The 288,358-nt window shown below is 40.3% G+C and overlaps 3 protein-coding genes across 8 annotated transcripts; 1 reads left to right on the forward strand and 2 right to left on the reverse strand.

Moving 5' to 3' along the window:
* Positions 1–47,021: 47,021 nt before the first annotated feature.
* On the reverse strand, positions 47,022–65,288 carry CEP57L1 (centrosomal protein 57 like 1; the record flags this gene model as incomplete). Its single annotated transcript, XM_082302313.1, has 11 exons — positions 65,192–65,288; positions 57,591–57,735; positions 55,651–55,830; positions 54,964–55,085; positions 54,428–54,538; positions 54,078–54,155; positions 52,246–52,344; positions 51,449–51,526; positions 51,123–51,346; positions 49,364–49,508; positions 47,022–47,237 (listed from the first exon to the last, which is right to left on the reverse strand). Exons 2-11 carry the CDS (start codon positions 57,730–57,732, stop codon positions 47,022–47,024), a joined length of 1,395 nt encoding a protein of 464 aa, XP_082158439.1. The 5' UTR covers positions 57,733–57,735; positions 65,192–65,288.
* Positions 65,289–70,917: 5,629 nt separating this feature from the next.
* On the forward strand, positions 70,918–147,784 carry SESN1 (sestrin 1). 6 transcript variants are annotated; one of them, XM_082303208.1, is made up of 11 exons: positions 130,686–130,770; positions 132,722–132,835; positions 138,210–138,275; positions 139,162–139,362; positions 140,297–140,479; positions 141,648–141,890; positions 143,148–143,295; positions 144,134–144,246; positions 144,485–144,675; positions 144,909–145,053; positions 146,665–147,784. In XM_082303208.1, exons 2-11 carry the CDS (start codon positions 132,818–132,820, stop codon positions 146,749–146,751), a joined length of 1,395 nt encoding a protein of 464 aa, XP_082159334.1. In that variant the 5' UTR covers positions 130,686–130,770; positions 132,722–132,817; the 3' UTR covers positions 146,752–147,784. The 6 variants fall into 6 exon arrangements, with proteins under 6 accessions (XP_082159333.1, XP_082159335.1, XP_082159337.1 ...); XM_082303207.1 differs by lacking the exons at positions 130,686–130,770; positions 132,722–132,835 and adding an exon at positions 70,918–71,566; XM_082303209.1 differs by lacking the exons at positions 130,686–130,770; positions 132,722–132,835 and adding an exon at positions 94,835–94,935.
* Positions 147,785–151,062: 3,278 nt separating this feature from the next.
* On the reverse strand, positions 151,063–209,204 carry ARMC2 (armadillo repeat containing 2; the record flags this gene model as incomplete). Its single annotated transcript, XM_082303419.1, has 18 exons — positions 151,063–151,196; positions 155,264–155,421; positions 157,639–157,771; positions 159,167–159,280; positions 161,091–161,213; positions 162,660–162,972; positions 175,112–175,211; positions 177,407–177,552; positions 181,818–182,038; positions 184,574–184,676; positions 185,988–186,166; positions 189,013–189,105; positions 192,800–192,870; positions 202,018–202,068; positions 205,322–205,532; positions 206,739–206,907; positions 208,297–208,369; positions 208,987–209,204. The coding sequence occupies 18 exons, from the start codon at positions 209,202–209,204 to the stop codon at positions 151,063–151,065; spliced, it is 2,610 nt and encodes an 869-aa protein (XP_082159545.1).
* Between the last annotated feature and the right edge of the window lie 79,154 nt (positions 209,205–288,358).

The following is a 288,358-nucleotide window of genomic DNA, read 5'->3' on the forward strand; positions in this document are numbered from 1 at the left end:
CATGGGGCATCAGCTCTACCTTTGAACCTCTTTCTGTGTGGATATTCTTGGCACCTTCTACAGCCAAATTTACAAGCTGTTCTTCCTCTGTACTGTGATGACCAGCATGATAAAAATTGTGAGGGTGGCATTTAAGAACTAAGGTAAATTTTAGATTTAATGCTTTTCGTCTTTACAATGCTTTAGAAAAATCCACAAGTTAATACAGCAGCCATTTTGTGGTAGCTGCTGATACTTAAGTTACAATAAGGCAGCAGAAGCAGGAAGGAGCTAAAGTGAGATGATGAGTTAATTGCACAATTGGGGATTTGACAGTGTGACCCTCAGTCAGATTTCATTATCACTGAGCTGCGCTGAAACTCTACTCCAACCCCGGGCTGCAAACTGCCTCCAGACCCCTTAGTCTGGCCTTACCCACCCACCACTACCTGGGTTACAGGCAGTCTGCATCTGCAGTGTGACACAAACCCACACCATTTGCAAAACATGCCTTCCTGCTCACAGCTCTCTCCTTGCCCTGTTGTTTCCCAAGGCTGCTTGAATGCACCTTTCCATACCTGGGCATATGAAATGGCAGACTTGGATGTTGCCCACATGCTCTATTCTTGCCCAGCCTTTTGACAGAGTGGAACATACAGTTCTAGGTGGCTTCACAGCAGGCTACACACTCAGTAGAAAGGAAACACATAAACTAGGCTACAGGGTTATGCCAAGTGTGGTCTGTTTCTTAGTGAAAACAGACTAGAAAAAGCCCATTTCCTTTTTTTGTTTCTTTTTGTTGGTATTTGTGCTCAATCTCAAGATAGTGTGTGCAAGAGAAAGGTCTCAGAAACATAAACTTACCTGGGCATAAAAACAATAAAATACTGAACATTTACATATGAACACAGAGTTAAAAAAATAAAATCAAGTCCTACCCTGTCTGAACTTATGTTTTCTCACAAATTGTTTTACAAGTTATACTGAATTCATAGGATAGCACATCCCACTCATTCATTCTCTGTTCTATTGCACATTATTTCCACTACAATTTATCACTCATATCAATGATGTTTATCTGGTATTTCTGCTGAAGTACCAAAAAAGTGTTGGTGTTGTATGCCTCTGCGTAGCATCCTACCATCAATCCTTTCTTCTCATAAAGAAACCAAGTAGCATATTTCCTACTCATCAACATGGCTTGTACTACCTGTAATGTTATCCCACTAAACCACTGAAAATGTTCTTTTCCTCAGCTTGCAAAATAGCTTACAGGCATATTCATAATATTCTGAATAAAAAGTCTGTAAATTCATACATCTACATGAAAAACATGACCTCAGAAGAGTTAGGTTTAAAACGTGATACATTTGTATGGAAATGTCTACACTAGATCTATATTAAACATATTTAGACATAGAGTAAATGTCTATATCAGATATACTTACTAATGGCAATATTCAGCAATAGCTTTTCTTTTGAGTCTCAGAACTTCACCCTATGAAGAGATAATATTTTCTTCTTAGTATCATGTAGGACTTACATGTACTCTGAATCTAGCAAAGCCGAAACACTTGTAACATTTTCTATTCATATAACTTTAAAAACCTCTCTAGATTTTGTTCAGTATTACAAACATCTGAACTATGAAACTCCAAAACCTTAAGGAGGTTAAACATTAAAAAACATTTCAACCAGTGTGCCAGGCCCTGGAGACAGCTAAGTCAGTCTTGTAAATAAATTCAGAATTATTTTATTAAAGTCTGGTTCATACAGTTTTGTTCACAAATTCTGTAGTATTTCCCCAGAAGAGCCTGCAGCTTGCAGATATTTCCTTGTACACTTGCATAGCTTACTGAGCTGGCAAAAACGTGAGGAGTACATTAAACTAAATAATTTATGCTCGCTATTTTAAAAGTGGAATAGGCATTAAGGGTTTGTATAGAAGGAGTTTGATTTTACTACATGGTAAATTCCTCAAGGCTGTGCCGAACCTGTGATGCAGTCAGCACAAGACTGACAATCACAAGCAGTTTAATACAGGATCTATGTTCTCATCTTTAGACACCGAATAAATAAAAATTTGCAAAAGACAAATTCTGTAATACATAAACATAATTGTATGTTTACATTTATTACTTTTTAAAATAACTATCACATCTTCTAAAATTAAAATATGTATAGAAATAATTATTAGAGGAAACTTTCTCACAAAGTTTCCATCTCTAGCTAGGACCACTGTTGGACACTTCATATGCAGAAGCCCAGAGCAGTTCTGCACCCATCAACATTAACTACAGCCAGAATTTATGTCCACACCTAGGCTGGAAATAGTTTAGGAGCAATGTCCATTAGCATCCACAGCCTTAATGAGCTCTGTGCCTGTGGACTGCTGCTGTTTTCCATGCCCCTCTCCATCTCAAGCCTTACAGCTGTGCCCATGGGAGACCATGGGGAGAGGGTGCAGCAGAAGGAGCCAGGCCACTGTCTAGACACCCTGACCACATCCCAGCCTCCTGCCCTCTTCTGGAGTTTCCACACCTGCCACTGGCTCACCCTCTCCTTAAAGTAACCACTGAGTAAGTGCAAACACTAACTCAAAGCTGCCACTTCACCTATGTGCCAAAACCCAACAGTCCTTCTCAAAATCACTTGGGAGCATCCTGATGTCCTTACAGGGCTTTGCAGCCTGCTGCACAGTGCTTCTCTCTTTCGAGTGATAGGGTTCAGCATCCTATCAGAGTCCCCGTTTGTCCAGCTGACTGGAAATGAAAGCTTCTGGAAGCCTAAAGAGGGAAAAAAAACATCGGAGTTGAAGAGTCACCTTTTGAAAGATGAACTGATAATCTTCTTCTGAACCACTCAAATAACTTCTTTAGACAACTTCTCCAACAACATTCATTTTACTCATTCCTTATGTATAACCGATATAAATACACAGGGCCTTGTAGATCAGCTATTGGAGATAAGTTCTGGAAAAAGTCAGAGTTTATATATTTTTAATTTCAGGGGAAGTGAAATATATGGTGAAAGAAATAGTGACAAAACAAAAAACCCCCAAAAACCCTCCTCATACTGGCATTAAAGTAGTAATAAAAAACACAAGTCTGTCTGGGCCAAACTGGACACATTGAATACACTTTTATTTGTACCTTCAAACCAGGTTGTTCAGTTAGCACATAATGTTCTGTGCTCAACTTCCAGCCAATCAGCACTGAATAATATAAAAAATATGTGTCTTGCCAGTACCTTGTTAGTACACAGTACCCCATGTAAAAGACAGGAAGTAGTAAGTGGGCATAAAAGTATTGAGACCAAGCTCTGTTCTACAGGAGGAGAAAAATCCTATTTAATGGCCTTATTCTGGCCCACTTACTACTTGTCAAAATTTTGCAGTGTTTTCAGCTGTAAACTTGATGATTCTTAGGAACTCATGAGAGGTATCTGGATTCTCTCCTTTAGTTAACTAAAGGTTTTCTCCATGGGTTTTAATGTGAAACCAGAGTCATATAGAACCACAGAACAGCTTGGGTCAAAAAGGCCCTTAGAGATCACACAGTTCCAACAGCCCTGCCATGGACAGGGACACCTTCCACTAAACAAGGTTGCCCAAGGCCCCATAAACCTGGTCTTGAATGCCATCAAAGCAGCCAATCCTCTGTTTCACTCCCAGAATTTCCAAATGTCTTTCACCTGCTGAACTGCTCTGACTTGTAAGACTGAACATTTCTTTCCTAAAATATCATGAACATCAATTCTGTGCTTGCTGTCATAAAGACTGGCAGCTCTTCCTACTAAATCAATGCAGATTTGCAATTCTGTGTGTTTTCATTTACTCTAGTTTTATGGTATAATAATTCACTGGGTTCATTGAAAGTAACAGAAGAAAAACATTTCTCATTGAGCATGGGCATAATGAAACCGTAGCAGCAGCAGACTTAGAGGCAGTACCCTATTTATAAATCAGACAACATTCTCAAAATTCAATCAGCTGCAAATAAAATATGAATATTTACAGATAGTCACATTTTCAAATACATACAAATAATTGTTTCTCTGGATTACTTGTCTGGAAAACCAGTTTTCCTCCCCACAAACACAAAAAACTACACTCATTCCCTCACAACTCCTATGTAAGTCCCATTGGCTCTTGTTATGTAGGAGCCTCAGAAATTTTTGCTTATTTATATAAAAATAATCCTAATTTTCAAATAGGAACAAGTGGTACTTTTCCAAATGGTTTAAGTCATATTTCAAAAGTGTCACAGGTACTTTGAAGTCCAGGGGTGCTAAAAAAGCACACTAATTCCACTGCAGATCAAGAAGAATTATTGTTGCATGTATGGCAGGAAAGAGAAAGATCAAAGAGGGGGGAAAAAGCCATGTTTTGAGGGTTGACTTCCTTCTCTTAACTAAGTACTAACTTGACTTGGGTTAGTGGCAGCTTGCAGATAGGTCTACCAAAGAACACCTTGGCTCAGTTATAGAAAATTGACTTATTGCCCAGAGAACAACTCTTCTGAGCACAAGGAATATAAAACATGTATTAAAAAATCAGTGGTGAGCAATTGCCTTAGAAGTAAATGGGCAGACATGAGCAGTGTCTTCCTGAGAAATATTTCAGCCTATAAACAAAGGCAGTATAGTAAAGCTGGGCACTGAGGTTTCAAATACATGGGATTTCATCATTCTGAAAGTCCTGGACCACTATCAAACAGACTGGTCTGCACGAGGATTTACTGCACAGCGAGTCTGACCTAGTTAAGCCTGTGCCCTTCATGGCACAGCCCATGGGTCTTGGCTGTCAACCAGCCAGGCAGTGGCAGGTGCTGCAGAGCACACAGCTCTCTTGGCATCACACAAACAGCTTTCCTTCACACAGGCTGAAGGGAAATACCACAGACCTTGCCCTGTTTTGGGTGGGCAACCACACCACTCATAGCACTGGTGGGTCCCTCAGTGCAGACACAGCCTGTGACATCCTGAATCCATCTCCTTTTCGTATGTAAGGAGGCTTTACAAGATTTGTTCCATTTTTGCATATTATTCTGGAATAACAGATGCATGAGCACCTTATCACTGCCTCTGTTGGTTGTATTGATTGCCTCTTGTGTGTGAGTTTGATAAGTTAGCTAATACCCACTGACGGTAAATGAGCAAAAACTGTTTCAGAATGCATGCAGCAGCCACTAAATGATTTGTAGAGGAGAGGAGGCATCTGAAAATGAAAAATAGAGTTGCTGCCATTCTGTGGGAAAGAAACCATTCTGCATTTAGACAGTAAGAGAGCTCCAATGCTTGGAAGATCAATTCTTTTCAACAGGTTGCTCAGGTTCCTTTGAAGACTTCAGTGCTGCAGGATCTGATTAGAAATGAAGACTTGTCTGTGAGAGGGAATGGAAACCAGTTTGGGGGTTGAAGCAGACCCTGGCCAGCCCAAGGAGGCAGAACAGCTGGTCTCACTGCCTGGGTGCCCACCAAGTGGCTTCAGAGTGCAGCAGCCCCCTGGGACAATGGCTGTGTGCTGCCAAAAGTTGCATTTCAGTGCTGCAAAGGTTCCTACTCAGCAGCAAGCAGGCAGCTCTGACCACACAGCCCTAAGTTTTTTTCTGGGGGATCATCAGGGTATCAATTTGTTTGGGCCAGTGGATCTCAGCCATACAATGCAGAATCACTGTCCTGCTTGTGCCAGGACAGCATGCAAACCATGTAGTGGTGGAGCAAGTCTGTTCTGGTGCAGCTGACAGTCTCTGGGGATAGTGCTGACCCTAGGACTTCTTTTACAATCATCCCCAATGTAAGGAAAGATGGCGTGTCGGACACTGCTCTAGAAACAGCAGTTCATGCTCAGAAGTTTGCAAGTCACAGCTGCAGCTGCATGTGATGTCTTTCCCTCCCCTCCTTATGCTACAGCTATGAGTGACCCAAAATGAGACAACTGACTGTCATGATAACATCTATTTTTTCATATCTGAACTCAGAAAAAACCTAGTGGTGTGTCACACAGGAAATGTTTTAGTCTCATTCCCTCAGCTGGTTCATCTCCAACAACTTCTGAACCCTCTGACTAATTTTAAATACATTTGACATAAGAACAGAGGTCTCAAGGGTAAAAAGTTCCTTCCAGTTTTGCAAAATCAGCATTCAGCTAGTGAGGAGAACTCCCTGCTCAGGGAAAAGGAAAGGAGGGTTTGATCCCTGGCTGTTTTGTTTGGCTTGCTCAGCTCCCAGGAGGCAGCAGCCAGCTGGGTTCCCAGCATCACAGCCAGGCAGTCAGCACATGCACAGCTACAAACCTGCTGCAAAACACAGTATTTCTTGCCTGGCTAGACAGCAAATCACAGGCACTTCCCATACTCAGGAATGAGCTGAGGATACTCCCTGGTAGTGAGGGATTGAGCACGGGGTGCATCAGGGATGCAAGAGGGGGCTGAGGGGAGATGGAAGAAGTGTACTAAGGAACATGGAAAGAGATGTCAATATAAACACAGAGAAGGCACAACAAGCCCCAAAGAATCTATCTTTGTTTACAAATTCAATATTGCACACGAGATCACTTATCTCACCACTGTGAGGCAGCTTTCTCTGGAAGAGAGACGACAGCTGCATAAGAAATGCTGCACAGAGCCCTACAAAAACTTAGCATGTATAAAGCAAGGTCAACTCCTGAACACCATATATTAAATACAGGATGTTTAAAAAAAAGGGAAAGCCAAATATTAGGTGAGGAAGAATAATTTTGGTAACTCTGGAAGGTAGCTTTTGAACCAACATTATGGCATCGGGATGGCATGGATGTTTCCCATTGCAAATAGTGTTGACCATACTGTTTTTGGTAGTGGGAATTCATGGTTTCACCACCCCAGAAAAATGCGTATTTCAAGGTCAGATTGTGATTGCTAGCCTTTCTGCATACCACAGGCTTTAAGACTTCACCTGTGCCTTTTGAATTCAATTAATCTCCAACCTCCATCAGTCCTCTCTTCTGTATTTTTGGCTATGCTTCATCGCTTACCCAAGTCTTAGACTTTGAATAAATCACTGTTGTGACACCATTTATTTTTATGTTGTATGCTAATACACACCCACTGCAGTTCCTGCAGTCATCCGTGATGCTGTTCCAAGTATTGTTCAGGACTGCCACCCAATTGATTATAAGCAGAACTAACAGATACCCTCTTGGGGCTGACTAACTCCATTACTGCTAGAGCAGTGTGAGGAAGATGCTTCTAACCTTTCTGTCCAGGGTATGGGGAGGCTGGATCCAGTAACAAAAGGAGGCTTGCTGAATGTCTGCCAAAAGAGCATTTTTCTGAATGACCTGACAGGCCAGGATAAGTTCCATCTTCCTTATTCCTGATAGATACAAGAGCTAAGGAAAGGGAAAAAAATGTGTTAGGCATTTCCTCTGCTGTTCACTTTACATAAACTGCTCTCTGTTTTGTAGTACTTCAGCAGCTTAATTAAAGAAAGGAGGAGTAAGGCAGGGCATTATATTTGTATGCATTGTTATCATTGAAACATGACTCAATGTAGGGACCGAGGAAATATTTCATTCATTTATGTTTAGTGAGTTGTATGCTCAGTTCTACTCAGTAGAGCAGAGTGCTAGCGAGTGCAGCCATGTGCAAACAGGCTGGGAAGAGAATAGATACCAAATAAAACATATTTGGTTTTCCTTGGTAAGTTTTTTAATACATGCCACCATGCTGCAAAGTACAGGTCATGACTGAGTTGATGGCAAAAAAGAGACCTTGTGGAGAGCTTTAAAGAAGAAATGTCCATGGCCTGGCAGTCTGTGATACTGTTTTTATACACCTGTACAAAGAGGAAAGGATTAAGTATGCAAAAAACCATTGAAGACTAAACTAATTTTCTTCCATAATTTAATACACATCTTTTTGCTTATTCTGCAGATTAAACCATTCACCTGCACTATACGATCTCTTGTACACATACTAAACTTTCCAATATGATTGTCAATTTCTTGAATGCTTAATGGTAAGCTACATGGAATATATCTGAAATAAAAGCAAAATTATCTATCAACATGGAGCATGACAGAAAGAAGCCAAACTGAAGATAAAAGGAAGATTATGATAAATTCAGAAATACTTTTTACTTCTTTCCCCTTTTAAATTTAGAACAATAGTGGAATTGGTGACTCTAATCCTTAATTTAGTGATATTAGGATGATGCTTTAGTTTTCAAAGGAGTTTTGTAAGAAAAAGAATATGTTCTCATTATGTTTTGTGGTTGACTTTACAATGATTCATTAACTCCTCCAAGATGAGCTTGGTCTATGCCAGTGAAAAATCTGCTTGTTTAGTTTAATCATACCTTGTTTCAAGTATTGGTTACTAATGTGGGGGTTTGTGCTGCTGTACTGTCTTCTGGGCTCTGATATACACTACTGCTCTAATGCAATTAGCAGCTAAAGTTTCTCCCCAAGTTGCTTGCAAGTGCTAAACTTGTTAGGAACAGCCCAGTTTTCACAGCAGGCTGGACTATATGCAAGGGGATTGGATTCAAACAACAGCATAGGTCTGCAGGTAGTCAGAAGGGAGTCCTGCTGCCCAGGCTTAGCCACAGGGAGCAACTGACAGAATGCTCTCCCTGAAATCAGGAAGAGGATTCACAAGCTGTTTCTTTCCTTCCTCCTAACCCCTGATATAAAATACACACACACACACACACACACAAACTGGTGTATTTTGTGTGCATATACACACATACTGATCGACTCTTTAAAGAGTAAATCAAAGCAACTGTAAAATCTACTTGTCCCAGTCACTTTCCCCAGAGGAAAAGGGACGATAATAAATAGCCTTTTCCTTGTGCGGAGATTGGGTCCAGTAGTCACTGAGTTGAAAAACAAAGACCAAAGAGGTCACTTCATGAAGTGCAGCTTAACTCTAGGAGAATAAGCTTGCTTTGTGCTCAGAATTAGAAAACTGTCACAACAGTTTCCGAGGTCCTGTTTTGCTACCTATGGGGTTTGGGGCAATCGCTTTCAGGTCAGGTCCCTTAGGAACTCCTCACTTTGAATGAAAATACACTTTCGTTGCAAAATTGCCAGTGTTCTACACAGATGCAGTGTTTTCTTCACTTTCACTCCTCAACAGCTTCAAATTAGTATTATTCAATCCCCAACTATGCAAATAAGAAACAACTCATGCAGCATTTTACATTTCTGCCTGAATAATTTTATGTATTTTATACACTGACGTTTTAGTGGCTTATGTGTGAGCCTAAGCAGACTAAAGGCTTGATCCTATCTGATCTAAAGAGATTACATCCCATGAAACCTAAAAAATTATCAGTCTATCTTTCAGAGAGCTGTCATTTTCCAAAAGAGATGTAACGAATATTGGTGGGATGGAATATTTTCCATCTGAGATGTAGATTCGAAGAGCACAGGTCTCAGGTACAAATGGAACTTCCTAAAACCTGCTTCCACTGCAAAAGCCTTATATAACCTAAAACCAAAACCACATGGATACATTCAAAAACTTAACTTTCCTTCTGTTGTAAACAATCCACATCTAGAAACCTACATCCATCATGTTCATTTCAGTGAGACACCTGCATTCAACTTAAAACATTTCTTGGCATCTGAAATGGTGTGATGGATACAAAGCAAATGAGTGTTTTCCGAGATACCTGATGGTTGCTCAGGATTGCCCATTCAATTGACACGGACAGCACTCACAAAGGGCAGTCAGTTGCAAGCCTGTAATGTCATAAGGAAAAACAAAGGGAAATAGGCTAACTGTTCCTATTTAGAAAGGACAGCCTTTTGCAGAGAGATGAATAACCCTATTTTAGACTAGAAATTGGGCAGAGGACTGACTGCCAGAGAGGAAGTTTAAACAGACAAGTAGAGCACATACACATTATTACTATTAAAACAGTGATTTCATAACTTAAGAAACATTTACTCTAGATGGCCCCAGTATGAAGCAACCCTAACACAACTTCCCCCATCTAATGAATTATGAGTGCAGTCCATCAGCCGACAGTAAACACATGGTCTAGATGCAACCACTAACTCAGGAAACTTCTAAAGCACCAAGCATCAGAAGCTGGGCACTGTTCTGCTTTTAGCATTCCCTCCCTACAGATCCATCACTGCACTCCTTCAGATGCAAGACCACAGAAATACTGATCTGGTCTGTGATGCTCCATCTCATATAGTGTAAGAAGATGTCAGAAAGAAAGGCTTTGACTTTTCGGTACAGAGTGCAAAGGAGTAAGATACTCCCTTTCTTTCTCCTAACATCAAATTGGGTGTTTTATCAGTCAAGCAATCAGGTCACAGAGAATCTGTGCTGTGAGAATGTGATAAAAACGCAAAGAGAACCTAGAAGACATAGCTCTTAATCTTTTAAAATCAGGTGTCATTCCCTGCCTGCAAAGTAAAGGAAAGAAAAGGTGAGGAGACAAAATAATACATGAAAGACACCACGTGCATCAATAAAGAATCATATGGGGCACAGCCAAAATCAACTCTAGAGTCTTGAAATAAAGAGCGCTGTGTTATTATTATAAATGGAACTCTCAGTTAACCAGTATAGACATGTAAAGAGCCTGTTCAGAACAGCCATCAGCACACACATCAGCTTGTTATCATGTAAAGGGGAAATATAGAGAACAATAAAAGATATTAAAAAGGTGACTATGTCAAACAAAACCAAAAAGAAGCAAAATTCAAACTAAAGCTGCACTGTCTACCTCTAGTTTTCTACCAAAAGATGTCCCTTGTCATCGAATGGTAGAAGAGGAATACTGAGAAACTGGAATTGGGGAAACACTGAGGAACATAAAGAAGCAAGGGGGCTGTAAGGAACAGTACACACAACATAAATGTGTATTTTTAAATGTAAATGACCTTCCACTCCAGGAATAGAGAGACAGTCAAGTAATGGGAGTAATTCCGACACATCTGACAAAAGCTATTTTATGAGGTAGAGGAATCCACAAATGTAGGTGGACTCACTGCATTAGCACTGCATAACAGAAAAAGAGATCTTTAATGATGTTTCAATCTGAATCTGAGCCTCTACCAGTTCATACTCTAATGAACTGTGAACTTCATCACATCAAAAGAAGATGTAAAAACATCACCTCAGAGTACTGCATTAAATAAACTATATAGGTTTATATTGATATTTAGACTGACTTAACCATCTTCTCTAAAATGAAGATAATGTTATGCTTACTGGCCTTACATATGTGTCTGAGGTCTTACTTTCTGTCATAACTTTCCACTCAGTTCTCATAGCAGAAAATGACAATTTACTGCTATTTTCCAGGGATTTCTAAGTATGCCACCTCAGATGAATATGTCCTCTTAGTCCCGTTCCCAAAAGAAATGCAGCCAGGCAATGATCCAGACTACTCATCTGTCTGCTCTACACGACTTTTAAAGCAGTTGATGAATGTTAATGAAATCTGACACAGAGACAGAACTTTCAAGATACTAAGTTCCTACAGGTTTCATGAAAAAACAGTAAATGAAAAATTCAGTGTAACCTTACCCCTTATTAATTACCAGAAAATATTTGTGTTCGTATGTATGCATGTATATAATTGAAGGAAAATTCAACCAGCAGTAGCTTAACTAGAATTTCTATTTTGTTAGAAAGCTGAGTATCCAAACAAGAAACACAAATTGCAAAGAAAAGAGACCTCCTTGCTTTATGGAATCTTTCGGGTTAATGTAGATTAACCTGTTTGTTAGTTTGGTCAAGAAAGTTCCACATGTCAGATTATAGTTCAAGAAGTTCTTGTTTCAATGAAAAAGAGTTGTGACAGAAAATTAGATTTTCCACCAAACTAAGTTGAGTGGTCATGGCTCACATATCTTAAAGATGTCTAGGTTTCAGCTGCTGAAAATAAATGCTGCTGGCTTTTTAATACAGACTCTGAATTTTCAAGAGGGAAGTTAGAAAAAGGGTTAAGACAAAGACAAACCATGACTGAAATGTCGTCTATCCTACACACCCAACTTTGCTATTGCAAGCAATCACATCCCGCAAATCCTTTCCATAAATGAATCAAGCCCCACTTTAAAACTGTTAGTTTTCTACCCTTTTCTCTTTCCCTTCTAGAACTTTGTTGTCGGATTCTTAGAAATCCCCTATTAATTTCAAGACTAAATTTATTCACAGTGATTAGATCCATTTGTTCTGCTGCCAAATTTGGCCTTTAGTTTAATAGCTTCCCTCCATTCTCATTGCTTATCTTTCTGGTGTATTTATGGAGAATAATGTTATCTTCTCTCAGCCTTCATTTTTGCTAGGATAAACAAGCCAATCTATTTCCTTTGCTTTTGTAAAATGTGTCCTCTATTTTGCCCCAGCATGCCAGTTTATCATCTTTTCCCCCATTCCAGGCTGAATTTGTCTTACCTGAACACAAATCTCCAAATTATACTTAATCATCCAGGCAAGGCCTTACCAGAACCACATACAGGCATCAATTTCCCCTCTATCTAAATACTCATTGTCTGACTCACAGTAAGAAATAATGGCTTTTCTGCCCATCACGGTTGTGATTTGTTGGCAGTTTACAATCATCCCATGGCCAGCTCTACACCCAGTTCTTTCTCCTCCTCTGTTGCCTCCAAGTAATAAGCTCAAAGCCCACAGGAGAATTTTCTATTATTATGCATAACCTTAAGATTTGTGTTATTGATGCTTATCTCCTCTCTACTGCTCTAATCCTTAGAACTCTAAGTTCTTCCTGCAAGGTATTCAATTTATTTTCCATATCAGTTTTATCTGCCAGCACTGCAATGTCCTGGATTTAATAACACCTCCTTATGTTTTCTACTGAGATCATTAATAAAACTGTCAAGTCATATGGAGCTGAACAAGAAGAATTTCACCAATAACTTGCTTCCAAGACTACCCTTTGTAGTCTCCCCATTACCTCAGTCCTTATCTTCTTTGTCTTCCTGTACAAATTGTCATCTCCTCCAGCTGATAAGTCCATAAACGACACTGACTTCTCTTGCCTCTCTTATTTCATTATCATTGTAAAGATCAGCAGAGCTAGAGCAATTTTGATATTTTCCTACCTCTGGTGGTGAACAAAACTTGTACTTCTTGTGTGCCTGTTGTTATATTGCACTGCTTTTCATAAGAAGGCTGTTAAGATATTTAACTGTTTAAAACTTTGCAGAAGGAGGTATCTCTGTGTTCATTTGATCAGTGCATTCTGCCTGCTCCTTTGGACAAAATTTTGGTATTTTCACTGGGAAAAGGTTTTTCCTGTCAAGCTTTGATAAGCAGCATGGCATTAACTTTTGAAACTAAACCCATTTCCCCATCTCGACATGCAGGCAAACAGCTCCTACAACAGAAATGCAGGCACACTTCTCTCTGTATTTTTTTTCCAACTATAGTTGGTAGTCTATTTAAAAGAACTCACTTTTTTCCCTACAGACCACACCTCTCTGAAATCCCCACAGCTAAAACAGCACTAACCTAGCTAACCATGTCTTCTCTGTTGCCAATTCCATCAGCCGATGGCAGAGTGTGACAAGGTCCAGGAGAGCAGAGAAGGAATCCAGGATAAAGAGCTGTTTACCTCTGCCTGCCTTTTCTCTTCATCTGCTTCCATCTCTAATAATGACAAAGCAATCTCTTGCACCAACACAGGGTCTTCTATCAGCACCTCAGCAAATAACTTCTAACAAAAGGATAAAATGAAAAGGAAAGAGAGAAATCACTTACAACAGATAACAAAGGCCTTTAAATACTTTAGGGGACCATTCAAAAATTAATCGTAAATCATGACTGGATTTGTTCCTGATTAACTACCCACGCAAGGCCAGAATTGTGCCCACCCTGACCTATCCTGGCCCCTAAAAATATGCTGGCATTTTGTCTTTTGCTTTGAAGGCAAAAGACACGGAACCTATAAACCTGGCTTTACTCAAAGCTTATTTTATCCATAAAAAAATGTTATTTTATCTATTTTTTATATCTAATGCAAGATATTTATCTTTTGACTCACTATTCAGCAGGCTTTCAGCTGTATATACCTCTCGAAAGTATATATACCTCTGTAGCCTGGTTCTCTTATTACTAGCTGGGGCCATTCCTCCTCCAAAGACTGCAGATCCCAGCACATGCACCAGTGTACCTATGATGGTCCCGAAATAGGAACAGCAAACACCTATGGTCTGCAGAGCTGGACCCCTTTTCTACTGAAGATGGAAGCCTCCAAAAGAAGAGAAACCCCAGGAACTAAAAATGATCAAAAGCTGCAGATTGGTCATGTGGAAGCTGGCAAGACAACAGTCCATCATCTGTTGTATTGTGGAAGTGGTGGCAGGAACAGCTCCTGGCTCTGTGCATGGAGATGCTCCTTCTCTATGTCTGTCCCAGCCTGTACAACTGGGCCACCCTGCTCATAGCAGATGGCAGGTGTGGCCACTGCTATAGCCAAGTGGCTTCACACTTTGCTGCTTATGACCAATGAATCACAGATCATAAGAACATGTGAACACAGCCATGCAGTTATTAGTAATAAATGCTTAGATTTCAACACCAGCCATTCCCCACATATTCACAGCTACACTGAAAAAACAGAGTTTGGAAAGACAGCACCCCAAAGTTCAGTGTCAGAAGCTGTGTAACTTTATTCTGTCCTTCTTATCCTGTACTTTGTGCACTTGTAATTCTCTGGCTCTGGATGGGTGGGACAGGACAAGTCATCTTTACGTGCTTCTTCACAGAGCTGCTACAAGGAGAGCAGCGTATTTTCTGTTTCCAATGAGGACAGGAGAAGTAGCAAGCAACAACTAAGCTGACTAATTAAAAAAACCTCAACCTGCTGAGACATCCAACATCAGTAATTTCATTCACAATAATTAGCATTTATCAAAATTATACCCAACCAAATTTGGAGTCCTACACCAGGAAATAGTAGACATTATAGTAATAATTTACTTCAGCTCTAACAATATTTGCTTTAATGTCAAGTCTTTCTTTTCTTTGTAGACTGTACACACACACAAACACAAAATCTGGAGATTTATCATGACCTCACATCAGTATTAACCATGTATATTTTCCTTCTTATTAAGCTGGTTGTTTCTACTTGCTGCCATCATGAGGTCAAGAGTTCTATGTTTCTGTGGTCATTTGCAGGAAAAAAAAAATCTTGTTTTAAAGGCGGATAGAATGTATCTTCACCAATCTTAAGCAACAAGTAAATAAATTAAGAATCACATAGCTAGAATTTAACCAGGAAGTGTAATTGAACTAGCAAGATCACACTGGGACATTCTACTTGAAAGAGTTACTACTAACATAAGCAAAATGGAACTTACGTCCTTTTGAATCAAAGAATTCTAGAAAGTTTCTGGGGTTTTCATAGTTAGCCACTTACCAACTATTAGCTGCAGTACTTATTTTTCTAGATTACCTCCTTTAGTGTCTGTTTTTGGTCTGTATATGCTGTGGAGTTCCTGGTAGACACACTCAAGAGCTTTGGGGATGGAGCACACCAAACCAAGAGAAGGGTGAAACTCTAGCTAAATAAATGCTCCTCAAAGTAGAACTTAAAACCAACAAAAACAAAGAAAGAACAAATAGGTCTCAAATAAGGCTTTTATTAATTGTCTACATAAAAAACCTTGCAATAACTTCATTTGCAAGAATAAACAGCAATGCTTTATTGCACATCAGATATCAAACATCCAATATGAAAATAGAACTGTAGTCATAATAAATGTAATTATATTGGAACACATCTAAGTAGTCTCATTTGCTCATGAAAACAGAAAATGTTTAAAATTCTCTTTCATTAGCTGACATGGTTTATTAACCACATTGTCACATCTACTATGATTATGCCTGCCCATTAAAACTGCCTGCACTTAAAAATAAACCCTCAGATAACCAACAAAGAATCACAAGGTCTGTGGGAAGAGGAATATGAGCAAGGGGCTCAAGACAGAGGCAGGAATCCAGAAGGGACCTGAGGCAAGGAGCTCTTGGCTTCTGGGTGTATATCAGCTGCTCTGTGGCTGCTCTGCATAACCCACAATGTTGCACAGCCGAGGGATTGGGAACGAGGGGCAGTTCTGTACCTGCAGGTAATGTGTGGATTCTGTATGTGAAGTCACAGTGCACACACATCCAGCTGGGCAGCTGTACTCAAAAGAGTAATAGACTGTGGCCAAAGGGCAGGGAAAGTTGTACCACCAGGTCAGGATACTGATGCAGCAATCCTGAGGCCAGGCTAAGCTCAGTAATTACTTCCATCATTGCTGTTTAATATTCTGTACCCATAGGAAAACTAATGCCCCAGTGCATTGCAAGACGCAAGTACCAAATCCATTGTAATGAAAGGGCAGTGTAAAGCTGGTGGGGGAGGAATCACTTTTTCTCCTTTTTTTTTTTTTCTGGGTATCTAAATAGCGTGAGACTTTTTATCTATTGCTTGATTCACCATAAGACTGCAATTCTTTCCAACAGTTTTACTTTCAGATGTTGGATACTAAATTTTTTACAGTCGATGTGGTGACTGGATGCCAGGTGCCCATGAAGCTGCTCTATCACTCCACTCCTTAGCAGGGTAGGAGAGAGAGGATATAACAAACTTATCATAGGGAGAGATAGGGACCAGGAGAGATCTCACCAGTTACTGTCATAGGCAAAACAAACCTGACTTGGGGAAAATTAATCTATTGACATTCAAAATCAGAGTAGGATAATGAAAAAGAAAACCAGATCTTAAAACAGCTTCCTCCCAGCCCTTCCTTCTTCATAGGCTCTACTCCACTCCTGATTTTTCTCTACCTCCCCCTACCGGTGGGGCAAGGGGACAGGGACTGGGAGTTGCAATGAATTCATGACATGTTATCTTTGCCACTCCTTCAGTGGCAGAAGTCCTCATGCTCTTCCCCTACATGGAGTCCCTCCCACAGGAGACAGTCCTCCACAAACTTCTCCAACCCAAGTCCTTTCCACAGGCTGCAGTTCTTCTCAAACAGCTCCAGCACGGGTCCCCCACAGGGTCACAAGTCCTGCCAGAAAATCTGCTCCAGTGTGGGCTTCTCTCTCCATAGACCACAGCCTCTTTCAGGCATTCACTTACTCTGGTGTGGGGTCCTCCAGGGGCTGCAGGTGGATCTGTGCACCACCATGGACCTCCATGGGCCGCAGGGGCACAGCTGCCTCACCATGGTCTGCACCAGGGGCTGCAGGGGAGTCTCTGCTCTGGCACCTGGAGCACCTTCTCCATCTCTTTCTCCACTGACTTTGGTGTCTGCAGGGCTGTTTTTTCTCACTCCTCTCTCTAGCTGCAATTGCTGTTGCACAGGTTTGTTTCTCTCCCTTCCTAAATCTGTTATCCCAGAGGCACTACCACTGTCACTGAGGGACTCAGCACTGACCAGTAGTGGGTCCATCTTGGAGCTGCATGGCATTGGCTCTGTCAGACATGGGGTAAGGTTCTAAAAACAGTCTTGTAGATATATTCCCTTTGGGCCTCTACCTAAAACTTACCAATAAACGCAGTGACGTTAGCCAACAAAATTCACATATAGCTAGAAATCAAGGCAAAAATCAACTATTCTTTATTTAAACAGAAGTTTAAAAAAATTCTATTTATATATATATGTAAAAGTTTTCTTGTCAATTATCTATGTACCCACTCTACATGAATCATTTATGCTAAAATTATTTTGAGCCTTTCATATTGTTTCAAAACAAAATTTGAGATCCAGTGATGCTGGCAATATTCCATTTTTGTTGCTAGCAATGTGGAAGCACTGGTGGCAACAGCAGCACAACATTGAGCCTCTTGTACCAAACCCCCAACTTCTGTCTGTGGACTAAAAGCCACATTACAAAAGTTAGCTAATTAAGCTTCCCAATCTGCAGCCTCTGAAATCAAAGCTCAGAGAAAGGAAACACCTTGTGACAAGATGTAGAGGAAAGCTGAGGCAGATTTTTAGACCTGAAGAAAAGTGTGAGGATTTGAAATGCTGTACTTTAATTATTAGCACAGCAATTCCCAGCTATCTGAAATTTTTCAAAGTGCACTACGAAGCACAAGTTTTGTTTGTATTCTCTTTAAAGTCTCTCCTCTCTTACTCTAAACATGACTAGTTCCTTATGTACTTCATTACAGAAAAAAATTAGATTATCATTTTATTTACCTTCCATGCCTCTCAAATACTATTTCTAGTTGTCTCAAACAGTAGCAGATGGGGCTTTAACATGACGTATGAAGCTCTGCAATTTTTCCAATGTTTCATTTCTTATGTTGAGGAAATGATTGTGGAAATACTCACAGCACACTTAGCCAGCTAGGCTCTCAGTTCAGTGCCTCAGAAAGCCTCGAGCTGCCTAGAGAGACTGCACAGGCGATCTAGCACTTTAGTAGCTCCAAAAGCAGCAAGTGGTAGCTGCAAAAGCAGGAGCAAAGAGGTAGAAATATAGCCCTCGCTCTATGCTTTAATCCTGCTAGTAGATCACACTCGGTCCGAGACAGAGACACACACAAGCTGTTAGCAGAGGGGTAGCCAGAGCAAGAGCGGGGAGAGGCTTGCTCCGCTCGTCTTTTATTCGGGGGAAGGGAAAGGGGAGAACTAGGGGCGGACCCAGGGTAACCAGCCAATCGGACTCTGTTTCGGTGGAATCCCAGTTACTTTCAGTTTTACCCGCGCTTAGAACGAAGGAGATTCAGAGCACGTGGTTCAAGCAAGTCAGGGCATGCCTGTACAGCCTTGGGCCTGGCTGCACCTCAGGGGCAGGCAGCAACAAATGATAGCTTTCTGCTCTTGATCTTCAGGTCTTCTATTTACAAAACATCCGTGGACTTCATTTTTAAATTAGTACAGACCCACCTTAACACTGTAAACCCGTGCAGGCTTTAATCAAAGTTTCCCATGATGGATTTCACCTACTTGCCCAAAATGGCTATACTGTAAATTCAACCTACTTGTTGGTTTACTATGTCCCTCAGCAGTGGGGTGAAGTTGCAAACACATACATTCATCTTTGTAGGTGCTAACATACATTGAAGCTCAAAATCAAACCCTGGATGTTTATGCATGATGTCAGTAATCGCTTGGGGCAAAGTGAATCTTTCCTTTGGATCCAAAGCATTCTGATAAGCTTCAAAGTAAACATAAAAAAGCTGAAGAGATACTCCAAGGCATGTTTAGAAATGTTTGTTTGCCCAAATACTCATTATTTTTTGGGGAGAGATTTCTGAGCATAAAGGTTGCTGCCTGTACCAAACCACCAGTACCCTGCTGCAGCATCACATTTGTGGTACAGGATATTACTGAATGCTTCATCAGAAGGCTCAAGAACAGAACGCAGAATAAACTACTCACAGGAGAAATTCCATCCAAATTTTGCAAAGTTAACATTTGGGGTTTTTTCTACTGAAACATGAAGATCTTTATGATACACATTATTTCTTCTAAAAAGTAACAGGCAGTGTACTTACTGCTTTAAAAACACCTGCTTCTTTTGACAACTAATCCCTTCTCATAGATTTGAAAAGCTCCATTTCCCTCAACCTGAAACCTGTTGACTCTTGCAAGACTTCTGTTAACACATTTGGCAATGACTGTCACTGTTACTTAATATTTTTTGGAGAAACTCTAAATTAATTGAAGGTGTAATTAAAGGTGCGCAAAGACTCAAGCCCTCTTAAGGGTCCTTTATCAAGACTAGCTCTTAAGTTCTTTTTAAATAAAAATTTTAATTACCAATGCCCACAGCTTAGGTCAGAAAAAAGAATGTTCCAAGAACAACAGCACGTGTGAACTCTTGAGATAGCATTGTAGTTCTTCTTGGTCAAATGGTAGTTAGGAAATTGAAAATATGAACATCTAGTGCTCTTCCTTCTGGACATACCAGTAATGTCACTATGCAGTGACCTAGATCTGACTCTCTTGCATTAACACTTAAGTAGAAAAGCATCTGTGTTACTTTCCATACTGAACCAAAAGATTCTGGAAGAGGAAGATGCAGAAAGGCTTAGGAGGTAACTTGGTTGCTGAGAATACAGATTTCAACACTCAAGTTCTCTGATTTTGACCTTCCTGACCTGAACTGTTCTGAGGAAGCTAAGAGAGTGCTTGAGCAATAGACTAATAGCAAGCTTTATGTTAAGCTAATCTGCCGGACAAAGTGCTTTTGTTTCCTTATTCATCTGCATGAACTCTGTCCCAGATGGAAAGAAAGCTAGCTAAAATTTTAGCTAAAAGTGAGACCTCCAGCAACAACACATCTGTACATTTAATCCTGCTTAGATAGCTGGGTTGTGAGAGCAATTCCAGAATATACTCTGTGATGCTTTTGGAAGAGAATTACTGTATTTTTGCTGTAGAGGCTTCATTATTCTCTAGCTGGAGCTTTTTCTTTATAAAATAAAGCAAATTCCCTTGTACAGAAGACCCATGATAAAAATGAAAGGTAGATGCACAGAGGTAGCAGGGCTATATAGCAATGGAAGGTGAAGTCTGTTGGGATGAGGGCAGAAGCTTAGTGAACTAGGCAATTAGACAGACTTTACATAGCTCTGTACCCTCCCCCTGCCCCCACCCCCCCCGAAAATGGGAGAGTGGCCTTAGGAGATTTCCTAAACTACATACTTTTAGTTTTAAAAGGTTTTCTATTTAAAGCCTCTTCAAGGGTACACAGGAGATTCCATAACACCCTCTACTATTCCTATTTTGAGAAGTGCCCTGTGTTCCAGGACTGAGAACAAAACATTTCAAGTGTGTGAAGACGACCTCAATTAGTGCCATTTCTCCGTGCTTCTGAAGTGGTTTATCTGCTCCTTTCCACTTCCTGACACTCACAGCACTGTCCTTGAGACTGCTGAGTCCCCTAGACAGAAATACACTTCCAAGCTTCTCTGGGTCCATTCCTCTCAACTTGTCTAATCTTCATCTTTCAACACTGAAATCTTTGGGCAGAAACCCTATATGCTTCCATGGGGCATGGAAAAATACAGTCACATTTCTGGATTCAGAGGGATGAAGGGGAGAGCCCTCAGGATATGCAGCAGCCCTTGTGGATAACAGTGCTATACATTGCTTAATACACATTTTAGTGTTAGTTTGCTTGTTGTTTTTTTTTAACTACATAATAAAGCATGGCACTTTTTTCTCAGGTTAAATAACAATGAAAAAAATTATAGTAAATATAGAGTGATATTTATAGAATAAATATAGTTGCTGGTTCTAGCATTCATATGCATACGCAACAGGAAATGTTGTTGAAAGGGAATCTTATGCAACCCAAACTGAACTGATTGCAAATCACTGTTTTCAGACAAAAAAAAATCCGTACCTGACTTTTTTTTCCAGGAGAGCAGTTTCAGAGGTCCAGAGGTCAAGCAGCATAGCACATTGATCCACAGAGGCGTGTGCCCAGCCAAGGATGGGCTTGCTGCCACTGAATTGCTCACAAGTTACATTGCCTAAGACGAACCAAAAAAGGAGAAAACAAGCAGATGTTAGTATCACAGGGATTTCCACATGCCTACAGTCCCAGGGCTTGTGGTAATTCTGTTTATTTCTAGCACGGGGTTGTGGTTTTTGCTTGCAGGGAACCCCAGACCAGGAAAAGATTTCAAGTTCCATAAGCTTTGGCGCACCCCAGAGTATTCTGCAAGGAAAAGAACAAGCGCACCAGCCATTTGGTGTAAACATATCTCTTTCATCATCTTTTAACAAATGTTCTTTGTGAGGTTCAAGTTCAAAAAACCCACATCAGGAAACATAAAGCCAGAGAAAACACAAGAAAACTAAGGGAGAAAAGTGAAGAGAAGCTTAATTGTTCACAACACCAAATCCTGTTGGTATCATCGGTTGTGGCCAGTTAGCCTGCAGTACAAGCCTCAAAGAAAGTCCACTGGTAAGACAGTCCCTAGTATCACAGAACCTCAGGTTAGGGTGAGAAAAGAAGCGTCTCTCAGGATGCTTTGTTCTGTTATGGTAATGTACCCCAGTTCTGCTTCCCCGGTTGGCTGTTGGCCTCCCCGCCCCTTGTTACCTTATATGTCCCATGCCCTAGAAAGTTCTCTACTCCCTGTTCCCCCCATTGGCTCTTGCCCCTCGCCACTCCCCCAGAGTTTTCCTATTGGCTCTCATTCCCCAGTCCCGCCTTTGTACCGGCCCCGTGCCCTCGGATCATTGGTCTCTGATGCTCGCCCGCTCCCATACTTAAACCTGGACTCTCCATTGTTCTCTTTGTCCCTGGACTCCTTCACGGCGCAACTGCAATAAACCTTCGTCTGTGGAACTCTGCACAGAGACCTTTCCTGTCTCTTTGCCATCGACTCATATTACTGGAGCTATCCATGCATGTGTGTGTGTGCACGTGTGTGTGAGTGTGCACCTGCCGAGCGGCTTCGCTTAGGAGACACTTTTGGAAGGTGGTGGCATCATGTGCTGGCACTGCGAAGCCACAGCGCTCAGCTAGCGACAGTCATCTTCATCCCTTCACCTTCACCCTTAGATCAATGAAAACCAGCACACACTACTGAAAGATAAATTTTACTAAGAGATAAAGCAAGACAGAGAGTGGATCAAGGAGGAAGACTTTCTTTTCAGATAGCTTAGTATCAGAAAAGTCAGTCTTCATAATTTGAAAATTACTCTGAAAGGAGAAAAAACCACTATCAGTGCTATTGATACACCAGAAGTGGTGTTCATTTTCAAAAGATTCTGTTTCTTGACTAGGAGTGCCACAAAGAGAGCTACAGATGTACATCTCTGGGTGTGTAATTACTGAAGTTAATCTTCCAGTATAAATAAACACTTGGTATAGGGAATAGCCATGGAATTTTTTTTAATGGTTCTTGTAAGAATCCAGCAAGCAAATGCAAGGTCCTAGTTTTCTGCTGGTTTTGCTATTTCAGTGCTATCAGTCCATGAGAAATCTTTAAAGAAGCGATTCTTTCGTTTTCCTGGTTGTGTAGCTATCTAAATTAGAGCTATTTTTGACAATAAATGATAAATCAAGTGGAGTGAATCTGAAAAGTTCAGAGCTGCAGAGTTAAAAATCAGCCATGGGGTTTCCATGGGGTTTCTTCCTCCTCACTCTTCTAGAGGTACAGCTGGTCTTTTTTAGAAATCCGTAATAGTCTCCCTTAACTCAGATCTTACTGTTTAAGAAAAAAGAAGTCTGGAACATCAAATAATTTGTGGATTTTTATTTACAACTGAGAAAAGTTTAAAACTGTAGGAAGTTAAATAAGTTCTGTGGAAAAAGCAATCCAATACATTAATAAAAAGGCATTCAGAAAAAACTAACATTTTTCTTTTCTCCCTGTGCCTAGAAGATGCGCTTGCTCATTATATTACTTAACTCCATCAGTAAATGTCTCTTCTCTGTTATTATTCCCTCCAGGGTGACTTTGATGTCTATGACCCTGAAAAAGTGCAAAACTGTGACATTAACAATATGTGACAACCAATTCCACATATTCAGTTAGGTCTTTGTAGAACATTCATCACCTAACTACCTAGAAGGATAAAAAAGTTCCCAGAAATGCAGTCAGCAGTTGGTCTTGCACAAGCACAGCAACAGTTCAAGTCAGGGGCTCAGCCTACCTTGAAAAGAGCAAACCCAACTATTACAGGTGTTTTGAACATGTGGATATCTTACGTTTTTCTTTCTTAATATACTGGCTGGTCACAAGCAGCAGCTGTTCCCAATCTCCTTTGGGTCCTCTAAATTCATGTCATATATTATGTATAGCCCTCACTGGTCCTGTGTGTGAATTTATTCATCCTCACTAGTGTGAGAGTTGCCATGGTTTTCCACCTCTGCAGACTCTATGAACTGAGTACTGTGGACCTGTGCCATGAGAAAGAGACACCCAGGAAACGGCAGCCAGCTCTGCAAAGATTTCATTTCTGTATAATCAACCTAAGAGTGGATCTGGCCTCGGAACACGGTATTTTGTCACTAGCAGAGAACAACTAAATAAAATATCACCAAAATATTAACTTTTTTACAGGTAAGACCTACACTGTGGCTTCATTTATACTACCACAGAGTAAGACACACTGTATGAATTTTTATTGTGCCTAGTTTTTCCTTCAGTCATATAAATTCACAAAAAGTACCAAGAAGGAATTAAACCACAAAAGATTAGCTCTTGAACTAGGGTAGAACTTTTCTTCTTTTTTCTAATTTAGCTCAAGTTTCACAAAATGTCTTAAATTCTGATATTCAAGGTCAACATATTTTTAAAGCCTTCTTGGCTAAGTTCCACTTGCAAGATTTGGAGATAAGCTCATGCAACACAAGGACTTTAGCACTAATTAAAAGGAACACGCCTTGACTGGTGTCCCAAATTGCTGTGACATCAGAACTTGTTCAGTAGAATAGTTTAACAAGGACCTTATTTTTCTAAAAAAAACCATCAGCACGTTTAAGAGAGAATCGTCTGCCTTGGCAGTGAGTCATTGGTTAGGTTGGTAACACCCCAGGCAAGAATCAGTACTGAAGTCAGCAGAAGTGGTGTTCATTTTCAAGAGATTCTGTTTCTTGACAAGGAGTGCCACAAAGAGAATTACATACATACATCTCTGGGTGTATAATTACTGAAGCTAATATTCCAGTATAAATAAACACTTGGTATAGGGGTATAGCCATGGAAATTTTTTTAATGGTTCATGTAAGAATCTAGCGAGCAAATGCAAGGTCCTAGTTTTCTGCTGGTTTTGCTATTTCCTGGTGTGTAATGAATGCACCTTTGTTCTCCCTTCAGTTCCGAATAATGATGCACGATGTACTGGGACTTCCTTTTTTCACTGGCTGTCCTAACATCTGCCTTGACAGAATCTCCAGTGCTACCCAGGTGTCTCAAATTCTGTTCAAACAAAGGATGGAGAAAAGGGAAAGCTATTTGCTTAAGTCATTGAAATCTTAGTAAAATTTAAATGTGCTGGGAAGAACAGCTTGCCAGCTTCACAGATCTATGCGGAATCAGAATTCCTTATTTACCATAAAGTTTATGAGACACCCCTGAAAAACATTCAGCTAATTTGAATATCATGTTGGATCAGCCTGGTCAGATTCTTCTCCTTTTTTTGATACAGTTCTCTGCACTCTGTTCTTTCCTTATTCTTCTGAACAGACTGTTTCACTTCTCTTAATAATGGGGTGCAGAATTTGCTAAAGGTTAAATCAAAGCCCTTTATAGAAGAACTAAATTCAACTTGATTGAGGTAAATAACTGAGCAAATGCTGGGCTGACTTCACCATAGCAGATAGAAGAGGTTTTTGATTGCATTTTTAAACAACTTTATGGAGAACATTTATTGAAATATTTCTACTTTCAAGATCTCAACTTATTTTTTTGGCTATTCTTGCTCTTAGTCCTAAACATCTCAATCAAGACTACTGCACTTTGCAAAAGGGGTGTGTGACTACAAAACTAGAGAGCTCTTGGAAAAAAAAAAAAGAAAAAGAAATGAAGACTTTCTCCCTGTTGTGCTTGTTTTGGGAGTCATATTTTAAAGAGACTACCCAAGCCTTCTAAATACTACTTATGCCTATAAAAAACATTAGTACCCAGTTATGTATTTTAGCAGCAAATCAAGTAACTGGATGTTTGTGTGATGCTTTTTGCCTCCAGGTTTTGGGTTTTCTCCTCTCATTCTACTCAGGTTTACTGGGGCTTAATAAATCTCTTTTGGGTTATAAAGCAACACTTATGCACCTACATGTATCTTATCTACTTTCTTCCAAGCTGAATTTCAAAGTGCAACAGAAAATAGTTTTAATGAAATGTAATTAATTCGTTCGTAGGGCCTTCTGTCATTGTAACTCACACCTCTGATCATCCCAATCAGTCTGCTAGGGAGGGTGCAACGCCAACTCAGTTTCAGATAGATGGTGTGCTGAGCTGTCACACTGGCTCACAGCTTACAGTGTGGAGGGATTCATAACGCAGGTACCCTTCCAATTTTGAGCATTGATTAAATGATAACATATTTAAGAAACAGTGCCATATGTTTTGTGTTTATGGCACATGCTAGCTACATGTCAGGTAGGTCTCAAGTAGTTTGCCAGTAAATTGGCTTTCCTGTTGTTTCAGTTCTTGAAAGGCAGTCTGTGCAGTATATTAAAAAAACCCAAAACAAATGAAAGGCATTAGAGACTGTTGTTAAGGAAATACTGTTGCCTTTGCTTCTAAATTCACTGCCAAATAAACTGTAATCCGATTAGTAAATATTTATTTAGGCTTTAGTTGAAGTTCAAGGGTATATTTCCATATCCATGTATTAGTCCAGGGGAAAGACAGGCCCCTGTGCAATAATGTTGCTCTCATCGCAAGGGCTCTCTGAAGTATTTCACAGGTAATCTCCAGATCAGAAATTGCATACATGGAAGATCAGAACTGATCTTTGCATCATTTCTTCTGCCACTGAAAAAAGAGGAATGAAAACAAAGGTATATAATCTAGAATTCAGATTTTGTCCCAATGCCTGCTCCCTGGAAAGCTGACACCTCCCAAAAGCAAAAAATTTTCAATTATTTTTTTATGACTTGAAAATTGAAGATGCTGGAGCACTCAGTTCAACATTTCCTTAGTGGAAAAATACAATTTTCTAGTTCCAAGTATCTTTCATTTTGGAATTTTTAGTGATTATATTTTTAAAGGATAAATGTGATCATATTAGAAGTAAAAGTAAAGATACCTTAAAAATATCATCAACTCCATGTCTGTTCCCTGCATTTTATTTTCAAAGAAGTTTAGGATTTTTCATGTTTTGGGATGAAGGTGGTATGGGGTGGTTTTTTTTGTTTGTTTGGTTTGATTTTTTTGGTTTTGGGGCTTTTTTCATTGTTGTTTTTTTTTCTGGGGAGTGGGTAGAGTGTTTGAAGTCTTGACAAAAGCAAAAAAATGGGGGCTGGAAGCCTACTTCCTTTTTGGTTATAGCCACAGTTCTTCTGTATGTGTGTTTACTTCTATGTGTTTCTGTGGAGAAAAACACACAAACAAGTTTCCAGTAAATAAGAAATAAATGTGAGTTCAAAATGCTGAAAAGAATCCTTGTAGAATACTATCATGCTTCTTCAGGTTTTCTACATGAGAACTTCGGGATGAGTGTTAAGTAGCAGAAATTCTACAGCTCAAAAGACAAAATACTATATATCTCACATCGAACCACTAATATCAGCATGAGATACTGATTCTGTTCAGGATATTTCACAAAAAAATTTGGAAAGTCAAAGTTTTATAAGCCTTAGGAATTACATTTGTAGTTATTTTTTCAAATCTGTGAAGTAAATGTACAAATTATCTCACTTTGGCCACATGCCCTCATCCAGGATTAAAAACCAGTAAGTCCTAAGGTCTACCTAAATTCAATAATACATTTTAGAATTCATTAGGAGTTACTTAAACAAGCTTTTTCATAAATTGCAGGATGCCTCAGATTTTTCAGGAACATCTATGCTGTATGATAGTCCCACACTTACAAAGGTTGTAGTTTAAGCATAGCTAGCAGCACCTGGCTAGGTGAATGTTTATCTGGCAGTCATTATTCACATTGTACTTCTACATGCCTGAAGTTTCTCAGGTTTGCTACAGACCACTGGTAAATACAAGTTTTAGTTGTTTGGGCCAGACGTGGTTCTGAGGAATAGGTTACCTTGAATCCCTCAGATCATTCAGCAATAGATCACAACACAGTTGGCATGGAGAGATCCAGAGCACTGGATAGGGTACTCCTGGTGAAGAGCATGTTTTGGAAGACTCAGGTGGTACCTCCCCTGGTGTGTACTGAACACGTGGCTGAGCACTCAGGCCACCAGAAACCCCAGTGCCTCCTTTGGCAGCATCTTCTGTGCTGGGATTTAGGCAACTGGCCTTGAAGGAGTGGCCAGCAGCACTGATGGTCAGGCATCTCTCCATGGACCTGAAATACTTAAGGATCCTGAGACACATGCACTGGAGCAAGCAGACAGTTGCATTTTCAGTTGGATGACAGCTCCTCTCTTAAAAAAATTAACTCTGATCTCTGCAGATTTTATGTCCATTTCTTTTACCATTAGCTCACAGACTCCTCAGGGGACATAAGAAAAGAAGGGACAAGCAGGCTCTTCTCCTCACCACGTGCTCCCTGTGGGCAGTGGCTGTGCCCTCTTCTAGCCCAAGCAGCTGCAAGCTGTGTAACTATCCCTTTTTCCAGACAGGAGAAATGTAATTTTTTTTTTTTTTTTACTATTCAAGGAGATTTCTGAACCTCTCCAAAGCAGAGAGTTTCGCTATGTCTGTTGTCTAAAAGAAGACTGGTGCTGCCTGCAGAACTGAAAGTCGTGGAAACCTGCAGTATGGAATAATGAAAAAGGATGGCACTATTGCTTCTGTCAATATGTTGGTATAATTGTTCTTTCTTTTGGGCTTTATTAAATATATACATACATTTGTAGTTTTATGCAGTGGCTTTATCATAGTAAAAAGAAAAGGGAAGGAAGTTCCATACTGGATGAAATTCATAATCCAGCCAGCAGTGAAATTATCACAGCATATAAACTCTACAATATTTGATTCCTTTCCAGTCCCTAGTGGTTTGTCCTTGGGTTGTATGAAGGAGCTGTCCCTGTTTCAAAGACAAAATTGCAGCAAGGGTCAGAACAAGGAAATTTTCCAAAGACATTCAGAACATCTGTTCCACTAAAACCTCAGCACAGCTAAAGCTAGTGACATGTCTGACCTCCTAGTTCATCCTCTTTCTTCTAGACATAAAAGAAAAACTGATTTCTGGGTTCCAGAAGGTCACAGGATGAGCATGGGGTAAAATCATAGTGTGGAACAAAGAAGTAACATCAGAAGACGCTGTAGGAAGGTTTTACTGTGACATATACACAATACCCCCAAAACAAGCATATATTAAATGCTCTATCCAACATTCTATAAAATTAAACTAAATACATGGTTTGGGTTTTTTCTCATTTCTTTCTAGCACATTCAACACTGTAGTAAAAGAATAGCAGAAGAACAGCAAGCAGGAAAACAGCTACACCTGCCTTGGTATCAATTCCGAGGCCTTCTTGCAAATATCAGGAGTTGCTCCACCAGTATCAGTGGAATTAAACTGTCATTAGTATCAGTGTAAATGAGAAGATCACTGTGAGTTACACAGTAATTATTAATTGTGGATCATTATGGACAGTGATTTACTTGGCATTATCCATTTAATTGCCTCAGACAATCAAGTAGGTAAGAAAAATTCTTATGTCTTCTCTAATCAAATTTATTTGGATGGCATAAATTGGAATTCTGTTCAGTGTGCTAAAGGTTTTATAGCATTGATCTTGGCCTTGGTTTTTCTGATTACAGAAAATTGTTTTAATGTATCTTTACAAATTGGTGCTTGACAAATTTATCCTGCTCAACATGAGACATTCTAACAAAGCTTTTAATAGAAGTAGCACAGATAGGACTACGTTGGCAGTTCTGTAAATTTGCAAGTTCACATGACTGTATTCTCTCCAAGAATTCCTTCAAGCCAAGCAAATCATGATGACAAACTGTCAAGCAATGAATTCTTTACACAATCCTTGCAATGATAGATTATCTGTGAACCAATTTCTCTGTCTTACTTAGTATGATCATCCTCACTCATCGTGTTCTCATTGACTCTAAAGGTCTGATTTCTTAAATTTGGGAAACTCTTGGTCCTTCCTTCTCTATTACTTAAAATAGCGTGAGGTCAAATAGTATTAAAATATGTTTTCCTGAATCAATAGCATTTATTTTACATCTCTTTTAAATATCACAGTAAGTATATGGACTAAGAATGGGATACAGCTTTTTCATTTAAAATTTCCACTCCAAAACAACCAACAATGCTGTCTGAAAAAATGTGAGTGACATGAAGAAAAAAGTGATGGCATATTTTTGGACAGCAGCTAAAGTTTTATTTTAAAAGCATAGGGACCTGGACAGCACTTTTTTCTTTCTGTTTTTGTGGAGGATCTAATTCTAGTTTTTCAATAACCTTGATGACTACACTCTTTTAAAATTGAAGTAAGTCACATTCCTTGCATTGCCCTCAAACAGGTACTCTTTCAACCCAGTTGTGAATTTAGTGCATTTGACAAAAGATGTACAGTGCAAACCTGTTTTGTTTCTTTTTTTTTTTTTTTTTTTAATTAAATGTCATGTTGCTTGCTGTCGCGGGTTCGGTTTGCAACCGGGCAGAAACACCAATTTAGTGTAGTGGTTTGGTCCAAAATACTCATTACTGTTTATCTGCTGTGAGATAAGAATTAGGAGAAATGCAAAGCAGGCACCAAACTTGAAAGAATATAAAGTTTATTAACAGACCTAAAAGAGGGAAGGAAAAAAAAATTATACCACCTTCAGAACTCTCCTCCTCCCCCCACCTTCCTCCCTTCTCCCACTGACAATGTGAAAAAACAACCCTTAAGATGTTCAGTCTGTTTACCACTTCCATAATAACCTTGTTCAGTCCATTTAGAAAGAGAAGTCTCTTCTTGCTCATGCTATGAAAACATTATCACAACGAGACAGCCGCCCACCTCCAAATATTGTTCAGTCCATTTAGGAAGAGGAGTCTCTCTGCCTGCGTGTGAGTCCTTTCCCCCGACTTGCAGCTTTTCCCGCAACTGCTTTCGAGGGTCCACTCTTGAAGTTTCTTGGGGTACAATTTTAAGGTTGAGCCGTTCAGAAACAAAAACAGAGGCCCTTCTCCTTCCCTGGGAGCAAAGGGTCTTCATCATCTTCATCATTAAGACTATCTCTGGAAGCATCTCTAGGTACTGAGGTTTTCTCCTTTCCCGTTTGGAGCAAAAGTCCTCATCTGGTTCATCTCTCCTTGTTCAAACTTCTCATGAAATTACAGCTGCATCAGCATCTGCCTATCTCAGCGCAGGTGCTTTTGCTTACGAGTTGAACACTCCACCCCCCATATCTTCATGGAATTACAACAGGATACTCTGATATATCATAGCTTCACAACAGAATTTCAGCTTTAAGCATCTCCTCTCTCTCTTCCCTCAGGTTTTCAGCTCTTCACAGCAGTAAAAGGGTTAATCTCACCTCGGCCTTGCAGCTTTGCAGCTGGAATGTTGAATTTTTCTTATCGAAGTGGAGAGGGGGGAGAGCCGAGCCGCTCAGGCTGCCCACGGCAAGGCAGTGGGGGGGGTTCCATGGCTGGAACAGGTCCATGGCTCCAGGATGGCCGTGGCCCGGCCCAGCCTGGCCCAAGCAGGGCCTGGCCGGGCCCGCTGGCCCCCACACGGGCCCCGCAGCCACCTGTGCCAGCGCCGGAAACGAGAGAGAGCTTGGAGGGGGAGTTTGCCTATTCTTAAATGTGGATCACAGAGGTGTTCACAACTTTAAGTGGCTTAGAGAATTGTCCATATTCAAACTGGCCAGCTGATAGGTTCTATCAGTTCCCAGAGGAAACTGTAAGCACCCCTTAGCAAGGACGTCCCTCCCGGGACTATGCTTGCTAACCTATGACACTTGCATGAGTCAACCCAATGTTTAGCCTTTTTTTCCTGAAGTTTTCATTTAGTAATCAAATATTTCCTGGTCTGGATCAGCCTGAGGTAGGAAGACCTTCAGTATTTTTTCACATGTGGGAAATTTTCCTGTCAAAAAAAAAGTGGTTATATTTTTTAACACAGAGTTGGTACCAAGCTTGGGACAGATTAATCAGCAGGAAAGAGGGAACGGGTGAGGCTAGATGCTCTCTTTCTGTTTCTCTCTGTTCCCTTTTACCGGCTCCTATATTACTGCCATGCTTGATCCTGGCCAAGTGCATGGGCACAAGACCTTCTCATTAACATTAAGGCTGCATCCAGCTCCAATAGCTGAGACCTTCCTCTTTAAAAAACAGCAGCAAAGCAAGGAGATTTTTCACTTTTTTCTTACCTTGCCACCAGGGCCCACTGGTGCAGGCATGGGTAGAGTGAGCCAAATCAAACATTGGGCTGTAGATACAAAAACTGCTGGGGTGTAACCCTTCTGTGCCTAATGCAGCAGCTGTAGGGCTTCTGAGTCCGAAGGACAATAAAGAAATAGGGAATCAAAGTCCATCTGCATCAAAGGGATAGCTGCACGTTCAGAGGATTAGTCATAGAGCTTGCCACACAGATACTGTAACTTCCCCAGATGCCAGAGAAGTAGGTCCTACTTTTCATTAACTACCCTCACAGCGAGGCCATTTGGGCTTTTTCCTCTCCTCTCCAAAATGTGGAGATCTCTTGCATTTTCAGAGCCTCTATGAGGCAATGTCCACAGATGCCACTTCCTCCTTTAGAGGAGGAACTTGCTATCACACCTGCCCCTGCACAAAGCAGGCATTTGCTCTCAGGTCCCCAGGTGCTGAGCTGCTGGATGGCTTCCAGCACGCAGGGCATGCCCTTGTCCTTCCTCCCCTCTCCCCCATACACACATGCTAACCCATTCCTTGAGACCACTACCCTTCAGTAAGTACTAGGTCACACTTCTTGTAGCTAAATCCACGCCCCAGCCCTGCTACAGGCACATCCCCATGTTATTTTTACAGAGGTGCAGTCTCACGCTGCTTGTGCTGTACTGGAGCTCGTGAGCACAAGGAGCGGAGGACACTTTGGCACAGCACCATACACTGCAGCTGGGCAGCTCCTGCTTAGCAGCAGTAGCAGGAGACTGAATTTTGAAAAAAGGGAAGGCTGGTGTCCAAACAGGAATCTGTTGGAGAAGCCCTCTATCAAAGCTGACAAACGCCTGCTAGATGTGTTAATTGACCATTATCCATAATTTCTACCATTCTAGGTATCTGGTGGAACTCCTCCCAGACATGATCATAGCTCTGCTGTCCAGCGGCATGAAAAGAAGTGGTAGAATTTGACCACACAGGATGTGTTTCTGACACTGCTGACGTGTGCTGGAGATCCTCCATCACTCTCACACCAAATACAGACAAAAGATTCACAAGGCCAATGAGTCAGCATGCCAGACCCCATCCCACAGTGAGTCAAGATCAGTTTAGAGCATCTGGCCTCTGCAGCACTGCTCCTGACTGCTTCTTCTGTATTTGAGAAAGTTCTCTGCTGCCCCCTCTCCAAGGTGAAAATGTAGAATGGATTTGCCTGTTACAGCATATGGAGGAAATATACAAGATTGGAAAGAATACGAAAGTGGGTTTTTTCCTAAGATTTATGGAGGGGAGTGACTGCCTCCCTTGTTTCCTGTTACCTCTCATCCTTAAGGAGTGATGATCAAAATCAAACATATCGTATTTGGTGAGCAAATCGCTATAGAAAAAACAAGGAGAATTATGTTTTTATTTCATTGTCTCAATGAGCAGCAAAGCCAGTTTTACTTCTGTTAGTGCTGATGATGGCTTGCATCCAAGCTTTCCAGAAAAATTACCTGCTGTGGGAAGATTTGAAAGAATGGTTATCTGGCATGGGGAAAAGGTCTGAAAACAGGGATCATGAAAAAACCTTATTTCAGTCCTAAATTTTTTAAAAAAACCCCATAAACATTGAATCTTTCTAAGAGTATCATCAAAATCAAATCCATTACATTAGTTAAAATATCGTAAAGCCAAATTCAGCTGTAAAGCCTATATATCCAGTTTCTGAATTCTGTAATTTAAGTCCTCTCTCAAATGCTTTGTGAGACCCACAAAAGTAATAATGAATGTTAAATAGGAACCAGGGAGAATAATAATAATACACAGAGTACTGCCAAACCCGAGGTTAAATAAAATTAATAGTAGTACAAAAGGAGTTTTAAAAAAACCACATCTCACCTTGCAGGAGATTTTTTAATTGCCACTTCTATCAGAAGTATAATTTGAAGAACATAGTCATGTTTTAGCAGTTATTACTACCCATAAAATTTTCTTGACACAACTTCTAGCAAAGCATTGATAGGAATTTCAATGATATTCAGAACAGGAGTTTCATAGGACTCTGTCATTTGTTTTGAACAAATGGAACCATACTTAAAACAGGAGAAAAAAAATTTAAAAGGCGGGGCAGAAGACCAAGAAGCTGTTAATAAAAATATAAATTAAATATCAGAGTCTATGGAAATTACATTTCCATTTATTTCCCAAGTATTTACTTTATTCACTTTCTTACTGGTTGGGAGTCAACAATTTCTGACCCATTACTGCTTCTCTACTAAACAGCTACCAGCCAACAAGGGTCCCAAATGAATGCTTGCCCACAACTCAAACACATCCACAGCATCATCTGTGGCTCTTTGACAAGCCCACTACCCCCTTTCTAGACAGCAGGGATCTTCAAGCCTGAGCACAGAGGTATTTGGATGGACTGCAGCAGTGGTTCTTTGGCAACAGAAACCTCAGGAGCTCAGTGACATTTCCGGGCTGAAACAGCCTCACATGAGCTGGAGTAATAAAAGAAGAGACAGTGCACCAAGGACTTTCCATTTTTCAGGAATGTGATTATTGATAGAAGAGGGCACATAGGGGCACAACTCCTCCACAACTTCAGAGAAGGTATTTATTTTCTGTAAAACTGGGAGATGAGTTACAAGGTGTTCTTGTTTTCATAGTGCTTCAGGCTCATCCAGGGGATGAGAGGCAGTAACCTCATCCTCTGACGCCAGATCAGTGTTACTGGATGAGATATTTATATTGATCCATCTCTATGTAGCAGTTCACCATCTTAACTGCATTAGTTTTCCTCATGTTTCAGAGGCAGAGCACTCCTGTTATTCCAGTTTTACAGATGAGGATATCTCAGACCTGCTCCAATTTCACTGGGAAAATGTGGCAAGACCCCAGCACACTTGAGCAGCCTGTCACACCCCACAGCTCCTTCAAGCATCAGCAGCAGAGGTAAATGAACAGAACTTGCTGGACAGGTGCAGGTCAGCCCTGAAGGATACACATAGTCAGTAAGATGCAATTAGGACAAATGAATGGGAGGTGTTAGAGATGCCTCAGGCTCCCTGTGGATGCAAAACTGGCCTGATCTGTGAAGGCACATTGCCATTTTTCCAAGGAGGCTGGGTGGCAGGTAGCACATCCTCCAAATGTCCCAAAATGGCATTATATCACCAGAATCAAGAGACCCTGTGAAGCTAGAACCAAAATAAAGACACTCAGTAGCTGCTCCCTGGGACACATTGTGCCCCACCGACTTCTACCTTATTATTAGAGCATCTCTCCTTGTCTTTTGAGCACAGGTCTGAACCTTGGTCACATTACAAAAAGAGCTGTTCTGAGCAATCCCTTTGACATGAATTCCAGGGCTGATTTTGACTTGACTTAGGTGAACTTCAGAACTTTTGAATATTTATGCAGGTGTTTGAGCTGCCTTTTGAAATTGCTGAACTGAGAAAGAGGGGAAAAATATCTCTGTAGCGCCTTAGTAATGGATCTTTCATGAATTCAAGCATAAGTACATGATACATAAACCTGAGGCAACCTTTCTCTAGAGATTTCAATTTCCCTGGAAGTGTCCAGTAAATAAATTAAAATAACTTTAAATTAAATTACTGTGAGTTCTATTACCTCTACAGATTTTGAACAAAGGTCCATCAGCTTATCTCCTTTTTTCTATTGTTGCAGTTTCATCAAAAGCTTTTGCTGCCAGGGATCTACTTGAGGATTAATCTGGTTGACATAAAAGTAACCACAAAACTTATGAATATTGCTACATGTTTTTATATAGGATGCAATATATAGTAAAGCAAGAGCAACACATTCAGCTTGTATTTTAAGCAGATATGAATAGGGGCTCTTGACTATGGAAATATTGTAGTTTGATAAGGCCTGAATTATTAAAAAAATCATCCCTCCATTTGTCAAAAGAAACATTTTAGACTTTAATCACTGAAATGTATCTTGGTACATCCTGAAGACTGGTTAGGACTAACACAACTAAAAAAAGGAAAGTTCCTCATAATTACCTTTAAATAAGCAATCCTGTAGTCTCTCTTTTCCAAAGTCCTGGCTGCATCTAGCATGCCCCAGCTCTCTGACTGAGAAACCTCTGCATCATAAACTAGAAATGTTCTCATTGTCTGCTGTTTGCAGAAGATGCTTCTAAAGTTTTGCAGATCCTAAAGCACAAAAGGAGATGGTACTGATATAAATTTCCTAAGATGGATAAGAAATCCTAGAGAAAAGCAATACTGCATATATAGATATCAGGAAAAAAAATATGAAAATAGGTGGAGTGGTAAAGGGACAAAGGAGACATTCTGGTCCTGTGTTTCCTTTTTTTTTTTTTTCCAGCAGACACAGTGAAACTCCCTACTGTTAATTCTGGCGCCTCCAAATAGAAGACCAGGATTTTTAAAACCACTGTTTTTCAACCAAAGTTAATGGCAAATTTCTTACCACTGGCTTTGGTAAGACTAGCATTAGCCCAGAAGATGTAGTTTGAAAGTCCTGTTCAAAAACTAAGAAGCCATAAACTAAGCCAGCCTACAGTGAAGGCAGTGTACATCATTGCCTAGCTGGGTAAACATGTCTGCCTGTGCCTATCTCTGATAACTCAGTGAGATCAGCTGGACTAGTCAAATGTTAATTTGAGGAAAGGCTTACAGATCAGTTTATGCAACCGAACCTTTGTCCTTTTCAGCTGATCACCTGAGCTCATACAAGGTACAGTTTATAAGGCAAGTCATGCATTAAAAAGCAGTCTGTTATTTCTGTTTAACAGCTACACATCTCTTTTGGACCCTGGGCACGTGGTAGAGATTTTCGGTTGGTTTTGCCTTTTGGATGACAATAAAAACAAAACTGAGAGTTTTCCTGCTGGTATCCCGAAAACTCTGGAGGCTGGCGAGTTCCTGGGCAATGGTGTGCTGCAGCTGACCTCTAGTGGAAGGACCACAGCTCAGGGAGACACCAAACAAAGGCAGGAAAACTCGAGAAAATGCACAGAAAACGCTAGTGAGAGCTGAGAGAACAAAGGCACGGCCTCGGAACCAAGATACTGAAAATATGAACGTGAGCAGATATTAGAGCTTAGTGGGCGTGAGCTGAGCCTTCCTGCTGCTTTCTGTCAAGAGCAAAAATAATACAATCGTATTTTCTGTGATGCAAAACACTGACTCATAGTAGATGGAACTTTCTTCCATGCTTTTCAAGATTTTTTTTTTTTACTATTTTTTTACCATTGAGAAGTACATTTCAGTTACCAGGGAAAAGAGATCCAATCTCATCAGTGAGTTATTGAGATTCTTAAGGTTATAGTCAAAATCAAAGTGAGAAAGCAGAAGTTGGAACTGAGGTTTCAGCTCCTTGGTTTCAGTGCTGTGCCAGGGCAGAGTGAAACCATTGTCCTTGTGGCAGAATTCTGGAAAAAAAACGTAATCAGACCAGCTGGAGAACATCAATACTTTAAACAACATGAGTGCAAGATGTCTGAAAGCAATGCTGTTGGTGCCCTTTACTTTTCATCCACTCAGTGATGTAATTCCTTGGGTTTTTTCATCCTGAAGCAGAAATATGTCAGAGAATGGAATATGATGGCAGGGGAAACCCATGTTGTGTGGATTTTTATTATTTTCATATCTCTTCTAAGAAAGACAAACAGCTGTTGTGGGTCAAGGCACCTCCACAGTCCTTGGAGGAGTGCCTATCCTCTAGGAAAGGACATCAGCTAACAAATCCTTCTGCCTGAACAGAGTGCTGCTCAGGCATATACAACATTCTTCTCACACACACACCTCCCGAATCTTCACATTCCATAAGAACTTCAAGTACATTACTATTTCAGGGTTATCGCTCCTCTGTTATCTGATTCTGGCATGATGCTGCTATCATCAGCTTCTGAAACAAGGGTGTACTAGGGATGGCTGAGTCTGGCCTGGTATCAGTGTTGAAGAGTCTGTTGGCATCATAACACCCATTTTTAGAAGAAAACTGTTTTCTCTTTCTTTACATCGTCTCAGGCTTGCTCAAGGCTTTGAAGGATACCAGTGTTACTTCATCCTTGAAGAGCCAAAACTAGTGTGTTCCTGTAAGTTTTGTCATATTTTCTTCCCTTTTTCAGCTCTTTGACAGGTGTATTTAACACTGGAGGTTTGTTTGGTTGGTTGGTTGGCTGCTTTTTGTCTTAGGCCAAACCATAACAAACAGCAGCACTTTTTCTGCTACTACTTTTCCAGAGACTTTTGAAAGACTATGTGTTAGCTGATTCTTCTTTATCCAGTATTGGTGAGTGTTGCTTATAGGTGCAAAGATCCTAACAGGTAAGACAGAATTTGCTAAAGTTCAGCAAAACTCTTGGGGTTTACTGGAACTACATGTAATACAATTTTTATCTCATTGTTTCAGCAATAAAGGGCCATCTGTTCCATGCTTTATTTCAGCTTTGTTTTTAATGTCTTGTCTAATCATTCAGTTGTTTCATCTATGACGCTCGGATCTAGATAGCAGATGAATGACACTTATGATTGTAAGATGAAACTGTTCCTCAAATATTAGATAACCAGATACTGAAGATCAAAATGATCCAGAGCACATCTGAGTTGCTTTTAATACTAATAAGGGTTTACTCCACAGAGTGGCTCAGGTGAACTTTGTAATGTTGTAGGTCTTGCTCCCTTCTCTGTGCATTATTAGCTCATTGTATCCACGATCATGGATCATCCCTCCTTCTATCCTGCTAGTGTAAGAGAAATGTGGCAGGTTTAAGAGGCTGCATTTGGAACGAAGAGTTTAACCCTGCTCTTCCTGCACTCATAGCACCATACTCCTGGGGCAGTGCTGCCATGTCTCCCCATTGTGGGACCCCTTTGGACTAAGGGGTGAAAAACGGCTGCACCAGCACCCCAAATTAGATCAATCAGAGCTTGGTTAGACCACTAACTAAATGCTACATATCTGTACTTTCCTTAGCACTGTTCCCAATCAATTGTCACTGGTTGGACAGTGCCACTCCGGCCGAGGGCTGTGTCTTCCTCCCCTGTTCCAATCCACAGGTACATCCTGTAGGGATTTTCAGTGGAGAAAGGAGACAGGGAGAACAAGTCACAGTACTTTTCTTTCCTCTGCCCCACTCCTCACCTGCAAGGACGAGGCATACGCCAGCCTAGTTCCCAGGGGAGAGGGGTTGTACTTTTCCTGTGAGACAATCCTGCAAGCTGTTACAGTTCTACACCATCCCCACTCTGTAACAGCATGAGTTAAATCATAGGTTTTAAACACTCTGCAACAGGAATGCTGCCTTGCTTGCTAAGTACCACTTACATGAGTAACTCAATGTAAACAACTCCCTCCCTTCTTTCAAAAGGAAAGAAAACTTGAGAATAACCACAAGCAGATACTCCTAGATACCCAGTCCCAATAGTGAATCTTGCTGGGCAGCTAATTCTGATCATAAGCAGACAGCTTAGAGTGAAAGTCTAGAGACTAGAGACACTGCAGCATAACCCTTTAAACAAGAACTTTCTTCTCTTAGTATATCCAGAAACAGAAATATTTTAAATAATGTTGCAGAAAATTGGAAGGGTGAGTTTTGGCGTTTGGCATAATTGAGACAACATCTTGGCTTCTCCATCAAGTTGATTCCACAAATATCCTTCTGAACTGCCTGTTTCTGCAGTCCAAGGCACAGTAAGGCCAGAAGAGCAACCTTCAGATTCAAGGCTCCAGACCCTGGAATTTGAGCACCAGATTTCCAGGATTCCTGCTGACTTTAAAAGCCACACTCCAGATTTCTCAAGCATGCAAGCCAAGGATGGCAACGTTTGCAGTGTTGACCTTTCTCAGAAAATACATATCAACAAATGCGTTCTCTGCAGGACTGTGGTTTTAAAGGAAAGCTGGTAATTCCTCACAATTTTTTCTTAAAACTCTTGAACAGAGAAACACGTCAGTGTTAAAAATAGCTGAATTCCTGTCTAAAACACTTCTTAATTTTTCCCAGTTGTCTTGAACCACATCAGGATATTTCTTATCAGCCACATTCATTCTGTAAGAAATAGGCAAATGCTGGAGAATTGGAGTTAAGAACATATCAGTTATTTTTCTTAGTCATTTAGAAAGCATAGAAAGTGTTCAGTAGCAAATTCAGTAACAAAATGAAACACAAAAGAAAAAAACAAACTGTAGCTATCAATTATATATAATTCCAGAAGTTTATTCACTGTCAATGACACATAGCACTGATAAAATAAAATTATTGAAGAAACTGGATAAAATAAGGAAGCATTCAAAACTATTTTCAAAAGGTGATGCTTAAACAAATACTCCCCAAGTCTGCAGACTTCATTGAGATGTCTCAGTCCCCAATAGTGTCCTGCTCTATCAAAACATCATCACAGTGATAATACAGAAAAAAGTCTCTCCAAGCTTTCTCCTCATCCTAGATCTCCACAAATCCAAGCAGCTCAACACTACCTACACTGCATGCAGGAAGCTCATTAATTACCTAAATAATTTTTATCATTGTAACATTTCCTTGCTAGTAAAATCAATCTGCTAGAAGAATATAAAGTCACATGTACGCAGCCTAGTTCATTACTTATAAACTTATAGATTTCTTACATTGAATTTGATCTTTCTCTGTTTACTTTTTTGAGGGCTTCATAGTTACACTTACTGTTCAAAGAATGCTCATCTTACCTGGAGAAAATTACTTCCAGAGAGTGTAGGGGACACACTGTAACTACTGGGTGTAAATCAACAATCATCCTGTGTCACTACATTCACTGGATTTTTCTTTCCTGTTAGGAAAGCCTTGCAGCTCTCTGAACTGCATTGCTGTGTTCCTCCTTGATATGATTAAATTGCTTCTGCTTACATATGTAGAAGAGAGACTGTTACTTTTGCATTTCTGAATCTTCTTACTGCATTAGCTAGAAGGCCATTGCATTCCCACTGCATGAAGAATCCTAGCCTGAGAGTAATCTCAAAGGTTTATTTTCTTCCTATGTGCTTACAAATGTTATTTCCAACCCAATGAGGAAAAGGGAATTTCAGTCCCAATGGTGAATCTTGCTGAGCAGCTAATTCTGATCATAAGTAGACAGCTGAGAGTGAAAATCTAGAGATAAATGATCCTCAATGTTAATAGCTTTTTATTTGGGTGGGAAAAAAGCCATTGCTGACACACTGTTTTTCATGATCAGCTGCTGTGCTATATGTATACATGATAGATCCTAGGTTTGGTTCCCTCCTGATAAAGGGGATAAAACTATCCGATACCACTGCTGTGCATACAAAATCTCTTCCATCTTAGTACATGCAAATATTTACTCTGGACTAGCTGAGTAATTCTGTTTGCAAAAAACTTGAATAAAATCAGAAATAACCAGCAAGTCACACATTCATGAACAATAGCAGCTTGACATAATAGGAAACTTAAACAGCCTATATGTCATCATTAGCACTAAAACAACAGCTAATCAGCCACCAAAGACCACTGTGCTATTAGACTTATTCATCAAGTGTACTTCCCTTAAGTTGACCCAGAGGTATTACGGGTATAAATCCTCCCCGTCCCCCTCCCCCCCCCCCCCCCCCCCCCCAGGTCAATACAAGGAAAATGGCAGAATTCAGACCACTGAACCTAAAAATTTGAAACTCACTTAAAAACTGAAAATAAAAACATCCTGCAACACAGATGTCATAGAACAGCACAAAACCATCAGGGAATTAAGAGAACCTTGGCCCAGCCCATCTGGTCTGGCACAGATTCCTGTCTTTTCAAGAAACAGAAGAAGAGAAAAATTTCATGTTATACAAGGGAACTGTGCAATTACTGGCATTTTCATGCCTGTTTTCAGGAAGGAGTTTCATACTGGTTTTATTTTCAAATGTGCACAGTGTAATCTGCTGGGCCAGAGAGGGCTCCTGGGTCCTCGCAGTCAACGGGAGCCCTACCTGGAGCAGCAGCAGGCTTGTCATTGTGTGCGCCCTTCTCCGGGTTATTCCCAGCTCTCTAACTCCCTCTGCATGACAGCAGCCTGAATAACAAGGGCATTTGCTTCTGGCACCTGCAAAAGGAGCATACGCTGAATAAAAAAAAAAAAAAAAATTAAAAATTCTAAAGAAGTGGTAAACACAGAAAAATTATTAGGCATTGAATTTAACTGGGAGCTGTCACCTAAATAAACGCTGCAGAGCCAGGTCCACATTACTACTTAAATAAAACAAGGGTTACGCTCTGTTACTCCTGTGAAAACAGCATTATGCCCCCTCCTATTCTGTTTTTACAGGCCCAGATTTTAAAAATCTTATTACTTTCTCTGGTTTTAATTTTCAGTTACTTCTTGGCAAAGATTTAACTTTTTTTTTTAAACCACTGCACATTTTATCTACCTGCCCATGAGTCTTTCTTCAGTATTAACTCCCTTTCTTTTCTGAAACATGATGCATCATTTGGAATTCCAACAGAACCATAGACAAAAAAATGTTCAACAGGATGCTACATACAAGCTGGTATAATCCAAACACTCGTCAGGCTCAACACAGCTCAGATGGTAAATTTATGAGTAGGCAAGTTTAGTGATATGAAAAGACTATATTGAAACAGTAGAATTTACTTAATTAGAAGACATTTTTTGGCAAACTCTTGTCTTCCACCTTTTTTTTTTTTTTTTTGTGTCAAAGCCCTTAAAAAGCCCATCTGGATACTCGTCAATCTTATAAACACATATTATAATGCACATCTATGCAGTGGAGTTCCTTGACAAGCATCCTTCACAATTCTGTCACCTTCCTAGTATGCCTGTATCACAGACAGGAGAGCTGAGAAACCTTCTGGAGGAGAACTGGTTTTTAATTCTCATGTATCAACACTGGACACTAGGAAAAGGACCTTCAGCCAGAGGGTGGTCTGTCACTGGACCAAGCTCCCAGGGGAATGGTCACAGCACCAAACCTGCCTGAGTTCAAGGAGCATCTGGATGATGCTCTTGGTCATTTGGTTTAGCTTTAGGTAGTCCTGCAAGGAGCAGGGAATTGGATTCATTGGTTCTTATGGCTCCCTTCCATCCTGAGATATTCTAAGGTTCTATGATAACTTTACTTACAAGAAGCATACATTACATAATTTTTATCCATTTGAGTAAAATGAATGCATGAAAATCAAAAACATAGGTGAAAAACTGTGGACCATTAAAAAAGGCCCCCTAGATCTCACCCAAAAGCAAAACATGGCAAACTGCTGAAACACTTCAGAGCCCTAAAGAGTTAGGACCAGGGAGAGGTTTTATGATCCATCTACTACTTTCACTGCTCTTGGGCAGGAAAAAGTATATCTGTTCCCTAAAGGTATTTGTTTATCCTGTTCTTAAAAATGGATTGTCATTTCAGATGATCAACAGACTCCTAGCGTAGATGTCAGTGTTTTAACTTACACTACCTTTGGAAAGCTTGAATTTTAGCCCACTATTTTATGTCCTATTCATAAGTGCAAACAGAATTTTATTCTCTCCACCTTTACAACAATGTCCCATGTTTCTTAAGATTTATAACCTAGAGAAAATAGAGTGGAGACATAAGTCCAGCTCCTTTGCTTTCTGTCTCAAGTAGGGAAGTGTTCTTCACCTCTGTTTTTCCTCCACTTATTGTCCAAGCAGTCTGCAGCTTCCTTGAGGTGTAATGGTAAACTTGGATACACCATCTTAGCTTTCACCTCATCATCATTGAGGAAAGTCTCCTATGTGACCACTCTGTTTATACATTGCAGCATTATGTCTGAAGCTGCTTCCTCTTCACTGTAAGAAGGACACACTTGACCTGCCAGGGAAATAAAAAGTTTTGCTTACAATATGCAACATGAAATGAATTTAGTTTATATTTTGACATTCCATTCCATTTCAACCCTAATTCTGTGGTAAACACACAATGAAAAAGCTGGTATTTCTGGATCCCATGTGTGTATTCAGGTCTCAAAACTGAACAGTTGACACAATCATGACCCAAAAAAAAAAAAAAGACACGGGTGCAGCTAAGCCAAAAGTCAGGGCTGGGAAGCCCAAACTAAAGCAAGAAACACAAGCTAAATTAAAATTTGCTAAGGAAAATAAAGAGCAGGCAGTTCTTCAGCTGTATAAATAAGAAGGAACCAAGAGAAATGAAATGATGCCACTATATAGCCAGTGGAGTTCAGATAGAAATAACACAGATATGGCTATAAGACTAATGACTTGGCATTTGGGATAGGATTCATCTGTTTCAGCTGTTCCCTCAGAGCAACACTTTCAGAAATGCTTGTTTCTCTCATCTAAGACAGACAGCGGTGCTCACATGGGACCCCTTGGAGACTTTCAGGTAAGCACCAGAGCCACAGCCCAAGCAACTTGCAGAAGCTTCAATAGGGTCCAGCAGGGGACACAGTAGAGGCAGCATTGACCACTTCGGAGCGTGCAAGCAGAGGGAAAGAGAACATGCATCATCAAAAGTAAGAGTGCTTGTTTTATTATCCTCACTTCCTTGGCTTTTTTTCCCCTGCTATAAAATCATCATCTGTTTGTACAATATTCTTATTCTGGGAATGTATTTCAGTCCACATAAACATCTGCACTTAGTTACATTAGCCAGTATCCAAATCCCAGCAAGATCCTGCCCTGATTATGTAGCTCTGAGTGTTTTTGCCAGCTTCTATTCCCAGAACACACTGGATTTATAGCTATGTCCAACCTCCAGCTTTGCCGGTTAGAAGATTGTAACACACATGCTCAAACTGAATGTCTTTTGTACTAGGACAAACTCTTTCCAGCAGGCTCAAGTAACAAGCCGTTAAATTGTGCGAGCATATTCCATTAGCAGCGGGAAAGTGAACTATTGCTGGATGCAATTTGTTGGTCTGTGTTTTTAATCATACTATTTGACCTACATCTTTTGTCTACTTTCCTTTATATCTAACCATAAAATATGACCTTTGATTCAAATACCAATAAAACCTGTTGTCGCAATTTTCCACAACTCAGCGTAAAAGAACCCAGATTTCGAGTAAATAAACCAGTAAGTCTTTTTTTTTTGAGATCGCTGTGTGTTTTTGTCTGCTGCCTTTCAGAGCTAGATCCAAACCATTAATAAAAAAGAGATATATACAGTTTCATCTGAGAAGACAAACAAAAACATGCAGGATATAAATCAAAACAAGGATTTGCAAAAGAATAGAGTAAGCACTTACTAAGCCAAAAACATATTGTTCTTGTGAAGAAGCCTGCTCTGACCACTGTGCCTTCTCCAAATGTACGTTTATGGAGTTCCAGGCCAAAACATTTTTGGAGCATAAAGACAAGAAGCATTTGGATCCCAGCAAAATTCACTGTGATCTGCCTAATTCTCATGGAACTGAACTTCACCACAGTTGTGCACAAGCTTACCTTCCCAATGCAGCTTCTACAGAATTATTCACTGATGGATATTTCTTTGAAGACTTATTTTACATGACTGACAATTGCCTCAAACTGTGAATATGCTAATAAATAAATACATAAGCTGACCTCCTACCCTACCCCTCCCTCCCAAAATACAACTGGAAAACAAATTTTGTGCCTTTCTTCAAGCAAGAAAACTGGTTTGGGATACACTTTCTTTGTATCCGGTTTGAATCTCTCAGCCAATGCTGAAATGCATCTGCTTTGCTTTGGTATGTGAAAACACATGCACTACAGAAATAAAAGCTTCAGAAAGAAAAAGCAGAAAAGAAGAGAATTATTGAACTGTTTTTAAATCTTTTGAGTTGAAATACAAGTGACGTAACCAGTCAGCCAGTGTAAGCTCACGTATCATTCATTGCTGTTTTCCCCTCTCGAGTCCCAGCTTCTGGCTCTGGGCTAGACAGCTTTTTCAGCTCCTCGCCCTGCTCTGAAGCAGGCAGAGATGAGAAACACCCAGCCACCAGCAGGACCGGGTTCAACTGTTTCCCTTTCCCTCCAGCCACTCACCCCACAGAAGGGCAAACACAAGTTTTTTTCTGGGACTGGACACCCCCTGTCAGCACATACATTTTGGAGACTGACTATTCAATGCTGCCATCATTTCAACACTGCCCCATCCAATACCTGGTTGATGCGCCCAAAGTTGCAGCCCTCCGCCACAGCTCCTGCCCAAGTGGGGAGCCAGGGGCCTGCTTCTCCAGCTCCAGAATAACCCCCTCTCCCCAGGATTCTGTAGTCAACAAAAATACCAGGGCAAGGCACAGAGGGAGCCAGAGGTATTTATATACTGTATCCCGACCAGTATCAGTGATTCCAATATCCAGAAATGCATAAACCTATCTCAGAAAAGCCATCTGCACCACAGAAAAATACCATGCTTCAAATTTTGTCTAAGCAGCTTTAAGCATACAGTGTGCTTTTCTAAGCCAGAAATACTCTGTAAATAAGAAGATTGGTAACAGGTACACAGCTGAAGGTCTCCTCTATGACAGCTCAGTCACTGCATACTGTGCTAGAAGCAGGTTCTGTTAAAAGAGAAGACAAGCACTCAAATATTTGGTAGTGTCCCCTCCCATGCACATATCAAGAACACTCCCATATTATTGTGGCTAAACCAAGTCATGGGTTCTGCTTCCAGACCTCAGCTGTCCCTCATGCTAAGACTGTCAATAGAGTTTATAAAGTAATAATATTAATAATAATGAAAACATACATACATTCATAAAGAGAAAATACCTCTTCTGCCTCATTCACAGTGATCTGAATCTTCAGTTATTAGAGAAAAGGAAGGCTTTTGTTTTTATTTGTACAGAAGCACTAGCCTAAGTCATTCTGGAAAAGCAAGCTCTAAATATCTCCTTGGCAGCTGGGGAAATAGGACACCAAAGATCACATACTATTTTAAGTGTAAAAAAAGTATAAAATTTTATTTGACAAGTTAGCAAATAATAACATTTCATTATTCCATTACAAGGAAGTGTAGTTGAGTTATAACTACACTACATGAAAGTTAATTCTAAGGTGAACAATCTGACCTACTAGAGAGTTTAGAATGTACATGTCTACTGCATCTAGTTTATTTTTAAAAGGTATTTTGTACAACTAAAAGTCTACTAGGTGTCAGACAACTTCAAAAACATCTAACATAGCAAACTTCAGAACTGTTCTTTTCAGATGACATCATCTTTTTTCAGAGATAACTGAAGTTTCCTCACAGCTTTCAGCAGCTGAAGAGAGCTTCTGCTTTTCTGCCCAGGACAAGGTTTAGACATACTTTCTTTTACAGTGACTGCAACCTCCTTTGTTTCCTTTTGTTCACCATCCTTTAGTTTGACGTGAGTTGCCCCTTGCTTCAATTTCTCAGTTTTTCTCTTTAATTTCTGCACCTAAGAAAAAAAAATTACTAATTAGCATGTTACGTTCTCCGAAGACCCACAGCTGTAGAGCTGACTGGACTTCTACTGAACTCCAAACTACAGGTGTCTAAGGGACATTAAAGAAAGAGAAAACTTTAAATTTAGTAACCTTGCACAGTTGTCTCACAGTAACAGAAAACTGACCTTGCCCATACAGAAACCACAGAAAACTGACCTCACCCAAACTCAATTGGTTTTTGAATCCCATCGCTCCCTAACATAAAAATGCTTGCTTGAGAGAGATGGAATATCATCTCTTAATAATCTATACTTACAACAGTCTCTTTCCATTTCAGATTGTACTACCCTAATAAAAAAACCAAAGAACACATAAACCTCTAAAATGTATACTGTTAATTATCGGTTACTGGATCTAAGCAGCTTATTTTGAAGCCTCCTTAAAAGAAATGGAGAACAGAATAAATAGGGTTAATTGCTAAAGAATGTTTTTTAAAATGTCAAATAATGAGTCTTGACTTGCACTTAGCATGAAAAGGTCACTTCCCAATGACAAAATTAGGCTGGAAGCATTCCAAATGCCAATGTAGGCTTTAAGTCCATTTCTAAAAATAATTAACTTTAATTGCATTCTAGAACATATTATTAACGGTGAAACACAGAGATTAGCATTGCACTTTTAGTGTAGCAGGTTCTAGAAAGAGAAATATGCATCAGAAATATTAAGATTGGTCTGTACAAAATACAAATAGAAATGTCTCAGTGCAAAAGCACCAGAAAAAAACAATATAGGCCAAGGAATTAGAGGAATGGCCTGTATGGATAACCAGGGCATGATGGACAGTAATCATGCAGACACTATTTTCAGCATGACCCTAAGGGGTGTGCTCTGACCAGGCTGTACCAGAGCACAGAGGACTTGCCAGAAGATCTGCACACCGATAAAAGGCAAAGACGATAACAAGGTTGCTCCACATTGTATGTGCTACTCCTCATCATCTCAAAACAAAAGCAAGCTGTAGCCATAAAGATATGCAAAAGAAAGAAACAAAGGTGCAGTTGTTGTCTACTGTCTTAGGTTCCTGAGGATGAAGTCAGCAAGACTTTGAGGCAAGGAGTAACACTGTAATTGTTGGCTCTTCAAGAATAAGAGTTTTATCAAAAAAACCAGTAGACATTGCCAAGAGAGGCAGCGAGGACTCAGCAGTCAATGTCCTTTTGTCCATATTGCTAACGTGCAAGTCTGACACATCTGCTATGACATAAAGCACCTCTATGCTTGCAATTACAAGGACAATAAAAAGTTTAAGTGAATAAACTCTATCAAAAAATGACTGGGAATAAAATTGGTCAGATTTAAATTAACTATCACCTCCCCGTTTCATAAAGTCTCACACTGAGTTTTATTTTGTCTCCTGTATAAGCAAAGTTCTCAGGTAAGCCTATTTGTCTTGAAACATAAGATGAAATAACAGAAAACAATCAGAACTATGGATTGAATGTTTAATCATATGCTCCAAACCAAATTGCTACAAAAGAGTTAAGCAGTTCAGCTACAGAAGAGTGATTTTATGTAGGCATGTCTGAAAAGTTGTTATCTATGGCTTTAAACTAAATACTGACAGAATGAGGACAGTTTAAGGGTTAAACAAAACTGAAAGGCTTGTCCAGCTATTATTTTTGGAGAAGCTCTGGTCAACAGACTAATTAATAAAAAAGCTTCAATGTTTCAGTAATATAAAAGACACTTAATCCAGTCTGTAAAGGAATTACAGCTTCTATTTTCTCACTCCCCTGAAGGACAAGATACAAAGGAATGAAATTTCAACAGTTTGTCTTAACACGGTGAGCAGAAGTGACAGAGCAACCCAGCTCTGTATTGCAGAACTGCCACAGGGCAAGAAGCTTTCCCACCAGAATACATTCCTAACTGCCAGTTGTAAGCACTTTTTCTTGATTAAATGAAGGAATTGGAGATACAAGAATATGAGACAGCATTCTAATTATAATCACCCATACTGGAATACCGTGGCTTTAAACAGTCCAGTGACATTCTAGCTGATGACAACAGGAGGCAGAGTTGTGGCAGCCTTTCAGCTAGAATGTTACTAGCTAGAGACTTTACATTTCATTCTTACAGTAGCCTGATGCTTTTTAAGCTTGGATATTTGTTTTCTTTTGCTCTCCATTTGTTTTACAAGGCAGTCCAGCTCCTGTTTCAGGTCTTCATGAGCTTGGAAGTCTTGAGTCTCCTGTATCTGCTTCAGAAGTTCTTGATGCTCACTATTAAAGACAAGAATGGCAATCTAAGTATTCACGATATGATATCTAGGATTTCTTCCTGCAAGAGTTGCTTCTTCCTGCAAGAGCCATTTTGTGCAGAGTACAGAAATTGAGCATTATTTCTACTCTCACACAATACATATTAATCTGGAATATATTAACTTGAGAAAAGGAAAAGGTTTTCCTGTGAGTCTGATTTTCTCGTTCCAAATTTTTAGCTGATGTCCATCTTACTTCTCCCTCTTCCTACAGGCATAACAACTACATGTGTAATAGTGTGCAAAATGAGATTTTTGAAAGTGAACAGCACCTGTGAAGTACAACATTTTCACTTCCTGCACAATTTAGCATAGACTTTGAAGGCTTAGTGTAATACACAAGTATTTTTTAAACTAGTACATTCAAGTTACAATTTTTCTGACAAATTATTCAAATTAAAATATTCTACTCAAAAAGTTTTACAGCAAAGTGGGCTGCTTAATTAAACTAATCAGATTAAGTAAAAGAAATTGTGTAGATCTTCATACCCAGATACCTGAACAAGTTGAAGCCAGAGACCCCCTCTTAGATAAGTAATCCCTTTACAAAAGACAGAGCTTCTTTTCTGACTTCTGAGTAACTGCTTTTCATTGACAGTTTAATTGAAGAAACTGGTTGTTGCTATAAAAAAAAAAAGCCTGTCCTTGAACTGCCATGAGTAAGACAGACATTGCTTTTTGAACATGCGATTGCTTGCCAGTTTAAATTTTGCCACATCAAGGATTTCGAATCAGTGTCAACATCCTAACTGGTTTAATCAGCACATCCTCCTCTGTTCAAACCACAGCTCATCATGTTGGCATGTCTGCTACAGCCAGCTACAGAGCTTTGGTCCACAGTCCCACGAGCCTGCATTAATGGAAGGTGCTTAAGAACACAACAGGTTGTAATCCACATTTACCTGCATGGCTAGAAAGATACATACACTCCCACCTAAAGTGTTACCTTCTTCCACACCCTGCCCATTTTCTGGCAGGAAACTGTCCCTCTTTCACAACCCCCTTACAGGACCAGCAGGTTCTCCTGCTATCAACAAGCAGAGGGTATGAGCACCAGACTGACTCAGCACAAAGACCCAGCAGGTACACTGGTAAGGAAAGAACACTGAGTACAAAGGAACAGGACAGATGTTGTGACAGGACTATTCATGCCAGACCTGTACTAACCCATTCTACCACCCAGGCTGACTGCATCCTGCAGGCCTGCTCAATATTAGCACCACCTTTGCAGCCTTCTCCAGGAGAAAAATTTTGGTTTACTCCGTATATCTCACAATATGTTTAAAATTTCTAAAAAGCACAGGTCTGAAAGGCTTTTCACTTGCTGCAGCTATTACTTTAGTAGCAGCCTGTTTAAATACGGGATGTGGAAGCAGAAAAACAAAACCAGTGAAGCACCAGGACAGGAAGAATTTTTTGAAAGAGAAAAATCCTACCAGTCCAGCCTGCTCCGGTCATTCTGTCAACAAGAAGTCCTACAGCTAAAACAGGCTAGGCTTGACTGCAGCACCCCTGTCGCTTCTCAGGGCTACCACTGAAGTCACGGTTACACACAACACCAGGGATGGGTACTCACGAGCTCATTTGGCCCAGCTTGTCTTCTAAGGCCAACAGAAGGTCTGAAAAGCTCCTGGTGACAGTGGGTGATGTGGAACAAGAGGATTTTGAAAGTGCACTGTGTCCTGAAACCCCAGACATAGCTCCTCCTTGTCTTCGTGACGAGATACATGGATTGCGATGCTTCATAATATGCAACACACTTTGTACATTTGCACTGACAGAATGGCTGGAGCTGACAGACTTAAAGAAGACTTATTAGTGGCTTACAGAAGTAATTAACAACTACAGAGCCTTACTCAAACTGTAGATGCCACTTTAGTGAGAACAGTGGTTTTCACCTACCTTCCCAGCCACAAAAGGTAGTTCACCAGCCTTTACATGTAATTGTGAAAGCTGAATTTTCTTCATTGTAGGATTTCTCTGCCATAAGCAAATATAAGACAAGAAATTCCAATCTGCTGACCCAAGAGTACAATCTTAAACTTTTTTTTAGTAAGTAAAATTCAAGTAAATACACAGTGAAATGCATCACACCTCAGTTTTCTTCTAGTTTCAAAAAAAAAAAATTCCCTCCTGTATGTGTAACAAGTAAGAATTTCCAATAGCTGACACATGTAAATTTTATTCCATATGCATGTAGGAGATTGTTTAACAATTAGGCTAACATTAAAGGAATCAAACCTTTTTTACTTATGTTTTCAAAAGCACAGTTGCAAAATTTTGACTGATCTGTAACATGCGTTGCAAAATAAATTCTCTGGATTTCGGCTATCCCCCCAAAACACACCATCTTAAGATGCTGAGCTAAAACTTTGGAAACTAATTTTTCCAGATAAACTGAAAGGCAGCTAAGACAGGACGTGGGGAATGGCAGTAAGACTTTAACAGAGATAATTGTAAAGCTGGTAAGGAAAGGTTTCCAGTGATGTCCTACCAGCCCCAGTACCATTTTAATTAATGAAGGAAAGAAAAAAAAAGGGGAAAAATGAGTTATTTAGCACTGTTTGTCACTTTAGAAGTGGAGTAAAGTGTAGCAGATTAATCAAGTGCCTCTTACATCACCATTTTTCACAAATTCCAGTCTCTGTGCGAGTCAGATGCTATCAGCAACAGTATGCTAATAAAAATTTCCACATTACCTTCCTAGGTTTTTTGTTCTTCCCATTTTCCTTTTCAGGTTCACATTGAGATGTTACTGAAGACATCAAAATTCTGTTTATATCAAATCCATTTTGAAGCTGTGACAATAAGCAAAAGAGAAAACAACCATTTAATGTAATATTAGCAGTATGGAATAGCAAGGTTTAATTAATTCTCTCTTTCATGCTTGGGTAAGAACCAATTAAGGGCACTATTAACTGTCCTGCTTGGAAGGCATAAGCTACTCTTAAAAACTAAACAGATTACTAGGAAGGCAGGGTATCAGGCAGATCTTGCAGCTCTTAGTATTCCTCATTTCCATATTCAGCTGCACTAGCAGCTGTATTTTTCCACTGTGACAACCAGCAACTGAGATAAACCAATCCTGCCACATGTTGAGGATCTGATAATAAAATCCAAATTATATGAATATTTGGCTCTTACAGTGTGGGGACAGAGAGAACTAAGCCTGTCTGTGTAACATTGAGGTCAAACCTGCTGGACAATCCTCAGATTGCTCAGTGGTTCAAAGTTGGTATCAAGGCCCATGATAAACAGGATGATAATCATTCCCAATTAAATGTAGGACAAGGACTTTGTTTTGGCACGTGCTACAGTTCTGACTAAACAATGCTGGAGTTCCACCACTAAAGTGAGAATATTCTGGCTTTTGTGTCATCAAGGGGAAGTGAACCACACCACACCCTGTGCTTCCCAGCCCAGATCCAACAGACCGAAATCCATCCCACAGTGTACTAAGATGGTACCAACACTAGTTTAGCACTCAGTTTACTGCACCTAAGTCCTTTCTTGAGCAAATGTTTAGACTATCTGCTCTGGAGAAGTCATTCTTACCATGTTTTGCAGAAGATAAAATCTCTGTACTAGGCCTTTTGCTCTGCAGCAGCAAGCAGTCTAAGCAAGAAACCAAAAAACCTACCAGTTTTTCAACTGTGTCATTCTTCTGGATTCTGGAAGTGGTCAGACATCTGGGCTACAAATCTGCATGTTATTTAAAGCTTCCTGGACTGATGAAAACCCATCATCCTTGGATGAGGTATAAAAGCTGACAGCAGTGATGAATTAAATTAAGGCATCAGCTTTGCTTAGGTTCTTCCAATATTTCTCTTCAGCACTGCACCCCCACCCCACCTCAAGAGAATTCCCCCACAGCTGGTCTCTCTCTCAAACTGGCTGCTACTTATGCACAAAGTGAGCTTTGGAATATGACTACTTTGCCCCTTTAATAAACAATTTCTTTGATTTTGCTCTCTTTGGCAAATAGTCCTCTCTCAGATGGATGGTGGCCCAGCAAACTGATTATGGCTTCACAGAATAATGAATTGTACAAGATCTCATTTGATTAACAACATTTCACTGATTAAGGTTTTTTCAAGTATAACCCTATGGATTAGATTTCTACTGGTCTTAACAAAGGGAAGAAAATAAACATAATAACCAACCTCACTTGGGATATAAGGTTTCATATGTGACCACTTTCGAGTTACTGTAAATTAAGTTTACCTGATTCAGTTACAGATTTACTAGAAATTAATTTTCTACCTGGGTCACTTAGAGCAGTGTTGAGGCTGATGAACTGTATCACTAATACAAACCCAAGCAGAATCTTTCTTCATTGAGATATGCAACACACCAGGCAAGCTTTCTAATAAGTAGTTTATAACTGGTCTAGGTAGTGTTCCAGGAGTTCTGCCTGGGTAGTAAATATGTGGAGTTAAAGTGTAATGAAAAAAAGAAGGGTATTTTTAACAAAGAGAATAGCTTTCTTCAGTACTAAAAAATAAGGTAAAATAAAATCTTTTCAGTCTACCTGAGCAGTTTTATCTTGTATTAGCTTATGCTGATGCTCTTCTTTACAAAGCTTTTCTTCTAAGTGTTTGATCTTGTCCTGAATTTGAAGGCAAGAATGATTAGTCCCACTTCAATTTGTCATGATGAATCAGAAGTCTGAAGGAGCTCACAACTGTAATGTGGGGATAAAACTGGACTGTAGGAATTTTTAAAGCCCAGATTGAAAAAAGACTCATGCATATGAAGCCAGGGTGGCATTCAGTCAGGTATGCTTTAACAGAGGTAACTTTTGCAAAACTTAGTACTGTTAATAGTATGCCATAAAATTAAACCAAATGACTTTCAGACTGTCATTCCATGCATGCTTACTTCGGCAATTCTCTGAGTAGCAGTAAGTTTAAGACATTCTTTTTCTAGCATTTCAAGCTTTTCAAGTTTTGCATGCAGTTCCAGCCGGTTCTGATCTTCCTCTTTCTGAAGCTGAGCCCGGAAAAAATAAGCAAGAACGGAGTTGCCAACTGACTGAAATTGTTTCAGACAGCAAAAAAACCCACCAAACCACCCCACACCACAGTAAAGGTGTTTAATTAGTTTAAATTCCATATTTTTTAAATTGCTAAGTGATGAAAAATACTAGGCAGACAAAGACAACTTATGTTTCCAGCAGCTTTTTTGTCTACCAAGTGTACAAGTAGTAGCATGGTTTTGCTCATTAGGAGTTCCACCCAGGGAGCTTTTCATACAATTCATTGAATGGTTGTCATCAGTCAGAGTAAATTGCTTCTGTTTGCTAGCAGCCTGAGCAGAGCTGAGGAAAAACAATGGCCACAAAAAACTTCGGATCCTGCACATTTCTATACTTTTGAACTACATCGCTACTTTGTTATTATGCTAAAGGGCTTCACCTGTTGTTGTAAAATCATTTTCTTTTCCAGTTCTGCAGTAGAAACCATTTTTCTCATGTAATCCAGCTGTTTCTCCAGCAGGGAGCAGCGGGATTGTGCTGCACTTAACTGCACACTTGCATCTACAGAGAGAAACAAGACATTCAGTACAGCAAAGGGAGCTACACATTTAGCCAGACTGTCATTTCATTGAGGAATTCTGTCTTCGAAACAGGCAAGAATAGTTCTGTTAGTCTGAGCAAGTGATGTGGTTAAAATGTATTTTATATATAATCACAATGTTTTTTCAAAGCTAGTCCCTAATTTGAATTCCAAAGGGATGAGCACTGCAGTTACTTTGATTTGTATCAGCAGATACCTAACCAGAATCTGGTTTCTTCTCTTCTCCTATCTTTTCTCAAGTTAGCAGTGTTGTGTAAGCAGCTGCTTGCTTATTGTAAGAGTTAAACATACCACCTGAAACATGCTTAGTCTTTAAAATTGCTTTGTGGCCTATGCATACTTGGTTTATATATGTAAGAAATATCTCAACTTGATTCACAATTATCAAGCTCCTGTTCCTCCTCAGTTTTGAAGCAAAAAATGAAAGGGGGCTGCATTAATTAGCAGTTTTTCAAAACAAAACACTCCCTAGATTATACAGTCTTAGTGTTGCTGTGGCTACACCTTATCATTCAAAAGAAATACCTTTCCTCTGTTGCATCAGCTCTTGATGGGCCGTGTTCTTCTCATAGGATCCGTGCTCTAAGACCTTCTTGTACTGAGCAGCTGCTCTGGAGAGGCTGCACAGGTTATCTTCAGCCTGTGACTTCTCCAGCTCTAGACGGTGGATTTTTTCTTGCAGAGTTTTCAGGGCTGCCACTACAGCTAGCAAACAATGCAACAGCTACACCATAAGTAACAGTTCCTATTTTGATGATGATCATTATTATTAGAAAACAATTCAAATTACAATATACTACCTAAATTTTCTTCCTAGGATCACTCCCAAAATTAATTATATTCCCCAGCTGTACAATAACATATGCAGAGCATACATGGGAGAAAATGGATGTGTTTCCTGCATAACTGAGGTATGAAGCTCTGGCCCTATGAGCAAAACTATTTTCCAAATGGCACCAAGCACAAAGAAATCATGGCAAATAGAATATAGTAAACCCTGGGGCTTCTCTTTACATACAAGGAGAGAACACAGGTATCTAAGTGAAGTCACAAGTTCTGATGCAATGCAACTGGCCTGAACAGATTAAAAAGAGAAAATGTGCTCAGAACAGGGGGAGAAATTAGATACAAAGGGACAATTTAGAAAAGGGTACATTCTTAAATACTTTATTGTTTCCAAAGGTAATGTTTCAACATCTAGTATCTTGTATTTGATGATTCTTTAAACCACAGAAACAAGTCTGGAAGATTTTGCTTTCAGCCTCAAATCAGTATGTGTCAAATTACACCAAAAATAAAAGCTGCAATTTCAGCTATAAGAAAAAGTTTGCTAGCTCTCCATAAAGTATATACACTTGTGGAAGCTTAAGACATGTTCTGTAACAAGTCAAGCTTATTTTCTGACATTCTGTAATTTATAGCTTCTCTATTCCAAACTCTCTCATCAAAAGAATACCATCAAATATTGCTACCTCCTTAATAACTTTCACCACCTTATCACAGACCTATTAAAAAACAAACAAACAAAAAAAACCCAAGCCAAACAAAACCACACAACAGCAAAAAACAAACAGCAAACAAAAACTCAAAAAAACCCAAAAAGCAAATACCAGATAGCAGAAAGATGAAGTAGGACCACCTTTTCCATCTTTCTGTTGGTATGCTAAATATTTCCTTAACCACTTAGCTACATAACACTAAACTGATCACTGTAATCCAAAAAGCCAAAGCTCTGTATGACATAAGATTACTACAGAAATCATAGATTTTCCAAGTGAAGAGCAATGACCACATGCACACCCATAGGCTATGTCTGTGCAATGTTGCAAAGTTGTCCATGATAGTAAGTCTGAGTATGGGTATCCTCATGATTCCCCAGGCTCTCCAGACATGTTAAGCCACTGAGCATTTGCCTTGTGAGCTCCAGAGAGCAGTCCCCCACTAAAGCACATGAGAACCATATTTCATAGGGACTAACTTTCATGCTGCTAATTTTCGTGGGAGTCTGAATTGTTCAAAAGTTCTCCCAAGGAAACACACCATGCAAAAAAAAACCTTAAAGTGATTTTAAGCTGGAAGGAGTCAAATTTTGCACTATGCAAAGCCAATTTCAAGTCAGGGTACCTTACTAATGATCTTTTTTTTTACTGTATTTGAAGTCATGAACTGCTTCTACTAAGTTTGAAGCATTCTCCTTTGCTTTCAGAGGAAGTCTGACGATTTTAATTTAAACAAATTTCAAAGCCAAAGTTTACAAGGATGTTAGAAGACTTGCAGAGGTTTCCATTCTAGACGTATGACTTCAGGGAGACTACTCCCTCAGGACACATATACATCCTGTCTCAATGTCAGACTGATAACTGCAGCAAGTCATTGAACTCAGTAAAATAGGATGAGGAGTTTGCTCAAGAGATTTCACATGGAACAATTAAAAAGACCATTTTAAGGACATATTTTGGCTATACCTTGGTTATTTGGGAGAGAAGGCCTGTCACCAGCAGCAGCTGCCAACTTCTTTGATTCTGTATAAACAAAGGCTGCAGGAAGCATCTGATCTGGTGGCTGAAGAAAGCTTCCTATGAAACTGTTCTTTGATTCAAAATCCATAGCCTGTACAAAGAGAGCTATTTAATGTTATTACTTCTTTACCAGTCTCTTTTTCAAAAGTATGTCACTGGGCAGTCCCTGGCTGTTTATATCGAACCAGATCATGTGCACCAATGTAATAATAACATCAGTAATAATAATAATAATAATAGATAACAACAACAACATCAACAATAATAATAATACCCACACCCTACCAGAAGAATCCTGTCTTTTAATGCAATTCCAAAACAATGTCTTTCATAACACTAAACATAGCTGCCTTTGACTGACCAAAATTTTCCAAGGTTTTTCTAGGTGCTTTCTAATAACTTAGACTGATTTTTGTCCTTTTAAAACCCAAGTATTAACAGCATTTTCTACTAACTGTTTTACAGACTTCCGTGTCTTTAAGTGCTCCCTCCAGAGCAAGCATTCCGAGTTTTACAGCTGGTTTCCATTTGCAGCCTCCTTAGTGCTCTTCTCCCCATCTTTTTTGATGTAAAACCAAATTACATATGGTAAATAATGTACCATTATTACATAACAAAGACATAATTCTCCACATTTAGTGTTGAGATAACAGGATATTTAATATGCATTATCTCCAGCATTATCTCCATTATTAGGTGCATGTTTTAAGTCCTGTTTCTTCACTCCCTTTCTGTTTCACCCTTTCACATTCTTTAGTTTATGAGTAGCACATTTGAAGACAGTTCACACCCTGTCAAATAGCAATTTTTCTTGATACACGAGACATAGACGGTAAAATGTGCAGAAAGGGCTTTAGGCTAATACAACCCCTAGGAAGTTAAAGCAAGTTTGAAATCATCCTGCAGCTACCTATCAAAGTAGTATCAAGCATTTCACTTGATACAGTGTAAGTAGTGAAGAGTCTATACAGCTTCAGCTAATAAAAAAACAGCTTATTTGAAGGTTCAGTGATACAACAATTATGATATCACCTGTGTTTAAAATACAAGGCATGCAACTGGAACAGCCTTCCTGCTTGGTAAGGCCATTTACAGATGTTAGTCCCCAAGAAAATCACCCAAAGGAGGTATCTAGTAACAGGAAGAAGAAACAGACAAAGACTGGAGCCTGCTGATGAAGCACACCCCACAAAAAGCCATTCACACTGGGTGGCAAGCAGAGAAAAAAGTTTCCAATAACAAAAAAAGTTTCCAGGAACACTGCTCTTACAGCCTATTTCAAAGCCCATATAAAAAAAAAAAACAAAAAATCATCTTCCAGCCACACTGCCTCTTCAAGGTATGCAGTAAACTGAAGGCAAGCAGAAATCCGTCCTTCTTCCTCCAAGTTGTCATCACAGAGACATCAACAAGAGCATCTCTTTGCCAGGGCTTGCTTGACTTGGGACCTCCCAAGCACCACCACTTTTGTGTGCTAACAACCCCGAGGTCCCACCGTTCAGAGCAGCCCTGGTCCCAAAGAGGGGGTCTATCCAGGCTACCCTTGTGCCACAGGTTTTTTCCATGGGGTCCTGCCGGCATCCTACCCAAGGCTCTCAGTGCTGGGTGGGCAGCAGCAGCCAGCCAGGCACTCCACCATCTCTTGCAAGACATCCCATCTGGTGACCCCACTGTGTTTATGGCCACAAAAGCTGTTTATGGGCCTCCCTACCTCTGTCCTAAAGGACTGGGAAAGACCAGCCAGGGACACCTGACCTTAACAGCTGGCCAGGTTTATTGACCGTGTCCAAAAGCACAAGGGGCAACGGCAGTGAAAGACACAAAGCAGGGAGCAGCAGAAACCTCAGCAGAAAGTCCTGTGGCCACAGAGATGGTCAGGGACAAGACAGGAGAGGAGATGGTCCTGGCATGGCACAGTGATCAGCATGGAGTTCCACAAAATAAGAGATAAGCAAGACTTAAAAATTTTCCTGCTGCTATTCAACCCCTTCGCATTGGTGATAAAAAAGACTAGCAAAAAAAAGTCCATAAAAATGAGCATATGCACAGGCAAGAAGTTTCCTACCACTGCTGTGAATAAAGGAAGGCAACTTTGGAAACACCAGAGGAAGAAGGTGGTTTTTGCTCACACCATCCAACTTTCTGGCAGTCAGCGTAAGTGGAGACTTGCTTTTCCAACATCCTCCAGTGGAACGTGGCTCCCCCACATGCCTGCACAGCTATACATCAATTACTTTCCTTATTACTTTCACATAAACAAGTTTCGCTGTTTCCAAGGAGATGGGTCTGTGGACAGTTGTAAGGAGGTCAGTGATCCGAAGCAAATAATGAATAAAGGAGGGAATAAAGCAGCAGAAAATTTGAGAGTTTGTGGACAAGCTCAGTAATACAAAGGTGGGGGGGGTCATGGGGGATACCTATTTGGCAGAAAGGGAAATAAAAACCCTTTTAGTTCTGCAAGTGAAACCAAAGGGAAGTGAAAAAGGCCAGCTCACCTGCCTGGTGGTGGTGATTCAGCTAATCCGGTGTGGGCTTCAGCACAAAACCCCACAACTTTGCCAGCACAGCAGAGGGTAATACAAACCCTCCAGCTGGAGGGGGGAGCTCCCCAAGCTGCTCCTAAGAGCACAGGCTCAGCAAAGGGTGTGAAAGGAAACACCACAGGACCGAGACACCTGTGTTTGCAGAAACTCTGCTGCAGACACAGTTACAGACGCCTTGCTTTACCACAGCTTCCTCAGATACAAAGGCTGTGTGAAGCAGCTGAGGCAATGGTTGCTATAGTGCTTTGAGGCTGTGTCAGCAGAAGTACTCTGATAGAGTTGCTCTGATGTAGATGAGTCCTAATATCTTAGCAGGTAAATAGCAACCATACTGCACAGGAGAAAAGTCTACAACACTGCAGACCTCAGGCAAGGTGATGCACTCCAGGAAAAGGATCAGGTCACTCTACATCAGCATCACTAAACATCCTGGCCACTTCCAGCCCACTGCAACAAGAAACATATCAGGAAATAATGAAGTAGCTTGACGTCTGTTTGAACGTCAACTGTCCTACCATCAACTTCTTCCCCCTCAAGTATTTAAGCTTCTATAAAACCATCACAACCAGGTTTGCTTTTTAAAGTCTTATACAGCAAGCTTAAACCACTCTCTTATTCCATGCTGCCACTGCTGTGGACACCTGGTACACAGCCTAGAGAGGTGCTTTAAAGCAGATATTGCTTCCCAAACAGCAATGTTTGTACTAATGTAACTCCACAAGGCTTAGGGGGATTTAGCACTTGAACAACACTCGTTAAAGCAGCCAGAACATCGTTGTTTAGACAAGCCCTTGGTTGAGGAAAGCAGTGCACTCCTTCAAGTCTGGGCAAGAGCCAAGGGAGAAGTATGCATATTAAACAGAGGCTGACAAAATACCCCAGTTACACGCAGAGGGGAGGGGAAGAAGGAAGAAATGCCACACTCCCACCTCAGCAGCCTGCACCACTTCGGTGAGCAGGGTGAAGCACTTGTGTTGTGCAGGTCATATCTGGAGTCAACACTGGCCCTTTGGGCTTTTTAAAGAGAAATGGCCCAGCCTCTGTTGGTGGATGCAGTAGTGATGCTCAGATACCCCGTGTTATTTTACCCAGAAAAATACAAAGTAACTGGTTCCAACAGTGGCTGCATCAAGCATGGGGTAATTTAGTTATGCCCTTGGGCTTGCCATGCGTCCCTTCCAACTTGGAATATTCTGTAATTAAACATCAGCCTTGGCAAGCCAGCTATGTTTTTCCCCAGGTCTGAGCTAGGAGGCTCATGGAGTTCTGTGCCAGACATTTGCAACCCTGTGCATGGTGCATGATGCCAGGCACAGTACATTAGATCTGGGACAGCACTGCATTAATGCAAATACTCTGCCTACCTCATGCCTTGCTGCAGCTGGAGTGCTCATCCCTGGGGTGAGAGCACAAGAAAAGCTGGTCCCTTCAGTGGGACCACTTCTGCCTCTTGGCTCACCATCACATGCAGGCTGAGAGTGAGCTTGCACAAAGTATGCTGGGGAGCAATCCCACCATCAGGTGCATCCCTGTATATGTGACTTTCATGCCTCAGAAGAGAGCAAGCAAACTGAAGTTTGGTGCCTTAAGACAAACAGAGAATTTCCCATTTCATCAGAGGCATCTAAGGACTAATATGATTTACCTGTTTACTGTTTCTATTTACTTTTGCTGAATATGGCCTGCATTAAATGCTAGAGTACTGGATTGGGGTGCTGTAAAAATCAATTGACATTTTAGTTACTGCTGTCTGGCCCAAGTAAGCATACCAACAGTGGAGAATTACTGAACACAACTGAAATCCCAAGTGTTACAGAAAGACCAGTTATGAGTTCTTCATCACTGTTCTCCCCTCCTCTCTGTTTCTCTCCTCCAATGCAAGCCACATCATTACGAAGTTTTTAAAAAATGTCTCCTGAAGTGAAAAGTCCAGAAACATTTTGCCACATATACAACTACATCTCATACTGTAAAGCAGCATATGGAAAAGCTTTTTCCACATGTAAACTATAGCAGGCTCAGGGAATAATGCTGGCTTAACAGTCTCCCAAAAGATATACACTAAACAAATAATGTAATAATGTAAGGGATACTTCCACTAAATTCTCTGATGTTTGTTATCTCATATGGACACTGGTTCATTCAAATTGCTGTGAGGGCAGCCTTTTAGAACCAAAGAAAGAGGTGCTGTCAGAACACCTTCAAAGAGGAAAAAGAAAAAGCAGATCAAAGCATTTTTCAGAAAGAAATACAAAGATATCTATCTTCTGGCCTGACCTACTGGGCATGCACAATTTATAGCAGGTTTTTTTGTAACTAAAAAACAAAGTCTCAGATGAACCAAAGACTGATTCAGTGTTTATGTGACATAAGAGAAGTTCTAAAGAACTGCCTCAACATGGCTATACCAAGAAGCTCCCAAAATTCTGGCTGCTGCCTTGTCTACTTGAGCCAAGCCTTGCTGGCTAAAGGTTATGTGAGAGGCCATTTTTGTGACACAATCCAAATTGGTCTATTTTTTTCCCCTTTCACTTTCCTTTGAGAATGGAGAGAAAAGCTTGGTCAGCTGTACTAGCTATGCTGCAACACTCAGCCTTATTCCCAACAGACAAAGAACAGCCCTTCTACAGAGAAAAAAAAGAAATAAATAATGTTGTGGGCAAACTGCATTGTTGTTTTGGGAAGACCCAGTCTCTAGCATCCTGACACAACCACTTTAATCAGCCTGAAACACATGACATCGCTCAGAACATATCTAAGTAACTGATACTCCCGAGTCTCCTCTAATCTAAGTGGGTTAGACACGAAATGGTGGCAGCTGCAAAACTAATAGGAAGGGAAACCTCACTGAATCAATAAAGCATTTCAACGTGGTTTTTAAGTTATGTCAAGTTCCACTTTACATAAGTTTAGAGCAAATGGCAAAAATTTATTAGAGAAATTAAGGAACCTGGGAGTGTTGTGAAAAACTGACACAGACAAATCCATGGGAGGCAGCTTGTTGTACAAACTGCGAGAATACACACTGGCAGTCTCAGAACTGGATACATAAAGGTTAAGTTCCCCGCTCCTTCTTTGATACTACTGTAGCAAAGCGCATCCATTCCTGAATATCAAGTCTTCTGCAGAACTTTCATACAATCATTGTTTTTCATTCTTGGAAGAAAAGGAAAAGAAAAAGCATTCTCTTGTTTTCTCATGACACCATATGTCCTGTCAAGTAGGATAAAACCTGGCATTTTAATGAAAAGCCAAACCACAAACAACCCAACACATGCCCAAAACTCCTAAGACTTTTCACTGTGTCAGCATTTCACTTCTAAGCATTCACACGGATATTTCTCTAGTTCCTGTTTGCTAGAGAAAAAAGAGAGAACCAAAAAAAAAAAGAGGAAGAAAGAAAATGGAATGAGTTACACGAGTATTTTGTGAACAAGGCAAAGAAACAACCTGGTGGAGAAAAAACCTGTGATTTTTTAACAATTTTTTGGGGAATAGATTCTAACCTGGCAGTGTATCAAGCATGCAAACTTGGGTCAAAATGTTATTAGAGTTTTGCTGCTTTTTCAATGAGTACAGCAGACCAAATTCCTCATTCAATTGAGCCTTCATCCAAAAGTACATGATACACCCACAATCAGCACTTTGTGGGGAAATCGAGTTGGTGCAAGCTGCTTTAACCTGTACTTGCAAATAATAATTGAACTAGGCATTTAGAGGAGAAAGACTGCGAATTCCTATCTAGTAATAAATAATTCCTATCTTAGCATGAAAACATCTACCCTGTAATACAATGCTATCAAAATAATTACATTTATATATCTTTAATCAGTCCAAAGTAATTAAACATAATCTTTTTGTAATAAGCATCAAACAAAACCCAAATACTATAAATGGTCACTAATATACTTCCTCACTTCACCCATAGTTCTGTTCTTATTCTTTCATGTACCTTCTGTTACATTTGGGTTTTGTCCCTCAACTCCTCTCTCTTTACTGTATTTAAATGATCCTATAGCTTTGTTCCTTGCCCTTTGCCATTTGGTATTCTTTTTCTCCCACTCCCTCTTCTAGCATAAAAAGCTAGGATTTTTTCAAAGTAAAAATACCCATTTTCCACCCCTCCCCCCCCCCCCGCTCCAACAAGAGTAACTATCAAGTTCCTTCCCTTTATACTTAAGATCAGGTTCCAACAGACGCTGCTTGCTCTTAGTACACTGACTGATGTGGAAATTGAAGGTGTTCTCCTCAGTATTCCATATGAAGAATGTAAAAAGCTACTTTTTATGTCCACTGTTATTTCCTGCTGATGCCATCACACTGTCTTCCACATGTAGTTTGTTTAGCTTAGTGTCTCCTGATAGATTGGAAGGCAGGAAGAAATTACTAGCTTTGGCTATAGACCCTTGACAAAAAGAAAGGAAGGCTTTGCTGTTGTGGAAAGGGAAGGTTTTCAAGGGCAACTGACTCCAGTATTAAAGACTGCATCTGTGCACAGGCACAATAATTAGATATTAGAAAGACAAATGCAAAAAGGAAAAGGCATATTAGGGTAGGGCAGAGCAAATATAAGGGTGGGTTGAAATGACAATCATAGTGAAGAAGTGTAAGAGGTAGGGGATTATTATTGCAGGTGTTGACTCATTCACAGTAACCCCTTTTACTGCATGATAATTTTCACCTTTTATGTCTCAAATATTTATTGGTATCATTGAAAGATGGTTTTGAATGTTGCAACTTGCCCTCTAGGCAGATGAAACACACAGACTGTGTCCCCACCGTTGCCTTGGAATTAATTTTTAAAGTAAACTTCTGTTTTTACCAATATTTTCTCAGGGAAAGTGTCAGTCTCTTCATCCAACATCCTTTAACCTAGCCTGAAGATGGAGTAAGAGGTAGATTTTTAGACAGATAACCGTAAAAGCTTGACATGGATGAGCAGAGAAACACAAAGAGGGTAATTATTCATAGGATTTGTCTCTTCTTACCAACTACCACACCTACATTTTTTCATATATTCCTGTGCTGCCGATAGCTAGGCACCTGGCAATGAACAAAAACTTCATTCTGCATTTGTACATCAGGCAGCCTAAGAAACAGAAAGAGAAGGAAAAAAAAATTGTTAGCAAGGAAAAGATAAGTTTCACTCCAGGCAAGAAATTATTCCCAAAATCATATTTTGTCAGAAATAGTTGTCTTTTAATATGCAGAAAAATTGCAAGCAGATCTGAGTTAGAGCAACTCCTCAATCTTATTTTGGAGACCTATTTTGTTGAAGAATAATTTTAAATAATATCATCTGTTTATATGACTCAAAATAATCATAACAATTCCAACACATCCACATTGCACATCCTGAACAAGCCAATATCCTAGGTATTAATGACAAGTAGTTTGTATATCATATGGTATAAAGAGTATTCAAAAATGCAGAAATGGTTTTATCACTATTTTTGCCCCGAGTTGCCTGGGGAGACTTAAAACAGTCAAAGCCGTTACTTGTTTCAAATAATCTGTATATTTAAACTTGCATGACTTCAGAGATACAGAAAAAGTAAATCTGAGTAAGATGCTACAAAATCCTGCACAATGTTGCAGGTAGAAAACTAACTTCAATTGATTATTAAGTTTTTAATAGGCATTTCTTCCCTATTAACTATATGCCATTTCTGAATGCAAGGAAATTTAGTGGATCTCTAGGTTCTTAACTTCAATTCTTGCCGTTGTGTGTGACCTTAATAAATCAGAGGGATGGGACTGATAAGGGACTGATGCTCCTTTCAGCCTTGGGGCTGAATGTGGTAACAACAGGCTTATATTCCCTGCATGTAAAAGAAATGCAGGTATAGGTCCAAAACAAGCAGCACACTCAGTGAGGAGCTAACAAGAGCTCTGGTTTGGGGTAAAGAAACTCTATGAACATAGAGGTGTGTGAAGTCCCACCCTGGTGCTTGCCACCTTTATCTTCTTTGGACTCAGAATTTGGAGTCCTCTTCTGGCAGTGAATGCCAAAATCTGTTCTTTAAAACAATGAATAAAGAGTCCCTGTAGCTTTTCTGGTCTGTGACTTCATTTCATGTGGCTGCTGGTCACAGCATTTTTCTTTGTGTTATTGCTGGAAAACACCAAGGTCGATGTTAACAGCCTGCCAAAGGTGCTTAAAGGGCCTTTTGGGCTGTCAGCAGATATAAAATTCCCAATGAGCAACGTTCCTTTTCTTTTAAAGTGCAGCTGGAGGAAACAGTGTCCACCTTCTCTGTGCTGCTACCCAGTGGTCAGAGCATTGGCCGGGAAGTGAGAGTTCCTGAGGAGCGTTCATGCCTCATCCCTGACCACCACGCTAGACTGGGAGGAGGAAGAGCAGGAAGGAAACAGGGAGTCACCACCTTTTCGTTTGAAGTTATGACCCTGTTCCAAAAAGCATGTAAGTCTCGAACAAGGACAAGGCAGCTGAGGCAAAATGCAGAGTATAACAAGGAGGTGTCTCTTTCATCTAGTTCAATCATCAAAACATAGTCCTGGGGTTAATTTACGCATTTTTGTAGTAAATAGTTCCTGGATAAAAAACAGCACTGGCTTGGGAAAGTTATCAGAAACCAGGAATAAGTGCCTACAGCTCCCTGTGTCACCTTCCTTCTCATTCACACTAGTGCCACACATTTGCCATCCTTTCCAACAGGGTACAAATTCAACAACTGAGGTGATGGATGCTTCCCTTCCATTTTGCAATCCTCCTGAGCACCTGGGACACTCTCCTGGTAGTTAGGAGGTGTTGATGTAAATGCCTTTGAGCTAAAAGGCAATTTGTTAATTTCTGGGTTACTGTACTGAAGGTGAGCACTCTACCAAATACTGCCAGGCACTGAAGCCATCTGTGGCTACAAGAGAAAAACCTGACTTGTTGGGCTTGGAGAGGTTCCACTCAGCAGGATCTCTCTTAGAGCTGCTTCACCTACTTCCTAGATCACAAATGGGAACAAAGGGAAGACAGGTTCCAAGATGCACAGTCTTGGACAATTCTGAACACTTCTATCCAGAAACAGATTAACAAGAGTTCAAGTGGCTGCTCAGAGGAGTTTTTCAGAACTGCACTTGTAGTTTACCCATACTGTTTTCCTAGTCCTCAGTGTTTCAGTTTACATTTATACAGTTAAGTGGAGCGTAGTCAGAGAGTTGGCAAAGCACACCAGGACTTTAAGAGGCCCGTAGATCTGGTACATCATAGCCCAGCTCTTCTCAAAGCAACCCAGTCTCCAGCATAAACTATTCCACAGACTTTCTGCATGGAAGATTTGGTCTTCTAAGAACAAAATGGTGTCTAATTTACCCATCCCTGCTGTATTTGTGACCTCTAAGGAGGGAGGGTGGCAGGGTTTGGTGCAAATGTACACCTGCAACACATAATAGGCCAGAACACATTAGATGTAAAAACACATGCTCAGAAGAAAAAAAAGGCCCCATCTTCTCCCAAATATAATGGTTTGGGCTTGACACAAAGCTTGAGCCTGTGTTCAAAGGCAGTAGAGGAATAGCCTCTGGCTTTCTGGTGTCTCTTTGCAAAACATGAGTTACAGAACTTTGTTTTCTCAGAGGGTAGCTGTGAAGAAAAATGCATTTTACTGTGGAGTACCATTTATTGTGGCAACATGCCAAACCCCCGATCTAAAAAGGGAGGGTGAGCTTTTAGAGGAGAGTCATCCCATCCTAGGTATTTAGCAATTGGAATGAAGTAAGGTGTAAAGGAGAGCAGTTGAAGGAATGTAATTTACAATGCAGTTCCTTCTAGACTGCACAAGTTTTACTGTGTTATTATTAGTTCTCCAGTATATTGACTAAATGCATTCTGGAATAAAGTGCTCTTTTGCAACATACAGAAACTGGAACACACTTTTAAAAGTAAATATAATATATTTTAGATCTTAGAAAAGACACTAATACAATTACTAGATACTGTATTTTCAAACATAATTCTGCTGTTAGATGTCATGGCTAAAGAAGTCCTTATCTAGTTAAAAAAAAAGGAAGTTGATAAATCATGAAGGAAGGAAATACTGAGGTTTAAAAAAGCCACGAATTTGTTTTTCTTCAGCTTATCATTTTGAAAACTCAACTGCTGTAATTCTGGATGAGTTGCCAGATTGTTTCCTTCATAATTCTGCATCTCTCTTATCCATTCTTCAGGGATCAAAAACAAGCATATTAACTTCAGTCAGTGAACACGCAAATCAAACAAACACATTCCCCTAACTTCGGGCTCTGATTAATTCCACTGGTAGCCTTTGACCTTGATTTCCACGATGACTTGCCGTGCATAAAGAGGCCTGACCTGGTATCAGAAAACTGCAGAGATTTGGTCTGGAAAAAAATAAAGCCATCCTCATCACTATTCCCTAAGTACTACATTAAAATCTATAAAACAAAGGGCTGAAATCTGAAGTTTAGGCCTTGGAGCCAGTTTCACAATCTGTTTCCTGTAGTCAGAGTTCATTTGGAGCCAGTGGAAAAAACAGCTTCTAAAAGATAAAAGGCAGTACTGTGACTTTCAATCAATCTTAGCGTTCAGTGCATGAATATAGCTGTACCAAAGTCTAAAACACCAAAGCTCCAGTTCTGATTCTGGTTCAGTCTACTCATCTTGGATGTACGTAGTCATTGTCAGAGACACCCAACAACTCATGATGAGAAAAATAAGATCTAGCCAACTTCTGGAGATCAAAATTTAGATAGAAATAAAGCAAACAGATGTGACATGCCCATTCACAGGAAAATGGGAGACCATAATGAGTGACAACAGAATGGGATGGGAAGCTGAAGTGGTAGCTAATGTAAAAACAAAACAAACAAAAAAACCCTCCAACAACATAAAAGGCACTGGCAGAACTATTTTCTTTGAACCCATCAGTTATGATGGGTGGAGGCCTCGAATGCTTAGAGAAGTCAAGACTCATATTTATTACAGGTAGTGATGATTTCAGCAGATACATTGTTCACGAGGGTGCCAAGGGCCTGGAGGAAGCAGCTGTGTGAAGCAGTCCAGGCCTGTCCACCCTACCAAACAATGGCAATGCAGTCTCCTTGCAGAAAGGATTTTATGGTTAAAAAGAGACTGGTCTTCCTTGAAAGGTACAGGTAAATGCAAGTTTTAAAGAAACAGTTCCAGAAAACAAAGGGATGTCAGAAGAAGAAACCAGATTCTTTACAAATAAGAGAGCTGTTGATGGATGGTGTTGGGGAGCCAGCCCAAGCTCTGCTCCTGGACTCAGAAGTGGGTTCTGCATCTTTCTGTTGTATAAGGATAGCTTGTTCTGCATTGACCTTCAGTTTTGAGATCTGAATTTTAAAATGGGAAATGTGTATGTGAGAAACTAAAAATAATTGTGCAAGACCCTATGTAGGCCCAGTGTCCTGTTTCTAATTAACTCCCAAGTATTCTTTTGCCTTTCTGTATATTCAAAATCGTAGTTTCATGATTGCTTCAATGTGACAGCTGCAAACAGTTCTGCCCTTGTTTTCCTCTTTTCTCTGCCAAGAGGTGAACTGGATCAAGGAATTGACTTGGCTGAAAATTAAAATTTATCAAAAACAGCACCTTTTTTCTTCCCTGCAGGAAAAGCAAGGAAAACAGCAATACCAGCCTCTTTAGTGGCAGATTATGCTTAATCACAGAACGGCTGAGGTTGGCAGGGACCTTTGGAGACTATCTGGTCCAAGCCCTCCACTCAAGCAGAGCCACCCAGGGACAGCTACCCAGGACCGTGTCCAGGCAGCTCTTGAATATCCCCAAGGATAGCAAGTCCACAACCTCCCTGGGCAACCTGTGCCAGGGTCTGGTCACCCTCACAGTAAAAAACGTGCTTCCTGATGTTCAGAGGGAACCCCCGCTGTTTCAATTTGAGCCCCTTGCCCCTAATACTGTCATTGGGCACCACCGAGAACACCCTGGCTCCATCCTCATCGCACCTTCCCTCCAGGGACATATAAATGTACGGATATATACACGGGTAAGATTTCCCCCCGAGCCTTCTCTTCTCCAGCTTCATCAGCCCCTGCACGACTGGGATTTTAAAAAAAATCCCCTTGGATTAACTTGAATAAAAATACCGCGGAACTGTTGCTCAATGTGAATATTCCGGGGATTTCCCCCCGCCAACTCCTCTTTTATCCCAAGTGATGACGGGACTGCGTTTCCCCAGCACCGGCAGTTTTTCCCTTCCCGCTGACGCGCTAATTTAGGCTACATCCCAGGCTCCGCCTCTGGCACGCTTACGCGGTCGTTTACAACACGTGCGTGCTTAAGTGCTTGCCGGTGCAGAGCTCTGAGGCAAACCCGCTACGGGGACTGCTTCACCCCGGCTGCCGCCAGCCGTCGGCACTCCATAACCTGTCGCGACAGATCGCAAGCTCCCCCAAAAGCCTAACGAACAGGATAACGAGAGTACCGCGCGCACATCCCGCAGCGAACGCTCTCCCTTCCCCGGCAGGATCCTGGCCGTACGGCGCGCTGCCTGCCGGGACACGTAGTCTTCCCCCGCGAGGGCCACAGGACCGCCTTTCGGCCGGACTACATATCCCAGCACCCCCTCCTGGCACTGCCGCTCCCCGCTGTGACTCGGCCTCCCGGCTGCGAGCGCTGAAAGGCGATTGGCTAACCGGCGTGTCTGTCATCCGGGCTCCCCGTGCTGGGCGGGGCCATTTTCCCCCAACCCTGAGTCAGGGGACTGCCGGGGGTCGGTGGCGGTCCCGGCGGGGACGGCTGAGGGGCCGCCCTGGGAGAGGCAGGGTCGGGGCCGCCCCTTCCCTCCATGCCCGGGGCAGGGAGGAGGAGCCGCCGGCGCCGCGGGGTGGTGGCCGCCCCTTTCCCCGCCGGGAAAGGCGAAGCCGCAGCGGCGCCGCTCGCTCGGCAGCCCCGGCGCGGGAGGGCAGCGGCGGCGGCTGTCCGGGATACCGGCCTGCGCTGCCCCCCATGCAGCGCGGGCAGCGGGCTCTGCGCTCGCCGCGGCCGCGCTCGTCGTCGTCTGTGTGGGCGGGCTGGCTGCTGCCGGGAGCCCGCCATGGGGCGGCCGCGCCGGGGCTGCTGAGGAGAAGGAGGCGGGGGAGCTGCGGCCGGGTGGCCCCATGGAGGAGCGGGAGGGCGAGGTGCGCTGGGACGGGCTGTGCAGCCGCGACGCCGCCGCCCGCGCCGCCGCCCTGGACACCATCGGGCAAGCCGTGCTCCGCCGCGCCGAGAGCATCGCCTCCGGGGCGGCCGCCGACGGGCTGCCGGTGCCCGCCGCCCGCGACGGGCTGGGCGAGGTGCTGGCCCGCCTGCTCATGCTGTCCAAGAGGTGCCCCTTCCCCGACGTGAGGGAGCAGAGCGAGGCGATCCTCAGCGGGGTGCAGGTGAGCGCGGCAGACCGCCCCCTTTGGCTTCGGGACCGGGCCGGGGGCTCTCCCGGCACCGTCCCACGCAGGGCACCTTCGGGTTTCATCTGTGCGACGAAGTGGGCGTCTGATCCACCCTGTCAGATGTATTCGTGTGATTAATACGTGCTAAGTGCTCTCCACCCCTACGGCTCTCTCCCCTAAGAAACATTTGGAAAAGCGTTATTAAAAGGCGGCGGGGGCGGTGGGGGGAATATCTCACTGGAGACACTCAAAAAACACCTGGATGCGTTCCTGTGTCCCCTGCTCTAGGTGACCCTGCCTTGGCAGTGAGGTTAAACTGGATGATCTCCAGAAGTCCCTTCCAACCCTAACCATTCTGTGAAAAAGCATGAAGTCTTTCAGTGTAATCCAGCAGAGAGGATTTGGCACTGAATAGCTGGAAAGTTGGGGCATCCCCAAGGAAGCACTAAAATGACAACTTTAACGCTCTAGTTTCAGTCTGTATGACCAGTGCTGTGGTATTACCGGGTTGGTTTTAATAGAAAAGCAGGAAGGATTTGGGTATTAACATTAGTGGTTGCCAATTGAAAATATAAATGGGAAGTTGTGGAGCTTTTAGAAGCCATATGAGCTGAAACGTTATTAAGCCAGAGCCTGTCAAAGTTCCCTTCTTGTCGTTTATTGGAATCGATAGGCTCCAAACTATTTTTTTTTTCGTAGCTCATAGGCAGCCTAGCCAACAGAGGGTTACATTTACTGACCTAATGCTAACAAAAATAAATGTTACTTTGTACTCTTCCACTCTTCCAGTCTAATTATAGTTACTTGCATTGCGATTCTCTTGGTCACCTCAGGTTTTTGCGCAGGTTTTGGAATTCTTGTATCAACGGGTCCATCAGCACTGCTAAAAATACTGCTTGCTGCAGAGTAGGAAAAGGAAATTCGGGTATTTCTTTTAATCACAAGTGAACACATAGAGCTGTGCTTGGAGATAGCTGCCTGATTCTCACTATTGTACTTTATCTCCCTGAACTTTACAGGTTGAATATAGGGAAATCCAGGTGAAAAAAAAAATATATATATGAAAGTATTACAGACATAATAATTTATACATTATATACATAATTATGAATAACGTAAAAAACATTATATGCTACCGTACATATAGAAACACATTCTGGGCTTGAGTTATTGGGGCTGAAAGAGTGTCTTTATTTTGTCTAACTTCTCAGTAGTGTGCAGTGTGATAAGTACAGTATAACTTATTTTACACAGTTTGGGCTGTGTGGGGTGTTTTTCTCAAAGCAGATTTTATCAGAGCTGATGGCTTCACATGGTCTAAATGAAAAGCTTGACAACTTTTCTGTAAAAACTGAAGCCAGTGAAACAACCACCCACTCCAAACTTGAATATTAAGTTGAAAACTTAATCTGGCTTCTTCCCTGCTAAAGGTTCATATGAGCAGGGAGTCTGTTACCAGTGAGAATGATGAGTCACTGGAACAGACTGCTAAGGGAGGACTTCTTTTTGTCAAGTTCAAGATATCAGAGTCTATTCAAAGGCCAAACAGATGGTGGTCTCTCACCTAAATTTTGGGGGGAGGTCAGAATACGGGACCTGATGACTCCCTTTTGTGTTTTTATGTGTTTGAAGTTAGTGGTATGTTCAAGTCTTAGTCTGGTTTAGAAACTTTGTTACTAGTTTGTTGTTTGTTTTTTTTTAACTAGGCCAAAAAGTTCTGGCAGAAAATGTTCATCTTCATACAGCAAATGCAAGTTTAAATACCCTGGTCATTGCTGGCTTGATTAATAAACACGGATGTGAAAGGTTTAATAGCTGTGAAACCAATTGTATGCACACAAGCTGCAGTAAAAGTAAAAATAAAATCCAACAGAACATTATTTTAAGAAAATCTTTAAAAGCTGCTTTTGTAACTTTTCCTTTTCAGGAGCACAGATTTAAGGGAGAAGTATTCTATATTTTATGAATTTAGAGTGGCACATCTTAGTTCTTGTGTCTGTACTCATAAATGAAAATTTTCATTGTAGTCTTTGGCTCTGCACTTGTTGGAGAAATAATCCAATCCAAGTATTCTGTTTTGGATGCTGAGGACTACTGTCAGGCATGAAATGGTTTTCTGTTGATTACATGACCAAGAAAAATTTTGTTCAGGTCTCTGCAGTGGAGATGGCAGATAAAGCAAACTATTAAATTAAATATTATCACTCCATACAACTTGTGGCTTTCAGCAGTTCTTCCAAAGGTAAATAGCTTAGTGACATAAAGATGTGAAATCCCATTCAGAACAGCATCAGCACTTGTATTACTTTATCTCCCTGTTTTGGGATCTGAAACAATACCGAAGTCCACAGCAATATGTACCATAATGCTGTCTAAAGTTATTAAATGGCATATAGAGCCCAGGGCAGGAGAGGCAACTTGGAGCCTAAAAGTTCTCCTGTGAACTGGGGCTCCCTTCTTTTTCTATCCCTTGGGATGGTCCAATCCAGACTAGAAGTCTGAGCCTGGACTGATACATTTCTTTTTATCCCTCCCCACCCCAGCTGCCTCAATCTGGAGAACTGTAAAATGTGCTTTATTAATCTTTCAGGCTTGCTTCAAGCATAAATCACTGGAAATAAAAGATTAGAAATTTCCATGTGGTCTGATGGCTATTTCTTTCTTTGAGTTAGTGCCCTCTTGCCTGTTGGGGCACTCAGCAAATATTTAGGCATGAGCACTTGTGCTCCTGGTGTTTTTGTGGCTTTGTGTCTGGAGCAGGTTGGTAGAGTGCATTATATGGCTGGTGTAAGCTGCAAGCTTGGCAGCAGCCTGTGTCAGCATGGCATCCCTCTAAGCCTGCCTTTGCTATGTTTTGGGAGTTTTCTTCCCTGGATAAAAATCCCTCTGATATATGGTGGAAAGCTAAGTGTGCAGCTTTCTTCTTTGGTGTTAATGAATAGCATTGTTAATAAATAATATTGCTTGTATCAGAATCTATAAAATTAATTATTGCTTAACATAAATTCCTGTTGATTTGACTTATATTCAGGATAATGAGTTTCTCATAGTAGGATATATATTCATATATAATAATACATACTTTTTCACCTAAGAGAATATATCTATTTTTCCCATTTAGAATACAAGTTGTTTTTGTAAGTTATTACAAAGACAGTGTCAGCAAACTACTCCCTTTTTTTCTAATTGAAACGTTTTTTCTTTTATTAGTAAAAGCAAGTTCCTAAAGCCACTTTGACCTCAATAGATAATTTAAAAAGTATTTTAAAGATATTTCAATTTCAATGCTTTAACCAAGTGAAAACAGTTTCAATGTTTGACTTTGAAAACATTAGATGAATAGTTTTTGAGGTAAAACCGCAAATATTTATCATAGGTTTTTGATAAATTCTTTTTCATGGGGTATTTTTCATGTATTTATAGCGTAGTGCCTGTGACCTTGCAGAATAGAGTGTCATTCCTCCCAGCGTGCTGGGTGTCTGCACACCAACACAAATATATTGGGAAAGAACAGCAGTGGAATGTTTAAACACATGCTCATTAAAAGTCTTCTGCCAGCCTCAACTGGATCAATTAGATGTATATGACTGGAATGTAAGTACAAGGTGTCTGTCTGTAGCTGGAGAAGAATCACTGAAAGGATGAGATTTCATAATTAAAATCTCTTGTAACCATCCAATGGAGAAAACTCAGTCAAACAAACTGCTCTCCATGGGTATGTAAATTCATAAAAATAATTTTTTATATTAATGATGAGAATGCATAGATGGAGGGCAGGTTCTGCAGGTGCAACAAGATGCTAGTCTACATAGGACAAAAGATAACAGCAGCAGAATAAAACCCATAAATGTTAAAAAGCATAGAATTTGGCATGCAGAGCTTGACTGGGGGCAAATATAAGGAAGAAAGAAACAATTTCAACCTCTCTGAGAAGTAATCTAATGATACCAAACACTTGCATTGAAGGGGAAAATTAGTAATGAAAAAAGAACTCCACTCTCTGTTGATCTTTTCATTGATGTAAACAAAAGATACAGAAAATTGGAAAGAGTCTGTTGCTGACGATGCAAAGTGCCGAAAGATATATGAATAAAGCTAGGATGGACAAAAACATAAGGAGGTGTAGCTAAAATGAATATTGGAAGAAAGCAAGAAATAAAAGATCCACAGATTAATGGATTAACAGATAATGCTGAGGTGATTGAAATGTTTTCTGAAACGGTTAATCCATCCTGTGTAGTCAGTAGCTGTGATAAAAGCATAAATAGTACCTTTCTAGGCTGGAGGGTGGGGGGGAAATCTGTAGGTTGCTGGGATAAGCACCAGATTTTCAATTTGGTAGGGCCTGATGAAATTAATTCCAAGGTGCTTAAAAAAACCAATTAGCTGAAGCAATCTCATGTAATGGATTGCAATTTTGAGATAGTGGAGGGAAGTAGCAGACTCAGATTAATTGGTGCATACCTCTTCAGTGTGGGCTAAAGGGGGTGGAATGAGGAAGAAGCTGATGGATTTTAACTGTGGCTCAAAGAAAAAATACTGGACTAGTGTTGGAACACATTTTTAGTGCCTACAAAAAGAAGTTGAGCAACAGCCAAAGCAGACTTATCCAGGATAAATTCTTTCAAATCCAGCATTGCTACTACTTCGGCATTGAAGTAACAGGCCTTGTGGTGCAGAGAGATTTATAATGTTAGTAGATAGATGTACTGGAGTCTTCAATGTTCACATGAGTGTCTCATTAACAAGTTAGGGAATTGTGATCTATAAACTACACTTTAGTGAGTAAAATTAGCTGGAAAACCATCCCCAGAGTGCAAGCACAGTAACAAGTGCTTGGTACAGGCTCTACAAGGTCCTGTCCAGCAAAGTATTGATTAACAAATTTCTATGCTTTGTTGAATTGCAGATTACAAGATGGGAGGGAGAGTAAGAATACTGGAGAGCAGCCATGTAATTTAAAATTATGTTAATGTTTAATGTGAGCTTGTATCATATCTTCTAGTCCTTTGGGCTTTTTTGTGAAGAAAGTTTGAAGTACTTAGTGGTGGTATGGTTGGCTAAAACAACGCTTAAGACAATATGTTCCCAAAGAAGTGGGGATGAAAAGACTGCTGCAAAAACAAATAAAACATGAGCTAGAATGAACAATGGATCTAAATTCCAGAAAGACTTGGGATGGACATTTGGGGAAAATGTCAATGTTAGGATAGACTATCCAGTCATCTTCATCACTAGATCTCAAACATCAGGCAGGAGCAAGGCGCTTATTTGATCTCTCCCTGGGGAAGGCAGACATTGCTAACTGGATGATTTTTGATTTCCAGCCTTTTTTTCTGTGTTTTGTATTGGTAAGTACTTGGAGGGACTTCAAGCACCATCTAAGTCCTTTGCCTTTGATCTTCAAGACTGTATTTACCAGACAAATAGTGCTCAAACTTGTGGTCTGAAACCTCTCTCATACGTAAAACCATCAGGTGGACTTGAGGGGGCAATTATCATTACCCCTTCTTTTCTCAGGCCTTCTGCTTTAGTGGATAAATGTATCAGAATTCTGTAGTTTGCCAAGGGCTGTTATGGCACAGAAGAGAGGGGTCATGTCAGCAGCCAAATATATCTTCTTGTCTTAAAACCTTGAGGCACTGATTGGGATCCAGCCTTGCTTGGTAGAGAACATGGAATGGAATATCCTTCCTTTCCAAATTCTGGCAAAACACTTGTATGGTTTAAATTAAATGAGCATCCAGAAGGGATGGGAAGACTTCTACTCACAGCCAAAGCAGACATTGTGTCCTCTTCCTTTGCCACTGTGGTAGGACAAATAAAGCCCCTGCCGGGAGAGGAGGTGATAATTCCTGTGTGTGCATCCATAAAGGATAAAACAGGAGGAGTTACTTTTCTGTTTCATTGCTGTATTTGTTCTAGCAATGTGAACTCACATCAGAATTCGCTCTTTGCTTTGTGAGTGCTCCATGCCTGAGCTCTGTGGTGCATGCTTCTTAAGAGTGATAAGGGTGAAAATTATGCTCATTGCTCCCAAATGGTTTATCCTGATGAGTGGTATTATGGGAGACTAGCTAACTTTGCAAATCTTTATAATCTTCTTTGGTGTAATCTTTGGTAAATGACTTTATAACTTGTCTAAAGTCTTTTTTAGCCTTCCTGTACAACACAAGTAATTTTCTTTAGTGAACTTTGAGATCTGTAGCTAGGCAGATAGATCTGTTAGGTTGTGGGATTTCTTTTGTCCAGGTTAATTTGACTGTGTCCTGCTGCATGATAGGGATGTTCCCCTGCAATGCTTACTGTTGGTCAGCCACCATGGAAAGGTGTCTGAAAGTTGAAATTTAAAGTCTGTTCAAGCTTAAGAATTTAAATATGGTATCCTTACTGGTGGTGGTGAATCTGATCCATCTGGAAGCTGACTAGTCTCTGCACAATGCCAATACCTAAATCAGTTCCTGTTTCTCATAGTGCTCTTGTATAAAGTGAATTAAAACATCCTTTTTTGTGAGTTCACTTCATAGCAAAACTAAGTTCTGTCTCTTCCTGCCACTGGATGGAATGGATTTAATTATTCATTGTAGGTTCCTCCCATCAAAATCTACGTGTTGCTTTACCAGATCACTAGTTTAGAGAACATCTGTCTGTTAGGAGCTTTTTTGGTGGTGTTCTATACTCTTGCTTTTCTCAATATTGAGAGAGAATACTGAGCTAATGACATGATGTTTTTAAATGATTAGTCTTATTTACAGCTTCTGCTGCCTCTGCAGTATTTATTGTAAACATATTCTGATGATGGGTCTGTACCATGTGTGTGGGACGAGGCTGGCTGGAGATGTTAAGGGTGAAGAATTAATCTTGACATGTCAGGGAATATTCGGAGCAGTGGCGTGAACATATTTTTTAAAAACTTAAATTGTCAATAAAATTTAGATGCCCTTATCTGCCTCTTCCCTCATTCAGCCTACTTGCCTCCTTTCTTAAGGCTTCAGTCTGTTGAGAGAGATGAGGGGAAATTTTCTCTTGTCGAGCTTGTCAGCTGCAGAATTGCCTGACCTTGGGAATGTCTTTGGTTGGAATAAGGAGTTGCTTGAAAACAGTGGAGGTTTTCAAAGTGATGCAAAATAGGGTATCTGGGGCACTTCTAATGCTGTTTCTGTGTTTGCAGCCTCTCCATAATTTTCCATGCTAACGATATGCCATTCTTCTTGTATGGAAATGAGCTTTGCTTAGTCAACTTTTTCTTATAATTGTTCAAAATGACTTGATCTGTAAATTTATAAGTTTATGTGATTCTGCTGAATTGATTTTCAGGACATCATAACTGGAATTTTTATTTTCGAAAGAAGTGAAGCATGAAGCACACATTTGATAATATCTTGGTTGATATTTATTTTTTGTCTGCATTGAAGTGCTTTAAAACTGAAAAAAAAAATCAAACACTAATGTTTCCTTATCTCTTACTTTTTAGTAATGAGGTAAGCAATTATAGGATGTACACTGGTGGCTTAGTTAAAAAAGGTTTGCTTCCTGTCTTTTTTTTTTAATAGGAGCTAATACCAAGAGATCTGCAGAAACCAGAAATGCTTCAGCTTGAATGCATTTTGTAAATAACAGCATCTGTTCTCCTGATCTAGCAGTTGCTAAGTCACACGAGCTCTTTTTCAGACTTTTTTAAACTTTCTTTTGATTCTGCTTCTCTTTCTAGAGGTAATTTTAGAAGTTGGCTGTTCATTTCAACTCATAACTGGATACGATCTTTTCCAGTCTACACTCATATTCTAGTGTCAGCTTAGGTCACTATCTGAAATAGTTTTTCTTGCTCTGACACTAATAGTGTACGGGTAGCAGTGATCCTTCCCCTCTCTGTGTTGATTTTCCTTGAAGTTCTGCTCTAAGTTTCCAAAAAGCTAATTTATTTATCATTTTTTGGGGTTTTTTTAATTGTATATTTTGTTTGTCCTGTTTATTATATAAATAACTGTCTTCATTTTGGGCTCTTGGCATATGTTTGGATGCTTTTTGTTCACAAATGGGGAAATTTTATATATCTTGAGGAGATGTTCAAGCAAAGGGAAAAGTTAAGATTTTGGAATGTTTTGTAAATTAGCATACAATATTAAGTTAAAAAAAAAAAGTATGGACATCTAGGTTATGTAAGATAATGTATCTTCTGTTACCCTAACCAAAGTATATTACTTTAAAGAAAATGACGTCGTCTTACTGTGACAAGTGCAAAGTGAGCACTGAAGAAATACTTGCTGTTTTGTCATCTTACTCTTGACTTTTTCTTCAGGTCAGGGTTTCTCCTTTTGAAATAAACATAGTGGAAAAGTACTGAATATACCATTGTGGGCCAGAAAAAATAGTTTTGAAAGCTTGATTATATTTTCCTGTGGATACTGAGTGTTTAAATTTCCAAAAATATGGTTTGCTGTCAGTATGGTTTTCTATTCCAGTAAATTGTTTACAGTTTAAGAGGGATTGGAGGGTGGGAAAAGCTTAGGTCTCTCTCCAGAAATCAAGTGAAACATGGAAATCTTCACTTGAAGCTACATTAATTAATTAAATACAAAAAGCTAAGTGGTGGCATTTTTTCTTGTTTACTGCTTTCCTGATGTTTTCAGTGACCTTTTTTTTTTTTTTTTTTTTTCCTGGAAAGCTTAGGTTAGATTACTGCCAAAAGTTGGTTTCGGAAGGTGAACTGGTTTAGTTGTATTTAAACCCAGTAAACAATTAACCATTTTCCTTACTTCAGCTTTATGTAGAAACCAAGCTTATTCTTTCATGTAATTTTGAGTTAAAAGTATCACCCAGTGTTGTGTTCTAGTGCAAGAATATTACCCCAAAATACACTGGGCTGGTGTTTTAAAAATAGAGGTGATGCTACTTATGTAATCTGATAATGTGTCCCTTCTGTGCAACTGCAAGAACTGACTTTCAATTCAGGCCCTGTGCTATAGAAAAGCACTGAAAACTTCTTCTGGGAACATGTGGGGTTTTTTTCCCCTGTAAATTAGCTAGAAATTGTAACTTTTTTTCACTACTCTATGCCTTCTGGAGTCAGTAATAAAGTTTTCTTGGTTTCAGGTTCCTGGCAAGTCCTTTGTCTGCCTAAATAGCTGACTGGCTTTGTGGGCCTTATCTTTGAGACTCAAGGTGTAACCACCTCTTCACCAAATTTCCCTCCCTGGGATATTCCTGCTTGCTATTGAATTGTTTTTAAACAGTTTTCTTCTGAGACAAATCTTTTTGTCAGGGACTCCTTAACTCCTAGGGAGTAAACATGGAAGAATATGACATTTATTCAAAGGAGGAACAAACTTGAAAATGCAAACTTATTTAAAGCTCTAAAGCCTTTCCTGTGTGCCTTTTTTTATTTTTTTTTGAAGGGGGGATGGTGTTTGTTTTTGGGAGGAGGAGAACCTCTTTTCTGAGAGATTTTTTTCCATTGCAGCTTGTTGCTGGTGTTTTGGTGCAACAAAACTTTAAGCTTTAAATGCAGCCTGTTTGCCAACAGTACATTCCACTCAGATTAAACCACTTGTTTGGATTTTCCATGTATTTAAATTTTAGTTCTAAACTAGTTTCACACTGATATCCATGTAGAAGAAAGACCGAGGAAAGGAAAAAGTTTAAGAAAAACTTTCTATTTCTGTGAATCTCAAGTCAGTGCTGAGTGCAAACTTATGTCCCTTTAACAGTACTAAATATTTGGCAACTGCTGTGCACAAAATGTTTTCTGGAGCTCATCATGTTATGAAGATAAGTCCTCACCAGGATAAGATTGCTTTTGATATTTGCTGTAACTTCCTTTGTGTCCTTTCTGTCCTTCCTACTTCTGTTACAGAAAAGATTTTGGAAACCTTGTAACTTCACCTAGATTACTTTTTTTTTTAAGAGATATGTTTGTAATGGTTGCTTATATTTACTCAGAAATTGATATATAATAGTGTTCTGTAAGAGAAGTTTAATTCTGGCATTTTTATTGCTATTGTTCTGTTCCACGAGGCAGGAAAATAAGCCAAATGGAAATGTTTTTGTCTGGGTTTTAGAAGGCATATTGGTATCTTGGCTTGTAGTGTTCTGCTTTTCTAACTGTTCAGAACATGGCAGCTCTGCTTGGCTGATACTGTCTGTAATCTGTCAGAAGAGTGTGTGTAAACTGGGAATGTCAAATGTTGCTTCTCTTTCCTTCATTATTTGGTGTCAGGCCTTTCTGTTAAAGGATTCAAGGTTTTGAGTAAGGTTTCACTAGGAATGAAAGCTATTTTTTAATGCAGAAGATACCATTTGTATTGCACAATGTAAAATATCTTAATTTTAGATTCTATAGGTAGTAGTTAACTCTTTGTAGCTTATGCATTAAGTGAATACCTGAGATTGAAGCATAGACTGTTTTGTGTTCTTTCTACTTTTTGGAGTTTTCTGTATGTTTGTGTATAATGATAAAAGACTTGGGAAAAGTGCTGGTTTTATACACTCAGAATTTGGTGTGCAGATCATTACTCCTAGGGGTGGTGGAAAATATGGCTTCTTTATGATGCTTCCAGTGCAAAAATTAATTTTGTAGTGGTGAGCTGTGGTATGCTTCCCATATATGTGGCTTCCACCTATGATCCTCCTCTTGGAGCCCAAGGTCTGCAGTGCAGTGTGTCACACATCCGTGTGTTTTGGGGAGAGGTACAGTTCTTGTATATTAGATCTCTGGGGTAGGGTAGCCACATGGCTCAAAAGTAATTTCCAGTTGTAATAAATCTTCATGCATCTGCATAAAAACATGCTAAGATGATTGCAAAGTTCTGCTGAAAATCTCACACGGAAGCTAGATTTGCTATCTGTTCCCTGAAAACATAGTTGCTAAAAAATACTTGGGAAGATGTCCTGAGGTTAAAAAAACTAAAGCACTTTACAAAGAATAAAATCAGATTTCAATACTATCTTCTAAACCTCTTCTTGATTGTGTTGGGGAACTGAGAATTTCTCTAGATGCGCATTCACAAATTCCCTGTTTAAAGATGACTTCAGGAATAAACATGCCTTTTGAGGAATAAAATGTCTTCTAAGATATAATCTCATGAGTTTATGCCAGGGATGCCAGTGTGGGAGGGCTAAAGCTCTAAGTTTTGATGAAAGTCTATGGCTTTACTGCAAACTTATCCCAGGTTATCCTTTGCTAATATAACCTGTCTGATTCTGGCCTGTGTGATGATCTGGTGTGAGAATTTTCTTTTCATACGTAGCTGTTTTAGACAGCTGTAAGGAGACACCTTCTTGATTCCATAACAGAAGCAAACATACAAGTCTATCATCATGTGTTTTCAAAACTTCAGCAGAAAAATGAATACTAATTTTTAAAATATTTGCTCTATGAACTTGTTGTGGGTAGAGTGACAAGCCCTGCTGCTGAGCCACAAGGAGCAGAAAGGAACCCCTTGCTTTCTAAACTCCTTCTCAGAGAGGGGTCCAGGTGTGGCTGGATCCAATCTTAGCCCCAGAATTCTTTACTTGGCAGTATTAAAGCTGAAACTACTAGCAATGTATGTATAGGATAGTATAGTGCGCTACTGCAAAGCCTAGCAAGAAGGAATAATTAAGTAGACATGGATGTAACTCACCATACCAATGCTCATGGGCAGATCTCTTAACCTTGAGGAGTATCAAGAAGGAATATGTTAGAGGAACCTAACCATATGAAAATGGACTGGACTTTCATAGTATAAGGTGATTGACTGCCAGTTGTATGTCTGCCAGGTCAGCTTAGCAGCTTGTCTGCCAAATCTTTGCCTCACTATCAGGATGCTAATTTGGAGTTAGTTAGCCAGACTGGTTTTAGCCTATTTCAACAGCAAAACCAGCACATGGCTTGAGCTCAGCCCACCACTGATAGTTTTGCAAATAGGACATTGTCCAAGTTGCTTGACCACATTCCAGGGCAGAGTATCCTGCTACAGTCCTATTTGAACATTTGTTTAAAAATAAGAGTGGACAATCCAACTAGGCAGGACTTGTAAAAAGCATTTGAGCTCCTTTGTTGTCTAAAACTGCCAAGAAATGTGCAGATCAAATTGGAAAGAGCATGTAATGTAAGTTTTTATTAAGTATATACAATATAAGAGACAGGCAATCTAACAAAGAACTATAAATTTTTAAGCCAAGCATAATTAATTTTGAAATAGAATTAAGTTATTTTCCTAGGGATAGTATCATGTGAAATATCTTCTCCTTCTGTACATAACAGAAGCTGGGGATAATATAATTTAATAGCTTTATTTGAGATTTGATTCCTTTATCTGGTGCAACACTAGATTCTGATGCTTATTGAAATCAAGCCCTCCATCTCCAACAGACTAAGACAGTATTCACATGGATAATAGACTGTAAACTACTTTCTTTTCAAAGTTTGTGCTTCTGAATATTGAGCTCTCTTTGAGAAGTCTTGAACCCTGAGACTTTGAAATGGCAAGGGGAAGCTTCTTCTAAGAAGTTGAGTTCTTACCAATTCCGAAGATTATAGAATGATAAAGAATTGAAGCAGCATGCTGTATAATATTCTGTTGCAACAATCTGATTATTATAAGCAAATATAGAAGAGAAGCTGCTATTATGTCCTTGAGGCAGTTGCTTTCCTTCACTTAATTAGATGGGATAATGACTCTTCACGGAGTATGGTCTGATTTGGAAATCTGGCATCATCTGCAGGAGAGCATCCTAAAGGGAATGCTCTCATTATTGATGCAAATTTTAAATCTGTAGAAGGATCTGTCTACACTCTCTTGTAGTGAAAATAAAGTCCAGGAAATGTGTGGGGCAGATTATTTAATAAAGAATGAATTTTATATTTTTACCCCCTTGCCTCTGTAAATGTATTGGATTTCCATGGCAAGGTTTTGGTTGCGGAGCAGCTACAGGGATGACTTCTGTGAAAAGCTGCTGAAAACTTCCCCTATGTCCCATTGGCTCCAAGATGGGCCTGTCACTGGCCAAGGCTGAGTCTATCAGTGACAGTGGTAGTACCTCTGGGATAATGTCTTTTAAGAAAGGGGAAAAAAACCTGGGCAATAGCAACTGCAGTGTGAGAAGAGAGGAGTGAGAATATATGGTAGAAACATCTCTGCAGACAAGGACAGTGAAGGAGGAGGGGGAAGTGTTGTTTCAGGCACTGGAGCCAAGATTCTGTTGCAGCCTGTGGTCCGGACCATGGTGAGGTGGGATGTCCCAGTAGAGCTATGTGGTGGAGCAGATCTCCACCTACAGCCTGTGGAGGATCCCACCCCAGAGCAGATGGATGCCTGAGGAAGTCTGGGAGCCTGTGCTGTAGCAGGCTCCTGGCAGGACCTGTGGCCCTGTGGAGAGAGGAGCTGTAGAGGGTTTGCTGGCAGGATTTGTGACCCTGAGGGGGATCCATGCTGGAGCAGTCTGTTCCTGAACGGCTGCACCACACTGGAAGGGACCCAAGCTGGAGCAGTTCATGAAGAACTGCAGCCCCAAGGAGAAGGATGCCCTTTGGAGAAGTTCCTGGACAACTGCCTCCTGTGGGAGGGACCCGTGGAGCAGGGGAGGAAGGAACAGCAGAGACAATGTATCTGACCACAACCCCATTCCCTGTTCTTCTGCATTGCTAGGGAAGAGGAAATAGAGAAAATTGTGAGGGAAGTTCAGCCAAGGAAGAAGGTGGGGTTGAGAGGATAAGATCTTTGAAAATTTGGGTTTATTTCTCATTACCTTACTCTGATTTATTAATAATTTAAATTAATTTCCCCAAATCGAGTATGTTTTGCCTGTGATGGTAACTGGTGAGTGAGTGATCTCTCCCTGTCCTTACCTTGACCCATGAGCTTTTTTTGTTACATTCTGTCTCCCTGTGTAGCTGAGGAAGGGAGGGATAGAGCAGCTTTGGTGAGGACCTGGCATACAGCCAGCATCAACCCACCACAATACTGGAACTAGTCCTCTGCTGGTGTTTTTTGAGAGTGAAATTTAAAATTTGCTGGAATAGCAGTGTTTATTTGGTTGCTACAAACTTAAATGGTATCTCAAAAAAAGACTTTTTGTGAAAATGTGCTGCTTTTGACAAAGTGCTTGCAGGGAAAGGCTTCCTCAGTAATGAGTGAAAGTCCCATGAAGAATAGGAAGAAAAATACACTTAGAATAGCCAAAAACTATGAGCATGAAGGTCTCACATTCCAGTCTCTGGTTTGCCTCTCTCAGGTAAGCGACTTGAGAAGGCAGTTGAACAGACAAAGTAGATCTTCTCAAGCAGTAGAAATTTAATGTTTTCATTTAAGGTAGTAAAAAACTTAGAGCATTTGCCTTGGGTGTATGAGTATCTCATTCAAGCATGAGTGGGATCTGTACTTAACTGGAATTTGAAACTTGCTCTGCCTCATCTCAAAACTTAACTTGGTCCTAAAGGTCTTTTTTATTGACAAGATGTCACATTGAGAAATAAGTACCTGAGGTCTTAAAACTTCATCACATTAGGAAAAATCCACATTTTGTCCAGATGCAGTGACATTTATTTACCTCAGTCCAAAAGTGTTTTATATTAAAGCCAAAGTAGTGAGGAAGCTTTGAAGGCCCTGTGAGGTGGGTGAAGGATTTAAACTGAATAGTGGTAATCAGTTAGAGTAATGAGGTGAGTTGAGCAAAAATTTTGGTGAAGACTGAAATATGCTAAAATACTTTTCCCATCATAACATTCTGTATTTATCTTCTGTTTCTTTTTAGAACACTTGTAAATGTGTTGACTTTAGAAAACTACAATAAAGTACATGTCTGTATAGCTTTTTTTAAAGTTCAGCTTCTGGGATCTTTTTTTGAAGAGGGGGAAAGAGTATTTTGTGCTACAGAATTAGGACACAATTTTTTTTGTACCACTAGAGGAAAGAAAGCATTTTTTCTTTATTCAGATGAAGCTTATTATTATATTAAACACATCTTTTTAATTAGATTGTTGTGGATGGATTTGGCAGTTTGGGGTTTTTCCCTTGATTTTTTTCTGGAAATTTTAATTTTGAACTGGACTATATATTGTCTCAGCAGTAGTATTTTGGCCCCTTACTCTCACATTTGGAGGGAACTGCTCTACTGAGGGTAGTTATATTAATACCATCACATGATCTAAAAATTATAGATTTAAAATAAACCAGCAGGTACTTCATTAAAAGTGTTGTGTACCACAGACATTATCCTGAAGAAAATCACAACTGCTTATTATTCCTGGGAGCAGCCCTGAGTTGCCAGAATGGCTGCTCCCATGTGGCAGAGTGAACCCTGTGCTTGCAGGGTTGAGGCCCTGCGCTGGTTGGTCTGTCCAGGAGCATCCTGAAACCTTGCTGCAGGAGCCTGTTTCAGAACTCTCTTAGTACTTCCATTTATTATGAATTTATTATGTGTGTCTCCTTTTACAGGTTTCAGGTTTCCTGGGGCTTCAGTGGCCATAAGGTTTGTGATCTGTGCCAAACAAACAGTCAGGCTTGTCTCTTAAGCAAGTATCTCTACTGTGAGTAGATAGATGCAGGAAGCAAGTTTTGGATGGGCCAAATTGGAGCCTGGAAGCACAGTGTCTCTATTTTTTGTGGTGTTGTTCCTTTCAGCAGGGCCTGAGAGGTTAAGCGTAATGTCACATGAATGCAGCTGCAGTATTTTCAGGACTAAATTGGCTCTGTGTGGGCTACCAGGTGTGCCAGTTACCACAGCAGTAAATAGACATTCCTCACTTGTACATGCTTCACAGAATCCACATGGAATGAACTTAAGCTGGTGCACCTGCTCAAGGAAGATGTAATGAATTTGAAGGAACACTTGGGGGAGACTTCATGTCTCATGTTTGTTTCCAGTTTTTGATTTGTTTGAAGTAACATCAATATGAATTGAGATGTATTGCTCTAAAACTCTTGAAAAATGAAACTTTTGTCCTTTTTGTCTCATGCTATTTCAGGTTGCAGAATAGTAACGTGAAAACTTCTTGAGATTGGGCATATTTTTAGGTATTTTTTGTTGGTAATGATATCTTGCTAATTTTCTTTGGAAATAATGTAATTGTAACTGACTTTAAGGTATGAAAGCAGTGATAATTGGCACAGTTATAGGAAAGAGAAAAGAGGAGCATGCATGAATAAGAAGTTTGTGATAGTAGGTGAATCAGCACTTTTTGTATAAATTATGAATGCTTACCACTATATTCAAGTTTCATGCCTATTTCTATTTTAATTCATGATTGTCACTGTTTCAGTTTTGTAAGGCATTTCTCTCCAGCTGAAACTTCCCTAATTTTACCTCTGTAGTGTTAATGAAGACTTTGCATCAATGTCTTTTAAAAAAACAAAACTGAAAGAAGGAAAGAAGGCACTAACTGCAAGAAGACACCTCTTCTGAACAGAGGAGGCATACATTCCCACATATTAAAAAAAAAAAGCCAAAACAACAGAGAAAAACCCCTCCCTAACTACAGTGATGTTTTAATAATTGAAAGAGTTGGGGTCAAAAAGCTGAGGTTTGTGAAGGAAACCTGTCCTGAGTATGTATGATGCTGTCTTCTGTTGCTGGGCATAGATGGTGTAGACTTGCCCCGATCTAACCAGAAAATACTAGTATAGGTACTAAGTGAAAATAATAGCCATAATCAGTCTATTTTCTTTTTCTGAAGGATCTAGCAAGGGATCTATATGAAGGACTTTAAGGGAAATGAAATTGTTAGAAAACTTCAGTGAATAACTCTTAACTTTAATTTTGAGCTTACCAGTGAAGAATTTTAAACTAGCACCTGGCAGCTAACCAGTTTTCTAAAAGCAGGTTCAACAAAGAGTAGATTCTAGCTGGGAAGAGAGGGCTGACATTTGATGTTTAGGACTTTTTAGTTCCTGTTAAACAAAATTAACCAATAATCATGTTTAAGCTGTCTCTGGAATAAAATAAATTTTTCTGCCGAACTGTATTATCTTAAGTAAAATAATGTATTGTGTGGTAGTGTCGCTATTTTCTTTTTTTATTTTTCTATTTCAAGCAGAGTAAAACTACTGCATTGTCAAGGCTAAAATCTATTTATATACTGTTAATTGTCCACTATTATAAAGAGAGATAGTGGAAAATAGAATTCTTTGCTAGAAGAAACTGTATTATTTCCTCTGTCTGTGGTGCATTACACAGCAGTTGCTGGTGTGTGCTCAAAGGAACCCTCCATGGTAAAACTTCCTGGCTGCATTTTAGCTTTTATCCGGCTGTATGGCAAGGCCTCATCCAGTGGGAAAGGTGCTCAACCATAGCTGTAGCAATGACCCAACAGACTGCGTGTGTCCCCAAAGATTTACTACCAGTGTCTAATGCAGCAATACATAGGTGGTATTTTTAATGAAAGAAGCAGGGCTGGAGCTTGTGGCCTCTTAGATGCAAATACTTTTCAGATTGTTTCAACTCTCTTACTGTATGTATGCAACTGAAGGAGTTAGCTTGTATCTTGGAAGTGTTTTCAGATGCAATGCTCTACTGTTTCTTACATTTTGTTATTTACTGTTTCTTACAGCCTCCTACAGGTGAATGGCAATTCAGCCACTTAGGGTACATTTAGGTCATGATTGTGACAGATCTTACAATGCAGTATTTTCATTCACCAGTTTGTCCCTGCTTTATCATTGATGTATCATTCACAATAATAGTAAAAGAGATGAGGTTCTGCAACAGATGGCACTATAGGAAAAGGTAACCCTAACTCTCTATAGTAGAATGTAAACTTAAAAATTGAGAGTTGAAATAATGCTGGTAGACTCAACTTCTGGGAGTTGCTAGCATCAGAATGCTTTGCTTTTCAAACCTAATGTTTTTTATAGTACAGCTGGTGGGGTTTTTTGGTTGGTTGGGTTTTAGGGGTTTGTTTGTTTAAAATGGAGTAAGATACCTTCAGATTTCTGCACTTACAGCCACCAACATGGGGATTCCTCTGTCCTGTGTTATAATTATTTGTCAAGACAAATGTTCTGGTTTTCACTAAGTCACTGAAAGACAATTATGCAGCCTAAAGACAGGAGCTGAGTTCAGGAAGCTTGTGTTTATGACCCAACTCAGAGCTTCAAAACTCAGGATCCTTCTAACTGTATACCTAAAGTCAGTGAGCATCTAGGTAGAACCTCATCAGATGCTCAGCCATGCTTAAGGGTGTTTCGGGTTTGGAAGTGGGCAGTAGTTTCATGCCTGTGCTCGAGCAAGCTCACTCTGGATCCAGAGATTAAATGTTTCCTTCTATCTCCTCTTGGGTCTTGCAGAACATGGTGTTCTTGGAGAATGTTTACTGAAGACCTATCAGATGGGCTTTGCACAAAACAAACCAGAACTACCCCTCCCACTCCTGAGTAATAGCTTAGTGGTTAGAGCATTCCCAAAGAGTGAGGACTCTGGGTTCAGCACCTTTTCTCCCTGAGGGGGTTCAAAGTCATACCCCTTACATGCCTAGGCACCCAAGGTGAGAGAACTGAACTAGCTTTTGCTCTCATTTCTGGGCCTGTGAACAACTTCAAAATTGCATGTAAAGCGGAACTAATGCAGTTGGAAGTGCTGGCTGTGTTGCCATCATCAAACAACTTAACTTTGTTTAGAGAGGAGGTGAAATCACCTTGGGCCCTTTAATGATTTGGACTTGGCCTCTATCTTGTTAAAGTGATCTCACTGCTGAGGTGAGAGTGCCAGTCTCTGGGCTTGAGGTGGTGGTCATGAGGAGATGCAGTTGCTTTTTTGTGGTGGGCAGAAAGCTCTAGCACAGTGAAAGATGAGACTGATAAGGCACTCCTGTCTTTGGTGCTTCCTGTTGGCTAATTTAGGTGACTTCCAACTTGACCTACAGGTTTTGTGAATGCTAGTTAAGGTGCAATACCCTCCTCAATTTCTGTATAATTGTAGTAAATATAACTTTTGTGCTCCTGAGTGATAGAGTAAAGCGTGGTCTTTGCTAAGAGATTCAGACACTTAAGAAATGTTGTCTTCAACATCATTTGACTTGTCTGTACAGTGTAAAATTTGACCTTCCATTAAGGTGGTACTTCCTTGAAATACTATTTAGAGGCTTCTACACTAGATTACTAAACTGCCTTTGTTATGTTTTTGTGGTGAGAATGCACATGAAACTTCCAGCTGACAAGCATTTGAAAAGGCAATTGGAAGTGGAGATGTTTTGTCATTTGTTTCTTGCACACATTTGTAGTACACAGTCTGTGCTAATGCATAAGGGCAGTCATCCCCACATGCTGCTAAACATCTTTTTCTTCAGTGAGGGTCTTTCCTGAATGCTTGAGAACTTCTCTCTCCCTTCCTATATCTCCAGACTTCTTCTAATTCATATCCCCTCATACTTGTGGGCGCTGTAGGTTCAGTCTTCCTTTGTAACTAACTGGTGCTAGAAGCTCTTGGTGGAGGTTTGAACCAAAACTGGGTGTCTCTTGGGATTTTTTGTGAGTTTTCTATTTATCTTTAGTTTTGAAGAAAAATGTTTGCATATAGAAGTGTCCATTAAGGGAAAAGAGGAACAGTTCTTTAAAATATCAATCAGTGTTTGTATAAGACTTCATAGAACAGTTTGGCACCTAGAAGGGAAATAATTGGTCTCTAGTGGATTTGCAACTTGCTTTCAAAATACAAGGGCAACAAGATGTGAGTAACCTGCACTACTGCAGCTAAGTGGCTGAAACAGGGTTTCAGAACCAGCAGAACAGTCTGGAGGAAGAACAAAACAGTGTCAACAAGTATTGTACACTGGTTTGAGTTTAATAGAGGGTGAAGCTGAAATTCTTCTTGAAGAGAACTGTGTATTCTTGTTGCTATTTAAGTTTTCCTATGTCAAGCTTTTTCCCTTGACTGTACTATGCAGGAACTAGATCATTAGCATTAGAAGAACCTGAAGTTCTTCCAAGTTTATATTCAGGCCAAATGAAATAAGCCTCAAGCAAACATGCAACTAGATGACATAATAACATATATTAAATGTGCAGAGGCCTTTTTGTTTCCCCATCTCCTAGCTATATCAAACAATAGGAGATGAAATACATGTCTCTTTAGTGACACTGGGCTTCAAATCTGCTTAATAGACCTTTTTTCAAACATAGATCTGTGCACAGTTGAATCTTGCTCATAGTGGATGGCTGTGGGCATTCTGAAATGCTAGAGGTTTCGTGAACAGTACCATGAAAATCTGCAACCTGAAGACCACCTGAGTGTTTCTCTGTGACTGAACTCACAGAGTATGCTCTAACACTTCTCTTCACGCTCAGACCTTCTGATTTTAGGGTAACTTCCCATGATTGGACATGAACTAAATTACCATTAACTTTGGAGTAGCTCATCTATAAAAACTGACTTGTCTGATTTGCTGTGTAAAATACATCAACTGGGGAGCATGCTGTCAATTGCTGTGGCTGAAGTGACAAGATTTAACTCACAAGATGGTGGTAAAATGATTGTTTGCAGTTGTGTGAACTTATTATGGTAACAGCTCTTATTAATGTTTACTTTTCCTTCTGTGTTAAAGCATGCCTGCATGCTAAAGCATATATTCCAGCATCTTCAGAACTTTTTCTTAAAGGATTTTGGAAAGGAAGGAAATGTAGCAAATGCCAAACATCAAGTGGTGCTGTAGACAATTATTGGTTTAATCTATTGGCAGTAGATTAAAGAAGGTGTCTGATGATGGCCTCTTCTTCCTTGTTTTCCCACAAGACTGGGCTAATAGCTTTCACCCTACCTTCCCCAAGTGACATGAATTAGTTATACGATACCTGGGGTGACTGTTTAGTGACGTCCTGGTTGTAAAAGCTGTTATGAACATCAGAAACCTAGAGTTATAAATATGGAACTTCAAAATAGTCTGGGATTTTTTTTGTTTGGTTCATTGTTGTTTCTGGAATAGCTAGCATAAAACCAAAGGCTGGCCCATTGTCAGGTTAGCAGACTTCCTTTTTGGCGATTCCTTCCCTCTTCTGTGAAGTTGTAATCTTCAAAATATCAAATGGAGAAACAAGCAACAAAACCAAAGGAAAAGAAAAACCCCATAGCTTTCCTTTTAAGATTAAGTTATCAATGTCCTTGAAAAGATGGAGTCAGCCCTTTATTGTAGATCATTACATTTTGGGTGTGGAACCAGGGAAAGTAGGAGTTTGTGCAAAACTGGAGGCTGGTAAGGCTGCGCTTGTGTAATGGTCTGCTTGATTTCTCGCTGCTGGAAATCTGGGAATGTCCCTGGCCTAAATGGTGGACATCTATTAATTTGATCTATGCCACAGTGACTTGCTTCTTGTGGACCCCTTATGCATTGTTAGACCCAATAGTTGGTTGGGAAGAGGGTGGTTTATGGAGGCTTTAGTGACTGTAGTTAGACCTGTACCTGGACCAGATTTCAGGAGTAGCCCTGAGCTCCTACAGTTTACATTGTCTGAGTGCTGGTTTGTGAGTTTTACCTTTTAGACAAACCACTCTATAAACTGAAGGGGGAAAACAGGTGCTGAACTCTGGCATTAGACTTTCCTGGAACGAGGACACAGTCCAGGCTCAAATAATGCCATTTCTTCTAGTGATTTCTTTTCTTCCTTCTTAGAGTAGTAGAATTTCAGATGTGTTTTTCAGCAGATGACAGTCTAGCAGGTTGCACCTCTGGCTCAAGATATCAGCCTGTTAAATAGAGGCTTTTGGGCTCACTGCTTCAGGTGAGTTTGGAGCCAGGCAGAGCCTTGTGCAGCCATGCTGGGAGCGGTGCTCAGAGCTGAGCAGTGGTTGTAATGCTTGCTGGCTTATTTGGAGACAGAGCTGAAACAAGAGATGAAGTCTTGTTACTGTTTCTGGAGTGGGAAAGACAGAAGTACAGGTTGGTGAGGGAGAGCAACACAGTAGCATGTGACGTTAGGAAGACTTTTCTAACAGTTGTTCAGTGTTACCTCCCCTTCACTGGTACACTCTGGGAAAGGAAAATTCTGTAGTCCATGAAGGTTGTGAGAACATAAAGCTTTGAGAATATTTTCAAAGCTGAGCAGTATTTTTCAGTAAGAGCTTTGTGTGAGTGTTTATATGGGGCAGTAGAGAAAGGTATTAGGAGAAAGCATAGCTAATAGTAACACAATAAATATTGCTTTAGAATTTATGCACCTCTGGCTGACTGTTAAGTGTTCTTGTCCTTGAAAAGTGCCATGTGAAATATGAAGATTTCTGTAGAAAAAAAGTTTTAGAAACCTTTTTGCCTGTTTTAACCTTTTAATAGTCTGATTACCAAATGGTAGGGAAATAAAAGTTCATTCAACATTAGATTGTTGAGACAACCAAGTACTGAATCATAACTCTAACGCCTGTTCTGTGCCAACTGCCAAATAAAATCATGTTATTGGAATGAAGTGCATATATCCTGCTAAGGCACAAGAATACTTGGCAGTTAGCAGCCAATCACTTCACTAAACTCCACAGCCCGGGACTGTAAGGAAAGAGCGGAACTTACAAGTATTAGATTGGCAGAATTTGAAAATGAAAGCAACATGAATGGTAAAATCCATTCAATAAATGTCTTTATTCCCAGGCTAATAAAGATTTTTGACTCTAGTATTTTTGTGCAAATTCTCAATTTTCATGTTAATTAAATTAATTTTAAGTTAATTAAGTTAATTAAAAGCTGTGGCTTTTTTTACACTTACTCTGCACCATCAAACTCATCCATGTTTTCCCTATTAATTTTCTTTGAGGTAGACTATCTCTGTTCTCTGATTTTCAGATTCCATTTTCTGTCTCAGCTGTCTGGGCATAGATCATATTCATGTCTGATGACTTGATGTCTACCTTAGTATATCCTAAACTGAACTCCTTTCAGCTTTTCCCTTCCCTGTTCTGTCATCGTCATCTCACTGCTCTTGCTTCCTACTTTGCCATTATCTTACTATTTTCCTACAGTGTCACATGATGCCAACGTTCATGTTGTGTCATGAAATCAAAACTATGTTTTTAAAGATCTGTTCAGTTCCACTGGTGCTTACCACATAAAAGTATTGATTTCTGTATTGACTGTACAGCCAGGCCCTGCCCAACTCTGTGTGCCCATAAGGCACATAGCTTGCTGGGACTGTATCAATAACAGCCCTTCCAGATTGCACATTCTTGCATCATGCAGGATGCAGAGCTGCAGGAATGCGTCCCACTGACGCATAACAGAAGAAGGTACTGCTGTGGCAGGACATGGGGGTGGGGAGGTGAGGAAATAAAGCAAACAAAGTTCAGCTGTCTGAAATATCAAATGAAAGAAAAACTGTCAACCTGGGGGAGGTCACAATTTAGTGTTGCGGCTCCTTGACAGAGTATGACAATTTAGGATTATCTGCATAAATCTAAGATACTGCTGAAAGCAGGTAAGCATAGTAGAATCTTTCTGGTTTGTTTGGCGTTGTGTTTGTTACTTTGACATGTTTTTTTCATGCTGGTTGTGCAAAGGTTTTTTGCACAGTTTTTCCAGTCCTTAGTGGTAAACCAAAAGAAAACACCTTGGTAGTGTGACTTAACTGTGTATTGTGTTACCATTAGAATAATATTCAAAATGTCTACTTTAGGTCTGTCTGAATACAGAAAATTACAGTCCCTGTCCTGAAATTCTCCTTAAAGGTGCTAAGTTTCTCTAACAGCCTTAAAACTGATTTAAATATTAAAATCTTCTGTAAAATGAAACTTATGAAAAAATAGAAACTGTACAGACAGTTCTCTAATATAATAATTTTGATTTCTTCTTAAAGGATTAACACTGGGATTGTGGTTATTTTGTTGTTCGGTCATTGTATTTGCAAAGTTTTACAGTGAATCTATAAACTTGTCAGCTTTCAATTCTGCTAATCAAAAGATACTGTAGTTAGCCTTTAAGATCATATCTTCACTTCTGAAGCCTTTGCCAACTTGGTGTCACATTCACATTCATGTGTCCTGCTCTTGAAAGGTACTTTGAACAAGTTGCCTTATTGCAAGGAGGGGACAGAAATATAATCGAGACTTTGATCTCTCAAGGACTTGGCACATGAGTGTTCTCTCTGACTCCTTACTAAAAAATCTTCTGCTGGCATTTCTCCCCAAAATGTACCTTCTCATGCTTCAGCAATAATGAAATGGGCTTAGCAGTTCTAGGAACGGCCTAGGAGATGAGTTCTGTTCCTGGCCTTGTCACTTTCTGATTTGCTGTGTGATCTTGGATGACTTACAGCCCCATTTCAGTTTGCTTATCTGTAAAATGTAAATAATGCTCATGGAACTTCACAATAATTTTGAGTTATGTGAAAAGCTGATAGGATGAAGTTACAGAAATATATTTGGTTGAAGCTGAAATACTTTCAGCTAACTTTTATATACTACTGCACTTCCGAAAACTTCTAGCGCGTGACATATTAAGGTGCAGAAAATTATGTATAGACAGAATATAGTGGAAATTGTCTAAGAGATGTTGTAATTTCTTTTGAGACTTTGAAAAGGCAGCCTACAGTGCTGCTATTTTCAATTTCATTTTATTGCCATCTCACTTCACTTTTCATTTACTTTGATTCAGAAGTGGCTAAACATGTTCAAACTTTCCAAAAAACTGAATTTAAGGCGGGGGAGAGAAATAGAGTAATAGGTCTTTGCATCTACATGTGCTAGCATTCTCCTTCCTTAGAATCATAAAACATTTCAGTTCAGGGGTAAGCAGATATTCTTTTCAAGACACATTTGAAATGTAGCTAGCTTTGAGAAGTGCTGCACAGTATGTCAGGCGATGAAGAGCAACCCCATGAAAGTGTAAGAGAAAGCAGCATTCGGCCACACTGGAATCTGACCAGTCAAGAATGGTGTTTTTCCAAAGGGAAAAAACACCCAAAGCCATTGCTTGTCTCAGTATGTTTACCAGTCTTTTTAGCTTAAAATCAGTAATGGGCTTTATTGAAAGCATTCCTTTAAAATGGTGACCTTTGCAGCCAGGCTGGATTGGCATACCTTACGTTAGCACAACCTCAGCACAGTTACAAGTAAGGCTTGTAGGTTAAGGCTTTTGTATATTTGAATTGCATATTCTAATAAACATGCTCTGTTTGCATATCACTTCTCCTGCCGTCTTACAAGTTGTATTGCAAAGTGGAGCTAGGCAGGAGGAAGAAAGGTGGAGAACTCTATCATCTTGAAACCAGCTATGGCTACAAAGTAGACCTTGTAAAGGCCATAAAATTGAGCTATGGTTATCTTTTCTGGAAGGCAGATACAAAATAACAGTAAATTTCTGCAGCTGTCTGCAGAAGTTGCAGTGTTCAGTTTGAGAAAGGTTTGTCCTCCCTATGTCATGTTTTCACTTACAGAAATGTTTTCTCTTATGAAATTAACATGTACTTGATGTAGGGTGCCAGGCTGATCACTGCAGCTGTTTAAAATAGAAAAGCAGATGGAACAAATAGAAAGATTTACCACACAGCTTGATCTCTTCCCCTGAAGCAGCCATTCATCATCAGCACGCTGAGACAAACTGCAAAACGAGTTTCCTTCAGGGCTGTGATTGGGCTCAGAGAGGTGGCAGAGCTGCACGACAGCCTCGGGATTGGCTGGGTGGGAACACACCTCTGGAATCTGTTTATTTCCCAAAAATAAGATACAATCTTTTACATTTCGCCTAGAGATCTTTTATCTTGCATTTAATATCCAAATAAACTAGAGCAAACACAGTTAACCTCTTTGGAACAGATGTAGTACTTTAGATGGGTGGAATGAATTCAAGTTTTTGGGGTTTTATTTTTTGGTGTTTTTTGGTTTTTTCCTCATTTTCTTCTGAGAAAATTATGCCTGTGTGAGGTGTCTAGATCTGTTTTTTGTATTTTTCTGGGTGAGTATATATGATATTTGAGAGCTTTCTTGAATCTTAATTAGAGCTGAAAGTTGTTTTCACATTTTATAATGTATTGACTTCAGCTTATACTAAAGGCGGTCATTCTTTTAAAGCTGTTTTTATGTCTGCGCAGTAAAATGTTTACACTTGCAGTACTGTCTTTCATTATTTTTGTAAATACCAAGTTGCTATTTCTGATCATGTCTTAGTGAGCTATGGCTTCTTTTTTTATTGTGTTAATAAATTTAAATAGATCTGGAATTTTCTTGGAATTTTTTTTTAAATTAAGGACTTAAACTATTGTGTTGCCCTATGTAAAATAACTCCAGACAACAACTGAATTAGAGATTTGATCATCTGCAGTGAATGTTCCAGCTGAGTAAGTATCTGGCATAACTGAATACATCAGAACTCATTAACCTACTTCCTCTCTCTCTCTCAAAAAAAAAAAAAAAAAGGTAGAAAATGATATGGAAAATACATATTACTTTTGTTGTGGTTCTGATGGGATGCATACAGAAGCAGAAGGCTGTGAAAGGCTAGTTTGTGAAGCAGGAACTTGTGGTTGTTATCAAGTAACAAGGGTTTGGACAAGCACCAAACACAGGAATACTGACTGTAGGAGTTACTGCCTTTAGAAGAAGGGGCAAAGATACAGAGGAGAATGAGAATGGAAATGGATGAGAAGGAAGATTAAAGGCAAGAGAGGCTGACTACCAAAAGCTGTTAAAAGCCAAGGTCAGCTTTTTTTCTCCTCCCTGAATTGGCTTTGCTTCTGTTATATTTAAATATGGATAAAGGCAGTAATTAGTAATACCTAAATTGCCAGTCAGCTTTTAAAAAAGCACCTTTATTTTCCTGGTCTATATAGAATTAAGCATTGAGATTTTTAAAAGAATAGCCATGATACCTTATTGGTGTTGCTTAACTAATATTAGACATTCCCTTAAATCTTTGCACACTCAGTGATGGTTTTATAAGCTTTCACATTATCCTATTAAAATTCCTTGCTCTTCGGAGCGAAGGGATGAGGAAATAACACATGCACTTATGGAGAAATTACCAGCAAAAAATACTTTAAATTCCCTGATGCACAGGTCTCTAATTGTTTGTTTAAAATCTTAACCCAGAAAAGTGACTGAGAAAAGCCTTCTTCAAAAGCTTAAAAAAACCAAGTATGGAATTCATCTGCAGATGGAGGAGTGGGATGGTAATGGTATTGTTGATTTCTAATTTTTTTGTTACTTATCAGCTGGATAACAAGCAAAAGTAACTTTTGCCCTAAAGAAAACTTTCTTCCTGTTAGATAGGAATGGGAGAGCTACCAGCCTCATTTCTTTTATGCTTACTTTCTAGCTGTTAATTGGAGTATTTTAAAATTAGGGTATTTAAGGGTAGCTATGTAAAGGAGGGAATCTTGTTCAGTGCTGCAGGGAATTCTGAAGACTTGCTTTAAGAAAGGACATCTCTGGCTGCTTCCCTTTTGTAATCTGTAGGAAGTCCTGAAAAGAACCTTTTATATCTGTGCCTTAGGGCTGATACAACAATTTAGGGTTTCTTTGGTTTACCAGCATTATGTTTGCATATCCTGAGACTTAGTGAGACTGAAGGATGAACCTATGCTTTCAGATCTAAATTTGAAAGGAAGTTTCATTATTATATTATTATACTCTTCTGTGTTGCATATGAAAATGCTGAACTGTGCTCTCCCCTTTACGTGAATTTTGCTGCTGTTTAGTCGCTTTTGTAGAACGAAGGATGTGTCTCTTCCCTTTCTCCATAGGGGAAAAAGAGTTAGTGAGGCAATTCTGAGAGTTCTTGTTATCTTAATTGACACTCTCTTAACCTCCTAAAATATTTGCTGATACTAAGTTGGTTAGTAAAATGGGAAGCTGGTAGCAGAGAGCTTCAAAAAGTGTGATTGAATAGCAGATGACATTTCAGACTGACAACTGCAAGATATGCGTGTAAGGGGAAGTAAATTCTCATTTTTCAAGCTTTGCTCTATGTATTTACTATTCAGAGAATAATGAAATTACAATAGAGCTGTCTGTTCATATTAGAAAATTCTAATTCCTGTTAGAGAATGGGAACAGTATTTTGCTGTTTCCTCCTTATATAAAAGAATAAAAAGCTTTCAATGGCCCTGTTGAGTGGTAGTTTGCAAGCAAAATGCGATGGCTTCTTTTTTATTATTTTTCTTAAATAAGGCACAGCTAACCTTTGAAACTTTGTTTCTGTAGGCTAATATGTCTCCCAGTAGCTTATACTGATTCACACAACTGCATAGAAACTGGGAGAGGTTTTTGGAAGGGTGTTAAAATGCGCTACCCAACTCAGGCTCTCTCTGAGTGGCAGGTTGCTGGAGGCAGGCAAAGAGTGTCTTAGCAAGGCAAGTGGGCTGTCAGACTTCTACCTCACCTTGTTTTCTGGGCCTCTGGTATTAGTTGATGTTGTTGTTAGCACTAACCAAGGGGATGACTGTGCTTTTGTCCCAAAAATAGGAGTATCCCTCCCTCAAAAACACAGTGAGCCATGCTGTTGGGAGAGGATTGCACTTGTAAGGCTAAAGAAGGCCAAGTGTCAAAGATCTACATGAGGGGACAGAGTGAAGCACCTGTTTCACAGGCTGCACCTTGCTGAAGGTGTCCCAAGGAGGGTTGTTAGTGGCCACGTGCTTTTTCTCAGTCCTCTGTTTAACATACATGAAATGAGAAGTAGGCAACAAAAAGCAAACCCCAGAGTGGCTGGGATAGCTGTGGCTGTTCAGGAGAACCGTTTCCCCCAATGTTTTAAGTCCTCATGTGTGGAGGATTATAAATAAAAAGAGAAAGGGTGAAGTGAAAAATGTCAAAATTATATTTTAAGGAATTGCTAGGTGATTTGGCTTCTGTTCCCCTCTCAACCTCAAAAAGTCTGGACCAGTATTTATCTGCAGAGGTGAATACGTTACTCAAACAACATTTTACAATTCTTGGACAAATCGGCAAAGTAAGAAGTTAGTTTTAGCAATTTAGAAACAGTGGATGATAGGTATCTAGAGACACTGATAGGAAAGAGTTTAGTGTTGGTGTGTTTGTTCTTTATTCAGGGAGGCTGTCACCTCACAGTGACCTAAACAGTGTCACATCTCTGGTTTTAACTGCTTAACTTTGTAATTTTTTTCTTTTCAGTTTGTAGAGTAGCCCTGGATTTTGTCAGATCACCAGTTGTTTCCAATACTTAAAAGAAGCACAAGGCTTAGCATTGTAAAAGGAGTCCTCAGATGGCAAAAGACTCAAACCCCAAGACTGTGATAAAAAACATAGCAGGGACTTTGGAAGGATAGTGTTATTTATTTTGCAGGTGAGTGTTTGTAGATTATGAATTGAATGCCCATGGGGAAATAAGTATGATCAAGGACATTCCTAGCTGTTGTTTTCCCCATAAGTGTAAAAAGAACACATTTAACATGCTGCTTCTAATTTAAAAAAAAAATCAAAAGTTTTATGAGAAGAAAATATTACATATAGTAGTATTCCTCTTCCTGGAAAAAGGGTTAAAGAGGAATGTGGACTACTATTAACTAAATTTCATGATACTTTGCATACTGCTGTAAGGCACCGATGTGCTGGTAATGGCAACAGAGGATCTTGCACAAAGCAGAACTGAAAGTCTGTAGAAATGGTTTAACATCATTGTTTGAGTCAAGTCAATATGGAATTAACTGTTGGTATGAGATTTATAGTTCCAGTTGCTCACTGGAACATTCCAATAATAACAAAAAATTCCCAAAAAATACACTAGAATACTTTAGAGTTTGCTCATGTACATTAGTTGCAAGGAAACCAGGAATTACTTAATTTTTTTTTTACTGTAGTTTAAGAAAATTCTTTTAGGTCTTTCATTTTAATGTAGATCAATATGATGAAATGGTGGGGTGGTTTGGTTTTGAAGCTGCTGAGTCTGCAGTTGGGAAAATTCTGTTCCTCAGTCTGATCTGCTGATCCATTCTTGGCTCCTAGCAACTCTCAAAACAGTGAAACTTACAGAAATAGGTTGTAGGCTTTCTTTACTGCCCTCTGGCTCTTCAGCCTGTGGGACTCAGGCACTACAGATTTGTTTTATTTTTAATTTAAGATTCTTATGTTTACAGGTTTGTATAGCCTGGACAATACATGTGTGATTAAAATGTCTTATGAATTGATGACTTTGGCTACTGTAGCATGTCATCACACTTACTTTATTAAATACAATGGAAACAGCCTACTGGGTAACACTGCACACAGGCAAAACCAAGTAAATGTTTAACAGTAGTTACAGTGGTTTGTAAGAATGTGTTTGTGTTACTTTTAAATGGCCCTCTTCCTAGTCTACTTTAAAACAAGTGTTTATACCTACACATATGTACATATAAATGAGGCCTTGCTCTTGGCTTATCTTTGCATTTGTCTTACTATTTTTTCGTATCTTAATCTTGGAAAAACTGGCATGGAGAGTTACTGAGAATAAAACAAAATAAATTTTAAAGTGAAGGAGATGAGCTTTTGCTAGTGGTGTTTCTTCTTACCACCTCAGTTTAGTGAAGGGGAAAAGATGGAGTGATAGAAAAGACAGAAGGCAACCTCATTCAGGAGAGCACCAATCTATTGTCTGGTGAAACTGAAAAGGAAGTTGCTGTGATTGAGGTGGTAAACTAACTCAACAACAAGAACAGCAGATGGGGAAGGCAAGTGCAGATGTTTGGCTAGGAAAATGGGAAAGCTCAGAGAAGAATTGATTAATTCCTTGTGCTGAGAGGATGCAGGAGTTTACAAATAATAAAGATAAACTTAAGAGGAAAGAAGTTCAAAATCCCCATGTGTAAGTTTCTTCTTTAAAATCTTAAAGGAAAAGGTAAAGTTAAAAAAAAAATCAACTTTGGATTTCTTTTGCGTATTAAAGGCCAAAATTTTATTCTTGAATGCTGGAAATGTTTAACTTCAATTATGCTCACTTGTCCAGGATCTTTCATCATGCAGCCCAGGGAATAGGCAAAGCACAAACATTTTAATGAATTCTGGAATTTACTTACATGTTTCCTGGAGGAAGTAGGAACTCTTGTGTTGGCAAAAAAAAAAAAAAAAAAAAAATCAAGTCTATAGTGACTTCAAACTTACTGTGAACTTTGTACCAATTTCAAAGCTCAACCAAAGTAATAGCTCCATCAGCTGGTGCTAATTATTCCTCACAATGAAGAATCTTAATCTAGAAATGAACGTAAAAGTGTTCATTTGTTCAGACTAGTTTTTGCAACAGCATGTGCACACCTTTGAGAAGGTGAGACCTGACAGAAGAAACCTGGCATTTTAGTAGCATGGTGCAGAGTGTACATGTGCACATATGTGTGGGTTTGTGTGCGTGTACAGCTGATGTTATATGTCAATTGTTCATAATACTGTGGGCAGTCTAACTGGGGGGAATGAGCAGGGGGCAGTAATTCCTGAATACATCAGCAGTCTGTACAATACTCTGACTAAACATGCATTAACAGTGCTTGCTTTGGCAGGAGAGTATTCAGCGTTGGAACCCTGTCTTGATGGCTGTTAGAATTACCTTCCCTTTACCGTGGGGCATCGCTTTCTGTGATATTCTTTTTATCTTGTGTTTCTTGTTAAAATAAATTATAAGCCTGCTGTGATAAATGGCTGAGCAGGAAACACCTTGGTACCCTCAGTGCTTTAAAATAAGAGGTGAAAGAATTCTTTGCCAAAAGGAAGCTGATAAATAATTGCCTTCCACACAGAGGGATTGGACTGAGTTACACCATCCTGCTTCAAGTGGAAACTAAGGCAAAAATATATAAACAGTCTTTTCAATCATTGTAATAGCCCCAGATATTGTAGCTTAAACTCCCTCCTCTCTGTCTTTACTTTTGCAGATAGGTGTCTATAACCTCTCTGTATTGAACAACTGAAGGAAAAGAATGAAATGCCACAAAGTAAATGTACTTAAGAATAACTAATCTAATGTTTGTGGCACTAAATCAGAGCTGGATTAGATGCTGAATATGGTTTGATTTGGGAGGAAGAAGTGCATGGGTCAATAGTTTTGGTTTGTTGGTTTATCGATCAAATAGATTATGGAAATCACCCTTCATCAAGATGAGTTTCAGTATTGCACCTTCAGAGCTTTTTTTTTTTTCTGTTTCATAGTGCTACTGCTCAGAAATATTTCTATCAGTCTAAAATTTCCACACTACAAACTATTCTCCATTTTATCCACAGCTATAAACTGTAGCAATAGAAGTGCTTTTGTTTGTCATTAGTATTACTTCATTTGATAGTTTTATAGCTATACCCTACCCATATATCTTTCTAAACTAGTATTGGTTTGAATTACTGTGACATTACCATGTGCAAAACCTGCATAGATATGCCCTGACTTTTCCTTGGAAAGAGTTGTTATGACCTTTTCTTTGAGAGAGTCTATCCATTTTTTTGCAGCAGGTCTTTTGATATTTGACAGAAGCACTTGAACTACACAAGAGGCATTTTCTTTTTCCCCATGGCTACCACTCAGATTTGTCAAGCCTATAAGTGTTAAACAGAAGGATTTGCGTTTGTGTAGTTATGAGCCTCTGAAAACTTGGCAGCGGTTGCAGGCATTGCTTAGGAGTTGAAGAGAGCTGTCAAATCAGTAGTGAGAGTGGAGGTGTAGGGGTAAAACTGGGCTCTGTTGTCAAATCTGCAGTCTAGTCATGTAGATGTGGTAGATTTTCCCTTTCCTTGGAGTTGCAGTGGGGGAAAAATATTGCAGTTGGACCATGGATATAATTGTTGCTGTTCACTGGAATTTCTGGACTCTAACAGTCTGCTAAGCGTAAAGAAACTTCTTCTTGTGAGTAAAATTATCCCTGTACCCTGGGGCACCACCAGCAGCAGCATTATGCCACAGTGCCAAAGTGTGCAGGCTTGAAACTTAGTGGGATTTTATGCAGGTGCTGTTTGTGTTCAAAATCATTCATGCAACCTGAATTCTTCCCGCGAGTGTTGACATTCTCTTCAACTGCATAGAAATGCAACCCTCACCACAGTCACTGTCCAATTAAATTCTGAGAATATAAACTCAAATTTCAGTCAAGGACAAATTTACCACTTTCCTATGTCCAACTTATATAATATAAACTTTATGATATAGGATATTCTGTGAATCAGGGACTACCAGGAGTTGAAAAAGGGAAGTTCCTGTGTTTGCACACATTGTCTCAGATCTCTGGTGGAGCTCTGTTTCATTGTTGTAGTCTATTTATGCTTTCCTCCAAGTTCTGGAAATGCTGAAACTGCAGAAAGCAACAGTATGGTTCTGAGCAACTGTACAGCAAGTTCTATTTTAATAATTTTCATCAACTTTATCCTACAGTGAAAGCTCTGTACTATATCTCTTCATCATGGGGGGAGGAAGGGGAATTTAATTTGTAATTAAGGCCTATTCTAATATCTGATTTACATATGGAAATCATGAAAATAAATGTTAAACATTTCCTAGGACTTCCAGAGCCTTATGAATCAATAAATGGTTGACTGAATAGTTTTGTACCAGCAACTAAAATACAAGCCTATTAGTACTGTTTCTTTGCCCATGGATTCAGGGCATGGAAAAAAGATGTAAATGTTAGTTTGCTTCTTAGAATAACAGCATCACAACATGAATTTGATGTTAAGTAGAAAATTCAAACCTGATTCTGGGGGTCTGAGTATATAATCTCCCACAAATTTTTCCACTGGCTGGTTAAGGTAGTTTGATTAAGAAACAATTATACAATTTTTTTGGTAAAAAATAAACCTATATCCTGTCCGTTTTGCCAGGTTTAGGGCTGTTTTTCCTAGGTGGGTGCACATGTTCTTAGCCTTCATGTGGAAATTAAGTATTGACCAAAACAGCTTGTTCAGCTGACAGATACTTTCCTTTAATTCAGTAAGGAGGTACTGCTGCTAATGTGTCCCTTGGGTAATAAATAAGAAAGAATTTCAGATTTAATTTCTGACTTAAAAACAAACAAAAACATTTACAACATTAACTGGAGCTCAATATATACGAACTAATGTTAAATATCTACATTAAATGCAGTTTTCCAAAATAGAGAATGCTTCTGTTGTAATGTAATGGGCTCTACTGTCATTTAGGCTTTTGCTTTAGTGATACTGCATTGTGCTTCTGTATAGGAAGTACTGTTTATAAGACAGATGAAGTTTAATTCCAGTGTTACGAACATTTAAAATCAGATTTTTAGATGTTTTGATAATCTTAGCAGTTTTAGAAGATCATAGTATTAACTGGCCAGATGTTTAAGCAGCTATAAAGTAGCCAACATTGCAAAGAGGAGCCAAACCTACCTTACAATACTGAAAAAAAAAATCCCCCATCTCCTAAACAAACACTTTGTCTCAGTACACTTTGTGGAGCATTTTATCTCTCAGAATGTTTCCCGTGTTTGTAAGATGGCTTGGCTCCAGAAGAGCTTTAACATAATCAGCCTGCCCTTTTCTTGTATGCTTTGCTGATGATGTTTTCCTGCTCTTCATTATTCAGGTCTGTAATGAATGCTATATTATAATTACTTCTTCCCTGCGTATACCTGATACATGTATATTTCTTCCCATATCTCAATTCTTCCATGTTCTGTTGTTTCCATATCATACAGAACAAGGTTTTGTCTTTCTGTCCCTGGAAGTCAAAATTTCATTCAGGCAGAAAAGGGACTTCAGGACTGAGCTGCTCTAGGACTGATTTTTAAAGGGCACCTTTCCATGTCACCCTCTGTTCCATAGGTGCCTGGACATACTATTCAGTCAACCATTCATTCATAATGAACCACTTCAGATTCATAATGATCTGAAAGTCCTAGGAAATGTTTAACATTTATTTATCTAATCTAGTGATTCAAGAATATAGAGTATAAGTGTATTCTGTATCCCTTTAAACTTAACTTATTCTGACGTCTTCCAAAAAATGTCTTACGGTTCTCCTGCTCAGTCATGAGTAAATGTCTTGGCTCCTCTGGAATCTTATATGTGTTGGTAGCATAATAAGCCTTTCTCATTATTAAATTTTTAAGAATCCTTTCTACATTAATGTCTTAATTTAAAAAAGAATAGTTACATTTAATTAAGTTCTGTTTTCTAACCACTTTATAAATTACTCTGATATTCAAAATTTCATTGTTACTACTTATTTGGGACACCATTGTGACAGAAATATTGAGACCTTAAGCCTGGGAGTTGTAAGTTATAAGCATGTCAAATACATTTTTTGGCTGTCCCAGAAAAGATCCTGCCTGAACTGGCAATGTTAAATTTTCTTTAGCAGACAGATAGCATGAATTAGTTACATTGCTGAAGTCTTCTGCTGAGCATCCAGTGGCAGCCTTGACAGTATTTTGGAGTATGACTTGATGCATTGCCGGCCAAAGGGAGAATTTGTTCCAGCAATGGCTGTTAGGATGGACTGGAAGTTAAATTGTTATGATAATAACCACACTTGGAAACATAATCTATTATTGGAAATTTCTTTTCCTGGTTGTTACTATAGGGAAGGGAAAGGTTCCTTTGGAACAACTTGTACAGTAATAAAAGCGTAAACAAAGACTGTATGTAATGTATGGGGTAGGTTTAGACATGGATTAATCAGTACAGCAATAACAGTAAAATGCATGCTTGCTTTTTGTAATGTCCCTGACTTTGGAACTGCTTTGTCAGGCAAGTCTGAGTCTGTGGAGGGACAGCAGAAAACCTGAGGTGCTATTAACTTGAAACGTGTCAGACAGCCCAGGCTATGGGAGCAGATGGGTTTTACTTCTCTCTGCAGGTGTTTTAAGCCCAGAGCCTTTTCAAGAGGCAACTCACCATTTCTTCTCTGATGGATAGCAGTTATCTTCCTTCTAATATGTTGATTTTTCTCCTTGCATCTTTCCTTTCCCTAGGGCTCTTTGAGTTCTCCACTTGCTTTCTTACTTTGTGGAATTTAAGGAGTTATTTTTAAATGGCTGTTGCCTTTGAGGTACCTCTTTCTGTCTGTCTTTGCATCAGGTCACTTTTGTATTCAGTCCCTTCTGCTGCAAAATGCACAGACTAGGAAGCATCTCATAGAAGCTGAGAGAAAGAAGTGTTCAGACTTCTAGGCCAGGTTAGAGAATTGTGGTCATCTGATTCAATCTTGTGTATGTATGTAGGTCAGAGAGTTTTGTTTCTCTCCCAGAAGCTGACTATAAGTTATGTTTCTGAAAGGTATCTAAAGTTACTTAAAAATTGAAGCAGTTATGTCCATTTCCTGTAGTAAGAGCTTTCAGAGAGTAATTTTCTTGTTGCTAGGAGGTTATACCTCTGCAAGACACATTTGTGTAATGTCTATTTCTATTCATTGCAGTTTTCTGTGAGTTAAGTTATAAATCTGAAAAAATCTTAATTTTTTTCCCCAATCTTTTTTTTCTTCTTAGACATCTTATAGAGTCTTAAAGGTGTGTATATATATAAATATATATGTGTATATGCAAAAATATCAAGTCATCTCTCAACTTTCATTAATTTCCCTATAGTGAGGTTTTAAAGGTGTGTGCCGAGAGGCTCCTTTTCTTTAACAAATCAACAGGGGCCTTAAAAATCCTTCCAGTATTGTCAAGTAAATTCTGACACTGGGAAAGTCACCATATTCTTAAACAATCAGATTGGCATAGTGTGTGCAGGAAAGGAGGTTGTTTGTTTTACCTGATATTTCTACTTTTATGTATTTTAGCTCAAGTTAGCCTTCTAGGCAGCTGAACCACAGTAAAAAATACACAGTGGAGCCCAAGCTGCAGTTCCCCATGTCCTTTCTGGAGACAGTGCTTTCCAAATTACTTTCCCAAGTGTGCATGTTGATTATTTCCTTTGTCCTTACGTGTTGGATAGCTAAATTAAAATGTGCTTTCACAGAACCACAGAATAGGGAAGGTAGGGAAGGTGCTGAAGAGAGCTGTTAGGTCTGTTGAGATGCCCCAGGGAAGAAACAGTTATTATATCTAGGCTGTGCATGAGAAGTTTATCTGACTGTTTTAAAGACTACCAGCAGCATGTGCCTTCCCTTGTTCAAACCTATTGTCTGTTGGGGAAGGCAACTAGAAAGTTTTTAGGATCTGTCCTCAACATTCATGTCAAACTGAATTTTGCCTTTCACTCCATTGCATTTATTGTCTAGGCACTTACAAACTGCACTGCCAAATTTTTTTTTCCCTTTTTTTTTTTAGGAATTGAAATTCAGCCGGCTGAACTGGTTCCTTTTTTGTTTTCTTCTTTAAATGAAAGCATTATTTCTTGTTTCTCTAGTTTTTGGTACTTTGCCCATCCTCCATAAAATCTTGAAAACACCACTAGCCATTTCAGTCAATTCTGTATATATTTAAGGTGAAATGTAAGTAATTTTTTAATTGGCTAAGTTTCTTTACTTTTCTCTAGATTGACTTTCTGTCTTCTGTGTTGATGTTGATCTTTGAGGATTAAAAAAGGAAATTCAGATGGTTTTGCATGAGTTATGTTGCCTTTTTGTTGTTTGCCATTCACTTATTATCCCAGAATTTCAAAATTTTTTGTTTTAATAGATGCTGAAATTCTGAGGTTTTAACAATTTTTTTTCTTTCAGTAAGAAAGTAAGTCTGTGTTCCATGATACAGCCATATGACCTTGTTTGCCTGTGTTACAACATACTATCAGGTCTTAATTGCATATGCTAGTGGAAATAGAAGCTGTACCAAATAATTAAAGTTATTTTTGACCATTAAGAGTATAGACAAAATACAATAAGCAAGGAAGGATAATGTTATTTCTAAGTGGAATATGGACAGAAGATCCAGACAAGAATTTCTAAGATAATATCAGATTACCTTAACCTTGATACTTGAACTCTTTAACTGGATGTTAGATGGGTTGTACTAATGTTTTCCTGGAGAAGCAGAAATGTGCACACTTTTTAAAATTTGCCTTGACTTATTATTTAGATCTAATGAAACAGCAGGAAGTCAGCCATGGCTTTTGTAGCCAGGTCCTGTTTCCTTGTCAGGGTTGTTCACACATGCTCACGAATTTCATTGTGGTTAACATCAACACTTCAAAAACAGATTTTTGAAATACAAGCATTTTAGGTATTTTTATGAAAGAAAGTCTTCTCAATTTATGACTAGCGTTTAAGTAGTGTAGTAGTACCTATATTTTATCAAATAGCTGTGAAATTTTTGCCAAAGTAATTTTACAATCAGATGAATTATAGAAATCTTTCAAGATAATTAATGATTTAGATATTTTTGTTTATGCAGGTATGCAGGCACATTTAAAAAGGTGAATCTTTGGATTTTAAAAATCAATTTCATTTTCTTGGTAATAGAATTTTACAATTTTTGTCTGATTAAATAGAAAATGAAAAGAGAAACATTCAAAGCAAGTATAAAAGTTATATTATAAAGGTATGATTGCATCACGTTAATTTAAACTATGAATAAAACTGTAAATATATTTAACTTTTTGAGCTATCACTCTATATTTTGCCTCTAATCTTTTTCATGTATTTCTATTTATTAAGTAAAAAAGAACATATCTTTTCTTAAAAGAAGATGAGTGAAGCCTAACAGTGGTTCTTTCCTTACTTGTTTTCTGTAAGTCCCCTTCTCATCCAGAATTAAATCTTTTTATAGCCAATCTTTGTTGTAATTGTCTCCTTTTGCTTGCCCAGATGAGTGTTATTCTCCAGCAGTGAAGTTGTGTGGCCTAAGACTGGACCAGAGGACCAAAGAGTCTGGAGGAAAGTGCCTTGTCAGCAAGGCTGACACGTAAACCAGGGACGCTTGTACTTGCATGCATTTGTCACAGCTGGGCACATCTGGTCTTGGGAGGCAGGACCTGAGCTACAACTGGGGCTTCCCTCATCAGAAACAAAAGCCTGGAATTCCACTTGTGATCCATTAGGCAGGTGTGCAAAAAAGATGATATTCCTGGAAATAGGCTGATGAGCAGGGCCTTTTAGATGTTAAAGCACAGTTGCAAAAGGAATGAGTCATGCCAGCTGAGCTGTATCCACTGTAATTTATGGCCAGAGCTGAACTTGCTGAAAATTGCCATGTAGCTGTGCTGGTTCTCTAGAGTCTTGGGTGAACATACCTGAATTTCTAAGCTTTTAAAATAAAACTTCCTTTACCTCTCCTATTTCTTTTTTTTTTTTTTGAAAGGGGAAAGAGCAGCACATCACACGGGATTTCTTGGCTACTTTAAAGACTAGTGCAGATCTGTTTAAACTTTGGTGCTAGACTCATAGAGCAATGAAGCATATGTTTTTGCAATAATATAAGCAATGTCTCCATTGGTTGTTTTGAATTGGTTGTCTCCAACTGATGTTTTGAAAAAGTATATGCATTAAAGTATTCTTATTAGATAAGTATCTATCATAGGAGGTATATCTAAAGGTTAATTACAGAGGATACCAAAATTTACTGGTTTGAGCTCTTATCACACAGGCTATACAACAAGCAGGTTTCTTTGGTTTTGAGGTTTATAATTTGTCAGTTCGAGAACTTCCTGATTGAACCTGAAGATACCTGAAGCAGAGAAAGCCATTTCCTCTTCATGCTCTGATTATGCATCTCTCTGAAACCATGTTACTACAGTTCAGGTAAAAATTCCGGTTTAGAAGGTGTATTACCATATTTGAGAAATAAACGAGGCTGTTTCTTCAATATGTAGACTTTTTGGATGTCCACGTAATGGCTGAGTGAGTGATTCTTGTGAGAGGACAGAAAAGAAACTCATTTATACTCATTGTTTGAAATTAGCATTTCGATGATAAATTGACATCTATAATCCAGTACAATCTTTGGAGACCAGTTACAGAGAACTGTATGCTAATTTTGAATTACAGGTAAACAACACGCAGATATTTGGATTATGTGTATTTAAATTTGCTATTTTGGAAGCTAAGTTTTTCATAAATTTCTTTTCTGAAGCTGAAAAGGGGACACAGTTTGAAATCTTGTTTGGCTCATCCAGTATTGATAGGCAGCATCAAGTGCAACTACTTAAGCTTTAAACCTGTAGTTTTCATGTTGAAAGCCCAGAATTACTTGCACCTGTGTCATATGGGGCTTTTTGTTACCCTAGTGAATTTATGAGGATGAAGAATTGGAACTGAAATTCTGTCTTTATTATAATATACTCCTACAGTATCTCTTATCAGATCATAAAGTGCTTATACTTTCACAAGGAAACCACACCAGTAGCTGTTCCCAAGCTGACTTGACAGTACTGCAAGAACAATGTTTGCATAGTTTAGTCAGTAGTCTGTTTTGCAAATGCTGTTCCATACATAACCATCAGTAAAATGAAAGCTGGTTTGAGTCCTAATGTAAATAAATGTACACTGGGTTATAAAAGCTTCATTTTCATTTTCATTTTCTTGTTTAAGCCATTTGTAAACAGTGTTTAAAAAGGTATGGACATAGCTTGTGGCGCTTTAACCAAACCCATTTTAGATAATCAGTAGCAGTTTAACTACAAATACTGCATATAGCTAAGGCCATGGAAAGACTGCTTGCTCAGCAGATCTTGTCTCCTCTCACAATACAGCTATCTGCTGAGCATATCTGCAGGAATGCTCACTGCTTTTGAATCCTGTTAAGTCAATGAACTCTCCAATAGAGTAAGAAGGAATCATCCAGGATTGAGCAGCATCAGCAAAGCCATTTTAGCTGCTTGAAATCTGATAACATTTCTAGTTTTGTATGGTTGTTAATGACGTGAACAGAGTGAAATTACAGTATGCGTCTGGGGTATAACTTGACCTTCATTACAGTTGAATGTCTTCCAGGAAGTATTAGACCTGTTTCTCACTTTAAGAGGCAGAGTTCATTAGCTCTGAAATGGTGAAAACAGTGTCACAGTTACATGGTTTCTGCACTGAAGCTGGCTTGTGTTCAGACACCTTCTTGCACTGACGGTCTGTAGAGGTGCCCTTTGTACTTTTGGACCTGGATGAATTTGCAAGCTCAGCTGTACAGCTGTAGAAAACTATTTTAAAAAACCTTTGTTTATGGACTAAGTATATTTCCTATAGAATCATTCTGATATAGTGCAAGGGCAAAGAAATAATACTGATGGAACCCAACTACATTTTTAAGCAGAAGAGAACTCTTTGCGACATAAACTGTAGGAAAAGAATTACCTCTCTTGATGGTAAGCTTTCAGTTTCAGATAAGTACAGTGGTTGAATAAATAAGATCAATGTATTTAAAGATGACAATAAATAATAAGTATCAGATATCTGTAGATAGGGATTTCACATTGAATTTGATTTGATTGTATGTAGGCTCTTTTTCCTTCATGGATTGCTATACTAATTCATATTATAATTCAACAAACAGTGGGTTTTAGTCTTTTTCCTTAGGTATTAATTTATTGTTATTATGTAGTGACAGTTCCCAGACATCGTAGTCATTGACTGTTTCCACTGTGGTAACTGCTCTATCATGATGTTTTCTTTTAGCTGCTCTCCAATGAGATTGTAAGTTTTAAAGTAGGAAAAAGTGTCTTTCTAGGTCTTTTCATAGGAAATTATTCCATATAGACTGAAGTGCCTGATCATTGCCTCAAACTGAGCCATAATGGTGAATAAGATGCTAGTTTAACAGAGAAGAAAATCTAGCACTGATTGACAAATAGAGGTGGAAATAGGGCTTGTGTGCATGACTACAGGCAAAATGTTTTTATTTAAGGAGTTCTTGAAAGGAGACAGGGAGTCCTAGGTTACATGTAGGATAAAAGGAAAGGGGCATTGGATGTTAAGAGACCAACAGTTTTCCAGCCACCTTCTTTCCGTCTTACTGTGCCATTGTATACACACGTGTAAATGTTCACAAATTAGGGTAGTCCAAGGCTCCAGTGGAGAGAAGGGTGCTCATACCAGCTACACCACTGTCTCTGAGCTGCACTCAGCATTGTTTACTCCTTTTTGTCCTGTAAGTTTGATTTTTGTTGTTGCGTAATTTAAAGTGTCCTTTAGCCCTTTTGTCTTCTACCATGAATTTCCTTTATAGGAGCATTAGAAATATCCTTTCCATTGACTCTGTAAAACTCCTGCAAAAACCTACTGTTATCCATCCATCACCTACATCTTACCATGGCTAAGTACTTTTGTTTCACCTCTACCCATGAAAACTTGAAAAGAGTTTCCATGCATTCCTTCCTTTTATCAACTATGACTAGTTTTTTGAAATCTGACCATCATGCACTTGGGAGAAGTCTTGTGTGCAGACTGATTGATTCTGCTTTGGTGTGAATTTTTGTAAGTATACCGAGGGTCCTCAACAAGACTTTTATTAAACAGCTGTGTGGTTTTGTTTCCCTTTGTGTGTGCCTTGAGAGGCTTGCTGATAATCATCTCTGTTCTTTGATGTCATGACATCTGTTGTGTGAGGGAAAAAATACATGGGCCTTCCAGGATGTAGGATAGGATTGCTTTCTGTTGGCAGAGTTCGTGTGATCAGGGAATAGGGATATAATTGTAGTAAATTGCCACTGAAAGAAACAATAGAGGAGAGCACAGGCAGAAGGTTCCTTTTGAACTTAAGGCACTGCTAAGGAAGCACAGAGAGGGATCTCTCACTGGGCCAACCAGGCAAGGGAGGAGATTGTCCTGCTTTACTTGGTGCTGGTGCGGCCTCGCCTCGAGTTCTGTGTGCAGTTTTGGGCATCGCAATACAAGAAGGATATAAAGCTATAAGAGAGCATCCGAAGGAGGGCCATTAGGAGGGTGAAGGGTCTGGAGGGGAAGCCTTACGAGAGCTGAGATCATTTGGCTTGTTTAGCCTGGAGAAGACAGCAGTACATTAGCCACTACTTGTTTTCTTCAGTAACAAAGTTTGCACAGAACAAGTAGAAGGTTTTATCCCCATCTTCTGAGGCAAAGATGAAGTAAGAAACTTGCTGTCCAAGGTCATTACTCACCTGTCTCTGAAGAGGTAACCTCTCCCTGATAGAGTAATTAATAGTGGGGCTGCTGGAGAAGAACAAGAAATTCTCAAAAATTAGCAAGAGGTGGTGCAAAAGTGGGGTTGAATAGAGGTGGTATCTAAGGCTTTTGAACCACCCTTGCCAATGGTGTACTGCAACTGATTTTATCATAGAGTAGGAATAGACCTCTCTTAATCCCCCATCCTCTGCAAAGGATTGTTCTAAGGTGCAGTAAGATTGTGTACTACTGCACTTCCTAGGAGCTTCATTCCCCTGCTCTGAAAAGTTTATCACAAAACAATTCTTTAGAATTTTTAAATCACCCTATTCTTTATCCTTGTCCCTCTGTTTCTCCATCACAAATCGACTGTAGCCATAAAAGAATTGGGAACAACAAAGAACAACAATGCCTTGAGCCACACTTAAGTTGAAATACCTGCTGTCAGCTCTGCTCTGTCATGCACAGTATTTGATGCTGTTTGCTTCTAGGCTTGAGTTTGTTTTGCTTTATATCTAAAGCAAAAAGACAAGGAGCAGCTGAGTCACTGCAAGAACATAATAAAAGTTTTTCTTAGCAATATGGTCTTTGAGAACTGGTGGTGTGTTAAATTATTCAGCAGTTAGAGAAGACTTTTTTTTTATATATAACACTGGTGAGTCATTCTATGTTCACAGATTAATTCAGATAATGGTACCAGGTAAAATACAGATCTTAATAAGGTTACTTGAGCACTCCTTTACTCAAGAACTTCTGTCACTAGAAGCCTTCAAACAGGTTAGGCAAACATCTGTCAGGATGACAAAGCTGTAGTTGATTCTGCTGAAACAGGAGGTTGGTCTTGAGTAGGCTTTCAGGGGTCCCATCTGTCCTTTTTCTACAGCTGGGATAATTTTGTAATTTCCTTGTGACTGTTTCCTAAGTATTTTGCATGGTGTGCTGTACAAATTTCTTTCAGGTGTATTTCTCTTAGTGGTCATTAAGATTAAAACACTGAAGAATATGTAATACTTTTCTGCCACTTGTCCATTAGTTTTTGCACCCATCAGGTAAGCCAGGAGAGTTCAATACTATATATTGAAAATAAATAGCTGCTCATTTTACAAAGTTGTATGAAAAAACATCAAAGCTAGAGAGAGAGGCTAAACCTCTCTATCATACAATTTTTCTTTGAAATCCCACATAATGCAGAGTATATATCTCTAAAATAAGCTGTCTGACCACTATTTCTTCTCCTGGTATTTGTAGCAGTGGAGCCTTTAAGAAAAGAATTATTTGCTGTTTAGATGGGGAGGAAAAACCCAATTAAAAACATTTAGCAAGTGTTATAAACTTGTTCTTTCCTTTTTGAATAAAAATAGTGTTGTAGCTGTTGTAACAGCAAATCAGACTTGTTGAGAGAGGTGCTTGCTTTTCTTAGATGAGCTCATACAATTGATAAAAGTAGATAAGCTTCTAAGCCTGATCTGAAGTAGATCTTGCCCCCTGTAGTTTTCCAACAGGTTTAGTTGATATAATGAAATATGTTATTTAAAAATAAACTTTATTTTCTTACAGGATTATTTGGTAAATATTTTGCAAACCAGAAATTTCATATAGAATGATATTCATATTTACTCTGGAATTTCTGTTCTATAACATTGCTCCACGTGAAATAGAGTTCTGTTTTTAAGTATTAATAATGGAAGATGTAGTATAGGGGAGATTAAATGCTGATAAATAGGATTTACCCTCTTCTAATCTGGACAGAACTGGGGTTTAGCTCTTTCTCTGTGAGACCATAAGAGTTGAATCTACCCATTCTTGGTTTTAAATGGTAGACCTTGTGAATAACCAAAGACTTAATTTTCCTACTAGTTTGCCAATAAGCAAGTAATATCTACTGATTTAAGGTAGAAGGTAACAGATATTTACAGCTTCTTTCAAAGGGTTTGGACGTTTTTATCTTTCAGAATTTAAATTTAGCTTCACTGTCATGTCCAGGAAGCTTTGAAAAGTACTTTTCCAAAATGCATTTATGGGGAGAAGTGGTCTTAATTCCAGCAGTGTGCATTTGTTCAAACAGGCCACTGGAAGTGCCCTCAGTCCTTGGCTGTAACAGCAGAATACTTTCTAATGGAAATAGGTGTTCAGAAAAGAAGATTGCTGGGTTTGGAAATGCCGTTTAGAAAAGTTGATCTTCAGAATACGGTATGCTAAATTACCACAATAGCAAGCCCCTTCTTTGAAGGAATTCTTGGTCTAAATTTTCTTCATAAAAAATTGGGGGGGAGCCCCCAAAAGCCCTATTTATGTGTTTCCAGGCAACACAGTAAACAGTCTTCATGGAATAACCTTAAGCATGCTCAGAGGCTTGTCATATTTCTGTGGCTGTGCCATGTTTACACAAGCTGCCTAGGTGAGGTCATTTGCTTTGCAGTGTGATTGGTACGTGCCATGCAGCTCAGCTGCATGGAGATCTGGCTATTCATAAATGCCCAAATAACATCATGAGGTTACAGTGAAGGAGCCAAATTGCACATTTTTAGATCATAATCCTCTTAGGTACATGCATTGAGGCAGGGGACCTGTGACTGATACTCTTGATGTTTCAATGAGGCAGCTGCCTGACTACATTCAGATGCAAGGTGGTTTTAAAGTTTTTAAGGTTCACCTCATCTTTCACAGCCCTTACAGAATGGCAATCCAGTCCTTTTTAGTGTCATATTAAGATGGTAGGAACCTTAACAAATAGGGAAACCTGGCTATCTTACCTATGCTGACTTTGCAGCCCAAACAGAAGAAAGTACCAAGAAACCCTCCTTTTTTCAGTAAGAACTACATAAAAGGGTGATGAGATTTAACGAGGAATTGGTGTTGCTAAGTTTACTTCTATCTCCTCAATGAGGATTCCCTGGGTATGTCATCCAGAGTAAGGACTGGACAATGAAAACATTGCTGCAAAATGAATAGTCACAAATGTATTCTGAATGAAAATATACTTCTTACTCTAAAGTATAAAACCATACTTATTAAATAAAAAAGTGTATTTCCTACAGGATTTTTTATACAGGTTTATACAAATACAGCTGATTGAATATAAGCTCATTGAATCTCCCTAGGGCAATTGTATATTGATGATCTTCATTTCCACCCTAGATTTGCATGGAGGCAGTGTACTCACACGTATCTGTGGCTTGTTTGTTTGTTTCTTAAATATTACTTCCCAGTGGAATAACTGTCCCCTTCTGCAAGTAATATTCTGGTTATGTTTACATAATGGTTTCTGCAATGCCTTGGAAAAAACATAGGCTGATAAATATCACAGATAAGTAATTGGAATATGTTTACATCATGTTTTGTGGTGCAGTGTTGGACACACCTGTACTAGCTCTGACAGGCCTGTACAAAGAGGTGAAGAACTGTGCTAGGAGATAACCTCAGGTCCCAGAAGCTGCCCAGCTTTGCTGCTGAGCACTGCACTCCTGTTAAGAGCCCTGTGCTGAAAGGGCAATGCTGCTTCCAGAGCTGGCATGTTGAGCAGCTCTCTTTGGTGCTGTGTGTCGTGGCTAAATAGTCCTTGTTCAAATCAATGGCCCAGATTCTTACAGAGCTTTTTCATAAAGCTCTTATTGTATCCTGGACAAGACCAAAGGAAGCAAATCAAATGTTAGGCTATGTTACAGGCAAGGGAAACCAAGACAAGACGTGGCATTGTACATTTTCACCTTAAATGCTCTGTGGCTTTGGCCGTTTTACAAAAGGCACGTCAGAAATAGGCAACTTATGTTACCAGAATAGGCTGGATTTTGGATGGGATGAGAAGGTGATAGGGGAGGGATTAAGGACTGAAAAGAGCTAGGTTTGTGTTCCTGTCTGTTGTCTTATTCTAAGAAGTGATACATAAATTAAAAACTATATTAAGTTTTGTGTAAAGCAGGATTTACAGGATATTCTGGAGGCAAGAGGAAAAAACCCTTAGAAACAAATTCTCATCTCCCTCCTTCTTCTCCCAGAAATCCCCACTTGCCAATCTCCATTGTCAATATTTACACTAGTTTATACTGAAGGTGTACGGTTATAAAAGTCTAACAGAGAATAGCAAGATCATCAGTTACATAAAGAAAGGAAAAACCTAATCATTATAGCATGCCTGGACAGACTCTTGCAATTTGTGTGTTTCTTTGGTATCTGTTAAAGGTAACTGGTGGGATGGTAAATGATGACTTTTAGTATATAGTTTGAAGAAATGGGGAGGGGGAGAGTGAAGGGACAGTAGAGCTCAAAGCACTGTACAAACATTAAATAGCCCTAATGCAAAGCCCACCTCACCAGCTATGCATAAGGCAGCCTGTTTTACCCCTGCTGTGTGCCAGGAGACGAAGATAAGGTTAATCACTATGTACAGAATTCAAGGGCACAGTTTCTTTTTGCTTTCTTATCTGTACAGACTTTTCAATTGACTTTTAATCCTTCTTACACAGGCTGTTTAAATCCCATCAACACTGTTTATAAATGGAGATTTCGTTAATAACTCAGCCTTACCCAAGCAGACAGTTTCCAAATTGCTGCTGAATGCTGTTGTATTCATTAAATCTCTTAGTGTTGCCAGCTGGCCACTATTTCTTGTAGTCTGAAAGGCTTTGAATCCCTCTTTGCTTTGGGACTTGACTGGTTTTGTTAAATTGTGTTAACAGGTACTCCTACATCGTTTGTCACTGGCCTGAAGTGTTAATTGCAAAGTCGATGATAATTTGATGTCTCTGAAAATCTGTGTGATAATTAGATGCTCTGTGGAACTTTGATTTATTGAATTTGTTCTGAAGATGAAAAATAAAAGCATCTCAATTTTCTTTTTCAGATGCTATAGATTTAATAACATACAAGGTTGTCTCTAATGCTGGAGATTTTAGAAGGAAATTCTAATAAAGTCCATAGAGTAATATGAAGACTAGTTTTTGTCTGTAACTATTGCTGTATGAACTGCTGATGTAACCATCTGGAATTTTCCCAAGTTTGGGTGAGTGTTTGTCCAAAGAGCAAAAACAAATACAGTAGCCACAGTGGAAGGAATAGATAGGCTACCATTTTATTTTCACATCAGATTTGTGTGTTTCTGTTTGCTAGCAGCTGTGCTTAATAATAAAACTTCAATTCTACAAACTGAATCCATCTGAACAGGTTATACAGCAAAGCTCTCAGGCCATTGGGAAGGATTTAGTTGCATTTTGGTCACAGATAAATCCATGTTTTCCATTAAGTCCCTGCCCTGTCTTAAACTTCCACTGTTGGAAACTTTAATGAAGTTGAATCACACCAAATTTCACTCCCAAAAGCTGCTTGTAGTCTGAGAGACATGGTTCCCACTTGTTGCTGATATACTATGCAGCAATTTATGAGGCTGCTGTCCTGGGTGAGTCCCCATACTAGGGTGGGGCTGTCCCTAAGCCAGACAAGTAGAGGAATGCCTTTCCCTAGTAGTCCTTGGACCTGGATGCTCTTTCTTGCTCTTCGCACCTAAGCCTCTGGTTTGCCATCCTTCATTTCCAGAAACTGCCTTTTCTGGCTTTGCTTTCTCCCCTGTTTTTAATGATCAGTGGATCCAGGTGTCAGGCACTGGGGAGGGGTGCAGCCTGTTTTCTTCTACTTTTACATTTGTACTTTGTACAGGGAGTTTTCAACCTCTACCTTCCTAGTTTTTCCAAGGCAGAAGGAAGTTGTGGTGTGATACTAGCTGAGACAAAGCCTGTATTTATAGAACTTGTGCAAGTTTCAGCTTCATAACAACAAGCTCAAATTTAGATAAATTCTCCTAGACTTTGTTTTTCCTGGGGCAGACCAGACATTTTCAATCTGCAGGTGGCTTTGATAAAGAGACATCAGCAAAGTAATAATGAGCTCTTGCAGAGCTAGAATTTTTTTTTAAACAGCAGCAACCTATAGCAGAGCAGAGATGAGATTCTTCCATACCATGAAAGAAAGTCTTTGCAGGTGGATGTTTAGAGGAATACTGGGGGCCTGCTTTGGTTGTGGGGTGTTGTCCTGGAACCTTAGTACATTGCTCTAGCTCCTTCTAGTTCTCATGTCATTGAAAAGCTGAGCTAGTTTGGGAAGCAATAGGGTCAGGAGAGACTGAAAACAATAAAACAGCAGTAAACTGGCTTTTGTGTTCTGAATTTTGAGCCTCTATTTGTTGAAGGGGCTTCCGGAAGAACTTGGTGTACAAGCCTGACTGGCACATAAGAGAGCCACACATAGGTTGATATCATCTCAGTGTGAAGAGTTCTTATATCTCCATTAGAATCATATTTAAGCAGATTTCCATTACATAAAATAGGTCATGAACCCAGGGTTCTGCTGAAATGTCTTTCACTGTGCACTCTTCTGAGTTGCCTAGCTGTGCTTGGCTGTACTAGTTAGTTTGGAAAAATACTGGGCAAAGGAAACAGTTGGAAAACTAATTCACAGTATGGAACAGATGTGCCGATTCTTGGAAGTGCCACTTGGAAGTTAATTGAAAACCTTTGAAGCTTTTTTTTCTGGGTCTTTCTCCACCTACTTTTCACATAATTGCAATGCTGCTTTAATAAGTTTTCAAATTGGTTTAAGGGCATCTAAACCAAGACACTGTTTGATATAAACTGTTTTTGTAAGCAGCAAACCGTGGAGGTCAAGTGCCCTTCTACCACAAGAACTGTAGGCTTTCCAGGGTGATGTACAAATACACTTATGTAATGTTTTGAGGTTGTTACCAGACTAGAAATGTGCTGTTTCTTCAGGCACTTTGCTTAAAATCTTCATATCCAGTTTGTTGACTTTAGTTCCCTTCACATTACTTTCACAATGTTCTGTTAGTTCCAGACTTTCTGAGTAGCTGCCCTACTCCCTTTGCCTCCTGAGACAACTGGGCTAAAGGTTGTAGACAGTCTGATGAGGAAATTCATATTAGTGTCAAATGCAGTTGGGGAGCTTCTCGGTGGAAGTTTTGTATGGTGAGAGGAAGAAAACATTTAGGGAGACACTGGTATAAAACATATGGGAAAAATGGATGCAGCTGTATTCCTTCAAATCTGATGGTGACCAAAACAGCAGGATAAATGCCATTTAGTTGATACTTTGCTAGTTGACAGAGAAAACATGAAATACATTTGCTTTTAGAGACTTTACTGTTTGAAAACTATAATGTAAGTGCTGTTGCTCTAGTCTGTCAACAAACTTCATGAAAAAAAGTTACTATATTCTTGTATTTTATAAAAAGCTTTAACCATACCTAGCTCAGTTAAGAATTTAATAGGATGCCCAAATATAAAATTCAATTCCTTTAAAATAGACAACTTCCGTCAAGGAAGTTTGTCTAAAAAGGAGTGGAAAAGGCATTTACTTGCCAAGTTCAGACTTCTGTTTCTACTGCAGCTTTTTGATATTCCTGACTTTTAAATAGACCCCAGTCTTTCCCATGCTCTAGGTGCTTGGAATTGAATGTTTTTAGCTACTGTTGACTGAGAATTGTTAGCCAGTAACTCTCAATGTGAGGCTGATTGCTTTAAGACTAGCTTGGATACCTCTGTGTCCAATGTTCCTTAACATTGTACTTTCAGAAAAAAAGTTTTGCATAGTGTCTTTTTTGTGGTTGTTCTCTCTTTTTTTAATAGCCACATAAATGTCAACAAGCTGGCACGCAAGGCAGCATAGCTGGATTGTAGGATAACTGTTTCCAGTACTTTTCTGCCATTCTTGTATCCAGATAGCTTCTTAACTTAAACTCTCTCTTGGCCAGTATTCTTGTGATTCTTCTATACTCAGACCTGGATTTGTGCCATCTATCCCATACATGCTGGTTACTTATTACCAGGCAGGCCTGTCAGTGCCTGAGGATGTAGTGTCCCTCTCTTGGGAAACTTGTGGCTGGTAAGGCTTTCTCAGAACAAAGGATCGTTTGTTGATAGGCAGAGCAACAATTCAGAGACAAGAATATTGAGCCAAAAATCTAAATGTGTGTTTTGTTTTATGTGAACGTCTGTCTTGTTATGAGGCAGAGCAGGCAGTTGTGGGTTGGTTTTTTTCATCAGTGAGTACCCATGCCGAGAGTTTGTCTGTTTTTAGGACTTCATAAATAGTGCTGCCATTACCCGCACACATTCCTGTCCCTTCCACCCCTGCCATCTCCTCCCCTCCTGGAAGATTGCATAGACAAGGGAAAAGAGGAATTTGGTCGTTTGGGGCTTCTGGTAGCTGGTTACAGTCTCTAAAATGACGACTGCGTGCATATGCACAGGTGTCTGATGTACTTGGAGCAGGTTCAGACCTGTTACACAAATGATACCTGGGAGGTCACTGGCAGTACCCACTGAACTAAGATGTTTCTGGATGCACTGCAATTACATTTCATGTTTTTTCAAAATTTGTTGATTTAACATCATGTATGCTGCCCATCTGGGCTGTGCCCATTGCCATGCAGAAACATTAACCCTGTCCTGTCATTTCTTTTATGGAGTTTCTCCCTGGGAACCAGCTCCCCAGCTTGCACCTAGCTAATTTCTCCTTCCCTCTGAACCTCTGCTAGGAGAATTATCCAGTTGCTGTATCATGTGAAACAGGGCAAAGTCCTCCACTCCTAACCTACTTGGTGTACAAGCTTATATGGGGGTTATCTTTCTTTCCTCTTCAGGTCATCTTAGGCGTGGTCAGATGATTAATTTTGGTTGCTTATACAAGACCATTTCCCTTAGCCAGGGCAATGTGTTGCCAGAAACAACCTGAAGTCTCAAGTGACTCCAGTTTAAAACATTCCCTCCCAGCAATGTCTTGATTGTATTTCAACAAAATAATTAGTGCAGGACAGCTATTAAGAAAGTGCCTGCCTGTGTGTGTAATGCTGCATTATTATTCTATAGCCCCGAGAATGAATTCATTGAAGAAAATATGGCCCTTGCATGTGGAAGGAAGAATATAGATAATAGTGCAGTGTGAATTCAGGTACACAGGGTTTTATTTATTTATTCTTTAAGAGCAAAGAATCAGCCTCTTGTTGTTACAAGAGGGGACACAGGAAGTCCTCTCATTTGCCACAATTGAACCTCCCTCTCTCAATCCTGGTTAGTACAAGTTCTACACTTCAGTTACTGGTTGTGGACATGCAAACACCTTGCCTTAGCAAAATGACTCCCACTAGGCTTGTTTAAATCTAGAGAGATGATGCTCAGGAGTTCTCTCTTTCCGTAGCCCAAAGCCTGAATTCTGCCTTGCCAGTCTTTGGTGGTTCAAATCCTAATGCTGATCCTGACTCTGGTTTCTCCTGGTGAACCCCTGGTCTAAGCTCACCAAAATTATTTCTCTGGGACTCATCTCAGTCTTGTTTGTTTTAGGCATTGTGCAGTCATCCTTGATATCTCCAGACCTATGCTTTGCCAAGTAATTCCTTATTTGCTGCAGCTCTAAAGAGTTGGCATCTGGCCCTTGTTTGCTACAATCCAAATTTGGTTTAGTCTCATCCCTACTAGCTTCAGAGGAGTTTGATGGGACATGTAAATTTCCTTCAAGTCACATTTCACATTAAGTTATAATTTGTTACTTGTATGAAATTTACATTTACAGAAATAATAGAATGAATTATTTTTCTGTCAGTCTTTCTCAAGAGGACTTCTCAGGAAGATGACAAACGCACCCTGATAAAGAGAAATCATCCTCTCTGCTGTTGTGAGTAATATGGGCAAGTTAGCAAATGAACCAGAGTTTTTTGCTAGCATTTTAGTTTACAGGCTTCAGTGATCATTGTTGCATCTTCATCAGTAGTGAAAATGTGGTCCCGTTCTGCCTGAGTTTTCATTTTTTCTATTTTGCTGGTTTGGAATCCCTGCTGAGTGTCCAGAGGGCCACTGTCACGCTGGTGAGGAGCAGAGGGACAGGTATGGATTTGTAGCTTTACTGACAAAATGAGAAGGCGTTTGAATGCTTAGAGCTTCATATTCAGATTTATAAGCTCCTATTTTAATACTATCTTAGTAAAATTGTGTATGTTTAGTACGGCATGTGTGCATTTTCATTTACTTACTTGTACTTTGCTTACTTTTCATTTGAAAATTGCTATTGATCAGGCTTCAATGGTAACTTGATTACAAGATGCTGATTCTGATAAGGAAATCTGAGAGCATTGTGTCTCCTACAGCACATCTGCTGTATGTATTTTGTGTGTGGTTTCAGCATGTGTGAATCTGAGAGACTACACAGTCAGTGCTGGCCTTTCCCAGGACTTTGGCAGAATCTATTGTGGGTTTAAAATGCTGTATAGAAAGTAGGCAGGTAGGCAGTAGTAGGTGGCCTTTCCTCTCTCACAACAGCAAGTGGTGGTTGATGTAAAATTATGATTGTAACAAACAGTGGACTTAAGGCTAAGTTCCAATACTGTGGTTAACTTAAAAAAAAAAAGATACTTAACAGTATTTGAACAGAAAGTGCTAGAATTGGTTTCAAGCCTGTTTCAACTTGGTTGCCCTAAAAAATATGCTTTTGAGAAGGTAGGTGGGGGAAGGTATTAACAGTTGCATGGTTTAGATGTCACTATCGCAGACAGCAGTGTTACAAAGTCCAGAAGAGTATGTAGGTTTATTCAGATCCTGAGCAGCTCAGTTGCAGAAATCTCCTGTGACTTTATAGTTGTCCTGCAGGGACCCAAAGCCTTTGTGGCCAGTGGAAGAGTGCCAAGGTGGCAGTGGCAGTAGAAGGATGATAGTCCTGCAGGAGCTTGATGCCAGGCCACTTTGTCCCAGGGGTCTTGAGGGAGCTCTCCAACCTCTGAAGTTATCCAGGATTTAGAAGGATGCAGAAGTCGTGCTGTGTTAAACAGGGGCACGTGTACTGTGTCCTCGAAGCATGTGTTGGCAGGGGCACTGCAGTTTGCTGGGGCTCATCAGAGCAGATGTTGGCTGGTGCTAGTCACAGGGCAGGGGTGGCTCCTGATGGGCTGGGAGGCTTCTGCTCCCTGCTTTACCCCAGCAAGTGTCAGTGACCTCTTAACTCGCTGTAAGAGGAAAAGGTGGCATATTGCTGCAAGTGGCGACATAGTAAGACTCACTGTAGGAAATGGTATCAATTCCTGAGTAGGAGACAGGCCAGATCTTTTAGGATTTGTATCAGCAGGAAAGCAGTGCTTTTCTCAGTTCTTCTGTTTTAGAAAGCAAAGGCCAAAAAAATTATCTGTTTCAAAAATCTTAGCCATGTCATCTTCTGAAAATGGGAAGAATGAAGACTAAAGTGCTGTCTGAATTTAAACAAAACACCAATAAAAATTGACAAAAATGACAAGAAATACATGATTCATCTCGGTATTTTGTATGATTCTCCTCAAGTAGAGGTCTTAATGGGTTTGTCTCTGAGTACAGAAGCAAAAAGAAACAGATCTGTTATGAAAATGACAGATCTGGCATTATCTCCTTAGCTTATAAAAATCAGTTGTTGAGTAGTACCTAGAGGATGATCTGTTTTCTTAATGGCTATCATTAAATCAGTTATGTGGGTTGCTCTTCTATGATGATGCTGTTAACTGTTGTACTTAGCTTTTTGCCAAGATAATGTTCTAAAGGAGTTGACAAATCCTATATTATAGTATTGTACTTGGCTCCATATATTAGGTAAATAAGGAGAGAGATTCAGTATTGAGGAACTTGCAACCCTCCTGTCAAGATAGATCATTACAGACAATGCAAGGGGAATACAGCTTTATAGTTGTTTGGATATTCTCAAGATCTAAACTTCAGCAGGGATTCCAAACCAGCAAAATAGAGCAAATGAAAACTCAGGCAGAACTGGTCCACCTGGGTCTGGGGGGACTTGTTAACCAGAGTATTCTTGTGTGGTGCATGGGTCTGGAGCCACCTCAGAACAGCAGCAGAAGAACCCACAGCCAGCCAGCCAAACAAATTCTATAATTCAGCTGCTCTCTATCAGCCTAGGAGGAGCTGCATACCCTCACAAAAAAGGGGAAGGATAACCTGGTAAGACATTCTTTCAATCTTCTAAGCTTTAGATATGCATCTTTAATGTACCTATTTGCAGTAGTCTTAGAAACCATACTTCTGTTTTCGTGTCCTTGCCAAATCATGAATAATCTCAAGACCTAGACTTCTTATAGTTCCCTAAATTAAACTTTGTATTTCTGCTACCTAATAACTGCAGAACAGAATGTTAAATTTGGACAAGCCATGCTGACATTAAAAACAAAGCAACTTGTGGCTTAGAGGTGGGGGTGAGCTGTAGAAATCTTAAAGGCAGAAATTATCAGAACGAGGACTCTTTGGGGGGAGTAAGAGTCCTAAGTGATGAACCAAATAGTTCAGGGAACAAATAAAGCCACTGGAGTTCTTGCAACTTGGTGAGTTCAAGTTAGTCAATTGTGAGAACAGCTCAGGTGAAACAAAGGAGACTCACAGCCTCTGGCAGCTCTGAGAGAAAAGATGGTGTCTTTGGTGGGAAATACAGTGGGCTAGGAATGACCTGATTTATAATTACTCACAAACCAGCATGATCACTTGCAAGCCATTTGCCCATTAAAGCTGAAGATGTGGCCTTTAAGAAAGCAGCATGTAAGCACGATCTAGAAATAGAAAAATAGCATTTGAAGGACAGATAAGGTTAGAAGAAAAGACAATAAATGTAATATATGAATAGGGTAAAATGTTCAGTCTTAGCCAACCTTACAATCCTAAGGACCACAAAAGGAAAGCTTCTGTATATTGGTCTTAACTTATCTCCTGATGTGGCCGATTGTCAGCCCTCCATTCTAATAAACAACTTGTTTTTGTTATTATTATAAAAGTATCAGGTGTAGTGACATTCCTAAAGGGCTGATCCTTTTTGACACATACAGCAAGAATTTAGATTGTACAAAGAATACAGTTTATTCTCCTCCCTAGAACTGTGTACCAATTCTAATAATAGAATGAGTTTTTGAAGATGGACAATCAGATTAAGGTTAAATCAAGAGGAATGCTTTGACATACTGGCCATTTTTTTACTTGCATGCTATGATGATATGTTCTTTTTAATTTAAATTCTTCCATCACTGTAATGAATGGTTTGATTGCTGTGCCATATTGTTATCATGATAAAGATTTTTTGTTGTTTGAGAAATAACAAATGTATAATCAAAGGATAGAAGAGATTAATAGACACATATGAAATTTGTTATGAAAAAGATAGTGGCTGTGGACAGCAAGGAACGAGAGGAATCCACAGGAAAATGTTCAGTGGCCAGCATAGGACTGCTTAGTTGTTACTGAAACACCTGGTGACTTCATTGAGGCATCACATTAGTTGCAACTAAAACTAATACAAATCAACTCAGAGCCCCAAAGAATTACCTGGTTTTATTTGTAAATGTTCCTGGGAAAGGATCATTTGATCATCCTCTGAGATACTAATTTGATGTCCAGGGCATTGCAGTAACAGGCGTTTCAAGTGCTCCTGCCTGGCTAGCTTTTCTATTGAAAAATTTAAGATTTAGGTTTGCCAGTTCTTTGGAGTCATATGTTTGTGCTGAACTTGACGCAAAAAGTTGCCCTATTGGACTGAAAGGGAACTGTTTCAACTTAAAGCAGCGAAGTGCAGACATTTTTGTTTGCAGGATCAGGATTTTCTCTCTGTAGCTGGTTGGTCTCCTTTTAGCTTCCCCAGGACACTTCCTTTAAATGTAGCAATAAGGAAAAATTGCATTTCTGATAACTTAGAGTGCACAGATGTTAAATGCCATTTATGCAAGCAACTTTTATGGAAGTGCTTGCTATGAAGGAGTATGCTCCCATGCTTTAGCTGGTGTTTGCTTTGAGTATCTCTCATGCACTCTTTCTGGGTGAAAGGAACTTGGTATCTATCGATATTTTCATGTTAAACATCTGTTGCTGTGTTTTCCCATAGGAGCATTTCACTAGATCTCTGTTTACTTGCATCAATACATGGTCAAACACACTGTTGTGTTTCCCCAGGGGAACGCTCCAGTTATGCAAACCAAACCATGATCTGTCCCCGTGTTCCCCACCTGTGCTGTGGTTTGCACTCATTAATACCCCAGTGAGCTCTGTACCAGTCTCAAGCCATATTCCCTCATGAAATTGCTCATGTAAGTGATCATGCTAGCTCACAAATAGGAATAATTTCAGTCTGCAATTGTTTACTGATTTATAGATGAGCAGGTGGCTCAGGTTTGTTGTGCTCTTTAGTTTGGAGGAGTTAGGAAGTACTTCTGTGAGGGCTGGGATGGAGAAAGGGCTTGCCGCAAGCTGGGGTGATGGGATTCTGCTAAGGCAGAGGCATACCTGGGGCCTGAGCAGGGCTTGTGTACTCTGGCCATATGGGAGAGCTTTTAAGTCCATTATTATTTGTTTGCTGTGGCTGTGCAACTTCCTCTTCCCCTTTGTACACAGTTTTTCTGACATGCTGTCATTGTCTCCATCTCTCCTGATAGAGAAAGTGAAGAACACGATACAATTTCCTACCTTCTGTTGTTGAGTTGGTTGTTTAAGGAGAGAGAATTTCCCTTGGATGATGCCAGAAAAGAATCTGTATCTGCCAAGGTTCTTTGTACAGGAACAACTGTTAATATAAACAGGCTTCCTCACAAATACCCAGGCAGAACAAATGCCCACAGTGGGACAAAAACACTTTGGAAGTGAGGGAGTGCTGCCCTTCCTCCCTCACCCCTTCTTCCAAGGGTGTTAACAAATTCATGAAAGGGGATGACCATTCATCTATCATCCAGGGAGACTTTTTATGGTGAGGTATCTTCTTGCATTTTTGCTTTCAGGTAATTACTCTCCTTTTCAACAGTTTTTCTGAGCGCAAGCCAGTTCTTTGCCTGTGTTGAAAGAGCAGCCCATGCCACCTTTTTGTTATACCTTGGGCTGAAGTAACGAAGTAAGCAGTGGGAATTAAACACTGTTCTTCATTAGTTTATTTTATTAGCTCACAAAATGCAACCTTCCTTGCCAGTATTGCATTATTCTTTCTCCATGCTTCTGTTGAGAATTTTGTAAAGTGCAAGTAAGTGGTAAGAACACTCAGTTTCTTCTGGAGAAACTTACCAGCTTCAAGCCAAGGCCCCAAATTAGGATGGAGCTGTGATACTTGGGCATCTCTAGGTAATTTAACCTTATGACTGCTGCTAAGCGTTCAGCAGTAGAGTATCCCTTGGTTCTCCAGAGTTAATTGCGTGACCTAGAGAGAGGCATGGTGGTATTTGAAAAGTGGAGACGACAGGAAGCCTTTAAGGCTCAAGAATCAAGAGATGTGCCAAACTGCTGCCTTGCATCATGTTGCCATGTTTCCCTGACAGCACTTGTCCTCAGTGTTTTCTGCATTTAGCTGCAAGGTTTGATAACAGGAACAGGCTGTGAGCAATTTTGCAGCGTTCAGTTTTACATTTAACAGAAGTTTAAAGTTCAGTGTCATGGAATTTCCCTGCTTGGTTGTTAAGATAACTTGGTACAGCTCAAAACCTCACAGCCTGAATTATAGGCAGAAGCCTTCCTCCCCCAGGTGAGTATGTTCAGGAGTTCAGAGCTGCCGTGGTCCTCCTCCCATGAAAACTGCAACAGAAGTTCTCCTCTTGGGGTCTACCGTGTTTTATTTTAATTCAAATTATTTGAAGGAAAACAATCTAACAGAATGTAACTTTATGGATCTAATATTGTTGTGAAAGAAAAAAAAAAGTAAAAATCACGTGGGCCAGCTCAGGGACTTGTTTCTTTTAAAATAATTGATGACGTAAAATCCCAGACCAAAAGAGGTGGGAGATGGAAGGCATCTGGCAGAGTTTACAGCCCTGGGGGGTCGGCAGGCACAGCACAGCCTGCTGCAAACAAAGGCCGAGTGTTTTGCTGATGCGATTGCAAAACATATGTTTGCCCAGGACTGTTATGATCTTGGGAATAGGCAGGAGGCCAGATTTCTGCAGCAGCAGCGCACTTAGTCACACAAATATCTGCAAAATGTGAACCTCCTGCGATTTCTCGGTTTAAAAGCCGTAATTACTTTGTTGCTTAAAGAGAAGGTAGAAACTCTTGCATAAGGAACAGAAGAGGGGAGCGGAAAGCATTGTCCAAGGAGCGTCTCTGTGCCGGGGAGGAGAGCGGAACGGAGCCGAGGGGTCCGGGGCTCGAGGCTGTCCTGCCGAGCCGGGGGCTACTGCTCCTGGTGCCCCGCCCGGGGCATTTGCTGGCACTTCCAGGGTTAGGGAGCAGCCGTGGGGTCGCGGCGAGCCCCGGCGGGGCAGCGCGCCGGCAGCTCCGCCCCTGCGCCGGGCGGGCGGGACGGGCCTGGGACCGCCCCGGCGGTGCTGGGGCAGAGCCCAGCGGGCTGCGAGAGCGGCGAGCCCGGCCCCAGCCCCGCAGCGAAGCCGGGCCGGCAGCACCAGGTACTCGCGGGTGGCCGGGGTGCCCCTGCCGCTTGTCCCCGCGGCGCTGAGCCTCCCCAGGGGCGGGGGTCTCTCTCCCCGGGCGCATCACCCAGAGAAATCCCTGCTGGAGGGAGGGGCGGGGGCCCGGGCAGCCCCCTGCGGACCATCCGCGGGGCTGCGGAGGCAGCAGCGGCATTTCCCTGCGGGCTCCTCTCTCGGGGGGTATCGTTCAGGGGTTCGCGGGATGTATAGCTGCTGCCTGCGGTGACAGTGCAGATGCTGTCGCGGTCCTCCCCGACGCCTCTGGTCCCAGAAGGGCTGTGTTCCGCTGGTGTCTGTGGTAACCAAGTGCCTCTGCAGGGTGCTCAGGCTCGCCTAGGTGGTTTTTGCCTCGGAATTGCCCGGCGTTTACGTCGTTCTTGCATAGGTTTGGATTATCCTTTTGAAACAGTAAGGCTGTTCTTGTGTTTCTCATGGAGAACAGCGGGCTATAATTATAAACAAGCGCAAGTCGAGTATTATTTTGGGCAGGAGTAAACTTGCTGATTTGGATCTCTCTTACAAATTCCTTAGTGTCACCACGTTAAGATTCTTCTTTTAAAGGAAATTTTTAAATCCTCAGAACTGCTGCAGGTAGTTAAATCCTCAGTACTGCGGAACCTGTTTTGCATTTGTCTGATTTAGAGTAATCCAGTATTTCATGGATACATATGGATACATATACATGGATATATGCTTTGCTTTGACATAATCCAGTAGTACAGTCTATGTAATGCAGTTACTGTCACATTTAGACTGTTTCCTTCTGTGTCACCAATATATTGGTATTTAAATAGTGTTTACAGTAGGGAAATTGCTGGGTTGCATTCCAAATCCTTTGCCCTTTACTGCTTTCTGTTTCATTACAGAAGTGGCATATAAAAAAAAGCTAGGCACTAATCACTGAAACTCAGCCTCCGTTTCAGTGAGCTCATATCAAAGGTAAATTGGGTTGTGGACTCCAGGCAGTTATGTCACAAAACCACTTCAGGAAGAGCTGTTAATGCTGAGGAAGAGTAGGTAGCACATAGGCACCTTGAGACCACTGCAGCTGGACCTGCTTGTCCTGCTCAGTCCTAGAAAATGACCATAGAAGAGGTGCTAGAGATGGAGACAGAGGAGTTTGGGCTTTGCTTTTGTTCCTGGTGTTGTGAACAAGGTGTGTGATCTTGGGCACATTTTCCCTTGCCTTTATTTCTGTCTTGAATCAAGTCAGATAAACTAGATAGGGATGTTTTTTAAAATCAGGTATTTTAAAGGACTTTGAGACATCCAGAGAAATGATATTGAAAGTAATTTACATCTTTAAATTCGTATAAGAATAACATACTCTATATGAAAAGAGAAACAGTTCAGCATTTGCCATGCTCTAATTCCAGTGAAGAGTGGTAGGTCTGTGTAACAAAGTGCTTTGTAACAGAAGGGGAGTCCTTGTACTCAGTTCTTTAAATCCATACAAGTGGAGACATGTCTGTTGCTTCAGCTGAATGACAGTCTGACATACCCAGCAAATGGAACCAGTGGAAACATTTAAAGTACATGAGCATTTCTAGGATAATTTTTTTCTGTCATTTTAATGTGAATCATGGTTTGTTTGAGAAAGCCACAACAATTGCAGCTACATCAGGATTAAGCATACAATTAAAATAGGAAAAATGGCCAGTTCTGCATAGCCCCACATTTAGAAAAGATGCAGGATTTCTGTGTGTGTAGGAAAAGAAATATATTTAATCACTAGTCTTTGTTTTTAATTCCCTTCTTCCTAAAAGTTCTCTGTCCAATGTGGAAACTACAGTAGCTACTGCATTTAGCAGAACTGAAAATACAGCTTTTAAGCTGAGTATGTATTAGTTGGGGACAGCCTGTCCTGGGGGGCCAGTTGTGCCTGTCCTTGTTGTTAAGGTCCTAAACAAGGAAACTCCATTTGCAGCCTCAGTGTCACCACCAGTGAGGTTTTGCTGTCGGTGGCCTTTAAAGGGGAAGTAGGAACCAGACAGTTCACAGTGAGCGAAGGAGCAGCAGCAGCATGAAGCCTCTTAAACTGGTAAGTGCCAAGTCTCCCTTGGAAATGCAGCACAGCCTTCTTGGACACTCATGTGCTTAGGGGCATTTCATCCTATAAGCTTGTAAAGCCCTAAATGAGTATTTTTAATGCCCATGCTTCAAATGCTCATCATATTCTACTAAGCTGAATTTTCAGCACTGGCATGCTGGAGGAGTTAGTTCTACTGGGAGATTGTGTTGAAGAGTTTTTAACTCACAGCTCGTGCCTTTCTTAACCCTAAGCTTAGGCAGGAATGCACTTAGATTATGTACAATGATGACTGGTTGTCTAGGAAAATGTTACTTCCAAAAAATTCACCTCAATCTCATTTCCCTATTTTGGTTCTTTACATTAGATTATATTGTATTATGGGGTGTGGTTTTCATATAACTTTGTTTGAGTCTAGCAGCACTTAGTGCTTAATCAGGACATAGATGATTCAGATAAAGAAGTTAATTCAAATGCAGTTTACTGAAGTAAATTGATAATTATAATTTTACTTCGCCTGTGGCTTGTCTATGATAAAATGTTCCCTTTGCCATTTAGAGAAGGCCTAAGGAAGTATGTAAATAAGTCTTTCTGGTAGATACAACATTTGATAGTGGTACTGACTGTACTTGAGGGGAGCAAAATGGCTCACTGTGCTAACACCAGAGAAGCAGTCTGAGTGAGCATTGTGGATCATAGCTCATGAATCCTGTATGACTGAACATTAGCAGTTTGGTAACAGTCCCCAGATTCATTGGACAAAACTAGCATTGAGTTTTGGGAGAGGTTTTGTGGTAAGAGACAGAGCTCTAGCTGCAAGGAGCCAGTAGTGAGAGACCAACAAGGAGCTGAAAAAGCATTTTAGGCACACAGTGGAGGAAGAACTGTAGCTTAGGTTAGATAGCTGTTCCTGTTCCAGAGGCTCTGTGACCTGGTGTGTAGTTTAGTTCTGTTTTCAGTGTTTCTAGGTGAAATTTCTGATACTGGGTGGCTGTTTAGACTGTGACTTTTTTTTTTTTATTTACAATTTAAAGAGATTCAGAACCAAAGCAGATAGTGTTTTATTGCTAGCAGAGGTAATGTGTGTTGTACTTTTACGTATTTACAAACCTCTTCTACACAATTGCAGTTTGACTTTTTATCCCAGGCTTTTACATAAATTTGACAGGAATAATGCTCCTGTCCAGAGGCTTAAAAAAGCTACCTAAAAGTTAGGCTGGATTGACATCTGTGAGATACAGAAAAGCTCTAAGTTGTGTGAGTTTGCACATGTTTGAGGCTTTAGAGTGATCTTCCCTGAGCTTGTATGTACAGGCAGTACAGACTTTTTGGTCTGGTTGTCCTTGTGGAGTTGGATGTGCTAAGTGAGCCAGACTGGTGAGAGAGAGTGGTAACTGGGAAGTATATAATTAAGCTTGCAGACTTGTCTCATTAACTTTTCTGTCTCAGCTCTGTAGTGCTGTTTCTTGGTGTAAATTTGCATAAAGCATTTCCTGGCTGAGAAGTCTCTGAACAGGCACACAGTCTGATGGTTAGGGCATTAACCTGTGACTTGAGAGATCTCAGCTGAAGCCACCAGTCTTCTAAGATGTGTAGCTTTTCCATTTCTCCGGGATTTTTTTTCCTAGATGGGAGATAATATACTTGTCCTACCTCACAGGAATCTTGCAGTATCTAAATGCATGAGATGTGATGCTGGGCTGATATGGCAGTGGTGAGGGATGTGTAGATTGAGAAATGATAGGTACCTGGGTAAGCATAGTTCCCATGGAAGTAATAATAGTGGCTGTACAGAAATACAAGTTATGTTACATAAGGTGGAAGAGGAGGCTTTTCTGTGATTTCCGAGGTTGTGTCTGCCAGCATAGCAATACAGCATTTATATGGCTAAAGTCTTAACGTTTCTGTCAAGGTATGTCTGGAAGGTACGCAGTGGAGTGGATTGCCACCCAGCAAGGCCCACCTCCGTCCATTAGCTTGAGCTTCTGGGTGTTGAGGGTGAAATCTGTTCCACCCTTGGTGCTCAGCTTTGCAGCCACCCGAGTTTTATGTTCTGGCTTTGAAGATGGAGTGCCTCTGATGCATCATCATCATCATCATCATTATTGTTATTATTGTTATTTGTTATTATTTATTTACACCTAAAGCCTCAGTTGTGGTTGGCTTTCTGCTGAGCTTTGAGCTGTATTCAGCTGCAGAGTTTCTGGACTGAATGAAAGTGGTGTGGTGAGGTTGATAAACAGGAGGAAAGGAGCCAGGAGAAGTTAGATGCAGAGAATGTGTCACTAAGTAGGTCACTTTGGTGTGCAATTCTGTGGCCTGGAATCACATGAAAGTTGCTTATACTTTTGTAATAACCAAAAGAAATACAGGCTTTTTCCAGCTGCTCCTTGTCCTAGACACAACTGCTTCACCAAATGCTTGTTGGTGCTTCAGGTGAGATGGTGCTTTAAGAGAAAGGTGCAGGAGATAGATATAGTGGTATGTCTGCTCAGGATGCAGGTCTTGCCTTTGAGAGGGAGAGTGTTGCTCCCTGAGTTGAGTGTATTTGGAAGATGGAGGTTTAGTGAAGGATATTGTGAAGCATAGAATTACACTCAGGACAAAGGAAAGAATCACTAGGACTGTTTTGAGAATTATTACTGCATTATCGAGTATTTGAAATGCTGGGATGCTGGAAGCACATGGCTATTTCTGAAGTACTAGGAGAATTTGATTAACTGGTGCTTCTGAAAAAGAGAGGGAAATAGTTTTTAAAAGGTCTGCCATGGCTTGTAACTGAAGAACAAGTTTTCAGAAGGCTTCTAGTGGGTCAGATTTTAGCCAACTCTCATGACGGTGTTAAGTGTGCACCTCATGGCAAGCTGCTTCTGTTCTCAGCACCATCTGGAAGAAATCCCCATTTTGCAGATGGGAAATGGGCTCATCTTCACAAATCCTTTGTTACATCTCTGTCACATCAGAGCCTTGACCCTAGGCTTCTCAAGTACTGGGCTGGTGCTATGATATCAGGGGGATGGTCCTTCTCCTGATGGAAAACAAAGCAACTTATTTAATCATTAAAAAACCTTTTAAGTCAGTTTGCAGCGAGGGTTTGGATAGTTGAGTAATTTGCTGCGTAATCTTAAGTTTGACCTCTGCATGCTTTAAGAAACAGTAGTGTATTGATTGTAATGTATTTTAGATTGTGAAGCAGAATACATTAGCAGCCTGGTGATCTCAGATTCTTAAATCTGGGTTTGGTTTTTTTTTTTTTTCTTCTTCTAACTGTTCTGGGAAAAGGAAAGACTGAAAAATATTTGTTCAAGAATTAAACTTCAAGGTATTTGTCTTGGAGTGCTTGATCTGGCAAACTGCAGACATCTGCTAAATTAAATGCTGCTTACAATTTAAAGGATCTCTCTTTTTGCTTGCTGTTGTTTGGCTGAAAGATGTTTCTCTAGTTTAGTTGTAGCCAAGATGAGAAGCTGTGCTGGAGTTTTAAAGAGAGATGCTGATAAATTCCATCCTACTAGTGGCATTGCTTGACGGACAGGCAAAATTTGCTTGTGTATGTTGGGACCCATAGCAGGAAAAAGCTACACTGAGGAGAAAAAGTGAAAAGACTAGTAGTAAGAGGTGCCCTTTGATCTTTATCCAAGTAAGACTTGAGAAATGAAGGCATCTGACTTAAGGATTTAAGGAGACTCTCATAGTCTGAAGGGTTTGGTAGTTGCCACTTAGGCCTGCACTCATTGTTTCCAGCTCTCTGAAGCTGTTTTTTAATCTTAGGGGAAAGTTCAGGAAACTGTAACTGATTAATAAAATTGCTTCTCGTACAGTGAACTCATACAAATAGAAGCCTCAGCTAAAGAGAGAAAAAGTGCAATAGTGAGTGCAACCAGTATTGCATGTTTATAAGAGCCCTTATCTATGTGGGGAAAATGTGGTGAAGTTAAAAACTGCATTTGGCAGGCAGCTCTTGGGGCATCATCTGCTCTTGAGGCTTAAACCAGCTGAAGGTGCCCCTCTGCTCTGTGTGGCCTGAACTGGCTCAGTGTATGGTATTTATTCATCTAAACCTAGCTGATATCATCACAAAATGGTTGGGTTTGGTTATGCAACAGAGGCAATGGATATGTTCTAAAAGATGACTGGGAAAGAGGGCACAGATAAGTAGCCCAAACCTGTAGTTTTTATATAGCCTAGTGTTTAGCACCCGGCTCCATCCTCAGCTTTAATCCCAGGCCTCCCTCTGTCTATAAGAGTGCCATGCCATCAGCTGGCAGGGCTCCCACCTTTCCTGGGGAAGCCAAGCTGCTCGCTGGGGAGTAATCCCCTCAGGAGAGCTGGTTTGCAGTGAGTGCCACACGCACAGCAGAGGGAGCCTCTGAAGCGATGGGATGGGGGGCATGTGTGAAGGTGTGAGGTGAAGCCATGTCCTGCTTTGGTACCTGCCCCTGGAACCTGGTGTGCCTTCTCAGGGGGCTGCTCTGTGCCAAATGGAGAGACTGCCCTGGAGCACATGGCTTTCTGCCTTCCAAAGGGAACAGTGTTAACAGGCAGGACACTAATGCACCCAAGTCTTCTATGTATTTGCTCCTTGGCTGCAGGAAGGGCCCAGGATGCCACAGGCCTGTCAGAAAGCTTCATCCAGCTGAAGGAGAGGGCAAGTAGTGAACTGCCAGGGGTATCCAGCCTCCACTTTACCTGCAAGGCAACGCATCCACACAAGTGGGTGCAAGGACGTGGCTGCTGCTGTTCTGATAGAGCAAATTCTCCTCCCTCCCTCCTTGCAAATGCAAATAGCTTTTATCCTATCTTGAAAAGAAAGTAGATGCAAATGTAGATCAGGTACTTTCAGCAGTTTAAGTGATCTTTGAGGTTGGGAAGAAGAAATCTGATTAGGGTTACAGCTGTTTCATTTCCTGACAGATGCACAGGGTGTTGTGTGCTGGCGAACTGCGGATGTACACACACACAGCAGCCTCGTTTTGTATCAGTGGCATAACCACACAGCAGCCAGCATGTTCAGAACTCCTTGTCCTGGACACCCTGCCAAAATATGCTGTATGCAGAATTTTCTGTGAACCAAGCTGTAGTGTGTCTGTGTGTGTGTGCATATAAATTTGTGCATGTTTTCTTTGGTTGACAGGGCCTTTGTTGTTGAACTTTTTGTTGCTGGAGTGGGGCAGTGTGCTGTAAACAAGCACAGCTAATTATAAAGCACTTGTATAAAAAAATGATTTGCATTTGTACAAACAGTACTACTAAAAGTGCCCGTGTAAGAGTACCACAAGTACCCAAATAAGTCCAGCTCTGAATGGAGAACTCTTTTCTTTCTTGCAACCACAGCTAAAAAGCTGTTTATAACTAAATGCTGAGGTGGTGTTATTTTCTTTTCTAGGAACTTGGAATAAGAATTCCTAGACCACTGGGACACGGACCAAGCAGATTCATCCCTGAGAAGGAGGTGTGGTAGTGTTTTCAAGTACATAGTGAACTTTACGCTTTTAAGGAACATCCTTTTAGTAGTAGCCCACATTTGGTTTCAGGACAGCTGCTGAACTGCAAAACATTTTCAGTCCTGATCACATTCAGTCCTGAGACTTTGGACACAGTTCTAGTGTACAGAACAGTGAGAGCCTTGGGGAGCTTTGGAATAGTTATGACCCCTCCCGTGCTGCTATCTAGCATGAGAGAAACCCAATACTGTTTCCTTGTGAACATCCGGATGTAATTTCCTACTGGTCCACAAGGTACCTGCCCCTCTGCTCTGGGATTGCTTTTTCTTGAGCTGCCTCTAGCACTCTGCAGAATCTGAGAAGCTTCAGAGTGCTGTGGATGAGCATTTCTGGTGCTTCTTGCCTGATCATCTGGTAAGAGAATTTGGAGCAGAGAAAAAGTTAGTTATATGCCTGTGGTTTTCTAGGAATTTTAGAGTCTTTTTCAATTTCCTTTTTTTTCTCTCTTGTCATCTTAGCTAGCCTTTTACTTCTTTCCCTCTTTTTCCCTTAGTAACAGTGATGATTCAATTAGCTTTTAATTATAATAAACTAAGATCAACCTGGGGTATTCAAGAAAGTGAAGGTGAGAGTTAAAAATGAGAAGTCAGTGTTGTATTAGAGAGACACTAAAACCAAAAATCTCCTTTTGCTGACATAACCACTTGTGATCTCCTAAATGAGAGGTATTACAGGGATTTAATGTGCCTCATGTGCACTGATTTAATGCCATTAATAGATTTATAATATAATTCTTTTCACTTGGGGCCTCTGGGTGCTGTGGTAATATATTTATTTGCTATTTTATTGGTGGTACTTGGACAATATTGCTCATTGCTCTTTCTCTTCAATCAGACAATTCAGGTGGGAAAGGAGGACGCCACGATGCACACGCTGTTTGCAGAGTCTTTTGCCACGCTGGGCCGGCTGGACAATGTCACCTTGGTGATGGTTTTCCACCCGCAGTATCTCGAAAGCTTTCTAAAAACTCAGCACTATCTCCTGCAAATGGATGGTCCTCTCCCGCTCCATTACCGGCACTACATCGGGATAATGGTACGCACCAGGCAGAAACAGCCACGCTGGCAGCGCCTCGGGCCCTGTCTGAGAGCAGCTATTGCTGTGCTTTGCAGTTTCTAGGTGGAAAGGCTTTTCACCAGCAGCTAAGAGAAAAGCAGAGTATGTTTGTTGGTGTCTGCTTTACAGATGGTTTCAGAAGATTAGCACTTCATGTTCGTAGATTCAGTAGGACTGTGAGTAAAAGGGCAAAAACCTGCTATAGAAATGAGACAATTGTTATTGGCTTCCTTAGTATCTCAGAAACTGTGTCTCAAGAAAGTTTGTTTCTGTGTGTGTGTCCTGTCACATACATCTCCCTCCAACTCAATAGTCGGTCCCATCATGCATTTCTGAATATGTAAATTCTAAGCCAATTTTCTGCCAAAAGTGGTTGATTTCTAATTTTTAATCTGCCAGTTCAGTGATCTTTGCTTGCTGAAGTTGAATTAAAGTTTTGGGCTGTGTCTTAATTTGATGCAGAAAGTATTAGTGTTTGAGTAAATGATACTGGGCTTTCTTTGCTGAGAAGCTGCCCGCAGTCTCTCTTGACATATGCAATCTAAAACCTGCTTTCGACTGTTGCTGGTAGAGATGCAGAGACAGCTTCTTCCACCCTGGGGAGTATGAGGCAGTATGGATTACTTGCTTCAGGACATGTAATAAATCCATGCCTGTACTTCTCCCTGGGTATACGCACGTTGCACCTGTAGCCAGCATAATGATGGTGTGTATGAACAAGGGATATTTATGTTGTGAGAACAATAATCAGAACAAGCTGATGTGTTAATCTCAGAAATGTTTTTTTACTTGAGTCTTTGTTCAGTGCAAGTGTTATTCTTGGATGTTTTGAGGAAATGATGACTTACAGTATTTGTCATAAAGTACTAACTTTCTGTAATTGTTTTCTGTATCACATTGTTTTCCTTTCTAGGCTGCAGCACGACATCAGTGCTCTTACCTTGTTAACCTCCACGTGAATGACTTCCTTCATGTCGGTGGAGACCCTAAATGGTTGAATGGTCTGGAAAATGCACCTCAAAAACTGCAAAATTTAGGAGAACTGAACAAAATGTTGGCTCACCGACCCTGGCTTATCACCAAGGAACATATCGAGGTAGGTCTTTCGTGCAGTAATGTGAATGTCCCCTTTTTTCAGTAAAGCAATCACAGGGGTTCAGAGCCAGACAGAGAGAAAGATGTTCTGTGGTAATGACTTTAATTTCAGTGCTACATCACTGCATGATACAGTATCACTTGTGCCCTTGTAAAACTAACAGGATCATAACTGCTCTCAAATGAGTGACAAATTTAATTTACAACATGCTAAAATTTCTGTGTCATGTTGGAATTCTGTTGGTGCAATGATGATGTGCTCAGGTGTGCACCTCCCTCCTCAAGCTGTGTGCTTTCCGTTTCTGAGATGCTGCCAGAGGTCAGGCAGATCACCAGCCATCACATTTTTGTCTGGCTTGCTGCCAGTTCAAATGCTGAGTTTTCAGGCTGGGATGGAGGGAACAGGCTGGCAGAGCTGCCCAGGGGAACGACGGTGGTACAGGACAGCCAGGACTGCAGCACCAACAAACCACCAAGGGGCTGCTTCTTCCAGCCCTTCTGCTCTCCTCTGCGCTCCTAGCGAGGAGCACGTGGGTGCTGGGACTTCCCTCGGTGCTGCCTGGCCTGGTGAGAGGTGGTGGCAGGTCCAGCTGGGAGGCAGGACGATGCGCTGTGGGGGAGGGCACATGCTCTGCCAGAAGGCCCCAAACCTCCCACACTTTCCTGCCTGAAGGGGAAGTTGGGGTTTGAAGCTTCTTGTCAAATCTAGAGCATTCCACCCACAGGGACAAGATGAAGGGAGCCTGGTGCCAGGTTTTTACACAGCTGATCTGCAAGGAGTTGCCTGGGTTTTCTGATGCTGTAAAAACCATTTGAACAAACATGGAACAGTCGTGGCTGCATCTTCATCAGAGGTGTGAAATTTCAATGCAAGTCAGTCTGGCCTCGAGAGAAACCACGTGGTGCAAAAGAGAAACCCCAACTTATTCAATTGTTTAGGGACAGAGAGGGGAGATAAGTTGCCTCCTTTGTGGCTTAACCATGCAAGTCTGTGTCTGGCAGGTCACCTGGTAACAGGTCACTGAGCACACTAATGGCAGCAGAAAGTTAGGAAGCACATATGGATGTTGGGAAAATAATTGTACCTGGCAAAGAAATGTGGTGATAAACTGCATTTAGGTGGGTCAAATGAATTACTTTCATATTTTTGTCTTGCGTTATTTTTAAAGCAACTTTTGAAGACTGAAGAGAACAGCTGGTCCCTGGCAGAGCTGATCCATGCAGTCGTTCTCCTTACACACTACCACTCCCTTGCTTCCTTCACGTTTGGCTGTGGGATCAGCCCAGAGATCGACTGTGAAGGGGGTCACACCTTCAGGCCCCCCTCCGTCAGTAACTATTGCATATGTGATATTACAAATGGTTACCATGGGGTGGATGAAATCCATGCCAGCCCAGCTGGGAGTATTCCAGTAAGTGTCTGAACAATCGATCTCTTTCAGAAGCAGTCATTTCTTTGTGAACTTAGTATGTGGAGGGTGCCTGTTTCTTTTCATTCATTGAGAGTGGGATTGACAAGTCTAATCCAGATGTGGGTATTGAAAAAGTGCATTTAGGAGGAGCTGAAATGATGCTGGTAAGATGGGGAAAGCTACCAAAGGGAGAAACAGGCACAATCTCTGTTTTTTCTGCCTGTCATTCATAAAGGTGAACTGAGATGAGTCCCAGCCTCAGCTAGTTCATGATACGTGTCCTGAGCAGCTGTGGCCAGGAGTGCTTTTTTCATGGGTGCAGTGGAAAGTTGGCCCTTCCTTTGATTCCAGGCTCTGACTTTTTTGCCTTGAGGTGTTTGTGATGCATCACACAACAGATGATTCTTAACAGATCATTCACAACTTTGTGACTGTCTATAAGAAAACCACTCTCTCCTGCCTGCAAAAGTTACGCTGATCTGGACTTGTTTTCCCTTGGTGAAAAGCATGATGTGAACTAAGTGTTGGTTTAAGAACAGCCATGAGGGTGTTCCCACTGCAGGATCCTTGCCTTCGAGATTTTACTGCAGTGGTGTGGGTGGCATTTAAATTTGTTTGATGAAGCTTGCTGGCTCTCTGAAGGAGGAAACTGCAAAAGGCAGGGAGGAAAGGGGCAGAACTGTATAAATTAAAGATAATTTTACTTTCCTTCGTGCTGATGAAGTTTTACAAGACCGATTACTGAATTAATACTGTCTTGTGGTGTTAAAACAGCTCTTGTGAAAGACAATTATCTTGCACAGGCTTTCTTTTGAGGCTTCATTAAATCTGCATTTACACTCACTCTTCCTTTTTCCTTCAATGTTTCTTCTCTGCAAGCAGAGGAGGGGAAAAATACAGTTGGGTGGTAAATTGTGGTTACTTCCTCTATCAGAATTTCTGTTACAGCTCCTTGTTTTTCAGTTGCTGAACATTTAGACTAAGGGAAACTAATTTTAGTGTGAGAACAACTTGTTCCAAAATGCTGTGATTTTTAAATCATGCTAAAAATACCTGGGATCTAATTGAGAAAAGGCAATGACTAAATGTAAGCCATTGGGTCAGTACAGGTTTCTTTCAAAAACTGTGTTCCTTGAAAAATCTGTATTTAAAGATGTAAAGGACTTAAGTTGTGTTTAAACTTTCTGGCTTGGCAATTTCTGCCATCCTTGTCACTTCCTGTTGCATGAAAATGAAATGTCTTTCTCTTCTTTTTAGTCTACAGAGTCTGTCTGTGAAGTTGAAGCTCTTATGGAGAAAATGAAGCAGCTGCAGGAGTGCAGAGATGAAGAGGAAGCCAGCCAAGAAGAGATGGCCACGCGTTTTGAAAGAGAGAAGAGAGAAAGCATGTTCGTGTGTTCTTCAGGTAGTGCAGATGTAGTCTGTATATGGATTTATTAAGACTTTCCCAAATTATTTGAAGAAATACTACTGCAAAAGGGGAAAGAAGTGCTATTAGCTGTCTCACAAACATTACCATTTCTTTGAAGGAATCAAGATTAAGGATGCCTTGTTTTCTTCCAGGAACACTTAAAAGCCAAGTAGTGCCAAGATTTGTGGCTGCTCACAAACACACCATAGCACTCTCTGACCAATATTGTGTTTAATAGAAATCTCCAGAAGAAATGGAATCTCTCGAGAGTTTTAGAAATTTCACAAGTGACTTAAGCATCTTGCAAGATGCTGTAAAACCAAGATACTTGACATGCTTTGCTATTTAGGTGTATGAAACATTACTTTTCAGATGACTGAGAGACAATACTTAATCTATTACAAGTTTAGGGTTGTCACGGGCTCTTCAATACAATTTCCTCTAAAACAAACTTGGCATGGAAGTCTCAGAAGTCTCTTTATTAATAAGCTCTCTATTCCAAAGCAGGTTTTTCCCCTGACATTTTTACAGACCTCTTGAGTTAGGGGGAAAATGTCCCCTATATTCAGGGGATAGGGTGAAGACTGCAGCACAGCAGAAGGGAGAAAAAGATGTTTGTCTGTAAGAAAAAACTTGAGTGTTTTTCATGGAGCTGCCTCTGAACACCATAGCTGCAGTCACAGAGCTGTACTAGACAATCTTAATACAGGTAGTCCAGTGAAAATGTGTTTCCTTAAAAAGCACAGAGACCCATTCTTGTGCAGGAGTTCTGCTCATACACCTCCAATTTGTTCTTACCAAAATTGTGTGAAATTCTGTTTGACATTAACAGAAGATGAAGAATCTGCAGCAACAAGAGATGTGTCTCGTCACTTTGAGGATACCAGCTACGGTTACAAAGACTTCTCCAGGCATGGAATGCATGTGCCCACCTTTCGTGTTCAGGTAAAAGGCTGGGGGCTGCCATCAGGAGCTTTGGGAACAACCTGTTCATTGTGCCAGATAGCAAACCTGGAAATGGCTGTGCCCTCACTGCCCTGTGAGTGAGGCTTAAAGCCAGCAAATGAACAACCCCCACCCCCCAGTGGGTTATCTGCCCTGGGATCTATTACTGCATTAAAGCTCTGGGCTGTCACAAGTTCATTTCTGAAATGCTCCATTCTGCATTTTTACTTATTCTAAGGATTATTCCTGGGAAGACCATGGCTATTCCTTGGTTAATCGTCTTTATCCAGATGTGGGACAACTACTTGATGAGAAGTTCCATATTGCTTATAATCTGACTTACAACACAATGGCTATGCACAAAGATGTGGATACCTCAATGCTGAGACGAGCTATTTGGAACTATATCCATTGTATGTTTGGAATAAGGTCAGTTTCACTGTTTCTGTTCTAAACACATTGGCTTTTCTTTGTCAGGTTGAACCAGAACTGTTTGTTAGGCAAACATACATGTGTTTTTTAAATATGTTTTTGTTTATGGGAGAGGGCAACTAGTGCTACAATTACCCAATAATTTATTTTGCCATAGGAGCTTAGAAACAATGCAAGTGAAATAACTGCTGCTTGAAAATGAAAGTGTCTTTTCTCTCAATTCCACACAGATATGATGATTATGACTATGGTGAAATTAATCAGTTGTTGGACCGCAGCTTTAAAGTTTATATCAAGACTGTGGTTTGCACTCCTGAAAAGACCACAAAAAGAATGTATGATAGCTTCTGGAGGCAGTTTGAACACTCTGAGAAGGTACAGTTGGCATGCGTGCTGAGGGGCAGCCACGGGCCCCAGATCAGTGTCCCCCTGACAGCCACAGCCACCCAGCTTAAGCTTTACCTGATGCTACTGGGGTTCTGCTCACACTCAGTCAAGTCATTAGGAAGTGTCATGTTTCCAGGCTGAAATAATTTCCCCTTTTCTCCTGCATATTTGCTGGCTAACAGCTGACATGGACTGGGCAAGCTTTGAGAAGTTTGGGGGGTTAGACACGACAATGGTACAGCTTCGCCTCAACTGCAGTCAGCAATGCCCGGATCCCAGAGAGGCAGGGAAGTGGTGCCAGATCATCCATCCCTTGGCAGCAGACCTGGAACAGCTCTGTGGCTGGCCCAGGGTCTTTACAGTCCCCTGGTCCTTCTGGCATGGATAGCCCCAAAACAGTTTCTTTGTGAAAGCCTAAAGCTTTGCTGCTGGCTTACAGTCTAAATTGCACCTCCCAGTCACATTGCCTGTTGTTAACTCTCAGATACCAAATCCATTAAGTAAGTTTATATCCTTCAGTTTTTCTTTGGAAAGGTATTTCTTGGCCTCACTTAATGCTGAAACATAAAGATGCAGAAATCATTAGTGTTTCTATCACTAGAGGCTCTAGTTGTTGATTAAATCCCTTAAACCAGGGTCCTGTAACTGCAATGATTTAAAATTGTTCAAGTAAAACACTGCCTATGTTTTGGCTGGACTAACTGTAATAAACGAGCTTTTCAAGCACACAAATCCTTCTTTAAAGCCCAAAACTTTGCAACTCCATAGCCATCAAAATCCACGACTCATTCACATATGTGTCACTGAATGCAGTAACTGCACATCCTCATGGAGATCATGCAAATGAAACCACACACAGCCCTTACATGCCCGAGCAAACTCACAGCAACCTGCTGTCAGTGAGAAAATACTTTCACACCCTCCCCCCGCTTTGAGGATCTCACCCTCAAAGAAATACAGTAAAGGCATTGAGAAGATGATCTGGAGAACTAAAATTCTTACCTCTAGTAGCTACTGAAGACCTGTGTCTCAGACGAGATAATAGATTTATGGCACTTCAGAATTTTTCTGGTGCTTCACCTTAGCCAACCACTCTTTGTTGTTCAGGTGGTAGCTGCCTGTGTATTTCTCTCTCAGTCCCAGGGGCAAATGGCCTTGTCACCTCTGCCTTTGCTAACACCCTCCTCTGCTCTGCAGGTGCCCACTGCCCTTTAATCATTAGCCTCATTAAACTAAACTTGAACAAGCTGTGCGTAGTGTTGCTGAAGAAGGGCTTGTGTGCTTGAAAGCTTCTCTTGCTTTACCCAGCTAAAGCATCTGGTCTGCTAAAGGATGATTTCTTCTTCCTATGGACCTGGCCCTGCCTAAATGTGCCTGTGAGCCAGTGCCACGTGGTGCTGCAGTACGGGGTGTGGCGTTGGTTCCTCTGCCCCGCTCCGTGAGCTCCACAGCGAGATCTGGTGGGCTGTGTGGAGACACGGGCAGTGCTCCCCTGCTGCTGCTGCACCAGCACGACACCCACAGCCCCGCGGCTTCCTCTGCCTGCAGCCTGTGGTGGTGAGCACAGTGCTGAAGTGTAACTTCTTCTCTCTCCTGAAGGTCCATGTAAATTTGCTTCTGGTAGAAGCTCGGATGCAAGCCGAACTACTTTATGCTCTGAGAGCTATTACTCGCTATATGACCTGATGTCTCTGGCTGCCTGTCGATGTCGGAATGTTCTGCAGCTGCAGTATGGCAGAGGAAGATACGAAGCCTCAGGACCAACAGTAGCTATAAGTTAAGATGCCCATTGTGCCATAACTCCTTTAGTTTCAGCTATTTCCACGTTTGGAATATCACTGCTGCCACTGGGCAGCGAATGCTTGGCAGTTGACAGACAGGGTTGTGCGGAAGTGCTGCCTGCTCATGGTATTTTGGCTTTAGACAGCCCGGGACATTCTCTGAACTTGTGGCAATATAGCAAACGATAGATACATAGATCTTGTGATAAGGCAAATACTGCGGGAGTCGGAGTGCAAAAAGAACTGGGACTTGATGACATTTGCTTTCCCTATGAGAATAATTTTAGAAAATCTTGATGCTGCTATTTGTGCAGGTGGAGTGAACAGACCCAGGCTGTTCCAGTTGAGCTAGAAGTGAAAGTGAGCACTGCTATTGTCTGAGCCTTTACTCTGTGTGGTTTCAAAAAAGCCTTGTTATTTAGATTCCCTGTTTAATCAGAACTAAACCTCTTCTGTCCACACTGATAATTCGAAAGGTAGCAGTCAATTTTCTCAACTAGTTTAGCCTTAAAAACAGGATGTTTGTTCAGCATTATTTCGTGAGCTCCAAAGTGCAATGGTCTTCCTATGGAAAGAAGGGGACTGGAGTCCTCAGAGCTTCTTAGAGATCTACCTACACGAAGTGTCAAGTAGCTTCTTGTCCTCCTTTTCACGGATGAACCAAGAAGGAGCTAGGACAAGGTGTGGGAATGTTGTGTTCTAGACTGCCAAACAGTCCTACTGTATTACATACCCAACGCTGGTCTTAATGATTTTTGCAGTTGCTTAAATAACTAGGCTAAAAAACATCTATTTTTAGTAAATCAAAACGTGATTAAAATGCTGACGTTTAATATACAGTGGTTTTGGAGAACACATGAATACTTTTGTATGAGTGTGAATTGCTTTTTAAATTTGTCAGTATTACTGGTATTTTTGAAATAAAGGTAACAACTTTTTCTCTTGGTGTTTCTGTGTGGTTTTAACTTGAAGCTTCTGTTCTTACTGGTTCGAAGACCATTTAAAAATGTTTGAAACAGTAACTGAGCAAACATATTTAAAATCACCACCCATGAATTTTCTAACTGAGTCTAAAATGATGGGAGAAAAAATTTAAAAACACAGATCTGGAGCTTCACTAATACTGTCATGGGAACACCTCTTCTGTACTGCTGCTATTCTCACCCCTTTGGACAAAGCTCTCAGGCACAAGGTGTGATTCTTGGGGTGTCTGGTGCAGGGCCAGGAGTTGGACTCGATGATGCTGATGGTCCTTTCCAACTCAGCTGATTCTATGAAATGGATTGTCTGAAGCCCACAAGCAGAATTTAATTTTTGTCTCCTGGCCTGGGTCTCAGCTCAGACTGGTTTCTCTTTCTACAGAACCTTCTGAGAACAGTTATAAGTTTACAGTCCAAGAAGCTAAAATATCTGAAAAGATCTAGGGGAGAAAGATTAATAAACTGTCAAAAATTGTGACTAACAGGAAGCATCTGGTGCTTCCTCTTAACTGAAAACACAGGATTTTTAATGTTCCAAAAACAGAGCAAAACTTCCCTGTCTTAAGGGCATTGTACAGCTGAGCTGTGCCTTTCTAGTCTGTGAATGGAGTTTCTGCAGTGCCTGAGTCTCCTGCTGCTTTCTGAGGTCAAAGGTAGACATGAATTTTTCCAAAAAATCTCAACTGGCCATTTCCATCCTATGCTCTCCTGCCACATCCACATCCCCTCTCGCTTTTCAAGCAGTAAACACTGCAGCATATCAGTGTGTGAGTGGCATCAGCTGGTCACAGCTGCCATCAGAGCACAAGCAATCCTGACTACCTGTCCAGTACTCCTGGGCAGCTCCAGCAGAGCCCCAGCCCATGGGTGTGAAGTGCAGCATCCTCTCCTGTAGCTCAGCTGCGGTGCTGGCAGCTCTCCCCACGGAGAACAGGAATGGGCTCCTGGACAGGAGAGAGCTGCTGCACTGAGGGCTGTGGCTGGGATACTCAAATGGTAAACGATGCTGTAAGAACACACCTGAAATCCAGCATTCTGGGGCTGCTTCTTACTACCCACAAGTTTTTCTCCAGAGAAATACAGAGGCTGGTGTAGCTCAGCTGGAGGGGTGCTCAAAAGTCCTGTACCCCCCTCTCTTCCCAATCCAGCTCATCTGAACGCGCCTCTTCCTGCACAAAGACCAGAGCTCACACACAGTGGCTGCCCCAGGATCCCCAGCTCTGCCCTGTGCTGCAGGACACAGTGCCTCAGGCCCTTGGTTACAGCTTGACCAGTAATAACTGACATAATTAGTGTTGTATTTGAACAAATCTTAAACTGCCCAAGCACCACCTCAAGTTGAGCCAGCCATCAGTTTCAGTTGCCTTCTGACTCAGCCCTTGTCCATTCTGGTTAGTCCTGTTGACCACAGGGCCTTTTCCAGCGCCCCCACCCTGCCCTGCACAGCTGGCTGTTTGCCTGCCCTGCCGTGGCACAAATGCCAGGAACAAATGCCTCCAGCTTCCTCCCCACCGGGACTACTTACCCATCATCCTTTCTCTAATACTCTCCCGAAGCAAATCCATTCTTTTCTCCCAGAAACAAATGGGACATTGAAGCCATTTATCTTCCCTTCAACTTCAGCTACAATTAAAATGGCAAAAGAAGGGATGATAATTGAGATATTTTTGAGCTGAGCAGAGCTCTTGTTGGAGCCAAACCACACTGAACTGCTGAGCACTTCTCTCCTGTGGATTGCAGTGACAGAGGCTGCCACCACACGAGCTCCCAGAGCCACTCACTGCAGGGCTGAGCCTCGCTGGGCTCAAGTAACACCTGAACTGCTGAGACACAAAGAATGGAGCAAATTTTACCACTTTCACTGAAGTTTCCTTCTCACAACTCCCAAAACCTGGACTATGAAATCGCCCCTCCCTGCCGCATAAAAGCAGGGATCTAAACTAGGAAAAAATCTTGCTGCCCTTCTACTGTCTCTACTTCTAGGCCTCCTCACTGCCACTCCTCACCTGAAAGCAGAGGTCTGGGCACTACCAAAGGCACAGAGAACGGTGCCACTGAGGGAGCTCTGAATCGCTGCCTCCGAACAAATTCCTGCAGCCTCTCCCAGGATTGCCATGCTGGAGCCGCTCCTGCTGTGCAGAGCGCAGCGCGATGCCGCTGACCCGCAGGAGCAGGAGCCCGGCAGCCCCTGCACAGCAGTTTATTCTTAGTAATCTGAGGTCAGGAAAGAGAGAAATAGGTCAGGTCTGTAAAGCTTGCTATGGCCAACTGGGCTGTTAAGGCCAGCAAAGCACCTGCTGAGCTAATCCATGGGCTACGTGGGGACTTTCACATGCTGGAAGGATGAAAACTGAGCAGTAAACAAGGCAGCAGCAGTCAGGAGGAACAGGGCAAAAGAGGCCTGTTTCAGCCCCAGGGATGGAGTCACAGGTTCAGGGGAGACAGCTGGCCAAGAAGTCTGAGAAACAGGCACACAGGTGCCTCTTGGGAGTGTGGGACCAACTGAAAGAATCTTCTCTGACATCAGGGATATGTGTGTTCTGCCTTAAGATGTGAAGTCCCAATTCAGGAAAGACTAGCACAGCTGGACTTAGATCCCACGAGTGTCAAGGCAGCAGCTGGGTTAGCTGGGATATCCCAGACCCTAGCCCACAGTGTCAGAAGAAGGAAGGGGGATCGCCCAAGGAAAGAGGGGTGACTTTCCCCTGACCACCAACAGCTTTAAATCTGAAAAGTGAGGCTCATGAAGGAACACAGGACATGAATGGCCCAACAGCACCTGGGTTACTCTGTCACAGAAGTTCCTTAAGGTAAAAGTGTGTCAGAGTCTGTAGGTGAGATGTGGCTCCTGTCACGTAACACTCTTTTGGACTGCACAGCATTTTTGGTACCACAGAGGTCTAAGTACTCACTCATAACTTACCTGTTAAAAATTAGAAGTTCAACAAATACTTTCCATTTTTCCAGTCAAGAAACGATGCAATTACTAGACAAGTCACACTGAAGCTGCTTCATCAGCTCAAGTATATTGTAAAAAGTAATTACAAAAATTTCATACAAGCTCTTCAAAAGACAGCAACCAGTACATAAATGCTAGACTTTTCTGAATTTTTTTTTAAATAGTCATGCTCTCCAACAAGCTTACCTTCAATGGCAATGTGCAGGTATATTAGAAATATAAAGCTATACAATTTACACCACAAAAAAACCCCAATCATTAAAATGGAGTGATGGGCTCAGCTGGAAGAGTAATGGCTTTGAATTCTGTCAAGAAGTTTTTTTGCCACGGGTTTGAACTCTCTTTCCCAATATAGTCTTTGGCAGTCCTTTATAGCTCTGTCAAGGCTGCACTCCAACTCTACCTCTTCATCTGTAATCAACGAAAATATCATCATCAGTTCCAAATAAAAATATACTTACCTACATATTTTGTGACACATACAGCTTACCAGCTGTGTATGCTGATGGCTTAAAAACAACTGCACTTGAGATAAGTTAAGCATCACTGTCTGAAGGTCTTAGGTTTAACTGAAAATAACGGATGGTAAGGTCAGTAAAACAGTGAAAATGTTACTGCAGGTTCTTTTATTCTCACACCTCAGAGGTGTCTCTGAGACAAAAACTGTCTCTGAGATTGAGCATTTACTGTGTCTGTCCCCCAAGGTTTAACATTACCCACAGCAATTCTGCTAAGGTAAGCAATCCATTAATCTAACTACAACTATGTTTTTCCTGTCACAAATTGGTCTGCTAATCTGGAGACTCTTCCAAACTATCTACTCTCATATACTGAAGGAACTTGAACTACACTAGTTATTGTATTACTAATGCCCTCCCTTCCTTGCAAATTTCAAAAATAAAACAGGACAGTCTGTATTAAAGACAAGCAATGTTAGGAATGAAAGGAAGCCCTCACTCGTTATTCCCTCTCCATTTTGCTTGGCAGTGGATGTGGCAAAGAGACAAACTTAAGAGAAAATAGCAATCAGTCGCCAATCAGAAGCATTCTTCTGAATCAGGAATCCACAAACACAACTGATAATGCTGAACAAATGTTGTCACACAGTTTAACAGAAGGATATTTGACAGCCTTTAGGCCATAAACACACCTAAAATGAAGGTGGAATCCTGCTCCAAATGGGCAATACTTAACCTTTGGCCTACACTACAAAAAAGCACCAGATTCACAGCGTGTTCAAGAAGTAACTCTGTAAGGGAGCTTCTGCACAGTCCCAGCAGGTAAAGGCAACTTGGGGCTGAAGAGAAACTTCAGTTACCCACATTTGGAGTCAAACCTTGAGCAGAAAAGAGATGTTCCAACAGCACTTATGCCGATCCAAAAGCATGCCAAGGTGCCTGAGCTGAGACAGGTACGAAGGAGGAAATGACATTCTTGTGTGTGGAGATGAGCTCCAGCTCATACAAAGTTACCAGCAACTGCAAACAGTACATGGCTCCTGTGCCACTACACTGTAACTACCAAAATTAAAGAGAGGCTGATTGTGAGAGGTTCCAAATGGGGTTCTGCGTAAGGAGATGTCATTTAGAGTCTTTCTGTAATAAAATAAAGAGGACAAGAACACCCACTCTTCCAGAAAGGATGTCGTATCTGCAGGAAGAAAACCTGTAATCAGAGATAAAATCTAGCCTCTGACATCAGATCATTATTTGATAATGTCATAGGATAATTTAGGTTGGAAAAAACCTCTGGAGCAGACTCACCATGTAACAGTTTGCTCTGGTCCATGTACTGTTGAGTACTGAACACCTTCTAGGAAAGCAGCCTGTTCCAGTGCTTAACTCTTGCCATGATGGAAATCTCTTTTCCTAATGTTTAATTGGAATTTTGCCTTACTGCAACCTGTGCCCATTAGCTCTTGTCCTATCAATGGCACAGTAACCCAACATACCTAAAATCAATCTCAGCAGCAGAGAAGCCAGAGACCCTGAAGTGGAAAATAACGGATTATGGGGTTTGTTTTCAAGGAGGATTGCTTTGCCTACTCCTGTTTTTTTCTACCCAAATTAACTCTGTTCTAACACAGAGTGAGAGACATTTCTCCCTTTTATTAGACAGCTGTGCTCCCCAGAAGTCGACTGAATATTTATGGAATCACTGAGGCTGGGAATTCCAGCCTACAAGAACAAGGGTCAGCAGCAGTTCAAAGCTGAAGTGTTGAACTGAAACAGTAAATTTCCCAAAGCAGAACGTGAGTAACGCTGTGGATCAGCGAGGATCAGTGTTCCGCATGCAAGCTGTGCATCCTCAGATAATTTAATTTTCCCACGACTCTCCTCAAAAACTAGCAATATTGGGTCCTGGCCAAAGAGCATATGTGCTGGCTGCAAGCCCAGGAACAAGACAAACACACTGGGCCTGGATACTGTGGGGGAAACTGGAGACTGGAGTGCAGACTCCTGCAGTCTGCAAGGGCTGCCCATCCTTGAAACACCGGCAGGATGGGGGCTGGGAGCCCTGGAAGCTCCTGTTGTGTCATGTAAGGGTTCATACAGAATGAGGTTCCAAAATAACCTTGCTGAATGACAGTGGAGGTGAAAGTCAGCACAAGAAAAAGTCCAGAGAAAGAGGGAGAAAAGAGATTTCACTGGAATACCAAACAGAAGAATGTTCCCAAGACAGAAGCTCATCTCCACTGCTGTTCCTGAGGGCCTGGGCCAAGGTAAAGCTGCTGCCAGGGGCCTGGGGACAGCAACCTCCAGAAGCTCTGAGCCAGCAGAGTGACATGAAACTCAAAAGCAGCTGAAAGAAGGTGAATGACAAGTGCATTGGAAAGCAGGGCCACTGCATCCCAGGCTGCTGGGATCAGGCAGGGAAAAAGAAAAACACATAGTGCCCTTTGTCCAGCCTTTCTCTTGGACACAGCATCTTTTCAGGCCATTTCCATTCCCTTTTGGCTTCCTCGTATCTTTTGTCATCTTGTGCCAGATAGGGGAGGGAAAATAAGGGGAGGAGGCCAAGCACAGCAGGTGAAGCGAGGTGTCTGCTGTGCCATGCTCCACTTTTTCCGCTTCCTGAGGGTGTGCTGACGCTCAAGTACAGTTCACAGGCTGTCAGCAGTTGCCTCCTGCTTCCTGAATGATAGAATCAGAGCAATGACGGTTCAAGGCTGTTACTGGACACAATGGGAGGAGGAAGATGTAGGACAATATTAACCAGCTGCTATTACTAAGACTTGTTGGCTCTCTGCACACAGAGGAACCAGATCCAATGAGTTAGATGTGCTTTTTCTACAGCTCCTCTTCTGACTGCAGTGTGAAGAACGACTGGCCTTCTGATTTAATTCTAACCTATTCCTAATTAATTACCATTACAGCTGCATTATAATCACAATTGTAAATGCAATTGCAATTGTACATGAACTTCCAGTTAATGAAAGTTATACTGTTTAATGAGAGTTACAATTGCTATCCTGGACTCTGCAGTCAGGTCAATTGCTTCAACAAGCAGTGTTAAATGCAGAGGAAAAAATAAGCATGTATTCTCTAAAACAAAGACACATATCCCTTGCTGTGTGTCAGAAAATTCAAGCATGATTGTGGTTGTAAAGTTCGCAGGTCTCTTGCAGAATGTTAAAAAGTGCAGTAATAACCTTGAAACACTGCTATTTTCGGATAAATAGATGGAATTACTGCTCACATTAAGATGCAGTCCATCATAGCAAGGAATGTAATACAGAGAATTATTACAGCAGTGAATATTGGTAGTTCTGCTGTAACTGGAAAAAAAATCCCCACAAATCCACCCACTTTTCAGATTGTCTACAACAAAAGAGACCACCAGGATTTCATGTCCTGAGTCTGACAGTAAGTATACATCTTTAATCAATTTTCAATTAAAACCATATCATCCATAGTTAGTTTCCTTCAATTTAATTTATATTTTAAATTTTTTTTCAAAGATTGCAAGTGACCTACCAAAAAAAAAATCCTAAGCAAAGCAATGCTCAAAAAATAAAAGGACAAAAATTACATATATTGACTACAGGACTACTACACAGCCACTAAACTCTGTAAAATTTGAAGCAAAAGTAAATGTCCAGATGAAAAGATCCCACTGGGTAAGCAAATCAGGGTCCTAACATTCACCTTTCAGCCTTTGTGGAGCAATGAGCACACCCTTCCTGGTTTTAGGGAGCAGATGAGAAATTGTCAGGATGTTGTCCTTGCCCACAAGGAGACCATGGAGAGAAAAGAAGGGTGGTCAGGCAGCAAGGTCAGCCCGCTGCACCCCAGGAATGCCAGGATCCCCAGGGGGTCCAGTGTGTGCTGCACAGGATCCACTGTGCTGCTGGACAGTGCACACTGACCAACTACTCAAAGCTGCAGGACAGACCTCCCACCCAAACTAATCCTGCTTTGATTTTGCTCCTTCCATTTCTTTTATTGAGGAAAAGACACCAAGACTACGAGTCTCACCTAGAAGTGATGTGAGCAGCACCAGCAGCGTGTCGGTGTCTCCTCCAAAGCAGGAGGCCGCGCTTGTGATGTCCTCGCTGTAGTTCCACAGGGTTTTGCAGATCAAACATGAGAGCTGCCAGTCTGCCGGCCCAAAGTCTTGTAAGCAGTCAACCAACCTGCCAGTACCAAACAAAATCAGTTGTTTGTTCCATGGAATTTTCTCCTGAGCTCTACAAAATCTGGCAGTCTAGAAATGTGAGCAAGCTCCACAGAAGTTTGCAGGAAAATTCAACATTAATAAAATTCAGGTGCTACTTTCTTCCTCATAACTTCCCCCTTTTCATTTAGTGTAGCTCCCCAAGGATGTGAACATGCCTTTTGTCTACATATGTGTGTGTGCCTGCCTGCAGCTGCCCATCCCCTGTAACTTTCTAACCCAACTGACCGATTTCACTCACATACTTTGCAAATGTAACCATTTCAAAGACACTAAAATTCCATCTAATTTCATTACAATCTGTGACTATCCCAAATCTGTGGCTGCCACTAAAGCAGAGATTGCAATCCAAGCCAAACTTTATCAGGCACCAATGATTCATCTGGAAAAGGTGGTGGGAATGCAGAAGCTTCAGTCAGAATATTCATCTTACTACGTATCAGATGATCTCACCAAAAAAACATATCTAAAGGAATTTGCTACTTCCATGATCAAAAAATTACCTTTTACATTCAATTGTGAGACGAAGTCTCACAATTTTGCAGATCTCACCCATTCTTGTATTTCCTCACCCTGTATTTCCAAGGGACTCCTCTCAGAAATGCCAGTTTTATTAAGGACCATTAGATTCCAGACCTTTCTCCCCATCTCCCTTCCTTGCAGACACCAAATGCAGGCTGGATCTCAAAAAGGCCTCTGAAATGAAGCTGTAACTTTTCTGCCTGCACCAGCTTACATACAGTAGCTATCCAGAGTTCCCATTTCCAAACTGCCAGTGTTCCCAGGTCCTGGGGCTGCAGAAATAAATGTCGTTTTCACCTGCTGTCCCTGGTGACCTCTCCAATAAAAATCTTTCACTGCTGTTCTCTTCTTCAACCTTATCACCCCTTCCTTCCCTCACTTCTCCACTTCATAGAGAGATTTGTAATCTGGTGATTAGTAAAGGATAACTTCTATATTCAGGTATGGCTGAAAATAACAGTCACTGAGACCACCCAAAAAGAGGCTTGATTTTCTTCTCCTCTCTGAAGGCAGTTATTGTGGAACAACAGGAGGCATCTAATGAAAAGCCAGAAGAACTTGCCCTAATTTGTTTTAAGTTTAACTCTCTGATAAGACTAATTCCTTATTTTCCTAGGGCTACTATATATTGATACAATAACCTCAATTCCAAAAATCCATAGAGCTGGTTTGGCACAGTCAGGATCATCTCCTTAACAACCACTTCCAAATTCTCTAGATTCATTCCATGCTGTTACTGTTTTTTGTTCCTTCCCTCACAAATTTTCAGATAAAGTATAGAAAATTCTGAATTTATAAAATTCTATAGGCTACCGAATATTCTATACAATAGAAATTTCTCACATTTATTATTCAATTTGCAGCAACTTATTTTTATTCTCCTTTTCCAGGTTTGCATTTTAAGTTAACTAGAACAAGGGAAGGAAGGATGAGAAGACTATGCATTTAACAGTGCATAAAAAAGTAATTATATGATGTATGAACAGGAAAGCATTTCAAAGTAAGGCATATTGTTTCATAACTGTGGGCTGTACCAACTGCTTTACAAGCACAGGAACATGATCTTTCATGTTGCTCCAATTAAGCTGGATCCGCTATTATCTGAACATCAAAGCCACAAGTGTTGCATCCACAGTGGTTTTTCCAGGTCTAATATCCCTTCCAGTGTAAATGCCTTAAACTTGGAACTCCCAGAGAGAGGAGACTCGGGAGCTGTTCTTGGCCAAGCATGGCTACATCAGGTAATTTTCCCTGCAGTATCAAGTGGTTACAAAAACTGCAAGGGACCATGTGGGGTATCAGTTCTGGAAATATCTTCACATTTGCACCAGATACACTCCCACGGCACTAATGTTAACTGTAGCCCACCCAGGATCCAGTTAAGCTCAGCACAAGCAGCTGCTGCAGAGCCACGCCTTAGTTGCTTTCTTCTATGGCACACTCTGCTGTGCACATCAAGGAGGGTCTTTGGGAGATTATTCTGTGGGGTTTGGCTCATGTGAAAGGCTTGTTCGCAAAGAACTTTAGATGCCAAGGATCTACTATGCTGACATCTTCATTACAAGCTACTGGCCCCAGTAAAACGGAATCCAATTGAAACTTCTTGGCCAAGCCACTCAAAATTGCCTTTACTCAAGCACAGTCAGGAACTTACTTTCCAATTCCTCCTTCCTCCAACAGAAAAGCTCGTTTGTTCTTATCTACTGTAAGATTGAGCAGAACTCCACATGCAGGAAAACAGACATCTCGGTTCTTGGAATCGAGCAAAGCAATTGTGAACTTGTATACTGGATTGTAAAGAAGGAAACAGGAAGATGGATTTACCATACAAGTGGCACTTCAACATACTTCTTAAAAATGTATACTTAGAAAGCACTCAAATGCAGGATACCCTATCCAAAAATTCACCACTGTAGTGTATTACTGTGACATTTGTAGAGGAGGCACATGACAGAGTAACATCATGCTGAACACCAGCTTCCTTCAAAACAACAAACCAGAAATTCTAGTAATAAAAATACACCAAAGAAATGTGAAAATCCCATCAGAAGAGGCTAAGTTGACCAAACTGAATTGTGACTTACTTCTTGAAAGTATCACCCCCCTTTCAACCCCAGAGTCAGCAGAAACTGCAAGGATTTGGCACCTGGCACTCAGAGGGGGAAAGTTCTTTCCCCTGTGAGTGCAGGGTTGCCCCAGACTGCACCAAGTCCAACTGGAAGTGCAGCAGCCTGGGGCTCCTGCAGGAACCAGGCACGGAGCAGGTGCCCAACGTGCAGCGTCCCACAGCACCTGCTGGCACTGACTCTGGAGCTGTGGAGCCAACCCCAGCCAGGGACCTGGGCTGGCCTCACTAGGAGGAAGCCTCTCAGCAATTCTTGAGCGTGGCACAGCGACATCACCGTTTCTCCCAGCTGGAAAATTCAGTCCTTTGACTGATACTGTTCACTAGCAACCAGCTACTAAGGGTCACTTCTCCATTCTCCCCCAAACACGGTGATGTGCCACTCTTGGAATAAAGGGTTGCATATTGTGGCATGATCACCTCACTTTCAGCAACAACAGGCAGACCAAAAAAAAAAACCAACTTTACAGTGAACTGGTGTCTAATTAAGCTGATGACACACGCTCTGTGGATAGCAAGGAGTTGCCATTTTTCCCAAAGCTCTTTAGATACCCAAAGCAAAAGGACTTGAGAAGACTTGCATCCTACTTCACCCCAAGGCAAATGGGAGGTCTTTGCTGAGGCAATCAAACATCCTAACTGCATGTTACAAAGTGCTAACAAGCTGTCAAATATGGGAATCAAAAATCTCAGATTATGAACCTAAATGAGAACTTAGTTGGATTTTCATTTTATATCATATCACTACTAACCTGCAGGATCTGAAAAGCTACTTGAGTAAAGGGAAATTTCAAATTTCAAACCTTAGGAAAAATAGTTCTTGTAGTTGTGAAAGTACCACAGCATATTTTTCCTACTCCAATATTTCCATTTTAATGAAACTGAAATAAAATGGTGTTTATAATGACTATTACTGGATTCTAATGTTTGCCTAATTTGCAAAACATCAGGGAAGATTGCTTCTACCCTTTAACTGAGACAGCTTATTAACAATCTTTTCTTTTTAAAACTGTGGACATTTAAAAATAGAACTTCTACAAATGCAAAAGTAACTCACTCTTTTTCTGCATGATGAAGTCACGGATCTCATGATGCTGGGAAAGATTGCCAAAGACTCTGACAGCCTCCACAACTACATCCATATTGTCACTCATTAACAGCTTTAAAAGCACTATTGTTTTGCAGAGAAATTAAATAAAAATAATTACTTTTAAATCACAAATACATGGTTGGTTTTGTATCAGTGAATATCAGAATGCAAACAGCAACAGCAATAAATGTAATAAATGGGAGCAGTTGTCTGTCTGTCTGGTGGCAGCAAAGGGGGTGAGCTGATGGTAGAACAAGAATGAAATTGTGTAGGGCTTTGAAGATAAGACAAAGAGCTCCAATACAGGACAAAATGCAAAGGAACAAACGAGGAGTTATGGAGAGAGTCTAAGCACATTTGTAATAATGGGAGCCAGTTTTGCTATGCAGTTTTGAGTGGGCTCATGTGAAAATCCAGAAAGACATAATAAAAAAAAAAAAGTTTTAATATATAAAAGAATTGATTTAGATTCTGAACAGATGGTCTTAGGGTGGGATGTCTCCTAAAGCTCAAATTATTTTCTGACATAAGCTCTTTTTTCTCAGTGCTGCTATAACAAGCAAACATTTTCTCTGAACAACTACTTAATATTGTCCCAATCTGAAGCATCCACTTCCTTGCTGCTTTCCTGCTTAGTACTTGCACATATGATCAGTGTGTACTTCAGCAGTAGGAATGGGACCTTCAGCACTTCCTAGGAAGAACTACTATCATGGAGGATTTTGGTGCACGGCAGAGGAGTGATGTCACAGAAGTTACATTTATCAGTCTTCTGTGAGTATGAAGCAAAGCACTGAAATCAGTCCATCATACAGAGGATTCAAATAAGTCAACCCTTAACATCACAGAAGAATGAGAGAAAAAAAATATAGAAGAGAGGTTGGCTTTGTTCCCATTACTTCTGCCTGTGGATGTTGCAATACTGACACACCTTGAACTTGTCTTAAAGAGACATCTGAAGGGATTTTGTCCACCACTCATATCAAACAGCAAGTATTCTCAAAATGTCTGCTGGAGCAGAAAGCCTGCTGGTTTTCCATCTAAAGGTTTCTTCCTTCCTCAGTTCAGGAAGGTGATGGGACTAGTTCCACATGCCAACAAACACGACAGGAAAGAAGTAATTTGTTTCCACACTTTTCCAACCAGCAACAAGAGGCAGCTGGCTTATAGGTGATAAAACGAATTGTGACAGAACAGCAGAGCTGTTACCTAGAGAGAATATGATGTCTACCAGTCCTGGCATTGGGCTGACAGCCAGGACATGTTTTCCTATTCCTCATTCTACCTGTTGTGCGAACTACAGGTTCTGTCTCTCCCCAATGTCTTGTCTACTTAGGCAGAAAGATGTGCAAGACACAGACTCTCTACCTTTTGTACAACATTAACACAACAGTTGCAGAAATCAGTGCAGTTCCTACACACACCTGACTGTTGTCCATAATGTCAGGGGAGAGAATCACACAATACAATATTGCCAATGGATTTATAAGCCAGAAACAGACAGAAATCAAACTCTGCATGTACAGAAAGTAAAAAGAGGAAAAAAACCTTCTTGCCATATTCTGATTAGAAGTAAAAAGCAACATGATTATTTTGGCTCAGGTATATGGATTTTGAACAAATCTAGCAAAAACTGCTGAACAGAAAACAATATGGCAAATTCCTTTGTGGAGGAAAAGAAGGGGTTCTGTGAACAATCCAACTATTTTCAAAAAAGTCAGAGTTATTTTCCAAAAGAATGGGAAATCATTATTGAAAGAATTTAGCCCTATGAGCATTATAATTGTGCAATATAATACAACAAAATGTTATCAGTGTCTTTACTTTCTATAGTGTCAAAATATTTCTGCTCTCTAGAAGCTATAGAAAGTACTAGTTTAAAAGTCCTTACTTTCAGCAATGTGTAGCTTCTTGTCTTGAACTGCAGAATTCTTCACTTGGTAGTAGGACAAATTGTTGATTGTTGTTGCAGCATTGATGACCAACTCTTCACAGTCATCTACTGACTTGTATTCTGAGAGTAAAAAAAACCCCAAAACATATGCATATGTAGATACACAAACACATATCTAATTTTGCAGTGCATTCAATCCCAGAAGCAAACTGGGTAATAGTTTACATGGCCACTACTACAGTCAACCCTTCTGTTGTTCAGTAACATGGCAGAAGCTACCAGGAACACCTGATCCAAAAATGGCAATACAAAACCACTCTTTCCCATTATTAATTTACAGAAATCATTGTGACTCAGGCAACATGGTTTAAAATCTACTTAGTTAATACATTTTACAAATCCTGTTTGCTGCTTTAAGATGGCACTGAGGAGTGTCTGCATGCAGACACAGGGCTGTGTGATAGACATGGAGAAATGCCAAGGACTATTATACTGAACTGTCAGGTATCTAGAAAAAAAAAATGGGAAAAAAAATCCCTTCAACAATATTTGAAAGATTTTTCTCTTAGAGTTCCTGACAGAATGTTAACCCATGTGTAAGTCTGAAAGGCTTATCTGACTGAGGTTTCTGGCCTCAGAAGCCAAGAGTGAAGGAAATAGAAGAGGGGTAAGTTCATAGGTAGAGAGAACATTTTGTAGTAAACTGACTGATACAGCACTCAGGAAAAGGGGCGGGTAGCAGAGAGAAGCTCTGATGGCCAAAAGCACCTACACAATCATTAAGACAATAAGACAGTTTCAACCCATGAGACAGAACCAAGTTGTGAGTCTGACTTGTCTCATCCCCCATGACTGGTAAGACAGTGTACAATCAGGTTGATTATCTTAACATAATATTTAATGTTCTCATTACACAGTACCACATACTGAGCTGTTTAAGATGTATCTTGTCACAGCTAAACTCTCTTATGGGGAGAACAGACCAGCCCTGGTCCGTAATTAGATTTGCAAGGGTTTCAGTAAGTGGTAAAGGAATTGCAGTCCTAATCCTCCATTTGGAGGGAGACACTCTCTTCCATCTGAAAGAGATAAAAAGGTTGGAAGACTGAAAAAGAAGAAAAAAGTGAGAAAAAATTATTTGAAGAGGCCGAAAGTTATGAGTGCAGAGAACAGAAAGAATACTTAATCCAAAACACTCACAAAAAATGCAAACCTTAAAAAACACCGAACCACCACCAAACACATCTATACAGCACCTGATAAGAACAAACTTTCCTTATATATTAACTCTCAATGAGATGTGTTTAAAAAAAAATTTGTTTTCTTGTCTTTAATGATCCTATCTGCAAATCTGATCACTGAATTAAAGACTTCTACAACATCTTTCCCCGGATACTGAAAAGTCAGTACCAAAGCAGCAATGCTTCCACTGTCTCAAACAGGCCTTCTACATAAAACAGTTTATGAATATCAGCCAATTGACTTTGGGTTTTTTTTGCAATGGAAAGTCCTAAACTCTCCTTACAGGCTGAACGAAGATAACAAACACAACATAAATTTTATTACCTAGTACTGTAACAAGTAATCCTACAACAGGATGGGCAGCTGCTAGAGCTGCTCCTATGCTAGGGTGAATGGAAAGGTTGGCCAGCACTCTTATCAGTTTTATCAGAACATCTTCTTCTTCTGAAGGATGTTTTGTTCCTTTTCCTTTTCTACCATGGTACCATGTCTGTGCATTCAAATCAAGTTCATAGTAGGTCTGGAATAATGATGTCAAGGTGTTAATACTTTCTTTTTCTTTAAAAAATTGCTCCCGGGACTGGTCATTCTTTGCTGTTAAATTACCAAGAATGAAGATGATACGGATAACCAAATCCTGCAACAAAATAAATAAACAAACCAAGTTACACAGAAAACATCAGAAGGTGGTAGCTGCTTAAAAAGAAGATAATACTTCATTTGCTTCCCAATTCAGATAGTAGCACATCCAAAATAACAGAAGTAATGCCAAACACAGCAACCAGAAATAATTTTTTATGCTACCAGTTTTCATAACCCAATTTACAAAAGAAATCAAAAAACACCTAACAGAACTAGTATAGCACTGGAGTAATTACTAATGAGATATACTTAGTACAGGTCATGTATTTTTACCAAGCCCACAGTAATCTTAAAACATCTTAAAACTGCACTTTATATAACTAGAATAATCATGTGGGCCAGAATTCAGTAACCTTTCAAGTAAGCAAATGTCAGCTGCGATGGGCAGAGACCACAACCTTTCCTTTTCTAGGCCTGGTACCCATTGTAGAGGTTAAACTCCTTCCCCTTGATTTGTTACTGTTAACCCAAATTAGGTTTTATTAATTTCGTTGTTAATTCCAAATGCTTACAGATAGCTGAATTATTTGTTCCAGATTTTTACCAGAAATATAATCTAAATTGACTGGTCTGTAATTCCTCAGTTCCTTCTTTTTCTCCTTATCAAAACAGGCACCTTACAACCTTGCAATTCTTAACTTTTCAAGAAACCTAGGGATTGGGATCCCCTTTCTCTTCTTTTGTAAACACCAAAAGGTAAATTTCATCAGCTGGTTTGACAACATTAAATATGCTTCAGCTTGTTTTTCAGTGATAAAAGAATGCAGGCTGAAGTAGAGATTATTCATGTGGTCATACATAACCCTTTCAGAAAAAGAAGCCAAAAAAAAGGCATTTCACACTTCACTATTCACAGTGGTATCTGTCAGTAATGCTCACCTTCTTCTGAACACCAGAGCAATTATTTCCTTGTTGTCTTCTCACCATAGTATAAAAGCTTTTGTTTCTCTTTATATCACTTTGTAGGTGCACCTCATATTGTGCTTTGTTGGTTTTTTTTTTTCTGATTTTATATGCTCTTCCTACCCTTTTATTTTTATCATTGCTGAATGAGACCTACTTTCTGTTTTTGTAAGGTATCTTGAGATCTCATTAACCAAGTTGCTCACCTACAGCACCTTCTAGCCTGACCTTCATTTTGTACATACTGAGATACAACCTTTTTGTGGCAAGACTAGTGGATCCTAACTGAACAGCATTCAACAACATCCCCATCTTTTTTTACCCACCAGTATGCGATAAGCAAAAAATAAAATTCTGAAAGTCTGAAGTAACTCAAGTTTAAACTACTCAAAACATTTCCCTCTGACACATTAAAACCTACTAATTTTTTTTTTAAGTCTGTAGCTTTATCTTAACAGTGAAGGTAAAGTAACAGCATTTCTTCAAGTACATCAGAACCATCAACCCTTAGCTGCTAACCTGCTGTACTTGCACTAACCTAGAATTTTGCTAATCAATTCATATGCTGTTTTTCTCCAAATATCATAATTATATTTACACATATTCTAACCCTCCCTGGTATTAGTAACATAAGTTAACCAGGCACAGTCTAACTTGTTAAAGTATACACTCTAACACTGAAGAAAAAAAGATGTTTAGGCAGCAGCTCCTTCTTGGATACATGCCTTCATCAGTAAGTTTCAGGTTTTAAGCCTCTGCCACAAGACACTGGCAATAACATCCTCTCAGGAAGATGAGTGCTATCTCTGAACATGAGAAGCAGCAGTCTCCTAAGCGAGGAAATGGTTTTCACATCCATGTATTTAATAATATCACTCTGTAGGACCCACTTCCACGTTTTTTTTAACTAGGCATCATATTTTTGTTAGGATCTAAATGTCATCAAGACAATTTTTAATGAATATTCTTACTGACTAACCACTAAGAGCTTTCACCTTTGCTGGCACAACACCCAACTCACAAAGGCTGTAAAAATTTGAAACAAACAACTGATGAATCAGAAGAGAGAACTGAAAAAAGCAGGCAGTCTAGTTTGACTCGTTTATATTGACTTTCTAATTTTGGTCAGAATGCTATCAGCCCAGCAACAGCTCTACCCAATCAGAAAAGAGACAAACAGGTACCGCACAGCAATCAACTGGTATTTTGAGAAGTGTGATCTCAGCTGTGCTTTCCACCTACAGCCCAGCAAAACAAACTTATAAAATACTTCTTTTTTAGCTAAGCACATCCGGCTTTAATAGAATAGTACTGAAGTTTCATTATCTTTGACTGAAAATTTAACTAGCAAAGTCAAAGAGGAAAGCTGTACAACTTCTCCTGTGTAGTACAATGCTCAAGGGTTTGTATTATTTTTGGCTGTATTTCTTTAAATGCTCATGGGTAAGGACTGCAGGCATAAGAAACACCACCTTAGAATGGCTGTGTAAAAAAATACATGCAAAGCTACACGATAGTTTGAAACTGCTTGCAAAATTAAGCCCGTGCAAGGCCCATGGGCCTTTCTGTACATAGCAAAAAATCAATATAATAAATGAGATTACTGTGCATTTCTACATCTTTGAAGTACTAACTGCATATGGAATTTCAGACATTCTTTCACACTCACAGAAGAATTACATTTATCATATCAATGTAAATAATATGGATGTTTTAACATGTATTGCACTAAAGACAAATTAGATTAAAGATAGGAATTACACTCAGTTATTTCATCTTTTTATAGTGAGGCATTCATGTGAGACATGATGAACACAGAGTGTACGCAAACCTGGGTGGAAGGCTATATAGGAGAGCATACAGCTTCACTTACACAAATAAATTTGAACAAACAAATCAAGAAAAGCTTGAGAAGACGTTTTTCTTTGCTTCCTATCTGGGAAGAAACGGTGGTATTTTGGGTTTTAAGGTGGTAATGGCACCACATACTCCATCAGCATTTAACTCTTATTCTTCTGGCAACTGGAGCATAAACATCTGATCATCATGGATATAAATGACTTTTTTGCTTATCTACTTGTGAAACGCTCTTCTTTGCACTGCCCTAGTAGCAAAGGTACCTCATGTACCTGCTGAGTCACAGGACCTGACAACAGTTTATCTTGGCAATTAAAAGCACACCTGCCTTTCAGTGTAAGCATGACGAGCACAGGTACAGACTGCACAGGCTTACATATCAGTAGGAAAGGAAAGCAAATTAGGTCAGTAGTTTCTAACTAAAACAAGATCAATAAGGAAGGACAGTCCAATCTAGAACATGTGAACCAGGCCAAGTACCTGTTGTTACTGTATTTGGTTACTTTATTGGGCCTTCAGAATGGGGAGGATACTACAAAACAAAAGGTCAGATGCCAGCGGCTGAGTTCCTATTGAATCATCAGCTGTAAATGAAATCTGCTTTTCATGTTACACAAATTTTAGGGGAGTTAGTCAAAATTCTACCACCTGCCCTGCTTCTCATTCAAATCTAATTTACACTTCACTTCCAAATTTGTATTTCGGCTTTATTGTGCACCTTAGAAAGAAAATCTGGGAGTTTTCTTTGCACACACTGATAGGAAAAATTACTGTAGTTATACTAACCTGGAGCTAATCTCTTCCAAATACAGTAAAGATTCACCTCAAAGTGACATTCTACCTGTGAAAATTTCTGTTTAAACCCAGAAATGACAACTGTCACAAAATGAAACTCAATTTAAGGAATAAAAAAATGGGGAGAGGGCAGTGGTGTAGAACACCCTGGAAGTATCAAAAGCAAACAGAGAATGTCTTGACCGAGGAATGTGAAACAAGGAGCACAGCGGAGCAGTTTTGCCACACTGACAGCAGGGAGTACTTTGTCAGTAAAGAGAACCTCCTTGCCCCCAAAATATTAATGCATTCGAGGAGAAGGAGAGGCCATCAGAAAAATGTAATTATACTTCTGTGTATCCACACCATAGGACCCTACCAAATAATTTCTACGCCCCCAAATCTGATCTTTTCAGCTGACTTTTCTGAAAAGGGTTCATTTGCACTTAGTGACTTTCAGCAATCAAGAACGCATGCTTAGGTTTGTTTGTGGACACCTGGAGACCTGGGAAAGGTGAAGAAAAGCAAGCACACTGTCACCAGAACATCTGACAAAAAGCTGTGTTTGCTTCCTAAAAAACTTCAGAAATGAAATGAATTAAAAAAAAAGCTGAAAACCATATCCTCCATGGTATTGCTCTAATGACTGCTGATCTCTCTGGTTAAAATCTTTATTCTTATTACTAGTTTAAATTTGTACAGCTTTAGCCCCTATTTCTTAGTAACCCTTTTTTTTTTCTAGATTAAAGACTGGCCTACTAACAAAAATGTCTTCCTTAATATTCTATTAATAGGCAGCTTGCTAATGGTCTGACCTTTGTCATGGATAAATTAATTTCCTTGGGGGATTTTAACTCTAATAATTCTTTTAGTTTTTTTCAGAGGTATTCCCAAGCTTAAAGCATCGTTTAGAGAAACTAAATCAAAAACTACAACAACATATTTTAGTAACAGTGTGTCTCACCAAGCAGTAGTACCTTATTATTATTATTTGATGTTCTATTGCTTACCTATCTAGTCATTACATACATTCACTTGTATCTTTTGATACACCAGCACAGCAGGTTTCTATACGATACATGCCAATGAAGACTGGTTCATTATAAACTTTGAAGACTGTATTTCTGATAATTTTATACTCAGTGTACAGATCACATATTCTGCACTTTTCTTAACACTTTAGCTTTTTCTTTCAGACAAAAAAAAAAAGAAAAAAATCACAACTAAAGGATTAGGAAGATGCACATACACTTATCAGGTCAGCACTCTGTCAGAAATCATACTATAGGGAAAGAGTGACCTTCTGTAGTTATTGATGTTTATCAGCAGGGAAATTCCTTCAGAGCTGTCAGAATACCTATCCTAGAATTGCTACTTCCTTCTTGACAAAAGAAAGCTAATTCAGATTGATCAGTTATGAATATGCAAGTATACACACAAAAGGCAGGAGAAAAATCTTGTATTTTTTGCTCTTTAATGATCCATTACTATATTCCCTTTTTAAAATTGTCCTCTAGTCACTATTATAATGTTGGGGTACATTGAGGAGGAATACAACTGAAAATATGCACTAGTAAATGTATGAGAAAAGAACCACATTATCAATGCAAGTTCTTTGTAGGGCTACCTTGACAAGCACTTCAGCAGAAGTAGTGGCATAAACAGCACTCAATCTCTTTTCCATTCAGTTTGCTTCCTCTGCCATATTACTGCCTTAGTATTTGTGATTAAGGAAGTATTTGTGTGGCTGTTCAACAAACTAGATGGGAAAGCAATGCAGATGATAATCAGGAAAGGACTGGAGTTCTTTTCTTCAGTTTTAGGGTTATTGGAAGCTGGGTTGGTTCTCTGACATGATGTATCATGCTGTCACACAGACAACTGTCCTCAGCCCAAACGAGAGATGGCACAGAGGAAAAAGTGAGTAACCAAAACACAAAGAACACGTGGGTCAGCACTGATAACCATTTATTTAGAAGCAAGCAATACACTTAGAAACACACCACTGCCCCCAATAACAATGTGAAAAAAAAACCCCTTTGGTATCTCATAAGACTGTGATGTCACTGAGCAGAATACCAATAACACTCTCAAAGCATTTAAAAGGCAAACGTGAATCTGAACTAAACACAGGTGCAGCACTACACTACATAGGGAAGAGCCTGTGGTTGGTTTTGGGCAGTACACAACGTTACATGACTGACTGAAACAGAGAGATGGTGGGGGCCTGGGAGCTCATCACAGAGCTCTCCATAAACCAGCCAAAATAGAAAGACCAGGCAGGCAAATAAGCCTTTGCCTAATCAATAAAGCCAGAAACAAAGTGGAAAAGTTCCCTGCAGTGACAGGCCTCACCTGTGACAACCTTCCCCACGGCAGCACTCCTAAGAGCAAAAAGGACGTTAATAGCCCTGAAACAAAGTTTTTTTTCTTTGGGAGACACAAGAGAAAATCTCACAAGCAAAAGCCTGCTTGCTCACAGAAGACAGTAAGCTGATTTGGGAGCCACTACCTGGTAGATACATTTGGGAAGGAAGCTGGTCAGACTCAGGCACAGTGAACCTGATAAATGTGGACATGTCCTTAAGAGGATGACAAGGCAACATCTCTTTATTCAATAAATTGCTTCTGACAAACTGATTGCTAAATCAGCCAGGTAATGCAGTGTGCAAATTATAATTGAAAATGAGTGCAGTTCTTCTAGCTGATGCAAGAGCAAGAAATAATAACAAATCTTTTCACATGTATCAGGACTGGGAAGTTTGCCAGAATCTGCAGAACTAATTGATGATCAGGATAAAACAGGAGCATTGAGAGAAGACAAGGTCATTGCAGAGAAGCTAAATGAGTTCTTTGCATTGATTCATGCCCACTCTAGAAGCAAGTGGGAGATCCCAATGCTACACCGTTCTCCAGAGAAGGCTCATCAGAGCATCTGTCCAAAACTGAAGCAATCACAAACAACTTTAAGGAACAAACTGACAAAACAAAGAGTAACCAATCAGCAGGACTGGATAATTATCCAACAGTTCTAAAAGAACAAATTAATTAAATAGCTTAATTACTAACAGCACTATGCAACCTCCTAAAACTGTAACAAACATGAAAAGATTCCAAGTGAGAATCAAGCCTGGTGTCTGGACCAGGTAAATAAGTAGAGATCACAAAAAAAGAACAAAAAAATGAGTGCACAGCCACATAAACACAATCAGCTTTAAAACTTCTGACTTACCCAATTACTGAGTTCTTTGAAGGGATTAATAAACATGCGCAAAAAAGACCCATCTGATATCACCCATGTGACTTTCCAGGAGACTTTTAACAAAGCCACTCACCAAAATCCTAGTAAAACTAATGAGCCATGATGTAAGGGAGAATGTCTTGGTAATGACAGGTAATACAGAGGATGTAAACAGAGTAAATTAACAGCTCCTGCAATGGTGGAAGATGACCAGTGGAATTCCCAAGGTTTTGTGCTGGGATCTGTTGTGTTCAATTTGTCCATAAACACAGAAAATGGGCAGCAGCAGTGATATGGAAGAATGTACTGATTTCACTATGATATTCAAAGTACCACAGATGAAGGCTGAATGAAGAGCAGAAGAAGAATTGTAGTCAGTTATTTAAATTCATGAATTTAAACATGAAAGGATGTGCGGAAAAGAACAAAGCAAACATATGGTCATGTATAAAACTACAGCCTTTGAACCAACCATAACCACCTATCTTGGAGTTAATGACAAAGTTTAATGGTCAAGAAACCAAACAAAGGATTGGGAATTATTGGGAAATAACTTTATGCAGGCATGCAAATCTATGATATGGCCACATCTTAAGTGCTGTGTTCTGGTTTCCTCCTCTCAAAAAATGAGACAGGAATCAGGATTGGAAAATGTTCTGAGAAAAGCAACATGGATACACCACGACATGGAACAGTCTCTTGATCAGAAAGGGCTACGTAAGCAAGAACTTCAGCATGGAAAAGAGGTAACTCAAAGAGGGTAGGATAACCATCTAGAAAATCAAGGGAGGTGTAAAATGAACAATGGCTTAACCACATTCACAATACAAGAACCGGAAGGCATCAAATAAAGACAGTAAAGGCCAAATTCAAAATAAGCTAAAGGAATTATTTGCTGTACAACTCTTTGTCAATGGATCTTTAACACGTTAAAAGTTTACAGGGGGTAGAACAGAGACTAGAATTTCACAGAAAAGAAGTCAACTGAGGTTTATTTCATACACAGCTGGCTGAGGGTATTTCCAAACTGGAAAGAGCTGGAGGTTTGGTAAGTATGCACAGGAAGTATCATACATGCCTGCTCCATTTTTACTGTTCTCTAGACATCTGAATCTCACCACTGCCGAGTATGAAGAGTAGACTGGATGAACTGTTCATGTGATCCAGTGTAACTATTATTCTGCTGAATAGGCAATTACCGCATCCCATGATGTCAGATTCTTAAACACATCCTTCCCAATTTAAAAAGTAAGCTACACTAAAGTGTAAGGGGACCTTTCTATACAACAGGCCTAAGATTGCTTCTATACAAATTTTAGTATCACACCCTGTGTTTGTGCTCTTAGGTTTGAAAATAGACTCCAAACTGATAAAAGATTACATGGAAGCTGGTAGGGCCCCGAAATGCCACCTAAGATCAGGTAGTGCCTGACTTATTGACAGAAGCTACTGTGCTACTGTCCTATTTAGGCAATGTCCCTGTTCCAAAAGCATGGCCTCCTTGTGACTTACGACATTAACCACAGCCCGAGAAAGTCACCGTTTATGTAGTTTATCGGGAAAGCTTAGAGATGATAATGATGTGGGAAAGTGGAACAGAAACCTGCTAAAACATTTCCTGAGATGGGCAAAAGTCTACAATGCTGACTAGAAACAGAATCATGCAAAGCTTATCCTGCAAGACAGAGGCTCTACATGAACACTTCTGACAGTTTTGACAGCATGTGGCAACCACCAAGGATGTTTTTTGTTACTCCACACAAGTAAGTTCCAAAGCCAACCATGAACACATACTTCAGATGTCTGCAAAAGCACAGCTGACTTCCCCAGTCCTACCCTGAAGATTCACCTTTTCCAGTCTTCTGTGTTCCCTACCTAAGACTATGACACATGGTATCATCAAGTCTTGCCAATTCAATTTCCCCAGAAGTCTTTCCCATAGAGTTGAATCATTACTTTTCCATTCCTTCTGACTCTTTCACCCAAGAGAAAATGAGCTGAGAAAAAAGGGAAAAGAGCTGTACAGTGCAGTGTAGAAAGAAGAACAGAGAATATTTGGGTTGCAACTGTGGAATTCAGTGTGTGGTACGGGTGCAAGTCATTAATCCTATTTTCAGTGCTCACATTTTAACTTTCACAGTACTTAATACTATCTTTAAAGTCACAGATATTATAGCCCTTGAGAAAGTCTGAATGCTGGTTTTCCTCTAGTTTTTCCCCTATATGTTTCTACCTGCTATGACTGCCAGTAAAAAACTTGATCCCACAAACTTTGCAACCTGAAAACTCAGAAAAACACACATACACACACACACACTCTTCCTTTCTTCATATCAGTTTTCAGTCCTGAAGATTTTTAATGCTTTAATAATGATTTTTCCTTCTCTTTGCTTCTTCCCATAGCAGACAATTTTACTCACACTGCTGTTACTTCATTTCTTTTCAACACATAGCAACTCATGCTGTAACTCACTAGCTGTCAGCATTTTAAAACAAAGATCAGCAGTGCCAACTACACCTCAGGAAAAACATTTGCACTCCTCACAGCTCAAGTGTTTATTATATATTACAGAAAAAGTGGTGCATTACATTATCTATGTCGTTCTTTTTGTTTCTCCAGGGCTTCACTAAGCTGACAACTGACAACTGCATGCTTGTTTCAAAACTGCAGTAAGAAATAATTATTCTGAAGACATTGCATATATAATCAACACAATGTAATAGCTAAGTTTTTTTAATACACAAGCTACTTCTTTACTCATTTGCATTTGGATAAAACAACTGACAATTTAACATAAAATGCAATGCTAACCTTGTGAAGAAAGATGTATTTTAGGACCACTTAATAGACAAATGAGAAGCTAAATTCTGAATACAAAATAATAACTAACAATTTAAGGTAGATATGAGCCTACAATTCATTATGACACAAAGCTATTATCTCAGGAACCTAGAAAAGCTACCCTTAAAATGACAGATTAAGTTTAGGAGAAAGGTGTTACTGAATTAAAGATCCTTATTCTCGGTTCCATAATTTGTTGAGTTTTTAATACAGTGGTCACAAGGAAGAACAACTATAAATCTAGGAAAATATCATGCCTTTGACATTTCTCATGCTATTTGCTTAATATTTACATAGTATTTTACTAAAGTGTCTTTGAAGACTAAACTATTCAAGAGCAGCCTGAACCTAGAAATACTCAGATATGCTACAGAAGTGTAAATCAGCAGACATTTAAAAGAAAAGAAACAACTTAATCTTTGTTCCTCTTCCATGTGCATTATCACAGAAAACAGGGATGCTGGTAAACAGGAAAGGAACAAATTATTTTTGTATTTGGCAGGAGAAAGAATATTGTTCAGCACAGCCAATCTAGTTAACTTCATTATTTCCCTTCAATGATAGCAGCATAAAAGACCTCCTTCTAACAAATCTCCAAGAATTAATAACCCTGGCATAAATTGTATAGGATAACTAAATTATCTCAAACTAGTTCAGATGCTGGACTAGCCATGAAAGTTCCTTACTTTTAAGAATGATCTTAATGTAATTTAATATTCTATGCTTTGAAACCTTGGTCCACCTTTGAACATCTATGCTTTAGATAAAAATTACTTTCTTCTTAAAACTTACCTGGCAACAGAGCCGAGTAATTTGCTCTACATAGGACATTCCACTCTTACCAATGCATCAACCTGTAAGACTGGGATCCTGCACCAAACTCTTGAGAACCCAGCGCTCCAGTAAATGTAGGAAAGATCACTATGATACAGCGGGACAACAGAGCAACACCCTTGGAGTTCCAATAAAGTTGGCAGCAACTACACTCAGAATTTTACTTCATGATATGAGACATTTTGACAAAGTTTAAACATTTATTTCTACATGAACATCCCAAATGTGGTACTCCAGGCATGTGGTTTTCTCTAGTAAAGGAGAGATACATTTTGGTATCTTACGTAGAGAGTACAGGAAGATGGCTGAGGGTAAAAAGATAATGGTATGGAAGTTGCAGGGAAAAATAGTTGTACTCCCTGAATGAAACACGGTCAGCACATCTGACCTCCCACAGATGGTGCAATCTAGGGGGGACTCAAGGCAGGGTGGAGTGGAGACACCATGGCCAGGCACTATGTTGAAACCCTTGCAGAGGAGGGAACTCAGTGGTACTTTCTAGTTGATAAGCCCCATAGCAGCTGAAAAGCAAGGGAGATAAAGGAAAATATCCTGCTCTTGGATCGGCAGTTGTTACGAAATCACTCTCCTTGGACTAACGCCATGTCCCCATCTCAAGGTTATCTAGGGTACTATCCTGAGATATCAACCCCCTACAACAACCACCCCTCACTGAGTAAGATGTATGATCAAAGTCACTCAAGCTCCACCTAAACATAAAGAAATAGTATGAATATGAGTTAAGAATGGGGAGAAATGGGGGAAGACTCCACTGTAACTTCTGGGATCAGCCAACAAGCTGAACCTGTCTTCTCCCCCAAAAGGACGCCTGCTTTGAAAGAACTGTGATCTCTGCATGCTGAATTATTGTCTCAGGCCAGCTTTTATTGGGGATTAGAGCTTGTTAGTACATTGTTTTAAATTAGTGCATTGCTTCGAATAGATTTTTGCAGTCAGATACTACCACTGGCAAGTCTCAAACCTTAACCTATTAACAGAATTCTATTAATAAAGAGTGTTATTCTGCAAACTGTTAATGCGAGTCCTTCAAGGGCACTGCCCATTGCCTGCAGCAGGTGAAGGTGGAGACCCAAGAAGAGGTCTCTGTTTGGTGTGTGACCCTGAATAAGTCAGTGGAACTGCCCTCAGATCCAGTGGGACTGCTTAGTGAAGGGTCCCATAACGGGACACTGACAGACTGGTCGGACACAGCGTCATGGCTTTCCTGGGGCTCTCACAGACTATCCAACACAAAGGGTTTGATTAAATCTCCCCTTTTTACATGACAGCAAGGAACATATTTTCCTCTGCTTTAACATTGCTTAGCTCTAGAAAAGCTACATTTCTTTTGCAGGTGAGGAGGACAGGAAAAAGCCCAACAATTTCCTACAATTAAATATTCAAATAACTTCTTGCTTTAAAAAGTGTTTTTTGAAACTAAGAAAGTGGGTACTCAAAGGACTGCTTCTACACATGCAAAGAACAGACAAGTTAATCAACTGTCCTCTGTATTGCTTTGAATTTTTAATCTAAATTATTTCATTACAATTATTTACTGCTTAGAAATGCTGTCAACCATTTGGTAAATGCGTAAAAGTAGGTCACTGAAAACAAGCTTATACACAATAATACACAGACACATCAGAGGATTAATACATAAAAATCAAGAGATGAAAAACTGACCTGCTGCTTCTGGTGTTTGTTTAGTAGGGCTAAAAATAAGAAGTAACATCTGGAGCAGTCTGCCAAAGCTGCACAGAAGTCATTGTAGGAAGAAAGTTTGCTACAAAGAGAAAAAATAAAATATAAATTAATAAAAGGATTTTTTTCCACATTTGACTCTCAGACCTGTTTTCTGACAAATGAAGTGAATGCCAATATTCTGACTTCTAGCAGAGGCATGTGCAGTTCTGTTAGCAAAACAGAAGTCTAGCTATCCTTGCCACAGTGAATTATGGGAAGAAGCAAACGTAAGGAGCTTCCCAACCTGCCTGCCATCTGGGCACAGCATGCTAACACCAGCACTTCTTAGTGCTAAACGGGAGAACTGGAATTTCAGGATGATGTGGGAAGTCAGATGAGAGGAAATAAGGGGTCCCTTCCTAGTGCACATCCAGTAGAGCCCAGCAACAGCACTAAGCGAACACATCTCTCACCAGCAAATATGAAGAACGTGCCTCCTTGCAGGCAAGGATTTTATCTCTGCACATTCCCTAACAGCTGCTCCAGTTCTACACTGCTCACCTTGACCATTCCCAAAACAGGGAACTGGACATGCTTTGGTCACACCAGAAAAATGCAATGACAGAACAAGCTATGATAACATCTTAGGCCTCATGTAGTCAAAACCAGAAAAGATCTGTGTTGATGTTCAATTACAACCACTTACAGGAAGATTTACAGACTTACAGAAAGAAATTAATAATCTGAATAGATTGAACATACTGTCTACAAAGAAGCTGCCTGAAGTTGATTGAGAGAAAAGAATAAACATTCTGTGTTAACCAGAAGACAAAACAAAATTCAAATCTGAGCTTTGTACTGCATAGTGTATTTTTTTTTGTGACTGCAATTTCCAGAAAGCTAATTAAATTGATTTTATGGCTAATTTGTATTCTTGGAGCATGTAGTTCTAAACTTAAGGAAAAAAACTGAAGCACTAGGAAACTTTAAGATAAATTATTTTTTCTCCATATTGAATTCTAGATCAAGTAAATGTCCTTATCAGAATTACAGTGTAAGTATCAATCACACTTAATTACAAACCCATTATCCCACTTTTCATGGCATTTTCCAAATAAAAGAAATGCTCCCTCCTCAGAAGAAGTAAATATGCTCAAAGTGCTGTAATCATTGCTACAGCTCATTTTTAGGAACAAAGCTAGAGACAGACATGAACAAGGTAGCATGGAATAGGGGAAGCCATTCACATGCTTTAGAGATAGCACAAACAGCAAAGGAGCAGATTTGCCTGCTTTTAGCTGTGGGGAGGAAGGAATGCCAGCCCCTTATGGAGCTGCTGTTCAAAGCACAGCCAAGTCTCATCCAGAAAGGAGAATGTGATGGATAATTTGGAGCGGCTGAACAGGAAGAGGAGTCTGTAACAGAATCTCAAGGAACGTGGAGCCACAGGCATGATGACTCAATACAGTAACAAAGCAGCAATGGCAAATACTTCATCCAGCACATCATTCATAGACTGTGTTTATAATCCAACTACTCCTGAAATTACCAACAGCCGATTTCACAACTTCTTCAAAATCCTTACATTGTTTGCAAGTCCCTTTAGCACTGAATATTGCAAGCTGATGCTTGGTGAGATACTGTAAGCTGATGGTGGAAGACTTTTGACTGAGAAACTATTCAGACTATAAAATAATTTTTTTGGTGACTAACTGATACTGATCTCCCTCTAAGAAGCACAACTTGGGAAGCAGCCGCTGGCTGCTCATAAAACTGAGATTCTTTCAGCACTTCCATCTGCACACTCAAGCCCTGATCCCAGAGATTAATCTCCTCAAACGCTCTGTAACAGCTCAAACAATGAACACTGGTCACATTTTCTCTCTTCTGTATTTTATTTCACAATACAGAGTCCCTTGTGCAATTTCTCTCATTAGTTTTTTGAAAACATGGCCTAAACCAGGATTAATAAATACCTAATAATTTATGCAGCTTTAAAATGTAAGAAATGGTACTTTAAAAAGCTCAATCAGAATCTGTGGGATCAAAGAATGACACAATGCAACACAGTATTTTTCACAGGGATGATGAATCCAAGTTTGTACGGCTACAATTCAACAATTCTGTAAGTACTAATAAAGACAACTAGCATCGATATCATTCAAAGCTACACAGAGCTTTTTAAAAAAGAGTTCAATGTAAATCTTTCAATCTTAGTGCTTGAAAGTGCTTCCTTTGAGGTCTCTCAAGCAGGAAGAGGGACCTGCCTGCATGCACAACTGTGTCCATACGTACCTGAGGATCCTGACAATGCAGGTGCACATGTCCTCGTCGCTGCCGCGCTGCTCCAGCGCCACGAAGAGCTCGGAGACGGCAGCGCTGCAGCTGAGCCGGCGCCGCGCCAGGGGGAAGTCGGCCAGGCTGCGCAGAGTGGCTGTCAGCTGCACAGGAGCATTGAAACACCTATTAACCACAGCTGCTCACAGCAGAGTACACTGGGGGGGAAATTCAGTAAAGCTCACGTCTCATTCACAGCATCTAAGGCAGTCTGCATGCCCCGTTAACATTCTGCAGGTATGTACAAACCAATTAATAGTAGCAGGACACGTGCAGGCAGCAAGATGGTGTATTCGGGATAACTGTCTGAAAATGAAAGATTGATACTGCTCTTTGCCTGCATAACCTCCTTCTATGAGGGACACATGATCTTTCATATGTTTTAAAATCTTGCACATATACAGCCATGTAACAATTGGGAATTAGGTGAAATGCTGTAGATGGTTAAAGTAATTTTTTGCATAATTCTTCAATAAATCTTCATTTTGAAAATTTAAGTCTTGAAAATACTGATATATATTTTGATGATAACTGTAAACTGCAAACTAAAATGAACTGATTTAAAAATACAATCACATTTATTCCAATTCAAAAACTGAAAGTTAATCAAGATCAAGAGAAATTCATTGTTTGAACAACACAAAAATGAAAAGCTTAAGTGCTCAAGTTTATTTGGAGAAACCAAAATATTTTCAGATGATACTGTTCTATTTCAAGGAGCTTAAAGCATAAAAAAAATCTAACACTTGTAGATATACAAAATGAATCAGCTATTGCATATTTTGAAATATTCTGGTTCTCTTCCAAGGTAAGAGTGTTCTAATAACAAGGTCAGACATGCAATGACACGTAAATTAATTCTGATTTGATCCAGAACTTACTATAAAAGGAATGTGAAGTCATTCAATTTTATGTGAATATGGGAATTCTTCCTTTTTTTTTCTTATTCAGAGTGAAGTCATTAACTTCAATTTGGTTTTGAATGTAGTTTGATAAGGCACAAAACCTATCTGTTCAAATTGTCTCTTATCACAAAAACTCTGGAAATTAAGCATTTTATCACTAAATTGGACTGCTTATCCAGTGATATGTAATTGCTAATTTTAAAGAAAAACTCTTGACAAAGAGCAGGTTAAGATGTTGTGTTTGAGCTTTTGCACATAGGATTCTATGCATATTCTGTCCATTCTCCAGCAGCTTTCAAGTTTCTGTCCTACTTCAACAAATTTGACAGCAGAGTACAAATCTTCAGCAACCCCATGATGTTCTGTAATGGAGCAACAGGAGATGCAACATGTCAAAATGCAGAAGCAAGGCACAGAGGGGAAAAAAAATGTCATCATGTGATATGTGAATGGATTTAACTTCAGCACTAAACATGAAATTTATACTATATGCATAATACAGAGAATCTGAACTTACAGAAGCCATTTGCTTCATATTACTTATATTTTAAGAAGACACCTGGAGTTTTTTATTATTTTAAATGTACAACTGCAAAAAAATTTTCCAGATGCACATTCCTTCTCAAGTCATGATGCTTCAAAAATCAACATAATACTGGAGATATAATAAATATATTCTGATCAAATACCTTGCTTTTCAGAAGTTTTGGTAGAAAAATTCCTGTCACACGGAATGGAGACAGAAGACCCCATTCAGTGCTTACATACAAGATGTTCACAGTCAGCCTAGGATGGTATTTGCTGAATTCTAGTTAAACTTCAATAGAGACAATAAAGGAAATGAAGAGTAAACCACATATTATAAGTGTTGTTCAAACCCAGACAAGAGCTTTCACTGCAGCTAAGAGACTTACATATTGGAAAATGGAAAAAAAAAATTATCAACAGACAATGGTGCAAAGGTCTCCAAAAAGAGAGTAAAATTTTCCAATGTCTGATACAATTAGATGGTTCAAAATCCTCAAGCAGTAAATTCTATCAAGAGCCATCCTCAGACAAAGACAGGTTGGAAAGAAAAAGCAATCCAAAATAACATATATATACTCAAATGTACAAAACAACAGCATTCAGCAGTTCATAGAAGTATATCTCCACAAAACACAGTTAATGTGCAACTGAAATACGAAGAGTACAATTAAAAAAATTATAGAAGCTAGCCAGACAGCAGCTGAATTCCAGAGAGAATGTGATTGCTTCAAGCAGACCCTATGTTTCAGGGAGAAATGCATAACAATTGTCTTTAGCAATCCTCACCAGCCCTAATCCTTACGTTGCCATGTGAAAGATCAAATTCAGCCAAACAGAAAATTTAACAGCTGACAAATACCATTTTTAAAGGAGAAGACATTTAAGTGCTTTTCAACTAAGGAATGTGAAGTACTTGTTAAGTCTTGTCAGTGACTCTTCAAAATCCTGGTTTTTGAATAAGCATTACCATATTTTGTATAAATATAATCAGATTGTTAGGTTAAGCAACAAAATAATCAAAGATGACCCTGGTTTAATGTCCTCTGCTAAGGAAAAAAGTAATTATTACAAACATTTTTATTCTTGCATTGTAGGACTTCCGCACAAAATGCATTGTGGAAGAATGAAGAAATCAGATAGGGACTTTATTCCCACAAAAAGGATCTAGCAAGATTATGTATAACACTGCCATCTGGTGACTGTGCAATTATACAGTTAAAGAATGAAGAGCTGGTCCCAATTAAATGGGATACCTCGGTTACCAAGGTTAAGAGATAGCAGAGCTTCCTTCAGAGATCACTGTGACTATTCGAAGTAAACTTCTCCTCCAATATAATTTGCTTTCTGTCTGTAACTGAAGACATTATTTCTGTATGTCACTGGCTATTTGATCTGTTGCTACAAGATACAGTATGCTACAAAAACTTTATTCTGAAGACATCAAGCACAGAAGAAACTTTCTTCAATCATCCCTCTAAACAGAACTACTTCTCCATCTGTCTGTGATGACTGATCAATTAACTCACACGGAAGAAGCAGCGTACATGGTTTTGTTGAAGGAACAGATATGAGAAAGTCTCACAGGAATTCCACAGCAGTAGGAATCACTACTTTTCTCACAAGAGGAAGAAAAGCGAAGTATCTGTACTACTATAGAAGAGAACACAAACAAGTGAAAGAGCAATCTCAGTAAGAGACAGCTGTCAGTACTGACTTCCCCACAAAACACTCAAGAACTTCTTAGAAACAGCCAGTCTATTGAAACGGTACAAAGTAGTTTTGCTACACTTCCATTTGAACTAAAAAGAGCAGAGACATGAGAGATTTTTTTAAAGAAAGCATAAAATATAACATTTTCCTTTCACACATTCGCAAACTAAACCTTTGATTAAAAAAATCTGTATTTATCCACAGGCAATTAATGGAAGAAAAACATTCCTGGCAAGTTGTCAGGAAGTTCAGACAACTAGTCAAAATCCTGGAAATAAACTGACCAAGATTAAAAAAAAAACCAGACAAAAATCATCAGTAGTAATGTGATGATGTAAGATGTTTTCTCATGTAATTTCAAGAAGTATAAAATCCCTAGCTTGTAAATTAGTAGAAATTAAAGAAATCTGGCATAATTATCAGACAAACCTAGTGCAAACACTACCTCAGAAAATTATCCGATGTATTTTCCTATGCAGTCCCTGAAAGTTTACAATTAAACCATTCGCTAATCATTACATCAGTAACTTCCAAACAAATGCCAGGAATCTCCCTGGCAAATCCTTGATAAACACAACACCCCCCCACCAGTGTTTCTAGAACACAAGGGTTTAAACAGTTTTAGGGCCAAAGATTAGTTTCCAGAGCCACCGCTTATCAAAGTGCTTTGTATGTGAAAATAGTTTTGAGCCTGCTGCCTTCAAAAGATTCAAAAAGTATTTGCTTTTGCAACTACTTTTTCCTTACATTACAGTTCTTCGAAAACACTTTGTCAAAGAAACACAGCTGTATTTTCCTACACGTTTTTAAAATGCATTATTCTTGTAATAAAAAGCTTTTTATAACCTCCTGGAGTATTGCAGAACCAGTTTGTGTTTATTACTTCAGTTTCAAGAATTTCGATAGAGAACACATTTTTATCTGTTTACTACAGTATCCAGAACATTGTCAGCACAATAAAGCAGTAATGAGAAACTGGTTTATTAGGTACCTAAAAATATTTCTATTAACTTCAGAATTTCTAAAGCCTTTAAAATGGACTACACACAAACATCTATGGTAATTAAATTTAGGTGCTGAACAACTTCATTAAACTTCTTAAAAAGAAGTCTATTGAAATATAGGTACAACTCAGTCAGTGGCACACAGGGTTAGCTTATCTCCTCTAATTACATTTTTAATTTGTCCTTGAAGTACGTACTTCTAGAAATAAAAGTAAATCTAACCTGGACTAATAAGTGGCCCAAGTTGGAGAAATATGTGTCATGTTCTTTTATGTTATTAATCTGCTTCATTAATTGCAGCAACATTTCAACAGCTCCTTTGTTGACCATTTCATTAAGGAGTACTGCATTTCCAGACATAAATTTTATAGCTCCCATGCAATAGACGAGAGCTTCGCTGTTTTTCTGTAGATCTTCATTCCTCAGAACCTCCAACAAATAATCTAAAAGGAAAATCATTATTCAGAAAGTCTAATATTAAAATTTACATTTGATACAGTCCAGTCATTAAAGAGATTAACAATTGGAAAACACCCTCAGAGTGAACTCTTACATTTCTAGTAAGTGGGCTAGAAAAATTGGATATTTGGACTGAAACCAAGAAACAATTATTGATGAATAAGAGAATGGGCCCGACTTTTGTTCTGCTAGGCTTCAAGAACCAGTGTAAGTTGTAAACACATAGCAGCAATCACTGAAATCCTCAGTTCAAGATTTGCAAAAGTGATTGTGTGTGCCTGGAATTTTGTGTACTAATTCCCACTACTTCCTTAAAAATCAAATGTCTTAAAGCATCTCAAATGGAGCACTAAAAGGCACAGGGGCCTAATTCAACTCTCACATTTGAAATCTGTTCATAGCTTTTGTAGATTTACTTTTTATGTAAGTAAAGTTGACGTAGAAGTTTTGTTTTGTGCAACCACTGTCAGACACCTGAAATGTTAAAATTTACAGTTGTTAACACAAGCCCAATGTATCTTTTGCAGTCAACTGTGAAATTCTGAATTTAGTGGGGGTATCTTAAACAAATGAGTAATCCTAACCAAATTTATACTTTTGAATTTCTAGTAATTGATTACAAGACATGTTTATTTCTGCTTCCTATGTTCCATTCAGTTGCAGTTGAATAAAAACCTTTTCCTGTATCATTAAATTGAAGAGATTTAAAAAATTTTTTCTGTCTCAACTGAAGCTGAAAATCTCTTCAAGTATATGTGTATATGAATGAAGTACACACACTCTAGGCTCTTGTCCAAACTCCCACCCTCACCAATTAAATCACTTGTGTTGTGGCAATGTGAAAAATCAGTTTCAGGTTCCTGCTCTGCTTAGTATCAAACAGGGTCTTGAACAGTAGTTGTCTATTCTGGGATGAAGGATTAACTTATTTCTTCTACTGGAGCTGCTGCAGTCAACATAAATAGTTCACAGGGACAGAAGAGGAAAAATAAATTCCATCTATAACCCAGTGACCGCAACAGGGATCTGGGCAATTATGATGGTAAGTCGGGGTCACGTATTCTGCCAGGACAAGGTGAGTCCAAAATATAAAGAGTGAATAAACAAATAAAATTACCCCCACCAAGAAAGTTCTTTCCTTCACTAGTTTTTAAAATACAGGGAAAAAAGAGCAAGTGAAAGCAAAGTGAATGAGGATGGAAAGGAGAGCAAAATGTGACTTGTTCAAGTGCTGTGTGTGATACTGATCGCTACAAAATTGTACTTTTCAGTATACAAAGTCAACTGAGCAACCCCAGGTGTTCTGTTTCCTGTGAGTCCTTTCCTTACCACTTGAAAGGCTTGTCTTTATTTCTGACAACAATTGTGTACTCAACTTCAAGCCCATGAATACTCTCATCTGTTTAAGAAAATGCTTAAATATACATATGTGTAAAAATACACATATGCCTTAACCTATACACATGCAATAACTGCTCGCAAGATTGAAGCCTACATTAATAAAACATACTGAAGTTTTAATGAAAGGAATGACTATCAATCAATACTATCATTCACACACTGTCATTTTCTTCATATTTCTTGTATTTACAAGGTGTGGGGGTGTGTGCATGACACAAATACTATTAAAATCACAGAAGAGATCTTAGAGCCATTGCTGACAGTTCTCCAAAATCATTGGCTCAATGTGCAGCAGCAGCTATAAAATATAAAAAAAAGCCAGTGATTGTTCTCAAGATCCTCCCTGATGATGGCCAACACCACAGTCAACACTATTTCATTTCTGTAAAATTTGGTGCAGACACAGCTTGAATTCTATAGACAGTTTTGTTCCATAAATCTCAAGAAGGATCCACTGGAATTTGAGAAGGTCTTATAAAGGAGGACTTATAAAACAACTGAATGACACAATATCCATTCAAAGAGCTAAAAGGCTGCGATGCCTCAATCTTGAAAAGGAGAAGACAGAGATATGTGGTAAGACTGCATTTTAAAAAATCACGAAGGTGAAAGATAAGCTGACTGTACAAACTCTTACAAATCCTGCAAAACTACAAGCAAGGAGATTAAGAAAAAGATATAGATTTAAAACAGCACACAGAGAATTTCTGGAATTTGTTCTATGACATCACAGATGCAGACAAAATCAGAAAATCCAAAAAGGAATTAGGCAAATTAATGAACAAAAGATGTATAAACAGAGACTAAAAAGGGATTAGGCAGGGATGCACCACCCAATGTCCCTAACAGAATAGAACAGTTCCGGACGCTGGAGTAGTACTGGGGAAACAGATCACAGAATACACATACGCTCCTGCCCTCCCCCTGAACAGCATTCCCCATCCCCATCGTTACTTAGAACACTGGACTAGATAAATCAGTTTGGCCTAGGCAAGCAATTTTTAGTCTTATTTAACTTAGTCTGTGACTAAGTTAACTCTGAAAATGTTTTTTCAAAGATGAACATTTTAACTGTTGAATTTCAGCATCTAACTTACAGACAAGAACAGAATACATACCCAATAATGTATCATTTTGAACGATGAAATCATTTTCTTTGTTCCTACAAATTTTAAATGCTAGCTTGCAAACACTAAGAAGATTTCTTCCATCTACTTTCATCTGCAAAGAAAGTAAAAGACAAAATCACAACTAAAATCTACATGCAAAAATGCACCATAACATTCTACAAGTTCAGACACCATGGCAAACTTGTACTCTCATGGAACTATTAAATTACAGCTGAAACCCTAACAATACACTAAAACAAACTGAAAATGTTTACAGAATTAAAGGACTCTGAAACTTGGGTATTTTAAACTCTATTTAGCAAACTGTGCTGGCTTTAAAATAACGGTTTTAACTTTTAATGTAGTAAAATAAACAGGTAGCATACCAATAACTTGCAGGATTTTTTCTCTAATTCACTTACAAAGAAATCCTGTATAGAAATCAGTGGTTTGGCATGTATGGCCATACCACAAAGACCTCGAGTACAACAGTACATGTCATAATGAAATTTACTCTCAGCTATCAGAAAACACGATCTTACGATGTACTAGATGTACTTATGGTCACGGAGAGATTGTGAAAGGGCAGTAAAGGTGGTAAAAATACAGTGACATATCTCTTCCTTTCCTCTGCATTTCAAGGGCAGTATCTTCTAGGTTCATGCTTTTTAAAAGACTACACAGAAAAATGTCTGCAAAGGAACACTTCTTTTTAATAAGCACCACTTAACATCTCTGTGGTATCTGAGTATATAACTGTATCTTCTGAATAAAATAGCTTACACTGCCTTAAAGGAGAACATACGACTCCCCCAACACACATACACAAATTACTGAAATGTCTACAGCACAATGTTAGCTGGCATCCTTTCACCAGTGACTGTCCATACATACTTTGTAGAACATGAACGAAGAAGTTCTGAAGCACAAAACTTAAGAGTTTTAACCAGAAATACTAAAGCAAAAGATTAACTGTGCTTACTCCCTTTCAAAAAAAAACCAACCCATTCTGGTATTTTCAGATAAAGCTGTTTAACAAGGTCAGGATATTGTTCAAAAACTAAGCTTCATTTCCATGTGTACATTTTATAATCACTGGGGTTTTTAAATCCCTGCATAGGTATCCCAGTTTAGGACACAGTGTCTTTTCCATGCCTATACAATATTCTTGCCACCATACACCAACTATCCTATTTTTGTGCCCCTCCTTCCTGGCCCAGATGTAATTTCTCTGCAGAAAATAAGCTGCAAGAGCTGATCTAGATGAATGGGTGGTAGACTAGTATCTCTGTGGTAGTAAACTGTACTTAGGAAAGGGTTAGTTTAGACACAGTTTAAAATTATGAAATGAAAAATTAAATGCAAGGTGTAATTCATGATTTTGAGCTTCACATTCTACCAATGAGCATTTCAAAACACTTACAGCCAGAATAATCTTTGCCAGCTTCAGGGAAAGTGGATCTGAATCAATGTCTACAAGTTTATATAACGTCTTCAGAAGCACTCTTCTTCTTTTACATCTTTTTCCCAGCATATTTCCTTCATTCAATGCTTGATAGAGCTTGGTACAAGCTAGACAAAGGTTTTCTATATTGTCTTCTACTTGAAGAGTGTAGGAAGGGAGAGAAAAATAAAAAATAATTATCAGTGCCACTTTATCCAGAGCATCTCAATACATAAAGACATAGAAGAACAAAATAAAGAACAGGCTGCACAACAACAAAAATAAGACATCAAATAAATGTCTTCATATGATAACGCGATCCCCAGAAATAATTTTATTCTGCTTTTTCAAAAAAGGAGACTCAAGCCAAGAAATCATTGAGCCAAATAATACCTACAAGCTAAAAAATAATACCTACAAGCTAAAAAACCTCACCTTTGATGCTTAATAATCAGATTGACCAAATGTCTACCATGAAACTGTCTCTGAAAACATTCTTTAAAGCACTCCACCAAACATTACATGTGAAAAAGGGATCAAACTTTACTGGGATTTAAAAAAAGTGAATGTAAAAACTTGCTAGAACTCTTCAGTGTAGAGGTACAAGATATATTTGAGTGGAATGTTGGCCTATTGACTAAAAAGTGATCTACTTCCTCACCTGAGTCCCTGAGACACTGTTTAAAATACACAAAATAAAACCTAGAGTAAATTATTACAAAAACTGCATCTCAACACAATGGAATCATGTACATATTTACTTTACAGAGAAAAGGAAAAGTCTTGTCTATTTTTAAAATTCCACAGTGAGATTTCTTTAAAATTTTCTTACATTTGCTTTTGTCCATAAGGTGACACTTACAAAGCCCCACGTAAATCCACCTGAACTGCCAGCATAAACTCTGCATTTACGCAGGGTGTACCTCACAGCTGAAATAGTCATATTCAAGGAGGCAAAGCATTTGTGATGAAATACGTGTGGACAGGAAATTACAACAAAAACCATGTCTGAGGCCCCAAACCTGCAAGCAGATTCAAGGACCAATCTCTCAGGCTGAGAAGTGCCTGGAAGCTCTCAATCTGCAATCATTGCACCTGAGGAACAGCAATGACTATTCCATTTCTACTCCCATCATGACAGAAAATTTAACAAAATTTAGCATGATTCTAAATGCTCTGCTCCAGTAAGCTGTGAAACAGGAGTGGCAAGGAACCAAAACTGAAAGGTCTTACACTCCATTTCATCAAAATTAACAACAAAAAAAATGATTCATCACTCATCCCATGGGGCATTTTGAAGCTTAACCTCCTGAGTACTGCAATGTAACAAAATAAATTATTTGTTCCTCTAGAAAAAGAGACTTCGGGGTTCTATTAGCTTTTGTCGTATTACAAACATCTCAAGCACATCATATTCAGAAGATGCCAGACAATAAGTAAGTTGCAGGTTAACTTCAGATTTGTTTTTGAATGGAAAGGTTTCTGCAAATATTTTTGCATGAGAAAGCTGAAGAAAAAGGTTTCTCTATTAATATATGAAAAACTAAATGTGACTTAAGTTCATGTGGAGGGAATTAGCTAAAAGGTATGAAGCAAATGACTGCACACAAAATTTTAAAATATTAAATTACCAACAGACACACTCAAAACATTTAAATTATGGAAGTCTAATATTCATTTTTATAAGAATTGTGCAGTAAATAGCCTAAAGAAAGCAATATATCACAGAGTTGCAGGAGGCAATGATGCAATTCAGTTACAGTTTGTGTTAATATTCAAGAAGTAGCAAAATTCAGGTTTTAAAGTTTTTGTAGTACTACATTCAATCAACTGATGAGAAAGTAGCATTAGATAATGTCATCTATTATTAGAAAAACTAAGGGTTTTAAAACTAATCGAGTTTTTTAAAAAGCTAAAAAACCCCCAATACACTAACCCAATCAAGTAAAGACTGAGGAAAAGAGGCATGAAAATTGATTTTTCTTACCTACATTCATGACAAGGGAAAGACATGATTAGATTTTACCTCTAAATTTTATTTTGCTTGTGAATAAAGAACATCTCACTATGCAAAACCGTAACTCAGTGGCTGGTATTTGACAATCTTGGCATTAAGCAAGGAAAATGTGAAGTAATATAGCTGTTTTCTAATTTCCTGATCACTGTTTTTCTATACATCAGTGATAGATGTGGTGATGACGATCCCGTATTTTTAAAATAATTACATATATTGGGAATCACTTAGCCCTTTACAGGTGTTTCATACTCATCAACATCTGCAAAAGTACGCAAAAAAAAGTTCTGATCTATACCATGCTATCACAAACACTGCTAAAGATCCTGTAAAACAGAACTACTTGTAAAAACAAACCTACTTTCTATACTCCCACCGTTCAAATAAATATAGTGTCTACAGAAGGCAAATGAACAACTTTTTCAATGAAAAATGGATTCCGGAGTTTAATCTTTCAAGTTATACTTAATTTACTCAATTTTGCTTCAGCATTCTGAGTCTTTACACACCTTTCTGACACATCTAACACTTTAAAATGGAAATTTTCATTAAAATTTCCTTTGTTTTCTAAAATGAACTGAGACCTTCAATACAGTCTATGGTTAAAGCAGTGAATCTGCACAGTATTTTATTCTAAAAATGATTAGCTCAACACTGACTGCTAAGCTGGCAGAGGTATGTTGTCTAAAATAAGGTAATTTAATCAGACAAGGTAAAATCTTCTCTAAATCAGTTCTGGGGCTTTTTACAGAATCACAGAATAGATAAGGTTGGAAATGACCTCTGAAAGTCATCTGGTACAACCCCTGTGCTCAAGCAGGGCCACCTAGACTGCCCAGGACAGTTTTACTGTGAAGTCACTGAACATATAAAAACATAAAAGGCCACATACTCCAATTACTGTTGTTATTTTGTAGTAAACACAAATGAGTCCCATGCTTCCTGCAAGAAACAGAGCAGAAAATACACCCTTTCAGAAGTGTTACCCACTTTTTTCCAGTTCACGCAGAATTGGTAAAATCTTTATATGCCAAAAGAAATCTTCCTCTTCCCATTGATTTATTCTTCTTTCATCCTTTAAGCCTTCAAAATACATTCAGAACAAAAGCACACATTCAGTGAGGGTTTCACTTTCTACAATATTAAATAGCTACAAATACTTTATTCATTAGTCAGAAAAAAAAAATCTAAAAATGTCACCTTTTGCTACATTTGAGGTTATTCTACAAATTCAAGCTTTTCTCTTTATTAACATATTTTCAAAACCAAAAGTTTCAAACAAAAGTAGATGGATAAGTGGTTTAATATGTAAAGCTGTACTGTAAAGCTTTTGTTTGCTGACATTCATGTTTCATTTGATTGCTGAATTGGAAGGTAACGATTACTTAAACATCAAAGTGTCCTATTATTTTTCAGCTCTGTATTCACGTGACAGCTTATTCTTTGTTAAAAAAAATCCGTACTACAGACAATCCTCTAGGATTGCAGAATTTTATCTACTACACATGCATGATATTACAGTAAGCTTAATTAACTGACTGGTCAGTTAGGGAAAAGTCCTGCTAGTTATTACATCCTGTTAGCAATTCTAATTACTTCATCCAATTAGTTTTGAGAACTTCATTACTGAACTTTTATAAAATGCTTCTTTCTCTCATATTCTTTATTGCATTCAGCAGTTTTTCATACAGCAACCTGGGAAATGAATAGTAAACCACAGATACGTGAAAGATATTTTGCCTCCAATAATCATGTCAGAAATCTTGAAGGCAACCAATTCCCAGTGTTCTTGGCCACCCTCAGCCAAATCCCTGTGACTGAGAAAAAACTACTCTTCACTATCAGAAACCTTGAACACTTCACGAAGTATTTAAGATTTTTTTCTTCTCAGCTTCAAAAACAAAATACAAAAAAAACCCTATCAGCAGACATCAAGTCAAAAACTGGTAGACCAAAAAATCAGTGGACTATAACTTTTCTGGAAACAAGACGGGGAGCATGGATCTGTTTTCAGATTGGACAAGAAGTTGGTGAAAACACTTTATTAAAAAATGGAATCCAGGATTCACTTATGAAATCATATGGATGGCAGTATCACTGGGAATTACTCTGACTTGCTGAACAGCCTTTACACCTTCACCTAGTATTTTGTGAAGGGACAAAATTCTGGCCTTGACCACTTGGGTCACTACAGACGCAGACCCAGAGTTTCTGCAAAACTCATGGTGTGAAGGATCTAACAACAGCTGCTCACAAGGTGCATGTAGGCAGATGTTTGGAGTTCAAGGTTGGGTTAAGCTCTTTATCTTGCAGGCAAACAAGTTGTTATAAAGACAGGGTCTGGTTTGTTTTGTTGTGTTTGTTTTGAGGTTTTTTTTAATAGGGAAATAAAGGTAACACAACTCTACTAAATAACATGATGAAAGCCATTAAGACGGGAATATATAAATTTCTTTAAGTGACAGATTTGTCTGAAAATGTCTCCTGCTGTTCATTACTAGCTCTTGCATTTAAAGGACAATGTGAATTCTTAACATAAACATGAATGAACACAATAAATACTATACTACCTGAGAACACTAATAATAAGAGGTTTGCATCAAGGGAACAGTATCTCAGACCTTAAAACAGTGACTGTCCACTGGCATTACTTGGAACAGTAAAACAATTTAAAACTTCCTATTTTAAAAGCTTGCTCTTTAGAAAACAATCCAGATTCTTTTTCTGGTCTGCATTAACTATCTACCAACATTTTACACACAATTAATCTATCAAATATACCTAGTTCAACAGATTATAAAAAAATGCTGCTATTTCATAAGTAATACACTATATTTGTTATTACAATAACTATGTACTGTTGTTGCTTGCATATATATAAAAGTACATGTTATTAGCGAATATTATTATTATTTTGCATACCATTTTTATTTTCTAGATCAAATGATTTGATAATCTTATTTAAATTGATGTGTTTGCAATGAAGTGAAAGTTCTGCTCCAGATAATGTGAAAGTACAGCTGAAATGAGAACACTAGAATAGTTTTCACTGTTCCTTCCTGCCACAAAACCCACATATTGACTCAATTGTTTCTTTTCTTTCCGATCTGTAGCTACTTCTCTTAAACTGAAAGATGGGACTGACTTTTTAACTACACATATACTTAACTTCATTAGGCAAGGAATAGAAAACTTCAGGCATGCATTTGTAGATTGAGCCAAATTTCTCACAAAAAAAAAAAAAATTACTAGAGCCATTTAATTTTCAGTTCAGAATGAAAAGAACAGATTTTTTTGTACTACTCTGCTTTACTTGTCTCATATTCATCAGAAAAATACAGCAAACTGAAAGTCATAATGGCATATTTTTTTTAAGTATCTCATAACTAAGTAAAAAGAAGATAATCAGCTTTTACTAAACAGTATTAATCCTAGCAATAAGAATGACCAGAAAATCCATGACTATAAGGAAAACCAACATTACTAAATTGTGTGTGTCCCAGTCCAGTGAGATTTTTTTAAGGTGATGAAAAGGAATGGTCCTAGCTGTACTTAAAATATTGCAGAATCTGTCCTGAACTTTCTAATGGAGCAAATCACAACGGAACAGAAAAAATACTCAAGCAAAAGAATGCAGCAAGTTTAAGTTGGTTGTCTCAGTTTTTCATAGGTCTTAACCACTGCTTTGCATTCTGGTCAAAAAAAAAAAAAAATCACTAATCAGTCTACATTTATTGGCTGCTGTTTTTAGCATGTAAATACAAGAGCCTTAGCAACACGGAGCTTTCAAAAGCTGAGTACTGCCTGACTTAGAATGTTTAGCCTTTTCACTGAATACTGAGTGGCCACAAATAGATCAATATTAAAACAGCCTACCTCCTCCCTAAAATGTCAAAGCACAAGCACAATTCATATCAGAAAATAATTTGTAAATGAGCACTCCACCCAGAATCCCACTGTAGAGAAGAAATGATGGAGAATTCCTACTGCTGCCCCACTCTTTATTGTGGGATTAAAGATGAAGCATGTACAAACTAAGGAAGCTACGTAAAGTTAAGAAAAGTAGATATAAAAAGAAACAATCCTAAAAATACACTTTACATTTGCAATAACACCAGTCAAATAGCACAAACAAATTAAAAGGCTTGTAAGTATACTAACTCCCATGACATGGTAAATACTCTATGCTCTTTGTAAGGAAATGAAAGCAGAACACATTACAGCCTTTGCCAGAATGATCTGGAATAACAGAATTTCTCAGTTCTAGAAAAATAGTATTAAAGCATGCTAATAGAACAGTAGAAACTTCAGGTTTCCATACCAGAGTCTCAAATACACACTTGTGATGTATGAAATGTGCCAGCTATGAGGAAATATTATTAAAATCCTTTATGTAAAATTAGCAAAATACATCCCTACACAACAATCCAAAATCTCTATCTTCAGGTAATACAGGCTGGCATAATTTTATTGGTTTCTGTGCAACTATGACAGATTACAAAAAATGATGAGCAATTAAGGTGTTAATGGATTGGCAAATTCTTAAGCCTAGATACGGGAAAAGCAAGAGAGAAAATACCGACAGATTTTTCGAGTCAAGATCTCTTGAATATTGTTTCTCTTTACTAAGAACAGTAAAAAAAACCAATATATCTAGAAAACCAAAATTATTGTTCAGTGAATAGTAAAGAACAATTATCGTCAAATTACAAGAATTAGATTATTTCTACTTGACTGCATTTCACATTTTTTGAATGGAGACGGAAATTCCTTGTACCTGTTACTCTCCTCTTCCAGCCTGAACTCCTTGGCTGTGATGAGTTTTCGCCAGGCTCTTTCATCTGGTTGCTAAAAGATACCATATGGACACAAAAAAGTATTATCATAAGACAATGCTCAAAATGCTTGTTCTTTCTCATGCATTGAGTTGTGCATATTAATAACTAATTAGAAAAGATGATGTTATTTTACTAAGTTAGTAATTAGCTGCTCATTAATACTTACATGTAAATACAACCTCCTCCTGTATGTATTACAGAAAGTTCCTTCAGAAATACTGACATATTCACACCACAAGAGGTCACCATTATGGAACACAAAACCTAAAGCATTTCTGCTTGCTCAATAAAACTGAAAGATGAACCAAACTAAATTCAGAAAGAGACAATTTCTATTTTACCATCAGTTTCATTAAATGAATATAAACTCAATTGGCTTAAAACTGTAAGTTCATCCATTCACAAGGACAGGGTTTTTTTTCTGGCAGGATTAACACTTTTAAAAAGTTTAATGAGAAGACCTTTTAAAGAAGCAAACAGCAGAGTATCCTTTCAAGTATATATTAGAATTTCTAGGTCTGCTAATGAACTATTGCTAACTGCATAGTGGTCACTAGTTCTGTTAGTACAAGAAACAGGAATGTTGCCATTTCTATTGTTTTATAAAGTAATGCCATAATTCCTGCTGATTTTATGGTCAGTCTTTCTTTGGACAGAGGAAACTACTACATACATCTATAGTAGATTCATTTATTTATTCTGTTTGCCTAGCTACACTCTCAAGCAACACTGATCTAAAAGAAATATACAAGATGTTGACACTCTGCTATCAAACTGGAATCTTTCCTCCTGTACTAAAGAGAAAGTCTTAATCTATGTTTTCTGTTCTCAGTGTTTAACACTTCTTACTCCATTTAAAGCTCGTGTACCAATACAACCTAATCTCCTGAATTCCCTTCTAAAGATGACAGTAGTGTGTTAGCAATGTTATTTCAATTTTTTTAAACCAGTTAATTTAGTTACTCTAAGATTTAAAGCTAAACTGTTGTTTAAGTAGTTTGCTGGATTGGTGCCTAAATCCTGTCTGTCAGTCCAGACAGAAGATGTAAGTCATCCTATCAACAGATGGAGACGGAATAAAAGACAAAGCTCTTGCAAGATCAGTTCCCTACAAAAGGGACTGGATAGCTCACTGTGATCAGTCAAAAATTTCCCAAGCAATCACATTACAGAGGAACAGTTGCTTCATTATGGCTAACAGTGAATAATGCTTTATCTTTACAACACGAGGATTTAAGTGCTCCAAAATCCAAATGCTTACACAAACTATCTTGAAATTATTTCAGCTCATATACAGCAATTTCTACTCCTATGGGGAAGCAATACTTCATAAAGAAAAAAAAACAAGTGCTTGCATCTCTAAAATTGTCTGACATCTCCAAGAAAGAGGGGTTTTAGAGCACACATTACAGACAGTACAGTGTATTGGTAGAAATAAAAATTTGGTTCCATTTCTGTAAATACCTTGTCCTATACACTTTCAAAGTTTCAGAAATGTTTCTGCAAGTTTCAGCCATCCCTGAAATCAAGACTACAACCTGAAATGTCACTGGATAAGCAAGAGAACAACTTCAGTCACCTTATACTAACATAGCTGTACTCAGAAATCAGTACCTTCAGAACTCTGTGTAGGCATGATGATACTACATGCCTATATGAATATGGACGTTTGATTTCACTTTCCTCAGAGAAAGACTTTTGTAACTATATCCTGTCTGTGTCTCTTCCCTGAAAATGTAAATCCAGGATGAATCCAAGAAACCTCAACAAAGACAATCCTATGAGTTTTGCTGAAAGCAAAAGCAGATTAATAAGAAAAGACACTGAAGCGAAGGATGAGTTAACTTACCAGATAGAAACACCATATATGTGAGATAGAGAGTAAGGCCATGCCAACTGTGCATGAAAAGAAGTTGGGCTGGAATCCATTGTTTTTTAAACATCAGTATCAACCAGTTTAGAGACTTCAATGAGTAGGAAAGCAGATTATTCTGTGAATACCAGGAGTACAACAATCTGTGCTTTTGGGAAACATCGTCCTAAGTCACCCGAACTTCCATTATTTTCAGAAAAAGAATACACTGAATACCTACATAAATGGGAATGACTGCTGGGCAGGCTTATATTTAGGGAATATGTACAATTTATGAATTCTGTGAGAGATTATAAAATTCCTTTATATAGCTTTACCACTCTGCCGACTTCATTTTAGTTACACAGACTTTCGTTTCTTTATCTTTACATTTTCATTTAGGACTGAAACTTAAATAGACGTATCTCATTAAGAACAATGCAGTTAAAATATAATCAACCTATTCTAAAAGATAAGTTACCTACTATTGAAGGGAACTGGCTTGTCAAGAGAGTGGTTGCCTTGGAAACAAAGTCAATTGGCAGAAATCTGATCGTCTGGTAAGGGGCTCATCAAGAAATCTACTGACAGAGGCTCTGATGATTTACAGAAGAAAGGAACTTAGCAAGTGGATCATTCTTATCCTTCTCACATACAAGAAATCATAGTAGCCTCAATGAAGAACACTGCTTTCCTGAATGTACATAGAGTGTGAGGACTTCCAAAAGGAAAGTGAGCCAGTACTGGAGTAGTGTGATGTGGTGGGTTGACCTTGGACAGCTGCTGGATGCCAGATCACACCACTCTTTTTACTCTCCTCCTCAGCAGGACTGAGGGTAGAAACAAGATGGAGAAAAACTCATGGGTCAAGACAAAAACAGTTTAATAAAGTAAAAGCAAAGGCCGCTTGCAGAAGCAAAGTAAAACCAAAGATTTATGCTCAACTTCCCACCAGTAGGCAATGTCCAGCCACTTCCAAGGAAGCAGGGCTTGCGTACGCACAGTGATTGCTCCGGAGGACAAAACTCTTAACAATAAATGCCCCCTCACTTCCTTTGTCTTCACTTTTATTGCTGAGCAGACATCATACAGCATGGCAATCCCTTTAGTCAGTCTGGTCCAGCTGTCCTGGTTATGTCCCCTCAAAAGACCTTGCCTAGCCTGAGCCTACTGGTGACAGGCACATGTTGGAGAGACAGCGCTGATGCTGTGGAGCACTGCTCAGCAGTAGCCAAAATGCTGGTGTGTCATCAACATCATCCTTCTAGCTACCAATGCAAAGCACAGCACTGTGAGTGCTGCTCGAGGAAAATAAACTCCATCTCAGCCAGACCCAATACATGCTCAGTATTCTTCCCTGGTGAAAGAATGGATAATTAAGTGAAAGCTGCATTTATTCAGAAATTCTGCATGTTTAGACATTTACTTGATTGTTCTTGCCATGAGACTCTCGTTAATAGTAAATCTGCAAACTCTCACCCTTCCATGGTATTCCAGGGAAAACTACATTTCTACAAACCATATCCCAGAGGCAAAGAATTGAACTAGTAATCTCCAAAGACGCTGCACACAACAGCTAGGTTTGAATCAGAAATGTGAATGTAAGATCCCAGTGGAGGAATAGGGCTTGGGCTCCTTCCTCATACTGCACCTTAAGTATCTGACAATCTGGCTACCTCTTTACCTGCAAACCAGTCTGGCAATGGGTCTGAATTTTGGTTCACACTGTCCCATAGATTTAGACCCTTAGCAGCGCCTCTGCTACAGCTTTGTAGTAACCCAAGAAAAGTGTTAACTTTCCTTGACAAACACCTGGGCACAGAGGTAGGGACATTCCCAGACAGTACCTTGTGTGGGGGTATTAAAAAGAGGGAGGGAATTAAAAATAGTTTCATTGTATTAACATAATGTATGACACTGCAGATAGCTACCAAGCTAGAAACTAACTCCTCTGTTCAATTTTTATTAATTATTAGTAGAGATGTATCCCTGGTGCCCCTGATTATTTAGTTACCAGTTAAGAGAGACATTTGGCCTAATACTAACAATTTAAGGCTTCTCTACAGAATTGTTATCTATCAAGCACCTGTGTTCATCAAGGTAGCAAAGCTTAACTTGAACAAAAAGAGAACATGCCCATCTTCTCTGAATTGTCCAGCTTCAAGGCATTCCCTCTTGACACTACCCTCTCCTCATGGTAAGGTTCCTCATCTCACATATCCTTACAGCTTTGGGAGACAAAACTAGATAACATGAAGTGGGAGAAGAACAGAGAAGCACAGTAACTGAGACAGTGTAATAAAGAATGAAGAATATACAGGTTAGTTTTCAAACAGAAGAGTAGGAATAAAGGGAAATGAGAAAAAGACAAAAGCAGTGGGGATAGAAAGCGTCATAAGCCCCACAGTATCTCCTTCTGCAAGTGCCAAGGCCTCACACAACTTTGCTCATGCAGAAGTTATGAGCATCTCCTTTTGCACCCATGTAAACCGGCTCTACGGACTCTCTCTTAAAGTAGAGACAGGAACATGGACTATCCCATGTAAAGCAGAATCTGAACAGATTCTCAAAAAGGCAGAGAGCTACTAACACACAGACTGTGCACAGCATGCCCTGAGTAAATGCTGTAAGGAAGCCATAGACTGTAGACACGATCTGATGTCTGGAAACAGACTTCTTTTTCCATTTTTAAACATGGCCTTTCTATTAATCCAAAAAACTCTCTAATTATGAGCACGTGATTTCTACACATCCGTATCTGCAGAGCCCTTTCTGTATCTATAGAACCACAATTCTTCTAAGTTCCTTCCTCAGAAGCAAATCTAAGCCCCAGATAGTTTAATTGTTTAACCTTAGAGCCCTTTTATTTTTGGTCTTTATTTTGGTAAGGTAAACAAACCTTTTTTATTCCATTTTCCCCTCACAGTCATCCAATTTCTCCCCAATGTATTCTCCTTCATTATATCCCCTTCCGGCCCCACAAAATTCCTTTTTCTAGTTTATTTAAAACCCAAAAATGTGACTGAAATTTTTACAAATTTTATTTTGGATCCTTGATGTATCCATGTTTTCAGGTCTGCAGAAGCCTAGGAGAGCAATTTCTAACTTTTCACAAAGCTCTAAAAACAGTCTAGGCACTGCAGTAGATGCAGACTGTTTATACATAAATACAAGCACTGAACATCTGATTCTACCAACATACGTTGTGTGCACTGGAAAGCCAGACATGGTGTATCTACACCCAAAAATCAAGACATTTCACTAAGCTTTAGGAAGAACAGAATTCTAGCAATGCTAAGCAGATCCTGGGGGGCCTGTTCAGGCAAGCCAGATGTATCAAAATGACTACTAGACACAAAGGTGTTCTTTCAGACTAGAGCAGAGTTCAGTCCCCTTGAATGTGGATAATCCTTAAACAGATAGGCCAGTTAGGAAGAATGTTCTTTGAGATGTTACTGACACGTACATTCAGAGTGTGACTACACAGCTATGCTGTAATCTGGGTTTATTTTTATTGCTAGTACTATCCAGGATGGCATGCCTTATATGGATAAGGATCATTTGGCTATTTAAGCAGCTGAGCACTTTCCGTTCAACCCAAGATTCACAAATTCTATGTGGACTACAAAGGGAAAAGCTGCAAGGAGGCGTTGTGAAAGTATATACAACCAATAAATCCTTAAAAAGAACCATCATGGGTAAATAGTTTTTCCTGTTCTGAGCACCTGCCATGGGGGAGAAGAAAGAGCTCCTGTCACACAAACAATGATGGTGTCACAATGCACCCCCCTTTCAGGTATCAAAAGACATTGATAAGAACCCCTGCCAAGCCTTCTCTTCTCCACACTGAACAGTTCCAGCTCTCTCAGCCTTTCCTCATACAAAGGATTCCTTCCTATCTCAGCAGCTGGATTTCCTCCAGCCGTTTCATATCTCTATTGCACTAGGAAGCCTGGAACTGGTCCCAGCAGTCCAAGTGTAGCAGAGGTTTTCAAGACGCAAATGAACAAAGTGCTAGATAATCGCATCTAGGCTCTCTTTTCCACAAAAGATTGGGCCAGATGATCTTTTGAGGTCTCTCAAATCCTGAGCTGTTCTATGAACTTGGTGTACACCAGGAGCTCCAGGTCTTCTTCTGCAAAGCTGCCTCCCAGCTGGATCACCCCCAGCATACAATGGTACCCAGGGTTGTTCCTGCCCAGACGCAGGACTTTGCACTTCTCTTTGTTAAACTGCATCAGGTTCCTAGCAAACCATTTCTCCAGCCTGCTGAGGCTCCTCTGGACCAATGGGTTGCTTATCCACTTACTGCCAGTTATCACTTAGTCTAAATTATTCAGAACAGTGGTCTCATGAACAGCCCATCAGATCTCTTGGCAGGAGCACTGCGGAAAGATACGTAGGGCTCTAGACCACGTTTATTAGGGCACAGCCAACCTCAGCAGCTTCGTCTCAAGAAGAACAATAGCAGCTCCAGGGAAAGTCAAAGGAGCTAATGGTGATCCTGGGAATTAAGGCACTAAGGACAAGGGAGCAAAGCCTGAGTCAGCAGCAAGGGGCAAAGCGGTGCAAGGGCCCCAAGGCAAAGAAGGGGAGTCAGACAGAGCTGCAGCAAGTGAGAGAAACTGCAACGGATCTTCTCAGAGCAGGTTCATTTACACAATGCTTAGGAGCCACTGCTTCAGGAAACAAACCCCTGCTACCATGATTCTTCCACTCCAAGTGTTTAGTGATCAAGAAACAAGAATTCTAACTCTGAACCAAAATAACTGATGTTAACAACAAGACATTGCTCTGCAGACTTTGAAACGAAGTATAAACAACATCCCCGTATTTTTGCCAAAGCAACTAGTATGAAATGTTTTTAGCTTTTGGCAAAATGAGAAAAATTAGTATTTTGTTCTGCCATTTATTCTCACAGAAATTAATTTTCCCACATACCAATTAACAATTGCATTTCTCATTAATCCCTTTATTCCAATTTCATTATACTATCCAGACCTTTTATGTTGCCAGAAGGACATCAGAATTAGTTTTTGGTATTGTCTTTCATTAGTTGAATTGTAGGGAATATGTTTTTGTGGTTTTTATTGCAAACCAACTGATTTCTTCCTGACCCATAACTTAGCACTTGAAAAGCACCCTATATTTTAGAACTGACCTTCACTGAGCCTCTTAAGAGAATCAGACCCTACTTTGCTCAGCTACCACAGAATCTTTCATTCTGTGATGTCATCTGAGGGACAAACAAGACAGATAAACACAATCTGGAAGTAAGCCGCAAAGAAAAAAACCCTAGTGTTAACAGCTCAATTTTTAAAGATTATTTTCCTTTTCAAAAAAACAATGGAGACAAAATTACTTGCAGACAGCTAAAAGAGATATAAAATAAAGTATTAAGCCAATTACACAAAACTCGAGTCAGTCTTGTTTTTCAACCACAAAACTTCTCAAAAGCATAAAAATAATTGAAAAACTGGTAATATAGATGTCCTGAAATTATTTCAGGAACTGTAGAGAATTATAAGGAACACCATTAAAAAGAGAAAAAAAACAAAGGGAGTGAAAACTATAATCAAGTGTATAACTGATACCACTAATACAAGAAAAGATAACTAGTAGAAAGACAACATAATTTGCCAAAATATATTGACAAATAGACCAACTACACTCTGAGTCATCCTAAAGATGAGCAAGGACCAATTCTTCTATAAACACAATCACGGGAATAGCTCATTTCTTTTGACAACTCCAGCGATAAAAAAATACAGTATTTCTTATTTATACAGAAAAAGATACAGATGAAGAACCTCATGCACATGTTAAACACTATGACTTAAAAGAGTAATCAAGGTTGATGAAAAACCTCTATCCTTATCCTTTTTATTCTTCACAGTCCTTGCATATTCTGTCTAATACTGAAAACACTAACAGTATCTATTTGTGGTATCTTTACACAAGCAGATAACTGACAATCTAATTCTAACCATAAAAAATACCTAAAACATTAGCCTAAATATATTTGAGTCTGAAAACCACACCACCATCATCTTCCTAACCTGAACCTTGCATAAGCATTGCATTTCTAAAAAGAAAATAAATTTAAATCCATTTTTACTATAGGTCTACCTAGACTGAATTAGCATTCTTTCTTTACCCTGTGCGTGGCACACTTACCCATTACAAAATTACAATTCGATCGGTAATAAGAACTAGATCTCCCAGATTTGGAGACCAATGATGTTGGCCTGAAACGAATCACTAGAGGGGAAAGACTCTTTGGAGTACACTGTAAAAATGAGCCTAAACTCCACTGTCTCTTCTGTGAGCTAAGAGACCAGAGATAAGTTACCTCTTACCCTTTTCTTTAGAAGTCTGTAACAAGTTCTGAAAAAAAAAAGAATTCCTCTTTCCCAGTGCTCTCTCAGTATACCAAACCAGGCACAGTCTGGAAAACTTTGTAGAAAGCTCTACCTGTGAAAGATTTCCCAGCACGCAATTTTTTCTCTCTTAAATTAGTTGTCCAAATAGCCAGTGGAACTGAGGCAAAAATAGATAAAGATTAGTTGGGAGTACATTAATTTCCTGTTTCCCTGTCTTTATGAGAATTCACAAAGTTGTCAATATATGTAATTAAAAAAAAAAGAGAAAAATACTGAAAAAAGTCTGGAGAATCAGCTAAACCATATAATAAACCAATATCCACCCCATGTCATTCATTTCAAAAAAATCATCCAAAGCAAAACAGAATGGGTGTTCCCCTTAGCAAAAAAAAAAAAAATCTCTCTCTTCTGTGGAAATCTTTTGCTTTGAAGAGAAAAGGAATTTTGGGCATAGTGTATTTTGGGCACAGATGTGAAGGCTGTTTAGGCAACCAGAGACAAGTGATTTCCAGTGGCCCTCCCACCCATCCTATTCTATAGGATTCACTTTATCATTTAATCTGCTGCTTCTATCATTTTCTATTGACATATTCCAAAACTCTAAAAAAGTACAAGAAACTACTCTCATGGAAGAAGAATACATCTCAAGGATACTGTAAAATAGGCATTTAATAAAGAGACCAATAGTGAGAAAAAACAGGGCACAGTATATCTTCTTTACAGCACCTGCTAATCCTTTTGTAGCTCTTTATAAAACTCACTTATAAAAAAAAGAACAGGCCACCTGGCAATGAACTGTTTGCCGCCAAACTCTTCCTCACTGAAGGTACCTCTCCTTTTAAGGAGTCCTGGAATAACATCTAAGCTTTCAGAATACTGAGAAACTGGAGTAGGGAAAAAAAAAATCATCATCTTTTCTCACCAGGGAAACTGCTGCTCTTCATCAGCAAATCTGCCATTACTGTTGACACTTCTGTTGAAACATATGAATGCAGAAAACATTTTAGAAGTTTCACTTCTATAGCAATCACAATAGATGGCAAGGCACAACGGCTGGAGGAAGATGTAAACAAAACTGAGCTTCCTTATGATTGCCAGAAATTGTTCCTAGCTTTCCTGAGGCAACATGTCAATAAATTCAATCTGCTTTAATTAATATACCTATTCTATTACAACTAGATTGTTATTTGCAAAACAGAATTGCAAACAAAATGGCAAACAACTTTTCCCCTCAAAAGGTCCTTTTCTACTTTTTCCCCCCAGTACCTTTATAAATCAGTAGTGATTTCATTAGCACTGCTCATTCTTTTCTTCAGTCTTTGGAACAACAAAAGAATGTCAGATAGAAAGTGAGCAAGCCTCTTGCTGAAAAGAATACCTCCCTTCTGTTCTCTTTAAAATAAATGTAATAGCATTAATGGCAGGAATCTGCCACGCTGTTTTGGCATGCTCTACTGTTTCCTCATTAGCAGAAAAACAGTTTCATCAGGAAAGTTGTTTCAGTACATGTATAGGAACTGTAGGAAAAAGGGAGTAGGAAGTTCCATGCACCTTCTACTGTACAAAGTGTACTATTTCTACAATCCTCTTGCTTAATTCCTGCAAGGATTTTAAGTCACTGAGACACAGAACTGAGGCTGACACATACTTCATAGAGAATGACAGGACTCTAGGTAATAAAAGATTTCACATTCCTTTACGCTTTCACCCTATTACTCCTGAATGCAATATACTTTAAATAAAAAATATTTCATAACCCCATACAAGATGCCTCAAGTATTTATGACACAGAACCAGATGCAATCTAGCCTTACAATCATCTAGTACCTCTAAACATGTTCTACTGAGAAAGAATGCCAAATCTCTCACTGCAATGACCCCTCTGTGGCTCTGGAGCCTTTTACATACAACTATCACAAAGACCAAGCTCAATAAACCATATGGAAGGCTAGGTTTGTGGTACCTTTCAACTGCCTTGTCAGATGAAGAATGACATCTCTGAACTCACACAAACACATAGAACCAGGTTTGCATGACTTGTGTAGTATCATACACAAAGACTGGACTAATGCGCTCTATGGTCTAAGTCTTAGCAAGGAGTTAGAACATGAGAGCAGCTGAGATTATCTACGGCCATCCCATCATGCGATGGCATGAACTGCTTGGGCTGATATCGATGAGAGACCTTTGTCTGTGGCTAAAGGGAAAGCATTTTGTATTATTCTTATGCATCTTGCAGCACTGCAGATGTATGTGGTACTCTAAGCCATACGAGCATCTAAAGGGTGTCAGGAAGCCTCGCATAGGCAGCATTGGCAAAAACCATCTCTGACTTGAGTACCCAGCAAGTATCCACAACCCACAGGAGAGGTAAAAATGGGCCATTCAAAAATACATATCTTGCACTTAAGACAGAAAGATGGAGGAATGTTATATTCCTCTTCCATTTTGGAGAAAAATAGTCAGAACAATATTGGAAAGCAATTTTTTGTATTATCTTAAGGCCAGTAATTTGAGATCTAATTTAACTGATGTATGAAATTCATGATTTTAAAAAAGCACCAGTAACAAAAATGCAAAATCAAAAACTTGCAGAGCTCTCGTTCTTATAAAGAGAAGTGTATAATTTTGAACAGACAGGAAGCATGTCTAATGGGTTAGCTGTTCAATTATACATGCAAGTTTAAAATTATGACTGAGCAGGAAGGTCATTCTTTCCAATTAGCAGAAATATCAACCGATCCTTTCCTATTAGAGGAATTTGGGACACCATCAACTAAAACAGCAACCCAAACTGAAAGCAGAACTGAGAATGGCAGGACGCGTATTCCACAAAAGGCACTACCCATTTCCACTGCAACACTAAAGTACTTCACACCACACCTTAGTCAATAAAATTCTAATCACAGTAATTTATGTGGTATGACTACCCAAATAGTCTTTGTCTAAGAAGTTATTGGACCACTGATTTTAAAGGGAGAAAATTATATTGCAGTGAAGCATTCTCCTTGGTGCTTTACTTCCCTTTTTTTCACCTACATTCTTCATCTCTGCTCTTATTTTCTCATTCTTCCTCCCTCCACACTCATGGAGTTTTTTCTTTACTACAACAAGTCTTCACTCTTTCAGAATCTTTTTAAAAAATCCTGCTTACAGTTTAACATAAAAGAGTGCTATGATAGCTCTGTTATGTATCGTTTCCTGTAACAGTCTCAATGGACAACATTCTCTGAACTATTAAGTGCTATCATCAAGTTAGTAAATGAAAGGCCTTTCATAATATAAATTAAGACTATAATCATTAATATCAAAGGTGCTTAAGAATATCCAGGGAAATAACTCTTCCCTAAGTATAGAAACATGCTAGAAAGAAGATACTGGCAAATATATATTTTTAAGAGTGAACAAGTTTTTATAAGGATATGTTTTGAAAATAACGTGTTTTTCATTCTTTGTTGTTGAGATTGCCAGATCTGTCAATGTTACTAGCACAAAACAGCTGTTCATCTGACTACTAATGCAGCAACTGATACACCAAGTACACATAGTGCCATGGGACTATTCCTCCTTGTGCAAGAATTCACATCTGAACCAAAAGAAAAACAAATTACTTGATTATGAATTAAAGAACGGATACGATATTCCAGGTTCAGCAAAAACAGACTGCAGGCACGTCAGTCTCGTTAATCTCTTACACCTATTTGGTCATCCAAAAAAAAAAAAAAAAAAAAAAAGAACTAAAAATTCAAAGTCACAAAAAATTCTGCTTCTATTGCCAATGAGTTTAAGCCTGGTTTTGATGTATGATCACATACCAGAACTGAAAGTATGGCTCTACTCATCTGTCAAACTATGTGAAGGCAATATAGCACCTTAAAACAACAAGACTAAATTGCAAAAGCAAGCACATCAAATTTGAACTTGAGGATTCTACATGCAATGATTAGAAGACTTAGTTTTGCAGTGTTAATGATCAAACAAAAGTTATTTCATATCGAACAAATTTCTACCAACAATTTTTTACAAATTCGTCTTTTGAACGTAGAAACTTCCTAAAAGAAGAAATGTAAGTTCTTCCAATAATCTAAACACAGTTTCATTTTAAAGCATATGTAATGTTATCTTCAAATTCCAATAATTTTAAGCATTTTGATACTTGCACAATTGAGTATCTAGGAAGAGGGTTGTGTGGAAGATGCACATCACCATATTTGACCAATGCTGACCTTTCTCCTTGCAGCTGAAGTGAAAATTTTCCTGGTGTCCCTTCTATGGAGTCTTCACTTCCTGATCTGGCGATATGCTCATTACAAATTAATTGTCCACTTTCATCATTAAATGATGTGCACAACTTTTGCTCTGCTAAGGAGTTATTATTACTTCTGTCAAGATTATTCATCATCATAGTTGGTTCTTCAAAATCTACCTTCTCTTCATCTGAAATAGTCAAAAAGAATACATTTTGTTCAAGTGCTCTTATGAATCACTGCTTGTCGTCCTACATTATCAAAATTTGCTTGTATCAAAAGCTGAAAAAGCTTCAGACTATTAAGAGTAAGGTTGTCAATGTCTTCTTATGAACAGTATTTCTTAAAGTCTGTTGGGTTTGTGTTTTAAAGTTTTAATATTCCATCTTCTTTTATTTCCTTCTTACCAATGAGTGGATTGTACCTTGAGAAAAAAGTGATTGTATTTCAGGACCTGAATATTATGAAGGAACTCAGGAAAAAGGCAGCTGTTAATCCTGTAGCTTCTGTGTATACACAATAAGAACCTCCACAAAAAACCCCCTCACATAAACATTTGCATGATCCCAAAAGGGGAGAAGAAATCAAGGCAGGTTACAACTACATTAGCTTCTCAACTTCTTCAATTAGTAACATCAACTTATTAAGGCTACATGAAGAGGTACATTATATAAAGATATATTTATAGAATAAATACATAATAATGAAGTAAAGTTTAGTACTTTTTACATATTTTGCAATAAGATAAAAAGTGAGATATTCAGTTTATCATGTAAAGTAACAATCCTGGGCAATGGAAGAATTGTCATTATAACAAATGAATCTTCCTTCAATAAAGACAGAGTCCCAGCACACTTCATTATGAGCAAACATGCAGGAAGCCAAGATGCCATTTCCCATCTGCAAGAAAATTACTTTTAAATCTCACATTTAGTGACCTTTATTAAGTCTCCACTAATGAAACTCTTAACAACAAATACAATGTAGCTGGAAGCCTGTCAAGACATATCATTCCTTTTTATTTCTCCTTTTATGCTCAATAATCTGTCAGGGAATCTCCTTAGATGATGGCATCTCATTATCTCTTAAAACATGTCAGCATTTAATGTTAATCTTACGCACTGAAGACAACTTTCAGTAAAATTCCATTACTTGGAAACCTATAGGAAAAAGGGGCATCTGAGTAGCTTTCAACTCACTTTCAGCAGTGCAAGCCAGCATCATTTTGGGAAACCAGAGTTTCAAAACTGCCTTAAACCCATTTAAATACTTCCAAAATTCACACTGAAAGGACACGAAGGTCCTTTCATATATTAATAATTCATGTAATTACCAATATTAAAACCCATCATGCAGTTGTTTTTCTAGCAAACAAGATGTATCAAAATGTTCTTACTCTGACCCAGAGGAACCGCTTGAGCAGAAAATAAATCTCCCAGAGAAGTTGTTCTAAATAAGTCTTTCCCAGCACTGCTGACTTTTCTAACCTCTGCAGCATCAGCAGGAGGTTTTGGAAGGAAAACAGAAGAATCTTCATCTTTTTCAGAAGTGATTAGTACTCGTTTCTGTGACAAAGATAAAGGAGACTTTTAAAACAAAGCACAGATAATTTAATTTTCATGTAAGTAAAAATTAAAAAAAAAAAAAAAAGAAACCCACATAATTTCTAACAAAGGGCTAAATTCAGAACGGAACAGAAGTTACATTGGCTTGCTCATTAAGAAATTTTCATATCCTGAATCTAATGATACCATTCCACCAAACAAACCAGATGTCTATACCATTATCCCCACAGAAAGCCATTTAAAAGCCAACATTCAGGGGTACAGAAAACAAAAACTAGCTTGAGTAGAACAACCCAGAATTATTTATTCCTCATAAATACTCATTTAACTACATCTGCAGCAAGCTTATTTATCAAAGAAAATATTGTGCCAACGACTACTGCGAACAATTCTAGAGATACATCTATTCTTTGATTTGTTTTTGAGCATTAAAACAGCATTTCCAAAACACTTCAAATATGTTCACATCCTATGTACTACTTCCTATCACACTGAGACAAATCATGCAGATCCAGAAACATCAAAGTCCTAGTTTTATGACAGTATCTTGTATCTTAGAGGATGCAAACAAGCCCCCAAATCTCTATACAAAGCACTTGTTCTGCCCTTGCCCTACATAAAAGCACCGACCTCTAAGATTGATACCAATTTCCTTAAAATAAAGAATCCACTAGAAAGTCTCCAGCTGATTCTTCAGAGCTCTCCACAGTATTAGATGAAGAAGACAGCAGATGAGACCAACTCCCCACAACCACCATGATTAACACAAGCTCTCCATTTACAGCGTACTAACTTATCTCCATTGATAAAGCAAATCATTGATAAGATCCTCCCTGGTCTTCTCCAGGCTGAATGTTCTCCTTTCTCTCTGTCCCTTCATCACCTTTGTGGCCATTCATCAGATTCTCTCCAGTAGCTCCATGTTTTTCTTGTACTGTGGAGCCCAGAACTGGATACAGCACTCCAGGCGTGACCTTACCAGCGTCAAGTAGAGGAAAAGGATCATTTCCCTCAACCTGCTGGCAAAACCCCTTCTAATGCAGCCCCAGACACCATCAGCCACTTTCCTAGCAGCAAGGGCACATTGTTGGCTCATGTTCACGCTCATGAACTTCATCTATTTTAGTAAACTTACACAAGAAAGCTGAATCAAGAATCCGTCTTCTGATTCTTGCTAATGCCACTTAGAATCATAAAGCCATACAGCAATATTTAAGTAGCTTAAATTATTTTCAGGTCTCTTTTGGGGAAAAAAAGACAAAACTGACTTTTTAAGTCTCAGACTGACATGACAATAAGTCTCCATTTTTCCCCAACGTCTTTAAATCTTTTCCTAACACTACTGAGACACTGTATGAGTACTGCATGAGTTATTTCCAGAGTACTTACATTAGCCAGTGGGCTCAGATGAACACCAGAAAGTGGTCTTGATTCAGCCAAATCAAAACTGGATGCATCAAGACTAACAAAGAAATGAAACATAGTTAGAATAAAGCAGACACAGTGTTCTGCAATCAGTTGGGTTTTTTAATTGCATGCTTTTTCCCTTTGCCAGGGAATATGGAGAAAGAGAAGAAAGGAAAAGTGACAAGAGCACTTCACGCCAACAAAACTCCACCTAGAAATAATTTTGAAGTAGTATAAGCTTTGTTTGAAAATGAGCATTTCAAACTTCAGGACCTAAAATTTTACATTTAGAAGATCCCAGAAGGCTCTGAAAAAAGATCTAGCATATAGGTTATAGGAAACAAGCAAGCTTTCACATGTTCTAGGAAAAAAGCTGAAGACTATCTCAATTAAAAGCATGCAAATGTCTCACGAAAAGGTAGGTAACAGACTTATATTCTTATACTATTCTCCACATAGAAAACTAGTGTAATGACTGCCTCTGGTAGCTCTAATCCACAGGAACTTCCTGGACATGTAGATTAACACCAACAGTAAGGACCATTAGAAGAAGGCAAAGGATGTGATTAGGAATACAGATTAACACAGGGAAAATAATCACCGGAAGCATAATTACAGAATCAAATCTCTTGTTGCTAAAGGATATTTGAAAAAATCTTAAAGCCACGATACCTAAAAACTGAAGCGGGTCTATATTGAAGACATCGTGAGGATCGAGACCCAAAAAGTTTCCTTTGTTCATCTGTAGGTGTGAATGGTCTCTGAGTTCTTACTGTTCGTAGAGCATCTCTGGCTTCATTTACAATATCAGAACTGGTCGTAGGCTTTGCCACTGACAGCCGGTAGAACGGCTCTGGTTTTTTTCTGTTTTCAGTCTTTGAAGCTTGCATTCCTCTGCAGAGTACTGCACAGGAAGAACACTGGAAGACACATGTGAAAGGCACAAAATATTATGCTAGTTTTAAATTACAAACTATTAATTCATCACTGGTTATGCTACCACAACATAGTTTAAAAGGGTAACTAAATCCTAGACAGTGCTGAAATAGTGGGAAATAAGGTACATTGATATTGCATTTCCCTCTCTATTCCCCAGTTCTGTAGGAAAATACTCAAGAACAGAAAGCACCTGACATGAAGAACCTACCTTCAGTTTTTTTACAGGGAGCTAAAATACATCACTGTTCTTCATGGCCAAATGTGGTCATTTACAATTCCATAGAAAATCTGTTTCTTGACACCTGATTACTTAGGAAACATCACAGCCAAAAAAAGATTCAATAATATGCTATAAAGAGACCAGTTTTTTCCAACGTAGGAAAAACCCGATATATATTATTGACCTTAGGAAGAGCAGCTTCCTAATAGGTTCAAGAGGCACCATTATCAGAAACTTAAGCACAGTTATCAGCAATTGATAAGCAGAGACAAGAACAAGCAATCCATTTTTTTCCTCTGAAAGAAACGAGTCCCCAAACCATCCCCAAGAACATGCAAAGAAAGACAACACTAATGTAAGTCATCAACCCAAACTTCCAATCAGCATTCTGTCCTGCTGCAGTTTCTGGGAAATGCAGTGGGCAGTGACAGACTTGTTCCATCACCCCCTGGGCCCCGCACAACCCATCACTATCATGGTGCAGTTCTCTGTAGGTATCATCCTTGTTATTTTACAGCAAACTCATCATCAGTCTTACACCATCCAAAATTCCTCTTCTGCTTTTCAAACTTACCTAAAAACAAAAATACGTTTCTGCACTGTGACTCAGACCATCTGGCAACTTGTATTCTCTCACACAGTTTATGACAATGAACTGACAGTGGATCAGACACCATCATCTTGGTTATTTCTAAACTATGGAGTGAAAAAAGTTCTTACATCCTTAGTTTGTTAGTTCAGTTCTTCCTGTTATGCAGTTTTACTTTTCCAACTGCTTTTGCTTTCTTTAAGAGCCTGCACATTCTGGCACAGGCTCTTAAAGAACTACGCAACATAGAACTGGATGCTAAGGAGAAGTGCACCAACCTCTTTCGCTAAATCATGCATAATTAAAAAACCCACAGGAACAGATCAGGACTATCAGTGTTTTTAATATTTCTGACTACCATCAATATATTACTTATCTTCGCTGTGGCTGAATTTTGTTCTCTATGCTCCTTACTCTTCCCGCTATTACAATGTGATTAAAAAAAAGTAAGGAGTTCCACTGCAGCTGTCTGTTTGGAGAAATTATACAGTCAGTCCTCACTAAAAAAGGAAGGTAGACTATCATTCCCTATTCCCCCAGCTACTGGGAGCCAGAATTTTGACCTTAAGTGGAAGACCTTCTGGGTAGGTCTTATGTCTGATACAGTTGGGAACAGTCCTGTGCAGGGCTGGGAGTTGGAATTCATGATCCTTGTGAGTCCCTTCCAACTCAGCATATTGTGTGATTCCGTAATTTTGCTCTCCAATCCCAGCAGGTAGCAGACAGAGGGAATGCTGCAGTGCTGATGGGGACAGCATAACTGGTACACACAGATCTTGTCCCTCACTACTGTCACCATTTCCCAAGTAGCCTTTAACTTGCACAGCTGAAGAGCTGCTCTCTGACTCTCTGCTGAAAGGTAGAAGAGTATCACAGCAGTGTCTGAAAAGCCATACTTGGGGGCTTGTCTTTATTCCCCAGTTGTTTACTCCAGAAGTCTGGTCTTTGCTGTACAGGAAGATTTTGAAGCAGTAGACAGCAGTACAAGATCCACACATTAGTCCAAGCAATGTCCAAAAGCGAGAGAGCTGTACCCTCACGGCTCTTCTCTCAGTTCAGTCAAGATGAGAGAAGCACGGCTGACTGCATGAGATGTCATGCATGTCTCAAGACCAGTGTCATTTAATTGCCGTGGTGCAGAGTGGGTATACCTGCAATCACTAAGTACAGTGAAGAGAAGCCCTGTACTCAAGCTGTGAACACTCTGCTCTCTGACATCTGAATCCGTGTTCTGTCTGTCCTAGCAAATCTCTGGAATGGTTAGCACACAGGTACAGGTTTGGTAAGAATCCCACACTCACTGAGGTTGGAAGAAACCTTTAAGATCATCAAGTCTAACAGCCAACCCCGCACTACCCCTGTAACCCCTAAACCACATCATCCAGTGCCAGATCCAGATGCCTCCTAAACACGTCCAAGGTTGGTAACTCCAGCACCTTCCTGGCCAATTTAAACCAATGCATGGCCATCCTTAGAGTGATTTTTTTTTTTTTTCTGATATCTAACCTGCATCTCCCCTGTCTCAGCTTAAGGCCATTTCCTCTTGTCCTTTCACCGCAGACACGTTAGAAGAGATGGGCTCCTCCTCACTACACTCTCCTTTCAGGAATATGCAAATAATAGCAATTATTAGACATAATTCTGAACAGCAGCAACTCACCAATCACAACTGATGCGCTTTCACCCTGGTGAAATTCTGACGCAGAGAAATCGCTATCAAAGAGAAAAAAGAACAAAATTACAAGTTGAGTCCACAACCCTCAGCGGAGTAGGGTTTCCAGCGCAGCCGTGGGGACAACACGTCCAAGAGGAACTCCCCAAATAAGCAGCACCTGTGGAATAAACGCTGTCCCAACCCAAACCCGGCAATCAAGCCTCTCTCCCGGGCACGTGAAAGCTGCCGGGAAGCGGCACTGGGGTTCTGTCTCTCCGGCCGCTTTCCAAAGCCTCCCGCCCCACTTACCGCACAGTCCGACCCTTCGCCCCCGCCCGGCCAGGCGGCACCCCCAGGGACGAGCACCACGGTCGGGGGTTCACCGGGCGCTGCCGGGGGACTCGGTCGGGACCCGCCGCCGCGGGGCCGCAGCCTCGCTCAGCCGCCCGCCGTTCCCACAGCAACCGCGCGCACCGCGCCGCCGCCACGGGGCGGCCGGGCACGCCGAGGCGCACGCGCGAGCACCTGCGGGCGCGTGCGCGGCAGCCGCCTGCTCGTGATGGCGGCCCCAGATTTAGGGGATGACGGCCCCAGATTTAGGGGATGACGGCCCCAAGTCCCAGGGATGGCGTCCGCAAAGCCCAGGGGCAGTGCCAGTGCCGGCTCCTGTCGCGGCGTTGGCCCGCAGGACGGTGGGTTCCTGGTGGAGGGCTCTCCCCAGTGGCCAGTCCTGGCCCACGTTTAGGGAGGGCGTGGTCGCTGCTGGCACAAGCCCACGGCACAGCTGGCGGAAGGCACTCGGTGTGACCTGCTGTTGTTGCCAGGTTAGGGACCCTAAACACAGACACGGGGCCCGGTATAGACAGGAGACGGTTTTTATTCTGTGCAGGGCGCAAGGTGGAAGTTTTACACAAATCAAGCACTCAAGATTCTCAAAAATTTACAGAATCACTGAATCGATTACCTTGGAAAAGACCTCTGATATCATCGAGTCCAACCTATGACTGAACACCACCATGTCAACTAAACCATGGCACTAAGTGCCACATCCAGTCTTTCCTTAAACACCTCCAAGGGACAGTGACTCCACCACCTCCATGGGGAGTCCATTTCAATTACACTAAATACACATCTTAGCAAACAAAGAAATCACAGTTCATTGGTGAATTCTCCTATTAATTAGTATTTTTCCTTCTATTGGTTTAATGATTCTCTTGCTTCTTATGGTAATTTGTCCTTATGCTCAATCTTTCTCTTCTTTTGAGTTGGTGGGTTTCTTGAGTTGGCGGTCACTGGTGGTTGAGTCTCCGTGGTGGCTGGAATCAAGAGGCTGTGAACTGGCTCTGATTTCCTGCATTATAAAGGGCACAGGACCTGTGGCCAGACAGGTGACAAGAGATGTAGCAAGTGACAATAGACAGATGATACAGCAAGAGCTGACAAGTCACAGGATGACCCCAGATGATTAGATGAAATCCCAGGTGATCCTTTATTCAGGGTCACTCCTTTAAAGCTATGGCGCCAGTTTCAATGATAAGGCAAGACTCTTTCCCAACCCCCTTCTCATTCTCTGTAACTCTCTGGGCGAATTGTTAGCTGTTTCTGACTCTTGGAGTGTCAGCATCATTGTGATACCTTCTCTGTGAGCTCAGATTTACAGGTTCAAAATGGAGACATGGAAAGTTTTCCACAGTCAAAACTGGGCTCAGACACAGTGCAGGAGCAGCCACAAACTCGTGTCCTGTCCCTGGGTCACTCTGGTCAGGCAGTGAAGGTTAGATTGCTCACCTTAGTGGTTCCCTGGCAGGGCAGAAGTGCTGTCGCATCTCCCGCTTGCCTCCTGTTCTCTGGAAGGCCAAAAGATTAACATTTCCACATTGGCTGCAGCAAAGCTTCACACACATGGGCCCCACAGCCTACATGGCTTTGTTGGAGTGGCACAAAGGGGTCACTTGCAGTGACTTCCCCAGGCTGCCTCCTGGCAAGGTCCCACCAAAAATGTATCCCCCTCCAGGTTTCAGGATCCCGTTGGCCAGGTGCACCGGAGGCTCGCTAAATAGCTCCCTCGCGTGCCTCCTGCTATTGCAATGGGTAATGCGATCACAGCCTGTATCAGAAAATCTCCAGACATGTAACAACAACAAAGACAGGCCTTTTGTGGCAAGTGGGTTGTTCATGACTGACAAGGACAGTCTTTGTTCGCTATCTCTGAATGCATTTTGAAATTTATCTAAAAACTGCTGTAGGAGGGTAGTTGTTACCTCTTTGTGAATAATAGAAAAAGACAACAAATACAGCTCCATCTGACCAAGCTTCTTCCTTTGTTCTTTTATTACATACTTCAGATATATCTGAAAGCACAAATAAATTCATCTTGTATGTATATTTATATGTAAATATATATATATCTTACTAGCTTGAAGTTCCTTTTACTAATCACTTGCTAACGTAACTTTTACTTTTTCATGTTTGCTACACAAGAACCCTATGGATATTTTAAATTTAATTTGTCTTTCTGATTTTTATTATAAGCTTTGTTATGCCCCTCTTCTAGAAAAATACCCTCTTCCAGTTCCTTTTTTGATTCTGACAGGCATTACAATAGCAGTAAAAAGATCTCAGTGTGTAACACTACCGGGTTTACATAACACATGCCATTATCTCTGCCAGCTTCTACTTTATCTCTAATTATTAGACATATAGTCCTCTTTCTTTTGCAGCCAAGTTCAACACCTCATAAGTAATGAAAACCTTGTTATTATTGTACCCTCTCTTCTTTGTATATTCTTCTTTAAAAGCCAAAAGAATGTGTGTGTGCACGTGCATGTATGCTATTTTCAGATCATTCACAGTTAGCTCATTTTCTGTTACTTTCTTCTGAATCTTTCTTTTATTGAAATAATACAAGGGAAGTTTCACAGAAAAATGTGTAGATCTGTTTCCTGGTAAAGCCAGTTTGAATTTCTTTTTACTGTTATCTCATCATTCTTTAAACAATTTTTCAATCCACCCGGTTAAACCCACTAAGCCTCCTTTCTTGGCTTCTTTAATCGTTTTCATATGCACATTATTTTTCCTCTCTGTTTTCTAGGTCATCAAATTGAAAAGTTAAATTTTATTCATATTCTGAGCTTTAGCAATTACAGCAAATATTTCTTTTGTGATCTCTCTGCTGTGTCTCAACTGGTACAACTTTCTCACTTAAATCCTTTCTCTCCTGTGCTTTTTATTGAACGAATTCTCTCAGAACCTCTTTTAAATGTAGGTACATAATTAAATCTTGTTTGCAGTAACAGTGTTTTAGGATGGAAATATCATCAAAACCTATAAACTGACTTGGTCTAGGTAAGCTAGTATTTGCTGAAGTGATTGCTAAGGTAAAAGCAGTGTGTTCTGAACATTTCTGCCTAACTAATGAAAAAATACAAAGTATTCAATTATGTCATATTCATTCAAATTACTTTTTTAAAAAAAAATTGTTTGATTTGAAAATCACAAAAGGGAGTTTGTGCTGGTATCCAGTCTCAGATTTTGGTCTGCCTAACTTAAATCTGTCTAGAGATGAAACTTACCTGAATATCCAAACATACCAGGGCTATATTTCAATGCAATTCAGAATTAGTTAACAGTGTTAAGCACTTTGCCCAGCAAGTGTTCACTGATCACATTTGCTGCTTCTAGTTTCTGACCTGTAAAAGCAGCCTCCAGTGCCACTTGAGCAGCACAAGTGGCAATGCAGCCCCCATTTGTTCATATTTCTTTCCTCTTTTTCAAAACTAAACAACAGTTGCACCGCCAGTCTGGACAAAAATCTTCCTGTCATATTCAGCCTTGCATAAATCATCTAACACGTGCTGGTTAACAAGCTCTGTGTTTTGTATCACTTGTAGATCATTACAAAGGCAAGTGGAGCAGTTCATTTTACAGCAGTTAGGAGCAACCCCTATACCAAGCGGCCTAATAAGTTTTAGTAAAACAAGTTTATGAAGATCTCCATTACATGCAGCAGGGAAATGTGTCACAGGAAAGAGTGCTGGGTATACGATGAGATGACTAGTTGGTGGGTAAAGGGAGAGCAGTGTACGCTGTTTATCTTAAGTAAGGCTCTTGGCTGTCTCCCATTACACCCTGACAGACAAACTGATGGAGCATGGGCTATTAGGATGGATATGGAGCTGCACTGAAATTTGGCAGAACTGCAGTGTTCAAGGGATTGAGATTGGCTGCACAAAATGCAGCTGGGGACCACTCATCCTCAGGGTGTGCCCTCAGCAAGTTTACAGATGATGTGAAACTGGGTGGAGTGACTGGTACATCGGATGGTTGTGCTGCCATTCAGAGGGACCTGAACAGGCTGGAGACCTGGGCCAAGAGGGATCTCAAGAAGTACAACAAAGGGAAATGTGAAGTGAAGTCCTGCACCTAGAGAGGAATAACCCCATGCACCAGTACATGCCGGGGACCAACTGGCTGGAAAGGAGCTTGGCAGAAAAGAACGTGCGCATCCCAGCTGACATCAGTTGAACCAGCAGTGTGCCCTTGCTGCACAGGTGACCAACAGCCTCTTGGGCTGCATTAGGAAAAGCACTTGCCAGCAAGTAGACAAAAGTGATGCTTTCCTTCTGCACAGCATCAGTGAGACCACAACTGCAGCACTGGGTCCAGTCATGGTGTTCCCAGTACAACAGCGACATACTGGAGTCTAGAGAAGGGCCACTAAGATGACTAAGGGACTGGAGAATCTTTAGTATGAGGAAAGGCTGAGACGGCTGGGACTGTTCGGCCTGGAGAAGAGAAGGCTCTGGTGGGTACTTATCCATGTGTATAAATATCTGAAGGAAGGGTGCAAAGAAGATGGAGACAGACTTCTTAGTGGTGCCCAGTGAAATAACAAGAGGAAGAAGGCACAAATTGAAATACAGGAAACTCCATTTAAACATAAAACCAAATTTCTGTGATGAGAGTGGTCAAACACTAAAACAGGCTGTTCATAGAGCTTGTATGGTCTCCATCTTTGGCAGTATTAAAAATCTGGTTGAAAAAATCCCCGATCAACCTACTCCAGTTAACTGCTTTGAGCAAGGGGGTTGGACTATGTGGTCTCCAGGGTTTTTTTCAAACCTTAAATATTCTGTGATAGATGTAAATTTAAAAAAATTTCTTAAAATCTTATTCAGATTTGGCTGAAATTTTAGATTTTGGAAATTGCCATAATCAATCTCTAGCTTGCATTGCTTAGTGTAGTTTGACCACTGCATCCTCCAAACTCTGCCCCTTACCCTCTCTCTGACCAGCTACTGATTCCCTCCATGCTCAGTGCTCAACCCTCCAGCCAAAAGCTGAGATTTCCCAGTGAAGTTGCACTAGCTTCCCAAGTGAAATATCCTTCAGTTGTACCCATGTTTGTGCTGACACACAGCATGCAAAGACTTCTTCTACCAGCTAACTAAGCATTGTGAGCAACCTACCAGCTTCACACCCACTACGTAATTGTCCCTACATCAATGATTGCTTTCATTGATTTCCTGATATTTCTGCTGCCTCTGCCAGTGGCTGGAAATCCCTGGCATGTTAGTGAAATGCCTGCTTTTCCTCTGCCTTTTGACACAGCTAGACGGACAGAACTTCACATGACTTTGGTTTAAGACCCAAATTTCTTCAGGCCAGGCAGGAAGAAATATTGGAGAAACAGCCTTTTTTGAGGGATAAATAGATTTGGAAGAAAAATGGGAAGGTCATTGAAGGTTGCAATCCAACGCAGAGCCTATAAAACTGAGTTAAGAACCAGTGAAGGGTGAAAAAGAAAGGGCATTTTTTTTTTCTCAGAAGATACAACCTTCAGTTTAGTGGTTCAAGGTGTTTCTTTTATGAGTGTTTTGTTGTGCAAAACTTACGATGGCTGTGCATTCATTATGAAGCATACTGAGCTCGGATACTGCGCTTAAAATTCACAGAAGCCTGTGGTGAAGAATACCAAGAACTGACTAAATTGGAAGGGATTTTTGGGCTCAGAGATGTGGATAAAGTCAAAACTGTTGAGGTACAGAACCCATTAGGGAGCTCACTGAATACACATAGCTGATTGAGTAAGGGGATTCACTGAATAGAGCTGGTGCATTAACAGGGTGATCTTATTTACTTTCTCAAGGTATCTACATCAGCATTCCTTGTGTTTCCACCAAACAGATTCTCCTGTCAAGTTTTATCTGGTGGGAGGGCATATTAAGAGTAGTGAATTGTTAGTTTTCAGCAAAAGTTCAAAAGTCATAGGATCATAGAATGGTTTGGGTTGGAAGGGACCTTAAACATCATATAGTTCCAACCCCGTGCAATGGACAGTGGCACCTTCCACTAGACCAGGTTGTTCTAAGCCCCATCCAACCTGGCCTTGAACGCTGCCAGGGATGGGGCATCCACAACTTCTCTGGGCAACCTGTTCCAGGTCTCACCATCCTCACAGTAAAGATTTTTTTCCTAATATCTAATCTAAACCTTTTCTCTTCCAGTTTAAAGCCATTCCCCCTTATCCTGTCATGACATGCCCTTGTAAAAAGTCCCTATCCAGATCTCTTGTAGCCCCTTTTAGGTACTGTAAAGTGCTGTAAGGTCTCCCCAGAGCCTTCTCTTCTACTGGCTGAACAACCCCAACTCTCTTAGCCTGTTTTCATGTACACAGAGGCTGCCTGCAGACCACAGGTGCTGCAGGTCGATAACATGTCAGACTCATTGTTTGGAACTTGCCTTGCACATGTGGTTATGCACAAGTCCAGCAGGTTCTGTTCCTACATATGGTCTCTAAGCTCTGTGTGTCTTCCATACATCTGTATATTCTACATGTATGATAGCTATCTAAGGAATCCACTGGTCTCTAATATCTGGAAATGTCATAGAAAAATACAAAGCACTGCCTCTGCCTCTGTGTTGAATTCAGGAAACAGGATGAAACTCCACTCAAGTGGAGGGCCCCTATGAGACCCTTCATGTGTTTTGCAGGAGACTGCTAAATTAAAGTTTTGTGGGTTGGTGTTATTTTTTTCCTGTTAGAGCATTTTTGTTTTCACAAACACCTTTCCAACCAGATCTGCCTTGTCTTTGCTGCCAGGGTTGGCTTTGTAGCTCTATTAATGACAACAGTTTAGATGGGAAGGAAAGCATGGGCTTTCTCACAAACAGCATTGATATAAAATACTCTCTAGAGAGATCACCACAGAGAAGCACTGTTTTCATTTTATATATTCAAAACAAGATGAGACTGAATTGGACATAAACCTTATTTACTGTTCCACCACAATCAGTAAAGCTCATTGTATCAGGTTCATCTCTGATTTCCAGTACATTACCCAGCATGAAAAGACTGTGCAGCAGGAAATACTTAATTTTGTATAGCTTACTGTAGTCTGAGCACCTCAAATAATGCCAAAATGCCCAGATTGGCACAGCTTTCCAGAATGCTGGCACCACCTATTTCCCCACTGTCTTCTCTTTAGGCAGCTCTTAACTCAGAGTGAATGTGCTGTGAGGATAACACAAACTTGACATCCAACCCTGAAATTTTCTCTCATCCAGTGTTTACAGTATGTCTTGAAACTACAATTTGTTCTTGTGGTTTAGTAAACACTTACTGCAAATAGTTAGCTACCATTTATTGTCTCTATGTCCCACTTGCCCACAGTACCCAACATTTTAAGCTCCTCTTTGGATATGAAAGAATCCTTTCATCTCCTCTAAATGAACAAGAGAGCTCTGCTGTTGGGTACAGTCTGGTTTTCTGGCAGTGAGAAATCTGCAGTATGGAGAAACAACACATATAAAAATAGGTTATTGTACAAGATAGAAAAGCATATTTAAATCCAACCCAATATTTACACAGATTTTAGGATGGGACATTGTACCTCACAGTATAGATTAAAGCTCCACAACATGCCGCAAAGAATGACCAGAAAGCAATCTACCAAATGTGGCACTAGATACTCTGGGTTAGCCTCCCATAGTGCCAGATTTCTCTTGCTGATAAAAGCCTGATGATCTGAGGACATACTGCATCTTCAAAAAACAGCCAAATGTGAACACATCCTGCCAAAACAGCTATGTCAGTAGCACATGCCAGCAGAACTTCTGCCAGTAGAACTTTCTAGTTCAAACAAGGCCAGCAGCAGCAACAGCAGTGGTGTGCCCAGCTTCAGGATGCCTCATGAGCACAAATGTAGGGTTATACACAGCTGAGATAGGTATGAGCTTCAATTTGGCTTCTGTAAGTGGGAATTTTCTTTAAAAATTTTGACAAAAGATCATGTACTTCAGTGACAATCCCTTTGCATATAAATACCAGCAGGAAAAAAAGAAGTATCACTGATAATTATTGAAAGATTTTCATTGATTTTTCTGACACTGAACTCTCCAGCTGGAAAGAAGAAAAAAGATAAAAAGCAGAGAAGGGCTACAAAGGTCATGAATCTAGGCCCAGTGTTTCCTAAAAGCAGAATGGTATGGCTGCTGAAAATGGAAACATGAGGAGATTTGGAATTTCAGACCCACAGAGAAAAGGAAATCATGGAGAATGTCATCTCAAGCCTGGAGATCATTTTCTCCAGCGAAGTTGTGACTTGCAGGAATAGTATGAAAGTGATAAGAGATTAAATATAAGCCTGGCTAAATGGTAAAATTGACTGCTAAGGCAACTATAATTTTAAAACAATTATTTTAACTACTAGAGTCAAATGCTTAGAAACAATCAAAGGGACCACTACATCGTGAGTACAATTCTTATACTCCAAACTTTTATAGCTGTAAAGAGGTATGTACATGGATTTATGAAAACTCTTATTCTATTATTTTAAGTAGATGTTATTAAATTTGTGGTAATTGCAGATATGAACTACTTTCAGATGTTTGAAGATAAAAGTTTGGAAAGTTTAAATCCACTAGGATCTAAAAATTCATTTTCATTGAGCTGAATTGTATTTCCTGCAAATGTGAAATTGGAGAATTCAGTTCCTAATGTTGTGATAACTGACTTTGAGTGATATTTTACCAAGGGTTCCTCAAGGATGTATCTTCAGTCATATTTTTATTCATTACCTTAAAATAGGAAGATGGAGTTTGTTAATAAAATTTGCTGATGACACGGAAGTGGGAGACATCATTAATAAGGAAAGGGATAGCAATATGATACAGGAAGACCTGAATAACCTTGAGAACTAGAATAATAAAAGTGGAGTGAAACTTAATAGTGCAAATTGCAAGCTTGTGCCCTTCTGTACTAATACAAATTTCTGTCATAAGCTGCAAGGTCATCAGTTCAGAAACAGAAATATGCGAGTTGTGCCTGGAAGTGCAAGTTAACCCCTGGCTTCAGGTGTTAAGTGGATGTGGAAAAGGCAGATTAGATCCTTGGGTCTACTGGGTGAGATATTTCCAGTAGACATTGCGAGTGTGTGTCAGGAGGAGGCAGTGCTTGGAGCCCTCTGTAGCTCAGTGTCATCCAGAGCACCAACATTCAGGAGAGAGAGACTGAGACTGGGATGAGTGTAGAGAAGGGGGGTGAGACTGATCCAGGACAAACCTATCATGCCATAAGGCTACAGTGGCACAGCTTGTTCATTCTGCCAAAGGGAAGAGTGAGAGACTGTTCATATCATCTCTTTAAGGAACAAAAAAAGCAATTTATACTTCATTTATATTCAGAAACAAATGAGCACTATCCAACCTGGAAAAAACAGAATGCAAATTTTTTAAAAGGTTTAAAACTAGTGGAGAGGTAAGATTCTGGAGGAGTCAAAAACCAAACTATATTAAGAACTATATTAAAGCTGTACTAAAAGAATTAGGTGGGGTAGTTGCTGGAAATAGCTGGAGCTGAGACCCAGTTGTTTCTATTCAGTATTACTCAGAAAAAATTTGAAGTTATTTAGTAGCCATTCATAAAAATACCCCACAAAAGTAAACAGCCTTCATTTCTAAATGAGCTCTGCATTAGCATGAATTAGATAATTTTTTAAATGGTGAGCCACTTTTTGTTTTTCTTGGTAATGTGAATAGCAGTACCACTACCAAGGACAAGATGAATACCCGTGGAATTTTGTACTTCTAGCTACAGAACTAAAAAACTAAATATTATTTCTCCTTTAGATAACATTGAAGTTCTTAGAGCAGTACTTTTCCCAGTAGATTGTTTGCTGTAAGGCCAGTTGCCTGCCTTCACTAAAAATTAAAGCTCAGGGAAAAGGCAGCATAGCACTGCAAGCCTTGAAAAGAAAACAACTGTTTGTTTGTATGTGTGTGCTTTCTCTGTTATGGTTTGTTGTGCAACAGCAATAATCTCTATTGCTTTGTAGTATACTCACAATAAATGGCTTTTTAGATTGATTACATGCCTCCACTTTGCTTTGGCTATTAATCAATCTCAGCAGCTGTTTATTGCTTTGTACATTACAAAGCAATAAAGATTATCCCTTAAAGAGCTGTTAATGCCTCGTGGAAAAGTTTGGAAACCATTATTTTTAGAAATAGTACTGCTGATATATAATTTTCTGGCTACCATCTTTGTTGCTTCTTTGGGTTCCTTTCTGAGTGCATCACATTTCTTTCCTAAATTGCTAATCACAGTGCTTCATTGCTGACAGTGCTTTGTGTGAGGGTCCAGATTTGTCCAAAGAGAGCAGTGGATTTTGCATATAAGGGTACCATCTCCAGAACACATCAGTATCAATATGGTTCCTGTTCTTCCTCAAAGGCTGGGGGCTTTTCCGTCAAGTAATAGTTTTAAGACTTGACTCACTGAAAAAATGAACCACTAAAAATCTTACAATATAATTGTGAATGTAAAGCTACTTGTGTGGACACTTCTATTCCATGATAAATAAACTAAGGAAAAAGGCATTCTTTGTTATTTTGGAATGCAAACTTTCCTGTGGGGATTGATAGTATCCTACATACAAAAATATTTTTTTACCTGTAGAGTTACATTGGACGAAAAACCACTTTAATTTCTGGCAGCAGTTGCAGCTCAAATATTCATGGATACTTGAGTGATATTTGCATGACCTTGTGACTGTTGCAGATATACTCTTTTCATACTTGTACTAAACCCACCTCAATTTGTAGCCTTGCTGACCTGCTCAGCACCACCTCTGAAGAAAGGCTGGGCTGCTCTGTATTTTTGCAGCTGCTGTTTTTCATCACTTCATGTATTCTACAACCTGCCTCTGAGCACAGAAAGGAAAGACTGGGTGAAAGACTTTATTTTTCCTTCTGTCTTTGTTCCTATACCCAGCAAATCACTATTTGTCCCATCCTTTCTGTATTAGTGCACAGGACATTTATTGTCAATGTTAAACCAGGCTTAAATGTTAAGCCAATGTTAAACCTAAAGCTTAGGTTTTGCAAGGTTTTCTGTGGTTTCCTGTCTGTGCAGTTTTCAGTCATGGTGTAAAGAAAACCATTCTAGTGGTGAGAAGCTGTTAAATTGAGTCATCTACTTTCTCTACTTGAAGTATCAACAAAAGCTCAAAATGTGAGCAAAACTTTATGATCATTATCCTCTCCTTCAAAATTTGACTGTTATCTGCTCATTTTTATCAGAAATACTAAAACCACTAATCAGCCATTGGTTGATGCTGAACTTGGTTCCAATCTCATTGTCATTCATAATAAAAGTACAGGAAATGCCTGGAAAGAAATAGAAATATTATCTCACATAGTAGTAGTGTAACCTAGAACATTATCCTGGTTTCAGCTGAGTTGGTTTTCTTCCTAGTAAGTGGTACAGAGCAGTGGTTTGGATTTAGGATGAGAATAATGTTGATAACACAGGGGTGTTTTAGCTGTTGCTACACAAAGTCAAGGAAGGCCTTTTCTGCTTCTCACACCATCCTACCTGCAAGCAGGCTGGAGGGCACAAGAGGCTGGGAGGAGACACAACTGCACAAGGTGACCTAAACTGGCAAAGGGGACATTCTATACCCCATAGTGTCATGCTCAGTATATAAACTAGGGGGAAAGGTGGTCAGAGGTTGCTACTCAGGAACTGGCCAGGCATGGGTCAGCTGGTAGTGAGCAATTGCATCGTGCATTACTTGTTTTGCATATCCAGGTGTTTTTTTTCTTTTTCTGTCCTGTGAAACCATCTTTATCTCAGCCTATGAATTTTATTTTTCTGAAGCAATTCCCTCCACCATCCCACTGGGGTGAGGAAGAGTGAGTGAGCGACCATGCGATGTTTAGCTGCCTGCCAGGTTAAACCACAACAAATATGCAAAAATAAAGAAGAGAAAAGAACAGCCGTACAACATGGCAAAATTGATTCGGTGACAGAAGGCTTATCTGAGGACAGACGCAACAAAAGGGAAACAACAGTGAAGAAGAGGAAATAAGCATGAAAGGGTGTATGGAATGCTTTCTCTTTCTTTTTCCTTTTAATTGACATGTATCCTAAGGAATTTTTAAATCATCAAAATATCCCTGGAGGATACAATTTCCATTTTGTGAGTAGGTGAATGCAGCCCATTCATCTTATGACTCTTCAGTTTTGTAAAATTAGCTACAGAATTAGATCCTGCAGACTGACACATGTGAGAGGGCAAGATTCACTCATCTAAGAACAGCTATTTTTAGTAGGTGTATCAAGTGGAATGGATAAATAAAGTAGGTAACATGCCATGATGAATTTTCCTGGTGAACCTCATGTACAACATCTAGAGAACTCACTGTAGACAGAGGGTATGTAGTGGAAGATTACTTATCTTTTGAGACATCACCTGTCATCATCCCTATTTCTGAGGAGAAGATAGAGAATACAGGCAGTGCAATGAATTGCTCTTAAATGATACAAAAATTCCCATTCAGCAAGGCTCAATAGAATCAGAAAGGCCAGTTTTGACATGCTGCGAAATGTTAATAGCCAACGGAGCATTAAAAACCCTGAAAAAAGCCCCACTGTAGGTTTAGTGAGATTTTTCAGGTGTGTTTAAATATGCTGGGAGCAGGGTAAGTACAAGTTGCTAAAACCAGCATTACCACATGATCTAATTTACTTTAATTTCCACAATATGAATACTTAAAAAGTATATCCCTTATTTTGAAAGCTGAGGTTATGCTTCTGATGGTAAGCCATGGACACAGATAATGTTTTTTAGTCACATGAGGTGGCATGGCTGTAGTACTTGCTGACTGCTGCTGCATCACTCAACCTTGTCCAGGTAGGATGTACTGAGGAATCAGATTAGGCTATCAACAAGGATCTGCACAGATACATTTTCTTTTGCTATTCCCATGGTCATTATGAATTTCTATTCCTTTACTGCAAAAATCAAGCAGGCATCTTGGCATCAATCAACTGAACCTTGTTTGTACTACATCACCAGTTTAGAAGTGATCGAGTCCTTCACGCGTTAAAAGGATTTGGCATGGATTCATGCAATGAAAATTTGCCCAAGATGTTTAATCTCTGTCAGGACCAGGAGGTCAGTTGGTAACAAGACTATCATTAAGTGTACTCCAGAGTCACGCTAGAAAAATGACCTTTACAGTTTAGCATATGTTTAAACATAATCGACAGGAGAAAGATAATCACACCTTATGGGGTCTTGCAGCTGCTGATACCTCCATCCAAAGCTGGGGTAATTTTGAAAGGTAGGCATATTTGGTAGGATAGATAGACTGTGAGAAGCAGATGAAACTGAAGGTACAAAAACTAGCATTGCTAAGTGGGAGTGGTTTAAAAGCTCCAGTATTTCTTTTAGCTGTCTTCTTTTATCACACCACTTTTTCAGACAGTTCTTTTCTACCTTTCAGCTCTCCACTTACTGCTCCTGGATCAAGCCCACACAAGGGAAAAACACAAGGAGTTTTGTTCAGTAGACTCACTTTCTAACATTCTCCAGCTGCAATGCAAGTAGAACAACATAACATTAATAAACGTAAGAAGCAAATAAGGATCTCTTATTGTACAGCTACAACCCTAAGGCTGCAAGTATGTGACAAAAGATAACTTACTGCCAAACTAAAGACAGCCTGTTGTGTTTTATGGTAGTGTACTGACCAATAATCCTCTTCCTTTTTCAGGTTTCCAGCCATCGTTAGGATTGTTTTCAACAACAATTGTCTCTGGAATAAACATTATTTTGCTAGTGTGTTTATACACCATCTCACATTACAAAGACCCAGCTGGCCATGACTGGACACCAGAGTGTTATCAGTCTGCAAGTGATAGATGAACCAAACAAATGAAGCTGAACCACAGAGAATGGGTTCAAAGTGAAAAGTAAGGATGTATGGTCACAAAAAGAAAATTTTCTAATTCTGTGATTTTTAGAAAACAGCTGTTGGAAAATTCTGAGATATTGAGGTTTCACCTGACATCAAAGGATGTGAAAGGAAAGGCATTTATGAAGAACTGCTAGACTTCACTTCTGAAACAGCTGTGCCCTTCCCTTCAAAATCTAACCACTGGCTGATCAAAAGGGAATTTTGGAGTCATCAAGTTTGATGGAGAAGTTCTCTCTTCATGCTTGGCCAGCAATGTCAGGTGCTAATAAGAAGACACTTTGGTGTGCAAGATACAATGATTTGTACCCCACGCTTCCATCACCAAGCCTGTGGGAAGCCCTTGACAGGATACTCAGAGATGGAACAGGAATACTACAGCACCAGACTAGTTAAAGACATGTGCCAAGAGACTCAGCACTTGCAAAAAGCTGGAGTTGGGGCAAGGGTGAAAATTTTACCCAAAGAGTTCTCACACTCAGTTGAGTTCTTCAACCTCTTCTCTTTCAACTAGATCTTCCTTGCAGTAGTTGAAAGCTTGCTCAACTATCTCATGTTTTGTTCCAGCATGTCACTATTTGGAACAAACTCTAACCAAAACGTTACTTCAGGCCTGGCCATTGATAGTCATTGCACAGCAAACCATAGCCAGTAGAACCCTCCCATATTTCATGTAAAATCTGGGTTCATTTTTAAAATAAAAAGAAACGTGTTTAATTGATTGATGAGATACACTAGCCCTGAAGCAGGTCTTGAGGCCCATTTGGAAGGACAGTTTGGTGCTGCATGAACAGATATGGCTTTTGTGGATCCACTTTGCAACAGCAAATGTCAAATTATTGGTCAGTAAAATTCCAACTGACTGAAATGAGATAACAGCCAGAAAGATCACAGTCTATGACATTGCATGGATTCTTCATCTTGACTTGATGGGATATATTTTTCTTTTGTAAGCAGCAGACAGTAAAATATTATCTCAAGTTTTAACACGTGGGAACAGCTCTTCAAATAATTAGTATTTTGGAAGATTGCTCCATTCCTTTTTCTATTGTCCATCCTAATCTTTTCTATCCCTGATTCAAAAGTCATGAATTCATCTCCCAGAGCATAACATCAGATCAAAAACTCTTCATGTTTAGTGTCTTTTAATGATTTTTTAAGTATCATTCTACTTCTTAAGCCTTTGCACATTTGCATTTTTATCTTTTCTCTGTAGGCACAAGGCTAGGGACACATTTTTCTTCAAATGAAAACTGAGATTCTCATGTGAGTCACTTGACCTTTTGAGCTGGTACATTAATAACTATGATAAATAAAGGAGTCAAATTCCTGATCATGGACTTAGCCACATTCTCCTTGGCCAGGAGTCCCTAACACAGGATTTCAATGACACTCCCCACTTGACCTTGCACATTGCTCCACCACCTACTATACAACTTTTAAAGAAATGGTCAGACTGGTCAATCTTAGACCTCCTATTATAGTGTCCACTGAGATGTGGCTAAGTATCTGGAGATGATGCTGGACACAGCTGGATACTTTCTGATAATGGAGATAATTGTGTCCCTGGATTATTCTCATGTAACAGCATAAAGTTACAGACTTTACAGTGCTACCTGTATTTCTGTTCATCAAAAGGAGGGGATGGAGGTGTACAACCAAGGCCTAGTGTCTGCCTAAATTTTCTCCACATTTAGGAAGGTGAGCAATATTGCAATTTATGGGTGGCTGTTATCTCTGAGATAGTATTGATGTGAGCAGTAATATGGAGAGCCTTGTATAAAGGAGACTTCACATGTAATTTTAAAAAATTGCCTGTTTTTTCAAAAGTTCTGGGTTCTTAAAATTACCACTGGACAGTATACTGAAAATTGGGGCTTTTTACTGTATCCTAGAGGTTTCTTTTCTCTTTTTTTCTTTCCTGTATTTGAAGTATAGAAATCTTCTGCAAACACTTTTTTGTTAAAATTTCTTATGATTTTACCTGGTATTGAACATTCTAAGGGTTGTTGTTAAAGGGGCATACTTAAAACTGGCTGGCAACCAGTCACCAGCAGTGTTCCTCCAGGTTCAATTCTAGGGCCAGTTCTGTTGAATATAATATGATAAATATTTTCTTACCCCAAGATGTTGCTGCCCTAAAGTGGAAAAGCAGATCTAGCCTTTTCAGATACTGTACAGTTTCACAGAAACAATATCACCCGTTACCCAGATTTGTTATTTCTGCCATTTTTCTGCAGTTGGCCAGGTTTTTTTTCACCACTTGGCCAGTTCTGTGAAATTCTGTGAAATTGTATGGTACCTGAAAAGGCTAAATCTGCCTGTGCACTTTAGGACAGCAACATCTGTTGGCTCTCTGGGACAGTTTCTATACTGGTAAACTACTCAGAAACAGGGCATTTAGTTTGGGTTCTGGCTTGCCACTATTCATTTTGTTAAAGTGTTAGACTGATACCTGCCACGACTTTGCTGAGACCCCAGCACTTATCAGGAAGGATTCCCACTGGGCACCTTGGTGAGTTCTTACTGTAAGAAGCACAAAATGCAGCCATGCAGCACAGTTACAGGGACATCCATGGGCAGAGATTACAAAGCTAATCATCTAGTGCAATTTTTGGGGTAAATTTTACTTCCTTTTACCCAAAATCCTTGGGGTGAAATTGTGACTTCACTGAGCTAAAAGACTTGTCAGGGATTTTGGCGAGACAGGGATTCAGCTGATGGACCTGGAGACATTTCAACCCATGGTTGCAACATACTCCATACTTCCCTTGCCTGCATCACAGACCCAACAAAAAAATGTTCCTTCCATTCGTCTAACCTTTCTGCATTTCAAAGGAAGTTCTGATATTTTTCATTTCCAAATCCCAGAGGAATATGGCCTACCGAGCAGTAATTCCATTTTGGTAGCTCATCCTAGCAATTTCCAGTAGCAGCATTTCTCGCGTAGTCATATTTATACCAAAGTAAAGAATTATCTAAATGCACCATATTTTAAATAATTTCAATTATGGTGCTGTCCCTTTTTATAATGGATGGTAGCACAGGAAAACAATAGTCCATCAGTGTACCAAGGTAAAAAATTAGTTGTGATAGGGTGAAAAATTGAGCATTTTTCCCTATGATTTAAGACACTGGAGACAAGGTTTTTTCATATAAAAAGTAAAATTTCACCCATAAATCAGTAAAAGCAGCTTTTAGACATGTGCTCTATACTTTCATCAATACACTTTTTTAGATTGGTTGAGTCTCTTTCTGTTTTGTAATTAACTTATCAAGGAGTAATGGTCTAATTTAAAAAATCCAACTGGATGACAGAAATACTATTTGTTCTAAATTGAAAATATTTCAGCATCTGCTAAGATAGATTTCTTTAAATTACCCTTTGAAAACATTGATTTCTAATACCGTATTTCCTTTTCTCAATAAAATAGAAATATGTGTTCAGAGGAAGCTGTTCTTAAGGAGGCATTGCTGAGAAACAAAGCTATTCCAGTAATATTAATCCCTCTACAATGAGCTGCCAAAAATACAGTCTCCATTTAATGCTACAAGTTTGGTGGGTATTCATTTTTTATTATCCACCAGACTGAAAATCTGAAATTAAATGTTTAGCAATATTTGTATAAATGAAGAAGCCCCTAGCTCTATACTTTGACATAACTAGGACACTCTAACATAATAACTTTATAAAGATTAATTCTCTCCCAAATTAGTGCCTGATAAAAACATATGGCATGGTGTTTACCAGGAGAAAGAGCTCTGGTCTCATATAGAGGCTTGTTGCATTCATGGCATAAGACCACTGCCACTTGAATGATGCCCAATAATGCCCTTTGGACATTTCATAGCCATTAATCAAGACAATAGGGAGTTAGATGTAATATTTAAATATTGCCTACCTGCGCTAACCTCATATTATGTGGCTGATATTAGAAGCCTCATTAAAGTAATTTACTCTGTTTGGAAAGTAGAAGTTTAAGTGTCTGTACTTGGGCAGACCAAAGGTCATTGTAGCTCAGTTTCCTCTTCCCCACAGTGGCCAATTGTGGGTGCTTATGAAAAGCTCATTAGACATATAAATCTATTCTTTCCAGGGCATATCCTCTAGCTCCCAATAATTCCAAGCTGGAGATTTCTTTCTAGACCACTGCATAATAGTCTTCAATAAGCTTGTCTCTAAGATGGCTCTGATTCCTTTTTTTAACCCATTCCAATTTTTTTACCATAACGACAAGTGTATTCTACATTCAATTCTATTTTATGGAAAAAAATTACTTCCTTGTGTTTTGAACCTGCCAAATGACAATGTTATAGACTCCCATTCAGTTCTCTTATTGTGAGAAGTTGTATGTGATTGCTCTTTATCTGCCCTAACACCAGTGACCATTTCATAGATTTCCTTCAGAGTATCCCCTCAAATTACCATTTCTCCAAATAGAAACATCTTGGTCCGTTTACTTTTCATTTACTATCTCCTCAGATGGAAAAGTTCCACACCTTTGATCATTCTTCTCAATCTTCCTTCTAACCTAGAAAAATGGGAGAGAGAGAAAAGTAGAGTGCTTTAACAATGTTTTTCTGCTTAATCTCAGTTTCTTTCCTTGTGGTTTACCTTTGAACTGTGACTATTTTAATCAAACTGGTAAAAATTATTCCATGGCCTCTTTCTTAAATGCTAGTGATGTTTAGAAACCATTAGTCTGTATTGAGAAGTTAAGATTCGCTGAAGTTTACCTAATTTTGTTAGCTCTTTTCTTATTCCGCAATTCGTGGTGTCCTCCAGCAACACCTTATAGGTGGCTTTTGATTTTAGTATCCTGAAGAACTTAGTATCATCAGTAAACCTCACCACTATATTGTATTCTTCACCTTTTCACTGAGTAATGAAAGACCGGTAACAGTGAAATTCGACAGATTTTGTTACTTGCTTCATCAGAAACCTATTTTTTAATGAGCCTTTACTGAGGGACCTGGTCAAAAGTATTTTGAAAGCCTAACTGGATTAATGCAGACGAGCTCTGGCGTGCCCCAGGTCAGAGACAGTCCAGCTGTGTTACCTCCACGCATCGCTGAAGCAACTTCGGAGTCAGGAAAAGAGCTGCTTGCTGGGCTAGCTAGCTGGCTTCTCGGCAAACACAGCAGGGCCGATGGGATTGGCTCACCTTAGCTCGGAGACAAAGGAAGAGAGAGGCTGTTCAGGTCTGGCTTCTAACAGGTTTATTGTTAGAAGTTTCGCAACCCAAACAAGCTTGGAAGGCTGGAATCCGATGGGATGGGATGGGGTACTGAGGCTTGTCCTCAGTTTTATAGGGAATTTGAAAACCCCGGTGAAAAGGGAAAACAACCAATGAGTTATAAGCCAAGGGGGAGGATACAATGTAACAAGAACCACATCCTGGGGGACCGAGAGGCGGGAGTTATAAGAGAACCAATGAACGACCGAGTAACCGGGAATTTTCCCGAACTGGGGGAGGTGGCTTGTACCCGGGCACCGCCTGGGGGGGTGCGGCTTAGGCTTCTGAGCCGCCCCTCGACCCACCCTCTGAGTCTGCCTCTTCGGGGAACTCGATCCAGGGGAGGGGCTGGGATTGATTGGCAACATGCTGCCCCAGCCCGGCAGTGGGCTGGGCCACACCAACACTGGATCCCCTCTCACCTCCTTGTCTACTTTCATATGCTCGGCATAAAGGACTCCAATAGATTTTTGAAATACAACTTCCCTGTGATAAAGCCATATTGACTCTTCATATTCTATCCACCTGCTGTATACACTAGTTCTAGTTTTGGTGACAGTTTTAGTTTATTTTCTTGGTACAGAAAGCAGACGTACTGGCTTACGCTTACCAAAAATATCCCAAACCCTCCACCTTCAATACCTCCACACAATTCAAGTGGTGCACCACAAAAAGCAATAGAGCAGTTTCATATTTTAACCATGCTGGAATTGAAAAATAGATACTGTGAAGTCCTGGCAATTTCTGCAATTCATTTTTATCAATCTGTTCTAATGCCTTTTCTAGTGGGAGCTTTTACCAACTTAAGTCATCTGCACTGCTGCTAAAGATATGGACAACCTTATGTCCTGCCCCACATGACACATGCCCTTAATGTCCTGCCCCTGCCCCCTTTCTGTGTGTTGGTGCTGGCTCTCTGTACTAGTTTGAAAACAAACCAGTGGGAGGCACCAAGTCAGAATAACAATTTAATGGAAATTAAAGAAAAGGAAAAAAAGGTAAAAGAAAACACTGTCAAACTGACAGAGTCAAGGTACAACCTGACACCCTGTTAGGCAGGGTGGTGGTAGCAGTCTGCTAGAATGGTGGCTGCAGTCCTCTGAAGCGGTGATCCTGTAGTAAAAGAGTCTGCTCTTCCTCAGAAAGTCCAATGGTGGCTGTGTAGCTCCTGTCCTCTGGAAATCCAGTGGGAAGGGGGTGTCTCTGGTGGTCAGAGTCCCAGATTATATCCACAATGGGATGCTTGGTTCCTCCCTCTGGGTGGAGCATCTCACAATGGGGTAATGAGTCATGAGGCAAAGTGTTGATTAGACTCATTAACAGAAGATAGTCCGGAGGGAGTTATCTCTGAGTCAGGCTGCAGGACAATGATGGGCAATTAACAGAAAGATAGTCTGGGGGGAGGAGGCAAGGAAACACTGCCCCACCTGGTTTCAACAGCTCCTGAGGATGGTAATAGAATACACTGCAACCCAGGACACTCTCACAGGGCTGTGTAGGGGGGAAGGGACTTACCTAAGTGGAAAACAGACACTATCCCCTCTCCAAAATCAGCTGGCTGTGCCAAATAGGATGGGTGATCAGTCTGTATGTAATCGTAGGACCACTTTTGCTGCTGCCAGGTATGGGGCACAGGGGAAGGATATGGCAAAATGGACTGAGAGCAGCACAGGCTAATTGTGAATCTGCATCCTGATACTTCAGCTTGAAGCACTTTGCTGTCATTATTGTTCTACTCATCTACGTGCATGAGAGATTTCCACAGAAACCCATACCAGCACACAATTTAATGGTACTGTTGAGAAAGGAGATGGAGTGATGGTGTCCGAGAGGGTAGGAAACCTCTCTGACCAGCAACATGACATAGAGAATGGTTCCTTTGCTGTCATGGGTACAAAAGAAATACACTTATCCAAGAGATGAGAAAAGTGCAAACTCTGCCCATTCAGCTAGCAGTTCAAGCAGGATCAGATGAGACATTTTGACTGTGATTTTTTTTTTTCTCTGTACCCTCCTGAAATCCAGAATGAGAACTGAAATTTACTTTAGCAAAACTTTCAGGGTTGTATGGATAGAGAATAGGCATTCAAGCAGAAGCCTCATTCTACTTTGTAAATGTTTCTGTGGTTTCAGTTATGAAAAGAAACACTACTCTTCTGCTGCCTTCACAGGGGCTCTGCATTAGGACTATCTGTAAATATCACTTCATCTCACATTTCCTCTTCTTATAAGTGTATATATATACATATATATATTTCCTTTTAAATAAAGTATGCAAAAATTTTTATTTTTAAATTGTGTACATAGAAATGTGAGAGGTGCTTAAAGAGAGGGAGCACTTTTGAGTATACTAACTAGTCTTTGATGGACAATACTGGGGGTACACAAGAATAAAAGGGGTCTTCCTTGGCAAAACAAGCCCATACACAGGTGGGCTGTAGCATATCTCAGACAGATGATGGAGTGTTGTAGATCACCTTGAATGTGCAGTAACACACAATAAGGTTTTAATGGAGCCTCAGATTCCTCTACACACTGAGCCCTTTTCTCATCTATTAGGGATGTCAGCCTAAACCAGGCCCTGATAGAACGCAGGCACCCACACTTGGGCTGTGTCCTTTGGGCTTGCAGGATACTGGAAAGCCATAGTTCAGTAGAAAGAAGATTTATGAGAAAACTCATCAGATCTACTGCTAGTAGTGTTCTTAATTTGGGAAACAAACAGAGTAGGACTTGGTCAGTTGTAAATAGTTAACTTTTGTATCTTGCCCTGTTATCCCCACAGTACATTGAGAGATCTGTATTATGATTTTTGTCCATAGTACAGGAAGAATGGTGTTCCTGAGTTGGGGGAACAAATGACAAACATTGCTCAAATTCCCCATCCTTGTCAGGTCAAGGGAGGAAAGTCCCCCAATCTGCTTTCTGAGTTTTGTTGATGCTCTTTCATCTTCAAAAACATTGTTACATTTCTTGAATTGTGAAAATACATTCAACAGTTATGGTTAAAAAACATCTTGCATTTTTTGGGAGGGGGAGGGCATACTTGGACTTTTGTGATGGTACAGACAGATGGTGTCCTTTAAGAATCTGGTGAGATTATACAGCTTAGAAAATCTATTACTTAAAGTATCTAAAAGAATACACAGTTGCTGAGGTTTTGAAACTGCTCTGTCTTAATATCACTGCATTCCCACAGTGAAGGTTGATCCAGTTTATGGTCTTGTGGTGAGGGTCCAGATAAACACTAAAAGTGTTTAATATTGGCTTTACAAACAAGGTAAGAAGGACTCCAGGGCAGTTTGAGCAATGGAGAAACCATTTTATGGATAGAATCGTGAATCACTGACATTTTGTATTTTCAGAAATATTCCACTAAATTATCCTAAAATACTCCCTTAAAACACATGGTATTTTTGAATGAACAAATGATTAGAATTTAAAAAAAAAAAAAAAATCTGTATTTCTGTAACACCTAGGAATTCCAGTCATGAATGATAAGCCAATTGTAAATAGATGTCTCTCTAAATACAGTGCAATATGACAACGTTCTCAGTCACAAATATTTTGCAATTTAATTGTTAGGAAAAGGAGAGGTAGATGCAGAGGTAGAAAGAGATGGTATTTATGAAGTTGTGGCTACTATGAGTGTAAATCCTGGAATGTCTGCAACTAAACTCTGGCCATGATAGGCCTATCATGACAGATAGCTTTGGAGAGTGACTGGAAGGATAACATTTAAAATGTTCTGCATTACTTGTAAAGGACTATTCAGACTTCAAGACTAGTGAGAAAGAAAGCATTCTGAAGCATGAGTTGAAACTCAGATAGACAAAGCACTGTGGAAGCATTCTGAGCAAAGATAGGAACCAGCTTCCTTGAAAACCAGGAAGGAGAACAAAGAGCTTCTCCAACCACTGAATCTCATCTTTCATTAATGAAGCTGTAAGTCCAGGTAACTTTCTATTGTTCAAGAAGACTGAACTATTTTAGGGATAACTTAGTGGGAAAATCATCCAGTTTTACACACTGCATAGTTATGAGGACCCTGAGAAGCCCAAAGGCAATACTTGAATGAAGAGGTGATTAGTCATTTAAGTCAGGGTAACTAGCAAGAAACACTTACAGCTGTGGTTTATTTGTGTTAGGAGACAGAGGACATTATCCATGAGGTGGATAGGTCAGCTGGCCAAGATTTCAATTTGGCTAGAAAACAGATCTGGAATGAAGAGGAAAATGTTTTCTTCCATCCATGCACATTCGAGTAGCAAGTGAACGTTGCCCATTTAAACTATATGCAAAGCTATATAAATGTAACCTCCACTTACACACAAAGGTGTAGAGACAAAAGAGGCTAGTGTGTCCATCAGGTCTCTTTCCACTGAGCTATGATCCTGATGTATCCAATAGCCACTGCTGCCTGACCACCACTGCTCTGGAAAACAGACTTCAAAGGCAAAGGGCAGGAACTGGGACAGGAGCTTGCAGAAACTGTGCAGAAAACACCTACCATTAATTGATCCTGGTTTAGAAACCTACAAGACAGTCTTGAACTGACTCAAAAGACCTCAGCATCTTGTGGTTTAGGTCAGGATGGGCTAAATTGCACATTAATTATTGTGCAATAATTGGATATGTGGGAAGGAGTGTGGCTATTCATTACCTCTACGAAAGAGTGATTAATAATGCAAAGGACACTACAAAGTTACAGAAGAGTGGCTATCCCTACTTTCCCTCTCCTTGCTGACAGGACCAGCGATTGTCAGAAGTCAGGAGGAGCAGCATTAATTGTGCTGGTTCCAGCTACACAGGCTTGGTCCCAGATATCCCTGAAGGTAGGGCTCTGTTACTGCCTTTCAGGTTGAGGTAGATGAGTTTCATGAGGTGGAGAGCACAATCCAGGTCGGCTGATTTTTACTGGTGGGTGGTTCATCCTAAAGTGTTGCTTGATGATGGGTACATTGAGTCACTGTGCAAATATTCTTGTATTAGGTTAGTTCTGCTACTTCTACCGATCATATTTTCTTAGTAAGACTTGCCTGATCATGCTTTACCTAACAAAAATTAATCCCTGACAGCTACATAGCAACATAATGAAGATTGAGCTGTGAGCCTCTGACATCAGTGGGACTGCTTGAGTGTGGTCAGCCCAGTAGGGGCAGCTGAAGACTCTAAGGGATTTTGCCATTGCCTTGGTATACAGAACTTGCTGTTCTGGCCTAAAAATCCCTGCTCACCTTCTCCTCTTCTTTGCTCTGTAACAGGAGCCACATCAGCATCCTCTTCTTTTCAGCAGAGAATAGAGACTACAGCAAAGCCACAAGGAGGGTTTTTTCTAGGTACAATTGACTTGATAGAGGAAGACAGCTATAAGGTGGGAAGGAAACAGTTGTGGGCTTCAGAAAAAAACTCCAATCTCCCAAGAGCATGAGTAGCCACCCCTGAGGAGGAAAAGATGAGAACATATTGAGAGAAGGGAAAGAAACTGAGTACAGCCTCCTCCTCATTGCAAGTCTACCACAGACCCATGACATCCTGCTGGCTTCTCCGAGATTTCCTCCCCATCCCTACAGGCATCTCCCAGGTGTCTCACAAATACCTTCTGAGATTTCCCTTACCATTCCCAGGAACCTGCTCCACTGCCACAAAAGCTGAAAAATTGCAACTGCTGCCAAGGAGATTTAAGCAGCAAATTCCTAACAGCATTGTAGCTTGGAGGCTTGCCCCAGGCAAATAGGCCTGAAGAGTTTTAACCCAAGCTAACTCCAAAACAAGAAGCACTATTGTTTGACAGCTGTAGCCATTTGAACCGTGGAACCAAGTGCACTATGACTCTTCTTTACTATGCTTCCTCCTCTCCTGCCAGGCACATACCAGATTATGAGGAACCTCAGGCATCAGCATCTGCAGATCCCAGCAGATAAAGTGCCTTTAGTGCTTATCTTCACATTCCAATACAGCTTGCCCATTACTTGTATTCTAGAAATACTACAGATGAAATTAGACAAGCAGGTCTGCCATGCTAAGCAAAGAGCACTCTTCAGCTTCCCACAGGTCCAAGCAGCCCTAGGTAGCATCTGAAACTACCATAATGATACACCTCTGTTCATTCTTTGCACTCCATGCTTGTTCACTTTGGCTTCTTTCCATTGCCCTCTGCACTTCTCCTCCCCTGTGAATCCTCTTGCATCTTCCAGCAGTTTCTGGATCCATTCCAGTGCCATATGCCATTCAAACTGCCTTCTCCAGAGTCCTTCAAATAACCTCAAAATTGCCAGGAAACAGCACCATGTAGTCATAACAAGCAGGAAGTAGAGGTTAAGATGCTTACCAAGTGTTCCACACTGGGTTTTTTTGGCACACAAAGCCAGAGACTCTGCCACTGCTCAGTCTCTTCAGCATTTGAATTCTCCCTGATCAACAGCATGTGACACAAGTTTATATACTATACTTCAGCCCGTATGAAGTCTCTCACAGGACTTTCCAGCAACACACTTCTCCACATACCCAACCAGCTTGTTTTGCTGTGTCTATTATTCCCACCCACACCTATAACCTGGTTATGCCTCTCTAACATCTTATCATGGCTGATTTACTGATAAATTAAATTTACCTAAATTAATTTGAAGAGTAACACGCACCCTCAGCTGTCTGCAGCAGATCGCAACTTCTTGGCTCTCATTTTTTAAGGATGCAATACAGAGTTTCACCCCTTTCTTTGAGCAGCAGCTCACTTGCCACTTGTTTAAAAGTCCCTGTTTTTCTTGCCCTGAAAAAAGCCATGCAAGATTCAGGCAAATGATTAAGTGGAACCGGGTTTTTTCTTTGTCTCCTGCAGCCTAGACTGTCACATTCTTTAATGACATCTTTATAAATGCTGTGTGCTTTGGTGCTGTATGATCAGATATTGAATGCAACACACAAAAGCAAGATACCAAAGCACTTGCGATACCGATGTGCCTATAATGACCTGTTTTCTTTTTGTTTTCCTTTTTTGATGTGGGTATTTGGATAACTTAGAAATTAAAATTATATCCTGCTCTGAGTGATCGTTCTTATCAGACAGAATGAAAAGGGTACTCCTTATCCTTTCTACTACTGCATACTTTGCTGTCTCATGAGCACATCTATTTTAATTTATCTGTTATAAATCCTGGTATGTGTATTCATTATGGACGAGGGATTGTTTGTGCAAATGAGTTATGATTCCCTTGGAAAAACAAAACCAAAACAAGACACCAATCAAACACATGGACACAGCTCCTAGATAAGTAATGCTGGATTCACTCCAGGGGCTTCTGCTCTGTGTTAGGACAAGTTAACCCAGTAGCTTCTCAGTGTTCTGTAGTGCTCAGGACAAGAAGCTTGCCAGTGTTGCCTTGTGAGTGGTTGATGATTTCATTTTGGTCCTTAAATTTGATGTGCACTTCTCCTGCATGCTGAATTGAATGAATTGAAAAGCACTGTGTGACTTAAAACTCCTAACAGAATAATTATTCAAAGGATGCAAGAGAAGTTGGTACCAGAGAATAGATGTATATTTTTTATCTTAGAAATTAAAGACCTATGGAAATATCACTAGAGATATTCTTCTCTGTCTACTCAGGAGTCAGACAGAACTTCAGTTCTTGTGTTAAAGTTATCCCTTTCCTTACTAGAAACCACGGATTCCACAGAAACTAGAGTAGAATAGCATTTTAAGTGGTTATAGAAAGGAAAACAGTCCTGTGCAAGCATGGTAGAGAGTATAAATCAATTCTGAAAACCATGGAAGAGGATGTGTCATGATTCCACTCATGCCACTAAGGTGAGATCTATCATCTAGTAAGTGGGAATTACTGTCTGAGGGTGCTGAAAGTCTGATTTCCTCAGTGAATCCTCTATCTTCTAAATAGATGACCATTAGGAAAGGAGTGGACGATAACCATCTTCGCTGTTTTGCATTCTTGACTGGAAATAGCTCTGTGCTGAGCTCAGTAAGCTTCCATGTATGCTAAAAATGCAGCTGCCTTCATGAAGCCATTCCACATAGGATTAAAACAGTGTCACAAAAATGGTAGGTGTCTGCATATGCTCAGATGATGAAGAGGTGATGAGTAGTTTACATGGCTTTGCTTTTTTGGAACATGGTGCTCAACCCCCAACTAGATCATCCTCTAGTATCAATACATACATATGCATACCTATAGGATCTAAGATTTATCACAGATATTTTTAGGCAAGAATTTATATTAAATGTCACGCTGGTATTTACTGTAAGAGTCATCTCTGGACTTAAATTTTATGCTAGCGATTGAATAATCTGTTTTTCAGGATTGTGAGGAGAAGAAAGACAACAGTGAAATGTGACAGCTAACTTTTAAAAACAAAAAAAATCCACGTATTGGGCAATTCAGCTGACAAGCTTCCCCCTTCATTATAGGGGATTGTAAAAGGACATTTCTCTCAAGTTCCCTACCCTTTATGGAAAATTATACGGAAGTTAATACTGCCCACTGACATGATATCACATCGTATTATACTTCATCCCAAACCTAAGAGTAGTTGCTCAAACGAGCCAATACTTAAAAACAGACTTTGTTATACACATACTGGTAAGTTTTGTGAAAGAATCAAGTAAAATTTTTCACTGCTTTAGGAACATTGTACCTAGGAAATATTACATAAAATTCCTCCTTATGCTCTTTTGAACACACTCTTACAGCCTTCTTTGGTGTCCCATGCCTTTTGGTATGTGGAGCCAATGTACTAACAAAGAGTGTATGAAGATAGTAGTTGTTCAGCTTTATCACAACAGGAAAGCTACAGTTCAACACCATTTTAGAAATGCTGATCAATAACATTAAAACAATCCTCTAAATCTCAGTGATGGTAAATAACCCCTGCAGTCTTCAAAAACAGATTGGTCTGTTCTATTCTGCTCCCTGCTTTTCAGCACACAGGAGTTCACCATACTTGAATTGCAAATGAGTGGAATAAATGTTAAAAAATGTTTCTGCCTGTTATTTTCACTGGCATCAGTCTCGGCAGTGTTTTGGAGATGGAAGAGATTTTGCAAGCTGCAGCAGGGCTGCAAGGAAACACACATTTCCCCAGTCTGATTTCCAGAATGGAGAATCAGTTTTATTCAAGCCTTTGATTCTTCCCTGCAATCCTCACTGGCCTGACTAGGGATCTGGTCCTCAACAGGCCACTGAGTACCACTGCAACCACCCTCTTTATACTCCACGATGGTCATCAGCATCCTGTGTGTTCCAGCAAGCTGGAAGAGACTTGTCTAAAGGCTTCACGGGATGCTTGTTGCAAGTGCTAACCAGGCAACACTGTGGAAGAAACTGATGTGGGCAAAATACATGACTGAGCTCCAGTGCATGCAGAGACAGCATGCACAGGTGACTGCTTTCTGTACAACATAGCTTACAAAACAAACTGCAGCAGCCACCTAAGCAGTGGCTGTGAAATGAAGCAGAGGACTGCTTAGAGACTTGAGCTATTGGTGCTGCAGCATGGGAGGAGACTGGGAAGTTAGCTTATACTCTTAGAGAACTTTTGTGCATTGTAGGCACATTTGATTAATCACCATTTGTCTGTGTTCTGTTATCTAGAGCAATTTCTTCAGGCTGAGGAACCCACATCTGCATCTTCTGGCAGACTAAAGGCTCCCGCTGACTGCCAGGAGGGCTGCTAGGTCCAACACACATGAGGATTGAAGCATTTTTTTCCCTTAAGAATGGTGCTGCCAATTGCAGTGCTGGGGATATAAAACTATCTCAGAATTCAAAGTTGGTGTTGAAGACAGGACAAAACAACTTTCTAGGAAAACAGATGTGACAGTTACCACTTTGTCACACCAAGGCCTGCTGGTGTAGCCTCACAGCAGTGAGATGTACAGAAATGCCCACAGCAGAGCCAAGGCCCCACTTCCGACACAACCTCCCATTCAAAGAGCCTCAGCAACACAGATCTGATCATCAAAATTACTTAAAAGGTGATCTTATCCTTCATTCCATTAAAAGAATCATTCGTTACTCCACTTCTGAGAGGAAAAGGTTAAATCTGAACAGCTTTTTATGCCAAATTCTTCATTTTAAACACAATTAGTGTCCATAGTCCACCTATGACTAATTCATGCAACAGCAATGGTTTTTGGTTTTTTCTGCCTGAGGAAAATTTACACTAAAATGTGGAGTAAGGCTATGTAAAAGGTAAAATAAGCCATCCAAGCCACTGCCTGCCAAGAAAATAGGATCCAGCACTGGAATTCTTTGTACTGTTGAACCACTCAGTCTCTGTTTTTCACATTTTCAGCTTGTGCAGACTTTTTTTTTTTTTTGTAAACTCAAATGTCCCCTGCAACTGAGAACAGAAGAAAAGGTATGGCTAAACCCTTCTTCTGTCCAACCCCCCATTCCTTGAGTAACTAGATGTAAAAGAAATAAACTAAAGTCTCTCTCTTCCAGCAGTCAGAATATTACACAATAAATTGCAATTAATCTATAGCATCAGAACTGTCCATTTCTTCCAGGCAGATGAAATATAAAATATGCAGTAATGCTCAGAGCCCTTGCTAATTATTTAACAGACAGATTTTCCACACAAAACACATTTAAAAATTGAAAAGCTTCACTAGTCCAGACCAGAACATTTAAAATAAGACTTCTATCAGTGATGTTTTAAAGCAGAGGACTGCAGTGACCCCATCTTGTAGCCTGAATTCAGCTGAATCCTACACAGCATTACAGACCCTTCTGCAAAATGTGTTCTTAACAGGAAAAATGACAGTATTATATATCACTAGTCTGGAGCAGGAATGATTTCTAAAGATTGGCCAGGAAGAAGCAGTGTCGAGACTGGGAAAGGATTTCCAGATGAATTCTACCTCGTCTGAGCTTCAGTTACTCATATGCCTCCTGGTTTCACCATGCCTCTGTTTACCCAGCTTTAGCAGTAATCCTTGTACACCCTGCAAAACTCTGAAGCTGAGGTGCTGCAGCACACCATAATGTCCAGTGAGTAACATTTACAGTAGTATTTTATTGCTTATCATTCAGCATCCCTTGCCTTAGGCACCCTAAAATATGGGGGTTGTTTTTTTCTTTTTTTCTCCTTTTTCAATGGAGCTGCACTCAGCTGTCCCTATCTTTCTCTTTAGAGCTGATGTCATCACTTCAGCACTATCCATCCATCTTCCCCTGCAGTAGGTGCTCCTTTCCCAGGGGCTGCAAATTTCACCTGCCATTTATTTTGTTAATTCACCATGCTTGTTTAGGAGGAAAAAAGATAAAACCATGAGGAAATGTTGACATAACTACTGGCCTTGTTTCTCCAGACCTTTCTTAAAAAGATGTGTAGAACTAAGTAAGGAAGAGTCAGGGATTGCAGTCTCTCAGGTAATAAAAGGAGACCTAGACTATCCTAAGCCAAGGAAAGCAGCGCACTCAAAGAGATGTGTGGGGAGATTATCAAGTTTCATGCCTAAAGATATTTGCATAGTTTGGGTATTTATCAGGAAAGAGATGGGGAGATTGGATCCTGCTTTATGGTAGTACAATCACAGGACGGATGAGATGAACTCTTCCCATTCCTTTCTGCCCTTCTAAGTTTACGCCACAGCTGTGAAGTCCAGAAAGATCCATTCATCTTCCACTTACATATATAAATCTCTTCCTCTCCACCCCCCACCAACAGATTTAAGGTTTATACACCTCCAGGGGAAGGGCTCTGTCCATTCCAGCAGTTCTCATCCCCAAAATACCCAAGTTCCTCTTACAAGATGAACCATATTCCATCTTACTGAATGGGGTGAATGCTTCCCTTTTACAGGTTTGTTTTTTTTTTTCTAACCCCAAATTCAACAGCCCACGTTAGAGACAAATTTCTTCTCAAGTCAAATCAGATCATTAATTCTAAGCATTTGAGCAAGATGCATGAGTCAGGAGCAGGACCACCATGAACATCTCTGCCCAGCTTTTCATCTCTTGCTAATGCTGATTTGATATTTTAGAGGAAGATAACACTTTCCCAAGTCACCCTGGCAGTAACAGAGCTGGGAACCATAGGGGAAAAGTTCAGTTAAAACAACAAAAAAATATTCCTGAGCCTTCATCTTAACCCTACAACAGAACTGCTTTTGGGGAACCACTTCCACATGTCGCCACACCGTAAGTCCTTTTGCAGCCACATAGCTGAACACACATTTTTGGGCAAACAAAATGCCTTTAGTTATATAGGCCAAAAATCCATGGTCACAGCACACATCCATCTGCAAACTGACAAAATGTTGCAGTTGTGTGTTCCCATCATGGGTGACACACCTTTGTGTAAAGGAAGATGTCTGCATTTTGATCACAGCATGGTTAAGTTTGAATCGCAAGTCCAGGGACAGTGATCCCACCGTGTCCCTAGGCAGTCCATTCCAATGTCTCGTCACCCTTTCTGTGAAGAAACGCCCCGTGCTGTTCGAGCCTCCCCGGCACAGCTTAAGGCCATGTCCTCTTATCCTGCCACTGGTTGCCTGGGAGAAGAGACTGACCCCAGCTGGCTACACTCTCCTTTCAGGTGGTTGTAGAGAGCAATACGGTCTCTCCGGGCTTCCTCTTCTGCAGGCTAAACAACCCCAGCTTCCTGAGCTGCTCCTCATAGGACTGATAATCCAGACCCTTCACCAGCTTCATTGCCCATCCCTGGACACGCTCCAGGCTGTCAATGTCCTTCCGGAACTGAGGGGCTCACTCTCACAGAGGCCATAGGGAGGCACTGGGTGCAAATAAAGTACAGTTAGGGTACCTCTCCTCCTGAACAGTTGGCAGAAGTGCTTTTACCGCGGAGAGCCGCCCGTCTGCTTTCTCCGCGAGTGACGGCTTAGCGCGACACTCGCTCAACCAGCGAGTGCACCCAGCACCCCGGGATTAACCCGCACCCTCCAGAAGCGACACCGGCGCAAGTTAGCAGGCAGGGAAGCGGGGCACTGCCAGGTCCCGTGAGGCGGGGCCGGCCGTGCAGGTGCGCCGGGCCGGGCCGGGCCGCTCCCCTCCCCGCGGAGGGGGCGGCGGCCGCGCTGCTCCTAACGCGGGCTGACAGGCCGCCGCTCCCGCGCGCTCCCCCCGCGCCGCCCGCGCTGACATCACCGGGCAGGATTTAAATAGCTCCGCAGCCGCTGCATCCCGGATACAGCGCGCCCCATTGGCCGCCGCCGCAGCCAATGGCCGCGCCGCGCCGCTCCGCTCGGCCAATGGCGAGGCCGCGCCCGGCGCGCGCCTCCCCTGTCGCTAAGGGAGGGAAATACAGCGCGGCGCGGCGGGCTGTCAGGTGCGCCGGGATGCGCCGGGAATGGGGAGCGGCCGGGGGGCTGCCGGGCTGGCTGGGTGGGTGGGTTCTCCTGCCTTCATCCCCCTTGTTCTTCATCCCTGCTAGGCGAGCTCCCGTAGCCAGCCGCGTTACTCGGCGCGGGGAGGGAAGGGAACAGTGTGGAAAGTGACTGTTCTCCGCTTTGTTTTAAGCGCTCCGGCGGCAGCGTTTCCCGGGCGGTGAAATGCAGGACGAGCAGCCGCGCCGTGCTGTTTCCTCCTCGGGGAGAGCTTGAAAAGAGAGAGAGAGCGAGAGGGGAGAGCGATCGGTGGTGACTCGGGGGCTGGCCGGGCTGCTGCTGGGGCTCGGCGGCCGCAGACGGTGGACTTGTGGGAAGAGGACGGGATGAGAAATAAACGCACCTGGCCGGCGGTGTTTAAGGGAGCGGGGGCCGGGTGCCCCTGCTGGCTGCCGGAGCCCCTGGACTCCGGACGCGGACCCGCCGAGCTGCAATGGACGCTGCCCGCCGCTGGCCGCAGAGCGGAGCATCCCCGCCGCCGCCGCCGAGGAGGGAGAGCTGCCCGCTCGGAGCCGGCCCGCAGCGCGCCCCTCGCCCAAAGAGGGACCGGGGCTTTCCTCTTCGGCATCGCTCCGGTGAACGCGGGCTGTGCCAGCCGGCCGCCCAGATAGGTTGCGTGGCAGCCACGGCGCGAGCGAGTAGGTAAACGCCACTGTGTTAGATGTGCTGTTTGGAGAGGAGAAAAAAAAAATTAAAACATTAAAACATGCGAGGATGCGGTCGTTGGGCCTGGCACAGGGGACTGGGGCTGCACGGGGAGATGGAATAGCCTCCTCTCCCGTGCCTCGCGCGGCGGCGAGATGTAGCCTAACGAAAATGAAGTCCTTACGTAAGGCGGGCTGGCTGGATGGCTGGATACCTGCTGGGTCCTGCATCGCCAGCCGCTGCCCCGCCAGAATTACCTGGGCTTCTCCCTGCCATGCCGCAGCCTGTCACTGCGGGGCCTGTCCTAAAAGCAGACTTCATCCACAGGAGCTCGTACATTTAAGAGCTGCGTAGCATTGTGAAACAAACATAAATCAATTGCATTCCAAACTCCGGAAATTTAACCCATTTCACTTGTTACCAAGCTTACAAGGTTGAGAGGACATTGTATAAATCTACTCTGCTGTCATGCCTTAATAGCATTACGTAAAACATTTCTGCTTGGTTACTGTTTACTGCTTCACACCCTACAAATATTTCTGACTTATTTCTTTCCCGTGTCTACAGCGTGTTAATATGTTGCCTGAATATCCTAAAGATGTCGGCCTGCATACTCAAAAAGCAAATGCATGTGTAAGAACTGTAGGCAAAACACAGAACAGGGCTGAGACTTTTTTTTTTTTTCAAATTTGATTTCAGTTTCTGGTTCTCCCTACATTTTAGAGTAGGGTGATAAACTTTCTGCTTTGCTGCTTTTCTTCCCCATTCATCATCAAATTAAGAACACAGCTTAAGTCACAGTTTTGTTGGAGAGTGTTTTTTTATAAAATCAGAAATTCCTATGCAACATTGCAACATGAATTATTGCAGGAGAAGCTGCAAATTCTTGCTGTAGAGGCCCCAGTAAAACTAAAAATCAAATGAATGCCTAATCTTTCCCTGATACAAACTTCCCAATTTATCAGAAATCTGAGGTGCCTACCTGTCTACATCTCTGTGATGTGATGAAGTTTGTTTCAAGGTTTCTTTCCCTTTGGAAAAGGGGAGCCTCTAAAAAGAAATCGTTCCCCCCGTCCTCCCCCATGTTTCTGTATCCTCCTTCTCCTTACCTGTTATTTCTCTCAGTGAAAGATGAGGACTGTGAAGCCTTGTTTCCCCTTCTGTTGTTGCAGAACTCCTTGGATGCATCGGAAGTAAGCGCCAGGAGCATTTGGTGATCTCTGTGGGAGGAAGGCACAAGCCACCCAGGCCCTGTTCCCTCCATCTTGAGCCTTCTGTGGTGATTTGCAGCAGCAAGGGAAGTATGAAGCACTGAGGGACAGAAGTCAGTTTTGAAACCTGACTTCACTTCAGCATAAACGACCACGCAAGTTTCAGATCAACAGAGGACCAGGGGTAGAATAGCAGAAGTACTTAAGGTGCCTCTTTTAAAAGTTCTCTTTTGCATATCTAAAGATTAGGGAGCTGTTAAGAAAAGATGGTTATACAAGTGTTTTTATTTACTGTTCTAACAGAAGATGATGATCCGCATTATCTTACATGCATCTTGGATGCATCTGTATCAGCGTACCGATTTCAGGGGAGCTGTATTGATTTAAGTTAGTAAAGAAACCCAGTGGAGTTTTAAATAATTGGAGTAATATTCTCCCTCTCTTTCAGTCAGATTTGCCCTTCATGTTACTTGTGTTTCATAATCCTCCTAGCTCTCCATTTCGTCATTACAAGACCAGCATTTCTACTGTAAAAAAAAAAAAAAAAAAAAAAGAGAGAGAGGACCAACCCCCCTTTCCCCCCCCAAAAAAAACGAAGTCTTTTTACAATCTGCTATTTATATCAATGTTTAAATAAATTTAGGATACAAACTGATCCTGTTTTTTTAATAGGCCTATTTAGTTTCATTTACTTACCCAGGTATTTTTTAGAACCAGAAGCTCTCAGGAAGAGAATGTGTTCGATGCATCAGAACCCTTTAGGGTTTTGATAAAAGACATGATACCATGAGTATCATCTCCACTTCTGTTATTCTTGTTATATAGTAATGACAAGATTGAATCACCATTTTTAGCTATTCTTCAGCAGAACTCGTAATCTATCAATGTGTCAGCTCAACAGCAGTTTTTTCTTCACACTAATGTGAACCAGAAGGTCCAGCTATCACTGATTTTGACAATTTTATTTTATCTGAGATTGCATGCATTGCAGAAGTTTGAAGCGGATGAATTATAGGGCCTATTATATTTTCCTAAAGATGTACAAAGCATACAAAACATCACCTAAAACATTCCGAACTAATTTGTACCAGATAACATTCCTATGCTTGGTGTTTCATAAGCCTTATGCTAGAAGCACTATTAAATATTCGTGTGATAAATACCAAGAATAAGATTAAATGTGGGTCCTGTAGTTTTTTGAATGCCTCACATTGCCCTCTCTGTTGTTACATAATGCATCATAAAGAAATACGTGCCTTCATTCTCTTTAAATCACTCTGGCATGGATAGTATTAAGCCTTCCTTCAAGTCCTCGTTATGCAAGTCCTTCCTACTGCTAATAGCTGTCAGCTCTGCATGGTTACTTAAAAAACAAGGTAACTGCAGACTTTTTGTGAAGCTCCTTGCATCCCTGGAATTTTCAGTGAGGTAGTTACAGGTGTATTGCTCTCTTTCTCAGCTATAAACTAAATTATTACGAACAAACAGGTTTTCCCTCATTAGAATAAAGTCCCATTCATTCCAGTACATCAGAAGGTAACCTGTTCTTTTGTTTAGTTGCCTCTATAAGCACATTATGAGTATCTGAATGCACTTCAGTGTCAAAACAGTGGAATAGACCAGAATGCAGTAATATTTTGAACGTCTGTTGGAGAATGCAGGCATGTAACTAAGTACTGAAAAAATACATAGCACAGTAAAAAATCCATGACCAATCTAGCAAAGCTATTAGGTAACAAAAAATCCATATGGGCATTAAGTACTATTATTTAAAGTAAAATCTGTGTTATACAGTATAAGCAGCATTCAAGTGAAATAGATGAGACATCTATATAGAACAGAAAGAATAATTTTTTAAAGCTATGATACGACTTTCTGTATTGCTTTACTTGGAAAGTGGAATTTTACTTGTCATTTTGTAAAGGTATAAAATTAACAACAAGCACTTCAGAGAATTAGAAACACTGCCTGATTTGTGGGGTTTTTTTTCCCCTCTGTAAAACACAGAGATCATCGGTGGCAAAAAATCAGGAAAAACCTGTCTATGTTTTCCAGTATCATGTAGATCTTTTCGAGTACCCTGTCCTTTAAGATGGCCTTGGTTTTAAAGAGACTGAAATAGGAATATCTCAAAATCCATCATACCGACCATACATAAAAAATTTTGCTCTTCCTTTTTACTTGTAGAATATGCAAGTAGTAACCAGGAAAGGAGGGTTTGTTTCATATTTGGTTAGTAGATCTGTTAGTTTAACAATGCTTTATTGCATTCCTACATTTTTTTACCTTTTTGTTGCTTTTGTAAATTTGAGGTACTAGCTTTTATTTCCACTTTCCCACTTCTAATTTTTTTAAAAGGTGCAACTATAATCTGTTCAGATTTTGGTATGGCACATGGAAAAAATATTTTTTTTAATTCCTCTTGCAAGCAGTAGGTTGGTGGGAGGAGGTCTGCACTGTAAAATGGTGTACCTAGGAAATTGTACTTCAGTGGGAGATTAAATAAGAAAGAGCAGGATGACTGAGACAAGTCATTTGTCACAGATGTTCATGCAGTTCTGGTGTTTAATTTTAAGCTGGATTCATCAAATGTGCTAAGGAGTAATTTCGGTCTGATACAAAGTTCTCATCAAAGGAGACTAAGTGGTTTAAGTTTAAAGCGTGGTTTGAAAATACAAGGAAATGTTACTGGGCTGGTGACAGTTTGATGCGGTAGCCAAAGTGGACACAAGGATGTAAATTGAAGAATGCTATTTTTGGCCTAAAATATATCAGGAAACTACATCATTAATATATTACTGTGGAGCAGTGACTTTACCTACAAGATGGTTTTGTCTATGAAGCACAAAGATTTTACCGCAGGTGTCTGAATTATGTAGATTATAAAGGGTACCGATACCGTCGGAAAGCAAGCATGAAATGGTGATGTGTGGACCTCAGATATTTGAGCAACATTTACTGACCACTTTTACAGTATTTGGCAAGTTTATAACATAGGTTTAATATTAGTTTTATTTAGTGAAAATGGAGGAGGTAAGCACTAGTGTAATATTGATTTCGGGTTTTTTAGATAGGCCAATTATCATATTTAGCAAAGTACAATATGAATGAGAAGGCCCAAGACTAAGATTACTTTAAAAGGGAGATTTCTTTAAAAATCAATATTGGACTTATTCTTAGTTTTTATTAGTTGCTCTCTCTTTTAATATGATTTTTTCTTTCGTTAAGTTCCATCTCTCTTCCTTCAGAAATACTTCAGAAAATGTGTCCCAGCCCCGAAAGGAGAAATATAATGGCTACAATTAGCTTCCGTTTACTGGAGCAAAATGATTTTTTCCAAACTGAAATACATGCGTTAATTTGCTAGACTTCCAGCTATTTTTATGTTTGGTATTTCTGAGAAGGAGATCGTAATGTCCATTTTAATGCAGCTTACTACAGTGTAGCAGCTGTAATCGAGCGTTTTTGTCTTTTGTAGTCAGATATATAGAATTGTCAGGCTGTTTGCTTTTAAGTACCTGAACAGTGAATCGAAAAGAAGTATTTTTGATACGAGAACTTTGGCTTTCCAGTCTGTGCTTTCTTTTGAGTTTTCTAGGTAAATGCTGTGCAGATTGATTATCAGAAAAATTGAGGCTTACGTAATCGGGACATACATTTTTCTACTGCCTCCCTTCCCCCACTTAGCTTTCATTTTACTATGAAAAATGAAAAACTTTGGAAAGAAAATTACTATGACATACTGGTTATACACATATTTTCATGGAACTGCGCAGCTAAGCTATTTGTATGTATTTAGTAAAAGAAAGCAGCAAGCAAACTATTAAAACCTTGAGACGGCTAAACTTTAAAATTAAGTAGTCATTAAATACAGCTTTATCTAATATGCTGTAACTAGTTGTGTAGCAATGAGTCTTTTTTCTTTGCATTGGGACTTAGACTACTTCTATGTAGTTTTTATTCAGAGTAAGAAAAATAAGAACGTCGTACCCCATTTTTTTATTCATCGTAAGGCTGATGCTCCTTTGTAAGGGAGTTGGTTTAATACCTGACTTTCAGATCATGAGCAGTGATTGTTGTTGACAAAATATAAGCAAATGAATCAGAACTCTGTCCTGGTAGATAATTACAAATTAAATTAACTAACAAGAATAATATTAAAATTTTATCTAAATATGTTAACATGAGCTCTTACCCATAGGTGGCAGTCATCTTTCACTGTAGCAGGGATGCCAAACTTTTGGTTCGTGGTATTCACGCTTATGCTGAAATAATTTTGATGAGGCATGCATATGGACATAAGAATATACATGTCTGCATTTTGGGAGAGGGGGAAGGAGGTAAAATTAACCATAAAATTAGTTAGTAATTACAAGGAATCTGAATTGCTGTGTATAGGCAATAAGACAAGGAATTATCGTATTCTGGAGAAATACTGGAGGTATTTTTAAAACCACAGAAACACATTTTTTATCGATCCATTGCTGACGCTCATCAAAACTAAGTAGTGATAATTCAGAAAGCAGTAGTTAGCCCTACAAATTGAGCAGAAAGGCAAGTATCTTGCCAGCCTTAGTGAACACAACCCCATATCGTGCCCAGTCCTCCAAAGCACATTTCTCTTTCGTCACCCTTTATCTGTAAATTACAGGAGCACGACAGCAATGATGTTGCCCTGGAAATCCTGGCAATAAGGTCCCTTAAATAATGGGCAAATACAGAAAAAGTGCTCTGGGTGAGGGTGTCCTTTCAGTGATGGAGAGCAAGCAAAACCTGCAGGCTGCTGTGCCATCCTCTGTCTCTTTGCAGGGCTGCCATCGACACCCATGGCAGCACTGTGCAAGGGGAGGACGCTGCCTGCCCGAACAGAGATCTGCTCAGTTTTGCCATCAGCTTTTTTAGGGATTTATGTGGTTTATGGGGATTTCCTTTTGCAATACCACTAAGAAGGCACTTGGGACCCCACCAAAACTGGAGGGGATAGAAGGACCTAATAAGGCCAGGTCATTTCAGGCTAAAACAAACAGAACTTGTGAAACTGCATGTGTCATAGTGAGATGATAACATTCTTCTGAGAAAAGAAGACCGAAACCTGAAATTCATGAGTAGGTGAAGTCATAGTCCTTTTTTCTATTACAGCTGCACTGGAACTCTTTTCAGTTAACATTAATCTAATATTGTGTCAAGGTAGGCCACTGTACACATTCAGCGGAGGTCAGGAACTAGCATTTTACAAAACAGAAAATTGGAAAAATAGACAATTATGTGTTGCTGTTACAGTGTTTCACTGTGATGCAAGATTAAGGGCTCAGAATTGAGCAGAATGGTGCAGTATTATTAAAACAGAAGGACTAATTCTCCTTATGCAAGAGTCGCAGCAACACACATCATTGTATAAGCCAAAGCAGGCAGTACGATTTCATAGTCACACAGGGTATTTCCACAGACAGACAACCATGACGTGACTAATTAGATATTTGCATATGCATGGCCCCATTTGCTCCCCAGTTGTAATAATTAGGGGTATTGCACTCCACATTAATTTACACTCTTGTGTAACACTACTGAATATAAGATAGTGGGTGGTGATAAACTGGCTGGTGACAAATGTGTAAATTGGATACGTGTTTTGAAAATCAGAGCTTTCATAGCCAGCTTTGTCCTTGACAGAGTGGGCAGGAGGGCTGGAGAAGACCTGCTCTGCTGTGAGGCCCGATCCTCTCTATTGCAGGCAGCCGTGTGGCACTCTTCAACTTAACATGCAGAGACACTGGACTCCATCTTGAAGCTACCCCCGCCATCAGCTTGCCTCTGTTTTTCCATTCCTCTGCATGGTTAAAGATTTCAGATCATGTGTATCTTGACCAGCTGAACCTCTCACGTTCTGCAAAGTCTTTGACTTCAGTTTAAAGAGCTTTTCTGTCACCCAATATAAAGTCCGTTCCGGTCTGTCCTCCCTTGAGTTAGAACCTGCTTGGCCTCAGTTCAGCCAAACCAGCTGTGCTGTACCTGTCGTAGAGAACGGTGCTTTTCCCTGACCGTTCTTCTAACCCTCCTTTGCACCTCCACTTCCAGTAAATCTCTTTTAATCTGCGGGGTTAGAAGTAAGCACAGTGCTCCAGATGAGATGTTGCCAGAGCCTCTTATGGTGGCATTAATACCTTCCTATGCCTAGAGCTACCTGCTATCGACATCTCAAAAGCCTTGAGGATTGACTGAAACACCCAATTTACCCTTTTTTTATGGATACTGGCAGCAAAACTTCTTCACTCCTAGCTTGTGACCTTGACCTTTGCACTATCGTACTGGTATTGCATGACAAGGGTGTCAAAAGGCTTTTTTATGAAAGGGTGTCATTGCTTTCATCAAAGTCACAGGCTTCCTCTGAATTTCCCGGCATGTCCAGATTTGTTTGGGAATCTCTCCGCTCTGCACGAGTACGGACGTGAGCTGGCACACACACACGACACAGCACAGAGCACTGCAGGTGAGCTAGCTTGGCTCATGAAACAGAGTTGTCTCTAGGATTAGGTTACCTCAGGCACATCCCAGTGTGTTAGCTCAGGTAAGCCTTCCAGAATTTGTACAGCACTTCTGACTCGCTGTCCTGCACTGGCTTCGTTTGACAGCTCTGGGAGCAAGAGACCAAATTCTGAAATATTTTTACAGGATCAACAGAGGAGATGGACTTAGTGTCACATTATATTGTTTCTATTGATCTTATAGGTTAATCTCCAGTTCACAGGTGATGCCCGTGAAATTGAAGGGGAAACAGATGTACAAGACTTGTGTGGTGCTCTTGAATAACATCTAAAAATGAGAATTAATTTTTTTAAAATACAAGAATCTGGAGGATTTTGGTCATTGTATTTGTGGAAGTTAACTAACATTATGACTGTCTCTAATTAAACAAGCAAAAATCTGTTTTCCTTTTTTTTTTTTTTTTGCCTTCACTTGGAACTTTCTATATGGCAGTTTTATTGTGACATTTTTATATAGCAATTTTATTTGATATGTTTTACTTCTGTGCCTGCAGGACAGCTAAGAAACTTGACCACTTGGTTTCCCTTTATAGTGAAAATACCATACTGAAGAATTTATTCTTAAGTTTGGTATAGGCCAGGGTACTGAGTCAAGCTCATCCTGTAAAATGACTCTCATGCCCATTGTTATACAATATTCCAGCCCCATTTTGGGCAGGCACTACCCCAGCTTGTATCCTCAGTTGATCATTCCTAGTTTAAGGTAGTTAGTGACAATAACTAGAAGGACCTGTGTGAGATCATTCTTTAAGGAAGCCCACTATCACCTTTCTTCTAGCTTGAGACTTTCCTTTCCAAACTACTTTGCAAGCTTTTATTCATACTAAGAGTTAATTTAGCAACTGCTGTCTTCCGCAGTTTATTTTTTTTTTCAAGTAGTATACTAACAAATGTTTTCCTGAAATCCAGTCAGATTAGGTCAACTCACTTCCTTGATGTAGATAGTAGGGTTTGGTGGGTTTTTGTAAATGTCTGGCTAGTGTGCCATAACCTATTATTAGGAAAGCTTTGTAGTGTTTTTCTTATTTTCTATTTACCCAATTTTATCCCACGCTTCCTTGCATCCAAATTCTTGATGGGCAGTCCCAATTGTTCCTCCTGTTAAACTCTCATTACTTCTGAAATCTTAGTTGAGGTGACTGTTCTTGTGCTTGGATTCAAAGACCAAGTTTTCCCACACAGAAATTAAGAAGCCCAGAACAAAACTTAAGTTTTTTGGCCATTTCACCTCCATCTAAAGGAGTCACAGAGAAGCTCACGCACAGAGATAGTAGTGAAACATGGATTTTCTTGGAGTCTTCAGCACATAGCTGAGAAGACCATAGACGTAAGAGCCTCTAAATCCTGCAATTTACTCCTCCAGGACTTTCATGCTTCACTTCTAGTCCAGCCCAGGGCTGATCATATCTTGGGGGTTTTATAAAGTCTTAAAAAGCACGTGAACATACCTAAACAACTTGGTCATGGTTGCTACAAGTTAAAAAGCATCCTTTAAAAACCTGAAATTATACCCAAATGAAGAAATAGAAAAGAACATTCATCTGGCCTGTTACATATATAACCCCCCTATTAACTGTATCAAAAAAGTACTTTGAAGAAAACCAGCATGACAGGGGAAGAAGCAGGCAGCTCTTGCAAAGGGAGGCGATGCCTCACAAATCCCTGTCTATGGGGTGGGGAGATCTGGTCGACACACTTAAAAGGAATTAAAGAAAGACATTTGACACCTTTTACCAGAGGCTCCCAAAAACGTTAAGCTGCATGGGCAAAGAGGCAGCTTCTCACGTGGACAATGATCACATGAAAGAGAGGAAGCAAAGGTCAGAAACAAATGGTCACTTTTTGTGGTGATGGGAGTTGAGTAGCAGAGCCCCTCCACCAGCATGTTCAGAAATGTTGTGTGAAGGAGCAAGAACAAAAGTTGCAGAGATTAATGTGAGCATGAAGGGAGGATGAGGGAAGAGGCCATGAAGCTGAGTGACTGAGCAAGAAAGCAGCAGATGAGCTTTGCTGTGGATAAATGCACTGTGAGACACAGAGGGTCTTGGCTGGCTCCGACCCCTCCAGAGCAGCATCATGGGGCTCTAATAAATGCTGCCACAAAAACATCAATGCACAGCTTGGCAGTGGTTCAAAAAGCAAGCAAAATGTTAGGAATTGCAAAGAAAGGGACAGGGAACAAAGTTCTTAAAAAAAATAAAATCTCCTTATTATGGTGCTGCATGAAACTCTTCTACCACTTTCCAAGTGTTGCACATGTTTCTTTGGTCTGTCTGCCTTTAGCGTAAAGGCATGGCAACGCGTGTGTTTAAAAAACATTGCAAAATCAAAGCTAGGAAGCCAATATCAGATAAACAAAACCCACTGCACTAAAGGAAGACAACAGTTTGCTTCGCAGGCTTCTCCCCCACCTTCAGAAAAGCCAGATGGAAAAGTATCCAACATAAGAGGAGATAGCTATGGCACTACTGGAAACATGCTAAGGGGTGATGAGAGTAAGTATGTAGAATAGTCTGGTCATAGTTTGACCCTCATTTGCACCTTTTTTCCCCTCTTCTATCCTCACAGATCAAATCTACTAATAATGGTAAAGCAGTTGTTCAATGCCATGCTAAAAATCATTGATAAGCAAGAGAGAGCATTGGATCCATTAACCTGTAGTTGGACAGGAAGGGCGTAGTTTTTTGGAGGGCTTTTGTTCTCAGACTTCAACAGCCTTCCCTGTCACTGCTGCTCAGGAACACGAGGAAAACTGAGGAGAAGCAGGGTTGGATGCACTTGGCAGCTCCTCCACAAGGTATGGAGGGTGATTGCAGGAACTGGTGTTAAGCCAAGGGTTCTGCCATATGCATGATGGATAGTAACATTTTTCACTGCTGTAAGGCAGCAGCAAATATTTTTAAGTGTGGTGATCAATTTTGTTGTCTACCATCTAATTGAACATCAGTAAATATGTTATTAAGATAGTGTGCTTGACAGTGTGCTCTTTTGCAATCAAGGCCAAGATGTAGCCAGATACTCATCTTAATCTCTTGAGACACATTTCTAATGAATTTTTACAGTGCCCAGAGGTAAGGTCCCTGGTCTGAAGTGGGACACCTGGATACTAAAAGCAAATTATAATTAATAATATATTGTTTATGATGTCAGAGTGTCATCTAAAGACAGTGGTAAAACCTTGTATAGGCTACTGCTGGAATCCTGTTAATAAAATTGCTTACTTTAAATCACTCCCAGGGCGTAAGATAGGATGTTCCTTTGTTGACAGTACTTTTTCTTGAATATTTATATTTATGGTCTATCAAGGAACCACCCAGTACTGAGAGAAGCAGTATTTTGAAATAACTCCATTGTATTGCAGTGTCTTTGTTATCATTCTGTCCTGTGAAGATATGGATAAACTTCCTTTCTGCTTACCAGAAATATGGCAGAAGGTTGAGGCTCTGTACCCACTGCAAAATGCAGGTAGGGAGGAAAGCTATACCTTCTTAAGATAAGTATATACTGTCTCCTTGATTACTCAGTCTACTATGAGTAATCAGTCCTCATTTCTACAATGGCAACTTTTTGATCTTCTTTTTTCTGCTGCACTGGAGAAACATTTTAACTCCATTTAATTTATAAATTTTACTCAAAAAGTGTGCTGAATTCTACCATATACGAAATCAAATCATTGCAGTGATTGCTGCAGAAATGGATTCTAGTTCTGATTTAAATTCACATTTCTAGTCAACATAATTTTACTGCAAGAGGATTTTGTTTTCCTTTTACCCCTAGGTTTTCTTATTATTTTTGAACCATTGAGAGAGGAAGGATAGAATCCTAGATCCATTGCAGTGCTGGAAAATATGCAGAGAACTACACTGAAATGAGAGCTCAAGGTGTTCAGAGCTCAAACAAAAGCAATTTGGGTACTGCAGTTGGTTTTGAGCAGTCTTCTCAACATTTTAGTTCCAAAAACTACAGAACCAATTAAAAAAAAAAAAACCTCAATTTATCACCTTGTGCAGTAGCCACAAATGATTTCAGTAATAGTAATAATAAAGACTGAACCATGAATTTTAGTGGTCTGCTTTTTTTTTTTTTTTCAATTATATACTTTTTTACCATTGTTAGTTGACTCTTACATGTGTGAAAGTATATGTTTGTTTTAGTTTGGGATGCACTGTGGTATTGCTTCTGAAAAAAAATAGGTGCAACAGTTTTGCAGGCAATTATCTAATATTTCACAATCTCGAAACAGCTCCTGGATGGCAGACCTGAATTAGAAGACATAAAAATTGCCGTCATTAAGGTATTTATCAGAAAGACTGAAGTAACCTATGATGGAGTAATTTTTAGCAAATCCTTATTACCAGATATGAAGTAAATTTTCCATTAATTAATTAGTACAGTCTTTGGACATTCATCCTTGATCTATAGATTATAGATTTTTAGGAGACAGCACAATGTGAAACCTTTATTGTTGTAATCACATGGCAAAAAATAAAAGGCAATAACATGGCAGAAAAACCCCACAGCTGTAATCAAGGTGGTAACAGGACAAGTTCTATCTGAGCTGGGAACACCCAGAAGAGCACATCTTCTGTGCCATAAGTGCAGGCAGAGGTCAAATGCATAAAAGCAGTTGCTGAACTAAAGCACACAGACCTCCTAAAAAAATGGGGTGATCACCTATCACAGAATCATAGAATGGGTCAGGGTGAAAAGGACCTTAGATAGTACCTAGTTCCCAGCCTCCCTAGCTTCCAGGCTATGCCACCATCCTTCCCAGAAGGCTCTCTCAGAAGTTGTCCACTGTCACCAAGCAAGCCAGCAGCAGAGCAGGACTCTTGTTCCCCCAGCCCTGTCCCACCAGCCAGGAGCAGATTGAGTGCCTGGTGCTTTTGCCCAGGTGAGGGTGGGTGAGCACAATACAGCTTCAAACTGAGCAGTGCAAGCTGTAAGAAAAGCACTTGTGATGTCCCTGTTCTGGCACCCTAATGAAACTCGCAACTGCAAAATCTGGAGGCCTGATTTGAACCTTTTTAACCCTGGGGCATGGCCATAGAGATAAAAGCACAGAGTGGCAGAGTATAGTAATCTTCAGGATGTGTGGCATCATTATATTCAGATGCTGTGTAAGTCTGATACAATAGCTCCTACTGCATCTTATTTGAACTTGAACTATACCTTATTTAGGGCAGAGAAACATTTTCAAAATTGCCTGGACATCATAGAATTTTTTAAAGGTATAATTTTCAGCTTTTCCATTGATCTTTTTTTTTTCAAGTCTCTAGTCCACTTTCCTCCATCTATTTGACTGCATCATAGGGATAGCTGTATTTGCCTGCTAGCGTGAAATGCTGGAGGGTCCTTCAATTTTTGTAGTTTCAAATTGTGGTTTATCTTGCCAAAAAATCTGGGTATGGGGATGAATACAAATGTATCTTGTTCATCATATTTGCCTTCTGCTCAGGGATACAAGGAAGCTTTCACTGGATGCAGAACATACTGTATTAATTTCTTAGATTTGGTTTTGCATGTGGTACAAGTATTTGTTTTGCTGGATGCTCAAAACTTCTGGAGAAAAGAAAAGCAATGTTTCCATGTAAATGTCTTTCCAGAAAACAAGCAAACAAACTGAAGAGCCAAGATCTCCATCGCGGCGCCGCTCAGCTGACCTCAGCCACTTTGCACGAGGAGGGAGCGTAGCCTGTATCTGCTGTAGCTGTATCACTGCAGATGAAAAGCAAAGGCAGTATTTCCTCCTACCAGGGTTTTGTCAGAAAGGGAGGTCTGCTTTCTGTACACACACTAGCAGTGCCTGAGGGATGGGGCAAGTTTTATTTCCTGGTGACATGTATGAAACGCCCTTTAAGTGCAAGAAAATCGGGTAAGTTTGGAAGAAAAAAGACTAAGAGTAAAGCAGGGAGTATTAACTACAAATGAAGGGGACGGTCCTTAAGAGGATCATTTTCTGCTCTTAAATCTGGTGCCCGTATTAAAATTTCTCCCAGCAGCATGTGCATGACTGATACTTACTCAGCTGATAGCGCAAAGCAACAGTGACCCTGGCACCAATGCCGAGGCAATATTTACAAAAGGATGAACTATTTTCGAACAATGTCTTCAATGTACTAAGCACAAACAAGCTTTTCTTCAGCATCAGGCATGCATGTTGTCTCGTTCCAACGATTTTGTTCATGTACAAATGTATTCATTGTGGACAATGCAAGGAAAATGTCATTCTCTATTTATATCCCAGTTTCCCTTTGTCCTCTTTACAGTATCTTGGGGCAGTGATGCAGAGCAGAGTCTTGTTCTAAACTCCTGCTATTTTCCTCTCTATCTTCTTCCGAAGCGCTCACAGAAGCAGAGCTTCAGTGAGTTAAAAGGCTCCCTACTGCAGATTTTTTTTTTCTTTTGAGACACAAAAATCGGTCTCTCTCCCTCCACTTCCCAGCAGAGAAGATCTAAGTCCTGCCTCTTGCTCCATCACTCAGAGCACATAATGGTCTTGGCAGCAGAGGATGTGGTGGTAGCAGCGTTTTGAGCCATGTAAGTGGGTGCACCTGGCACAGCAGTGTGAATAAGCAATGTTAAGGCAATTCTCTCCCAGCAATATATGAAACCATCCACTTCATGAACAGCCTCTCTGTGATAAAGGCTGCCTTTCTGTTGACTTGGATAAGTTCCCCAGTATGATCAAAACAGAATAATGGAGGACTTTGAAAGAAGGGCCCTTGTACAGAAAATAATTAATCTTGCAGCAGAGGGGCAGGGAGAAAGATTTAGTGACACTTGAAAACAAAAAACAAATCCCCAAGTCCTAGGACTAAACTAAAAAGCACAAGTGCAGGCTCACACTGTGTTTTCATTGTAGAACAAATCGTCTGTCCTGAAAGCATCATTCTTGGGCAGGTTGGCCACTATTTCAGGTAGGAATTGGGAACATTATTTTAAAGGGCATTTCAGGGAAATTCTATTTTGCCTTTCAAGCATCATCTGATTTTCTTCAAGGTGGAAATGTCCCCTGCTCTCAACTGCGGCATTCCACTCTGGTAAGCTTCACTTTATTGGTAAAATGATATGCATTGTCTTAGTACTATAATCACATCTTTACAAAAAGTCAAGTGATAAAACTCCTTACTTCTACAATGACAATAATTTAAATTGAAAGCTCAACATCAAATAGAGTTTGCCTTTAATAGATTCCTGCACTCTTTCCAACTATGTGTATACAAAGAAAATAGTCATGCATGCCTCAGATGCAACAGTGAAAGGAATATAATACATTCCACATGTTCTAAGAAATTGAAAAACTTGAATTTCTGAAGGAAGAATGTGTTGCCGTTTTCCATTGTGAGACTCCTGAGGCCTGTGCACGCACTTGAATGGATCTCCCAGAAAAGAACATCCATTATACACAGGATTCACACCCAATTCACTGTCAAGCATCAAAACATTCACTGATTATTACAGATTTTGTAAAAAAGTCACTCTTTTCTTTCCCCAGATAAAATATCTCAATCAGGTTGAAGCAATTTTGTTCTCAATTTTGTTGAAAGAAGAGTTTGAAACTTAATGAATATTACCAAATGAAAAAATTTTAACCACATAATGCATTTTAGATAAAGGGTATATATAACACCAAATAAATGAACTCTTCTTGTAATTCATACTTCTAATAATGCATGATTTCATATACTTTAGCACATAAAAGATTAGATAGCTTGAAAATTAGAGCAGTCAAACTTTTAGAACAGTGTGAGATGAAGATAAGGAGTATTCAGTCACTGAAAACATCTTTCCTTCAACACCATCTAAATCATCCTTAAGGAATTTTAAAATTACAATTGAGCAATTCATAACTACTGGAGAAAAATAACTTCTATTGGCTGGAAAACATTTCAAGATCTTTCAACTTTAGGGTATAGAGATAAACTGCCATGTGAAGGCTTGCCTTACCACTCCCATGAATTGAAGTTTGACAAAGGTTGGTAATTCTGACATTTGAAGAGATGATTAAGCCCCCTAAATGATTGAAAGCTAAGCATAACCCTCAAGATTAAATGAAGATTAAATGATCATCTATTATGGATGTATGCAATATATATGATTTCAACAGTTAGCTGGCAGCAATCATTCATTCTCATTTTTCATTAAATTTTTAGAAAGTAGCATCTCCCAGAGTTAATACTGGCATCTGCAACTAAGGATAGTATTGAAATTCGAATAATTTGGTTGTAATCTATCTTATTGTTTTATTTTTTTCAAAAAAATTCTGTCACTGCTGTATTACCATATTGAAATCACTCAGACAAATAACTGATCAGACTCTGTTCAAATAATGAAAACTTTTGGAAGTGTTTTAATATGATGGGAGTCTTTAATGAGCAGCAGGAAAAAATATGCTCTCTTCAGTAAAGTTTTTAAAACTGTTTTGTCAGTACGTAATACATGTCAATGCAGAAGACCTTTTCTGCTAAAACATAATTTTACCTAAGGTCAAGCCTTGGAAAATGCTACTTACCAGGTTCTTTTAATCAGATGATGTATAATGAATGACTGCAGCTAACAGTATTTTACGCTTTCATTGGTACTGCAGAAACTGGTATTACTGCTTTTTGTAATTTCACATTTCTTAGCAACAAAAAGTTTAACTTCTGTTGTTGGAAGCTATGCTAGGATTATTTTATTATTTTCACAGTCTGCTCAATTTGCCTGCTCTTACATCTGACAATCCACCATAAGCAATTGAGAAATATTTTCTGCACAAGCTACATTAAGCCTCATAACAATTATTGCTATCTTGCCTGATCCACTCAGAACCATTCTCCACTTAATCCAAAAACCTAAAGCTCTCTCTTTTCAGGCAGCATATCCTGCCTCCTGGAAGGCATGTTACCACAATAGTCATGGTCAGAATCTGGGTACAGATGCAATGTGAGTTATTAAAGTTATATAGGCTCAATATTAGGTAATAATTCCTCTGGTTATTCCGCTTCAGTGCTGGGTCCCACCCCTGGACACTGTGCTTGACCTACAGAGCTACAGTAAAACCATGTGGTCACCACTTTTTGAGACAAAAATTTGCATATGAGATGACAGTAACAGCAGTTCTTCCAGTGTCACTACATCTAGTCTGGGCACATACTGAAAATGGATCTTTTTACATTCAGTGGTAGTTGAGTTTAGCAAAGGAATTTAGGATTCATTGGGTTTAAAGGTACAATATGAACTTAAAGCCTGAAATGAGACGAGGGTTTGGGAAATAAGAGAGACTTCTGCAGAGACATATGATGTTCAGCATCGGAGAAATCCTTTTGAGAGGGTGAATACTTAGCACTTTTCGTAGTAGTTGTGAGATCTTTGTTTTGCTCTGAACAGATTCAGTAATTTTCAGGCTGTGGTGTCAGTTTAGTGTCTGAGCCACTGCCTTGAACCTGGAGTCATCCCTGTTATTTCTATTTGGAGCATAGTGCATCTCCAGGTAACACAAATACCCAACACTTGGGAGACTCATTTGACACATCCACCCTGCACTGGCTGTGGGCTACAGGGACCCTTCCAGTCCTGTGAAGGGCACAGGAGTCCTCCTGACCCAGGTGGAAGCAGGCAGCCAGCGTGGCAAGCCCAGCCTTGCATTCCGCCACCATATTCCCCTGCTGTCCCTGCCCAGTGCAGTTAAATAAATGGATGCTCTTTATTTCCTGACCTTCATTGAATTGGAGACACATCCTGCAGTTGGCTGTTATTTGTATTTCCTTCAGCACCTGTAGTCTGTGGTATGCACTTGCCCACTGTGATGTGAGTGTATAAAAACTGGACATTATGGGAAACTTGAGCTCTTGGACGGGTGACATTTTTGATGCTGTGGAACAGTTGCAAATTCCCATAATACAAACTAAGTGGTTGTTTTCACTTAGGGAATGAAGTGCAAACATTTGTTATTTATTTCATAATCCAACTTGTATTTTATACTTCAAAGTCAGATAACCACAATGATTTTGCCAGAAAGAAACCTACTTTCTGAGCTGGCTGGCTCTACAGATGAATGCCACACAGCTGAATTCTCCATTCATAAACTGAAGGTTTTCTTCTGCAGCTGTAAGCACCAGAAGTGTTGTTTGAGATCTGTGGGAGAGGCTACATGACCCCAAGCAGGATCCATAGCTCAGTAGCCAAGAAGCTGGCAAGTTCCTGGCCAAGCTGTCTTTGCATGGGAGTTGCCTGCGCACCTCAGTCCCACCGCTCAACAAGCACTACATCTGCTTGGGTTTTATCACCCTGACACACACTCACAGACCTGGGCCAAACATTTCTTAGACACAGGGGGGATTGAGAGATGGGGCTAGACAGACCTCAGTCCTTCAACCATTAGGGAGCATGTTCATGGGGTTGAACAGAAACGTTGCTCTCTACTTCTAGTCTGGCAGAAGTTGAACAGCATCACTGACCTTCTGCTCAAGTCCTCAGGTGAGCAGTCCCACTCTCTCCAGGCAAAATGTTTGAAGAAGATGCTGGATGAATTTAAAGTTTTATTTACACCCAAGAAGCTAATAAAAAGGAGCAGAGTTTAGTTTTTATTTCAGTTTTGAGTGAAATTTGAAAGACATAACATTTAAGCAGTAATAAACAAATGGCTGAAAGGGAGAATAAAATGCTGGTACAAACTTTGGAAGCCAGTAGTTTTCAGAAATTTGGCAACCATCTCCAATGTTTCCATCTAATATGGGTCAAATGTCCTCATCCTGATCCATTTTTTTTTTTTCCTTGTAGCAAGATGATTTGTTCATTAAATTACTATTTATTTCAATGTATTCCTGGGAAATAAAACCTCTAGTCTGTAACAGTGACAGGTCACTGAAAGGTGGCTTTCATGTACTCAAGCACTTCACACCTTCTAGGTCAGGCACCCTTGATGTGTGTCCTTGTGCAAAAGTTCCTGTAGGATGTTTTACTTCACTCCTTAGACAGTGGCATTAAATTTGACAGCAAAATTGTTTCCACCCTCTTTATATCAGTAACTACATAAAGGTAAGTTAGAGCGCATGGTTTTAATTTAGCCTTGAGTGGTTTTATTTGGCACGGGAAAAAAACTGTTGAGCACTAACCTTGAATTAGAAGCTGACCTCCGAATTAGTCAGCCTTTTTCTTGTAAATGCATTTTGTAGAGTATAAACATGAACCATCTATTTACATAACGTTAGTGACAGCCAAATGATTTCTTAGCAGCATTAATGCTGGAAATCCCAAACACTCCTTCCTTGCTGGAGAATGGTTTATAACTCCTGAGAATAATCTCTCCAGCAAGTAACTGAAAACAGAAAAGGCTGATCTTTTTCCAACCGAATTTAGGATTTCTCTGGTATTTCACTAAGAAACCCCAGATAATTATTATAAGCTGCTGTTAAATGAAATGCAGGTCACCTCCCAGGGTGCTTGTGGAAAGCTCTGACAGTGCTGGTGGTGGTGCAGCCTGTTCCTGTACTACAGTGGCTTTACAGGAGACACCAAGAAAAAGCAAAGAACAGCCCAAATCCAGCTTGGCCCTGGGAGCCCTGGTGCAGAGTACCAGTGATGGCCCTGAGGGATGTCAGAGGACAGCAACCCCGTGGTATGCCTGAGTTTTTCCACCTGTCCTGTTCCTGGTCTGCTGGGAAGCCAAGGGCAGTGAGGAGCAAGGAATTTCAGACCTCTTGAAGATGAGATCCTATTTCAACCCAAGGGAGCCTCCAGCAGGTCTGCAGCCCTCCTCTGCTTCCCCAGCTGGAGCAGCACAAGAAGGCAGCCTAGCAAACTGATGGGTCTTGCACCTGTGCTACTTCCTCTGACATGTATGCAAGCACTGCTTCCTAACGGAGCTCGTAGCAATGTCTTAGAGATTTTAGGTTTTTTCTCACATCCAGGTAAAATGAAAACCATGAAATGCCACCAGGTTTTGAAGTTCCTGTGTTTCTTTGAGTGTGAGCTTTACTGGTTTTAAGAATAAAATTTTACAAAATGGACATATTAACAATGATGAAAAACAAATCTGAAAAAGATTGAAATAATTTGAGTGAAATATTCTTCAGGCCATGGGGGCATTTAAAAGGTTTTCAGAAGCAGAAAAGTAACTTGGCTCATTTTAGTTTATTTTTGCCCACTTTAAAGAGACAGTATTTTGTGGATGTCATAGTTTTTCTCTTTATTGTTTAATATACAGTAGAATGTCCCTTTTTTTTTTTGAAACTGTATTTTCAGCAGGTGTTATTTTTATTTTTAGTATTACTAATGCAATAAGAGTGCATACAGTAGCATAGCACTTCTAGATTGCTCCACATTTGTTGGCATGCCCTGCCATAATATGCCATAATAAGTCTCTAAATTAAGATGGTCTTTTTCATGCTTTCAGCAACAGCAGCAAGGTACTCTGCTCTTTGCTGTGTGTTGTTATTATTAGCTCTCTCGTGATCGAATTCCAGCCTCGGGCACTGGTTGTGTGATGGGGCCGAGCTCTGATGGCAGGTTTCAGCCCATGTTTTGTCTGACTATGTTTGCCCTACCTAATTCATGATAAGGGAACACAAAGACTGGGCTGAACAGAAGGGAAGTGCACAGCCATTTTAGGTATCCTCAAATTACTGCTTATGACTTGTCTCCGAACTAAAGTGGACTCTGTTTAACATAACACGTGGGAAGGGTTTCACTCCAGGCAGAGGTTTATCAGTCCCAGCAACCTCTCTAGTCAGTGGGAATAAGAAAGGAAGCATCTGAAAGCTTCTCAGATAACCAGCAGCAGACCACTTTACCCTGCCCAGCACTGTTTTTTGCTCACTGGCATCCTCCATGGGGGTGCCACTGAGCCAGTTGGGCTTGGCATTTGGGAGCCAGGCTGCAAGAGGCACAGACAGTGTTTCTTTGTCTGTCAGTGTTGTGAAACAGTTCAGAGTGACCCTGCTGCCCTCTTGTGCAGCGTAGAGCCTTTCCCAAAGGTTTGGCAGAAATACTGTCACTCACTGGCAATGAAATAAGGCAAATACCTTCCTCTTCCTCTACATCCTGCAGGTGTAGCTTGTCCTTTCTCAGGCCTCCTTCCTCTGGTGGCCTGCAGTGTGCAGCAGAGTGAGTGAATAGACCAGCTCCCACCAGGACTGAGGGGTGACATGCATTCATTATGCTCATTTAATAGAGTCATAGAACCACAGAATGGTTTGGGTTGGAAGGGACCTTAAAGATCATTTAGTTCCAGCCCCTCTGCTGTGTGCAGGGGCATCTTCCACTAGACCAAATTGCTCCCAGCCCCCTCCAATCTGTCCTTGAACGCTTTGAGGAATGGGGCATCCACAGCTTCTCTGGGCAACATGTTCCAATGTCTCACTACCCTCACAATAAGAATTTCTTCCTAATATCTAGCCTAAATTTATTCTTTTCAGTTAAAAGTCATTCCCCTTATCTTGTCACTACACGCTCTTGTAAAAAGTCTCTCTCCATCTTTCCTATAGGCTCCTTTCAGGTACTGCAAGGTCACAATTAGGTCATCCCAAAGCCTTCTCTTTTCCAGGCTGAACAATCCCAATTCTTTTAGCCTTTCCTCATAGGAGAGGTGCTCCATCCCTCTAGTCACCTTGGTGGTCCTCCTCTGGACTCTCTCCAACAGGTTGATATCCTTCCAGTTGATATTCATTTTGCTCATTTTACTTGTTGTGTTCAGACATGAACGCAGTGTCCCTTCAAAAGTGGAAGAAGCAGTTCCTCCATCTCATTTTACAGTGACTTTAGGGAATATAGCACTGTGTGGCTGAGGCATGTGTCCTGCTAAGGCAGGAGGATATTTCTCATCTTCAATAAAACCTGTAGGAGTTCCCTGTCTGCCTTCTGAACTGCCTGGTTCTGAGATTGGACACACCTGGGAAATGAAGTATTGCTGCCTTTTTCTCTTTAGCAGGTCAATCTTGAGCTACACCAGGAGTTTCGCTGGCTGCAGGCTCCTCTTCTGCTGAAAGAGCGCCTTGTCCAAACAAAAAGGATTGAATGAAAATTTTAGTGTGATTAAAACATGGTTCTCATGGGAAAAGCCTTTGTCTGGCCAATCAAGGACATTTCTGTTCCAGAATAAATTAGAGATCATGGAAAAAAAGAAAAACTTTTCTAGGTAGTTACTGATATAAATAAACAGCAGGAAAAATTCTTGTCCTTTGCCTGGCTTGCTTTGTGTCCAGAATTGAAGTGTTCTGCTTGCTCTGCTTTCCAGTAAAATCTCTTGCACTAGCTATTTTCCTACGTAGGAGGGAAAAAAGAAGTGTTGGCAAGAATGTCTCAGTCTTTCTCATCAGCACCATCATTAATTGAGCATTTTTGGTAGTGGATCAGTTCTTCTAAGCTAAGAAAATGAGGTATCTTTATTGTGGCCCACATGGCAAGCAGGAGCATGGCACAGTGGGGCTCAGGTGAGCTGGAATATCTGCTGCCATGTTTCTCTCTGTAGCTTTGGAGGGCAGTAGTTCCTCCCAAGGATCCCAGAGCCAGGCCATGGCTGCCACCAGGCTGTCCTTTGCTTTTCTGTTGCTCCTTCAGGTTACAAAGCTTTGAATTTTCTTCCAGCTCTGTGGTGGGCGACATGGATGGCAACTTATTTATGCTCCTGTTGTCTCTAGAAACCTCCAATTGGGTTCCTCCTGGCATAGTTTAACACGCCTACTGCCTGCCAAATATTTTTTTTAATCCTAAAAGCCTTTCTGTTGCTAGGTTGAAATTTTTTCTGCCTTTCAGATATAAAGTGACTAATGGGATACATTTCATAATACATCAGCAAGCATAATACTTGTTATTATCATATTTTAGTGCCCTTTAAAAATTACCAACCTGTACTGGGAGGATGGGGTAGTATGCAAATTGTACATCATAAAGACAGTAGGGCAAATTCTTTGTTCTTTGACAATCACATTTTATAATTAGGGATTAGGGAGATGAAGTTAAAAAGTATTGGTGTGGGGTTTTTTAACCAATGTTTTTCAGGGGATGAACAAATGTCCAACAGTAAACATTAGGTGTTATGTGGAATTTAGATGCTGTAAACCTCATCCTGCTCTGGTACAAATCTCGCTCAGGTTTCAATGTTCACAGGCTGGGAACACAACTTCTCCTATCCTGTTTGGATAGCTGCTGTTTTTTCTCCTGCTGATGCTTACTCCTCTGATTCTGTATTTGTAGACAAGACAGAACCTCAACCCATTGGAGAGGAAATGAATGAAGAAGTCCACGTGGACCAACAGGAGTAGTAGGCACTGACACTGAATGACATCTTGGGATAGCATTGAATGTACATTCAAAAGAAAAGTGATGAGGCCATTTAATCAATAAATGTAATTGCAATTTTTGTCCTTTAATCTTTTGATAACAAGTCTTTGTGCCTGAGACACAGAACCAGTCACTCTAGGTCACTCTTGGTCACAGGTGGGATAGTTCTAGCACCTGAAAACCCACAGGAGCCATGCTAAAAGAAACGGACTTGGAAGATTGATCTGTGGCTTAAAAAACCAAACTATTTCCACTTATACAGGCTCATGGATTCTGGAATAAATAAGACTTGCGTCCTTCTCGACTCCTCTGGGGACTGTGTATGTGGAATGGTGCATTCCCTAAGTTACGGCAAAATGGAGAGCCCAGCTCTGTACCAGGGAGCCCACCTCGACCTGCGCTGCCACAGATCTCCCCTTTTTGTATCCTTAAATGTTCCATCGATTGATAATTTCAAGTGAGAAACTCGCATTCCAGAGATGTCTCCGTGCAAGTACATTTAAAACACCAGGCAATTTAAGTGCAATGGTTTGGGGCAATAAAGACAAAAGGTTTTTGTTAGTATATTGAAGTTGTTACAGAATAAAGCTTGGTTATAACACAATCCGAGATGTCTTGCAGGTTCTGTTATGCCTTCTTACACAGTAAGCGAATTAGCGAAACGGCCTGTGAAGATTCCTCTTGAGCATTTCTTCACTCTTCTTAAAGTGATACCAAGAGGTCTCCTTGCAATTTTTAATTATTTTCTAGCCCTCCAGTTGAAGGTAACAGATGTATTTATTGTAACTGATAATAACGAAAAGAGAAATGAACTCTGAGCCTAGTTTTGATTTTTTAAAAAAAGTGTTCCGATCTGGAAGAAGTCTAGATTCAAATAAGTGTAGAAAAATTATGCTAGAAATTGTGAAGTTAAAAAAATTTATTTCAGCAACATAAATCATTTGGGTTGGAAGGGACCTCTGGAGCTCTCTGATGCTACAACCCCCTGCTCATAACTGGACCAGCTTTTACGCTAGCTCAGGCTCCATGGTGCCTTTTTCAACTGAGCTTGAATATAACTGAGTTGGGGGGTTTTATGCATTCTCTTACTCTAATAACTTGCAAAATTAAAATTCACTCTTAATGTCTGAAACAAGGATTGCCTGACAGTGTAGGAATTTTGCTTCCAATAGCAAAATTTTGTTTGCCTTTGAAATTCCTTGACACATCTCAATAGCAAAGAGAAATTTAAAAAATCACCATTTATAATAGTGTAGAAATAAAAGCATAGGAATAGTCAGATCTCATTATTTTTAAGGCAAAATTGAAGTTATGATGACATTCTTAGCTGTGAAAATTCATACATTTCTAAGTATGAATTTAGATACATGGAAAAGCTTCTATGCAAAGTCATTGGGAAAAAAACCTCAAACAAAAATCCCTAAAATATATTAAATTTATTGTGTACTTTCACAGGTTTTTAATTTACAATCTCACGTGTGTGTGGCAAAACTGAGTGCTATTCAGTGGACTCGTTCTGATGACTCAAATCTGCTTTAGGAAGTGGACTACACAAAAGAAAGGTTACTTTTTTCTCTGTTTTTAAAAAGATACCAACTATGTCAGACCTCTCTTCAATGCTGTTTAAAACAAAAGCATCTGAATTAGATTTTCCAGCCTTTTTGTTTGTTTTTATTCAAGTTCTGCAACTGTTAATGTAAGTATTTTTTCTCTTCTAACTAAAATATTTTCGTTTTAGCTGAATGTCCTACTTCATCTCCAACACTCCAACGCCATCTGAATGAAAGGATATTTATCAGCCAGCTTGCACATTCTGGTCAAGGACACAGAAGCCTTATCCAATGCTCTGGTCTTACAACTGCCATTCACGTTATTCCTTATGCTTTCCTTCCTACCCTTGTCTGTTATAACTCCCATCTTTCATGACACAGGAAATGTAAAGTAAATACTGCAAAGGAGATTCTTCATTTTCGTCTGTACCAGGTTGTCTTGCCCACACAGATTTGGAAGGGTGAATAAGTGAAAAATGTTTCAACTGTCCAGGCTTCCCATCACATATAGTAATGCCATTGCATTTATAGTATTGCCAAAAAGACATCTAACTTGTGTTTAACTTCTGAAAACCGAAATGTTGCAGCTTAAACCACCTTTCACAACATTTCTATATAATTCACTTCTTAGAAACCCATCCTCCACAAAAACCACAGAGGAGTAAGTAGGTCTTGAACTGAAGACCTGTCCAAAACATTTTCAAGGCTAGAAAGAGAGAAGCGAGGCATGGGATCAGGGCCATCTCATGTGAGAGCTGAAGCTCAGTGCTGGACCAAATCCATGACAGCTACAAGTTGTCCCAGCTCCACTGGCTGTTTAAGCACGGCAGTTTCCACAGAGTGAGAGTGCCGGCCATCAGCACTCTGGTTTGGGGGCTGCTAACCAAAATGCAGGCCCTGGACCAGATCATTTCAAGAAATTCAGATGCACAGCTCACTGTACAGTTGGAAAGGTCTACGTGCCCACCTCCTGTTGTTTCTGCCACCTGTTTAGGCAGAAACAACTAAATAAGTTTTGTGTGTGTGCCTGTGTGTATTGCATAATTCACGATCCAGACTGAATCCAAAATATTTGGATGGCAGCCTGCCCCACATTTGCTTGGTGGAGCTGGAGATGCATGCCAAGAGCAGCACCAACAGCTGGCGGCCCAGGATGCTCCGACCCCTGGGCTGGAGATACAATCCAGAGATTGTGCAAGTAAAAAAGGTCCTGTTTTTTAAAATCAGTTCTGTTAGGCAGGTGAGGTTTGTGCCGGTGAAAGCAAAGCAAGGGGTCACTTTCAGCCCAGATACTGACCACCTCTGCTACCAAAGCTCTGCAGGTCATTCATTTCTTGCAGCATTTTATTTTGGTGGTGACTAGGAAGCATTTCACAAGTCGCTGCTGTTGTACAGGTGGAACCTCAGCTCAACCACACCTGAGAGCAGCAAGGTAAGGACTTGTAGTGTTTTATGGACAACTGTAAACGTTCATTTGCCTTTCAGTGCTGCTTGCAACCCAAGATTTCATTTGAGCTGGTATAATTTGCACTTGCATCATTAACAGTTACCAGTCATTGTTCCATTTGGATTTCTCTTGCTAATTAGATTCACTCCGACAATCTGTATGGCCCATAAACACTACCCAAAAAAGAGAATCTTGCCACAGTGAACAGAATGGAATATGAATAATCAGTTCAATAATTGTATTTGGCTTAGCTTCTCAACACCAACATGTTAATCAAGAGCCTGCCAGGGTGCTGCCTGCGGGAGAGTCCCGCTCTGCTCCTGACTGCTCTCGCGAGAGGAGCCAGAGCTTGCCTGACTGCTTTGCCGAGGCTGCAAATGCCGTGTGGGCCTTACACAAGCATTAAGAGCCACCACTTTCAATTCTTGAAGTTTTGCATGAGCATCCAGCTCTTCTCTGGCTCACTTACTCTTCTCTCACGTTCTGCCTTTCTCTCTCAGTCCTCTCTTTAGAAAGGCAGCAGTGATGGAGACAATTTTAACTCCTAGAGGATCTGAAGAAATTCTGGCGTGTAACCTTGCAGTCCCTCTGTAAAAGGCCCTGCAGCCCCGAACACCCCTGCTCCCCTTGCTGACCTGAGTATTTGGGCAACAAACCTGGGCTGGAAACCATTTCTTGGCCACTTGCTGGGCCGTATCTGACAGCCCACTACAACAGCCCCTCTCCCAGTGCATCTCCAACAAAGGCAGCAATGTAGCTTCCAGACCCAGGTTGCTCTGTATCTGACTGGCCTGAGGCATAGCCAGAGGGTCAAGTTCTGCTCGTACCTGTTTGGTTAGACTTCACCTTGGAGCCCTTCTGCAAATTCCCTTCTCCACAACACATGCATGAAAACTCTTGTAATTGCTAGGCAGAGCAAGATGTAGTTGGTTGCTCTGGCTATGAATCATGTAGACAGGCAGTTGTTTTTATTCATTTTCTCATTGCTTTTCCAAGCTTTAAGGGAAAATATTAAATGCAGTTGCATGCCACTGCAACTGCTCCTCTGTCGCAGGAGTCAGACCCCTGATGCTACAGTTCAGCTGCCAGGGACTGGGGGTGGAAGAGCTGGCAGCTCCTAGGACAGAGTTGAACATTGCTCCCAGGATCATTTGGTACCAAAGCACTGGGAGGCACCACTGAGCTTTTCTCCATCCCCCACCCTACCCCCACTTCTGCTTCTTGTTCCAGGGGCTGCTTTTGACCCTAATCCAAGAAAATACATGTGGATATGCTAGTGGCTGGCAACAATGGGCGCTGGCCTTAGGCTGGAGCAGGGAGCACTTAGATACATGAGACAGCAGGAGGGTGCCTGTTCCATCAAACTCCATCCCCATGACCACATGCATGTGCTCCAGTAACTTCTTGTGGCCTCCTGGAAAGAATGTCTCCAGTCTCCTGGTCTCCCTTGCAGGTCTTTGCTGCTCTGCTGTTAACACACCTTTCCCAAAAAGAGGGGTGGGAAGGAAGGAGAGTTGATCTGGGCACTAATACTTCTTCTCCTCAGCTGGAATTAGGTGCAACATCAGAATCAAGGTGGCAGCACACAACTCTGCTGTGAGTACCTAATGCTGATTTTTCTTTTTCCTCAGTCCTTTTCCCAACTGATTCACTCTCGGTTAATAGCAAAAGCCACCTCTGACATCAGTTTTCACCTGCATGACTCTTTGTCTTTTACTTGAATGTCATCCTCCTTTTATTACAGCCATTCTCAAGGTGCCCTGCTCATCCTGCCTGGCCTGCAAACCACCTCCATGCCAGCAGTGCCTCATGGCTTTGTGCAGAACATTTCATCAGCACAGTGCTCACATGGGCCAGGAGCATGCAATTAACGCAAACAGTGAAACAAAATTGGTCCCAAAACTCCTGTTTGAAGAACTCTCACAGATAACTCCTCCTGACCTGAGATTGCCAGCCTCAGCATTCATTGTCTCCTCCTCTTACCAACAACACAATTTCTCTAATAATCTATTTTGTCTCCACCAACATCAGTGGTTTCTCTCTTGACATCATAGAAAATACATTAAAGTAGTCTAGATAAAGGAAATCTGGCAGATATCACCTGTCTGGAAAAATAATTGTTTTATCAAAGAGAAACATCAGGTTAGTCTGGCAGGATGTGCCTTTAGTTGCATTTCATCCCATTTTTGATGTGCCTTTGCATTTTTAATTAACCTTCAAGGCATGTTCCAAAGCCCCGCATACCGGTGAGGTCAGAGTTACAAGGACGCCGAGGGTTGGCTGGATTATTTTTTAACCCTGCACAACTGAACACATTGTAATGGATATCCTGCAGTCACGGGGTCCCTCTCTGACTTGGCAGATGTATAAAAACAGTTGCTAGTAGATGTGCCACCTCTCATGCTGGTCTTTCCAGAACTCCTCAACAGGCGTGACCTGCCTCCCTGAGAGGAACGCCACCTGCTCTTTGAGCACAGTAACAATTCTATTTCCATATCCCTGTTCCCATTAACCACCCTTCTTTTACCCCTAGGATTTGTCTTCCTTAAACCAGAGCAGAGGTAAAATACTCCTTTGATTGCAGGCCATGCCTAAATTATCTTTAATCTCATTTACTGCACAACAGTCTGACTTTGCTTTTTTTCCTTCCTTACATTGATTTTGAAGATGTTTTTCCCATTTTTTTCTGCAATGCTTTGCAAGTTTCAGCTCAGGTTTGCTTCTGATGCTTACACTTATATTTTTTGGCCTCTAAATGATAAAGTCTTCTTTCTGCGAGGCTCTCCAGGATTAACCAGAGAACTGAGCATCCCAGTCATGTGGAGTGAGCAGGCAGGGTACAGGATGCCTCACCTCCATGCCTCTGCCTGTGCCTCCCCTGCACAGAAGCCTCCACCTTCTCCACTCAAGTCAGCTTTGCTGAGGAACATTGCCCCACTTGTCAGCTTGCCCGCTGGCAAACTGAGCCTCAGACGCACATGTATTTGTGTTTATTCTCCCCATTTGCTTCAAACAGGGAGAGCTACTTAGTTCAAAGCTCTGCTCTGTGACTAGATCTCTAGTAACTTAATTGCACATCAAAACAACATCGCCCTGTATGACTTCACTGATGAAGATGTTTGGTGGTTGTCATATCCAAGAATATCTGGGCCCTGCCATTGCTAGCTTGAAGCATCACTGAGTAATGGAGTCTCCTCAGATTGCCAAAGCACTGAACAAAGATATGAATAATTTCCAAGAGAGTTTTTATCTCAGCCAAAAACATGAACAGCAGCTAAAGGAGCAAAGAGAAAGTGTACTTGTGACCCCGCTGCTTTGCTCCTGCTGAGTTTCAGAGGTCATGGGACCATCAGAAGTGCAAAAGCAACAAAACATTGCCAGAAACTTCTTTGCTAGTAAGTTTGTGCTTATCATCCTGAGGTGTTCTAAGGCATGTCAGAAAATGCGCCTCGCTACCTGAAGAACAGCAGTAGGCCAAGTCCAAAGGGTGTCAGCAAAGGTTTCGCGTGACTGATCTCTCTGGTGCGTGTGTGTTTGCATCCTCTGCACAAAGGACTGTCTGGCCTTGCCTGCATGAGGTTGGGATAAGTGTCAAGAGTGATTCTTTCAAGATCAGCTCTTAATTTCATCTATCCTCATCAAACACCGCTGTCCTCCAAATCCTGCTGGATGTGTCAGCCTAGCAGTTAAAGAAACTATTTTCTCCTCCCAAGAGCAGACACACCACAAGTGCTGTCATGTAGGAGAATTTCATAGAATGGTTTGGGCTGCAAGGGGCCTTACAGGTCATCTAGTTGCAACCCCCTGCCATGGGCAGGGACACCTTCCACTAGACCAGATGGCTCAAAGCTCCATCCAGCCTGGCCTTGAACATTGCCAGGAATGGGGCATCCACAACTTCTCTGGGCAACCTGTTCCAGTGTCTCACCACCTTCACAGCGAAGAGTTTCTCCTTGATATCTAATCTAAACCCACCCTCTTTCAATTTAAAGCCACTCCCCCTTGTCCTATCACTTCATGCCCTTGCAAAAGTCCCTATCCCGATCTCTTGTAGCCCCTTTTAGGCACTGGAAGGTGCTGTAAGGTCTCTCCAGAGCCTTCTCTTCTCCAGACTGAATAACCCCAGCTCTCTCAGCCTGTCTCCATAGGAGAGGTGCTCCAGCCCTCTGGTCATCAAACTGTACAAGGACTGAAGAAGTCAAGTCAGTCCATGCATCGTACAGCACACCCTATAGGGTGCTACAGGACACCAGTCACATAAAACACCTGAGATGTTCCCATCTGAATTTAAGCCTCAGCAGAGACACCCTGGCATGGCCAGCTCCACATCTCTTGTTCCACACTCAGCAGCCAGATGCGAAACAACAATTACATTGTGAAATGTCATGGGCCTACTGGGAAGCAAAAACACATCAATATTGCCTCCTGGTTGCATCCAGCCATGATGATTTTGCTTGACTGCATGCCTGGATGAAACAATAGAGAACACAAACAGAGATGGGGCCAGAGCTTGCCTGTGCACTACTTTTATCTTCCTGCCTTTCCAGTGCACCCATCGCAGCAGCGTCTAGGTGATAAGTCTGTCTCTTTGCAAAACAGGAAGACTGTGGGCTGGTTGGCTTCTCTGATGAGCTATAAATTACAGGGGTTTTACCTGGCTGCCAGCCTCGCTGTGCACTAGGTAAGGCAGGTGCTAATGCAGGGTGCTGCGGTGGCCAGCGATAGGATAATTACTGTTATTGCATTAGGAGAGAATAGCTGAGACTTAAGAGCCAGAGGGAAAGAGTCCCAGAAATTGGAGCACTGAAGGCATTGCTTCATGCACACAAAGGCGACCGACCTATAAATAATCTGACCTCTTTGTTCCAGTAAAATGGCACAAGAATTAAGACCCCGGTTCAGGAAGAAACTTAAAATGCATGACTAAACTCGGCATAGCTGAGCAGACCTACTGACATGCCGGGGGCCCGAAGGCATTTCTGCTCTGTGAGCCTTTGTGCTCACCTTCAAGAGCGGATGCCGGAGGTGTCCTGCTGGCAGAGCTGCTTTCCAGGGGCTGTGGGGGGCAAGCTTAATTACTGCAGGTAAAGGTGCAAAAGCCAAAATTCAAGTGGGTCTTCTCAGTAGACTCTACTCTTCCTCTGCTTTCTAAGTTACAGCTAAAGAAAGAGACTTCTGTTAACTTCAGTTACCTGATAGTAGCTAGCAATTTGAAAATGAAAAGCTGACACGTAGAGTAAAAATATGAAGTGTTAGAACATGAGCCTAACAAATGTACCCCAGAAATTTTCCAGTAAAACAAACCCAAAACAAATCAGGGACCAAAAAAAAAAAAAAAAAAAAAAAAAAAAAAAGATTAGCCGGAAGCAGGGCAGGTCATCTCTAGGTTAGCTTCACCCTGCATGTGTATCATCTCTCAACTTTTGGGAGAAAACCCACCCAAAGATGTGCTTGTTCAAATTAAAAGGCTTGTCGTTAGGCTCAGAAAGCCCTTGGCAGCCTTGATAAAGTAAAACTAGCACTACTTGTGAAAAGAAAGCTTTGATGGTTGCCTGAGGTGGGGAGTAGTACCATTTACAAATATTTTTCTCCTAGCTCTTGATCACAGAGACTTAGAAAAATTATGCCTGAAATTATTAGTGAATATAAATATATTATAAACCCTTCCCTGCTCTTTCTTTTTATCTTTGCAGCAGAGAGAGAGTAAATAACTATTTTCTTCATGCTGGAGGTGAGGAGTAAGCATAGAGAAGGTGCAAGACTGACTCAGCAGCACCCACCACCAGCCCCCGGCCTGGCCCCCTGTGTCTGGGATCCACAATAAATACACGTGTCCCAGGGAAGACATATGCAGGGTGGGTGTAGGAGCCATTCTGTTTCTTGGGAGGTGAGTAACAGGGTTTGGTAAGGAAACTTGAGTCCAGTGGGGTGTCAGACTTGATTGTGTGCTACTGGTTCAGCAACTTAGCAGCTGGCTGTCAAAACAATAATCCAGCAGCCTTTTTCCCAGGTGAGCGGGAAACAACAGGAAATGCAAAGTGATCTGCCAGAAAGTTTGCAGTGGACATTTGGACAAATGCAGGAGGTCCAGCCACTCTCATTTGTGCTGTGAACACCTGGACAGCAAGGAGCTCTCGTGCACACCTGTTCCTTTTGCCTGCACTGTATTTTGTTGCATCCAGGGACACTAAGGGTGAGGAAAGAGCCACATTCTTCTCTTATGACTGCTTATCCCGATCCACAGCACCTCTCCACCGGCCTTCCCCATGCCCCACACGTATACACAGCCCCTAAAGCAAGCATGTTAAGAATGGAAGTGTAATCCAAGCTTGCATTATAATTCTTCCTATGTAGCTCAGTCATTAGTTACTGTGGAGCAATTAGGAACTAACAGGTCTAGCAGAGGGGGATGGTGTTTTCTGGTGGCTTTTTCCAAGCTCCCAGGAAAATTTTGGCTGTTGTCCTGAGTGGCTCACAGCCCCATCACAGCGTTATCTGTCAGAAACTCAGCAGCCCAAAGCTCTGCAGCCACAGAGGCGTGTGCCCTGTGTTTATACCATTTCCTGCTGGAGCCATGATGTTAAAGGCCGTACTGTCCGCCTGTTTCTCACGCTCCTCCTGTGTGCGTGGCCCCAGTGTCCCAAAGAGTTGTCGGGTTGCAGAAGAAGCCAAGAGGCAAAGTTCATCTTTTTGTTCTGAGGCAGCACAGTGCCTGGCACAACTATTCCTGGTCCCTGACTCAGAGCACAACCATCTTTGAAATAAATAAAATGAAGAAGGAGAACATCTCTGGGCCTATATTTGACACTTGTATTCCCAGACCACTTGGCTTTATATAAACATACGAATTGGTATGGTGGTTATTTTGACTCATCTGCTTAGCAATCATTTTATTTTAATCAATATTTATTTAACTCACCAGCTAGACAAAAGCTCCCTAATTTCTTCATCTTATTTAATTGATGTTCCCTGACAGAATGAAGCTAGGCTGGATAAGACAGTACAAGCTGTGCCAGTCTTCTTTGGTTTGCATCTCTTTTAACAAGTCCTGTGACTGTCGCAGAGCCAAGGCACATCTTACATCTCGCAGAGGAATTGGGACCATACGTGGCTGTATACCCTGGGACAAGGAGCCAAGAAACACGCCAAAACAATAAGCGTTGACACAATAATTAGCATATTGATTCTCCGTGCAAATTACCTCTTCATACATTGTACAACACTTTGCATTTTCAGAGGACTTCAGAGGAGCCTGGAGTTTCTTACAGGCACCACAATAATTAAAAACACGTCTTCAGTTGTAATATTAAAATACAATTCTGGGTGAAAGATCATAGAAGGAAACATGCACGTTGTGCAGACAAAAATGTGTGGGATGCATCTACCTGATACCCCACCCCCAAACATGCACCATAAATTATATTCCTGAAGGAGCTTTCAGGCCATAGATATTTCAGGCCTTCTTAGAAGAACATTTTGCTTTTTATTTGAAGGAAATTATCTGTACCTTGTGTCACCTCAGCCTCATGCCAAGGGTGAGGAGTGGCTGGAAGTTGAAGGATTGAATCACAAAGCTCAATCTTAGCCCAGTACTCCACTTGCCTGGAAAGAAAGGTTCACTTTAGCAAATGCTAAAACAGACTGGCTTTCAGAGGAACTAATTTTTCAAGCTCAGTCACAAGTGCAGGGGGAAAAATGAGCTCTCACATTTATGTCAGTGGAGTCCCACAGAAACTATGATTGTGAAGTTGACACGTGAAAAAGCTTACAGGAGCAACCTGTAACTTGCTGCCCAGATTGGTTCATGCCCAGATCTCTCTGCCAGCATTTAAAGTCTTTGTAAAATGCTGAAGTGTAAAGGGTAGCACTGTCTCTCAAGGCCAAAGTCAACTGATATTGGGAATGGGTACAGTAATTTTACAACCATTAACAGCATTAATGACCCTGTAAGCCAAGACAGAAAGCTGCCAGAAAGACTCAGAACTGCCTCTGCAATGAGGAAAAATTGCCTTGCCTCCACAAGCATACTGCACTGTTGTAAAAATCAGCTAAATATCTCAACTGCAGGCTAAGAGGGCAGAGCTGTCTGCAGTGACAGAGACAGATCCCATCCAGAGACAAATGTGACACCATGAAGCACCCACCAGGACACCTAGATTTGAATGTAGGTCGAGATACATCAGAGCAGGGTGGTGAGTCCTACAAAGGGACCTCTTCATCACTGCAAAGTTTTAGGAGCAGGTCACCATCCTCTAATGGAGGGTCCTGAGGTTCATCGAGAAGACCAGAGCTCATAGATGGTGCCTTTGCCTCCGGCAATGCCTTTTTTGTGCTCCTCACCTGTGTTGCCACCTGTTCACACTGCCACAGCCTCTTGATGGAAAAATACCAGCTGCCAGCACATTCAAGTGCTTCAGGTAAGGCTTTGAGAGGGGGCTTGGAAAAGGTCTTGGAAAAGATCCAGATCCCACTCCTAAGGGCTCCAGGAGACAAATGAAGAAATCTCACCTTCTCCAAAGGCACTCAAGTCTGCTAAAGATTTGTTCAAGCTTGATTTTCTACACAAGCAAGTCATACAAGGTCAGATGCTCCCTGTACAGCAGCTCTTGAAACCATTGCCTGGTTTTGGTCAAGCATGGCAGGGCCGAGGATCTCTGTGATCACCCAGCTCCTGGGAGTTTTCATGCAAACATTACCATTTCCTGGTTTGCACAGGAAGGCATGACCAGAGGAGTTAGGGGTGCTGGCAGAGGACATGGAAGTGCATATGGATTCACTGGATGTCTGTTCCCCACAGCAGAGGAGCAACTGATTACAGCTGGAATCATGGGACATGCCTGCTCCAAGGCCAGATCCTGGCTTTCAAGTGTGCACATCCAGAAATGAGGGGAGGTCCCAGCCCTGGGGGGTTGAGTGGCACCGTATGAAATAGCTTTCATTCTGGTCGAAGTGCAATCCAGCTCCTCCACTCTGTGCCCCAACAAGTCCTGGCTGTTGGCAAAAGCTGCCATCCTTGAAAACTGCCCTTAATTGCAGGCCTTCTGTGCTCAGAGGGAAAGGGGAGGGACTGGATAAAAAAAACACCTCGAGTCTTTGAAACACAGAAAACATGTCCGAGTCAGTTCAATAGCCTTTCACAGACTCAATAAAAGATTAATCAAATCATCCACAATGAAAGCAAGTTTGGCATCCTTGTCCCTGGGCTAGTGGTAATGCAGAATCCTCACCTGCAGTTTCTTACAGTTGATGCTATTATTCAGGAAAGGCCTCAAGTACTGTCCTGTGGGGGTGATAAAAAACCCACCCCAAACCCAAAAGGATGCATGGGCAGAATTGGGATAGAAATTTTTACTTTTTCTGCCTGTGAACAATAATTCATGCAGTTAGTGCTTTATCAGAACTAATTCAACCCAGTTTTTCATTTAAACTACAGGAAAGCAAGTTCAAGTAGGTTTCTCTAACATAAAGGACATCTTTTAACCCAGCTTTTGCTCCTGTTCACCCCACCCCCACCCAATGCTATTAAATGGCTTGAAACATGACACAAAAATACATGTCTTATCGGTTGGCTTCTCTCACTATAGCAGCCCTTATCAACATTCAGCAGCCCTATTAATGCAGTCCCCTGCAATCAGCATGAAAAAGTAGTGCTCCACAGATCTCTGATCCTTCCCTTCCCAGTATCATAGGCTGTTGCTGGATGCTGAATAAAGAGTAGGAGCTCTTTTTATGCCAGCAGTTTGCTCCTTTACATCTGGCCTGCATGCCCATGGTCCACAGCTCTCACAGCTTGCTCCATGGCAGACCCCTGAGCTGCCAGTCTCGCATGAAGCTGTCCTTCCCCAGATGCAGCTGCTGGAGCCCTGTCCCTGTCCCACTGGGTACCTCCCTGTGGCAAGGCTGGGAGAGCCCTGTGCTTATGCCCTGTGTCCAGCACATACTTTTAGGGAAAAGTTTACCTGTACAAGTATTACAGGTAAAGTAATATATTAAGTACATATTGCACTGCTAAATGCAAACTGCTCTGAAATATATCATAGATTTGCCTTAATCCTACACTGTGCTCTTGAGAGATGTGATGGAATAAAGTGCTAGAAAACCACTCCTCATGAACTGACAGGATTTTTGTAGAAAAGAACTGTGGAGACCCAAACCTACAGAGCCTGCTGCAAGAAGCAGGGCTTAAGGAGTCAAACTGTTCAGGAACTGGGTACTGGACATCCTCAAAGGGCACTAAATTTGACTCACAAACCAGGGAAACCCAGACTTTGGCAGCTATATCTCTGTTCCTTTTAGTGCAGTATGTTTACCATGTTTCAGTCCTCACTGGATATATTGACAAGCCCTTTACTAACTTTTTCCTTGGATTATTTTCATTTCATGGATGATTGTATTTAATTTAAGATTCCTGAGAAATTACAAAATAATGTAAACAAGTGTTTTCAAAATTGCTTGCATCTCTCCTTTTCCCCCCATGAAACTGGGGTGTCCTTGGGATATTATACTGGACCTTAGCAAACAGACTGAGAAACAGGATTGGCAAAAACAAAGTAAGGATGTTGCAACATACCAGTTCAATCTTTTCTCTTGGGATTTTGAATTTGGTCTGGCCAGAGAGGTTGGCAGGAGGTGAAGGGGACAACCTCTCCGCTTTTGCTCCACAAGAAGGCAGGCTTGCGAGGAGGAAGCCTGTTTTCAGCAAATGCCTCTTGGGCAGAGTTTAAACCAGGCTCAAGAGGTTATTTGGGGTCCACAGGACACCCCAGAGCCATGTTTTTCTCCTGAGGCTTCATGGCCCTCTTTCAGGGCATGCAGGTCAGGTAGGGAGACACAATCTCTGCAGACGACTTGTGTTGCAAGACAGAAACTGCAAGGCATGGTTGCTAGCTATGAAAAACTATCCAGGGAGAAGGTTTCTCTCTTACGAAATGCACCTCCTGATCACCCTGCAGAAATCGTCCTTGCCCTTGCTCGTGCTGCCATCCCTCAGCTTTTCAGTTCTACCTTTGACTTCCTTACAAGCTTTCAGGAATGGCTCCACACGAGGCTGCTGAGCAGTGCCACCTTTGCTGCCTTTCCTAAAATGTGCAGTTTCAATTAGAGGAAAAGAAACCCCAACACCTATCTCAGCTTCACAGTATTGGTGCAAATGGTTTAAACTTTACTGGGGCTTATCACATAGAATTCTAGCTAATCTAAGGTCAATTTCTATAGCCAGAGCGTTAGTTTATTATTCTTTAGTGAACTGTTTGGTGGTGCTATTGACATATAAAATAATGAAATGAATGGTGGAATGATCTTCCCTTCAAGTATTTAGTCGTGTGCACAAAAGCAGGGAAGTTTGTACTTCCCTGACCATTTTGTTTCTCTATTTCCAACACCATTCTCCAGTGTCTGGAGAGTTACTACACATAAGAAAGAATAGTGCCAAAGTTAATTAAAAGTGTATGTGCTTTTTGTAAGAAAGAAGGAAAAAGCAGGTATTTTTATATTGCCTTTAAGAACTGTTACCAGTGTAGGAATGGACTAAATTTGGGCCAGTCACCTAGAGTCTAAACACATGTATTGCCAAACAATTCCCTTTTTCTAGACTTCTAGTTTGCATTAGTTGAACATGAAAACAATTTCTTAACATTAAACTCCCCACTTGGTACAACTGCAATTCAAAAGGTGTAAACTGCTAAACAATCTGTGGAGGGGCACTTATTTGGCTGTTAATCTAGGTAATCACAGGTTCTCAGTGCCCTCTATGTGAAACTCTTCTGTTTCTTACCATCAGTACACATTGTCATCTTCAGGGCAAGTGGTGATAAAGAAATCAGTGGTGATAAAGAAAACTGTAAGAGAAAACTTCTTTCAGAACTTTTGGCTTCTATGTATACAAGGCACTGTGTCTGTCACACGAGCATTCAGTCCACGAACCTTCACATTTACATGAGGTGAATACCATTTTCCTGGGGAAAAGGAACAAACTCCTCTTGCCAGTCAACTTATTAGGGTTTTGTCATTGTTTTCGTGGAGTGATTTAGGCATGACTGCGGAGCAGGCTCTTCAGGAACCATAAACGCATGGATTACACAACACACAAAAAGCTTGATAGTGTCATTACCACACCTCTGTTTTTTTAGATACACTTCCTCCTGCTTTTAGGTTGGGTCCAGTTATTCATAGGGAACACCTGGCTCTGCACAAGGAAGCACTAAATCCTTTGCCTTCAAAGCACACAGACAGCAAGGAAGGTCAAGTATTACTCAGGGATTTCTCACCGGATCTTCAGATCAGATCTCTTGTTTTTTCAGTAAAATGCAGTACATCACTTTTGCATGTTCAGCTCTGGAGGAAAGGCCTTGATTAAACCAGCGAAGCTAAACCACCTCCCTGAATGTCGCTGAAACAGGGAAGCATAAAAATCAACATTTAAATGTACCGTTGAGCAACTAATCCCAGTTAATCCCAACAGCCCCTGAAAGTCCCTTACAGCGCAGGACGGGCAGGGACCAGCCATCTCCTGCAGCCACGGATCATGCCAACAGCTTCACAGCCAGGAATGGCACCTCCTCATCTGGAGGCACAGGGTCTGCAGTCTCACGGCATTCCAGGAGTCCTCAACACCCCACCAGGGGGACCAGAGGAGGAGTCGGCCAGAGGGAAGTTCAGGATAGCCCTTTGCACCTTGTTTGTTTGCTCATTCTCTTCAGAGACTCTGAGCCGCCCACCCCCCAAAACACCAACACCAGCACAAGAGAGTAAGAGACTAATTTATAATTATTTGGAAGGAACTGCTCTAGTTTTACTCATAGGTAAGGGCAGTTGTAGATAAAAGAGCAACTAGGACAAGGACAGACCCCTGGCAGGTTTTTCTCCAGGTCTGTGCCCTGGGCAGGGCAGGCAGATAGGATCTGCAGCACCATTAATCACCTCACGGCAAAGGGAGAAGAGAAACGGATTGTGAAATGAACTGTAAAATAAACTTCTAATGTAAACATCGAACAGGCAGGGGGTTGGTTTTTTCTGTCTGGGAGCCCAAGTCTGGTATGATTTACTGGCTGACTACGCTGGGACCTTGTTGGGTGAGGTTACTGCTGGCCCTATTGCAGGGCAAGGAGGCAGCCATCACTCTTGTCTGCCAGCAGCAGAGGAGGCTGATGCTGCCATGAGCGTCCTGCTGTCCTCTGGCGTCACTTGCTTGCTCAGGCACTGGATCTCTGCCCGCAGTTGCCATCACCAGCTGTCTGGCTCCTCCTGACCCAGAAAGACACCCTCCCAGATGCCAGCCTTGGTGGCCTGGCAGCAGTGATGGGGACACCCCAAAAGGCTCCAGGCTGCATCTTTCAACAGGGCCTGGGTTTTCTGATAAGCAGGTGCTCACCCAAAGCTGCCTCTCTCTGATATGTCTCCCACGTCCCTGCCCACTCCAGTCCTGCTACTCACAGTCAGTGGGGCTTTGCTGCTTGCACCTTTTCCTGGTCTGGTCTGTTGTCCCTCCCAGGAGGGCCAACACGTGCCCTCAGCAGGGAAAGCAGGCCATCTCTGAAACAAACCTGATCTCCCGCAGGAATATCTGTATTTTCACCTGTATTTATATTTCTGGTCCAGAAGGACTCAGACTCGATGATCCTGAGGGGTCCCTTCCAACTCAGCACACTCTTGATTCTGTGGTTGTACTACATCTGTACCTCTCTGGGGTCGGGGGCGCACCCTGGCTCATGCGTCAGCACAGTGGGACAACATTACTCAATACCTGTTACAGTCAAACCACCAGGAAAGATAACAGTTTGCAACTGTACATAGAGACCTGTGCCTCAGGTCGGAAAGGACAGAAGCTTTTTTTTTTTAGTCTTGTTTTAAAGCTGCTTTAACTCCTTAAGGCAAGTCATAGGAGCATGAGGTTAGAAGTGACCTCAGGAGATCATCCTCCTGCTCTGAGACAGGACCAAGGAAAATCCAGGCAAACATTCTGCTCCCAAAAAACACCCTTAATGAAGAAAAGTCCACACCTCTAGGAAATGTGTTAATTATCCTCCTAGCTAAGAGAACATAACCTACATTTCCTGCAGATGAAACACAGCTATGTCCTCTCCTTAGTGGGTATGAAGGGTGGGGGTTTTTAAGTAATTTTCTACATGAAGTAATGCAAAGGTATTTTGTGTCCCCTCTCAACTTGTTCTAACAAATAACATCAGCCTTCTCCCACCGGTCTCCATTCTCACTGCCTCTGCTTGTTCTTGCTCAACCTGGCTCAAACATCCAGTGGGGCCCCAGTGCCACATCTCCACAGCAGGAGCTCAGACAGTTTCTGCCTAATTTTTGCCCTCAACACCTTTTCTCCTGGGCTGCTGCTTGTGCCCCACTTGGCATTTGGCAGCTGGTCTCTTTCCTCAGCACAGCACTTTGTCTACTGAATCTCACCTGGCTGATTTTCCCTCCCAGTTCCTCATGCTGGTACGTGGTGGCACTCCTCATTCTGCACGAGGGCCTTGCTGGGTGCTGGGCACGTGTCCTCCAGCTGCTGGGCTGGCTGATGCACCAGCACTCAGAGGCTGCTGCCAACTTCCAGGGCCCCAAGGCCATGGGCATCCAGCCAAGGCTGGGTGGGGTAGGTGGCAGGAGGACCAGGGGGACAAGTGTGGCACAAGATTAGGCTCACAGAAGGAGGATAGAAGGGACAGTTGGGAGGGGAGATGGCATGCAAGTCCTACTTTTGGAAATGCACACAAGCAAGCTGATAGTTATTGAAGTGTCTTGGTGAAAAAATAGTTGCTATCTCCAAATTCCTCTTCTGTGGTCAACCACCTGTAGTTTTTCTGCCAGGTGGAAGGTGGAGGGGCTGAAAACTGATAATTGGCCAAAAATTTTGTGGGACAAAGTGGAGAAATCCCCAGGGGAGAGGGACTGGTCGTTGTTTCCCAGCACAAGAATCCGCATCGCATAATGGCCTACAAAAGAGGGTGGAGGGGATGCTGCTGAAGATACAGATTTTAACTGGGGAAAGTTATCCACCTCCCCTACTCATTTCACACTTTCACCTGTGCCTGCAGTTTTATCATACCATGAGGTCCATACATGAGTTTTGTGTGAAGAAACCATGCAGTCCTATCACTGGCAGTTGTGCTCTGAACAAGGCTTAGCACGTGCCCAGGTGTGGTTACAGGGCATCCTTTGCAGGTGACTGTCCCATGTGTGGGGGACAAGGTCTCCAGGGTTTGTTTTGGGTGCTGTTAGCGGCTGCTGCAGCACCTCTGCTGAACATGGCCATGTGCAGTGAGGTGTAGGGGTCTGAGCACTTTCTCTGGTGAGGCACAGCCCCATGTCTGCATACACAAAATCTGGGAGTAAACTGCTTAACACAAAGTACTTCAGCAGTTTGTCATAATTCAGGTTTCAGATAAGAGTGGTCAGAACAATGTAATTCTGCTCCACCTTTCTCTTGCAACATTTCCTTTGTCAGACCCTTATTATTATCTTATATTTCAGGTGCCAGATTCAACCCACATCTAACATTTCTAGTACAGCTTTATCCTCACACTCTCGGCACATGGGTAACGTCTGGGACAAGGCTAGACCAAAAAGAAATGTGTGTGAACTCTGAGCATGTGTGTGTGTGTAGATGTTAGACAAGTCACCTTTAGATGGTCTTTCCTCAAGCATGAGCTCATCCAATCTGCCTGTATGGTAAATTTGACCTTTAAGTTAGTCTTGAAATGCTGAACATGTGCCTACAGAGTACTGTCAATTATAGTGAAAAAGAAACAGATAAGCCTTTTGTTAGCTTATGGATGAGGTGATCAGCATAAAACGTTCAAATTCTGATAACCTTCAGTTGGAAAAGTTTGCAGATTCTTGATTCACTGAAGTATAGAAAATCAAAGTTTTTCAATTTTATTTTGCTGACTGTGGCCCAGGGAAGTATTGCAGGTCACAAGTGACACCACTGCCAGAGGGCAGACACCACTGACAACTCTGTAGCTGGTTGTTCTAGGCTGCACCTAAACTGTACAAAGCTAGTTCACAATATGCATTTCTCACAGAAAAACTTGGCAGAGCATGAACAAAGACACTTCTTAAAAGAACAAGGCATTAATCTCTTTCCCATTTTTTTGTCTGTAGGAGTTTGCTCTGAAGTGGTGAGCTCGTGTCCCTTTCAGCTGCCATACCTGGTAAGAGGTCCACAAACCATTTGGACTCTCAGCTCTACATCTCCTGACCTTAGTAGACCTTTGAATACAGCCATCAGACCACATTGCCTGCAAACTTACCATTCCAAGTGAAGCAGTGCTCAGGATTTAGCCTATGTTAGGCAAAGGTGGCCGATGCAGCTAGAGCAGCAAACTGTGTTCAGACTCAGGTGTACCTGGAAGCAGCAAAACAAGGAGTGTTTCTTCCTCGTGTAGCTGGAATGGTGTGACTTGTGCTGGCAATGAGCTCTCACCAGGTAACTGTGTTACCTGGGCTTCTTGCTTAAATAAAAGCATCATAAAAAACCAATCATGTCCACAACTTACATAATTGACTCCACAAATATTTTAATAACTGGCCTTAGAAAAACAGAGAATGTAAAAAAGTCATAGAATGAAGGAAAAAAAAAAAAGAAGAAAAAAAAAATATTTAATAAATATTTATTTCCAAAGAAAGATTAATGGGGATTAAAAGATAGGAAGATCATTGCTGACAGCAATGGAAATCATTGGTGACTTTAGATATGGACTGAAGAATGATTGAAGGGAATGAAAAAGTGGTTCTGATGCCCCCATGGCATCGTATCATTCAAAGTGTAGCATTTTCTTAAGCCCTTTCCACTTGTCGCTTTATTTTTCATTCCTGTGTGCGCACATCTCTTGACATTTTCTCTGCACACATGGAGAAGCCCCCTTGGATGCATGGTCCATGAGATCTGTCAGGTGGGAGCTGGCCACTCCCTGGCTTCTTATACATCCATTTGTGTGGGAAAACCAAACCTCGAGAGTCTCCTGCTAACAGCAACGTCATGTTGTCATCCCAGAGGCCCTTTCTTAATAATGGAACAAAGCTTTGGCAAGGGAAGGTGAAGACATTGTAGAAAAGCAAAGATGTTTAGGTAGGAAATTTAAGAGGCTGGAAATGTAGCTGCAGTCTCAGCCA

This window comes from Coloeus monedula, assembly GCF_965178545.1.
Source record: "Coloeus monedula genome assembly, chromosome: 2".
NCBI lineage: Eukaryota > Metazoa > Chordata > Aves > Passeriformes > Corvidae > Coloeus > Coloeus monedula.

Coding starts and splice junctions, on each gene's coding strand:
- SESN1 (XM_082303207.1), top strand. CDS start 71,303: ATGGAGGAGCGGGAGGGCGAGGTGCGCTGGGACGGGCTGTGCAGCCGC. Junction 138,276..139,161: donor GATTCATCCCTGAGAAGGAG/GTGTGGTAGTGT, acceptor CTCTTCAATCAG/ACAATTCAGGTGGGAAAGGA. Junction 144,676..144,908: donor CATTGTATGTTTGGAATAAG/GTCAGTTTCACT, acceptor AATTCCACACAG/ATATGATGATTATGACTATG.